The sequence below is a fragment of the Falco biarmicus genome, chromosome 2 (genome assembly GCF_023638135.1).
Source record: "Falco biarmicus isolate bFalBia1 chromosome 2, bFalBia1.pri, whole genome shotgun sequence".
NCBI classification, from domain to species: domain Eukaryota; kingdom Metazoa; phylum Chordata; class Aves; order Falconiformes; family Falconidae; genus Falco; species Falco biarmicus.
The window spans coordinates 32237747-32478432 of NC_079289.1; the positions used below are offsets into that span (position 1 = coordinate 32237747).

Sequence of the window (240686 nt, forward strand, 5' to 3'; positions counted from 1 at the left end):
TTCTACCATCCCAAACACATCTGTCCTTCTGAAATGCCAGTCTCTGTTCATGCCAGCACAGGTTGGCCTCACTGCACATTCACCCGTGGTTCTCCAGGGCATTAAGCCTGGATGCAAATCCCACTGAGTCACTAAAAAGATTCTTGCATATTTAAGTGATGTTGAATCATCTCCTGACCTCAATAACCAAATATAGAGTAAAAATTATGTTTTCTCGGTTTTTGAGGCAGTGAAGTGTCTAGAGAGAGTAGTGGTGGCATCTCCGCCTCGTATTCTGCCCAGGAAGAGAAGAATGCACTTGGTCAGCAGTGTAAAAATCAGTAATAAAAACGTCCAGAGCAGGTTTTTTTTTTCAAACAGATAAATGGCTTGAGGGACACGTCTATGTCACCATCTGTTTGGACTAATTGTCCTTCCAGGGACACAATCACAGTGCTGCTGCCTGTGTGCCTGGGTGTAACCCTCGTGTGCAAATGCTCTGCAAAACACTAAACTCTGCATACTCGTGTCAACACCAGCCAGGATGCCAGGTCAGCTGAGAGCTGAAATGGAAGGTAAAAATACCTGCTTTTACACCTTGCTTCTGGTCCTACTTTCATTTCAGAAACTGAGCAAATCATCTGTCCTCATACCCCACTTCCTCAGATTCTCAGTGAGTTTGAGATACTTTCTGATGCAAGCTGTCTAGAGAAATTAGTTCTTACTTGTAAAGTGCTTTGAACACGAAGAACACCACAGTAAAGAAGCCCTAAGCATCACTCTTATTTATCCCCATGATTATAATACACACATTGTTTACAAGCTGAAGCAAAACATTTGACTTTTGCTATTAAGTGACATCTTACAAAGATGTCAGGCTTTGTGTTGTTCTACCTTAGATCTCGTTCCCACTTTAGTTACATTCTACTTCAGCTATGAATATTTAAAGAAAAAAGCATATCAAACCACATGCAGTCTCTTGGTCAACTCTAAGCCATTGCCTGTCAACGCTATTGCGTTGTGTGGTGCCTCTGTGATATACTGCTTGTGAGCCTTGCCAGCAAAACACTCACAGCCCAATTACTGCATCACTCTCCTACTTCTGTCTGATCAAACTTTACAGAGCACTCTGTGTTGCTGAAACAGCCCATTAGTTGTTTATTGTTGAGTATATACTAGAAGTAATGATCAGCAGAGATGACCTTGCACCAACAAGCTCCTTGCTCTTCCCTTATACTATGACAATTCAGATGGGTACGGTTGCTTCAACATGCCATGTGTGACCATGGCATATCCCATGTGGCCTCCAGGAGCCACCTTGAGAGACAGGCCCGCCACCAGGCTGTGCCAAACCTGTTGGCCCTGGTCTCTGATACCCACAAACCCCAAACAGCAATAGGCTGGTAACAGACTTGAGCCCTTTGTGGTTTGTCAGTCAAGTGATACTTCAGCCCTCATTGCTGCACTGGTTAGGTTCTGCTGGCTGCAGGAGAGCTTAAACACTTCACTGTCCTGTAGGTGTAACATGTAGACATCTCAAAGTGGTTGCCTACAGTTTAGAGGTGAATCCTCCCTGGCCCACAGTATTATTGGACATGATGTGCCACCTCCTAAAGACGTACTTGTCTCACCCTGCACTGAACACTGAGGAGCCTGCCGTTGTTAGCCTTCTCAGTTAGGTGGTTAAAGCGAAGCCTCAGGCCCTGGCAGATCACTCCAGCTCAGCTTGGCTCTCATGTGCACCCTGCAAGGCAAGGTGCTGCTGAGCCAACGACCGCTGCATGGCCTGGGACACCTAAAAGGGGTCAGCTTTGCAGAACCAAAATACTGATGTTAAAAGTAAACACAGTCTTCCTAGGGGTTACAAAAAGCCATGTGCAAAATCCTTGTCCCTCACAGGCATCAAGCAAGAGACTGCAAAAGGTGTGGGGGTGGGGGAACACTGAGAAACGTCTCATTTCATGTGCAAGGCCAGGAGCTGAGAGTCTTCACAAACAGAGCAGACCATGAGAGCACAGACTCAAGCTGCGACATCCTGCGAAAAGATGTGAAGTTTTGGAGTTGAGAGTGTTTCAGCTCATTTTGAATGCAGCGGTTCTTCCACGTGGCAAGTCTCGCTGGGTGAGAGGAAAAGTCAGCGGCTCCATTCCTGATTGACAGGGAGAAAATTGAGGATTCAGGCTTATTAAACAATCTCTAATAGTGATTTATGGGGTCCTATACATTTTAATCTAACAAAAAAAAAATCATGTAATTAGCTAAGTGTGCAATCCTGTATATTAATTGTCTATTAGCCACTTCTTAATTATAATGGAATGCTTATCAAATAACATGTGATGGCCACATAGCACCAATTTAAGTCACTATCAGACTAGCTCCTACTTTAATAAGGATCTGTTTAACTGAAATCTAACCATTTCATTTTATTTTAAAAGCTGTAAAGAAGAGGAAGATCTTAAAAAATTAGTGTCCCATTGGGGTCTACTAGATGTTATGCTATAAGCAATGCTACATGAAGAATCATGAAAGCAACATTAAAAATCCGTTCAGATGCTAACCCAGATGATTAAATGGCAGAGCATGATGGAAACCTACCAGGGCAGAAAGACATGTCTCATTTAGAAATGCTGGCTAGGTCAGGTGTTTCCTGTCTCTTGAATGCTTGGCTTTACAGCCTTGATGTTCAATTGACATACATTTGTGCATGTACATTTTCTGACATTTTTAAAGGGACTAACTGAGAGATTTTGATTATATACAACCACATTGATCTTTACACCTGCCACCAGTGGGACTGGTAACAACTCCACAATTTGAGTTAAACAGGGTATATTTGCAAATGCAATAACAAGTTATTATTTTATACACAAAACCATGCTATAGGGAGACACATATGATGCAAGGAGATAACTGTACTGTCAGTGGGTTTCACAGGTATGAGCTGACTTCCAAGGAACCTGGAGACCCCAAACAAGTTTTAGATCTGTGGGATGGTTTCCTACTAGCTCTTCATCATAGCCCAGCTCCATCAGCTACTCTGTACCTCTTCTCTGTTTTCCTCAGCCACTGCTGGTCTGGTTTCTTTCTCCTACACCTATAGATCAGTAAAAAGTGTTCACAGAATCATGGAATTATTGAATGGGTTTGATTGGAAGAGGCCTTAAAGACCATCTAGTTCCAGCCCCCTGCCATCGGCTCACCAGGTTGCTCAAAGCCCCATCCAGCCTGGCCTTGAGCACTGCCAGGGATGGGCCATCCACAGCTTCTCTGGGCAATCTGTGCCAGTGTCTCCACCACCCTCATAGGAAAGAATTTCTTCCTAATGCCTGATCTCAATCCACCCTCTTTCAGTTCAAAGCCGTTCCCCCTTGTCCTGTCACGACATGCCCTTGTAAAAGCCCCTCCCCAGCTTCCCTGTAGGCCCCCTTCAGGCACTGGCAGGCTGCTATAAGGTGTCCCCAGAGCCTTCTCATCTCCAGGCTGAACAACCCCAGCTCTCTCAGCCTGTCTTCACAGCACAGGTGCTCCAGCCCTCTGATCATCTTTGTGGCCCTCCTCTGGGCTCACTCCAACAGGCCCATGTCCTTCTTATGTTGGGGTCCCAGAGCTGAACACAGTACTGCAGGTGGGGTCTCACAAGAGAGGAGCAGAAGGGCAGAATCACCCGTCTCGACCTGCTGACCGTGCTTCTGTTGATGCAGCCCAGGGTCTAGTTGGCTGCCTGGGCTGCAAGTGCACATTGCTGGGTCATGTTGAGCTTCTCATCCACCAACACCCCCAAGCCCTTCTCCTCAGGGCTGCTCTCAATCCGTTCTCTGCCCAGCCTGTATTTGTGCTAGGGAGTGCCCTGACCCAAGGCGCAGGACCTTGCACTTGGCCTTGTTGGACTTCATGAGGTTCACATGAGCCCACCTCTCAAGCCTGTCAAGGTCCCTCTGGGTGCCATCCCTTCCCTCCAGGGTGTCCACTGTGCCACACAGCTTGGCATTGTCGGCAAACTTGCTGAGGGTGCACCCAGCTCCAAGGTCTGTCCTTCCACAGCATTTTCACCTGCCACAGTTGCACCCAGAGTTTGACTGGAGCTGATGGGATTGTGCAAAAGGAGCTTCTTACGAAAAATATAAATAACTTGAAGGGTCTCTGAAGCCTATTGCTGGACAGTGTACATTTGTCAAATTGGATGTGCAAAAAAGCACAGAAAGGAGCAGCTAATATAGGCTCATAACAAAACTTGAAACGTGGAGCAGTGCTGAAATGAGACCATTTGAGGCCCTGTGGAGCCACTGGTTTACCTTCACTACAATGTATCATGCTTTGATGGGCCACAGCATGCACTTGCAGAACACAGTTTTAGCACTTGTTCATTTCAGGGTTCAAATTGCTGCCAGAGTACTTTTTTAACAGTACGCCAGAAGAAGAGCGGTTTCAGCAATAAAAAAATAGAATAAACAGTTAGATCCCAGGCACTATTGTTAAGCATGCTTAGGAGCAGTTAAATAGCCAATTTTAGAAATGTTATGCAACCCGTAGGAATGATTTTATGCCAGAGAAGGAGCCCCTTTCACCCATTTCCCTCAGCTTTTAATCTGTGAAGTCTGTCCTGGGGTGAATGAAGGTTACGAAAGTTACCTGGTCTTATAAAACTACCTGCAAACATCTGTGCAAATTTGGGGTCACTGTCTGTCCGATTGCTCTGTGGTGGCAGTTAAAAAATAACTGGAACCAGAACACACATCCACCCCAGAGAAATGCAACGAGAAAGAAATAGGTTAAACGTCTTCATATGTGTCCGGAGGATATCATTAACATTAATGTAGTCATAAAGCAGCACCTGCTGGCACAACACAGCAAATCTTTGCCTACTACCAATTAACTCTTCAAAAAATAATAGAGAACAGTTTTCACCCTTCTCGCCCCAAGCACAATAACTTGTTTCCTGCTAAGGATTATTAATTATAATGTCCCTGCTGCTTTGCCTTGCTCAAATGAACAGTTGTATCAGTGGCATCAGCTTCATAGTAAGGTGTATCTCAGCAGGAGCCAGTACAGAGTTTATTGAGCTTTAGAAAATATTACACTACTTTTTGTTACTATTGTTGTTCCTTACTTGGTGTAGTGCTTTCACTCTTAACCATCCAGAAGGAAAAAAGCCACAGATCTCAGTCAAAGCACAGATCTCAGCTAGGTGGAAGGACAAAATCCCTGAAGATGTTCACATTACTGTAATGTCAGTGATTCAGTGAGCAAAGTCTGAGAAAAAGGCTTAGGTGGGGTGAGGCATGCGACAAGATCCGGAGTGACGCTCCTCAAACACAGCTGTAACCCTGCCCTGCATTGCTAAATGTGAACTGCAGTCAGATTGCTGGCAACATTGATGAGTAAAGTAATGGAGGTGACCCTTCTTCTGGGGCCAAATGGGTCACTCTGTGACTGTGCAGCTGCACATTAGCGGTGTGCTACTAGCTTGCACGTGCTCTCAGTTCCCCTCCAGTGGTCTTTTACATAAGCTCCAGTGCACTCAAGCAATGACACCCACACCTTGGGCAAGGTTTCTGGTATGGTGGCCCTGGGGTGCAAAACACCATCATGTGTACTGTCCAGCGGGCTCACTTACGCCTACATAAGCTTTGGATCTCTGATTTACTGTGTAAGGGACACTGTCTCTTCTGCAAGGTCTCTTCTACAGCACAAGTCATGTTATGAGACTAAGCTGCCAGTCGTCTCAGACAGCACCAGGCATCACTCCTGGTCTGAGCAGTTCTGGCTCTTCAACTAGCAACGCTAATCCTTTTCTGCCTGGTGAAAAGGCAGCTCACCTCTTTCCAATTGTAAGCAGGGATGAGATGGAAGAAACGCACAATGCCCATTGAAATATTTTGCAAGGTATTTAACCTGAGCGTTGTGGTAGAAAACATAAGCCATCTGGACTTTCTGTACAAAATAAACATACAATACGTGGCAGTCAGACCATTAACTGAAACATTGTTTTGCGTAATACAAACACTGAGTTTACACATTGTGCCGATGTTACTCTTCCTATCTTACCAAAGTCACTTTCTGCATAGACAGAGTACCAGGAACGTGATTTACTCTTTATACTTTTCACGTAGGTTATCACAGACGAAGTACCATGGCGCTTGCTGCTGAATGGACAAACACCCAGGTCACTGGTTCCCATACTTAGAAAGAACATAATGGGTCAGTAGTTCCTGTCTAAAGCCAAGTAGTCATTAGTCTGTAGCTTGTGGAAAGCTGCACAACTGCTCCTCTAAACGTGTGCCAACCTGCACATTTGTTCACAAATTTGAACAAACATGCAAGAATAGTACATCTGGTTGCAGAATCTGTGCAAACGCTTTTTATGAGACAGCAGTCTTTCCTGAACCATGAAATGCTTTGTATTATTTGCTGCTGTGATTGTCACGTCTTCTGTATCTAACAAGGTACCTGGAGACTGTCCTCCTATTTCTAGTCAAGATTTCTACTTGACACTAATAAGAAGACAGCATACTAACACCACCTCTTTGAGGCAGAAAGGGGCATCCAGTGGCCTGGAAAGCCTCATCTGAAATGACTGAACCAAAGCCTGTCATAAGCTTACAAACAAGGTGCAGACATCAGCCTGTATCTTCCTCACCTTCCACCCCAATGCTGATTAAATTCCGCAAGTCTCATCCCAAGAACTGATGAATGACAGAAAAAAGATATTTCTGTGGCTTGTGGGCCATTTTTTTTCAGTGTATCTTTATCTGCTTTGCCTGATTGATCAAAGATACTGTTATCTGTTGTGCTCTATAGTCTCATTGACTGGGTTCAGCCTTGCTAACCCCAATCCTTCAACAATGATAAAACTTGCTAAAAATAAGGACAGTTTAAAAGATAAAAAAAAAAAAAAAAAGAAGGGTTCTTTTTATTTGACATCTGGTTTCTGGATCTTTAGAGAGGTCAAATTTCCTTCTCACCCTGGGAGACACAAAGTTACTTTTTTTCTGATGACAGTCAATGTTCTCTTACAAATAATGAAACATCTGCCTAATTATTTGCCTTTGTTTCATCATATTTACTTTTTCTTTGTGATTTCCGTCCCAGAATTTTTCCTTGTTATATAGGGAGTAAAACACCACACTATAAGCATTTATTGCATACAACTCTGCCTCAGAAGAGAAAAGCAGACAGACGACTAGGCAGCTAGCTACCTCCAGCTCCTCTGGCCAGTGTGATTATTAGCAGCCCTTACAGCCCTATCAGTTCTGTTGCCTGCCACTATCTCCATTTCTTTCTCTTTGACCCAGCTCCACCCCACCAAACACTAAACCCTTAGAAACCATCTCCAGCCATCTCCATTTACACCTACGCACAACCCTCACTCTCCTCTTTTGAGGAAGCCTTAGGCAGTACTGTTTAAAGGTAAAAATTCAGATGCAATAAACATGTTTGACCAAATGAGACCAGAAATTGCTTGCCTTGTTGTTGAAACACGTCATCTTTGATGCACAACTAGCACCAAAGCACAGACATACCTGGGTGATGGCTAGGGCTGAGCTGCAGACCTCCTGGGAAGCCCGCTAAGGAAACAGCTTCTGAGATGTAGGTGAATGTTGATACTGCATGAAACTCTATCCTTCTGTGGGATACCTGTGCTCTTAGAGAGAAAAACTACACACCACTGGAACTACAGACACTCACAGAAATCTGAAGCAGTATTTCCTCCAAATTACACATATAAAACACCAGTACCTGAGAAGTAACATCACACAACTGGTGTGGTTTGTTTTTTGGTTTTTTTTTTTTTCCAAATGGCAGAATCACTGAAAAACTTCCAAAGTAAAAAAAGCAGATGTGGGTAATAAAAGTTGAACTAAAATCTGGTCGGACCATGAAGTTTATTTAAAAGATACTTGTATTAAATGCCTTGTCACTTGCATATACATATGAAATAAGCGATAGAGATAGTGGCTTTTCACTATACTGACATCTTCTTGCAGTGTCTCTGAGAAACCACAGGTACAAGTTCACATATATGTCACTGCACAAAGTGCTCGTGGTAATAATTTTCATGGGGAAAATAAAGCACTTGCAGGATCGTATATTTTATGTCATAACTTCAGTTAATGTCGACATCAATCAGATATTGTCAAAGCTGTTTACAGCCCGTGCCTGGATATTTCCAGCTTTTGACATGTTATGTCAAGGAGAACCAGAATCCTTGAAACATAATTTTGTCACTCTCTCTACTTACTCCTTTCTTTCCATCTTCAATTTCCCTGGTAAACTCTTTATATCATTTGCAGCTGCTTCAGAATCCCACTGCCACCAGCTCATTAGCAACGTCAAGATCACGTTATTCCTCTTCTGTGAGTCTGCCCTGGGTTTCCCACAAAACTTACAAAGCCTAAGATTTCCATATTCAAGTGGGTTCAGCTGCCACATCCTTCTAACCTAAGTTGCTCTGTTACTCCTTTGAACAGTACATTACAGTCTAATTTCTTTCATCCAGTTCCAAGAACATACCATTGTTTCTTCTTTTTCTTCAATTTTTTCTTCTTGCATTTGATACCTCTATGTCCGGCAAGTCATAATTTGCTGATTATGAGCTGTGTTTCTTCTGGGGTTTGGCCAAAGTTTAGAACTAGCCTAAGATATCATAGTCCCAAAAGAGAGTGTGAGGAGGAAGAAGGGTTGGAGGATCTGTATTTTTTCTCATGAAAACTGAGGTCTGGAATTAGAAATGACCCTTTCCTCTTTATTTTTGCCCAGATTAAAATCCAAAGTTTTTTTCTCCATGCATACCATGTGTCACGTAACAAGGACTCTGGAGTCAGGTATATCAGGCCACAAAAGACACAGTGCTCATTAACTGAGTACCAGCACAGAAAATTTCTAGCAACATCCACTGAAAAGCAACAAGCCCAGATGTGCTTTACACCATCACCAAACGAGGTTAACTCAGCCTGATGGACTGTCCTTAAGAGACAGGCACTGGACTTGACAATGAGCCCAGGAGAAATGGATAGGTGCAATTTATTCAAAGGATTCGATATCTCACAGAAATGGGCAGGGGGAAAGGAGGAAAACGCAGGAGGGGAGGAGAGGTGTCAAAAGCAGTCCAAAACTTGTGCAGGCAACTGCAACATAAAAACCCCAAACCAGTACTACCCTAAGACCTTGGTCGTAAAGTTTAATGGCTTGTTATCTTTACAAAGCCTTCAGCAACACAGAAGGAAGTGCCTGTTTCCCCTCACTTCATATATTTACTCTTGGGCACTTTCTTTTCTCTCTCTCTCTCCTTGTTTTAGTCTAAACAATATATCTGGTTTAAGCACAACCATAAAGCAGACTGTTAGCAGGGACAGAGGTGTGTGCTGACTGGAAACAGCCCCGCTCCCATCCCTTCCCCAGGTTGTTTCCCAATAGCCACACTGAGGGCAATGAGCCTGCGATGCCATGATAGGCCATGAGCGTGCACCAAGGGGGCTAAAGACATCAGGAAAACATTCCAAGCTCAGTTTTGGCAAAAGTTGAGAAACAGAACTGCAAAGCCTTCCAAATCTTGCTGCAAATAGGCTTTCCCTTGGGTTTAACGGGGACAAATTCCTATAGACCCCATTTTAAGTCACATTAGTGACTTGAGATGCTTCATCATTCTCTACACTACATGAACGGCAGACTTTTTGTTTCCCAGACTCTACTAATAACAAGCCCTATAATTAGGTGTCTGTCCTTTGCAATCAGCACTACAACATTCTGTTCATAGGAAAAAAAATGTAGGGTGGGAGAACCACTCAAGAGCATAGGAAAGAGCTGTCACCAGCGTAGTGTGACTGGTTAATGGCTTCAAAAGCATTATTAGCAGAGAACAGTTACTTAATCTTGGTATGTAGCATGCTAATAAAAATGCTCTTGTTCATTTGTCTGTCTGATTGAACCCAACACACATTTTGTGTTCAAACTCATTTCGTCAGCCTGCAGTAGTTAAGCAACACTTTTCTTCTGATTTCATCCTCCTTCGTACCCACGAGCCATTTTCCTGGCTGACTGGCCACAGTTCTTGCTCATTAATGCTGGTGAAGATTTGCTTTTGAAGTTTGACATAGCAAGGCACTGTAGGAAGGCATGCTGGAAAGATGCTGCCTAGGGTTTTACCCTCCTGTTTTGCCCTGGTTTAGGAGTGAGAATCAGACCAAGACACATGCAGTTTGCTGGTTTCTGTTCTTTGATTTGCAATGAAGAGCCCAGCTGTCAGCAGGCAAGAACCAGGCTGTTACTGGACTATCTTGGAAAGCTTTCAGTAGCAGCAGCAGGAGGCTTCAGCCTAAAATCTTGGCCCATTGAAGTCAACGATATCAAGTGAGTCAGAGACTTCACATCCAAATGCAGATGCATTTTGCCAGTCTTATTATAGCCAGTAGAGCAAAAATTAATCTGATTATATTAGCCCCAGTAAGGCAAAAGTCTGCTGTTCATTGCACTGCACTGCTGAGCCCACACCAACTCCACGAGCCATTCTGGCGGGGTCTGGACCCCCTTTCACATATGGAGAAGTAAATTTCCCCACCAAGTTGCCTTTGACTACATTTTTTAGAAGAATTTCATGCCAGAGCAGCATCCCATTCTTCACTCCAGCTAAACTGCCTCTGGAGGAAGGAATGACAGCTCTTGGAGATAATCTTCTGCCCAGTGCTTCCCCAACAGTCTTTTTATCTCTGAAGTTTCCAAAGCCAGGAGGGTTATTTTCAGGGCCACACATATTAAAATTAATGCTAAATCAAAAGGACTGCCTGCCGCGGGGCTTGATTGGATAGGATCGCTTTCTGAAGTCAAGCCGCGTGTAGATCATTTTTTTTCACCACCTAATCACGATTGTGAGAACGTAAATCATGCGAATTACAATGAGCAGGGTTGATGAATGTGCACCACAGGAACTCCAGCTTCAATCCCCTTTGAGGTCACTGCTGGAGAAAGTCCTTTCCTCAGGCTGGATTTCTATTGCCCGGCACATCCACTCCTTAGCCACAATCTTTTGGAGATGAGAAGTATACCACCTTTGCTTCTGTTTTGCCTATAACCTTTCTCTCCTTTTAACTGGAAAATGAAGCCTGCTAAGTGTCTTCGCTATAAAGGTTTCCTGTATTATTTTTTTTATTTATTCACATACAACCAAGCTCTTAATAACTGGATGTAAAGCAAAAATCCTCAGGAGCACGACAGTGAAGTCTGCAAGTGCATGGGAATTCAGTCCTCTCAATATTTATATTTAGCATTAAATACTTCATACAAAAATAATGATTTTGACTCCTGAGGCCTTCCCCCTCTTATCTCAAAAACTGTTCATATACATGCCCAGGATCTCTATGCAAATATAAAAAGGGGATTAAGTTGTATGTGTAGTAAATCCTGCTTTTACATTAAATAGGTAAGAACTAGCAGAGGGCCTTTGGATTAAAAATAGGTCCCTGTTTGCTGAGTAGACTAAAACATTCTTTCCTCTGGCTGCCCTGCCATGCAGGAATTGACTTTTTCCTAGTGAGAAATTCGAGTTAATTATAAAATCTATAGTATATTAGAGGTATGCACGGTAAAATACATGATTTTGATTTAAGTTACTGTATATTAGGAAATGCCCCCTGCCTCCACAAAACCACCTATCATTTTGCAATGGGAAGTGGAGGCCCAGCCCCCATCTGACAGCACCACTGCAGGAGAAACTTCCACATCTGAATACCCTCAGGGAAATTCCAGGGACACAAGGTGAAAATCGAAATCGAGGCTGTCTGGAAGAGGAGGCAAGCACTGCCCCCGGCCCCAGACATCTTCTTTGACCATCGTCTGGTGTTTTCTCCCCACTCTTTGCAGGAGGAGCTGGGAGGAGGAAAGCTCCTCTAGCCCCACTGGCCCTTCAGCCACCAGCTTATCAATTGTATCTTCTTGGACCACATGCAAAGGTCAAACCCACTGACATTTTGGTTCACTTTTTACCGCTGGTCCCGCAGAAGAGGAAAATCAGGCTGTGGCATCAAGTTGAAGGGCATGTAGAGCAGAGGGCTCTGCAGGCAACTCGGCTGCATGGCTGCTGACCTGGTCATGTGGGTTTTTTTGTTTCACCTGTCCTAATCTGTTCCCTTAAAACAAACAAACAAAAAAAAAACCAACAACATCAAGACACTGCCAAACCAAAGTTTAATTCCTCTCTGTGCATTTTGTAAGGTCATCCCCCGTGCCCACCATAAGCATTGTAGCCAGTGTGGATAATATCCCACAGTCTGATGGAGGGGTTCAAAGGAACTGGCTACAAAGGGTGAAAAAAGCTGGAGGCCACAGAGATGGGGCCACAGCTTCCTGATGACACCGGTACTGCTCAGAGCTGGACTTGAGCAAGAGCTCCCTTTAAACCTGTCTTTCCTTTCAAGAAATCTCTGAATTAAATGAAGAAGCAGTTTTTGCCTGAGTCATTGGCCTTTGTGACTTCCCCAGGACCCCAAGCCCTTTCAGCTCAGATGCTCAGCTGCCAGAATAAGAAGCAACCTAATTTCACCTCTGAATGGGAAGGGAAACGGCGTATCTATAAAAGACCTAAACCTACCAAGCTGGGGAGCCCTTTTTGAGGACAGCAGGGCTTACTAATTCACTCCATGCCCCAGCACCAGCAGCCAAATGGGGTGAGGATGGTGGTGTGCTGGGGACCATGGGGGCAGCTCATGCCAGAGAAAGGTCAGGATGCAGCACAGCAAAAAAAAACAACTGCAAGGGAGCCCTTGGGTGGAAACCATCCACCGTAAATTAAATGGATAGGTCCAAGCATGAGATGCCCAGGCTCTCCTTGTGGAGAAACACTAAAAGGCAATTCACTTGCCTCCTCTCAGGGCTTGCCTGGGTCAAGATGCCTCAGGTGCTGGCAGTACCGATCCTTCCCTGCAATGAGTTTGCAGGTCAGCATCCTGCTTCCAGCAAGCCAGGCAGTCCTGACCTCTCTGAACACAGTCTCACACATCCCACACCACAGCAAGTCCCTGTTCCCTCCATCCGCCAGTCCTGCACAAGGCTCCCACCGCCCTGCTGAAATTTCCAGAGAAGGTTGCAAGCTGGCAGGAACCCCTGTCTGCTCCACTGTTACGGCCCTGTGAACCGCAACACCAGCGGCCAGACAGAATTGGGGGACAATAGGACAATAGGACAACAAGGGGAAGAAGTCTACTAACTCTCAGGGCCACTGAGGATGAGGAGGATGTCCCAGGCACCTACCCATCAGCAGGTCTCTGCCTACCCCTCGTGGCAGGGGGGTGCATCTCTTGTTTTCCTGGATACTCCTGCCTGAAGAGTTAAGCCTGTCCTGGGATGCCTGTTCAGGATTTTACAAGGAGGAAGCTCTTTCAGGGCCTTGCTGTGACTGTCAGATGCTGCTTTACCATTTACCTATGTGTTTGCTTGTGTCACGGTTTAACCCCAGCCAGCAACTAAGCACCACACAGCTGCTCGCTCACTGCCCGCACCCTGGGATGGGGAAGAGAATCGGAAGAGTAAAAGTGACAAAACTCATGGGTTGAGATAATGACAGTTTAACAGTTAAAGCAAAAGGGGTGCATGGAAGCAAAGCAAAACAAGGGATTCATTCACCACTTCCTACCAGCAGGCAGGTGCTCAGCCATCCCTGAGAAAGGCAGGCTCCAGCACATGTAACTCTTACTTGGGAAGACAAGCGCCGTAACGCTGAATGTCCCCATAATGCTGAATGTGTTCCCCCCCTTCCTTCTGCTTCCTCCGGCTTATAGGACTCAGCATGACATCCGATGGTACAGAATATCCCTTTGGCTGGTTCAGGTCAGCTGTCCTGGTTGTGTCCCCTCCCAGTTTCTTGTGCCCCTCCATCCCTCTCGCTGGCAGGGCCCAAGAACCGAAAAGTCCTTGACTCAGTACAAACACAACCCAGCATCAGCCAAAAACATCCATGTGCTGTCAACATTGTTCTCACACCAAATCCAAAACACAGCATTGCACCAATTACTAAGAAGAAAATCATCTCAGCTGAAACCAGGACACCTTGTTACTCCCATTTTTGTTGCTGCTCTTCCCCATTTTCCCTTTCACCCAGGAGATGAAAACCAAACCTGTGCATGAAAAACCCTGGCACTGTAAGGGGTTTACATAGGGAGAAGGAGGAAGCTGCAGGGTGCCCCAAGGGCTGTTGTCTTCCTCAAAGCAGGTAGGGATAGAAACACAAGGATGGGTGGTGGGAGGGGAAGAGGTACAGACCTGACCTCCCTTTCTAGCCCCCCAGCCCTCTCTGAAGTCAGATTTTCCTGAAATGTAAGAACAACAGTTGGTCAGACCATACTATAACATACCTTAATTAAAAAAAAAAAAGGAAAACTAACTTTCTCCAAAATCTGCTGAGAGATTCGAGGTCAGATCTGGAGCCAGTGCCCCCTGGCTGCCCCCATCTCAGGGTGCCAGCCCAGACCCTCAGGCTGGCAGACTGTACCAATGGCATACAGGGACAGTGCAGCCTTGCAGGCAGCCTATGGCCAAGGTGCCTATGGATAGCATGCAGGCAAGTGGGTTTTAGGGCATTTGGTAGGACTGTGCCTCAGCAGGGTCAGTGCTGACAGCATTGGCTCTTGGCTTCTTTCTCGTTATCTGTTCTTTCTTCATCAACAATGTTCACATTCATTTATTTCATTATTTTATTCAGATTACACCATCATAGATTTCTACTTCAGCACTTGTAGTTTTAATAGACAGTTCTGTGAATATATGTATTTTTTCCTGCGACTTACTGTAACATTTATATTGCTAGATGCACACTTAGGGGAGCCTAGCATAAAAAAGAGGCTCAGTTGAATAGTGTAAGTATAGTTTATTCCATGAAGGGAAGCAGGAGACATCAGAGAGCTTCTCAGCTCTTTCTCAGCATAAGTGCCTGCGATTCTGTGATTTATTCTGCTCTAAACCTACAGTAACTGTAGTTACTCAGTATTTCTGTGAATTTACATCACTGGCATTTCACTGGGTGCCTTGTGACTATGGCCTTTAGCTCTGTGTTTGGGGGCTAATGGATTAGTTATGCATTATTCGCCACCTGTAAGAAATGCTGTTCCAATCTCTACCAAAATATTTGGCTTCTGTGGAGGACAGGGTGAAAGGCAATGGTACCTGATCTTCCTTCTAGTGCTGTGGGACGTGAAGCAGGAAGGACTCTCCTGCCAAAAGACCTTTGCGTGGATGAGAGGATCAGGTCCTGCATGCCAAAACAAGCACAAAATGTTTCTACCTGCAGTTCGCTGCAGTGTTAGAAATCAAAGCCGCAGTCGGCAGTAACTTCAGCTCTGTGTTACCCAGAGCCAAAGCCAGTAAATCTCCAGCAGCACTGTCAGACGAGTCCTTCTCACTTCCAGAGCAGGAAAGAGCCAGAACCAACCACTGGCAGTGTTAATCGGGGATTTCTGTTCTTGCAGACTATCTGACTTCAGTTTACTCCTTGTCTCTTGTGACACAAATCCCAGAACACATGCTAATAACCATGATTTACGGCTGGAGCCGCGTCGTTTTACTGTATCATGTAATTGTTATCCTGTTGAAGGGCTGGGCTTTCTGAAGAATATTCATGGGCTGTAGCTCATCAGCTGTGCATACAGCATGTGTCCTCTCTGCTCCAGGGCCCAGGCAGTGACATCTGCTAAAACCAGGTTTATTTGAAAATCCCAGTGGTAGGGGTCGGTAGTCTGATTCTGCATGCCCCTCCTAAGCCTACATATTACAAATGCAAAGGAAGAGAAGTTACTTTCCTGATTTACCAGAATATAAGGGTTTAACTCCTAATTTGCAGGTGTTAGTGGTGGCAAGCAGAGGCAGCTGCTTCTCATCTGTGCACCTGCAGAAACAGCACGGTCTTTATGACCTTGAGGCTGAGAGAATTCACGGGGGCTTGGATCACCATATATTTGCCGTATCCTTCTAGGATTCCTACAAGTGGCCACGGTGGGTTGCAGAGAGGTAGGCAGCCCCTCAGTTGAAGCTGATGTCAACCACCATGGTGGCATCCAGGCTTCTGGATGCAGCCCTTCAAACTACAGACACTGCTGAGAGGAGTATTACTGGCTCTGCCCGCCCTTACAGAACTGGTGGGATGCAATAGGCACAAAGGCCGCATAACAGGAGACCACTCAAGAGTCTTCTGTGTGATTTACGGCAACCAATTGCTTTCCAAACACCTTTGCAAGTGCAAAGTGCAGAAATGGAGTTATTTTAGGAGATTGTTTTCTCTACAAGAGTAGTGGTTATAAATAGAAATTTGGAGATCTAGTCTGGACACAACTTCAATGACAGAAATAGGTGAAACAATCTGCCTGGTTTCAATGGGCTTCTTCTGCGATTATTGCCCATAATTATTTTTTTTTGAGAGAGATAATATTGTATTTATTATATTTATTATATTTAATGTAAAAATGCATAGAATGTCTATAATAATAATAGTAGTGTGTATAATGTACACATTATTAGGAAAGTAGTTACTATTCTTCTTGGATCTGTAAATAGGTCCCCATATCCGTATATGCATATATACACACATATAGCTGCTTTTTTAGCCTTTAAGGAAGTGTGGACTCCCACCAGCCCAACCTGCCCTAGCTGGGTGGTATTGACCCGTATCTCTGCACATCGCAGCACCCATGGTGCCAGTGGGCCCCTCTGCTCCAACAAAACAGGGAGCCTGCAGAGACGGGAAGACTTCAGACTCTCCTGGGCTGTGGGTCTGACAGCTCCTGAGATCACATATTGCTTTGTAAAGTCCTGCCACAAAGTCAGATCTAAACAAAGTAGAGGCACCATCGGAAGCCTTTGATTGCAGTGGACTATAGCGTAGGAGATTATAAATCCCGTAGGATCAAGCAGGCGTTGCCTAGAGGGAAAGATTCCCTCTACAAGCACAAATATCTTGAAGATAGCAAAGGAAAGCTGAGGCTGACTAAACTCATATTTACATAGTATTCTCTCCAGACCCACTGTGGTGTGGAAATTCCCCTGCAATGTCTGTGTATAAAAATCTCTCTAGCCTTATGTACGTAACACTCCCCTACCTTTTGGGATATGTGCAGGGAGCTTACAAATGGAATTAATTTAGTTGACATTTTGCAGTACAGCACAGAGTTTAATCCTCATTTGATGGCATTGCACTCTCTGCCTTCTGCGGCTGCCCAGGGAGTTACAGCCGTGCAAATAATACCATTTTCCTTCAGATGATCCCATAGGGAAGGTGTCACCTCTGAACATATCTCTGCAGCACCCAGCAGAGCTGCCTGGGATCCTGCGTCCCACCAGATGCTCTCAGCAAAAGAGCTTGCCAGTGTTCTCCTGGCCACCCTTGCACCCAACCCAAGGGCCATTGTCACAGAAATGGTGAAGTCAGATTGATTTTTAATGGGGGATGATGGGAGAGTTCAGAGTAAGGAAAAGAAGGTTTTGATGGCAAAGTCGGCAGCTGTGATGGGAACACCAGCATGGCACCGGGCAGCTCTGTTCACTGGCCCCACCAAGCTCAGGGTAGTGCCCCAGGATGGAGATGGCAAGAGGTCCTGCCATGACCTCCCGTGGGTACATCCAGCCTGAGTGCAAAGAAGTAGGGGCTGCAAGATGGGACATGACAGCAATAGCCAAAGAAATATAGGGGTAACAGCACCAGAGAGGCAATTCCACTGTTATTAACACAAACACAGTCATCTCGCTGCCTTTGTCTCCTGATGAATCAGAGGAAATTGCCTCCAAAGCCCTTCGCCTTCCAGCTACTTCAGCTGTGTTTTTTTCTCTAAGATTAAAATATTCTGACTAGATTTCAGCATATTATTATGAGAACAGAAGAGCTATAGAGAAAGTGAAGCTTCACAGAGGAAATAGCCAATAAATGTTGCTTTGAATTCACTTGCTTTTTATGGTGAGCTCTGATGTCAGGGACAGATACGGCTTTGGAGAAGATGTGTTGCTGTGCTGCAGATGTGTTTGTGAATACTTAGTGGACAATCTCTTGTGACACTGTAATGGGCAGCTTACCATAATCTATTAGATTTTTAAGACTGTCATTTTGATGTGACTGATTTTTCTATTTAACACCAGTCTCCATGAACTATGAGCTTACAAAAGCAAAAGCACTCTTCTTTGTGTGGCGATCCTATCTGGCCAGATTAGCAAAATGTTTATTTGCATTTTGCAAAAAAAGATTGGGGTTGGTAATGAAAATATGTATCAGGTCAAGTGAAAAATATGGCGGTTTGATATCAAAATCTCAGAATGGCTTGTGATGGAGAGGGGGAGGCAAATTTCCAAAGCAGAAATCTTTAATTTTGGCACTTTTAAAATGCGGCGTTTCATCCCTCTAATTTGCCATGGGCTTTTTGTTTCGAACATTTCTTTTGATGAAAGCAAGCATGCAAACAAAAAACACCCTATTTAGAATTCAATAAAATGCTTCATTTGATTCTCTTCAGTTTCCTGGAAAAGTTCAACATGAACATTCAAGTACTGCATTTCTTCAAATTGTGGGGAAACTGCTGATGCGCGAGTTGCACAGCTTTGATGTGCCAAGTACCGGGAAAGAGTCCTCTAAAAGCTACTGTATTTCATATTAATCAGCAGGACCGTCCTAATGAGTGAAAGCTCAGCGTGGCAGGTACGGTACAAGCACAGAGCCAGAGGCTGTCTGTCCTGAAGGCTTTACCCTCCTGATATATGATTCCCATAGGGTCAGCTATATGGTTTTGTGCAAAGTGGTACAGGGAGAATGGGAAAGTCCATTTCAAATGCCTTACCACCACTGGAAAAGAAGCTCTCCACACTTACTGTATAAGCTGATTTTTCTCTTTTGTTATAGGGGGAAATCAGGACAGGAAGGGTGACAAGGCAACACTGACAAACGGTATATTAAGGAAGAGATCCTACCCGTAGGCGCTGATGATGATGCTGTGTGGAGCCAGGCAGGTGAGTTAAGTCTGCATGTTCATGGCTCGAGCTCTTCCCCTGGGCTTGAAAACTCTTCGTTTCAGCTGTGCTTTTACTAATTCAAATTCCCTGTTACTGAGAGTGCAAGAGAAAATTTTTTAGAAGCGTTACTAAGAATACACTCTAAAATGTCCTTTAAAACATTTGTGGAAGAGGAAGAGTTCAAGGCTGGCAGCCAATTTTAAGTGATGATGGTGTGCAGGACTTACCTAGGTGAATCACAGCACCTGGCCAGAGGTGAAGTGTCGTGCACAGACGTGGGGCCAGAAAAGCCCCTGACATTCAGACATTGCGAAAATGGCATTGGCTTGCCCCAGAGCAGTTGCTGAGCTTGCCCAGATCCATACATTGCCATCCAAGGGAAATGGCAATTACAAGGCATTAAAGTGGGGAGATGAAGGTGACTGTGAGTTGAAGGAAGCAGCAACCAAAACAGCTGGGTGGGACTTGACTTCCAAACCCCAGGTGGAGGGGCATGGTTATTACCTTCTGCTTGGCACTGATGAGGTACGTTTGGAATGTTGTGTCCATTTTGGGGCTCCCCAGTACAAGAGACTGCTCCATATTGGAGCAAAGGGTCACCAAGACATGTAAAGGCTGGAGCCTATATGCATAAAAGAAAGCTGAGAGAGCTGAAACTGTTCAGCCTGGAGGAGAAAATGCTCAGGTACATCCCATCACTGCCAATAGATGCCAAATGAGAGGGTGAGAAGACAACCAGCTCTTCTCAGTACTGCACTGTGGTTGTATAAGGGGCAGCAGACACACACTGGAATACGGGAAATCCCAATTAAATATTAGCAAAAAATATTTTCAGCATGCGAGTAGTTAAATACTGGAGTCAGAAAGGCTGTAGGATCTCAGTCTTTGGAGGCATTTGAAACTTGACTAGACAAAACCCCAAGGCCCTTGATCTAGTTGACTTGCTTTGGGGAGGGGCCTGGACCCTGGCAACCTCCAGTGGCATCTGCCAGCCTGGCTTGTTCTGTAGGTCTGTGACCATGAAAACTTGACACAGGAAGCAAAAGGACAGCAGTACAATGATCAGTAGGGTTAGTGACATCAGAGATGCTTTAAAGTATGATGAAGAAACAAAGGAATCTTAACAATCTGTTATAAGAGAAATTACAGAATCGTTCATGAAAGGCTAAATCACAAACTTTTCCAAAGATGGTTCTCTAAGGCGATGAAAATCAAGCAATGTAATTAGATTACATAATAATGAGATACTTTCTGTCCCAGCAATGAAGGATGCAGTGTTAGACTGCCACTTGTAAAGCTAGGTGCTTTAAAATCAGGTGTAGACAAGTAACCCAGGCAAAGCAGTAGTAAAAGAGAAACTTTTGGGGTCTCGCTGGTTTGTTGGTATTGGTTTTTACAAGTCCTGGATCAGAAGGAAAGTTTCAGAGAACTGAAAAAAAATTATCCTGAGAGAAGTATAAGAGGAGAATTAAAGATAGTCCTTAATGTGAATCAACAGAGCTGGACAGTATGGCTTTTGCCAGACCAGCTCAGTGATTTCTTTCAGTGAGGTGTATAAGTTGACAAAGGGAGCAGTATTGATACCCTATACATGTGCTTCTCCGTAGCATCTGAGTCCATCCTGTCAGGCACTTGTATTAAGAAACCGGACTAGGTCAGCCATATAGATTAAAATGCTCTAACCACCATGTCTCAGGCCTATGCTCTTTAGTACGCAAGGACACATAACAGTTGACCATTGCCAGAGTCCCACAGAAACAGTGCGGGCTGTGACCCTGTCTAGTCAGCACCTTCACCATGGATGGTGCTGTGACATTCCTGCTTGGCATTTGCTTACTCTGTTCTCAGAAACTGTCCCACCAGGGAAGCCCAGCTGAGGGGTGAGGAGCACGTCCCACTGCGTGGTCCCTGCACATCTGCAGTGCCCACAGACCACTCTGCCCATGTGGACAGCAGGTTACATAGCCTGGAGGTGAGCCACAGGTGCCCAAATGTTTTGGGCCCCCTGCATCAGTAAAACACCTGGAAACAGCCATCTCTGCAGTCAGGCAGAGCATAGGAACATCATTTCCAACAGGAACTGGCAGTGAGGGACAGGCAGGAGAAAAGGAGGTTGCAAAGCACTAGTTCTGCCACACTAACCTTGTTATTTTTCCCTCCTTTCTCTTTTGACATTAAACAGGCTGAGTGCATGAAGGGAAGATGCAGATACAATTAACCAGATATTGTAAACAGGAGGGCAAGTAGCTTTTTATGGCTAGCTTGTGTTTCAGACACACAACTATACAGAATAATGCAATAACAAAAATCATGCAGTATTTATCCTGAGTTTATTCACTGCAAGTCCTTTGAGAGATGCTTTTGTTTGTCTTTATTTAATTGGCATGGTCGGATGACCACCAGCAGGTCCAATTAAACAGATTCAATAGATTCCACTGTACATTTTTATTTTTTTCTTCATCAGCATGTAGCATAAAATGTCCAAAATAATTTGTCTGAGTACTAGTAATGAATATAAAGTGCACTCTGTTCCAGTCTGCATACAGTAAGTTTCAGCTGTACTGCATTTTACAGCCAAAGCAAACTAGGTTAATAATTAAATCACCGATGCAATCTTTAGTACAGCCTTAGTGGGGATGAGGGTACCATTGCATAACGCAAGGTATTTGGTTTGGGCATATCTGAACCTAGATAGGCATTATGCTATCCTTTTTAGCTACCTTAAGCTTTGGCATTTCAGTGTTAGGTGGATCCTATTTAAGAAAATCCCACCAATGGGACTTGGGGATGCCCTTAATATCAGGTATTTCTTTAAGTGCTTTGTTGAATTGGAGCCTAGTAGATCCTCCTGAAAAGAAAGTGATTTTCAATCTAATAAGGTTATCTTAGTGTGAACATTTTAACTACATCAATCAATATGCCCGTCAGGACTAAATGACTAATGGGATCTCTCTTTTCTTTCTTTCTTTGTTACCAGAATGATGAATTGACTTTGCCTGTTGCTGAAGATTCTCATCTCCTTAATGCATTGCAGATAAGTTTAATGGACGCAAGCTGTCAGGGTCTGGCACTACCAGCCCCAACCGAAAATATTTCTCCCTGGTACTGGGTCACCAGATTCCAGCTCTGCTCTCGCAAGGAAAAATGCGAAAAGGTTGGAAAAGAAGTACACAACTTCTGAAGAAACCTTCAATAAACAGAGAATACGAGATTATGTTAAGCGGACTAGTCTTGCTCACAAAGCCATGGGGAACAGCAACAGGTTCCCTGCACAGAGAGAGTGTGGCTTTCTGCAACAGAGACTGGATACCAAACTGGGGTCCAAGTGGGACAACTTGTCCTTGTCCTAAGTTTAAATTGGGTTTTTAAAGGAAAGTTTGGACTTTTTACATATTTCTTCCTTGAACACGCTATGAACATGCATTCCACCTGTTATAGGAGAGCCCCTAGGATAGCCTGCCTTGGCATAGCCAAAAATGCACAGCCAGCACGAAAGAGACAGGCTAATCTTTGAAGTAAAGGGTTACCTATTTCCTAGAGAATTCATGCATTTGTCCTCCCTGGGGGCTGGCCAACAGAAGTGTTTTCTGCTCGTTTTTGCATTTTTCTCAACACAAATTTGCCAGCTCCCAAGAATGAGAAAGATCAACTGTTTGTACATGTAATGTTTGTTTTTGAAGAGCTTTCCATGTGGAAATCAAGTATTCTTAGCAGGTATATGTGTGAGCTGTATCCTTGAAGACAAATCTGCCCCATCAAGAGGCTGAGGATCTGAAACAGCCACAAGTGACTGGAAGTAAGTGCATGCAGAAACCTCTCTCAGTGCTATCCCAGGCAGTCACTTGTTGAATTTCCACATCACAATTTAAAATTCAGATGAAAGATGAAGTTCCTTTCAGCCTGTTTCAGTAGCAGGCTAGTACTTGGACACAAATAGATTTACCAGGCAGACTCAAATATGGGAATGCCTCATTAGGAACCTACAGTGAACAGTTAATACGTCTTCAAGAATTTGTACACTACAGTGATTCAGAGGCTTCTTTGGCCTTCTTCAGTCTCTTTTCATTGTTTTTTGACTTTCATAAGAGTGGCTTATGTAATCTGAGTAACACCCTTCATTTCAATGCTTTTTCTGGCTCCCTGTCACATCCATGCCTCTTTTTTTTCCCAGGTCTCTTACTCTTCTACATTGTTTTTTCACAACCTACTCTGCCACCCTACTGCCCTCCCCAAATGCCTCTATGTCCACCCTCTTTCCCCAGACCTCTGCCTGCCCGTGGGTGTCTCTCCTCTCTCCCACCATCTTCTGCATACACCTGCCCCAAATGTCTCCCTCTTGTCCTCTCTGATTTTTTAGAAATAACACTGCTTGGGATGTAGGCACCGAGGTAGGTTGCATAAGCGCTGGTTTATTTCATAGAGGATTTTTGCTGAGCTGAGAGGTATAATCAACCCGGTAGGTGGGGTGGTAACAGACCCCAGGTCTGCTGCACTCTGCATGCAGGGGGAAACGTGCAGCCTGTGGCCGCTGAAATAATGCAAACCTGGAGGAGAAAGGTGCTGCTTTGACAGCAAATCCCTCAGGACACTTCATTTGCTTGTACGAGGTGTTCAGGCCAAAATTACCAGTCTCCTCCCCATGCCTGTAGCACCATGTCCTTCCCACAGAGGGGTAGCCCTGGTCCCCTGCCCCGTTGCCCCTGCGGAGCTGCACGCCTCGAGTGGGGAGGTGAAACACCCGTGGGAATACGCTCTCCCAAAGAGTCAGTAAAATAAGCAGACCCGAGCTACTTACAGATAAAACCTGAATGGAAAAGCAAAGTAAATTAGCTTGTAATTCTTGTCTCTTCTTCTCCAAAGCTTGCCCTCGGTCTCCAGCAACTTCTTTTACAGCTCAGTTTTGGGAGCTTTTCCTTTGCTCTCACGCAATTTATTATACCATTAAAACCGATGGGGAAAAATGTTCCTCGTTAAGGTGGGAAGGTTTTATCTGAAATACAAAATAATGAAATGGCAAGAAATCTTAAGGCAAGAAAAAAACCCCACTGTTCTTCACAAAAAGAGGATTTTTTTTGTTGGGTTTGGTTTTTTTTTAAGAAAGCTTTTTCTTTCCTCTCCAGCACCAGCGACAGATTCCCCGTCAGTTCAGCCCACTGGCTCTAAGCCGAAGGAATCCAAGTAAGGAGAGTAATTGGTAACATTTTTTCTATATAATTCAGTCACGTTACGTTGTATTCATGCCGTATGCGGGCAAGCAGCAGGAACACCGAACAACTGGAGATTTACAATATGCCTGAGACATCCACAGCCTGGCAGCTGCTGCAGTGCCCCTGCTATTAATAAACTGGAAGTTATGTCTGTCCAAGTTGTTGTCTTTGGACCCCTCAACATTTGCTGTATTAAAAGGAACCCTGTCAGCTTCTGCAGAGGGGTTTTTTAATTTTTTTTTCTTATTTGTTGGACTGATAAATCCCATGCAGCATCTCTCCAAGTGGCTGCAATGTGTGATTTTTATTTTGCAGGCTGCTCTTCCAGCAGGGGAGGAAAGGGAAGTCTGATTCCCCAGCCACAGTAAATCAGTGTAATACCACCCTTCACACCACTGATGCTGCTACAGCAACATGGATTTACATTGGCTGGGGATGTAACTCACCCCTTTCAGCTGTTTGATATAAATATTAGACATATCTAATCTTCCTTGCAGGCAGAGGGAAGGGGAGAGAAGAGAAATTGGGTAGAGGCGCTCGTTCAAGAGACAAATAAAGACCAAATTCTTCTGCAATGTACTTTAAATGTCACTCAGTCCCATTGATAACATTCCTTATATGAATATCTGAAGGATGTTCCGGCTTTTCTCCTTAAAGATGCTACCACATGTGCTTGGCACCAAGGGAAATGGATATAAGCAGCTGTCTAAGGGAAGTCTGTTGTATTGCTACGTGAACATGCAGCAAGGTGTTTTTTTCGTTATAGGTTTATAAATTCATAACTTGCAGCCCAAAAGAAGCTCTATTTCTTCCCCAAATTATGAAAATGTTATGGTCTGAGGTAAAGCCTCTGTTGTGATATCAAGGGAAATCGGCCTTACGGTTTCCAGGCTAACAGAAAGGCACTACCCAGACGTAACAAAAATGAGATTCCCAACCCATCTGAGAAGTCTGTGCCTTCCCACGAGGTGTGGACCTGCTGCTCCAGGAGCTGAAGGGGACCCAGCAGCAGCAGCATCTTGCAGGGCTGGCCTGAGCTGTCCTTAAGGGACCGGCCGTGATTTGGGGTGCATGTGGGGTGCATGCAGCCAGCTGCCTGTACATTGCTGGGGCTGCACCCAGACCCATCACAGGCAGGCAGGTTGCTCAACCTGAGAACATCTCATCCTCGAGCAAACTTCAGCCTGACCCATGGAGCAGCCCGTCACCTGCCCACCCCTGAGTCCCAGAACTGGGGTCCCCATGAAATTTGCGTTTGATACCTGTCCCAGTTAACCTGCACATGGCCCTTTCCTGGGCTCTGCTCCTCATGCATAAGGCAGAAATGATGGCGTTTGGCTACCTCAGCAGAGCTGGGAGAGCAAACACATGATGAAAACACCACAGCATCACTGCTCCCCCTATTCCTTGAAAGTTTTCATCCCTAGATGCATTAATTTGTGTGCACTGTGCCCAGAATCCTTTAAAATTTGTAGGTAACTAATAAAAAAGCAGTGATGTGTAAGGGCCTTGTTGAATTACTGATGCAGATAAAAAAGAAAAAAATCAAAAACTCTTCACTCCTTCGCTTGAATCAGATCAAATCAGGCCCCAATCACAGTTTGTTTGGCACCATTTTTTTTCCCCCATGTTTGGTGATAAGTTCTTTTTTTTCATTTGTCAAGGCCACAGGCATCTTTAAATTGTGTATCACAGGGATGATCAAAAAATTTCACCTGCATTACACAGACAGTAGCAGCTGGACACCTTGATAGCTCCGTGTCGTAGGCTCAGAATGATTTCATACCCTGCCAGATAACTTCAGGTGAAAGGAGAGAGTGGGAGGGGGTATGGAAAGCCCCAGTTGCTGCTGGATGTGCTGTAGTAGAAGAGGGGCGTTCCAGCAGAGCCCCAGCCTGTGTGGGGCGCGGAGTGATGCTGAATCACCCGGCAGAGTCGGGGTCACCTAATGCCATTTGCAGAACTGTGTAAGCTGAGATAAGCGGGAGAGAGATTTTAGGACTGATACAACCTTGTTTCATCCAGTGTACTAGAGGCAAGGAAAGCAGTAAGTCCATAGAGGACTGCGCACAGCTGCTATCAATACTCCTTGCCCATTTTGGGGTGTTGGCAGTCACCCCTCTCTTCTCTGCCATACTCAGCTTTGCCAGTGCGTCTGTTCCCTCCACACACTGCAGAGACCTAACGTTCACATCTTCTGAGGCAGGATTCATTTAAGGTGACTGGTGTTCACTGTCCAAAATAACGCAGCCAAGAATCACTGGAAACTGCTGGGAAAAGCTTGCCTGCTCCTAAACCCCACAGCTCTCTTCCCCGCTGGCCATGAACCACCGAGGAGCAACCCACCCAGTGTCACCTCTTTGCAGACAGCATGTAGATGGCTATCCTCCTTCCTGCCACAGCAGAAGGCGTGACACGGAGGATAAGATAACACAGATGGAGTGGAGCTGTTCACACAAGTCCCTGGTGCCGGGGGGATGGTAAGTTCATTTAAAGCAATCCTGCCTAACATCCCAAGTACTCAGAATTGTATGGTTGTTATTTTTTTTAAAAAAGTGGCTTTTTTGCATCGTCTACTGAAATAAAAAAAAAATAAATTACAAGGTAAGCTTTGTTTGGCAGAGATTTTGATTTGGTTGAAGTACCTTGACAAGGATAAATGCCTTCCATTACCAATATCCTGAGTTCTGTTCCTCTCCTGTTAAGCAAGGTACTCTTCTGGTAAGCCAAGGCAATGCTGAACACCTTGCCTGATAGCCCAGCAGCTGATGAGCATCATCAAGAGTGCTCTGAGCCCCTACAACCCCAGCCCCCTCCGTCAAAGAGCAGTGGTGAGCTGGTTTTGCTTGAAGTCAGTTTTGCTCTCCACCACCACCCTAAGCCATGATGCTGGAGCTGAGGGTGACACCCACTGAGGTGGGAGGATACCCAGAGGTGCTCAGCATCTCTAGCCCATAATGAGTCAGTGTGGGCTGTCTCACCCAACAGAGATGGTTGCAACCCAGAATGGAGGAATATTCTAGTTTTCATCTTCTTGATTTTAATGGGCCTCCTCAGATTGACGGGCACTTCTTTTTTGCTTGAAAAGGGGGAGTGAAGTGAACTCCACTTGAAGTTCACGAGCATTTCTGTGGTGCTGTTACTGCAGTCTACCAGCAACGTGCAAAAGCCTTTCCTCCCCTCCCTGCCTCCCACAGTCCTGAGGTTGTCCCTACTTGTTGCCACCAAGACAATGGGCCTCTGCAACCACTCAAGGCCACTTTCCAAGGCCAGCATCTCCTCTCACACAACTCCTTGATCTCCAGCCATCCAGGTTCAGAAGGACATCTGAGGGCCTTCTGACCCATTCACAAATGTGATTCAAATCAATCACATTGATTTCCAGGGGCACATTAGACACCTAAATGTTTTAGGGGATCCTGACCTAAGGGTTTCTCTGTGAGAGAAGCACAACGTTATCACTAGGCTGTCTCAGCCCCACGAGGGTTTATGAAATGCTTAGCTAGCAAAACAGAAAGCATTAACTTCTTGGCTACAGCTTTCTGCCAAAAGATAGGCAGGTCGTGCTTCAATGCAGATGTCTTGGGAAAAAATGTGCAGTGCATTAGAGAGCTGTGACTCATAGAATAATTATCCTCGTTTCTCATAGTTTATTAATAATTTAAACCCAATCTTGGTGTTATTGATCTATCATTGAATCGGAGATTTATTTCAGATCTGTAGTCACTGAAGCAGTAAATTTAATCCCCCTTCCCCTCCCACCCTTCCACCCACTAAACTCACTTTATAACTAAAACATGATGTTTAGGCTGTTTCAGTAATAGGAGAGAGAAGAAGAGCTCAGAGGCCATGGGCAGCAGGAGCAGCCTTAAGCCCACAGACCAAGGTGAGCAGCATTAAGGTTCTGCTTTTAATACACCTTTTTTGACCAAACCATCCTCTGTTCATGCTCTCAGGGATGCCAAAAGGACCAAATGCTACTTTCTGGCATGTGCATCACAACCAGATCCTAAATCAGTTTTGCCTGGTTTAATGTGAGTTTGCTTGCCGGTTCCCACAGTTAACCATCAGTTTTGCATGCATCCCAGTTGTGGGTCCCAGTCCTGCTCTTTGTCCCCTGGAAACACAGACATGAGCTCACCAAGGTAAGAGCGCCTGCAGTACGCAGGCTGCTGCAAGGCGTAAAGCTCTTGGGCCTGATCCTAATCTTACTTAAACTGGTGAAAACCTGAAGCAGCTGCCTGGGTGTCCCAGGAGTACCATGAGTGTAAAATCAATTTAAGTGCTTGGAGGATCAAGCCTAGAAAACTGTAATGTGAAGACTCCTACAGCAGTGCTCACTTGGCTGTACCATGTGTCTGGTGTGTTCACTAATATAAGCAGCAAGACTTGGCTTTTTAAAGGAGCCCAGGAATAGAAAACAGCATGCTTTATGGCTGTAAAGTGCCCAAAAGAGTGATTTTTGTAGGCAAATGAAATACATTTTTATTAGATCAATTGTAGTATACAGTTGGGGTGGAAAATGTGTTCTTGGCTGTACCAACTATTTCTCAGGTCTGAAAGAAAGCAGCAAATGTGCCCAAATGCTCGTCTTCTCTTTTCCATCTATATTAATAGGTAGAATTAAAGATATTACCAGTCCCTGCCGGCCCACCCTTACTGCTGTCCTTAGACCCTGCAGCTGGAACCACAGCAAGCGGGGAGAGCCCTGGCCACAGTCGGGGCTCCTGCAGCTATGGAAATGTGTGACAGGGCCAAGCTGTCGCAGCCTTGCTCTAAAAAGTAAACAAGACGCAATGTAACCAGGCAGAGAAGATGTGTTGGTGAGGTAAAGCACCCACAAACATGTGGTTTTAGCCTGTCTGATGTTTCTTGCCCAAGTGGGAGACATCCCTAGAGATGAACAGGAGGCAAACAAAGCACAACAAATACATTGTAGTCTATAACTATGTTTCCAGGGGTATTATCCTTAATTAAATGGTTGTGAAGTTCAGATTTCCTTGCTTTGGGTTTGAGGGATTTTTGGTGTTTGGTTTAGGTTAGCTAAACCTGGAATAAGACCAGGGAAATGCTGCTGTTTCATTGATCCTGCAGGACAAGGGATGGTGCCAGCAGTAACACGTCAGGGTGCAGGTGCTGGGTGTTGCAGGGCTGCTGGGAGGGCAGCAAAGCCAGGGAAATCCATGGCTGGAAATACTGCTGGGCAGCTGGATCCCTCCTGTCCCAATGGGACCATGGTCATCAGCAGGTCACAGCTCCTGCAAAGTCCAGGCTTGCTGGCATTAAGTCTTTCTCTTCCATGTGGCCTAAGAGACTTGGGTTAGATTTCACTCAAAGGTGTGAATTCTTAGAAACTGAGGCTTTCCTGCAGTTACAAAGCAGTGACCTCCCTTCTTCCCCCTCCTTGGTGAAATAGATGGAGTGAGCAGGCACAAGTACCCATCACCACTGCAAGTGTGTTTTGAGTATCCACCTGTGACGGGAGCAGGTTCGGTGCCTCTCAGTACATAACCCTTCCTCCCACAGTTCAATCCTGCACAACCAGTTCAGAGGGTATTTTCAGTACTGAGCAGCTGAGCAGAAAAATTTAGCATCGCTACAGAGCACATTTCACCCAGAATATGTTATTTAATGTGTTTAGGCCTCATTGCACCCTGGCAAGGTGAGGAGATGCTTTTTTGTGCCCTTTTAGGAAAGGCTAACTAAAGAGCTGTGTCCCTGTCTCATCCCCCCGGCGCTAGGTGCCTACTCCTCCAAATCTCTTGCTGGAGGTGCCTGTTTCTTGCTGTTGACAATATTAGGCTCCTAATTCAAGCACTTAGTGGCATGACCTTGGGCCTTGGTTCAGCTCACCCAAGTCTCCTGGCCTGTGGGACACCCTCCTCAAAAGTCCCGGGAAAGGTATTTGGAGCAGCAAGTCATGCTCAGCTGGCCCACATTCTCCTCCGCCCAGGCTGGCTGCAGCAGGGGCACACAGTCCCCCCTCCTGGCACCCACCGCAGGCTGCCATGGTGCAGGAGCAGCTTCAGCACTGTGTCCCCATGCTGAGAGAAGTCCTGCTCTTCTCTCCAGCCACGGACATGCTCTCCAGGCATGTGGAGGGGTACTACAAGGCTGGAGAGAGCAAGGAGCCAGCCGAAACCCAGGAAGAGGCAGCAGCTGAGGACAGAAAGGAGAATAACCAGGCAGGACTGTGTGAGCAAGGTACAGTGCGATACTGGGAATGATCACAGCCACGGTGAGATAAATCCTGAGTTTTCTAGGTGCCCATCTGCCATCCTTTGAAAATGCCAGGCTAAACCGAAAAACATTTTGTTCATAAGAATGACCAAAGCATTTGAACTTCTCCTTTTGCCACTGTGGATCAGAGATAAGCACTATTTGGTGTTCATCGGGGACAAGTGATCTAGGGCCATAATAAAAACAAGGAGACAAACATGAATGGGAACATTTTTGTCAGAACATCAGAGTCAGTCTCTAGGGAAGGGCCAAGTGGATGCATGGGAGTTCCAGCCTTAAACTGAAGGGTCACATCCCTCTTCCTCCCATGGTCTTTCTCCTCAGTTTTGACAGGTTTCTGCCCCATCTCAGCTGGGTGGGACATGGGGTGTCAGAGACCAGGAGGCAATAAAGATGTGGTTTGGAGAAAAAAAGTTGGGAAAGGAGGTAAAAGAAGAAAAACTAGAAATCTGAGAGAAAGGGCAAGAAATACAAGATTAGAGAAGGAAAAAATACCAACAACTGTGGGGATATGAACGAAAAACTAAGAAGTACAAACCCCAGGGAGGAGAGGAAAACAAGAATAGGGATTAGGAGAGAGGCAGGGCGGGGTGGGGTGTGTGGGAAAACAGAGAGTGAGATGTTGAAAGAGGAGGTGGATAGAAATTAGAAGCAAAACTTAGAGGAGAAGAAAATCAGCAAATTTGCAAAATGAAAACTGCAAGGCAAAATGCAGCTGATTCCAGAGAGCAGGGGAGGTAGGCTCAGCAAGGCAACGCTCCTGGTTGTCCATTGAAAGTCTGATGACAAAATATTGCAGAGAAGGCAACTCCTCTCTTCTTCTTCTTCTTCTGTCTGGATTTCTGCACTCAGGAATCAGAGGCGGAAAGAAGAAAATCTTGCTTTTTTTCTTTTTTCTTTTCTTTTTTTAGTTTTTTATTTTCACAACAAGCTTAGACACACATTTGTTAGGTAGAAAGTGGTTGCCCAGAGCAGGAGGCATGCTCCATGGTGAGGTCTGCTCCAGGATAGATACCAGGCAAAAGGAAGGGCACAACTGCAGAGACGCTGCCTATGCTATCTCCCCTTGCCCACCCCAAACCTCTCAGTCTCCCATCACTGGGGTGTGGCAGCTTGAAATCTGCAGGAGAATTCCTGGAAATCCAGCTCTATGCCTTTGCCTGCCCTGCAGCTCGTACCTCCATCCCTACTTTTGCTTGTCAGGCATTTATATAAATAGGATTAACATCTGCAGTTACACTTAAGCTAGGCTGCAAATTACACAGGCTATCAAGCCTTGTGCTTCAGGGCATACACTGATTACTATCAGAGGGGCAAAAATGAGTTTTTCCAATAACAGAATATTGCATGATTGACTGGGGACATTATGGGGCAGAGTGGATTAGCCTTTGCCATCAGTATCAGTTACATGTCATTATTGCATCAAAGCACCAGACATCGGTGAGCCACTTCCACGCAGGCAGCGCTGGAGGTGCCTGGGTCCAGAGGAGCAGGGTTGTTAAAACCGGCACCGCTTATAAAACATGCCTCCAGCAAGCTGTGCTCCCTGCTTCTGCTCACCTGCCTCCTGGGCTGCATGCCTTCAGCTGGCAGGAGCCTGCCCTCCTCTCCTTTGTCTCCTGGCTTTTCGCCACTCCAGTGGGATCAAGTGGTATCAGAGGATCTGGGCACCACTGTAACGGGAGGCTGGAAGGTACCTGACCGAAAGGTGTGCTGATCCCATCCTTATGTTGCTTCCAGGGGCTTGTGAAAGGGGCTGAGGTCCCCATCATACTCTGTGATGTATGAACAGCTTTGCCCACCCTCAACTTTCAGGCCATCTCATTTCCTTCATTTTGGCACCAAATGATCGTCTCAATTGAATGGAAGAGCTAGAGTTGGCAGGAAATCTAAAATAAGAATCACAATTAGCAGCAAAAAATTTAATTCCCCTTTCTAAGCCATTTCTAAATGTGTTAGTGCTTATTTATTGAACATGGCTTGACATTTAGACAGTTCCTTTTAATGCTAATAGGGTTGATTACCAGGTTGAATCCTACTGCTTTGAGGAAATGGCTGCTCAGTATTCAGAGCTGCCAAGTTCCCCCTGCACAGAGATACCCGCCTTTCTTCACCAGAAATATGTATTATTCAGTGCAAATATATTAAAATAAGGCCATCGCAGGAGAGAGGAGCCTGTGCCAGCGATGCTGCGCTGGCAGCCCATGCACGTGGCGTATGGCTGTGGGGTGCCAGAGCTCTGCCTTTCGGTGGCTAAAAGCTCCCTCCAGCACCGGCAGGATGGGGCCAGACCCTGTGCTGGGAACCGGGCTGGGGGTTGCCCTGGCTTGCTGGCTCAGCTGTGGTGCCAGGGGGCAACCTGGGTGCGGCAGGACCCCCCACCAGTGACGGGTGAGGAGCCCCAAGGAAGAGGAGGAGTAGGTGAGAGAAGCACCTGCAACAGGAGAGGAAGAGAAGGAAGAGGAATAAGAGGAAGAGGAAGTGGAGGCAAAGGTGAAGGCAGAGGCAGAGGCAGAGGCAGAGGCAGAGGAAGAGGAAGAGGGAGAGGGAGAGGGAGAGGGAGAGGGAGAGGGAGAGGGAGAAAGCCACCTGGTCTCCCCAGGTTGCAGCCAAGAGCTGGGGTTTCCCACCCTTGCCCACTTGCAGTTCACACTCTACGTTCAAGACTCTCATCTTCCTCCTTATCCTACAGAGCCAAACACAGCAGGGACTCCTTCCAAATGGAAATCTAGGGGCAAGAAATGTGGGTGGGGATTTTTTTCCCCTAACAGTCACTGTCAGAGTATTTGCTTCAGTGTGTGTAATAAACCTTTTTGTGCTTCCTCTCCTGCAGATCAATCAACTCAACAGAAGTCTGATTGTCCTCCTGTTTTAAAATATATCATTGTTACTCCTTCAGAGCTGCTGCAAAATAGCACACATGTAAATAAGAATAGAATACGGCCTTACATTTACTTTAAATTAGGCCTTATAGGTGAAAAAGGTAGATTTTCAGAAAATAAGCCTCACCTCCACATTATCAAGTGTGCAATGTCGATGCAAAGCTGCTTGGAAGATGTAGCAGCCTCCAGAAATAGGGCAGGCTCCTAAATGCTGAGAGTGACAAGCCAGCCTGGCTAGACAAGCTTTGCCAATGGCTAGCCAAGTGCAAGGAGATTACCTTGATCTGGGGAGCAGAGATAACTGAGCTCAGGAATTTCCCCCGGGGTGTGATTACCTTGTAATAGGCACTATCCCTCATTCTCATTTCTAGCTAGGAAGGAGGTGTAAAGCAAGGCTCCTAGTTTGTGTCCGTCAGCCAGTAAACAGTCAAGGCATGGCTTTTAAGGCAGCCTTGGAAAAGTGCACAGGAACAAATGTCCCTGGAATTAAGGTGGCGACTTTTCAGCCAGAAGAGGCACTTACATATTGTGTCAGCAGAGTATCCAAGTGTTTGTTTTTAATTTACTGGGGGAAATCTTGAGTGAATCACTCAGATTTGGACTGACCATTCAAGCCACTGCTGCACATTTTCTTTTTTATGCTCTTCCATCATTCATAACCATGCATTCTCTTTCAGTGGTGCCTTGGGGCAATAAACCCCAAGATGATCCAGGCTAGGCTGTGGGAAGGTGAGCTGGCCGCATTCAAACATCCTTGTTCTGAGACAGCCACCACCAGGTCATGTTTCCACTGCACGGTGAGGTGCACATCAGAGGTCCACAAGGAGCACAAGGTGCATCCCTTGGTTATCAGCTGTGTTTCAAGAAAGACTTGGCCTCCAGCTGAGGATCTGTAGAGGAGACTTATCTGTGCAGGAGAAGGTGGACTGGACAGGTTTCCTCAGGTCCCAGACTCAGTGATGGGAGGAGATGATGCTGAGCCAGGTTTCTGCAGTGCATGCCTTTTGCTTTATGTCAGTGTGCCCATCAGGCATAGCCAGCACTCAGCTGGCTTGGTGCTTTCCCTCCATCACTAAGGTCTGCTTCAGCAGCCACAAACATCATGGCTTCCCCTTCCACAGCAAGGGTATACCATGAGAAGGGGTCCATGCTCTGAAGTGGGTGGCCTACAGAGGCTTTTGCTTTGGGAGCTAAAGGAAGAGGGGAGGCACCTGCTTGTGGGTCTTGGTGGAAGAGTTTTGAAGCTGAAAATCACGCCTGGTGTGTTCAGGCTGGAAAGCCACCCAGCAGCTCCACCTCTTCGATGCAGGGGGCTTCATGGGAAACGGTGACAGGCAGCAGCACCAGACGCCTCGGGCTACATTTAAGCTGCTTTTCTCAGTGGGAGGCATGGCCTGGTGTGAGGTGCAGGACATGGGGATGACTGCTAAGGGTTAGCCCCCAAAATACACCTGGCCCAGCATCCTGCCCTGGACAAGATGGGCAACGAACAGATGCTCAGGAAGCAATACAAAAATAGATCAAACATTTGTTTATACTTCCAAGAATACTCTCCACTCCCCTAGTGGTCTGTGACTCAGGAACCTCTTGAACTGTAGACACTGTCCCTGCATTTAATAGCCCATGATGGATTCTTCTTCCATCGATTAGTTCACACCCTGTTGAACCAATGAAAATTTCAAACATCCACTGTACCCTACGGCAAGGAGTGCCACAGCTAAAAAATCTCTTTTGTTTATTTTGAACTTGTCACTTGATAGTTTTCTTTGATGATCACTCTCTTCCTTTGAACAGCACTGAATAATGTGAACAGCTGTTCCCCAGTCGTGTCACTCTTCCCGTCACGAAACTCGGTCATATTTCTTCTTCAGTCATTTTTTCTTCCAAGATAAAAAGTCTTAATCTATTCAGTCATTCCCTGAATGGAGGCCCTTTTATGCCTTTGATCACCCTCAATTGCCTTCCTCTGTAACTTTTCTATTTCTTCTGTATCATATTTGAGATTGGTGAATCAGGACTGCACAATAGTATTCAAGAGATGGGAACCCACAGATTTATACAGCAGCATAATGATTTCCTCTGTTTTGCTCTCTCCTCCTTTCCTAATAATTCCTAGCTTTCTGTTTGCTTTTTTGATTGCTACTGAGTGTTGAGCTGACATTTGCATAGAGCTATCTGTTATAACCTGAAAATTTCACTCCCAAGTGGAAATAGCCAACTCAGAGCCCATCATTTTGTGTGTAAAGCTAGGATTGTCTTTTCCCATGCACATCACTTTACATTTATCTACATGAGATTTCATTTGTGATTTTATTACCCTTTTATTCAGTGCCATGAGGGTCTTTCTGCAACTCTTCATAGTCAGCCCTTTGCCTTGACCACGCTGAATATCAGCAGCAAACTTCTCCTCTTCCTGCTCACTGCTATTTTGAGATTATTTATGAATATTTTGAAAGCATGGGACAATGTTTAGGCTGATTTAGCAGCTTTCCCTCTCAAATTTGAAGTGCCAGGTCCTAAGGAGAGGGAAGAAATGCGGTTTCCTAAGCTCTTGCGGTGTCGTTGGAGATCAGTTTGTGTTCCTGGGAATGGATGGCATTGTGCCCAACCAGCATGTGTACTTCTCCCTTTGCACGGACTAGAGTGGATGATCCCGCTTGCTGGGATGTGCGTCTGCCCCCTCCACCGGTGGAAGATGGATAGGGTTATAGTGGCCCTTTCTCCTGCTGAAGCTGGGCCCAGACACAAAGAGATGTGCAGAAGTCCTGGGGGCCCAGGAGAGGAGGCAGAGGGGAAGCAACGAATGGCAAGGCCTTTCCCTGAGAAAACCTCTGCACACAAAGTTGTGAGATGGCAAATCTTCCTTGCAAAAAGCCATATGGGAGCCTGTCGAGATTGCCCAAGTCATCCAAGGCCAGCATCAGACAAGAAACCTCTGTCCATGGGAGGAGAGTATGAAGATGGTGGGACAGCAACTGCCCTCTGGCTGGGCAAGGTGAGACCCAGCTGGTCAGTTAGCAAAAGAAACCAGAAATTACGAATGACAAGCACTTTATCAGTGCTGTTTTTTTCCTGGGAAGCAGCAGCTTGCAGCAGTACCCAGGGAGGGGTCAGCAGCAGGGGGCAACAACAAGGGGCACTTCTTTCTGCTGGGGGCATCCTTGTTTGGGGGAGGAGGCTGGAGAGTTGCCGCTGCTATTTGTAGCCAAAAGGAGTCAGGCAAGCATCACTCCAGCACCAAAGGCGGGCATGAAATTAATTCACCCAGGGAAAAAAGAGGAGAGAAAATGAACAGCTTCACTGGAGGGTCCAGTGGTCCACCTCAGAGCCACAGGGTTGCACAAAGTATGTTTTCTCCGTGACCCCAGTAATTTCTTATCACAGCCTTTTGAGCCAGGCAGTGCAGGATTTGCCAGCTCTCTGGTGAGATGCCTTTCAGAAAAGGCATGTGGCTTCCAGGGAAATGCTCTGTGGAGGCAGTTTGATGCTCCTGCAGCTGTAAAGGGAGAAAGAAAGATAGTCTCTCTTCTCTGATAATGGAGCAAAAATTGCTCCAAAGGGCAGAGGCCCTCCCCTTTAAGAGACTTAAGCTTGACCATCAGAAAACCAGGACCCCTTTGATGAGAAAAGAGCAGTGACTCAGGCACGAAGTATATCTTCAACTGTGGGAAGACTTGTGTCTCCTGGCAAAAAAACTTGCCTGCATGTGAAAAAAAAAAAAAAAAAAAAAAAAAAGTGAAAAAAACAGATCCACAAAGCAAAACAGAAATTCAAGAAAAGGCCAGTGGCAGACCCACTGATACTGCAGCCATCAACTCCCTCCTCCTCTGACTGGGGATGACACTCAGCCACCTTAAACACAAAGGCAGAAATCTCCATTTCCATCCCAGCCTTTCCAAGGCTGGCCATGCCGATGCCCACTCCAGGGACTGAAACCAGGGGCTGTGCCTTCACCTCTTGCTTGTTTAAGGGTAAGGTTTGGGGCTGGAATGGCTGTGCGGTGTGCCCAGTGCCAGCCCACTACTGATGAACTACACCAGCTTGGTGCACACATTTGCACAGCCCTGCTGTAGTGGTAGGGAGTAGAAAATTAGTCCCTTCGGTTGCTGGTTTTCCCATTCATTTTCCCATTTTTCGCACTCAAATTTCCCATTTCATTCAAGTCAGAGCTGGAGGCTCTTTTCCTTCTTCTATCAATGGGAGGTTTTGGGAAGGAATGTGTAATAAATAATACCTCTTCTCACAACCAGAAAGTCAGATGTGGATTGTAGACAGAGCACAAATTTTGTACAAGCAGCAGTGGCAGCAGCCCACATAGCCAGGCCAGTGCAAACTCACAATGCAAGCAAATAAAACCAGAGTATGCAGTAAAAATGTACAGGTGCCATTCCTCAGACCTGGTGGCACCAGGGTTTGTGCTGCCAGCCAGCCCTGGTCCACAGCTGGCTGATGGAAAAGGAAAACCCACCTAGAAAGCAACCTGGGGCAAGATGGGGTGGCTTTGGGTGACAAGACTGCTCACAGTAGAAGGCGTCAGGATGGCTACCATAAATACCACAGAGAGAAAAAGAGGCCTTAAAGTTAAAACAGACTTAAACTGCTTTTGAGCAACTACCATAGAATCATAGAATGGTTTGGGTTGGAAGGGACCTTAAATATCATCCAGTTCCAACACCCGGCCACGGGCAGGGACACCTTCCACCACACCAGGTTGCTCAAAGCCCCATCCAGCCTGGCCTTGAACACTGCCAGGGATGGGGCATCCACAGCTTCTCTGGGCAACCTGTGCCAGTGTCTCACCACCCTCACAGGACCCTCACAGGACCAAGGGCTGGTCACCCTCCCTATGCAAGTGCATAGCCATGCTTTTCCCCATCACCTGCAGCTCTCCTTGACCCAAGGGCAGGGAAACAGGCATTTCTACTGCACGATTCATCAGACCTGCAATGAGATGGATCTCCCATATCTCCTCTTTGTCTACAAAAGCCATCGATGGTGACAATCTCATATACAGGCATCTGCACTGCTTCAGGTGAATCCTGATATAACAACCCATGGTACTTGATTTCCCTTAGATTGAGTGGGTAGTGTCATTGGCCAACAACTTGGTCTTAGTTTTACCTTCCCTGGTTTTGATTTTAGGTTGGATGAAGGAGGCTTTGAGAACTACAGGGAAATACTTCAGCAGTGCCTGTAATTTCTTGCCTGTATGTACGTTTGCTAGTGAGTTGTTGTTATTGCTGGTCTTGACCTGGAGCCAGAAGCACATGGTAGCTTCAGTGCACCTAGAGAAGCAGCAGAGAATGCAGTCCTTTGAGTAGTAAAAGGTGCCATAATCTTAATTATGAGTGGCCGGGGACGTTCATAGTTACCCAAAACATAGAACAAGGCCTGTGATCTCCAAGCTATTTGTCCTCTGGTTGAGAGGAGTAGGAGATGCAATGGAAGAGACTTGGTAGTTCATGTCTAGTATCCTTTGGTATAAGTAATTCTCAGCTGCTCGTGGGCTTGATGTTTCATTGTTTTAAGCAAGGAGATCCCTTACATTTCTTAGGAAAGCCACCCTGCAGCATCACAGACCCTACCCCATCCTCGTTAGGTAAGATTTTCCCTTTCCACTTATTTCTCCTCAAACAAAGCAAAAGACAGAAAAACTCCTCAGTGCCTCCCTCCCTCCCTCCATCCCCCCTCTTTTCCAAATAATCCATAATGCAAGGCTTGGAGAAACAAAGCTGCATCACCTTCCCCTCAACAACAACCTTCTAAAAATTTTTAAGGGACCAGAATCTCACTCAGACCTTCCAAACAAAACAAATCCACTGTCAGACTGAAAACTGCCCCTTTCAAAAGGCATCAGCTGACATCAGCACTTCCAGAAGACATACTGGAGCCGGGCAGTGATTTTGTTGCACCTGTTGTATACAGGTGGGTATAGCCTGTTGGATCTCTTCTTGTGGCTTTTCAGGCACGGTTTGTAGAAAGCTGCATTGTGTTGGGTCTGCTCATACCCCGTGAGAGTTTTGCAGCTCTGGTCAAAGTCATTTAGGTATCTCCTATGAGATATGGAGAAGATTCTGATTCAGCAAAATGTTTAAATGATTATCAGTGGGTGCACTAAGTTGATGGGACATACCAACTTGTGCCTGTTTCAAGATGGACTTAATCAGGTGTTCATGGCTGAGGTGGAAAGCTGAACCTGACGTCCCTGGGGTTCTACTGGGATGGTGTGTGTACAAAGGGTTTTACTTATGGAGTATCCTATGCAGTTTGAAGGCTGTGATCCCCCCACGTCAGTGATCTCCTTTCCTCAAGTCAGTGATCCCCACCCATACTGAAGCCTCGGACTCTGCTCTACTCATTTCCACACTTTCATTCATCTCTTTTACTTTCCAAACCAGGCTGCCCTATCCTAACTGTCTAGTGGGGTCAGATCCAGGATCCTCAGCTAGGAAACATAGAATCATAGAATTATTTAGGTTGGAAAAGACCTCTGAGATCATTAGGTCCAACCATTACCCAGGACTGCCAAGTCCACCACTAAACCATGTCCCTAAGCATCACATCTACATGTTCTTTAAACACCTCCGGGGATGGTCACTCCACCACCTCCCCCGGCAGCCTGTTCCAATGCTTGACAATCCTTTCAGTGAAGAAATTTTTCCTAACATCCTATCCAACCCCCCCCGGCACAGCTTGAGGCTGTTTCCTCCTGTCCTATTGCTTGTCACTTGGCAGAAAAGACTGACCCCCAGTAGATGAGTGCTCCTGGTCCCAGGCCAAGCCCCATTCCAACAATTTAACACCACAGGCAAAAGCTTTACAGGGTCCAGGCAGCCTTTCATTCATCAGGAGGGACATCACCACCATGTCCAGCAAGCGATGGGGTGTTCCCTCCACCCTTGCTGCCACAAGAAGCAGCTCCCCAGGGCATTTTGTCTCAGCCCCAGTGACACTGGGAGGGCAAGCAGAGACAGGGGCTGGATGGTACCCCCCTGCCAGCTCAGCCCCCTGCAGCATCACTCCTCTCTTCCCTTCCCTGCCTCTCCTCTCCTCTCCTCTCCCTTCCCAAACCAGACAGCATTGCGGTTTCCACAGGAGTGCAAGAAAATTACCTGTGATTTATCACACGATCAATGATTTTGTTGGCTTTTTTATTTTCGACATAGAAGTGCATTATACTGCTCTCCCCTCCTGAAATACAGGGGTAGCAAATCCTCCTGTCTGGGACCGTCTGTCTTTTTAGCCTCATAAAAAGCCTGAAAAATAAAAGCAGGAACAAAATCGTCAGTTTGTTGCTTTTTTGTTCCACTCCATGCCTTACCACCAGAAAGTAATTCTTAACTATTCTGCAGAGCCAAAATGTGCATCTCCAGGTTATGAATTGGTGCCACAGTTAAAACTGGAGTCAGCCACTTCACAGGTGCCTCCACCTGGGAGCCCTTGTGGATGGGTCCCCCAGGTCCCTGCGACAAACAAAACCCAAGCACAGCCCCTTTCTGCACATGAGAGCTAACTGCTGCTTTTAATGACGATGTTGGAAGGGAACACAAGATGTCCCCTCTTCCCCCCTCTCCTAGCTGCTCTCCGTTCTTCCCGCAGAAGCAGGCAGTAATGCTGCTTATTCTTATTAGAAAGCATTAAACCCAACTCCCTTGTAATGCTGGGAGCTAAGCCCTTAGCAAAGAAATGTTTCTATTTCACTTGTCAGTGTATTGCAGGATAAATTTGTGTCTCTAATGGAAAGAGGGCCCTTGGCAAATTATATCATCAGAGAGCAGCTAATAACATAAAATAAGAAGAGCTGAGCTTTGTACATGAAATGCAAAAACACAGAAGTGAAGGATGAGTTTTCCTCAGTTATTTAAAAGGATTTAATTAAAAAGTAATCAAACAAACAAAAAACCCAAGGCTAGGTGGAAAGCAGAGTGTGATGGCCTGGCAATGCTCGGGGTTGGTATCAGCGTGGGGGGAGGAAGGCCTGGGGCAGAGCATCCCCATCCCGGTGTGCAGGCAGGCTTCCCCTCGGCACCTGCCCCACACCCCTACCTGCCTCTCACGACCTCGCCTTTGCTCCTGCAGCACTGCTGTTCTCCTGAGCCTGTAAGATGACATTATCTAATGGACAGACATTTTTTCTCCTGTTCCTGCATGGAAGTGGTCAGGTTTAGCATCCAGCAGCAACAGCACTTGCTGGGGGGACAGCCACAGGAACGCCCTGCCTCAAGGCGGGCCACCGTGAACCTCCTCCCTTGGGGCAACCCACCTCAGCCTCCTGGGCTGGCTACGCAACTTGTGCTGCTCTTGTGAGGAAATGAGCTCTGCAGAGCTGGTTGCCTTGGGGTTGGGTGTCTGAAAGGTGGTGGAGACTTAGGTCACTTCCCCCCCAGACACTGTCCCACAACAGTTTTCTTCCAAAGCATCCTTTCTGTGGGGTTTTTGTGGGCTCGTCTTTCCTTAACTGTTTCTGAACTACCTGTCGGGCAGCATGGCCATTCTCACCACATTCACCAAGGAAGCCCTCTTCACCTATTGCATCCCGGAGGACAGCAGGTATCCAGGGATCAGAGCTGCCTTCAGGAGCCATGGCCACGGGGTCTGCTTCCACCCTGATGGCCACCTGTGGTAAGTGCAAGCCCAGAGGTGACACCAGGTGCCAGCTTGTCCCCAACCTGCCCCCAACCTGCCCCCATGGCACCCCAGGGCTTTAAGGCACGTTGAAAACATCTTCATTTTTTTTTTCCAGTTTTATATTTTCTACGTGAAAGTGCATGAAAAGGTGGGAGGGCTGTGCTGCAGTCCACCAGAGTCATGTGTCTTCTTGTGTTGTGCACCAAGGTGCCAGGTGCGGGCACTGTGCATGGCACAAGGGCACTTGGGGATTGTCCCGTCTCAATTGCCAGTGACATCTGTCCACAGACCCTGGTGTGAGGATGGATCTTGGCCAAGGTTGGCCTCATGGCCATTGAGGTGTTTTGACCCCATTACAGTGCAGGGATCAGGGTACATCTACTTTACCAGCTTCCCATGGAGCCCCAGGTGGCCGCGCTGGAAAGATGTGGGCTTATCAGCTGCAGGCGAGGAGAAGCCGCAATAGCCAGAGTCGGTTAGCTTGAGATCAACATTGCTTCTGGTTTGTTTCTCATATGCAGTGAGTGTTCCTCACTAAATAATTACTTAGGTGAACAATTTCTTGCAGTCTGGGTTGTAATATGAGGTGGCCAATGGCTTTAGTAGAAACTGCTGGTGTCTGAGCCATCAAATACTAATTTTCAACACCCCACCCCCAGTCTCCGGTTTGCCTTCAGAAAGGTAGTATCTGGGGGGATCAGTACATCCCGTTTCAATTTTACAACTCTTCCCTGTGCTGAGACTAATTAATGGACATCTTAAATGTCTACCTGGCTATTACAAATCATTTTAAAATAGCTTTTGCAATCATGCTTCCATCACACTCCTGCAGTCCTACCATTTGCCTGCAGACATGTTGGCCTTTCATCCGTCACGCAGCAGCCAGGTTTTTACAGCCCGGCACCGAGGCAACCCCTGGCAGCACTAAACCATCACTGACCCCACCGCAGGTCTCTCCTGACCACCCTGGACCACACGGTCCCCATCAGCATTAGCCAAGCACCAGCTGCTGGCTTGCCACCGAGCTGGGGCAGGCTGCTACGACCCTGCCAGCCTCTCCCAGCACTTGTAAATTCAGGGCAATGCTAGGTGACCATTGACATTTAAGAAAAAGACGAAAGCAGAACACCAACAGCCTGTGGGTAGGTTGTCTGTTCTGTGTATGGACCAGTTTCAGGCTTGTCCACGGCCAGAGCTGTAGCACATCATAGCTGTAAAGATTTCTTTTTCCCCTACTTTTCCCCATTGCAGCACAAGGTAACACTGGGGCAGGCCAAGCTGTTCTCGCAGCCCGGTGAGAATCACCTTCTTCACGCTTAGGCGGGAAAAACTCAACGTAAACATGCCGCGAATGACAAAAACTGTCCACCTACCACGGCTGGGGGGATGCTCCAGTGCCCTGAGCCACCTACCCAGGCTGTCATGAGATAAGGAGTATCAATGTGCATTTGTATGCCATAAATACGGGTTGCTTTCCCCCACACGCTGTGTTTCTCTCTGTAGTTTGGCAAGTCCATTTCCCCTACCCAGCCACATGCACGACCACATATGCATGCATAGAGGACCTGTTTTTCGCATAAAGGTTGCCAGAGCAAAATAATTTGCCGTGTCCAGGGAATTTTTGAAGATACAGATGTGCAACAGGAAGAGGGAGACTCACACACACAGAGCACACGCTGCACCAGAGGATTTTCTCTACCCTTCAGGGACTCATTGCTCTGCTGGGAGCCAGCTAATTTCTGTAGGGTGCTTTTAGTGTATGACAAAAACTACTACCAAAACCCAGTCCCTGACTTGATGCATCAGGTCTCAGCAGTGACTCTTGGATAGAAAAGAAGTTTGGTCCAACTGCAGGCAAAGGATGGCATTTGGGACCAGAAAGTTGTTGGCTCTGGATTCATCCAGCTTTGAATTTGTCCCCAGGACCACCCTGGACGCCTGCACCGGGATCTGCTTGGGCCAGGCAGGGGTCAGCCCAAAGCACTGGAAGTGGTATGACTTCAGCCACCACACTCGCAGTCCTTCTTTCCACTCCATCACCGTGAAACTGAACAGCCACATCACCATTACAGTCCCGGCTCAGGATCAAATCGACTTTGATGGCAGCGATCACACCTATTTCAACATGGGTCCTGGCTCAAGGTGAGCACTTGCTGTGGTAGCCCTGCCTGGCCAGCTCCTGCCTGCCAGCTCCTCGGAGAGCAACAGCAGCAGGGAAACCACCCAGTGGAGATAAGCTTGGGGCTGCTGCATGGGACCGGTCACAAATTTTCAGGTGGAAAAATCACCATTTCATTCAAAAGCAAATTTCCTGCCTGTGTGAATCTTAATGAAATTCCCTTTCAGGAAAGCATTTAGATAAGATTGAAATGCTGTCGCTGAAGGTAAGAACTGCAAGTCTCACAAATTCATTTTGAAACACTATTTCTTTTCAAAACATTTATATTAAATGTCAATACCAACACAAAGCTCCTGATTTTATCTAAACAGCATTTCACTTAATGTGAAACGAGCATCTGGGGAGAGGAATGCCAAACTCTTTTGGTATTTGCTGTCACTCAGGCTCCCCACCTCTGACCCTTCCCTGGAGATGGAAATGATGTGCTGGCCAGGGCTCAGCCCTGCTCAGTGCTGGTGCAACCGTCCCAGCCCACTGGTGTGCATCCCTGTCCTTTGCTGGATGCAAACACGAGTGGTCAGCTCTGAAACGCAGGTCACACAGCACCAGGAGCTTGTGCTTGGTGGGGAGCTGTGGCCTCAGGGTGAAGGATTCCCGTGGTCTTCCTCAGTGCAGGCACGAACCAAATCTTGACAGTCCTCAGAGCAATATTCTACACGTGGCCACAGATGTATTACTAACGGAAAGAGACATCTGAGGTAGCTATTCAGAAAGGTGGCAACAATCCAACGTCGGTATACAGAACCATAAAGCACTGGCACCTGCTCTCCCATCCTCCAAATTCACACTTCTTCTAGGACCCATCGCTACATCTTCCCTGCCCCACAACTTCTGGGCAGCCCACTCCCACCGAAGGAGGCCAGAGCACGACTTTGGCTTCTCAGCCCTCTTGTACGGGCACCAGATCACCTGCACAGGGGAGCTGTAGGGTTAGGGCACCTCACAGGCATGGAGGGGAAGGGCAGCCTGGACACGCTACACAGGTGAGCATGGAAGGTTGGGTGACAAGGTGTGCTCTGCTCTGCTACCCTGCCTCCCTTCAGGGCGTTCAACGTTAACGCCCTTCACCTTGCAGAGCCTCTCTTCGCTGTTGAAAGACCCAGAGACAAGTCACCTCCTTGAGTGGCCAGAGAGTGAAGAGGAGCTCTTCCTCCAATCCAAAAAGGTTCAGCTGGGGAGCCTGCTGTCCAAAATACAGAGCGCTGCAATACCTTTGGCAACCCCTCTCTCGGTGATATCACTCCTCTGGTTTCTGCTGCCTGCCTGAAATACTGAAATGAAGACATTAATACTCACTGCAAGCAGTTACATCAGCATTTCAGGTCAACTTCTCCTTCATAAAGGCAGTAACAGTCACTCTGTGTTGCACACAGAGCTCCCTTGTCCAAGCTCACAATGCCTGTCCTCCTGTACATCAAGTCCTAACGCCAAGCAGAAGCACTTGCTGTATCACAGCATGGTCGTGGGGTTACATGTGGAATGTGCAGGACTTTGAAGGAGATGGCTTCCTTCCTACAAACCTGCACCCTGCTTTGGCTGCCAGAGACACGGGTCGAGAGGGGGTGACAAATGACAGCTTGCGTACAGGGACCAGAGGTAATCCAGGAGAGGGAAGATGAGGTACCTGTTGGGTTTCAGGGTTCCAGTTGGTGGTAGATGGGAATTCCCATGGCTTAGCGGCATGGCTGGCCACCACCAAAAGGGGCCACCTCATTCTTTTTTTGTTGTTGTTCTATTCAGAGGTCTTTATATTAAAGATATGATTCACTTCACAGTGTTGGCTTGGGTTTAGGGTTCAGCGAGGCTAAAAACATAGGAGGGTAGGAGAAAGCATTTGTGGACACAGGGCTGGATCTACCTGCAGTCACCACATGATCCACCTCAGCAACAGTTTTTCCCCTTTTCCTACCCATACCACTTTGTCAATACCAAACATGCACAATTTAAGGAAGGGACTGATACAAGAACTATTTTTAAGAGAGAGAGAGAGAGGGAAAACCAAAAAAGTAAATATCTATAGTGAAAAACAAGAAAATGTGAAAAACAGAGGACGTTCATTAAATCCTTACAGTTAACAAAACACGGCTTTGAGAGAAGGCACAGAGACCATAAATATGTCGGGCTGGGGCACAAGATAACCTCAAGGAGAACCAAATGGTTAATGAGACTGAACAGAAAATTACTGGAACTGTGTGTGAACTATCCTAATCAGCATACTGTAAGATCCATCCTCGATTAAAAGAGAGCCCCCTACCAGCAAAGCCCCCTCCCCACAGAATGAGTGGTGAAAAAAAGAACACTGTACCTTTAAATGGAGACTTGTAAGAACCAACAAGAATTAAGTGCGACTAAACATAACTGTAATTGATTGTTCAAAGCCTATAAAATTTTGCCATGTGTTAAGAGGTGTGCTAGCTTTGCGGATTACCACCTAACACCCATCTCTGCACAGACAACAAACAAGTATCTCAGCTGGTGTGTGGATTGGCTCTTCCACACCAGGAGAAGAACCCCGACTTGAGATAACAAGACTATTGGTTTTGCTTGGAAAACACCTGGCACAGCATAAGCTGAGCTGTGGGCATCACTGTCATACAAGAAGTATGAATGCCTGGGCAGCTGCTTTGGCATTGGCTTCATTTAGGAGAGATGCAATCCAAAGGACCAAACCTCTTTAAGGAGGCTCCAAGCACCTAGGAAGCAATAGTCACATCGCTGCCCCATACCAGTCAGACAGAAGCTGAATTCCAAGAGACAGGAGCATTTTTCCCTAGGTTAGCTCATTCAAATGACATTGTCGGAGCCAGAGGATGAAAGGAAGCTTCATGCTGACATTAGAGGGTACAAACCACAAGCCTCTGGATGACATGTTTCTACAATACCACGGGCCAAGAGAACAGTATGTGGTAATGAGAAACTACAGGTAGGTGAGTCTGTGAAGAACCAGGTGCCACAAACAGCTATCAAATACAGTAATACTTGTGCTTTCTGCCACCAGTTCCCAAGTTTTCTCTTAGTAAAAACCAACCAGTTAAAGTAAGTTCTTGTTGCAGTTGTGGTTTCTTCCCCCTAACAAAATCGCAAGCAAAGAGACCATTTAAGCCACAGAAGATAATTTATCAGTAAGGAAAATACAAATTTACTTTTATTATAACCATAAAGAGGCATTACTTTAACAATTAGCTGTACATTCAGCACTCAGGTATACATCTGTGCCAAATAAAGTCAATTTACTGCTAAAAAAGAACACTTCTCAGTGATGCACTGCCTGTGCTTACAGGATGTTTATTGTCTCTGTATTACAGTTATCTTGACAGACAAGCCTCAGGGTACAGAATGAAGGTTTACTCTTGGACCAAAATAGGAGGCAACGTTTTTATTTAAAAAAATTAAAACCAGCAAGTTTCTAGTCAGATAATATAAAGCATCTTAAATTAATCTTTTGAAAGTATTTACACTATTTGTAAACGTAAATATCTGAAACTGTACATGTTTAAACAAATGTTCATTTAGCAAACAGGCTGTATAAACTGATTGCTCTTCTAATCTTTCAACCAGCTGTCCTAGAGTTGTCTGGGTACTCCTAGAGAGAAAAAGATCCCAAGCACAAGAGTGGCTACTGCAAAGGTTTACCCTTCACGTCTTCTCTGTACAATGTCTGTATTGTCAGTCATAACTCTGTACAGCGACCATGCAGTCCTTCTGTAAAACTTTATAAAAACCAAATATACATATATTACAATGCACTGGACATTATTTTACAGCCTGTATTTCTACATAAGTAAAAAGAATGGGCAAGTTTTCTTCCTTGTTAGTTCCTTTAGGTATTTTTTTAAGGAGTTATATAAGGTTTTACGAGTACCATTTTTTTGTACCTCAGCACCACTGCTGCAACTCTTCTCATGGTAGACTGAAATCCTACCATCTTAGTCTCCAGCCACGATTTATAACAAGAAAATTATTAAATCAAAACACCACTGATGTGCATGGAAATTTCTACATATTTAAACTACAGAACAGGTTTTATAAATAAGTTAAAAATCTGCCATGTAAGTCACCACATTCTTCTTTCGCAGTGCTGCACAATGAAGACTTACACACTGAGACACTCTAAAGCTACCTGTAGTGCTTCATTCCATTAATGGCCAAGTGTTTAGTACTCAGCTTTCTGAAATAATGACCAATTAATGCATCCTGAACAGTGTGCACCGTTTATCAGTTACCGAGTACTTATCCCCTGTTTACAATGCTGATTTGACAGGCTTGAACACTCCATTTCTGACATCCCCACACCCCCCTTAACTAGCACTCAACTCCAGCGCACAAAGGCTGTACAAGTCCCAGTTCCCACTTTAAACAATATGACACCACCATTTGATCTTGGGTAAAGCAAAAAACCAACTCTGACCCAAAACTAAGTAAATGAGAATCTCAATGCCAAGCTTTGCTGTGAAGCACCTGCAAACATGCAATTCCCTCAGAAACAGAAATTATATTGCACAACTTTCCATTGCAAATCTCAAGGATCTGAGATTCTTTACATGGCAGAAGGTTAGAGCACGAAACTTCAGGTCAGACCTCACAGCTCCCAGTCACAACAGTGTAAGAAAAACAGCACATCCAGCGTTTCAAGAAATGCTTGTGGGAAATAAAGTTTGCCCAACTAAGAATGTCTGAATTATGTTCAAGCACATGGTTGACTGCCAGGATTTTTTGGGAATTAAAGAAATATCAGAGCATGCCTGCTTTAGTCAAATTCTCATACCAAACGTGCTTACCTCCAAGCCTTGCAAATACCTATTACTGCTCCCATTCGATTCCCTCCTCTTTATTTCCAGTGTGTCTTTGAAAGTACAGCTTTTCACTGCATACATCAGCTTATTAAAGGAATGCAAGAAAGGTTTTTACATATATAAAAAAAAGATATTTCAACTCTGAAAACATCTGGATAAGGCAGTAACTGAGCTTTCATAAGTGATCAGCAAAGGGGTTTCGTTATATTTTCTTCACCCTCATTTCTCAAGCCAATGAACAGAAAGGCCTTTAACAAATCAATAAAACCTTTTTTCTCTTTTTTTCCTAAACCAGGGTTAAGCAGCCTGAATAGTTTTGATGCAGACTGGCCTGCACAGTGGGATCCTTAGTCTACTTCAAGCAAATGTCTTTGCATTCCCTTCACTGCTCGGCATTCAGCTGAAGCATATTTCAAGCAGCCTCACTGTTGGGCTACTTAGACATCGATAAAAGTAAGTTCACCTGAAAGACAAAAGGAAAGCCTACATTAGACAGAGCGGCTAAGTTTCAGAACTGATGTCTTACGTTTTAACCTTTAAACAGGATTCCTAGGAAGCAGACAGAGCCTTAGATGAATCCAGAGAAGACAGCTACAATAACTACTAGCCAAAATTTCCAGTCAAATGCCCACCCACAGGCTTTTTAAAACACAATTGTTGACCATGCCGACTAGTCGTTTCAGCAGTCACAACCTACTGTGTCAAAGTGTCTAGTATGACTTCATGCGTTGTCAAGGAATTACGAATAATACATATACTGGCAAAAAGTGTTAATGTTCATCTTAGATATTTGAACCACACTGAGGATCCTTCACAATACTTGTTTCACATAGATTACGATACAGTTTCCCATACACTTCTGTTTGTAGGACATTTGATCCTACAGATTAATAGATAATTAGAGGAAGCCATCTCCTCTAGCACAACCCCACCTCCTTCCAGTGCACCACTCCCACTCTGTGCTCCAGGACAGTTACCACACATCCCTGGAGCCACATTCACTGCAGGCCACGTCCTCTAATCTAAACTAGATAATCTGTTTAAACATTGGCATCCTGGAATAATCACAATTCTATCCACATTCCCTGAACCACTAAGGGTAAAGTGAGATTTTTAAAAACCTATTTAGTTTCTGTCAGAGCATCCTAATACAGAGAATTCTTAATCCAAATCATCTCAGAGACTAAAGACCTTATCATGCAGGGTTACATTACCATAAACATCTGCACATTTTCCCAATGCAATTTACTTCAAATGAACCCTTGTGATTCTTTCTCATGCTTCCTAAATGTAAAAGTTGCTGCTTTTTGCATTTGTCAAAAGCAAGACTGCCTTCAAACACAGAGGCTTTTTTAAAGCATATTCACTAGCTTTGATAGCTCTCCGTAAAGGCAATGCCCAGAAATGGCAAGATTCTGCCATGATGTTGTACAACTCAATCCCCAGCAATGTCAATCACCACCTTCAGTTTAAAAAAAATCTATTGGATATTCATAAAAAGAAACAAAAAAAAACCCCTTTTAGCTGAGAGCCTAGAGTTCGGATAAAGCCCTGGGTTTAATCATCCAGGATTAAGGGGTACAGTAAATAAACAAAGATTCTGAACACTAAAAATACTAAAAATGAAAAAAATTAATGTTTAAAAAAGGCCAGTTACATGAAAGAGTAAAGGATAAAACAGGGAGCTTCCATATATACCTGTTCCACTGAAGGACAAGCTATGATCTGGAGATCTTCTTCACTAAATTCTTCCTTTAACAAAGCATGGAGTTTCTGAAACATTTGCTGAATGTTATTCTTTTAAAGGAAAGAAGAAAAAACTCAGTATAAAAAAACCACAACACCCATCTCAAACACAAACCAGAATAAGCACAGTGTACATGGAATAGCTATTGAAGTGACCAGATAGGGAGAAGCACTTGAGCTTTAAGAGCTTTTGTTCTAAAACAAGCCCCTAAAACAGCCACAAGGGATCCACATTGGCTGTGAGATGAAAACTCAGCTAAGATACGCTAAGGTGAACCACTGAGTCCTATGGACTTAGCCTGGAAGCTTAAAACTGAAGCTTTGCTCTTTCTGGTGGGCTTGCAGTGGGTCTCCCATTAAAGCTGCATCATTCTCTCTGCCTCCAGTGCTTCTGCCCATGTGTAACTGACCAAGCTGTACTAGTTTGGGCTAGGACAGAGTTAATTTTCTTTATAGTAGCTCGTATGGTGTTAAGGAAGACATGCAGAATGAACAGAACCAGTTACTTTCCCTGTAACGTGTATGTTATGTAGGCTGAGTATAATGGAGGGCAGGACAGCTGTTTTGTTTTGGGTTTTAAAGCTAAACGTAGCATTATAAAACATCACTAGACTGGGTTTTGGTTTGGTTTTACTTTATTTTGTGCGTCTTTACAACAGGCTTCTCAGATCAGGGACACCACAGTGACTGTTATAGTTTGTTCACTATTACATACACATGGTATGCGTCATGTTTACTGGCTGGACTGGTAGCTTAGAGTAACTCTACAGACACGTGTATGTATTTGTGTCTGTATAGATACACATACATTTATATAGATATGTTATACATATAACCATATACACACAGAAATATAAGGCGAACAATCCACAAAATGTGTTTAAAGTCTTTAACTAAATGAAGGCCCAACACTACAGAAAAACATGCTGAAGTACACCTAGCAATACTCACCCTAACTGGCTTAAACAAAATTAATTCCGTATCTTTATTGGACAAGTATAACGACATGCTTCGTAACGTTGATGGCAGCTTTGTTTTTATTGTCTTGTAAGTGGAAGAGACCAGATCATTGATCTTTGCTGAAAGTAAAAGAAAATATGCTTAACAGGCTAAAATGTCATTCTGCTAGTTGAAGTCTACACTCTAGAGTATCACCTCCACTTTACTGGGGCTGATCATAACCACAGGTTTGAGTGAAAGGGCAAGAGGGGATGACCGGTCTGTGCAGCATCATACAACCACAGCACGCCAGACAAGGCTTTTCTTTTGGGACCTACCCATGACATTAGCCTCTCTTTCCCTACAGGAAATGCATCCAACCCATTTCTGCAAGCTGCCACATCCTCCTGAGGTTCCTGAAGTCACCACCTTCCAAGAGCCTTCCAAGAGCAACAATGTTCTAAATAGCCTCCCCCCTAGAAAACTTGTCTGGAAAAGAAACTGCTGGGAAATAAACAGTGCTAGTGAAGAGAAGAGCCTGTCACAAATTCTCCTTACTGACCACAGGCCACGTCTGTAAGAATAAAGGCTGTGCAGCCATCTGGATTTTCAATCAACCAAACGGGAATCCTCTCTCAGACCAGACCTTCTTTCTTTATTGCTCAGTATTTTAATGATATTACAAAATCTTTGCTTAAAGGGCAGGGGAAAAGTACATTTTGTAGCTTTAAAGTATCAAAGTTAATATACTGTATTTTTTTCCCCTCAGTTTTTACTGTGTCTAAATCTTCTCCCTACTCCTGCTTCCCAGGCAAATGACTCCAAGAAACAGCAGAAGCTCTGCTTAGATCTGCCTCTACACACATAATTATCTCCAAACAAACATTAAAAACACTGCCGAAGAAGCAGGAGATGTTAAGTAGAAGCTCAAGTTAGCCCTTGAGAGTGTCTGACCCATGGAGCAGCACTGAATTATGAATGAACGAGGCTAGCTTTGCATTTTAAGGACATGATGCAACAGAAGGTTCCAATGTATGGATTGGAATAAACAGATTTCTCAGTGTCACCCAAAAGCACAACTTTGTAATGTGAAGAGCAAAACAACCCAGGAACGTCTAAACTACTCCAAATGTTCCTAGGAAGCATCCACATTTTAATTCTTAAGAAGAAGAAAACGAAGCTAGATTCAATTTTTTGCATAGTGGCAGGAAAACTGAAAATAAAGCAGGTACCAAATGTACAGACAATAAAAGCTTCAATGCAGATTCTTTTTTTGCTACAAAAGCAAAAGCTTTATCTTAAATGTAATCAAATAATTCCTTAAGCACATTCTGTATGCAGTTGCAGAAATGCTGTTTTCATGCAAGAACAATCACAGCCTGAGAAATACTCAAGTCATTCATCTACTGCACCAATTAAATACATATTCTGAAGTTTGTCAGGTTTTGATTTAGAGGCATCTTAAGACATTTAAACTAGCACAGAGGTAAAAATGGAAGCCAGGATTTTCAAGAAAAAGGCAGACAGTTCTTAGGTACTTAGAATTTTTCAAAATCAATCACAGTCTCACAGTCCAAATTAATCTGACCAGCTTTTCAGACTCCTATGCTTTAGAAGTCAGGTACAGAGACAAATGACATTCTGAAATACCTGAGCCCCATATAACGCAGCTTCTATTGGTCTACCAAAAATGGTGAATGGAAAGGTTTTCTTTCTCCATTTGATGAAAAGTTTTTAGAAGAAGTCTCAAAGTAATAAACTATCAAAGCTTTATCAGCCTACAAGCACCTCAGGAGTAACATGAATATAAAACAAGGCAAATACCTGGTTGCGCCCACGGTTGCTGCGAAAGGCTGTATTTGGGACCTCCTTGAGTAGCCATTGTTTTTAAAGCAGCTACCTAAAGTAAGTACAACCAATAAATTAGTTTCTTTCAGTTGAACTCACAACAAAGTGACCAAGCCACAATTGCGCAAGTCTGTTAGATACTGCAGTGTATGGAATCTCCCCGGCTCTCTCCGTTCCAAGCCCTGACTTAACACCACACAGGGGAAGCAGCCTGACAGAAGTGCAATTTAAAATTACAACCATGATTATTTCTTGAAAATAAAATTTAAAACAGGATTAAATTTACAAAGATGTTTAGGCACCTAAGGACACAAAACCTCAAAAGAGGTTTATACTTAAGCAGGTTAGTCAAACTCCCCAGATTCCCAATGAATCACTGGGATCACCTGGACAACCTGTCAACCCCACCAGTTACCCACCTATATTTTAGGCATGCCACTGGCTCCTCACCCCAGTCTGACAGGCATTGGTAAATTTAATACTGTAATCTTCTAAATTCTCAAAAAAGAGCAGCTGGGATATTTGGATATTTATGATGTCCATGGAATGCTGTAGCCCCACTTTGAGATGTGAGGCCACATTTTCCATAAATAAGGATCCACATCACACACTTCATTTTCCAGAAGTAACAGATCTTGCTGTGTGGTCTTCTCAAGATGCTTAAAAATCCTGAGCTCTACAGCAGGTTGTCGAAAGAAGTACGTTGTAACAATCTATCCCCTAGAATGCCCAGTCTTTCTGACCAACTTCTATCAGGAATTTCTGTCACGAACAGGACTTGGGAGGTAAGTCCTGCTCAGCAAGCACCTCACTGGTGTAAAACATGCTGAGAACAGAAAAATTTAACACACTTCACAGCCATAGTCTAAGATGTCCCTCAAAAACACACAGGACCCAAGATTATTTTTGAAGGCTTACTCATTCAGTCAAAGTAGGCATTTTTGCGCAAACAGAAAAGCTTTTGCCAACTTTCACAGACCTGTTTCAAGTCAATGAAACGTTAAAGCTTCTTGATCAAAATGTATTAAGGGTTGTTTTTACAAATGAACTACACCATGTTCCTTTAATCCATTAATCTCAAAAATGCCCGGAAAATTGTTGTTGGAACTTAAAGGGAATCATGACCTTATAATGGGAAATGCCACCGTCTTCAGTAAATCAGACAGAACTAGCAGCTTCTCCTATACCCAATTTAAATACTAATTCCCTTGTCCTACTGGTATTTCAGTTAGGTTAATGAACATAACATGTTTGTACCTTTGTCATGAACTCCTCCAGCTGTTCTATAAACTGTTTGGTTTGCTGCTGAATAAACTGCTCACAAGCTGATTTCAGATGACGATCTACATCTTTCTTAGAGTCGATATAATGTTCTCTGATTTCTGGAGTACCCTTGAACAGAAGACAATAATTCTCTCCTTTTTATTTGCCAGAGATCACCACCTGCCTGAATGATCCAATTTTTCTTAATGCAATAACACTCCATATTACCTCCAGTAAGAACTGTATCAAGGCGTTGTTGCTGTTTAGTCTAAAAAATCTTGAAACTGTCTTAGGGTTCAGGATTTTAAATGCTGCATCTGTGAATCATAAAGTCACTCACATTGTAAGTCAATGGCATTCAGCTCCAGGAATTAAAAACTTCAATCACTCATTTACACACAAAGAATGGCCTAGCATGATTAGGACTATAACATTAATATCTCCACTACCACTAGGTGTGGATGCACAAGTGCACAGGCACAGAAACACACAGAACTTGATCCACTACTTTTCAATTGTACCTATGGCAAACCTGAATCTAACAGTTGTACAGTCTAAACAGACATATACATTACATGAACCTAACAAATGACTGATACTAGCTGTAGTGCCATCAGCACGCAAATTGTGCGAGCTCTTTTCCTTTTGTAACTGTAGCTAGAAGTGAAAGACTTTTACATAAGCTATGTAGTTAAGCATTTATAAACCTTATGCAGAATTTGGACCATGTTGCCTGGGAAAACCAAGTACAGCTGCATGAAATAACTTAGAACTGGCACTCTTTTCCTCAGTGCTTCATTATTTTAGTTAGGACTAAACAACAAAACATCAAGGTTGAAATACACTCATGTTTATGGTCTCTACAGAAGTCCCAAGAAAGAAAAGCACCAATGTCTGTAATTAGCACAAGATACTGAAATTATTCCTATAGTGTTAACAGGATGTTGTCAACTTGAAATCTAGTCAAACTGGGAAAAAGAAAATTATCAGTACAGTTTCAGTATGGCTTATTGCCCTAACGCCATTCATTTATCATCCCACACAAACATCTGTGCTTTTTTTTTTTTTTTTAATTTCAAAAGCAGTTCTGCACCCCTCTTGCTGTATAAAACAATGGGAGGGAAACCAGACATGAGTTAAAAGTGCTGTCAAAGGCATCAAACAGAGGGAATACTAGATACCTAGGCATGTAGGTTTTGCACTGAACTAAGAATCTGCACTCCTAGGCAGTTAAAAAGAGACTGCAAAGATAGATTAATTATGTTCCCTGCATTATTTCAGAAACTTCACTGACTCCAAAAAGAGCCTAAATTCTTGATTAGAACCCTATAATCTAGTCAGTGTGACTCCCCACTGTTTACTTCAGTTAAATGAACCTTAGCATTATATTACTACAAAAAAAAATTTGGGTGGAAGCATGACTTTTACATTAAGCAGTGTCCCTTTGTCTATAAATGCCAAATTAAATCTTAAATCTATATGCAGAAATCTTGGCTAGAAAACAGTAACACTCCTATTAGCCACATTATTTTTCTTCTACAACTCATCCTGAATACAAAAGCCCTACTGGCCTATGCTACACTACATTAAGAATTAAGCACAATGTCCATCTTTCCAACACCATCGCCACCACCCAATATAAAGAAAGAGTTTTCCATTACTTACCACTACCATGTGAAAAGCACTGGCTGGCACAAAAATTTATTCAATTAAATGAAAATGGAGAACAAACTTGTGTGTCAGCCAGGACAAGACACCAAAAGGATGTATTTGCCCTTTAACCTCCAGTCAACTAGAAACTACTCAACAGGTAGGAGGTTTCATCGATGTTCAAATGCAATAGGTGAAATGGTTAGTGTAAGATTTGCTTGCTTCAGAGTTAAAACAGCAGCATATTAGATGGCAGAAAAGCAAAGTTATTTTTTCAGCTTTCTCTTCTAGAATGGAAGAAAAGAAACTTGACATGCTTCCAATTATTTTTCCCATTATCTTTATAAACCTGACAAGTGCATGACAGTTCAGTTTTGTATTGAGAGGGGTTTTTTTTCCTGCATTTTACAAAGGAACCACAGTAAATTTCAAAAATCATGACCATGGCCACTACCCTCTGCTCTCCCTTCCTATAACAGACATGGTTGCTACATGAAACTGTTCAACGATACTTTCTTGAACTTGCAGCATAAGAAATCCTTTCCAAAACAAAAGCTCACAGGAAGGCCTAGGAAATCTTCACTAGTTCTAGGCAAGTCAACTATGTATTGTTAAATTCACCTGCTAAACAGCAGTAACAAAAAATATTCTTTTAAAGGGTCAGAAAAGAGGAAAGACATCTCTGTGCAATAGAAATAGAGATTACTTAGCTGTTCTTAAAAAGGACTGGATAACTAAATTAGGTCAGCAGTAAAAAGCAGTCAAATGCATTTCATACAAAAATAAAGAACATGTTAGATACTCTTGAATTACCCTAAATCAGAGAATGGTTTGGGTTGTTTTTGTTGGGGTTTTGGTTTTGTTTTTTTTTTTTCAGAAAAGCTTAAGAACAAAGCAAGAGATTAGAACAAGCGTACAGGTCATTGCAGGTGAACATAAAATAAACCCAGTTTTGCTGGCTCATTGAGGGAGGACAATCCCATCCCATTCTGTAGCCAGCAACTGTTTAGTACCTCTAGTTTTCTTAAGGTCCAGGGAAATTTCCTTAATGGTGAAATCAGTGTGGAAAGGAGCAATTTGTTCACGAAGAATCAAAAGGTGTTTTATTAAGAAAAGCTGTCCATCAACCTGGGTCTACGGCACAACAAGAAAAACAACATGCATTACATGTTAAACAAATGCCAACAATTACATGAAGAGCAAAATTTCAACACCTTCACTTTTATTAGTTACAGCCTATAACAAAACTAATACTAGAATCTTCCTAACAAGCTTTTTCCACTAGTCTGCAGTGCCACTAACTACACTCTGGGATCAACAAATCCCACTTCTGTACTGTTGCTAACATACCACTCTACAGAAGCAGACTTTATTCACTTTTCTTAGAAGAATTAGATTTCACAGCCATATTACTAAATGTCCGCATTAAGTACAGGTATCCGTTATTTGAAAGATACAAACCTATTCTTCACAAGAGCCAGAAATTATTTCATGTAATTCATATAATTTATAGTTGAAAAACATGACATTCTAAATTTTTTTAATCATTACGATGATTAAAAAAAAGCCAGACAGTTAACATTTCCATAATAACTTTGATTAACCATGCTATTGTGCAAAAGTCTTATGAAGCATTTTTCTCACGTCATTAAACACAAAGCTTAGTTAATTTCTAAACAGTACAGCAAAGATACAAAGAATAAAACAAGGCCAAGTTCACACTGTTGAGTATCAGTTTTGCACTGCTTGTTATTTTAGCTGTGTGCTTTATACTGCATGCTGCTTTTAATCTTTGAAGTTCATGGCTCATTGAGGTAAATGGAGGAAGACTCAAGAATTCATATTTGATTTTGCAAGCTGGAAGAAAACTTTCCTTGATATAATATTAAATAAAACAGTAAAGAAGAAATTAGATTTAAATCTGAAGTTTCAACAAATAGAAGTGTTTACTAAAAAATGTGGTGGAAGGGTTTCTTGAGATTTTATAGTTTTTATTCTTACATGCGCTATTTCACCAGATAAATTAACTTGCATCAAGAACAAAGCGGTCCAGATCCTAGTCCTGGGCCAACCTATCTAGGGTTCACTGCATGATGAGTTTCATTCTCTGCAATACTTTAAGTCGATGGTGATCTGGGATGTACAGTGCTCAAACGGGTAATTAACTGTAGAACTCTGAATCAATTCCATATGAAACAGTTATCTGCTCAAGCTAGAAGGAAACTGTTTGAATTTCTTTTTAAAGTTACTACATTTAACAGATATTTTTCAAAGGATACTCAAAAGAAATACTTCAAAACAGCTCTTTATTTCTAATGGCAATTAAAACTTTTTTCATTACTAAATATTTATTGCTTATACAAATCCAACAATTTTCAGCCTACTAAGGTTTGGGTTTTTTTTTAATTAACTTCCTGACTGTTAGGAATTAGCAAATTACTACCATATTTATATTAAAGGAACTGTGAGAGGAAAAAAGGTTTACTCCAACTACTGAAAGTAACATTTAAAGTTAAAATTATGTGATGAAACTGTCTTGAATGCTGAGCAACACATCAGATCAAGCTTTCTGTTAACAGACAGTTCTGAATGGAGAATACTTAACAAATCTTCCCAGTGAATTTAATATTGAGAAAGATTTTTGAAAATGCAAACAATGAAGGCAGAGAAAAAAAGGAAGAGTAACAGGCAGTGAAAACAAATACAGGGAGCAGAGATTTATAGCAGAAATTTTTATTTAGGTATCACTTGATTGAATTCACATGAGCCAGAGCAGCCTGTAAACATGATTGCTATGATTTGCATTCCACCTTTTCAGACAGGCTAGCATGTGAATCATTATCTTTGCTTTACAATGCATTAACCATAAGTAAAAGCTGGCAAATCCATCAGGTCTCTGGGGGCAGAGCAACATGCTTTCACTGAGATTTCAACAGAATTCTGAACCACTACTTCACGGCTTTAGATATACACGGGTGGAAAAAAGAGATCATACCCAAAGCACAGATGCTGACCTTGTTTTTGCTGATAGAATCAGCAGCTCCCAGCAGCGAGTGGATACAGGCAGATAAGGCCTCCTGCGATAATCCCTGAAACACTGCCCTCTGCGGGGAAGAGGAAATCAGACCAGAAAAAGGTGTTAGCAAAGCTTAAGCAGAATGTAAGAGCTGTATCTTGTGAAGGATGTGCTTACCAGCACATAAAGCTCTAGATTACTTAGCTACAAGCATGTCACCTAAATGCAGTAAGACAGGATGGAGCGTTCATATATAAAAGCTTGCTACAGCACTTAGACTGGATACAGGGATACTCAAGCACGCCCTGTTCACCCTCCGGCTCGGAATTTGCAGCTGGGTAGTGCCACGGTCAGTGACACCTAATGCATTCACAGCTAACGGCATGAACGATGTTTTTACTGGGTAACCTGACTAGACACTTTACGTGTCAGGGTAACTATCTGTGTGCACAATTTATACTTACTATAGACGTGAGATCATTCAAGTGAGCTTAACCTCAAGCAAACTCAAAATTACCTCACCATTTGCACCAGGTTGGTAAACAAACATGACAGCTGCCATGGCCCAGGTGACACAGAGTAACTCATTAAGCTGCAGCAACTAGATCATATGGCTGAGCTAGCTGTAGGAACATAGCTCACCTCCACCAGCACTCCAGCTTAGTACGTCACAGCCCTGACTGCCCCAAGACCTGCCAATGCCACTTCATTCAATGTCTTCTCCTATATGCAGGGTGCAGGCACCACATACCAGGCCTGCTAGAATCTCTCAGTGGGGAAATAAATAAATAACACTGTGCAGACACTATAAATGAGCCTTGCAAACAACGCAAAAACAACCTCATCTCCAAAGGTCTAGCTGGAAACAAGGGCAAATACTCATTTATCTTTAATGAGATTGATATATTAAGCAATAAAGTATTAATATTTCCCAGCTTCTTTTTAAGCAAATAGCATCTTGGTAGCAGTTTCACATAACACTTATCAAAGATATTTTTAAATGCATTAAATGTATCTAACAAAGATACAACATGTACAGAAAAGCAAAACACACATTTTGTTTCTCAGAGACTTACTAGCATTTTATGCTATTAGGTTACAGACATAAATCTGTCACCTACTAGGGCGAGTCTCAAAATACCTGTGAAGTAAACATTGCTTTTGTTTCTTTTAGACATGAAGATTCCTGCTTTCTTAAACTATGGAAATGTCTGCTCCATTTTGGAAAGTGCAAAGATGTGTCATAAAAAAATTTTGAGAACATTTCTAAAATGTAGTAACATCACTATTTTTAAGACCAGAAATATCACCTTGTCTGATCTCCTGCAAAGCACATAGCAAGAAACACATTCACCCAGGAATTTCAACAGTAAGATCGTTCTCTATAATCAACCCAAAACCTTCTATTCTTTCTCGTCCTGTTCACTCCTCAACTTTGGAGCAGTGTCTTGAGCATCAGACACTGAACTATTACTGTAATAGCAAAAGCAACAGATGTACAAACTACTGACTTTTTTCTAATTCTAAAAATACAAAATTGTCTTGGAAATTATGACCTAAATTTGTCAGTTCACTTGTTTTACACAAAGATAGCAGCAAAAAGACTAAGCAATAGCAGAGGTCAGTAATTGTCCAATCCTAATTTACATTAAAATATTTAGATATGGTGCTACACACTTCATAATTTCACCTAAAAAATTAGATAAAGAAATTTTTGCATACATCTATACATCTATACAGTTTGGAGAGACACACTAGGGTCCTTCTGACAGTAGGATACCACATTCCATGCAGATCTGCTGGTGAAATCGTGGTCTGGTGCCTGGGATTAAGGGATTCTGCTGAACCTGTTTAAAAATAAAATACAGACATGAAAAACTTGCCCATCTGTCCTTTCAAGTGAAGTAGACTGCAATATTGACTACACTTTATACTGACTTCACAGTAATAAGACATATTTTATTGCACCCAAACAGGTTAGGGTTGGGTTTGGTTTTTTTCATTCTGAGCAGGTCTTGACTAGATTTCTGATGTGTATAGAGCACATAGCTCTGACAGACATGAATCCACTTTCAGGGATGGCCTAGCTCAACCGTTTTATAATGAGTTAGCTTTACAGGCATGTCTCCAATGAGAGACACACACACAGATACCCCTAACCAAGCTCAACAGATGAAATGCTCAATTACTGAAAAAAAGCATAGGAGAAAAAAGAAAAAAATAGTTAGTGATCATGGCACTACAGGAGATGCTCAGAAGAGGCAAAAAAAAAAAGGGAGGGGGGAACCCCATTCCATCAGTTTTACTTCTTCATGCTTTCCCTTCTGCTGAGGATAATCCTAAATGGATGAAACAGTTGCAGAAAGTGTAGGGTTTAAACGTCATGTTAATAACGACAGAAATAATGGCAAAACCAATTTTGTCATGAGGGGGTTGTAAACATAAAAAAGCGTCGCTCCTGGGTAACTTTTGTAAGAATTCCGTACGCTTGGAATGGTTTTTCCAACACCCGACAGACAGAAGTCTTGCATTCTTTTCATTCTGTCCTTCAACCCTGGAAAACAGCTGAGTCAATAGCATCAGAACTCTGATTGCAATTAGCAAACATTTAAAAACGTAAAATTTTTAAAGTTTTACCTAGTGATGGAGTAAGTACTTGTGAAGTGTTCATGTGATCAGTGCAGGAGTTGTCCAAAACAATTCAATAATTTATTTCTACCTTTTGCAACAACAAATATATTGTCACAGTAATTAGAAGGCCTGTAAGACCTTAGTTGTCAGTTTGAGATTTCTAGGCTATTTATTAGTCAATTCAGCTACTTCTGCAGGCACTGAAATTGGAGCACAGCACCTTTGAAGGGCAAATAATCCCAATTATCTCAGACACTTATCTTCAAATTACACCATACAGGTTCCTTCCACCTCCTGAATGCAGGTGGTGTTTACAGGACTTGCAAATGTCACACACCTGGCTTGAAGCAAGATGAACTCCACTCTCAACAGGATTTGAGGAGTCCAGCTAGAAACAGCCAGAAACACCTTTGCAGACCTTGCAAGCCAAAAGGAAGAAGCTACCAGGTAATCAAATATAAGAAATAGTGACAAGGAGCCGAGAAAGGTGGCTGGGAAAAATAACACTGTACGATTCTGAGCAATGGTATAATAAAGTGAGAAATTCTTCATGGATGTTAGACAAAAATTTGAAGGGTTGTAACACTCAAATGATTAGCATCGAAAGAGCCATATTTCATGCAATTTGCTTCCAGTTAACTGCAATTTACAGGCACATGGATCATATATTAAAAAAAGTCATGGACTATATTCTGAATTATTGTAAACAGCTAAAATGACTAACTGGTTTCAGTAAATGAAAATGCAAATGCATTTAAAGGAAAAAGTCACCTTTCCAGGTGAAGGCACACACAAAGACACTACCTAGATGCTCCAAGCATTCTTTTAAGACACACCAAACCACCCTTCTCATCTTAGCACAGCTAAGAAACAGAAGCATCCTTAAATATACATCTTGATGGTAGGGCTACTTCGTAGTAGAGAATACAGAACCTGTTTTATACAAAATACAATAGATGCTGCAAGTTACAGAAGCAGCTGCTTCACAGAATGGGTTCTACTGGCAGCACAAAGAATTGCCACCAAAAGGACAAGATTAAGTTGTTTCTCATTCCAAAATAAAGTTAAGAACCCTGAGACAAAGTTCACCTCTCAAAATATCTTATGAATTTCTCTACGAAAATAACCCTTTAAGATACATGCAACCATCAATGATGGTTCAAGTTAACGCTCACTTTCCCTGAATTTCATGCATTAATTTGACAACACAAGATATATTTCATACCAGATTTAACTAAGCTGCATGACTCAGGATCTTCTAGCCGGACATCTGAAAATGAAGCTTCAGATGGCAACTTCTTCTGTTCCTCTTTTAAACTCTGTGCAATTTGCTGCAGAGGAAGATATACCACAAAGATTTAAATTTTTTTTTGCCTTTAAATTAAGGAGCATTACGCTTCTTTGATTACGATAGAGAAAAGCATACTAAATTGCAAAGAGAGTCAGCTACACTCAGCTCCCAGTGTTCCAAAGACATTAAAAGAAAAAGACAGATGCTTCCAAAACAGTAGCAGAAACATTTCAGTATCAATTTAAGATTCACAAATACCACACAGATCTATGTAAGGCACTTTCCTTCCATTTCACCTGTTTTTACTGATCTCTAAATAATAACCTGTGAAGCCGCCTGGAAAGAGAAGCTCAAAATAAGGGAACCCAATCCAACACTCACTTGGATTTCATACAGATAATTTCTGTGATGGCTTTATTCTTATACATGATATGTGCAGATGTCCCCAAAGTACTCTCCAGCTTAATCCCTGCAGGAGTTCAACAGAAAACTTTCCCCTAACATTACTGAATACTTCCACACTTCAACCTTTTTCGTTACTTGGTCTGCTTCAAAGCAACAAGAAGCAGCAAGAGTGGGCAAAGAACCGCATTAATATTTGAGCAGAACAGCACAAGAAATATTTCTGCCCTGTGCTTTTAACATTTTAATAATTCATTTACTCAGACAGAAGGCCTCTCTAAATAGCAAGGTTTTGAGGATTAAAAGCAATCAAGTAGCAAAATGAGTCTCAAATGAGGCAAAAAACTGGAGTCTTATGAGGACATATGAAAAGCAGTGTAACTTCTCAATTTGGAATGAACTGTAAAATGCACTCTCCTCTTCCTAACTGAATGGCAGTAGAACCCTAGTTAGAAAATAAGGCCTTATATAAACTAAGTAACTGCATTGCTTCCTACAGAAGCTATAGCTAACATTAAAAAGTTCTCACAGTAATCTTTTTATCGAGTTTATTCACACAATTTTAGCAAAGAAACTCAAACCAAACAAGCCTGCACTCCTAACAGTTATACTAGTAAAACTTCTGATCAGTAGTTGTTCTGAATGGAGATCACATTTAGCTACATTTTGCGTGGTGGGCTTCTCAATTACTCTTTTTGTATTTTCCTCAAAAGCCTATTAGGCCTTAAACTTGCAGTATAAAAGGCAAGTGTTCTACAAACTCACTAGCTTCAGGATTTGTAGCTGCTTTCCCAAAAACTTTTGAATGTACCTTATAATCACCAAAGCATAAACTGAAACATGAACTGTAGCATAATAAAAGCTCTAGACATGTATAAAGACACAGCAGCAAGTGTTCAGTATTAAGAAGTTTCCCACAGTGTTTTTCTGTTTACAGACAAGAATTGAACAGAACAAGATACAGTTATAAGATGTTAATTTCTTCCAGCCCACAGCAAAATTGTGGATAGCTAGCTAGCTATAAAGCTTCTGCATTTTGTGTAAGTAATGCTCTGATTCTGAAGTCAAGCAATAGCTCATCTATGATGATAGATTTGCAACTGGCCAGCTGCAAATAAATCCTACAATTTTCTAAACACAATCAGTTATTGTGGTAGATAGATGGAAAGCCGAATTGAACAGTAAAATCTGGATCTTGCCAGCCCATGTTGGAATTGCCATTCTTAGTCAATCATTTGACAGCTTGGGCCTCTCATTATAATGTGAATGGCAGTAATTATTTGGGGGGGATCTTTATCAGGCTTAATCCCTTCCATGCAATGCTACCTTTCAGTTGCATATCAAATTGTTTGTTGCATATCAAATGCAGTTTGCCCTAGTGAAAAACTAATTTCAAGTCTTTCATCGGCCACTTTCTTATTTCTGTGAATAGTTTCATTGTGAAATCTTTCATCGATATAGTATTAACCATTTAAAGTAAGTAGAATTAGTTTGATTCCTTTCAAGAGGAACATTGACTTAAAAGGCTTGGAATAACTACAAAAGTAGCTAATACTGAGAAGAATCTGAAAAGACTAATGGAAACCACTGCTGACATGTTAAATTACCTAGAGGTATAAGCAAGTCTGCCCTCACAGTCTGAACATAGCGTACACATGTGTCCCAAGCACTAGTTGACCAGTAATTCTGAAAACAAACTTGCAGCTAACTGTGCCTATTATAAAGCTTCTCTTCAGCTCCAGCTCAGCTAGAAAATACACCGGGTAATACCTAGTGTTTATGAAAGTAAGTAAAAATTTACTGTTATGCAAGAAAATTTAGATGCTTCTAAGTTTAGGTAAAACTAACTCTGAGAACTATCACCCTAAAATGGGTTTGACATAACGTGTTCTCTGACATATAGTTTAGGGTCATAATTTAATCAACAGGTGCCAATTTGATAGCGCCACTAATACTAAATACACCTAAGAACTGCAAAACTCTATTTGCAAAACACTATACTGCACAATTGTATATACTGCATATAAAAAGAAAACCAAATCAAGGACAACAAAAATAGCAGATGCTTTACCTCCATCATTTCCAACTTGTCAGGATATGCAAGATCACCCGGAGCAGGCTTGTAGCCTGTGATATCAGTTTGAATGTAAATATGTGTCCTATAGACAAGACGCTCTTGTACATCTTCTAACATCTGCTTGACACCAGCTGCAAATGCACCCAGTTGTTCAGCTAAAAAGGTAAACAAAAGCACAGATTTGTTCATTTAATTACAAAACAAGCTTATAGACACAAAAGTTTGAAGCATCACATGTTGAATCATCACAAAACTGGCTTGCTGCAGATGAAGTCAGCTATTTTTGGAACAGCGGCACGCAGACAAATTTGTGACAAGCAAGGAATTACTGAACTCCATACTGCAGTTGCTTCAGCTCCCCAAATTTCCATTAGACTGTGAAAATACGATCTCACACTGGTAACATCAGATGGCATGACAGAATCAAGCACTCTAATTATCTGAGACCTGGGCGTGTCAAGTGGTATTTCTGGACACCAAACCAACATGCTTTGGTTCTATCACAGCCAAAGCCTGCAGTGTGACTGTCAGGAGTTGACAAGCTTGCTCATCTACCTACCTACCAGAACAGAAGATCCAAAGCTGCTCACATGCAACTTAAAAACTATTGGACCAGCCTGAGTTTAAGTAGTAGAAAGTCACTTCCTAAGACTAACCAAAAGATTATGTCACTAATTTTTTCCTCATTCTCAACAGCATTGCAATTCTACTTCCAGGAAAATGAGCAATTCTTCAGGATATTCGCACAGCTTCAGAGATGTGTTATATACCAGCTACAAAGTACGATTTCTGTTTATCACTCAGTGCAAGGTTAAGACTGTGAAATGATTCCATTATGCATTGGTCGCACTAAGGAAAAGAGAGAACATTTTTTTTCTGATAGCCAACTCCCTTCTATGAGACTGTGAGCTCTGAAACCTTCCAAAACTCAAAAACTGCCAAAAATCCTCTCCTGAAATTACAGTTTCCAGTCTGGGAAAAACTGTCAAGGAGAATGAAAAAAATCAAGTTTGCATTGCTTTATCATCATGTATGCAGAGCTCTACACAAATGATGCATTAGCAGAGCCAAGCAAAGCAATGAATTCATCTGAAGTTCAAATCAACCCTGGTGCATGTATATGTACTGGGGGGATTGCTTGCTGGCAATTGTAGAATCTAGAGAAAATAGGACTCCATAACATCAGTATATTAATTTAAATGAAGATATACACATACCCATAAATACAAACCTTTCTATTATAAATGAAAAAAACATAATTTATTTAAAAAATAACCTTACCTCATCTGTGACATGTTTAAGACACATTAGAAAAAATCTTGGAATTTTTTTGCCTATACAATTTAATAATTTTATCAGTTAAGATGACAGTTAAAAACAATCAAGTTCCATCTACGAATTACCATTGTTCTGTACATGGTCTTCAAGCATCTCATTTTTGAGAATCCCGCAGAGTTCGGAAAGTGTCTCTAAGTGAATGACATGGATGATCATTGGCCTCAGAACATCATACAGTGAAAGACATAACTTCTCCAAGAGTTCACTATAAGGAAAAAATAAAACAAAGCAAAGCACTTTCAGGACCCTGCAATACCAAAATAAAATTTTACCACAAATGCAAATTATTTTATGGCAAAAAATTTTAAGACCAGGGTGAGAAAACAATGCAGCACAGTATCATTGAAGACTTAAGAAAGGATTTAAGAAATGTTTATAACATGAACCCCTGGTTTCCTACAAAGCCTTTTAAAAGATGTAGGATACCAAATGCTTAGAATGGTGGTATGGTTTTTAATTAATTTTAAAATAACAACAACAAAAAAAACAACCAAGAAAACAACAACTCAGTCTGTCACAAAGGGAAGACACTGCATACTGGTTACCTGGCTTTTATGTAAAGAAACGCTCCTGCTGAGCTCAGAATCATACTCCCAGTTTCCCTTTGAGAAAAGGCTCTTCTGATTCCAAGTACTCAATAGCTTATTAGAATCAGACAGACACAGGAGAAGCCTGGTAACCTTTTCTGTAACAACTTCTGGCGTTGCAGGGCACACTTTCCAATCTAACACAGTATCAATGCAATATGAAACACCACCAGATACCCCACTGTATTTTTTCCTTCCTGTTCAAAGTGATGCATATCTTTGTTAAGACACTACCAGCATTCATTCCAGACATATCTGCCATTCATAGTGCTCCTTTCACTGATCACAGATTAGCCAATAAAGCTGTTGTCAGTAACTGAAAATTACAGTAACTCCCCAGTTAGACTTAGAAATAATAACACTAAGAACATGTATTTACAGCATGGTGCAGTTGTTGAGTTTATTGCACTATATATGTATTTTTTTTCTGATTCATGAAGAATATCTGACCATAGAACAACAGTTCCTTTCCAAGTGTGGACAAAAAATGCTCAGAGAAGAAACATTTTGAATCTGCCTCTTCTGTTGTATTCTATAGCTTTACAAGCAACTTGATAAAACAGTAACTCTCCATGTTAAAAGCAGAAACAAAGGAGAAACTTTCAACAGCCTTATTATTAAATACAACAGTCAACCTCAGATCTCTACTCTTGCCTAGATTTTTGGTAAACTCTTTTATCTGTACAGAGACACAGCTATTATGTCTTCAGAGACTCTCATCACTTCAGAAAAAAATGAGGCTATTCATCAAGTAACTAAGAAAAACCTAATAAAGTAGTTACTATACGAAACATTTTCCTCAAATTATTTTATTTAGATGCAGGCAAAAAAGGGAAAAAAGTTCTTATGAAAGAAGGTAACTACTTTCCATCAAGATTCAAAAATAATCAGAAGCCTATTCTCATTCTTGATGTGAAGGGCAACAGTGACAAAATTTCTGTCTGAACAACATCTCACACTGATTTCAATTAGGGATGTTTACTTCAGGATTTGGACTGAGATAGCAAAATTGGTTCTTACGCCAATTTAGTTAGGTCACATCAAATCCTAAGCATGTCCCACACAACACCTCAATTCCTCAGAAAGGAGAAAGACTGCTACTACTCTGGGACTATGGCTTATTTCTAGTGAGACTTTATGTATTTATAGTTTTCCTTTAGCTTTAGAGGATGGGGACAGTAGTGGGCAGTATTTTTTCCACGTCGCACTTATTCAACTCAAGCTGCACTTGATTTTACAATAATGCAACACTCAAAACCAGTGTCTCTGTTATATTAACAGGAATATACTTTATTTATGAACTTCATGGTGAGGGAACATGACCTGCCCAAATTTCAAAATAAAATATCGATATTAAAACATACCGGCAAATTGGAGATGGAGCATCATTACTCAGTTGCTCTAATATTACAGGTATGTCGTAAAAAACTTACAATACTTTTATAACGCAATTACCATGTGAAGACAACAACCTGTCCCTCTTCTAGATCTAGGTAGAGCAGATACAGATACCGTTCTTGTCAGGTGTCCAATACCTTGCCTTCCATTCAGCCCACATACAGGCACATGCAAGTATTTCTTGACAGTAAGGGCAGTTCACTAACACTAAATCCTTGATGAAAAATGGGTGGAGTTCATCAGCTTAATTTTACACTGAAGTAAATGAAAAGCGCTTCTGCAAATGACTGCAAATCATTGGCATACAGGCAGTACAAAAACAGCTGGGAGCTCTAGCACTGTAAACTTCTGCAGCTATTTCCAAAGCAACTGTGTGTCTTTCTCTTTCAGGCCATCTACAGAGCATTTACATCACTCAGATTATTTACGGAGAACATAAACTATGAGCTTTGTGTGAAGAAAAAAGAAAACAAACATCAAATTCTGACACAAAATTATTAAGGTTTTTCTTCTTGTTGGTTCTTACCAAACCGCTTAAATACAATCCTATTTGCCATATAACATTGTCTGCTATATTAAAGCATAGTAAATAAAACATGCAGTAAAACAAAACCAGCATGTACCACCTACTCCAGTTTTGGTGTTGGTTTTGTGAAGAACTCATTGTAAAGCTGATGTTCATCCTGGCATACATGGACCATAAAGGCACAACCACTTCGTACCTGTATTCACAGAAATACAAATACCTTATTATTAAATTATTTTCGCTGCATTAATACCACAGGATGTACTACAGACATTATTATATATTATACCATTATACACTGTATTATTATTAGTACTACAGCTGTGATTAAATTGAAGTTTTTTGAAACTCAGTATTATTGGGATCAAGTATGAAAAGATGTTACTAATCAAATAAAAGCTCATTGTGCATCTTCTGTCCCTTTTAATTTCTGAATAAATTTAAGTAACCACATTTTATGCTTTTGCAAATATCTCCTTGTGAGGTCTGTAGCAGAGCAGAGTTTTTACAGAACAACTTTCCACAAAATATGAATTACTTGAAAATACTAGTAAAATTTTAATGATTCAAAACCACAACAGTGACAATTCTGCATGTAAATTACTGAAGTAAGTAAGTACAGTTTACCTGGGGGAAGGAGGATTAAAACGTAACAAAAAACCCACAACACATGACTACCTACCAGAGCACAATGATCTCTGTTGTTCTGACTGGTTAATTCTGTAACAGTGCTAGCGATACTTGGACCAAGCAAAAGCTCCCTCTGATCAAGGTAACACTGATGGATTTCATTGAGAACTTGTTGATACCTAGCCAAGAAATTAAAACAGTAACTACACCCTTAAGCTCATTTTCTAGTAAACACAAAATTAATTCTCATACCCTCTTTTAGGTCTACATAATTTCAATTTTAAAAACTTTCTTTTAAACAAGTAATGTGTTAAAGAGTATTTAAACAAAAATAAGGATTTTCAAAACTTAAAGTTTTTGAAAATAAATTATGTAAACATACTCACTCTGGCATTTTTTCAGATCTTTGCTCTACTTGTTCAATAAGAGTCTACTCAAAAAAAGAAAAGAGCATTACCAGCAAATTATTTTTTTTAATAATTGGAAAACAGTTTGCAGTATATTTCCATGGATACAATATGCAATCTTTGGACATTCACACTTGCACAATATGCAATCCTTGCATTTATACTACCAATAAATTCAAACACCATATTCACAGCTTCCTGTTTAACAGTTACCAGCCTACTTACTCTGACTTTGGGAGCAGCTGCTCTGAATTTTACATAAAACAGTGTGAAGGCATTGTCAGAATTTGGCACAGCTGAAGGATCCTGAAAGAAGAGATAAGTAATTAATTAAAAAGGAAAATACTATATTTGGCTTTAGTATTTAATGGATGACATAATTAGGCTCTAAAACTGGGTATTGGTTCTTTATGCTTATATTGCTAGCGGAACAGCTCTTTGCCACTTTCCAGCGAGAAAGGCATGCTTATTTCAGAACTTGGATAAAGCCAGATGGAAGAACAAAACCCAAAACAAAAGTTTTAACCAACAGCTTCTATAGCAAAAGTAACACTTTCAATATTTATGGAATTCTCCATTAAAAGCAAAAATTTTCCCAGGACATAGTAGTACTGATTGCTGCTCCTTAATCTGTAGTACTAAAGTGGAGCAAAATTTGCCTTTTACCTTCCAGTCCCAGGGCAGAGAAGCTAAATTTCAGCTTGCATTTAAGCTTCAACTGGAAGGTCAAGTGTTGACACAGTTCCCCAGCTTAGCTGGGCAGACAGCTTGAACTTAAGACAAATTCTAGCACTAAGGAAGCAGAGCAGAGACCCAGTTTAGCCACCAGGCTTTCTTCCCCTTACCCCTGCTGATGACAAAAAAAGCAGATGGCTTTCCTTTGAAACATGGTGGGGACAGGAAAACTCTTCCACCTTCCCCATCCTCCTACTTTCATTCTTGCAAGCAACTTGATCATCCTTCTACACAGATCAAAATCCCCAACACTTGCATGTGAGCAGTAACAAAGGACATCTAGATCTCATCAGTCCCTTTCCAGCCATAACAAGACCTTTTGTTGTGTTGCAGTAGGAAATCTCAGTGCTTGATAACAACTAAGACCAGTACTGCACTTCTAGCAGAAGCAGGTATCAGCTGTTTCAGAGAAATATGCAAAACATTCACAAAAACCCCATGTAGGTGGGGAGGAGGTCATCTGACTCCTAAAAGAGGTCTCCTTCCTGACTTTAAAACTGTTAAACAGCAATTCAAATCCAGAAATAAGGTTTCATTTCTCTCTGCAGATACACTTATTATCAGAGATGTTCAGTTCTGCTTGAATTCAGCTCAGTCATGGCAATCCACTGGCATCAAACCATGTTACAATAACGTTTTAAAAATAAAAACTACTTTTGTACCAAACATGAAAAACTATCAATGCCACTTAACCAAGATCTTCACTCCAGGAGTATTCTTTAGAAAGTTTCCATAAATATTGTCTAAAATCCCCTTCTTTTAGGTCTGTCAGTTCTCAGCTCTAGCATCTTTCAATTTCACTGGTTATCCCTCATGACAAGAAGTTTGCCTGTAACCAGACTGAGCACAAGGCAAACAACAATTAAATGGAGAAAGGAGGACATTGGGTGGAAAGAGACATTCCCCTCTCTTTTCTCCTTTGCCAAAATACTCCAGCACAAGACTACTAACGTTTTAATAAGACCGAAAAACCTCCCTATTCACCTTCATGCCTCAATCCTACTGTAGTGAGTGGGAGGAAAGCACCTAACTCTTCCCTTGTGACTCTCCAACATCAGTGTCAACATTTTAAAACCAGCCAAAAGATACTGCCAAAACTAGCAAGAGCCTGTCACAGTTATTCTCTGCAGCTACACAAAGCACCGCATGCTTATCAAAAAGAAATATTTAGATGATCAAGAGCACCTAAAAATACTGGAATATAATACTGAAAGAGTCATGTCATGAACTCAAGAGTTGTGCTTTAACAGTTTTCATCCTACGACACCCAGAGCCTGTACACTTTCTCAAGTATTCCCTGCAACCTCTCTGTCTCTAACAATCCATTTCCAACACAGACCCCCGCAGTACCTGTACTTCTCTTGTGCACCCTCACCATTTGGCAACAGAGATAGCAGCGTGCACTGCAGCTGACTCGGAGATACAAGGCACAAATTAGTTCAGGAAAACATGCTGTCTGCCCAGCTGGTTGTTGCCTCTCTAACAGTTGTTTATCCACCCCTGGCCTTCACTGAGGTTACTGTTCACCTACTTCACCTTCTTCAATTTCCAGGATTTTTTAATTATTACTATTTTTAAATCTTTTGGATCACTAGGTCTCTGTCAGATTCAGCTGAAACTTAGCCAATCTACACAAACACTGTGGTACAGGACTGATGTATTTTCACAGAAAACTGCTGATGGCTCCCACCCTCAAAAAAATAGAAGAAAACTGTATAGTGTTACAACAGACATTACAGTACAGCTCAAGTTACCACTTACGGATTCACCTTACCCTTTTCATTAACTGGCTTGTGAGGTTCTGTAGGGTATTCACAGTGTATGTCTTGATAAGGTGCATAGCTTTAGAAAGGCATTGTTTAAACTTAATCAAATATACAGGATAGTCTTTAAAATTTGGCTGAAAGAAATTAAAGAATCCATTTTAAATACAAACAATAAGAGAGTTGAAAATTTATCAAAACTTAAAATACTCTTTTTACTAGCTAGAAATACTATTTTGTATAAACTGAAAGCAGTCTTTTATAAAATGCAAGCAGAATATTAAGTATATTCATTAAAAAATTCTTAGGTTTTATAAACAGTCATTTTTTGCTTTCTTACTGTATTTAGCAGAGGGAACATTTCATAAGGGAAAAAAAATCACCACACACATGGTATGAATACAGAGTTTTGAAACTATTGAGATTTAACCAAAACCAAGACAGTATTACTTACATGCGATGAAATATATGCAATACAATCATCAAGCTTAGCCAGCATGGGAATGAATCCTTCACTGTTCACAGACAGCGTAGGGGAATTCAATTTCTTTGGAAAACAAGACAAAGATCATTGTAAGGAATCCAAGTAACTTAGTGTTGGTGACCAAGTTCAAAAGATCAGTACACCTTCATTTTTAAGACTATTAACAGTGACATAATACTTACGGTGTTGATGTTTTCCAGCTCATTAAAATAAGAAAGTTTCTGCTGGATGTTTTCAGCCAGGTCAACAAGTTCTGACTATTAAAAAAAAAAATAAAAGAAAATCAGCAACCTAGCAAGTAGTATAAATATATATAAAATTATTTAGCCTCCCTTTCAGCTCTCAGCACACACCACTGTTAACTAGCTCTAAATAACTTGCAACTAAGTACAACAAAAGATGCAGACCACAACAGTGCTCTCTTGCTCTCTCTTACCAGAGAAAGACACATTACTCTCAATAGTGTATTTAAAAGCATATTCCTACGTGTTTGTCAGCATTCCACAGATGATGTTGCATACAAACAGCAATGCTGTCATTGGTATTACAGAGAATGGTAGAAATCCTGTATTTCAGGATTGGAGCCACTCTCCCTTATCCAGTCATGCTAAAAAGACATGTTCGTTACATCACTGTCGGAGCAGCTAATGAGAAAGAAAGTATTGGGAAATAAGCTCATAACTTTTGTACAAAAATCTTTCTTCTTGCTATAGCCAGCTCAAAATACTTTTGTAAGTGACATGAATTATTAACCTCAAAAAAGTTTGCATTTGTCAGGCATCAATTACAAAAGCTCCCCTCAGCTAGCCATCCTTCTTGCTTAAACTGTATATCAACACATACTGAACATTTTACTGCACAGAGCCTAACACCCTAGCTGCAGGTGAAACACACCAAACGCAAGGTCCAAAGCAAATGGAGGGATTGTCGCCACAGCCCACTAGTTTTGACTTATGGTACCTTAGAAGTTTCCAGTAATCCTCCCATCAAAGATTACCTGCTCTTTCAAAAGTTGTTCACAGGCCTCATGCAGCGTTCCTGTCTTTGTGGATACAAAAAGATACTGTTTTTGCAGTGACTCCAGGTGCTGAAGGGCACTATTCACATCGTTCAAGATAGCATCACATTGCTCCTGAAAGCCAGACAAGTAATCCCTCATCTCTCTAGAAAAAGAGAATCAACAGATAACAGAAGTAAAATTTCACTTTCTGTATTTGCGAATCCAGCTGCCTGAAGGGACACTACCACTACCTTTCCCTCTCTAGGAATAGAAGACCACTCGCATCAAGCAAGAGTGCACAACAAGCAGATGTTTTGTGACCTGCAGAAATAACAGAGCTATAGGGTTTGGAATAGCCACTGCAGTAACTCCATTTCCCTGACATTCCTCATAGCAAACGTACCCAGAAAGTAGCAACATGCACCACAGCTAGTCTAGAGCACATGGATACTGTCTAAACAGTGCAAACATCATGACTACTGCAGGCTACTGCTAGCAGGCAAATTCTACCTGCCTTGCTTCCAACAGGGTGTTAATTTGGGTCTCCTCTTCCATACACTTTTCCATTTAGAAATTACTTTTACCCTCCTAAGTGAGCTGAAATTACCCAAAGGATTCACAACTGACTATGAGGATTGAAAGAGGCTTAAACGAAATAGATGCAGTATCTAATGTCACCAAGTTTGTCTAAGGCTCAATGCAGATATAAACTCTAAATGATCACTAAATATAAGTCAAGCATTCAACTTGACCAAAACATAATTTAAAATTAGTTACTCTTGGATGTCACCAAAAACTTCTGAGCTCTACTTTATCACATAGAAAGCATGTAAAATACAAAGCAAGTAAAATCCCAATTTTCCATAGTAATTTGCAACCCTTTAGTGCACAACAGGCAAAGAACTTCCTTATTCTCCTCCTGCTCCTCTGGTCTCCTGCAAGACCCTATTGGCCATCCTACAAACCATTCTGCATCCATGGCACACTTAGGTATCTGTGCGCACTATTATGAACGTGTCAACTGACAAAGTGCAAGCTTGCTACCCTTTTTAGGTTGTTAATGATCTGATCATGGGCTTAGTATACGCCTAAACCTCTAATTTTAAGAAATGTCACGTCCTCAAATGTCAGAGCAAGAGATGAAGAGACAGATCAAAGAAAAGCAGAGAAAATCAGAAGAGGAGAATACAGCAGCATCTCTTTGTGACCAGGCGCAAGTTTGTAAAGTCTCAAACCACAAGCCAGTTTCCATAAAAGCCGCCAGCAGATTTGGCTAAGCCATTCAGCTGTACTTCAGACTCTTGAGAGGTAACTGCAAAAGTCAGTGGGAAGGGGTTCTTCCAAGCCCGACTGAAAAGTCAGTTAGACAAAAATAGATGAGAACACCCAGTCTCAAAACTGGAGTTGAGCAAAGTGCCAAGGAATGCAGGGAATGCAGATACAGAATCATGGCCATAGTGACTGGTGGACTGAATGGTGAAAGCAGAAATGACCACCAGCCACACCTGCTTACAGAGTCTCACCCACAGAAGGTGCCATTCCAATAGCAGCGGCAGTTGAAAAGGTGTATGAAAGCTCTTAAACTGCCTTTGTCTACAGCCCTATCTGCAAGTCAAAACTAATTTCAATTTGTCTTAATATACCAGGCAGTTAAGAAGGAAATCTGCAACCCTTTTAACTGCTCTGCCACAAGGGCAATAGCCTTCAGGATGCGAGTGGGGCATACTGCCTTGGAAAGCTTCAGCTGTTCCTACACATTCACCTATTCCCTGCCAGATGAATCCAAATGCAAGCTAACACTATATGGATAAGATAAAGTCCTTCAAGGCTGAAATTGCTTACAGTGAAAGGAACTGAGGAAGAACACGTACCTATACTTGGCACCTTCATCTTGATCCATCTGTGTTTGTACCTGAGCAAACCAGGAGAAGAACTAGAAGAGATTTTATGGTGTGAACAATACAGATATCACATGCAATCAATTAAAAAAAATAAATCAGATCTATGAAATGAAGATGAGCCTTTTTAAAAAACAGAGCTGTTTCAGAACCTAATTATTAACCAAGGAAACATCATTGTAGGTCCCTTCCAACCAAAATAACTCTATTCTATTCCTCCACTAAATCAAAATGGGAAAGACTGAATTTCATCCCTTTTTATTTGCACAAGAACAAGGCTGTCACATTAGAACGGGGCGAGGGGGCACAACATTATTCTATATTATGAGCAACACCATCTTACTGAAGGGGTGCCTCACGCTCACATAGGACTCCAATCAAAATCAGAAAAGTATCTGTCACTGAACAGCTAGGACTTCCAAAGATCTCCCCACCCCCTCAAGTTTCTTCATGCATCTTGAAAATGGACAAAAAAAATTAACAAATCCACCAAAAGCTAGGCAAGAGACACAGGAACTCACAGAATTCTCTGAAGGTTACTGCAACTTGGAGGTTTTTCGGCACCACTTACCTGCTGTGCTGTTTCAATCCTTTCATCTTCCATTCCCAGTATGGCAAATCCTTTCAAAAGGACATCCTCTGTGGATTCTGGCACCGCAGCAGTCAGACTAACAGTAAGCGACTGGGATGTTAGGCTGCACAAATCTTCAATTGGAAGCTGCTCACAAAAACCCACAAACTTTAGTTAGAGAACTTACTAAGAATTAGTATATTCTGCTCAACTACAGTAACACAATCCAAAGCATCAACCTGAAAAAATTACAGGCATCTACTTCTGAAGCAACAAATGGAATGGACATTTTATCTATCAATATGATAATACACCAACAACTACCATATCTATATATTCAGGAATACCTACAAATTTTATTTTCTTTTTTTAAGTCAGAAAACACTACACTGCATTTTATGTAAGTGCATACTCATGTCAGAAGAGAAACTAAACGTACATGCACCTGACATACTGATGCGTTATACTTTAATTTCCAATTTAACTGGTTTTATACACAGAGAAATGCACTAGAAAAGTATCTGAGAACATAAGAATTCAGAACATACACAGAAGCAAAAATAAATGTCATCACTGTCTACACGACATGGCAACACCACTGTACAGGAATTGTCAGATTTTTTTGCCAGATAATCAGAGAAAACTCAAGACTGCCAGAATTTATGCAGGAGATAGTGTTTCATATTCTTTCAAATGCTTTTTGAAGAAGTCAAGCTAAAAAGAAAAGCTTTTTTAGAAGACAAGGAATAGCTCTGTTGAATGGAAATTATCACACACAATCATTTTTTTAAACAAAAAAAAAAAGGTGTGCTGTTTTGGCTGGGAGAGAGTTAATTTTCTTCATAGTAGCTGGTACAGGGCTATGTTTTGGATTTGTGCTGGTAACAGTGTTGCTATTTCAGGGATGGTCTAGTTACTGCTGATCAGTGGTTACAGAGCGGAGGCCTTTGCTGCCTCTCACCCACCCCAGCACGAGCAGGCTGGGGGGGGGGCACAAGGTGTTGGCAGGGGGACACAGCCGGGACAGCTGACCCCACTGACCCAAGGGATATTCCATACCATATAACACCATGCTCAGCAGTAAAAGCTGGGGGAAGGACATTTGGAGTCATAACATTTGTCTTCCCAAGTAACTCTTGCGCATGATGAAGCCCTGCTGTCCTGGGGATGGCGGAACACCTCCTGCCCATGGGAAGTGGTGAATGAATCCTTTGGTTTGCTTTACTTGCATATGTGGCTTCTGTTTTACTTACCAAACTCTCTTCATCTCAACCCACGAGTTTTCTCGCTTTTACCCTTCTGATTATCTCCCCCATTCCACTGGGATGGGGTGGGTGAGCAGCTGTGTGGTGCTTAGTTACCAGCTGTGGTTAAACCACAACACTATGGAAGAAAGTAACTTGAAAGAAATTGTATTCAGCTATGATTGGAAACTATTAATTAGATTATATGGAAGGAATTAATTCAAGAAAACAAGTATTGTTATATACTCTTATTTAACGTAATACCCTTTTTACTTCACTTGATAAGTAATGTTTTCTATTGATGAGAACATCAGTAACATAAAAACAGAAAGCAATACTTAAATACAAGTTGGTACAGCTCTACAAAATTACTCACTTTGTAAAATATTCATTGCCTGGTAATATTAGTCCAGCAAAGAAAGAACCATCAGGATTTCAGCTATTTGAGAAAAGACCGATTGCCCCATCTTGTTCAACTTCCACGTAGCTCTCCCCACTGCCCCCCAAAAACAGGCAGGACTCTTTTGAGACTACTACTGAGGAAAAGATGAGTCCATCAGAGCCTGTTTTTTCAGAACAGCTGGCATGCGACTGTCCCAATCCACTTCAGCAGGAGCCAGAAACAGCTGAAGTACTCAACGTTTTGGCATTCCCACTGTCCTAGCTGGCAAATACAGCACTGGCCTTGCTGCAAACCTGTTTTTGATCCTTAAGAACATCCTCCAACAGCAGCACATACTTCTACAATCGTTTTGAATGTCTGCCAATATTTACTTTAGTGTAGTTGCATACAGCTTACAGGAAACCAGGAAACATGAAATGAAACGGGTGCATTTCAGGAAGAAGTTGCTTTGCCCCCTCCCCTTTGGTATTTTGACCTTTCAGACACTTGCCAAGAGCCAACTTTGTTGATTTTATGGCACTATATATCTTGTGATATGAACCTGTTCAAATACAATAACCGCTCACGAGAAGTGCAGCTAAGGAATGCAAACATTTTGTTCCCCTTCCATTTGTAGGCAAAGGAGCACTCATCATTCACAATGACCACCTCGTCAGAGTCTTCTATTTTATAACTGAGGGGGAGACCACGTCTTAACAACAACTTATTAAGCTTTTTACCACTATTCCTGGCATTATACGGCTTGTTGAAGCATCTGTAAATTGCACCAGGAAACAACACTGGTGCCAGCAGCTATGCATTGATCAGGCTCAAGTCTGGAGGGCCAAACCCATATACCTGCAGGACTACAATCTCTCAATTTCAAGTGGCCAAACTCGGATGAACGGAGCGAGGTAGTAAGGCCAGGCAGGGAAAGCCCCCTAGATTTTAAGGGGGAAGCCGCTGCTGGCTACAAGCCCCCGGCAAGCCCGGGCAGGGGGGGCAGCGGGGGGGGGGGCGGGGAGGGCAGCCGGGAGGGCTGAAGAGCGAGCCCTCCCGAGAGAGGCGAAAGGGGCGGCGGGCTGAGGAGCGGGCTGTGAGCGCAGCAGGGGCCGAGCTCGGCGCCGCGCCGGCCCGAAGCCTCGCCAGAAGGGACAACGCTGTCCAGCCCCGTAAAAACGGGGGGAGAGCGGCGGCCCGGCCCGACCGGCCGGGGCCTGCGGGGCCGCCCCCCCGCCGCCTGGCGACGTGGCACCGCGGCGCCACCCCACCTCCGGCCCTCGGTCCCTCCCTCCGGCCCGGGCAGCGCCGCCACCTCACCTCGGGTGGCACCGGCAGGTTCTCGGCCGCCGCCTTCAGCTCCAGTACCGAGTCCGTCTGACGGTCACTGAGCGGTGCGGCGGGCTGCGGGCGGCGGTCCCACAGGCTCAGGCGGTCCCGGACCTCCCTGCCCGCCGGCTCGGGCGGCGGCTCCGCCATGCTGGCGGCGGGGCGAGCGGCTGCCGGGCCGGGCCGAGGCCGGGAGCGGGAGCGGGGCGGAACGCCGGGGAGCGCGGCGGCGCTTCCGGGGAGGCACGGCGCGCGCCGCGTCGCGTGGCAGCAGCGTCATTGGTGGGCGGAGAGGCGCGTCAGCGAGGGGCGGGGGAGGGCGGGCGGTGGCTGACAGAGAGGGCGCCCCCTGCCGGCGGGAGGAGCGCAGGCGGCTGCGGCGCCCCCGGGCAGAGCGAGCCCCGCGCCCGCACGCCTGCGGCCCTCCAGGGGACGCCGCCGAGCAGCCCGGAGAAAGGCCGGAGTCGGCAGCTGGGTCGTCCCCTGCGCTCCCCGGAGCCTTCCTTCCCGAGGCGGCGGAGCCCGCAGGACAGCCCTGCCGGTGGCACCTCCCTCCCCGGCCAGCCGGTCTGTCACACTCAGCCCTACCGGAACGCCCGCCTTAACGACCCAGGCGCCCCTTCGCTGCGGTGCTTTCGACCTCGGTTCATCGTAACGTGACAACTAGCGTCCGCTTGAGACAGGTAAGGGAAGCGCTGGGGCACCCGACGCCGCCGGAGCTGCCCCGGCCCCAGCGGGGGCCGCTGTGTCCCTCACGCTGCTCTGCCCCACGGCCACCTGTGGCACTTGCCCGGCGCCGAAGCAGGGAGCCGCCCCCCGCCCCTGCGTGCGAGCTCCGGTGACCGCCCCCAGGGCCAGGGCAGCACCGCCGGCGTGCAGAGGCCCGCCGAGGCAGGCCCAGGACCCTCCATTCCGGCCCCCCTCCTTACTGCCCCGCGTTGTCTGCAGCATCACCCGTTAACCAGAGCCGCCCTTTCCCTCATGCCTCCTCAGAACCCACTGCAGGATTCATTCTTTACTTTGGAAACACCCTTCATTATCTTTGGTTTGCTGTTAGTTTTTGTAAATTTTTACCTTTAAACTAAATCCCAAGGCATGTCTGAAATTAAAGAGCTTGAAAACAGCACAAGGTATTCACTGCAGCAGTCACCTTCAGCTGCAGCCCCCAACTCCCACTCACAGCTCTGCCCTTGGTGCTCAGCAGTCCACTTCAGCCCCTCTTGTACACCCACCCCCTTTCCAGCTTCCCCAGGGTACCCAGGCAGAGCACCCCCACCTCCTTACTCCAGACTGGCAGATCTCTCCTCCCCTCAGCACTGCACCCACCAGACTTGTGCTACCACATATGAACCCCAGAAATCCACTCAGGTTACACATTAATAAGCGTATTTCACTGCTACACAAAACTAAGCTGATTGACCTGTTGCAGACCAAGCAGCTTCCCTAAGAATGGGAAATAGTTTTGCAGTTTAAAATATGCCAAAGAACAGTGAAAACATGTTGTGTATGTTATCCAGAGCCAGTAAGTTACAGGAACATAGCTGTTAACTACAGCAACTTTAGACTGCCTTGGCTAAATAACCAACTTCATGCAGTTCAATGCCAGCAACAGCTTTCCCTTGTTAATCACCTTGAAAATGCACCCCTGCCCACTTGAAACTTCAAAACTCAAAGTCAGGGTCACTACATAATGCTTTTAAAACTTTTAATAAGCTTGAATATGTAAAACATAGACTTAGTTTACATAGCATATAAAAATATTTACAAATATTTCTATTAAAGCATAGAAACAGCTATAAGGAAAACACTGCACATAAGGTACAATGTTTTTCTATGTATATGGGTATGCTTAGGAAAGAAAGTGCCTTGTGCATTTCAAAATCCATTTGTGAATTCAAAATTAGTAATTTTAAGTGATTATAGTAATTCTGAAATCGCAATGAAATTTCTTTAAGCGGAATGTATGATTAACCAAAAATGTTTAAGCAATTAACACAATGCCACAAAAGTCTAAAGCTACACATCCTGCTTTGCTACCCTCTGTAAATGCAGAAGGACCATCATGTGACCTGCATCTCACATTTCCCTTCCTGGAATTCAATAGCAGCATTCAATAAGAACCTTGATGTAACTGCTTAGTTAATGGCCCTGAATCTCTGATGTACATTGAAGCCAAGAGGTAATACTTCAAGAAAGCTGTGGCTGACATACATAAAGTGTTTGATTGCATGTAACAGCAGCTTGGGCCCTTTTGCTCTATGGAAGTGCTCAGCAGTTCAAGTTTCCTTGTTTAAAGAGACACCCAAACCTGGTTTAGTTTCAAAACAAGTAGACCTAGCTTTGGAGGGATTTGGTTCTTTTCACAGAGGCACCTACATGACACAGCCTGAACCACTCAGTTTAAAACTTGCATCTTTCAGATGCTACGTAACAGCCAGTAAACCATTACAAGTAGTTCTTCCCAACAACGGAAGAAGCATGGAAAGTTGTTTCTCTGCAAGACAGGCAAATGAACATGGATTTGTTGGATCTTCACTCGCACTTGCAATTTACAGATGGATATGTTGAAGAATGACTTATGCCAAAAATCAAGAATGATACAGGGGGGGACAGAACAGGTCAGTTTTGCATAGTTTGTAGAAAGCTGATGTCAACTGTAGCAACCGCACTTTCAAATGAAGCGGAGTTTTTCCCAGAAAGTTATGCAGGCATCTAAGGACTGAAAACATAGGAAAGCTCTAAAACCAGAATTGGTACTGCAGGCTTGCAGTTCAGCAAAGTACCTGCTGCAAAGATGTGTTAATTAGAAACTATAAACTATTATAGTCAAATTGTATACAGTTCTGAAAACAGGAAAAGCCCAGCTCATTGGTATCCTCCTTTATCTTCCTTTACAGTAAGATCATTCTTTGCCTCTAGTAAGAACACTGTGCATTGGAGTATCAACAGCATAAAGTTGCATTACAGATCTTCATATTGAAGAAGACTTAAGAGAGTTGACAGAAGGTATTCCACCTGAATCACACGATCAAGCCATTGTTACAGAAGCCAGTTTGCCTCAAAAATCACTTCCAGGTTCTCATCCACAACAGTCTTGTAGTGCCCTTGGCCAGCATGTCAGACAAAGAGCAAATACCCAAGACAACTTACAGGTTAAACTGAAACAGTACATTAACAGAATTCAGCATGTCAGAAGTCCAGTTTCTTCAGCTGTTCATATGTCAGAAAGAACTGGAATATGTGATTAAGGAAAACCATTTCCTGTTCAGAGTGCAAAATGGTCACTTTCCTACTAAATGACAGGTGCACCTGTGTGAAACTTTGTTCCACTCTTTGTTCCCTCCTATGCAATGCTGCTGGCTGGCCATTTTTGTTATGCAGTACTACACAGAACAATGAAGCTTGCTTTAAGGCTAGTGATGCCAATTACTTTCCCATCCCTATTCCTCAGGATCTGAAACACAGGACTGAGGCCGCAGAAAAAAGCCCTACAAAAGCCCTTAGATTCTCTTTACTCACTTAGCTTTAGTGGGCTAAAGCAGGTTTGCTCATGGTAAAAAAAAAATTACCACCAACACAACTCCCAGGGCTCTGATCAGCTGGCTCTTGAAAGAAAAATTGTGTCAGAATAAGATAAACAACAAGATTTCATGGCTAACCGCCAGCAATTCCCCCAGTTCTGGCAGCAGCCCCCATTCTTAACTCATCTGGTCTGTTTATTTAATACTGGGCTCCAAACTAATGAAATGGCCAGGTATGAAACTGGAGGAATAGAAAAATGTTTTGCAAAATCACACTTTTAATATTCACTCTGTGTGAATCACAAATTCAATCTGACCAGCAGCAATTGACTAAGAAAAATTGTCAACTACACAATTTTCTATTCATATAAAAGCAAATATTTGCGCTGACATGACACTTTCCACACTGAGCATTCTGTGAAACTGTTAATACCTGCTATTGTATGGCTAGGTTAATAGTTTTGCACACCTTTGAAAAGGATACAATGATATTCCAAGGACCAAGTCTTAACCAGTTTGGCCAAAACCCTTTATACAGAGCAAAAAAGCCTTCATTCTTCCATGTCTGGAAAAAAGCAATAGCAAGAACGCATTTATGTAGTTCTGAGAAATCTAGACAACATCTCAGTAACAAGATTCTGTACCAGACAAGGTGATAGCTTAGTGCTGTAACCCTGATTTAAACCCTGTACAATGGGACAAAAACATTTCACTAGATAAAGCCAAGATTAGTAATGCCTGCAGCTTTACCTGGCAGGAAAAGCTGCAGTCTGTCATTCAGTACCCAACCCAGATTCATTCAAATTGCATTCCTGGACTTGTCTTCCCCCTCTACCTCACCCCCCCCCAAAAAAAACCTCAACCAACCCTGCAGAGTGCTGCATGTAAAGCTGCAGCTCACATTAGACACCCCCTGAAATTTTTCAGTTTGCTTTATGGACTCCACAAAATTACACTGGACAGCATAACTTGGACTGTTATACATGACTGACTGTTCAGTCAACAGTTGGATACCAATAGCTTCCTATCCACCCTTCTCCATGTAAAAGGCCACCATGCTCACACCTCATACCCAATTTAGGGATTTAAGAAACCAAGCAAAAATAATCACAATCAAGAGACTGACATTGCCTTTGGCTATACTAGGCCTTCCATTACACAATATGCAATAGAGAAAGCCATCTGCCCCACAAGATGTTGTTCTTCAAGAACTGATCTACAAAATAATCATTTCCTATCAATATCCTAACATCATATAAAGTTGAGACAGTGCTGCTGAGAGACTTTGTCTCCTTATCCAAGCACCAAAAAGTATTAAGTGCCTGCAGTATATACTAACTTTCTTCCTGCCTGTCAAAATCGTACATACTTTTCATATCAAGTGCCTTATTGGCAATATAGTCCTTTTGAACATTATGGCAAAAAAGGAAATTAAATTACTTGGGTTAATTTCTAGGGAAACTTAGAACAATGTCAAGTTTGACACCAAAATCATTGCTTGATGGCATCAGTTTCTACTTATGTTGATACATGAACTACTTACTTGTAACAAGCAATCCAGAGTACCCTTGTAGTTGGAGCGTCCCCCATGTTGTTGGCTTCCCTGATTCATCATGCGTGTTCTTACAACATCAATTGGGTTGGATGCAAGGGCTCCAGCTAACCCACAAGTAAAACTTGAGCTAACAAAAGAAAGGTTTAATGAAATTTGACCTACCACATTTAAAGATGCACAAGAATTCCCCCTCTCCAGAAAACATGCAGTAATTAATGAGTGCTTAATACATTTAATTAAAAATTACATTAGCTAATAAATGTGAAAAATTCCTTTTCATTTACTATAAAGCATCATTTTGAAGGTTTGATATACAGCCCTTATACGCAGTTTCTGTATACTTGAACAGATGTTTGTGCCTCTCAGAACAGCAAATACTTGATTGTAACTTTCCTCTAACCTCTGTTTGCACAGCTGAAATATTCAGACCATTCACAAAAAATCCATATTCAAAAGAAAGCTAAATCCAAATCCTAAATAAAATTAGCTTCCATGCTATGTGCTACCATTTGAGATGCTATTGCATTAAGAAGTACAAACACACCAGAAGTATATTTACATCTGGATTGATAACAGAAAAATCAAGAGATTTATGCCCTATAATGAGAACTAACCAATGATAATCTAGGTTAACAGTCAGTTATACAAGCTTACAGGAAGTGAGTATATACTGTATCTCCCATGAATCCAGACATAATTATGTGCTTCTTGGTAAGGTCATACACTGGCAGTTCCACTCCAACAACAACAGCAGCTCTCTGTGCTGTCAATGATACTCCCTGGCAAAAGAAAATATAAAGTTTAAAATTAACCTTTGTGCACCATGAGAAACACCTAGCTTTTCTAGTACAAAGCAATACACTATGAATGTGTTAAGAACACAGAGTTCAATTAAGGTACATCTAAGTATATGTCTTAGATATATGTGCTTCAAAAATGCAAATTCAAATTAATAGACAAATAACTTTCCCACACTGAATGGCAGTTTCAGTTCCTTTGTGCAACTCCATCTGTGCTTAACACCTGAATTCTTACATTAACAGTCAGGCTAAGACCTCAACAACCAGGTGATACTGGCTCCCCTTGCCACTAACTGGAAAACCAACAAAGTAAGGAAGATTAGCAGAAAAATGGAGGTGGAGAAACTTTGCAGAGGAAAGCACACTAATAGAAAAATATTTCTACTTTCCAGCCGTTTCAGAACAATTGTCCATTTTGGGTCTTCAATCATACAGTCACTGTTTAACTGGCATAAGAGACAACTTACAAGACTGAGTACAAGAATTCATGAGCTACAGTGGATGTTCATTACTACCTTTACTTGTAAATATTCTTTATTATATGTTTTAAAAAGAGCAGAGTGTATAGATTGAGACATGTCTTGCAAAGGGTTGTTGAACTAGCCTTAAAGCCAGTCACCCTAATTTAAGTCTCCATTTATCTCTCCCCTTTAAGAAGTAGCTAATCCTTGAACACAAGACTGGCAGTAACCCTCTGCCAAAATGCATCAAGACACCAGCAGTGAAGTAGTCATGACAAACTACATACATATTAGCTTCTCCATATTTTAGCAGAGAATACTGTATTAGTACCTGAAATTTAGTTGAGCAAGAAGGTGTATTTAAAGTGCAGGATACAGTTAAAAAAAACTTGCCTTCCATAATCCTTTAGTGCCTTCCTTTTGGTAGATCTGTATGAAGTTGCCCATCATTCCTCCTTGAATCACACTACCTTGGGCTTGCATTCTGATCTGAGATTCATTTGAAGATAGAATATAAATACTTTTCAAACATACATAACAGTTCAATACAGTTTCATTAACATTTTAGCTTACAATCTTAAGTCGTAAAGTCAATTTGTCATTGAATACAAATTCATAGCTGACAGTATCATAACCATGATGCAGTCTTTTGCCTTAACTATCCAAATGCAGCTGCTAATTTTAAACAAGTACATGGTGTAGTTTTTAGATGCATTAAGTCACTTCTATTTCTGTATTTGTGCACTATTCCACTTAGACTGACAGACAGCTTCTGCAGGATGTCCTTTACAGTGTTCTCAGAGGAACACGTTAAAATGAAAGGTTAAAAAGATTAAGATTCCAGCTAGTAAGGATCATGATCTTTGACCTCGTGGATTTCTAAAAGTGTCCTTGGGAACCTGCCATGGTAACTACCAAATACAAGTTTGGTGACAAGCAAGTTAGTACACAGATATAATTTTGGGAAATAACTACTTGAAGTCACAACTGAAATACAAGCTTTGTTTGAAATGTCTCTACATAACCACACTAGCTGTATGAAGGACTAAATTTTTAGTAGCTTTAGAAGAACAGGAAGTGTTGGCTTGAATTTTTCATTAGAGGCAGCCACACAAGTCACATGCTACAGTTCTGCAAGTTAAATACCATCAGCCCTTTCAAGCAACTGGAAAAGAGTTTAATGGCTATCATTAAGCTAACATTCTTAGAGAGCTGATCATTTCACTAATTCACTTTAAATGGCTGATGCTGGAACACTTGTTTCCATGGGACACTGGACTCCAAAGCCTCTCTACAGGATTAAAGAATCCTACAGTACAAGTAGCAGTCACTGAAACTCTTGCCTCTGAATTCTCTTCACCTATTTTGAGCTCAAGAAACACCTAGTTAACGGTGTTACCAAGAACTATAGATTATATATGCAGTGTCACTTCCACACAAATGCTACAGCATGAAAGTTGATCTTACATTATTCTCCCCCTATCCTCCCCCCCAAAAAAGTTACACAAATCCAACTACCCCCTCAGCCATCAGTTTCCTGGTGCATACTTCAAAATAATTAGTATGGACCAGAAGGAGGTTCCAAGAATTTAGAGCATTACTGATTTTTAGAAGTTAAGAGATGAGAATAAATACAATTACAAAACAAATCCCATATTAATCAGAAGATTCTGCATTTCCTCAATGAGAGGACAAAAACTAAGGACAAACTCTATATAAACACATCATTACCTTCAAGACATCTGTAGGATTGGCAATAGATGATGAGATTACCCCCGAAAGAATGCCACATAGAACATTTATCACCAGGGTTTCATCTATTATATAAACAAAGAAAAAAAAAGTTTAGCTGAAGATTTACAAAGCTTAGGATGCATCAGGGCAGGATGATGCCACCCATCCTCTAACCAGGGAGAGTGCTGACTCACTGTGTTTCAGCAGACTTTTAACTGCTACAGCAAGATACCAAATGGAAAAAGCCAGCTTCAAGCAAAGCAGTCCTCAACTAAACTGGAAACTCACCTTCTGGACTTTCAACAAACATTCTTTTTAAGCTCTGGTAAGTGCCTATTTTTATAGTTCCATATGAAGCTTGTCGTAGCATTGCAGGTGCAATCCTGTAAAAAAAGTGATAATATTTATGTTCAAAATAGCAAAAGACTGGTCAGAAAATATTTTAGAGCAGGAGAGACTGAACACAAGCTATCTACCAGAGAAAGGTTTGTTCATCTAAATCAACAATTTAAACTCACTATAAACAAAACAAGGTTGGGGGGGTTGTTGGTGGTGGTTTTTTGTTTTGTTTTTTAAACAAAGCCTGCAATAACATGAATGAACTGTGGAAGGATTACTATTAAAACATGCCTTGACTTGTGCTGGTAAGCATGTCTGAAACAATTTGCAGATTACATCTTTTCCCCCACCATCTTGCATTTTTAAAGAAAACACAGAATCATGGAATGGCTTGGTTTGGAAGGCACCTTAAAGACCATCTAGCTCCAACCCCCCTGCCATGGGCACAGACACCTTCAACAGTGCCCATTTATACATAAAGGTTAATTTATTTTTCTTCTGAGATGGAACAACCATAACAGCATTATACAGAGTAACTTTATGCTTAGCTTTTTTTCCAAGTAGCTTTGGTTGTTTGAGGTTGTTCTCTTTAAACATGAAATGCTATTGCAGAGTACAAAGACTGAAGCAATCTAAGCTTGGGCTTTCAAATTCCAGACTGACACTAACCAAATACCTTGTAATTCTGAAACCGAAGAATTCACACACTATGGACTTATACTTAACAGACTGTTCATAAACCATTACTGCAAGTCAATTAATTTTACCCAGAGTATAAGGCTTTCAGTCCTTCTTCTCTGCATATTCTGACTAGTGCATGTACCATTCCACGGTAACGAATCTCTCTGTATTTGGCATCATTAACTTGACCTTGAACCTGGAGACGTGTTTTGGTCAGATCAATAGGGAAAGTCCCTTAAAGAAAAAAAATCAGAGAGAAAATGAATCAAGTACCTACCTAACCAAAGGCAACAAAGAACATTATGTAAGAAACAACAACCACTGTTATATACCAGATCACAAAAATTCTCCCATGGAAAAAAAAAAGTCTCTTACCAAGACTTTCTTTTAAATAAGTGGTTTCTTTTATGTCACCTTGTTTCTTCTAAAAGCTTGTCAGAGGCCTTACCTACTTCCTATGTTTACATTTTGCATTCACTATGTTTTCAGGCAACATGGTATTGCCTGGCCTTAAACAGCCACAGTGAACAAGACTCTGAAATCACAATCAAGTACAGAGTTCGCATGTGTATTCTACCAGCATTTTTGAAGATCACTTCATTGAAGGCAAAGAAAAATTCCATAGGACAAGCTATACAGATTCTAGCTTAGAATCTACAAAAGAAATAGCAGCAGTACCCATTTCTGTTACTGCTTTCCTGTGGCCTACTGCTATGTCAAACTCATGCTCTCCAAGCTCCATTTATGAAAGTGTTTAGAAAGCATATTCCTCCACAGCATATCTTTAGAAAAGGGACCACTTCAACATTCAGTACTCATGTAAATACTAATAGGAGTCAGAATTAACTACATCTGTTCTATGAGGTTCACCACACAAGCAAGGCTTTTATTATTGTTTGTCTTCCTCATGAAGCTTTTGGCATTACTGGCACCATTCAGTCAAGTCAAATAACAGTAGTTTCACAATCAAGTTCGAACAAGATTCATCAGAGAAGGCAGAAAAGGAAAACAAAACAGTAGTAGAAAACTTACACCTAATTATGCTTTTTAAAGTGGTTTTTTAGGTTTAATTTTATATGTCAGGCTATGTTCTGCTACTGTGAAAATCCAAATTTCCTTTATTTTCATGTACATGCATTTCAGATAAGACTTTAAAAGAATGTTTATATTTTAGGTTTGTCTAAAGTAGGCACTAAAGAATCAGATGCACTGTCTCACTACAGCAATTATTCTACGTTGCTCACTAACTGAAGTGTTCAAATCTAATCAGCTGCTCACATTCAAGAAAAAGAATTTAAATTGCAACATAGCTACTCAGAAAAGCCAAGAGAAAAATTTTACAAGAGCTCAACTTCTCTACTCTAGGAAAAGAAAAGTTGTGTATACTTATGACCACTGCCTAGGAACAGATCAAACACCATATAATATGAGGTTTGTATAAAAAGAAGTTTCACAAGGGATCAAATTTGACAGACTGAAGTGTTCTGACATTATAACAAAGTTCTGAGGAACCCCTCAGACAACATTAAAGAAAAAGCCTCCTATGCTGCAGACCATCGTATACTACTGTTTAATTGATGGCATGGAACCAAGCTTGTTTTAAAAGGGACTAGAGTAAAAAAAATCATGCAAACCTTACCACATTCTGCAGTGATTGATGCTAAACCTCCATAGATAAAGGGCTTCCAGTTTAGCGCTGACATTGATTCTTCTTTCTGTGAAATAACACCATTTAATGCTTCTATAATTATATCTGTTGTATAAATACATATGCTAACATTTAATAAAACTTTGTGCCTTGCCCATTTAAGATGGATCTTCCAAACATACTAAGGGTAAAAACATTAATATACCTTCTATAATCAAAAGAAAGTCAGTAATACTGCAGAAAGGCATCTGGGTTCAAATCAGTGTCTCAGATTTATTTGGCCCACCACTATCCTCACCATGAAAGGCTGAAGCAGTTTGTCTCCCAGACGTGATCTTAAGGAGCACTGCAGTGAAAAATTCCAAGGATTCTTACCAAGCTGAAATAGTTTGACTATGTCCTGCGATCGAATGGAACTTTAGAACAGTCATTACCAAATTTCTCTTCCTTCTTCCTCATATCAACATTAACATGACCTGAGCTGGTACACCTGGACAGAAGATAGAGGTGCATACCACATTTTGTTTCCATTAAGGCCTATTTCTGCTACCAGTGTTCACATTATTCATATAATGTTCACAAGCAGGAAAACAGTGTAATCAGGTACATAAGGCCTTTTACAGTAAAAAAGGCTGCTTTAGCTTAAAGTCAATTTAATTAATTTCACAAAGTGACCACAAATCATGATTAACTATGGCATATGCTCTGCGAGAAACTAAAATATTCCAATTATCTTGCAAAAAGAGTAAGAACAGCAAAACCAGACTAGTCCTGCAGATACAATATTGCCTTTCCCAAAACCAAGCAGGTCTCTCCACTGCTTATTTTTTTTCCCTTCCTCATAATATAAACACCTCCCATTACCCATTTTCTAAATCTTCCTAAACATTGGGTTCTACAGTTATCTTTTGCCAATTTTGTGGCATAACTGTACTTGAAACAATTTCCCTTGGCACCTACCTTCCCTGTTACTTTGTTTATTCACCTGTACTGGCCAGCTGGAAAATACTGCAAATACACCAGCTGCTTACTACCACCTTTTGTAAAATTTAACATTCCGGAGGAAGTGGCCAAAAGTGTCAATAATCCAGCATCCAAAGGAAATCAACAGACATTGCAGACAGTAAGCATGCCTGAATAGTTTAGTTACTGCAGCCCTAGTTTTCCTTTTGTCATCTTTACTTCATGAAGAGTTAGTTACGTGGGTCTTCAGTCTTCTGCCAATACAATAAAAAACCCACAGGAGCTCAAAGCACACCATTTCAAATACTCTACAACCAAGTGCACAGAAACCCATCTGACTCTTTAGGCCGCTGCGAAGAACACCACTGATGTACAAACCCAAAGAAAAGGCAAGTAAGGGCACCTACCAACCGCCAAGAATGCAGAACAGAGGTCAGGAGCCACAGGCATAGACTATGCAAGCTTTTCAATACGAAAGCAGCAGAGCCACATAGGTGCCAGACAGAGGTCACTTCCAGCTCCACATTCCTCATATTCCTGTCCAGCCATGATTAATGGCAGATCATTTAATTAACAAGGACAAAGCCAAGCTCAGTTTCCCCTCTATCAGCCACACACATAAACTTTGCTTTTGAGAAACTCGTCAAACTGAAAACAGTCAACTTTTTTCCACTCAACACATTAAAACACATTTTCACTTATCACAAATATCATAAGACTGACAGAACTAGTATATATCTGTCTTTTTCCTGGTTTGTATTTCATTCTATCTAGGCAATGAAGGCTACTCAGTTTTTCTGCGCAATTCTGGAGCATTGACATAACAGAATTATGCAAGCACTGCAGAGCCAAAGTTTCCAAACTGCACACAGATTTACTAATATTAGCTGAAGTTTCAACGTATGTGTAGAATACCCTAATGCAGAAGTTTTACAGCACGCTCTTCCTTTGACATAACCCAAGGTGAGAAAGCCTTACATAGCACTGTCAAGGCTTCTACCTCTAAAAGGCTGACCAGTCTCCTCTCCTGCCATGTAGGCCAAAGTAGCCATACAAGTCTTTCCACTTACACTCTGCATCCCTCCTTCTAGCTTTCCATACTTATAGGAAGAAGTTAAAGCAGAGCTTATCTTAAGAAAAAATCCAAAAAACATATCAGCAAGCAATGTTGCCCTTTCACCTCAACTGTCTCATTTTCTGAATTCTTGGTTGGTTTCAGAATTTCTTCTGTATACTAATAAAAACAGTAAGCATCTCCTTAGGAGAATTCTCTACCAGGTGAGTGAGTGGCAAACTACTTAAAAAGGGAGTCCAGCCCTCATTAGGGAGTAAACTGAGGGCTCCAGCTGTACTGGAAAGAAGTTGTCCTTGTCAAATATACATTGTTGTTCCATTACAACAGTAAGGTGGCAGAGGTGATACCACCCCTGAAGGACACTGCATTAAGTTAATACAGAGATTCATCCACACACTCTCTGCAGAAGAAAGTCTGGTTGCTTTTATTGGCAGCGTGACTGGAATAAAATCAGAAGCCCAGGTTCCATAAAAGAATGCATCACTTAAAGTCTGTTCTCAAACAGGGCAATATCTAAATATTTAAGTCACATATTGAACTAACTATCTATTCTTAGCATACCAATCACACAGTATACTCCAGCTTACAGTAGTTTTAGCTATTTAAAATTGATTTAGCCCTTCAATGTTACAGGCGGCTTATGCTAAAGGAGTTACTAGTCTCAAAAAGTTACCACCTGTACTATAAGCACACATAGTTACCCAAGCAATACTTTCTCACTGCACAGACTGTACCACAGACGCACAGCCCAGACTTTGTAGTCAAGCAGTGAAGCATCATCAGGAAGAAAGAAAAGAAACCTGTGCTAAAGCTACACGTTCTCGCCAAACGCCAGCTGTCCCACAAGAAGGGGTGCGCCACTGCGTAAGCGGCCGGGGCGAGAGGGACACGGTAACGCCGGGTAAGGAACAAAGGGAGGCAGCAACGCCCGCACGGGCCAGCTCGCTCCCTCCCACACAACGCAGAACGGCTCCCTCCGGCCCCGCCGTGAGACGAGCGGCACCACGAAGGGAGAGCACCGGAGGGAAGGAAGCGGCGCGCCCTCGCTCGGGGGTGGAGGGCGCCGAGCAAAGCCAGCGACCCCCCCGTCGCCCTCCGGGGACACCGCTCGGCAAAGCTCGCACAGAAACAGCTGGCGGGCCCCTCACCTTCGCGCCCACCCCCGGCCTCAGGGGCCAGCAACAGCTGCCGCCTCCCCACTCACCACCGAGGCCTCCCGCCTCCACCCGTGCCAGTCACCACCCGCCCCTGCCCCGCCGGTTATAAAGCCCGGCCCGTTCCCCGGCTCCGAGGGCGGGCTCGCCTGAGGGGCCGGGCCGGCTGATTTAAAGGGCCCCGGTGTAGGTTTGATAACGGGGTGGGTGGGTGGGTATATATATATATATATATATATATATATATATATATAATATATATATAAAATATATATAAAATATATATATATAGCATAGCGAGCTGGCTTGTAACAAATTGGGGGGTGGATGGATGAATGGAACTGAGCTGCCTTGTTTTTTCCAGTCAGGAGTCTGCCTTTGATGCTGGCCTTGGTGGACTCGTGGCTGGCGGGGCAGGGTGGTATTTTCCAGTAGCAGTGCCACCCCAGGAGACTGGAACAGGTACATGAGGTGTTTCAGTGCCCCTCGGTTAATGAACAGGTCGCTCACCCCTCAGGGTTTTTCCCCTTCGTTAACTGTAACGACAGGGGTTTGGCGCTCGGTTTGCAGCCGTGTGGCCTGTGCTCCCTGGCGACACCACAGCACCCTGGGGTCAAGCTTCCTCAAAGTGCTACAGCAGCCCTGGGTTACCGCTCAGTGGGGGAACAGGAAAGGGCAGCGTGGTTTTAAATAGCTACTTTGCTCTTTAAAATACCCCGTTTAAAATTTTGGATAAAACACTTCCATGGGTGATTTTTTTTTTCTTTTGAGCTTTGTGCAATTCCATGTGTTTCTTTGCATTATCAACACTGAAATTACGCCCTCAGGATGTAAGCTTTGCATCGCTTTGTGAATGTGTATCTGATCCTCTTCCAGAAGGATCACTGTGCGCTGTGTATGGGACATCAGCTGTGGCCACCATGACACTGCCTGGCTAGAGGAGGAATGCAGGGGCTATCCAAAAGGGCTGGTCCCAGCTGCTGTACTGGTGGCGGTGACCAGTCCACAAAGACTGGACAAGACCCAGAACTACTCTGTTCTCTTGGCTCAGAGTGGAGGAATCACTGTGAAATAGTTGAAACTAGCTCTTTCTCTGCCCCTAAAGGCAGCCTGTTTTGGCACCTCAGTGCTTTCCCTTTCTGACTGAAGAGCTGCCAGACCTGCTTGTAGGATCTACCCCTGTGGTGCAACTCCAGTGCTGCTGTCACTCTGCTGCCTTGTGGCATGTGGGTGGTCATACCTTACCCTTGAAAGGTCAAAACACCCTGTGGGATTGCTCCCCTCGCTAATCTCAGGGCAAAGTTGGCAGCTGAGAAACTTTTATTTAAGCTTAATGGCTGGTGGAGAAAGGGAATGATGCCTGTTCAGCTTTTGCTAAGAAGCTGGCTGTAGCCGTACATGAATGTCTCAAACAAAAGGGATTTAAAGCTTGGGTCCCAGTGTGCTGAAAATGCTTCATACAAAGAAAATAGTTCTCTACAACCATCCAAGTCCATCACAGACCTCCCAGAAATTTTAGACTTCGATTGCTACAGCATGGGCAGCTCACAGAGCCCATGCTCCAATTGCAGTGTTGCAAAGTTGTCTGTGCATATGGGCCTCTCCAAAGGCAGGTGCAAACTCACACCTCAGAATTGGTACTCATGTTCAGACCCCATCCTGAAACTCCTAGTAACTGTCTAGTACTTTCCAAGTTTTATATCTACAATCGAGACGATCTTATTTGAGATAAACTTTGAACAGATCCTTTCTTTTTGCACAGAGATCATTTGAACTGGCTCTAATGCAGAATGATTTTGCAGGACAGCCACTTCTGTTTCCCAGCTTCCCAAATTTCTGTCCCCTTTTAAGGAGGACTTTAGTTCCAGTTTGACCTGAAGTTGTTCCTGGAGTTTGGCCAGTTCCTTCAGCAGGCAGCTGGTTTTCATTATCTCTGATGCAAACCGGTTCCTGCTTGCTCATTACAGCTTGCACCTGATAATGTTTCTAAAGTACCTGTTAGTACTCAACCACATACTTCTGAATACAGGGGAATTCAGGCTAACTTCTCTTTACTTTTAGTGACTTCTGGATGGGTCTTCTGAGTAACCTCTTTTCTTGTATTCTCAAGCCAATTCATACTATGAGATAATAAGGCTTTTATCAACAGTCAACAGACTATGCTTGGCAAGCTGCCTTGAGCCTGACATCAGTGCCATATCAGCAGCTGACTTTAGTGCTCAGCATCTTTTCACATGTCTCTGAGCCATCCATGTGCTACTGGTGTGCTACTGGTTACACAGTCTTTCAACAGTTTTGTCCAAAAGCCAGTTCTTTCCTGCTGGGCTGTGAAGGACTAAGGTTTAACTAATTAGTTCCCTGACCTTACTGCTCTGGAGTTTCCTCACACATATTTTTTATGATTCTTTTTTAAACAAAAGCAGGCCACCCTCAAACAATTGTACCAGGGAGCCCTGCTTTTTGTGCATTGATGGTTGTTTCACTGTTTTCACTGCTACTTACAATGGAAAATCGTTTCTTTTCTGGTCTCTGCAGTGGTGGAGGCAGTTTTGTATAGTGTCCTACTGCTTAAATGAATGGCTAGTGAAGTGACCCAGATGGTTATGGGCATTATTCAAACTGCCTTGTCATTTTGTCACTAGTTGTAACCACTGGAGAGTTTCCTTTGTCCCTTGGAAACTTCCATAATTATTAGTCGCATACTTCATTTTAATTGTTCATGTCCCTTTGACTGCATGATGAAAGCAAGTCTGGCACATGGGAGTCAACTACTCCCTGCCCTGGCACCGCCTTCTCGTCTTCAGGGTTTGGACTTTCTGTCTGAGAAGGAGTTAATCTGATGCTCAGTCATACAGCAGATGACTTCATTGGAAAAAATAAACACTCATCACTGTTATTGGTGTGTAAAAATATAATAGTCCTTCCATTGTGTTTGCCAGGGGCTAAGCCTCAGCTGGAGCACCACGTCCAGCTCCATGGTGTGCATTTCAGGAGGGCTGTAGAGAGGAGCTACAAGACAAAGGCTAGGGATACAGAAGATGAGCTGCAAGGAAAGATTGAAAGAAGTAGATTTGTTTATTTAAAAAAAGGTTAAGGATAACATAGTCTTCAAGACTAAAAGGTGGCCATACAGAGGAAAGGAATTATCTGTTCTCCACTACTTGTAATAGACATTAGAACAGACTTTCTAGTGGTATGAACAGTGCTAGATGAGACTGACTGGGGATATTTCTTGCTCCAGCTTCTAGTGTATGTCATATAGGCACACAACGACAACACGTCTTGCGGTTTCTAACTTAATAACAGACTCTGATGTGCAGAGCTCAAGAAGAAAGGAAAATGAAAGCAGGAATAACAGCAAATGTTATTTTGTGGCCTTGTTGTTAGTAATTTTTTATAATCTGAAGTGGACTCCGGCACTGGCAAGAGCTAAAGGTCTTTATCGTATGCTAGTTTTGGGATAAAAAATGACAGTGTTATTTGGTTTTAACCTGTAAAGGTGAAGGAACAGAGGACAGTTCCGGGCTTTGAGGGGGTGAAGGAACTGAGAATAGTTCCGAGCTTTGAGTGGACCAGAAATTCACACAACATGAGTTCCCAGCAAGGCAATTCTAGTAAGTGTAAACCTGCAATCCAGACAAAATTTTCTGAAAGTGTTGCAATCTTCCAGCAGGTCCTGGAAAATTGATTTCATTTCATTTCTGAGACTCCCGACAAAGATAATAACTCCTATGTATGTCACGGTGTTGGATTTGATGTTGTTTGAATAAGCAAATGAAAAGCTGTTAAAGATTCTCAGGTAGGAAGGTGCTACAGAAGGCTTTTCACTGCTATACAGTATTTTCCAATCTCAACAGGTGATCTGGGAAGCAGATTGTTGTCCTCTGACTGCTTGCCAAATAAAGATCAGTCATAATTGCTTCACAGAGGCTTTTGGCCAACATGGCACAGCAGCTAAACAAGCAGCAGCTGGAAGAAACTATGCCAATTTGGGTGCTAGTAGAAGCAACACAAAGAAAAGCAAACATGTTTGTATGCTGTACTAAAAACCAGGCAGCACGTGGTATAAGATATGGCCTAACCTTTTCCAAAAGAGGAGATGATTCAATGTTGAACGGACAGAGAGGTTGGTGTAACACCAAAGAGCACGGTACATACAGTATGTTTTCTACCACACAGTATGTTTTCTACCACTTTAAGTACACCCCTTACTTGGCAGTACTCTATACCCAAGGAGGAGGAAGCATGTGCTGAGGGCAGTACGTATTTGTACTTGCCTATCCTGTGAAAGAAGAGTTGCAGTTGAAGTAGGTCTGCGGTAACAGAAATATGACTTACACAAGATAACAGACAGTGAGATGTGGTAGCAGGTGACCCCAAAGCCATGCCCTTAACAGTACAGGATTTAAGTCGATCAAAACACAGGACTGCCTATGTGGGGAAAATTTCAAAATTTCAGTGCTGTTACTTTTTAAAGGAGCCTGACTATTCTCTTTCCTGATTCCCAAGTTTTGATCATTTGTCCATATTGTCTATAGAATACTTTGTATTAAATCATTACTGAAATAATCCAGCTTTTCTTCTGTTTACCACGGTCTGGCTTTGGGTAACCCAGCTTTTCCTATCACCATTTGAATACCATTTCCTTCTTTTTGAATTGAAAAAATGTACTTTACAAAATTTTGTAAAATGAAGCATTTAAGTACCATCACAATTTTTTTGAAATCAGAAGGTTTTGAAGAGACAGGATGCTTTCTGAAGCACTTTCTTGCTTTGCAGGCCTGCTGATTCACAGCGCGACAACACCAGGGTCCCAGAAATAACACTGTGTTTGGCCAAGATGAGCTGATTATTGTCAACCTTGAGCAAGGCAGGTTATCCTGCACAGCACAGGGGAACAGCTGTAGGATTTTGTCCTTATGGTAGTCATCTGTCGCAAAAAACACACCTTGGACAAGTCGCTCAGGAACTTTAGTGTGCAGTGGGATTCCTTGCTGATGCTGCAAAGCAGCAGCCACAAGTAGGAGCTCACATTTCCACTGGCTTATGGTTTCAAAGCCCGACAGAGTGGGAAAGCAGTGGTCTTCCAGGGGCTGAACAGGCACAGACTGCAGTGATAGACACCCTGGGCTTCTGGGAAAATGTGACAGCTGACATGTTCAATCACCTCCCTCCATTTTCCATAGTCATCCTTCCCTATGCAGGCTTCAGCAGATGCCAGCTTTTGGACTCACTCATACCTTGGGTGGCAGCACCAGTGAGCGCAGTGATGTGCCTCACAGCTGCAACAAGGGTATTCTACAACATGGCAGCACTGATTGCCAACACGATTCCCTTACCTTCCCACATCCCCCTCCCATTCCCAGACACAGCTGTGGCCCGTTGCTTACACTGGTGATAGCTCTCATCTGACTTGCGAGCAGGTTCAACTCACTACATTTATGGAACGCACACATACAAAACCCAGGCTTTTACCAGCTGATGGAACTGAACTGGCTTCACACTGGCACCAGCACCAATGTAACAGTAGCAGCAGGAGTGCATGGCTTGCAATGGGTTCAGCCTTTTCGGAAGCATCGAATATTAGAATGACTCAACATCTCACAGGATTTAGCCACAAGTACCTGGCACAGCAAAAAGTTTTTTAGGGGTTGCAGTATGCATACTGCCTTTAACAACACATCCTAATACCCCTGGCCTCCTGTCTGGCTTGCAGTATGAGCATGATGTGGTGTTAACCACCAGACTTCACATAGTGCACTAACAACTTCTTTGGACCTTCTTCAAGGTCGGAGAGCAGAGACTGCAAACAAGGCAGAGCCACGTTGCAGCTTGCAGGCTGCCAGATGGACCATGTATAAAACCTCATCTAAGGACTTTGGGTGGACTTCCAGAGTAAGCTAAAAATGCAGAGCCTAATTCATGCAGGAGATGGGTTGGCCTTGTTTCAGCTCTAAGGCCATGGGGAATACAGTCCTGTAGAATCAAAGAACCAGTCTAAAAATTTCATTGCTTTTCATTTTAAATGAGAAGACAGGGAGAAGAGAGACAAAAAAGCAATTAAGAGTGACATAGATGAACAAGAGAAGAGAGTGCAAATGGGGGCTGAGACAAGAGACATGAGGAAAACAGGCATGTATAAATTGTACAGAAGCTTTTACTGGTGCTAGACTGTATGAAATGACAAGCTTTTTTTTTTTTGTAAGTGAAAAGAATAAGTGCTTTTTTGAAAACAGATGGTCTGCCAGTTCTGTAATAGCTGACATGAGGATTAAGGTATTTAGGTAGCTTGTTCCAGAGGAAAGTGCTACTGGTGAAAGCTACTTCTGACAACTTCAGCAGTCTGAGAGCCAAAATGTTCCAAGGAAAGTGGCTGAAGGTTGAGTTGAATTTCCTGGAGGAGGTCTTAAGGGACCTTAGAAGGCCACAGCACTTTGCAGTCACACCTTAGGAGAGTCCAGCATGGCCATTCTTCAGGCTGCTTGGAGACCAGGACTTAGGAAAGATTATATAATTCCCCCTGGATGGAGTTAAACTTTAGGGGTTTGTAATATCTATAAATTTTTATGGGAAACTAGCCCAGCTCTTGTAGTTCTGACACAACCTGGATTTCGTACGGTTCCAAAACACATACATCCACTGTTCTTACTATTTTTATATCTTAAACTACAGTCCCTACCTGAAAGGCTTCTATAATGGATGTAAACACATTTGGATGAAAATGTGGTCATTTTAGAGGCTACAGAACTTTTTTTCAAATGCTTCTCAGTAATATGCAGATGGTAGCAGTTTTTCTGATGTTGATTGTCACTGCAGACTCCGTTGTAACACTGATTTTGGAGATTATAAATAGGGTGCTCTGTGTTTCTAAAACCTTGGAGTACAGCAGCAGTTCCAGAAGCAGGGGAACCCCAGAAGATGGCTTTTGATCAATAGGTGTACAGCATCTGAAAGGAATGGGAGAGGTGCAGAGAGTGAGCAATGAAGTGTAAAATATAGATGATCTTACTCCCTCCGTGCTATGTGGCACATCGTAGAGGCATTTAAATGGTGTGGTTAAAGATTAGGTGGGGAAAAATCACAGCCGTGTGCAGACTCCTGCAGCTCCATCTGGTTTATTTGAACAGAGCTCATTCAATTAGCTCAGCAAGTCTCTAATCAGCAAAAAAGGTCTTAGTTTAACAGACTGCATCACCACTGCAGAAGGATATAGCTCCCAAACCAAGCTGCCATCTTATCTGACCATGTTAACACATAGCTGTGCCGGTCTTTTCGATATAAATGTTAACACACCTAAATTCAAGGGTGTCAAGTATCAGATTAGTTGTGTCTGAAAAGCTCTCTAAACTTAGCTGGTTTCTGGATACCTGCCCAGAAATGGTTCTAAGAATTTACTTAAGCCAGTGTAGCCTCTGCAGCAGCCAGGTGCTGTGCTGTGACTCTCTACCAACTGTGATACCAGACAGAGCTGCAGCAGCAGCCAGACCTTCAAAACTTCCTTTATGTGTTGCAGGAAGACAGCATTAGGAACAGACTACTCGGCACACTGGCACAAGTGCAGCACTTCTTGTAGCAGGACGAATCAGAATAGGGAATCTTACAATCAAAGCTGTTCTGCCTGTGCCACAGATATTTTTTTTTTTTCTGTTTTGCATTAGAAACAGTGAGAGCGTTTTTGCATTTTCATAAACAACATTCTTGGTCAAAGTCAGTTTACCCAGAAAGCTCAGCTGAAGAGCTTTTTTTCTTCTTAATTCTTCTAAATCCACTGCAAAATACACCCTGGAAAACAATTGTTCAGACAGGCCACAACATTCTTCCTCCCATCCAGTGCTCTATCTCCCAACAGTTTCAGCAACCCTGGAGTGCATTTGCCAGGTTTGGAGGTATTTGCTGTTTGCTGACTAGCAGCAATCGTATCGGGCCCTAAAGCTTCTCACTGACATTGATGTCTTTCTGCTTTACTTCCCCTATTTTATTTGCTTCAAGTGCACTGAAACAAATGGCAATGTAAATGTTAATGAATGATAGGCTCATTAAATGGATCTAGGTTTGCCTCCAAGTTTTAGCTGATCTCTCTTAGCCTTGTGAGGAATGTACTGAGAAATTGCTTGGAAAGCCAGGGCTTTGATTTCAGAGGGCAGTAGTAAGAGGCCGATTATTATGTTGTAAAACTCTCAGGGCATAAGTTTTGGAGGCAAAAATGGGACAAAAAGTCTTGAATGAAACCAAGAGCAAAATACGTCCCCCAGATTTTTGCCAGGATGCTAACAACTGCTGATCCTAAACCGAAGGTCTAACCTCACATCTTCAAATATTAGGCTGTACATGGTAATGTTAAAATACTTCATGTGCACTAGTGCTTGGTGCTTCTAGAAAAGGTACAGCTGAATTTATAGAGCAGATGATCCTCTTTAGTGTACATTAAACCTAAAGACATACCATGACACTGACATTAAGTATTGCACTGTAAATGCAAGAGATGTATGTTCAAACATTGCTCTGAGCTCATATAGGCTTTGCTTTGTTGATTCTAGTTGACTGTGGCCATTGAGGTGAGGAATCAAAGGTGGTAAGGCATAATAATAGTCACTTTAAATTTTTGATGACAGAGACTTGCTGGTTTTATTCATACTACTACATTGATCCATCTTGGCTCTGGTATGTCTCAATTTTAAAACCTTCTCTCAAGTATAGACTGAAATGTTTGTCATCACTGAACACCACATACCCAGATATAGATACTCTCCACCCCACTCCCAACCTTGCTTCCTACTTGAACAGGTGCTTGCAAACATGAACTTTAAAAAGTGCCGTCAAAAGGGCAGTCAGGAGCTGTGTGGGACAGGTAAAAATATGTAATAAATTTCCTCTCCCAGAACTGCACCTCGGCTTTTGCTGCCTGTGTTTTGAGCCCAGATCTGAATGTCTGAACTTTTCCCCAAGTAGCGCATGATGGAGTAAGTTTGTGCCAGGTTCCAAAACCAGCTCCCAGAGACCTCTCCTGACCACAGACAGGATCCAGGGCAAGCAGCATGACCTTACCGTGGGGTCACTCTGTGCTGCTGTATTACCAAGTAAGTCTTTTGCTTTCTGCTTTACACTTCTGTAATTGCATTAATGGATTCATGCCTGAGTTACTGCAAGCAATACAAAGAGAAAAAAATACAGTGCTTATAAAATGAATGTGTGATCACAAGAAAACTGGGAGGAGTAGTGCAAAATATATTTGTAGAGAATGCATAAGATCCTGTAGCAAATGCATCATGACTTGGTAGTATAGTGCTGTATTTTATATCAACTGTAATCACAAATGTTTGTTAACATCAACCTTGTCTATGGATTACAAACTTACTATGCCTTAATACATTCAAGACATTCAACATGTTAATTAATAACAACAGTGGCAATAATGATGATCCATCAGCTAAAACATGCCAACTACATTCATACACAGTAATAATTCAGATCATCCTTTTTCTTAGTTTAAGCATGCTTAAATGCATTTCCTTGAACAGCAAGCATTGAAAAACAAATGAGAAATCATAAAAGAATTGTACCTAAAATTTTGCAAATCTTCATTGTTTGACTTCCTTTCCTTTTACTATACACTATTAACATAAGAATTTGTGTTTGAACCAAGTCAGAATAAAGCCATGGTGTCACTTGCCAGAGCATGGAAAATAAAACACTGCATTGTAAATCACAGCTCTTGGCTTGCAAACTGCATGATTTAAAAATGTAACAACTACAGTCATCTTAATATCACTACTGTATCACATACCAGGCAAAACTTGAACACCTATGTTCAACAGTCTTTACCTCTCAGATTTCTACTGGACATTTGCATTCAAAGGCTAACATTATCTGATCGTCAGTACATTCTTCATAAGTTGTATATGCAAGTCCATTTGTGCAGTAGATGCAGTCTGTAGCTTTCGTATTTTTCATATTTAAAAATATTTATTAGCTAGCAGTTGTTAACATTATATGCACGTCAATATCATTTTTAATTCTTTGAGATAGATATATGGATAATAACAGTATTGTTGAAATATCGGGGGATAGCACAAGTCTGTCTTTCTTCCCTTTGTGCCTCCTGGTAAATCCGTAGCTGTTCTTAGTTACAGTTTTTAGGCTAGTAGGTCCTTCATATTAACAGTATGAAAGGGCAAATAAAGGACTTCAAAATTCTGAATATAATTGAAATTGCACTGATAGTGAAAAGATGCTGGAACAGTGCCTGCAGCTCTTCATGTCTCTGCAATTGGGCTTGAGCAAGGGGGTGCAATTCTTATATGTTTGTAATACTCAGCCTTCTTCCTTGAGGCTTTAAAAGGACCTCATCCCATACATTGCATTTTTGAGCTGTTAGTAGTGAATCTTTGGATACTTGTGTGTGGTCAGAGTTTCTGCCCACAGCTACATGTTATGAATAAAGGGACTGAAACCAAAAAATGGAAGCCCAAACTGAGTGCCAAGAGCAAGAACTGAGCACCACAGGAAGCATCTACCTTCCTCTGAGAATCAGAAGAAAATTACTTTGATTCCTAAATACAGATTTTCAGGCTTAGCCCTGAACACCCTAGAAAGCGATACTGTTCAGCAGGGCTACAACATGGGACATTCCAGCTGTTAGTCCAAAATCCAGCCCTTTTTCATGCTTCTCTTTCAGGGTTAACATTGTGTAACTTGGGGATGCCACATGCCAAATGCCACATTGTCAAAACAGACGCTGTAGCTCTCTGAAGACCAAACTCCTGCATCAGCAGCACTGAAATTTTTTATCATGGCAAGATCTTGGGTTCTTACTGTCCTTCTTGAATATCCATTGCCTCCATAGTTTTGTTTCCTTATATATGGAAACACGTAATAATTCATCACAACTGCATTAAATCAAAAGAGAAGCTATGAATGAATAAAAACATTTGGTCAATATATCTACCAGTCGTCATGGCTGTTTTCAGGAATGGACAATATAATCAGAAATCAAGGAAATTATAAAGAAGAATTTTCATGGCCCTTCATTTTCAGTGCATCACAACAATCAGAAGATTCAGCCTTTGTGTTTGCACTTTCCATGTGAAATCCTCAAAAAAAAAAAAAAAAAAAAAAGAATTGCAAGTAAAAATCACTGCCCTGAGCCTCTGTCTGCCTAGGTGAAACTCCAAGTAGCAGGGACACATTGCACTACAAGGGGGCACATCGTTCCTCTGGCAAGGCTGACCCTCAGGGAAGCAGCTTGCTTGTAAATCAGGACTACATGGAGAAACTGAAATGGTGCCTTTTGTGTTCAGCCGCAGCAGAACTGTTCAATGAACTAATGGAGAATTCGCTTCTTTTCTGTCTGTATTTCTTATATGAAGCGTGCGTGCGTGGGCTTTGGATAAAAGCCAAGTCTTTAAATAGCACTGGCCACCAGCAGAAATCCAAAGGAGTGGATAATAAACTCAGATTAATAGAAAGAAAAACTGTCCCCATTTCTGTGGCATTGCTCTTAAGTGCCTGGCTGGGGCTCACTGCCTTTGCCTTGCCACAGAGCAGTTTGAAAGAAGAGGCCAATTTCTATCCTGCTACTTAGGGGCCGACTGCAGCTCTGGGCAGCACCAGCACAGCGTACCCTGCGTGCTCTCACCGTGTGTCTGCAACAGCCACTGTAACCAAAACCAGCTCCTCAGCTCCTCTCTCAGATGTTTAGCACAAAACTGTTCATGAATGATGAGGAAATGCACCAAAAAGACAAGCAGAATAATTTACATACATTTGATGTACAGCACAGTGCATCTGTTGCGTGGTTTCCATATTCATGCTGTTCTCAGTGGAGAATCATTTGCTTTGTGCTAGAAGAGCATACGCCCCCGAGCCTCCTTCTTTGCTCCACATTCACTTGCTCCTGTATAGATTAATTATTTCAATGGGATTTCTTCCTGGTTTCCTGTCCCCGTAGAGTAATAATGATTTGTTCTATCAACCCTCACAGTAGGTGGATAAACATTACTAGCCTCATTTCGTGCATGGAGAATCTGAGACAGGAGGGTTATGCGCTGACTGCCGTTGCAGACAAGAGAGGCTGTAAGGACCAGTTTTGGCACATAGGAATTTCTTTGTTTGCCTCCCAGGTGCATACTGTGCTCCCACCCACACTGTTGAGCTTTTCAAAACCCAAGGACAGCATAACCTTTTAGGGAAAAAAAACCACACAAAAACACCACAAAAGCAAACCTACCAGGCATTGTGCACATTGTGGCTACAGCGGTTTTCAATTACAACAGCAAAAAAGTATGCTCAACTTTGGATGTGCCTATGTGTCTTTTCTACCTCTTGACACACTGGGCTTGCTTGCACACATGTAAATGTTTGTAGGATGAGGTGTGCAGGTATTTCAGGATGTCCCAGGTGGGAAATTTGCTGTTATTTAATACCTGGTGAGCCATAGGTAGAGGGATACAGGATGAGACCACATTGCAGAACTACTCAAAATAAGATAGACAGAGGGGGCCTGTGTCTGCCCAGAAGACTGCGCAGGGTGGATGTTATCTCTTGGCACAGCTGAAACAAAGCAGACTGACCTCGCAGCACCTCTGTAATCCTTTGCTTACCCAGGGATACCCAACACTGCCTTGGCTGCGCATTTGGGCACGGTCATTAAACATTAAGGAAGCTAAACCACCTGACACGTGTGAGGGGTTTACTTGCTCTTTCAAATGTCACTACCAAGTCAGGACTATGAGACAGCAAAATTAGACCAGGAGAAATCCTCAGGGCAGCAGCTAATGCAATCAGCATAGCTGGGACCTAGTGAGGCAAAGCGGGTATCAGTCCTCCCTCACCTCAGCATGGCCCCACAGCTCGCCAAGGGTTATTTCAGGTCAGAGAAACAGCCAGAGATGATTTCCTAGCCTCCTCGAGACCCAGTTGCTCCCTCTTCCTGCCTAGAAATGTCCCTCCCTGAGGCTGCACTTGACTGATAAATTAATAAAGGGGATTCAAGGATACAGGAGATCTCTTCCAAACCCTTTTTCCCACAAAACCTACAAATCTATGCAGAGGAAGGTAATATTTAAGTGTTAAATTGCCCAACCTCCCACAGTCCTTGGCTGAAGGGCTTCTTCCTGAGCCAGAAATGCTTAATAGCCGTTCCTGTGTTTTTTCCGTGACTCTAATTGCTTTTGCAATAATCTAAATTTTTGGCATCCACAGCATCCTCGAGCACTAAGTTCCACAACAGAACTATAAAAAGGATGTTAAAAGGACCCTTCTTTTGCGTCTTCTAAACCTGGTCACCTCATCGTCTTCTTGACGTGTCCATACTTCTATATGCTGAGAGGCAGCAAATAATTAACCTTTTTTAACTTTCTCAGTTAATTTCAAAGACTGCTGTCATACCAAACACCCCAGACATCTCTTTTTAAAGCTGGTGTGTCCTATTCCACGTTTAGTATTTCACTCCTTGCCTCTCCTCTTGGTACTGTTACTACTTTTATCATACCCTTTTGACACTGGGAGGCCAGAACTGCACATGGCATTTGACATTTGGGCATACAGCAGTTGTATATAAAATGTGTATGTGTGTGTATACATATATTTATTCTGTGTGTGTATGCAGACATACATATGGCAAGGATGTTTCTGGTTTTATTGTCTATTTCTTTCTTAAAATTTCATTAGCAGTTCAGTCTTCTGATCAGCACTGAGAATTGTTTTTCTGTTTTCACAGAGGTATCTATTATTGCTTCAGGCAACTCTGCCCGGATTTGTATTCATTAGCTAAACTGCTTTTTATATGTAAATCTTCTTAGCAGAAATACATGAGATGGGCCTGTTCCTCTGTTTCTCTTCTCTGCCTACAGTGTCATGGCCCTGCAGATAGACTTCCATGTGCCCACTGGCCCAGTGAAGGAACCAAACAGTGAGGAACATCCTGGTTCATCCTGTGTGAAAGTAGTGGCAAATAATACAGATTTTTTTTGGATAACTATGGAAACTGTGCAACCAAGCGTCCGTGTAGAATGTGACAACTCAGCTCCATCAAGATCTGAGCTTCAGACAGACCCCTAAATCCACTTTAATACAGGTTCTGATCCATCCTGTATTTACAACACTCACAGGGGAATGGGAGTACCCAGCCCCCAGCCCCTTTTTCAGTAAATGTTTGTTCTGCAGAAGAGGATGGAAATTTCCATCATGAGATCTGAAAAACAAGGCAAACTTCTCCCCAGAGTGTTGTGTGTCTAACTAATCCCCCTGATGAAAGAGGGCTGGATGATTGACCTCTCAAGGTCCTTTCCTACCCTAATCTTAAAGTGCCTAAGGTTATCAGCGATCTCACAGATAGATAAACAGATCAGCCCATATTTCCTCAGAGCACATTTGTGGGTGACAATTTGCAAAGAGCTGCTTCTACCACCCTTCTGTTAAAATTCCCCATTTCATAATGGCTTCTATGGTACAGACCTTTATAAAACAATTTAAACCAGAGGAATTCAAAATCACTCAGAAGCTGGGTGATAATCTCCTAAGCCTCTGAATCCTTTGTCACTCAGGTCCCTTTTTGATTTTCACAGAAGGGGGGGAATACAGTAGACACAAAACCCTTATCAGAAAATAATAAATAACAAATCTGTCTTGGGATCTTTGAAAATAATAGCAGGTTTGTATTTGCAATTGACAAGTGTTATGAATTCAGGTTAGTGGATTACTATTTAGGAAGATCTTTTCCAAAATGCAGTCTTTTAGTCCTGTTGCCTGCTTTCCTCTACAGTATTTTAAAGCGATGCTTTGCACAACTGGGAGACCAAAAGGTTGATCTTCCCATTCTCTTGTAACACCATCTTTATTCCTGCCATTCTCCTGGGGCATCTGCAGCAAGGGTTGCTTTACAAACATAACTGAGCATGTTCCTTATTTATTACCTGCTGGCAAATCCAGTGCCAGAATTTTAGGAATAACATCATTAACAAGCTGCATGCTCTGATGATTATTTCTCTGTTGACAAGACCGAGAGCTCACACCACATAACAATGAACTAAAAAGCATGCAGCAATGGATTAAAATGGAAGAATTCAATTTCAGTCTTCAAAACATTTCTGAAGCAAATGTCATTTTGAAAAATAACAGCTGAGTGAGTGTATCATGGCAGGATTAGCCCCTCTAATGGTTAAAAACTCCATAGGCCCCAGCTGATCACATGGGGATGCTGATCATCTGGAGAGAATGGTATTTGTGTGCAGCATCCAAGTGGCCAGGGGCCCAGAGAAGTTGTATCAGTTACAAGCCCAAGATCACATCTGTCTTGCGCTGGTCCTGGGGCATTCCGGGTGATACGGGAATGACACCAGCACCACTGGAAACAGCTCTGGCCTCCTACCAAGGTGAGTAGAGCCCTGCTTGCCATCCACCAGCTCCTGTCCCGCCATCTAGTGGGGCGTCTCCGGATGTCACAAGCACCCAAATAAGTAGGAAGCCTTAACACCTGGAGCGCAAACACAGATTTCTTGAGTCTTTTCGATGGGGATCGCTAAGTTAGCTGAGGATACAGTTGAGCTCAACGGCTTCGGGAGAAAAATTAGGCAGAGGCTAATTTGCCTTAGAAAAAAGCTATTCAACTGCCCGCACCACCACCAGCCCTCGCAGCTCCCCTTCCCTTAGGAGCAGGCCATGCTGCTCCGTGAGAAGTCAGATTCAGCTCACTTAACAAAGGGATCTGGCAGTGAGCTGTCTGTTCTGTGGAGGTTAAATACAATGAATTCCACTGTCATTTTTGCAAAGCAATTGAACTGTCCAGGCCTGTGCTGATTCCCGCAATTTTTTTTTTTTTTGTGGATGAATTTATAAATCTTCCATTTCTTTGCAGAGAGATCCAGGCTTACTGCCTGCAGATTAAGCAGAGTACCGGCAAGCATGAGAGTAGTTAAATCCCTGCTCACCTTTCCCTTATGTTTGGCATGGAAGGAGCCTTTTCTGCAGCCTATCTCAAACCTGAGTCAAAGAACTGTACCACATTGTTTTTAAAGAGGACTAAAGCAGGGACTTGTACCAGGATTAAAGCTCTGGGCACTGCAGAACCTGAATGCTTCTCCCTCTGCACATATGTGATTTCCACACAGACTTATCTTGCCATGCAGAACAACAAACACATTCTTCTCTTACAACATGTCTCTTCCAAACCCTCCTGTCCACTCTGAATAGGGTTATGAGGATATTATTTTTATCCCAATTGTGTAACCAGTCTAAACATGTGTAAATGACAGCACATAGCTCATCTAAGAATTGCAGGGTGACACAGAATAGGGCTAAAAGGACCTAGAGGCAGTCTGTCCATCTGTTGCAGGGCAGGGTCAGCTGTTACCTGTGTCATTCATGGTGGATCTAACATACTTTCTGATCTCACCTAAGCAGGTTTCTAGCCTATTCTCAAAAACCTGCAGGGACAGTGAACTAGGTGGACAGTCTATTCCTTGCTTCTCTATTGAGAGCACTGAAAAGCATTCCCAGCGCCTAATTTAAACTCTCTTGCAGCAAAATAAACCAGCTCATATTCCTTCTACTCATTCCCACTGATCTTCTGAACCCTGGCCTATTAGTCCATACCTTTTTCAAAGTGCATTGCTAAAGCTGGAGTCAGTGCTCCAGGAGGTATATGCAGCACTGAACAGAGCTCAGCCCCTCACATCTTTAAGACAGCAGCAGTTTCTTACACATAACATCACCAGTTATATATTCCAATATGGTGTGGGCTTTTCTTAAAACAGGTAAGACAGATAATATTAGGAAAAAATTCTTCACTGAAAAGGTACTCAAGCATTGGAACTGGCTGCCCAGGGAAGTGGTGGAGTCACCATCCCTGAAAGTATTTAAAAGATGTGTAGACGTGGTTCTTAGGGACATGGTTTAGTGGTGGACTTGGCAGTGTTAGGTTAACAGTTGGACTTGATGATCTTAAAGGTCCTTTCCAACCTAAATGATTCTGTGGTTCTATGATTCTGGTTCAGCTTTGGACCTGCCAGTACCCCAGATCTTTTCTGCAGAACAGCTGTGCAGTTCTCTGACCTGTGCCTGTAGCTGATCATTTCTGCTCTGCAGTCAGAAGCATGACATCAAAGCAGCCATATGGAGTGCAGCATCAGCCCAGTGTCCCCTGGCATTTGCCAGCAGCAGAAGCCTAGGGAAGAGCAGAGGACCAGGGCCAGTAATGAGGCAGTACTTCCCCCATACACCATCTCAGTTTCTAGCAGCGTGCAGCTCAGAGTTTGCCTGAGCCTTGTACTGCATCCTTGTGTTTAAAAGCCTTTGAAAGATTTTCCTTTAGTAAATTTGACTGCTCACTGACCTACTGGCCTTGTCCAAGTACCTTCTAACTCTTCATGCCATTTGTCCAATGTGTCAAAATAATTTTTTAATTAAGTTCTCAATCTGCAATACCCTTGTGGTCCTTCCCAACCTAATGCCTGCAACTTTAATGAATGCACCCTCTTTCCCAGCATTCAGCACATCAGTGAAACACTGAATGGCAGCAGACCCAAGACAGGAGTAGGCCTTTCTACCATAGTTCTTATAGTCACGTGGATATTTATGTACCTAAGTCTAAAATGTGGCTGCAGCTTTGGGCAGCACCGTGCTTCAAAGATCTTATCTTTACAATTCCAGTCCTGTTTTTCCTGAAAATGCACTAGTTGCAGTGTAGCCTGACACCCTCACACCTCCCCACCGGAGAGGTTCTAGGTAAACTGAAATGGTGCACCTAATGTCACAGATGAGAAAAGGCTTTTCGTTGCTGTGCAGTGACCTCTGTCTGTCTGAAGAAGCGCAGCCAGCCATCAAGCAAAACAGCTGTGGATGTGTACAGCCGAGAAAGATGCAGAGGATTTTCAGGGACCCAGCTGCAACGGAAAGAACTGTAAATACTGTAAATGTCAGAGTAACAACACCTACATTTCTTATGAGTGCAGGAGGGGTTGTTGCTGAATTGAAGATCTTTCTTGTATTCTAAAAAGTGATGCCTTTTCCTGGGATATCTTCATCTATCTAATCCAGTCTAACATATTCTATTATTTGTGAATAGGTCAGACCTGATAAGCTATACTGATGATCAAAGCTCAACTCTTTCAAGTATCAGTCTCGGGATCTGGGATTCTGACAGTACTGTGCCAATGTAGATATAAATGACCAATTTTTACTCAAGACCCAAAAAGCTCCAAGAATTGCCAGGGCCTGAAAGGCTGACTATATCATGTAACAAACACACCTGAAAGAGTCAAAAGGATGGCCCAGTTTTCTGAGGTCAAATCCGAATTAGTAAGGTTTTTAGCACCTAAAGATCAAACCTTTATTGCCCTGAAACTCCCTGGGGAAAGAACTTGAACAAAACCAGTTTGAGCTACAGTTTTTATCTGGATGGGTGGAATGAGGGGGCTATGAAGTCAGCTCCTGTTTCAGTCCTAAATTCCAGCCAGATTTGTGAAGACACAAGCTGATCACAGGCTTGCCATGCATCCTCTCTCCCAATGCAAGAGGCTGTGTGCCAGGAGATGTGCTGGGGAAGACAGCACTGGGCACAGGCTGCCTTGCCAGGCCTCTCTTCAATGCCAGTCATGCTCAGTTGTTTAGTCTTCAATTTTCCAGTTCCTCTCTACCAGGAGAAATATATATTTATACACACATACATACATATATATATATATATATATAGGACCCTCTCCCACATCCAGCAAGTGATGTAAAATATCACCACTACTATGTGCCTTTTACAGCCTTTTACAAAGGTTAGAACAAACGCACTGGTGCTGTCCCTTACGTGACAGCCCAGCCTCACCTCTCATTTGTTTCCACTGACTGCACCTGGCAGGAGCCTTAGCTGCAGGCAAGATCTCCTCCCTTTTCATACAGCTCAACAGGAGGCACCACAACGGGCTGAAAACATATTGTTCACTTAGAGAAAGAACGGCAAAGTATCAGCTCTCATCTGCCATTTTAATCCAAGACACAAACAATTAGTTGAACACAGTCATATCCAGATGCTAATGTTTGGTGGAAATGAGTAACAGTGCATTAATTCCCGACTAGCTGAGATGCGTCTTCCATGATAAAGGCTTCTTGTAAGACTCTGCAGACACCAGCCTAGAAAATCCTCCTCAAATGATATTAAAAGCCTCATCTATAAAAACACAGGACTTTGTTCAGTCCTTGGGGATTTACATGTCTCCAAAGATGAGGTGCACTGTCAGGAAAACCTGTCACATCATTTTAGATGTCACTCAGCACCTAAAAAGAATGTGCTGCGGGAGGGACCACCTTTTTAACCAGCCTACCAGGCTGGAATGTATTAACTGTTGGCTGGATGAAGCAGGTGAGGAACACTAAGGTTTTCTTCAAACAATGCTGGTTTTGAGGAGTGGGGGTGGTAAATTAATGCATTTTCTAATCTAGTTCATGACAATGTATCAACACATGACATAATTGCCTGTTTATATAGCATCACAGGAACTTTTCAGCAATGGTACCTTGGTGAAGTTCTTCTTGCAAAACCTATACCAAATAAAATATCACTTAGTCCTGGGATTTATTCAGGGTTGTCTGAGTTTAAATTAATTTTAAAAGCAATTCAAGTTAAAAGGATGCAAAACCTTGTCATGTCAACACTCCTAGTCTCATTTAAAGCTTTTTCCACTTGATATTTATTTAGTTTAACTCCACACCAAATTGGTGTTCACACAGGAGCCTTGACCTATATAACTGACACATTTTTTAATAGTATCTCCCACTTCACAGCTGCAACTCTGAATGTAGAGCTACAGGCAAATCAGCCTGAAGGTCCATCTAGCTTAGCAGTTGTGTCAAAGGGTTTCTACCTTGACTCCAGTAAATTGAGTCAACTGCTGAATTTGTAAGAGGTTTCAATACCGCTACAGAAATATTCATTTTTCTAGAACAATCTCTTCAAAATATAACCAAATTGAAGCACACCTACTAACTGGATGTTTTTAGCTGCATATTACATTACAGTGAAGGAGCCAAATGTTCCCCTGTCACTCAACCCACTGCTGAAGATGAAAGTTGCTCTTTTTCTATTGCGGTTTGTAAGAAGAGGGGCTATCTTTTATCGGGCCAGCTGCCACCAAGACAAAACCGATAAGCTCTGGGGCAGAAGCCCCTTTTTCAGGTCTGAAATAGCAACGGTAGTCATAAAGGTGAAAAACAGCAGAGAACGACTTAAATTTAATTATGTAAGCAGCTAGACCATCTGAAAAAAAAAAAAAAGGCACTGATTTCTGGAGCAAAGGAAGTGATAGCAGGGGAGGAGGAGATAAAACTCGAGCTCCTCTGGCATACACAAAGCAAGCAATGAGTAATTTACAGCCTGAGGAGGTGAGGGACAGGCAATTGTATTCTGTGCCCCGGTGCCTCTGTCAAGTCCAGGATCATTAGCAACATTAAGCATTGTAGGTCCCACGGTGTCTTTTGAAGGTATTTTGTCAATGTCCCCTAAGAATTAGGGTTCAAGGGGGGTCTGCATTAATTTCTGCTGTGACAGGCTACTGCAGAAAAGTACGTGCAAGGGGGAAATAAGAGGCCTAGGCATCACTGTCCTTCTGCCTTTCACCTTGACCCTGCCTGCCGGGCTTAATCTGACTTCACTGTGGACAAAAATCCAAGCAATATACCTGCTCCAAGCAGTCCTTTCGCTAGCACGGAAGTGGCGTCTCTGAACATACCCAACTCTCGTTATCGGGGGGAGGAATAACAGGAGGACTCTAACAGCTTCTTAATTGTTTGCCTATTAAAGAACATCGTTTATTTGGAGAAGGCGCAGCACCCTGAACAGTGACAACACCTCACGGCCCTAACAAGGTGTCAGGAGCTCCCCAGCAGCGAGTGAGCAGGGCCCACCCTCAGCAGTCCCTGCAGGTGGTGGGGCTTCCAGCGAGGCCCCCGCAGGTGAGCGGGCAGCGCCTGCAGGCGGTCGCGACAGCCGACAGGCGCGTTATCGGGCTGCTCGGGAGCGGGCACAGCGAGGGACGCCGCGGGGCACCGAGGTGCGCGGGCTAGGCGCGGAGCGCTCCCCCCTCCGCCTGAGCCCGTCCCGGGCTGGCGGTAAGGTTCGTGCCCGGGCCGGGGCACAAGCCAGCGGGGGGAAGCGGCCACGGGCGCTGGGCGAACCGCCCGGCCACAGCACAGCGACGGCCCGCCCTCGGCCCCCGCCCCGCCCCCGCCCCGGGCAGAGGGCCGCCCCCCGGCCGCAGCTCCCGGCCCCGTCAGCGGGGGCACACGCCGCCCTGCCGCCGGCACGGCTCTGCCGGCGGGTGCGGGGGAGCGGCTCGTGCTGCGGGACACCCCCCTCCCCCCCCTTCGCCAACGGCCGCTCTAACGGCCCCGTCACGGGCGCCCCCCGCGCCGCCAGCCGCCTCCCGCCCACCGGCCGCGCGGGGGCGCCGCGCGGGGCGGGTGCGGGGGGAGGGGGGCGGGGGGAGGGCGCGCGTGCGCGATGACGCGCCGGGACGTGCCCGCTATATGAGCCCCGGCAGGCGCTGACTCGGCCCTTTCCGCCTCGCTCCCGCCCGCTCTCGGGTCGCTGCGCAGAGACCCGCGCCGCCGCCGCCCGTCGCCGCCGCCATGATCATCTACCGGGACTGCATCAGCCGTAAGAGCGGCGGCGCGGCGGGGGGGGGGCGACGCTGGGGCCGGGAGGGGCGGGCGGCGGCTCGGTCGGCCGGGGGAAGCGGCTGGTCGCGGCCTGGGCCCGGCCGCTGGGCCCGGCGGTGCCGCGCATGTGCAGTGCGGGCGGCGGCGGCGGCGGGGGGCCGGGGGGGGGCAGGGCCGGGCCCGGGGGGGCTCGGGCCGGGCCCGCGGGGCCCGGGGGTGGGGGAGCCGGAGGGAGCGTGGGCCCGGCCGGGCGGTGAGGGGAAGGGGCCGCGGGCCGGCGCGGGGGAGCGGAGGGTGGAGGCTGACGCGGCGGCGCCCGCCTGTGTGTGTCCGTCCCCCGCAGAGGACGAGATGTTCTCGGACATCTACAAGATCCGGGAGGTGGCGAACGGCCTGTGCCTGGAAGTGGAGGGGAAGGTGAGTGGCCCGGCCGCCCCGGGCGGTGAGGGGGGGCGGGCCTCGCAGCGGTGACTCTGGGCCGGGGAGCCGGGCCGGTGGCGGAGGCACGGCTTGGGGAGCGGGGACCGGCTTCCTGCGGGGGCCCGAGAGGGGGGCACCCACCGCGGCCGGGTGCCTGTGGCCGGGGCAGGGCCGGCCGGTGGTGAGCGAGAGGGCCCGGGGCAGCCAGGCTGGTGTGCGGCGCCGGCGGTGTAGCAAAGCTTCGGTCAGGTGTTGGGAGAGCCGTCTGGCTTAAACCGTGCTCGGGCTGCAGTCAGGTTCCTTGCGCTTAACTGTGGCTCTGAAGTCATGCCCTGCTGTCAGGTCATAGATGTGTAAGAGCGGTAGCGTTAAAACTTTCGCAGAGCCGTTAAGTTTTTTGATGTCTCTAAATCTAGATGGTCACCAGGACAGAGGGTCAAATTGATGACTCTCTAATTGGTGGCAATGCCTCTGCTGAAGGTCCTGAGGGAGATGGAACAGAAGCCACGGTCATAACTGGTGTCGATATAGTAATAAACCACCACCTTCAGGAAACCAGCTTTACAAAAGAATCCTACAAGAAATACATCAAGGATTACATGAAAGCGTAAGTATTGGTAGGCGTTATCTTTAAAAGGGATTGTGAAATTTATTTAGTTTGCTGAGATTTTAAAAACAGTGTTGAACTTTATTCCCAGTAGGTGTTAGTTTTGATACACGTGCCAAACTGGCTGTGAACTTCTGTAATGTCTTAACGCTTGGCAGAACTGGAGCTCTAAAGAATTGATACTGGAATATCTAAGTTTATTTTGGCTGAGGTAGAGGACCTGGTCATGTGCTTTAGATCTTATTTGTAACCCTGTTGTTTTCTTTTGGGTTTCTTCATGCCAGACCTTCATGTGGAAGGGGGTTAGGTGGTCAAGAAAAGCTTCCTGAAGCTTTTCTAACTTGACACTTAAATGTCCAAAAATAATGTGTGTGAATGAAACTTCTTGATAATTTAAGGTGTAATTTCTGTTGCTCATGGTTCAGTGGGTTAGTATGAAAGGTGAAAATGCTTTCCGATACTGACAGAGAGTACTCTTGGTGCTGTGGAAGTGGCTTGCTAATTTTCATCTACCACTAGAAGTGAGCTTGATGATTGGCAGGCACTGTTCTGCTAGTTCCCTTCAAATTTGGGGGCTTTGAGAGGGAACAGGAGAAAGGCAGCAAAATCACAGTTTGACTGCTAGTAACTCTTCTTGCTATGATGTGATGCTGCACAGTGAAGTTATTAAGCTAGAACATGTTTTCAGTGTGTTTTTCCTTCCAGAATCAAAGCCAGACTTGAGGAACACAAGCCAGAGAGAGTAAAGCCTTTCATGACTGGGGCTGCAGAACAAATCAAACACATCCTTGCTAACTTCAAAAACTACCAGGTAATGAAACTTCTGTCTCTTTACTGCAATGATGCAAGCTGCAATTGGCTCATCTGCTGAACTAGTTTGAGTTTTGAGGGCCTCTCTTGTGGGGACATCCTTTCTCTAAGAGCGTTAGGGTTTCTGAGAAGCAGGGAGGAGAAAGAGCGAAAGACTTGGTGTTCGGGCGTCTTATTTCAGCTTGCACTGTTTGTAGTTAACTACATTTATAGTTATCGCCATTTAGGAACTGTGGAGTTAAAAGACTTGAAGGATAACTTTGTCTGTTGTGTCTTACTCTGCTGTTCATAGTAGTGTGGTGTGGCACTAAAATGGATGAGCTGCAAAAGCAAAATTGCTGCAGCTGGTCGTGGAGACTTCGAACTTGGAGATGTTGTAGCTTTCTTATACAAAAAGGCACTTTCTCCTGGTAATAGCTCATTAAATGTCTCAGTAACATATTTCTCTGAAGTTCTTTGTAGGAGAGAACATGAATCCAGATGGCATGGTGGCTCTTCTGGATTTCCGTGAGGATGGTGTGACCCCGTATATGATTTTCTTTAAGGATGGCTTAGAAATTGAGAAATGTGTAAGTACTGACCTGAAATGGATGAATGTGCCTAACTGCTGCTACATGATTAGCTCTTTCAATGCATCACTTGTTCTCTTGTATCCCTGTTGAACAGTAGCTGCCAGTTCAAAAACTTAAAAGTTCATGTAAGTACACCCTAATTGCTACTTTGTGTTATACAAAGTGGCTGGAACTTCCATTGTATACTATTCAATTATAGTAAAAGGGGACATAGTTTCACTGTAGCGATTCATGGTGACTTAATGGCTAAGAAATGTAGGAAGAATTGCCTTGGCGAAATGTGTAATTGGTTATGGTTTTAAACTATTAAAGACAATGTCCTCTGAAATGGAGCACTTGCTACTTTGGTCCCTCTTGTGGGGGTTAATTCTGAAGTATTTGGTCATGTTTTTTCTTCTTTCACTTAATTTGATGCCCTTATTTTGTTATGCAAGAACTGTTTAAATATTGCCCTAAACTTGGGATCACAGTGATACTTGACTGAGTACTTAACCTTATTCTACTTGGAATCTCCAGCTGTCTAAGCTCAGACAGCTCCTGTGGTCTGCTTTAACTACTCTTGGAATGTGATTGCAGTGAAACAGTATTTGGATCCCAACACTTGTACTTTTAGCTTATTTGGAGAACTGTGGAATTTGATGCAGACTAGCGGTGTGGAATCACCAATTGCTTTGCCCAGTCATTGTGGACTTACAAAGTCTGTTTATAGCCAGCTAAATTTATCTGTAAAGCCTCTTACAGGCTTTCTGGTATGCCAGTCATGTAAAGATGAACCAAATTCTATTGTGGAGCAGTAGTCCAACTAAGGGAATGCTTTTACTGGCCAAAACAGACACACAGCTTCCTGCAGCTTGACTGAAGGGTGATGTCTGTCCTGGGCCCTAGAATAGGTGGTCACCTGGCAGGTACCTTCTCAGACCAGAAGCTTGCATGCATCTACCCTACTTGGGCAGACCTTTTGGATTCGGGTAACACCATCTTCAGGTAGGTGGAGTTACAGGAATAGCATCAGGGTGTTCCAGTGGGCAAAAAACCTTACAGCTTCTTTGTGTACAGCTCTCTGAAGAGAGACATATGTACGTTGTAAACTTTAGTACTTCTTTAGGACATACTCTTATTTGAAAGGAAATCTGAAACTTGGTGTGTCAAGAAAAAGGGGATGAATAAGCATCCAGTCTGGCTTGCTCAGCAGCTGGTACCAGTTGCTCTGTATGATCATAAAAAATGATCAGCATCCTCTGATAGACCATGAGCACTCTTTCTGTTGCTTTCTGGTTTGCACTAAGATGCAAAAATAACTTCCTTGCGCTTTCTGCCTGCCTGACTATGGCAGCTCAGATTGAATTAGGGAATACACAAGTAAGTTATAGAAACTTACTGTGACTGTCTTGACATTGAACTAACCCTTGCTACTTTTGTTTCAGTAACAAATCAAACAGTATGGTTTTGGATCACTTGTCTTCATAGCTGGCTGCTGTTTCTTCTTCATTGGCACAACACCAGGAATCGGCAATGTCTAACTGGACTGATGTCATCTTGAGCTTTATTCACTTATTTTGACCCTGATTTGGAGTGGAGGCATTGTTATAAAAAAAAGAAAAAAAAAAAAACCCCAAACATCTGTCATGTAGGTTGTCTAAAATAAAACTCATTTAAACCCATTTTAGGTGATGCCTTTTGGTCTAATGTGTTTCTTAGGGTAACTTGCAGGAGAGGTTGCAGCAAGGTGTTTGTCCAAGGATTTGGTAGTGCGCTAGGACCAGGCTATACTACTGACAGTACAACTTGACTGTTTCCAGACAGACTTCACGCAGTTTTTACCTGTGGCTTTGGAGTGCAAGAGCAGGCAGAGGTCAATAAGGCAAAGTCCAAGAAATGCCATCATAATGGAGTGGACCACCTTCGTCTTTCATGATTGCTCAGAGACTTCTCTGGAAGAGATACCAAAATTGGTAAAAAAAAAAAACCACCAAAAAAACCCAACAAAAAAACCTCAAATACACCCAGAATGGACTATGCACTATTCAAGCTGAGTGCTGGCTGAGCTGCTGTGTCAGACAAGGATACTTGAGTCTGTTCTCAGTTGTAGTATGACTTCAAGATCAAAGTAGGAGGATGGATGGAACAGGAGTCAACACCAGCACACTGTCTGAGCCTGAGTACTGGGAACACTGGGGAAGAGGGTGAAATTATGAAGTTTTTCAGCACAGCCTGGCTGTGGTAATAGCTCCTTTGTATTTGACAGCTATTCAGGAGCAGGTTAACTAGAACTTGGTCAGTTTGCAGGGTTTGGGGGTTTTCTGTACTACTAGAGGAGAGAAATGTTGGAATGACCACGCTCTGTCATAGGTGCATTACAAAGCAAGTGTGTGCTTGGGCTCAAGACTTACTGGAGTACTTAAAACTTGCTGTGCCTGCTGTGTTCCTTGTTAGGAAATGCATCTGTTTGACAGACCTGGAGCAAACCACTGTTGCTTCTCTGGTTCTTGCTGGGATGCAACAGTAACGGGTTCCTTGCGCTTTCTACCTGCCTGACCTGGTGGTAGTCTGGATTGAATAAAGGAACACAAATACCTTCACAGAGAGCCTTGGGGCAAGGGGGTTTGTTGTTGATGCAGTGCATGCCTGACCAGGGATGTTGCCTTGGACTGGAAATCATAACTTCTTCCCTACTGCAGTGATTGCAGGGGTATCGGAGGTTAAGGTGCCTGAAAGGGGAGGCCGTGAGGCGCTGGCTAGCTGTGGACCTGTGAGGCCTCAGGCCTCCATTTCAGAGTTTTTATGTCTGTCTTGTTGGTTTTTGGGCCCTGGTGCAGGAGGGTTGAGGTGGAGCCAGGTTTCTGCAGGGGTGAGATAGATGTGGCAGCAGGCTGGGAGGAGTGATAGTGTCTGCGGAGGTGGGAGTGGAGTGTGCCCTAGTTATCTCGGAGGTTCCTATCTGGTTTGTCTATTTTAGTTCTGTGGGAACTTCATTTACATATGTGGTGGTGTGGTGTGTTGGTTTGTGTTTGGTTTTTTTTTGGCTTTCCCGAGTAAGTCGGGCCAGCTGCACTGCTGGCTGAGGTACAACTTTGGTGTAATCTGAGTGATGTAAATTAATACTCCTCTGCCTTTACCCTATGGGGCTGAAAGGGAGGCAGGTTCAAAGCCTAAATAAAATCAGTGTGAGCCAATTTTTGTTTTCCTTGCAGAGGCTTTGTTTAACGGGGTTGGGTGAGGATGTTGCATGTGCTGGGAGCTTGGGAACGCTTGCTCAGTTTGAGACTCTGCTTCTCAGTGGAGTAAGGTTAGTGTAGGCAGGGCAGTGCTTGTGTGGCTGTGCAGCCCCTAACATCCCTTGGCTTCCACTTCCAGTCAGTGAGCCAAAGTGTTCAAAACTGCATGGAGCTGGTACGTGGGAGTGACAATGGCTCTTCTGCCTGCTTGCCTGGTTATGCTGGGGCTGGGAACCCTGGGCACAGGCTTGAGGCAAACTGCTGTGTGGCAGCTGTGTACAAATGACAAGGTGCTGCTTTGAAAAGCAGGTGCTTAAAAGCATGATGAGCACTGCCTCGCTGTTGGGTTGAGTGGCTTATGGCAAATTGCGTGCCATCCTGTCTGTACTCCAGGCTAACTGGGATATTTAACTGGTGTGTGCAAGCATGCTGAGCTATTGGGTTACATGCTCCCATCAATCTCGTATGTCTTTTCTGTGTGGTGGAGCCTCTGATGGGGAGTCTCCCTTCAGCCTGTTGTAGGAAAGTGTCAGTTCAAGGGCTCTTGAGAATGCAGGATTTTGTTGTTTGCTTTTCCAGTGAGCCCTGGCAAGAGAAGCGGTTTTGTGGCTGGCTGCACTGTGCTTCCCAAAAATGCATTGCTGCCTTCGCTTTCTTGGGGAAAAGGGCAAGTCTTGCTGCTCTGAAGTGTCAAACGTGCCAGGCACCAGTGAGGAGAGGTTAAACCACACCCGGTGGCAGGGAAGGACTGTGGCAGTGACAAGCAGCGGTCTCTGCTGCACTGCTGTGGTAGCTGCCTGCAGTGGAGGCAGGGTGAGGGGAAAGGTGGGATCCAGCGCCTTGCATTGGGAGTTGCTGCTTGCTGTTAAGTGGGAGGCCTGCGATGCAACTCGGCTGAAAATGAAGTTGGCATATTTCTTCATAACCCAGTTCCTCCTGTTCTGGCCCCTCTTCGTTTCAAGCAGCTGTTCTGTGGGGCTGGAAAGCCAAAGTGATTTGAGAAGGCAAGGCTTTGTAAGGCTGTTAATGCTACAGCTTTGGAGTTACTGAATTGATTAAAAAAACCTCCTCATAACAAATTACCCTATTGCTTAAACACAGCCTGAACTGAAGGACAACTTTAAAACTTACCCCCATCTTGTTTTAAAGTGTGCTTATCAGGCTTGTATCTTGCATTCCTGGGAAGATATTTTCCGTGGCTGGAAGGACTGCGGAGCTGGGAAGGATCCAAACGGCTTTTCCCCAAAGCCTCGTGGGGTAGGTGAAGTGGCTGGGTGTCAGCCCTGCACAGGGCAGGAGGCTGTTCCTGCACCTCCCATGAGGTGGCTGCTGGCAGGGGAGGGCTGATGGCTAATGGGGGGGGGAGGGGAGAGACGGGACTAGATGGACACCTTCTATTTTAATTTTGTACTTTTGTGTTGAAGGTTGTGATGTCTTTGGGCTGGAGGAAGTGGCTACTGTGCTTGGCATGTGTCCTGTGGTCCCCTTTGGCCTTTTGCTTTCCCACCCCAATGCTGCTCTTCTTGCTGCCCCAGCTGGATCTTGCCCCACCTACAAATCTGTTCTTTTTTGCCCTCTCAAAGCATTCCTGCAGTGTCTCCAGCCCCACAGCCCAGCGCTGGTAAAATATCCCACCCCTGTGGACCAGTGACTGTGCTGTTAACATCTGAATGACGCTGCAGCAGCTTGCTGCTCCTTGGCTGCCTGCTTTGAGGAGAAAGGGTGCAAGCCTGGGCATGTTGATGCTGTGGAGAGAACAGCTGGCGTGCTGGGAGAGGTGCTGGTGGGGCCATGGGGAGCTGGATACCCCCTTACCCCCTCGGGTACTCTGCCCATTGGCTTTGCCTGTGCAGCTTGGGCGGGGGGTGGGTGCCAGAGCCCAGGTGGGGGGTGGTCCTGGAGCCTTGTGCAGCCCTCAGCTTCTGCACAAGGAGGGAGAGCCTGCAAGAAATGAACGGATGTAGGGAACAGAGCTGGGTGGTTTTTTGGGTTGTCCCACCCCCCGGCTTGGTTTAGCTTAAGGCCGGAAGGGACTTGGCATAAGCTTAGGCTATGATTGTTGTCAAATTATTTTTTCAAGCAGATGTAGAAAAAAAATAAATGCTCAACTTGCTTCCTTCCCTCAGCAAGTCTCTCTTGAGCTGGCTTAGGCCAGCCTGCTGTCATCCTGGGCAGTGTCTTCAGTGACAGCTATGTAGGGAGGATGCTTTTATTATACAATAGCATCTGCATCAAGATACCTCTGCTCTCACGTGCTGCTGCTGACTTGGAGCAGGTAAGATGCCTCCTCCTGCTCCTGTGGACCTCTGGCTGCGCTTCAGCTCTGCAGCCGTTGCCCCAGGATGCAGCTGCTGTTACAAACTAGTGGTTTGCTGTTTGCTCTGCACCAGCCAGCAAGTAAGTAAATCTTGGTGTCACTGCTAACCCACAGTGGGAGAGCAGCAACTGAACACCATGTTCATTTAGCTTGGACATAAATGCCTCAGTAGGAGGAAAAAAACCCGCTAGCCAAGTCTGAAAATCTTTGCCCTGAACAGCCCAGAATTCATCGCCAGGAGCACAAGCGTGCTGGTTTGTGGTCCCTGGGCCCTGGTTGCCTTCTGGTTGAAGCTGCAGCTGGAAGCTGTTGTGCAAAGATGACAGCCAAGTGGCTGTGGCCAGGGCTGGGGGAGCTTTACTGGGTGCCAGCAAATGCTGGCAGGCCCTGAAGAGCATTGTGGAGGGGCACAGCAGGATGTTAAGGATGCGCGTAGCTGCTGGGTGTTTCGAGCCATCAGAGCTGCGCTCATCACCTTCCACTTCTGGCAGAAAGAAGCCAAAAGCCCTCGGAGGCCTTTTTAGAATCTTGGTGTGTGATGCCAACAAGAGGCAGCAGCTGAATGTGGTGAGAAAAATTATGAGAAATCATTTCTCTGCACCCATCCTGTTACCCTGGGAGCCAACAGCTGGGGTTCCTTGCCCTGTGTGACCAGCAGGCCAGGAGGAAGCACTGCTGGCGTTCCAGAGTGGCCGTGCCCTCCCATCCTCTGCAAGGTGTGAGCATGCCGGCAGCCCTGCCAAAGCAATGTAGCTGCTTTTTTTTTATTTTTTTTTTATAGGGAATGTCCAAAAATTAGATGCTTGGGAAGTATGTAACGATTAGCTTCCCAAATTCTTTGTAATGGAGTAGTTGAGAAAAGAAAAAGCTAAAGCTGGATGCTCCCTCGCTGCTCCCTGCGGAGGTGCAGCTAGCAAAGCCCCACTGTGGCACTGGCTGAGGTTCATCTCTACCTACAGCTGTCTGCACCTGGGACTGGCACCCTTGGCCCCTCCAGCCGACCAGGGAGGGCTGATTTCTCTGCCTCCTGCAGCTCCAGAACTGCTTGCAGCTGCTGGGCCTTGGTCAAGCTGCCCACAAAAAGATGTTTCAAGGGCTTGGTGCAGCCCTCGCTGCTGGCTCTGGCTGCCCTGGCCCAGCAGCCACCTCGTGGCACATGCTTTCTGGTGGCATAAGACTGCTGTGGCCCCCACGAACACACCTGAATTTAAGCAGAAAAGGCAAGATAGTGGCTGCCCACAGGTAGAGGGATTTGTGTTCATGGCCCCTTGCTTAGTGGGCTAGGTAGCTTTAGGAACTTGTGGCTGGGGGTGCTTGGGCTGGTGGGCCCTGCCTCGCTGCAGCCTCTCCCATCGCTGGAGTGTAGCCTCTTCCCAAGGCTGGGCTTGGCTGAGTGGTGGAGGGAGGCTTCTCGGGAGTCAAAGCTGGGTTTTATGTGAGTGAGACTCTGGAGAGAAAAAAACCAAAACACCAAAAACAACCACACCCAAACACCTTAAATTAGATGTGTGAAGCCCAGGGTGGGCGGGTCTCATTGCCCTCCCCCAGTGCTATCAACCCTCCCACCACAGACTGGTGGGTGCAGGCGTAGGTCCAGGAGGCTGAGGAAGTATTCTGTAGTTTCCTTTGTCATTTTTAATCAAGCTTTTGCCCTTGCATGTTCCTTTTCTACTTGGTTACCTGTCTCAGAGCTGCTGAAAGCCTTCCCTGCCTCCTGGAGGTGCTTAGGTTCCTGTGGAAATGCCACTTTCAAGAATGAGTTCCAGAGGTAAAACTAGTTAATGGAGCAGAGGGGAAAAGAAACAAGGTGTTCTTTTTCTTTCAAGATTGAAAGCCAAGGTCTGCACCTTCTCCCTTCTATTTGTCTGTAGTTGCAAACATACCGGCTGCAGAAGCCCAAACCCCTACGTAACACCATCAGGGGCAGCAAGTCCCTCTTGGATGACCGCACTTGTCCAAGCAGTGCGTTTTGGCAGAGGTCTGGAGACCAGTACCAAGCAGCTCCTTCTGTTGAGGTTCTTGAGGGCAGGAGAACAGTATCACTGTGTGTTCACCTGCTGGTGCTTGAATCTCCTCACACAAGCCCTAGGTGTGCTTAGCTGAAGGGATGCTCAAAGGCACCTGTGTTCATTGACACCCCACCCCACCCCCACCCACCCCCGGCTTAGAGCTGCCCTCTGTTTCTCATCTAAAGGCGTTTTTCAATTCCTTATTCCAAAATGTGGTAAACTTAAGAATTTATTTGATGGGAGCTGAATGTGGAGGGGTTTGACTTTCTTGACAGATGAGAGCCTTGACACCTGCTGCAGCCCCAAGTGCTGAGCTCTTCTGGAATGGGTCTTTTTTTGATCTTTCCTGTTGGAGTTTGTCATCCTTGTGTGAGTAACTAAACACTCCCTGAGAAAGGCTGACCACACATAGTCTTTGTTGGGGGAGCCAGGAGTGTCCTGCAGTCCTGCCGTTGGTACGAGAAACGGTGCAGGTTGTACCCAGCCACAGCTCGGTGAGAAGTTCAACAAGCAGAATGATCTTCCAGGTGAGCTTGGAGCAACGGCTCAGCTCTGATGCTGTGTTAGTGAGAAAGATTTAGGAGTCGAATAAATACAGTGACTAATGAAAATGCCATCCTGGTGACAGGGACATGTGAACATGGGTGGGCACAGCTGACACATGCAGGAGGTATATTCAGCTGGAGCCAACTCCAAGCAGCTGGTAAGGCCAATACATAGCTGACTCAAAGCATGGATGACTTGTAGGGAACATCCGTTGGGATCACAGCATCTAGTGAGCTCAGATCCCACTCCCAGCTGTGTCAAAGACGTGGTGTCAGTTACAGCCACACAGCTTTTGGCCAGCCTGCAGCTAATATCTGCATTTAATTTCTGCTGCTGTTTCTCATGCAGCCCTGCCGGGCCCATCAGCAGGGGAGGCAGGTGGCAGCAGGCACCTGTTTAGAGCCGTGAGCTGGTGGGGAGCAGAGCATGGCAGCACTGGGACCAGCCTGTCCCATGCTGGGTGCAAATCCACCCCCTGTCCTCGCTTAGCAGTGGCAGCCTCTGCACTGCCAGCCCACTGGCACCGGGATGTCTCTGCTGGGCCAGCTGCATCACTGTTGCCTCCCATCAGCTCAGGTCCATGCTGGTACTGCCTGGGTGTGCCCAGTATAAAATTTCTGATGACTCAAAAGAACTGGTCATGTGGGAGAAGTAATGTTAGAGAGCTGGATGTGCTTTTAATCTCATTTAATGGCATTTAGCACATTGATATCTCTGCTCATGCCTATGGGACCTGCTTGTGGACCAATGTTTCAACAATTAATATTCAAGAGCATCTGCATGAGCACAGTTCGGCAGCAAGCAAATACAGCAGCACATGCAAAGCCAGCAGGGAACTGGTGCTCATCATGGCTGTGAGTTCAAAGTTTAAATGAATCTGAACGTGGGGGCTGAGGGATCAGACTTGAATGCCTAACAAGCCGCCTCCTCCACTCCTTCAGCAGATGGCAATCCTGCTAACAGCACTTGTGTAAGGTCCCCTTGCAGAACAAGCGGAGCGGAGCTGGAGAGTTTTTGCCAGTTATCGTGTGCTGGATCCAAATGAGGTTGTCCCAAATGCTAAATGATTATTGCAGCCTTGCATGAAGTTAGACCAGTCCTGCACATTGTGTTCTATAGCAAGACACGAAGGCTGACTTCCTGGGTTTCTCTCACAGCCATTAGCAAGCTGGGTCCTGCTTGCAGAGCCTGAGGAGACGGGATTCAACGGCAGTATTTATGAAAGCGCACACATCCCCGGAACGTTACCTGCTCTTCAAAAACTCAGTAATCCACCTCCTATATGAGGTGGAAGTTGTGCTTTTAAAACATCACCTTCTGCTTTATATACCGGTATACTAATGAGGTTTTTTTCCACAGTTTTCTTTGCTCTTTCTTTAACATAAAAGCTTTGAGAATATAATTTAATAGTCCCCTCCCATCTCCTTTCCTGTTTCTTCCCCAAAAGGATGTTGAACCCTTGCAATGTGCATTTAAAAAATGGCTAAACAGAGACACAGATGCATTAAGAAATCTTCCCCAAAACACAGAGAAACCCCCAGTGGCAAAGCCAGCAATAAAAACATGGTTTGAAAAAACCCTTCATACCTACGCTATCTAAATCACAACGTGTTCAGTCAATAATGCAGAACATTGCATGGTACAAATTAAAATAATGATTTTATTGATATGCTTAAACATAGGTAACATGATGATATAAAACGAGAGAAATCTATTCCTTGATGTACCTAACAGACAGACACTTCATTTTTTTTTTCTCAGTAATCACTTGGTGGGGGAGGGAGACTGTTGTCTTCCCACTGACCTGTTGTTCCTATGGAGTCTAAGGACCATGATGAGCACTTGTGGTTACGGCTGTTTTTTCTAAGCCTGATCCCAAAAGGAGCATCATGTCTGTTGCACCCACACACTGCACAGAAGGTTGTGCACCTTTGCAGACTTCCAGACAAAGCCCTGACAGATCCCAGCAGAAATGAGGGTATTAACCTGGTTCTACTCGAATGCAAAACCACAAAGTTAATGGTTTCCTCTAGGACACGTTTTCCAAAGTCATCAAGGCTTTGAAAAGCCATAAAGCTAACAAAGAAAAGATCAGAACTCAAAAGATTTCTAATAAAGATAAATCTAATACAAGTTATTCTATAAATATTTTTTTCCTGTCAAAAGACAAAACACTTATAGAAACATACAAGGAATATTCCTTGGAAAAAAAATGAAGCTACGGAAAATTACAAAGTATCAGCTGCTTTAACTTGAATCTTGCAGAATTGCGCTGTGCTCAGTCCTATCTGTAAACCCACCACAGTTCCCTCAGTGCAATCACTCTAATTGGCTCTTGCTTTGTAAATGCCTTTGTTAATCACTCTTTTCTTCTCCTTGGTAATGTCTGTATTCTGGCTTCAGCTCCCATGTGTTTTTGTGGGTCCCCTTCACATTGTAGATGCCTATTTCTCTTAAAATTTCTTTCAAGTATATCTGAAAGGAAACAAAAATCAAATTATACAGGCAGGCACTTAGCACAGTTCCTATGCGAGGTCTCATGATCTGCTCAATCACATCAGCTTGGTTCACAGAACTCATCCGGTGGGCAGCAAGGTTGGCTGATGGGCACTAGCCAGAGCGGTAATGGCTCTGTGATAGACTTCCAGCCCTGGGCACCAACAGTGATTAAGCAGCAGATTAAGTGTAACACCCAGCTCAAGCCCCAGCGAAGCTGCAGGGAGCACCCAAGCTCCAGTGTGACAGCTCCCGGGTATTCCCGGCCAGCCCTGCTGGGGTGCAGACAGGCAGGTGCTAGCTAGATGATGCTTCACAGGCTGCAGAAAAGAGGGGTAGGTGATGCTGAGGTTGTCTCACACGTCTTCCTCCTGGAATTTCTTCACCTAAGCTACAAGCTCTTGGCTTTTCATCTTGCTTGGGCTGGGATTATCTTGAAACTCCCTGCTTTATTCAGACACCTTCAAAGCCCCAAGCTGTTGGTTTTCATGCCATTTTTGCAAAGCCTTCAGCGTTTTATTATGGCCTCATTTTCAGAGAGCTGAGTAGGTGCCAGAGAATTTTCTAATACATTCAAGTGTTAACGCTAGGAAGAAAAATCAAAGAAAAAAACCAAGTGAAGCTATGATACCAGTAGTATCATCTTTGACACACGACAGCTCACTAATATAGCCCTCCTTAACTCTTCATAATAAACACCAGTAATTTGTTTCATTTCTTAAAGAGCTGATTGCCTGCTTGTTTGTTTAAATATTAATCAGGACCAACTTGAGTGGATTGCCATGGCAACTGCAGACCACAGTTTAAGAATCTCCACATTAAATTAATAATTGCTTTAGTTTCAGCACTTTAATCCTCTCTGAGTGCATATATTGAACTGGAGTTACTGGAACCCTTGGATTTTCTGCACCTACAGTTCCACTAAGCACAAATATCAACATACTCCAACTCATTAAAAAAAATATCAAATATTTGTTGATGACATAGGAAAAAAAAAAAGGCTGATGGCCAAGTTTCTTCCTTCTACTCTTCCCATTTTTTGCTAAATGGAAAAGTTGAGAAATAAATAATCAGCATGTTCTCACTCAGTAAAAAAATTCTCTTTTAGAGAAACCAGTCATTACTCCCTCTCCAGGCACACACCAAAAATTTATAAAGCAAAAAAAAATAATCCAGATCCCACAGTAATGATGATACTTCATTTGAACTCATGCAGCAAAATTATTCTTAAAAACCTATCTCAAAGCAATGAGGGGTGTTTGTCCAACAAATAAGAGATGACTGTAATGGATTGCATATACAAACTAGTTTCTTAGGGTCTTTTCTTTGAGCAGAGGGGGTTTTGTGCAGGAGCTGTGAGCGGTGAGCAGGGAGTTCATTTTGCACCGTGGGGATGGCTCTTCATTCTTCGAGGGTGCCCGATGCAAACCCCAGCAGGTGGCAGCAGGAGATCTATACACATCTCTTAGCACACCTTTCCACATCTCTCATATTGCAGAGATGCTGTCATTATATGAGAGCCAGGTACCTAAGACAATTGTACTCACTGTAACAGCAATTAGTGGGCAAATCGGCAAATTGTTTTTGTTGCTGCTGTTGTGCAATGCATTTTGTAAAAGGTGATGAAAGCAGGTGAAAAAAGCGATTTCTACATGGGTACATGTAGGTGTGTATACCTGCATAGCCACTGCTTGCTTTGCAATCCTTGTGCATGTGCATAAGGCAGCTTTCAGTAGTCACAGACACTTCAAAAGACGGCAGAGTGGATGGAAGAAACACTCAGATTCAAGGTTAAATTCTGCTCTAGACCACACAGATTAATGAGAATCGGGGGAAAAAATATAATTGCACTTGGTCCCATCAAGTACATCCATATGCAGTTCCTGGGCTGAGAGACCAAGCCTGCACCTAGGAAGCCAGTTCACAAGGCATTATGCTGCCGCAGGGCTCAGACAGAATGAAACCGCTACGGCCGCAAGGTCCACAGCTCCCGCCTGCTGTTCACTGGCAGTATCTTTGGGCGATGTTTTGCCCGAGGCAGCTCTCACCTCTCACTACTTGCTCACACCCCCAGTTATACAAAGGTTACTTTTAATTTCAACTAGTTTTCAGACCCAATTCCCCAGGCAGTTCTGTTTCTCTCTGGGCAAAACTTCCAAGAGTTCTGTTTCAACAGCATAACAAAACGGAAAAAAACCAACCCCAACTGAACAGCAAGATAAATGTCTGTGCCGCAAGTAAGGGCACTTCAAGCTGGGACTGTGAACTGCAGCAACTGAGGATTTGCAACATATTCCTATTTGCCATCTCCACTGAGGGGGAAACAAGCAGCAGTGGTTTTAGGGAGGGCAGCTGAGAGCGTTAACCCCCAAAAAATCACTCTGCATGACTCAGAGCAAGCCAAACTGCTGGGGTTTTTAGACAATTACAAATCAGGGATAATCCTGCTGGACCGTACCATATTTGAGAGCAAGTGGCTTGAGATGAGTTCAGGGGACATTATGGATTTTTCCTGCAGGATCACTTTTCCTTCCAGATATCATGACCCTCCACCTGGGTCTGTGCTGTGCCCGGTTGGCCTACACCTCTTGAAGCATGCTACTCAGTCTGACACTGTATCGTCCAGAGAAACTCCCCAATTCCTCCCAAAACACTGAATTTTAGAGCCTGGGGAGCACTAACCAGGGCCCCACAATTTCTTCTCGGAAAGGGGTTCAATATGTTTATGTACATAAATTCTAACACAGAAGCGAATCTGTAGGTAATCTGTTTGTACATTTAAGGAATCCTCTCCTCTGTTACACCTTCCCTCACATTTTTTTCTGTAAGAAGTGAAATGTTATTATAGAATTATGGGATACACATTTCTGAGGGAGGAGTTAACTTCCAAGCTCTGAAAACGCTTCTGAAACTTTGAGGAGACACCCCTCCTGTATTTAGGATAACCATTACTTAAAGCTGAAATAAAAGAAAAAAACTGCAAACAATCTATCCTATTTTGAAAAAACACAGTTCACATTAACCATCGGTTCCGTACTGGTTCCATTCTTCGCAAGTATTTGATTTCTCACATAAAATGCATATTATATTCTGAGCCGTGAAGCCCAAATCTAGAATTACTGCAGTGTTTCCAGGGAGCGCTCAGTGCTTACATCTGGGTAGGTGGCAACAGATTTGTCTACTACTGCGAATTGTTGTTTTTCATAAAAAAGGAAAACAAATAAACCCAGGTTTCCCTAATGTAACAGTAGTTTGTGTTCAGAATAGACTTGCTTTTTGATTTCACAATCACAAAACAAAGATGGCAGCAATTTCCCGTGTGACATGCAACATACTCTGTAGCAAGGGTTTACTATTCACATTTACCATTACATAAGAAAAATACCCTTATTGATTTGTTACTTTACTAACAAAGATGTTATTGCCCTTAGATAAATGTGTTTTAAATATTATTAGCCAGTGATGTAAGCACCTAGAACTTCATTTCAATGGGAGCTGAGGAGACAGAAGCAGCTGCTTTTTTTTCCTTGCATCTGAAAATAACCTCAACATTTAGAAACTCAGAGGAGAAATTACATACCCAGACAATCTTAGACACTACGACAGAAAATAAAGCAGTGAACGCTCTGTAGAGATAAATTAGCAGCGTGGGGAAAGCATACCTATTCACCTGTTGGCATCTTACTTTTCTGTGTCAGGTATAGCTGCTCTGCAAGCAATAAAGTCACAGTGGGCATTAGGAACAGATCCTTTATTTTCAGACAAAAAAACAAATGTTGCCAGTACCAGAGGTTCAATTCGGCAGCGTCAGGGGCGCTCACACATGGAGCAAACACTGGCTGAGCAGCAGGAACCAAGGGACAGTATTTTAAAATGGAAATGGATGTCAACTCCCTACAGTTTTTAATGGGAACCCAGACTGAAAATCAGGATAGCTTTAGATGAGGGGTAGATGAAAGACAATAGCTGGCTAGCCACTGAATGAAGAAAGGCACCAGGAAGAGGATTTTGGTCACTTATTTTCTCAGGATATCTGGGTCTGAGGAAGTTGGATGGGCACTAACACCTACAGCAGAACTGCATCTGGGAATGAACACAAAACCCCTAACTCCTGCGCAGAGCTCGAAACCGAGACTGCACAGCCCACTCAGGGGAGGAGGGTTTAATGGTTTGATTAATCTCAGGAGCCCTACAGGACTTCTAGCCATCAGTACAGATTCAAATAACAAACACAGATGCAAAGATATAGCCCAAATAGCATGTGATATTGGGTCAAATTAATCTAAAATTTCCCTTTAACATTATCTTAGTACTACAATAGCTGAAAAAAAAGGCTAGATTTGCTAAGATCAAAGTACACAGCACAGATCCGCTACGCTACAGGCAGAATATATTCAGGAGTGTATGATGATAGCGGAGATATACAGACAGGCATAGAAATTCAACATACATTTAACAGAATTATACATCTGAGGTATTCTGCTCTAATTTAATAACTACTCTATACATCTAATCCTTAGGGCAGTGACTTAGACAAAAATTGGATTAATCTTGCCCAACTTCTGGTGCTTAATGAAGAAACTTGTGTCAGAAGCACAGCTTTTCCAGGCTCCTTTGAGCTGATGCAGAGAGACAGGTACGTTCAAGAAGTAAATCACATCAGAGAAGGAAGAGAACTTTTGTTCTCCAATGGCTTAAGAGGGAGTTGTGGGTGACTATTTCTAGCTGAAAGTCATGCTAGACGGGATAAATCTGTACCTACTTACATTCAAAGTGATGGAGACAGTGACTGTCACACCTATCTCTTACCAAAAAAGAAAAAAATCTCAAAATTTTCTTGCCACTTCCTCCGTATCTTCCTCCTCCTCAGCTCCCATGATCCACACATCTTCTCTGCCATACAGATAAGGAGCTGAGTCATTAGATAAATGAATGGAATAGAAGACACGAATACATTATCCAACTAGCTTATTCCAAGGTATTAGAACACCGTGAACCTACATGTACTTTAATCCAGTACCATCTTTGTGCAGCTTCTTAACCAGACTGTGCACCTTATACAAACCCTCCGATGCAGATCCAGTTAATTCTACATGTGAAGTGAGCAAAACTAGTAAGCATCTCCCTTTTCCCCACCTCTTTTAGTGGAATAATTTTTTCCATAATTCAGCTGTCACTGTTTTTTCTTCTGCCTTTGCTCTAACAACTTTTGAAATCGTTGCTCCATTTAGACTCAAACATAACTAATTCCCCTTAGGTTTTCTCAGAACTGCAGCTGGGTTGAGGACAGATACCACAGTCAGCAGTGAAAAACATGAACAGCACCGAAGATACTTCATGTGTCATTGTCTCCCCAGCTCCTGCCTTTTCTGCTCAAGGAAAGCTCGACCAGGGAAAGAAGGGGAAGAACTGTAAAGTTAGGTTTCATAGACGAAGGGGCTGGCAGACACCGCAGGATAACAAAACCATCGCATAAACACACACCTTCATGTTTTTCTTGTTCATGGATCAAAACAGTGTTTAAAAAAAAAAAAAATCAAAGTAAACCCCAAATATCAAATCTGTAAAATCTTAGTCTAAAATTACTCTATCTGTAAAGGAAATCAAGTGATTTTGGGGGTATTGACATGATGCCTGAGCTCCTAACATGGGCAATGCATGAATTTAATATTAATTCCATTAAACAATTTTCTAGACTTACAGAATAAGGCCTGTTGCTATGCCAAGATAAAGTTCAGAAGCTGCAGGAAGGGCTGACCACTCACATAACACAAGCTCTCTACTGATAACAGCAACAGAACTAGGCTGTTACTTCAGTGAGGGCAGGAGTAGCATGGGAGATGTCAGAGCATTACAGAATTTAGTTTCTAGTATTAAAGCAAATCTAAATAAGAAAGAGACCATTTAGGTTACTTAAACCACCTCTGTCAAGAAAAAGCACACTCACTGCAATGCTTGGTATCCTACACACTCCTACAATGGTGAACTTAAAACTTGAATATTTCTGTTTGTTGTAAAACATATTTAGAGAGATGTTTCAAAGGCATATAGTGTATATTAAACTATTGTCTGGATATGGAAAATATACACAATAGTAACTACTGAAAATGGTTATCTTACGAGACTACCAGTACGTACGTACCACTGGCTGTTTGGTTATGTCCACCAGGTCTTTGATGTTGTAATACTGATGTTTCTCAAAGGCTGAAAAAAGCATATCCAACACTTGCTGTTTATCAGCTCGAGCCCGTTTTCCATCCTCTTTCTTCTTCTTCTCATATTCGATCTATCAGATACAAAACATGTTTTAAAGGCATTTGTATGTAACGCTGTATAATTCTCAGTGCTGAACATTAAGACATAAAACCCCTCTTCAATTTAATACAACACTGTTCAATGACTCAGTGCTTTTCATCTGGAAAATTTTCTTTTGAGCGCTCGAATGTTCTTTTATGAACATAAACTAAGCATTTTGTCCTCAGCACAATAAGCTTTTCAGATATGTATCTCTGCTTTAACCAGTAAAAAACCCCAGAAACAGAGCCTGCATGATATGCCCAAACCTGCAGAGAGAATTAATATTAGTACAGAAATGGAAACTGAGACATATTTTCACTCCACCTCTGCTGATGCTGGCTTCTGAAGTATAACGACAGCTATCAAGCAACTTACCAATGGCCATACTCAGGAAAATCCACAGACCAATATGGCTACATCCACACTCCTAACAACCAGCTGCCCAAAGGATGCTCAGAGGGCCCTTGGACATAGCCTCATCACTCCGGGCAACAACTCTGTCAATATAAAACCAATCTTCACCAAGTGAAGACACTTCAAGGATGTGGATGATATGCCTTCAGGAGAAACCTGAGCAGCACACACAAAGTTACAACAGCCCAAAGAAAAACCTTCTAAGCAAGTAGAGGCCCCTTGTTGTCACATACCATCCTGTTTCAGAATGTGTATTAAAAAGCACTGAATGCATATTAAAAAGTATTTAACTATTATAATCTGCACAAGATGACCATATATTTTTGCAGAAACTTCTACTGCCTCCAAAAATACTTCCTGCATTTCCTCAGATTCACCATCAGAAGCACAACTTGCACAGACCGGCACACCCCAAACAAATCCCAATCACTGCAAAGCACCAACCGCAGCATCTGCCAGCACATCATTCCACCCACCCGCAATACCACCCCCAATAACAGAAATACATCAAGCTCCCTGGAACCAAGAAAGGTGACCCAGAAGGTAATACAGTTCATGTAATCATCAAGTGCTTTCAGGCAAACTGCATGGGTGCATCTGAAGTGGTACAACATATAGCACAAGAGATGTACGTGATCAATAAGGGACACAAGCCTGGCTGCCAGTGGGATAATTTTCTATGGGAGTTGTTCTGCCTCTGATGTCTCAGACCTGATCCTCAAAATGAAGAGCTTCAGAGAAGAAACCTAGAGATGAAAATTCCCAGTTCTACTGGATACTAAAAATCTGATTTTTAAGAAGAGAAATCAGTTTCATGGCACAATTTACTTTTTCCTATGTTTCCTTTCCAGTTAACTCCCTCCTACTCTCTGAGTGAAAATAGCCTGTCTCTTGGTATCTGTCCCAAAGTGGCTAAAGACTATTACCACCTTTGCCATTGCTCACAGGTCTTTGCACAGCCAACTTGCTCCTTCAAATCCTGAAACAGATGTACATCACCACACTGAATGCAGAACAATTGTTCTCAGTTGTAGCTTGAAGTCTGTTGCTTTTGCTAAAAACCTAAGACGGGCTTGGGCAACCAAATACTTGTCTGCTTTTCCAACCGTATGTTAGTGATATAACAGACATAAACTCCCCACACAAACACACAGAATTGCTTTTATCCACTAATACACTTTGGTGTAATTATTTAACTCCTTAGTCTCTGCATTTAAACAATAAATCTTCAAAACAGTAATAGCTTTGCAACAACAGCTAAGTGTAGCATCAAGTAAAACAGCTTCACAGTACATCATCTCGGTTGCCATGATCTACAGCAGAACTGCTATGCCACAGAAACTATAGAGTAGGTACATAAATCTAGAAAATTAACCTGCCTGTAAATTATCCATCAAAACATTTGATTCTTTTGAAAGTCCAACAGACAATTCATTAGGAGCTTCTGTTGACCTTGAAAAGGTTTTACTTGTAAGCTTTGGAAGCCCTGTTGTGGACTCAGTTTCTGTTTCTGTACTGGTGTAGTCTCACTGTGCAGGATAATGCAAGCAGACTGCATCCAGTTGTGAACACATGGAGCAGAACTGCAATGGCATTGAAAAAAGTACGAACAAGTCTACTCAGCTGGCACACTTTAAAACTACAAACCCAAAATACAGTCAGGATCCATTAATACAATAAAAAATTATGACACCGTAACGTGACAGAAGCCGAATTCTTTACCAAGCAGCACTGCCAGGGTGCACTCGGGGGTTCCCTGCCTCTGCTGGTTGCAAGTCCACCAGCAAAGCAGCTGGCCAGTTCTCTGCATATACTCACATAGCCATGCAGGTACTGGAGAAGCCGAATAAATCCCATTCATCTAAAAGTCTACTATGACCTACAGCACTACCCATGACCTGGTACTTGAGCAAGAGTTTCTGTATGAAGCACCTATAGAAATGACACAAAAAGTAGGGAGCAGGAAGAGCCTGGCCTCTTGCTGCATGAAATGCAGGATGAAGTACGAGATGTGTGAGAGTGCTACCTGCAAGCATTACAATAATAAGCAACAATAAATAAGCAATACACTAAATCAACTGTTTGATTGCCAAAAAGTCTTTGCATCTGATCTTCAGCTGACCTAATGCCAGTCACTTTGCACATTAAAAATGCTTTTAATTTATACCTGGATATATTGTACCATATGGGAAGGAAAGTTGCACGACTGCAACTTTATGGAGTCCTCTTCAAAAATCAAGACATCAACACTGTATTCTCCTGGAAACAGAGTTTTCTAATTAGCCGCTGCAATCAACTGCAGTGGGCTTTCTTGATCCTGAGTTTCCAACCTTTTTTGATGTAGGGATACCCAGAATTTTCCAGTTTCTCTGTGCAGTTGCTGGTCAGGTCATGGCTGATACCGGTAAACAGCAGTCAACTGGATGTTCAATAGAGCCCTATTACATTTGAAACACTGGCTTATGGGACACTAGGACTGAGGACACTAAGAATGTTTTGAATATAGGCACATGTTAACATTTTGCAAGAGCAGGAGATGGATTATCCAGCCTTAATTTGTTGCCAGAAAAGCATCCAGCACTTCAGTAGAGGTCAAGTCCAGGAGACCGCAGAAGAGATGAAGGTGTCTCTATTTGCAATGACTGAGTTCTGGGTTTCCGCATACATCTGAGGTCACTTTTCAGTGCAAAGACCTATGCAGTTTTTTCTCAGGTTAGCAACTTTTCTCTGACTCAAAATATACCAGTTGAAAGATGCAGTGTGAAAGATGAAGACAGTCAGTTACAGGCTGTATCATTCTGCCACAGCAGCAACTATTACACATCTCTTCTTACCAAGCCTTCTGCAATTTTCTGCTTCCCTAAACAACAAAACCAAAATGAACAAAAAGAAAAACAGAAACAGAAACTAACTGCAGCTGGAAAAGCTACTGGGACTCTCAAGACAATCTCTGAGAACAACAAAAAAAATCCATGGTACTATTTGTACCTCTTCAAATGACACACAGGAAAAATGTGCTTAGCTAGCAACTAGCTACTACTCTCCCTTTGTGGAGGAAAAAAAGTACTCAACTTTAAAATTGATGCTTCCTACACAAAGGAACAAAGGAACAATAAGGAAATTCTCAACATTATCTTCACTGATGTTAGGTCTCTGACAGGACTATTTCACAACTGGGTATAAAAACCTAATTATACGAATAATAGTCTCCTGGAAAATAACATGAAGTAGTCTTTCTAACCAAAGCACAATCTTTTTTTTGCTAGCAAACTGTAATGCCCAGCATTCTTCTTTCTCTATTATTTCAGTGCCTCGGTATACTCTCCCCAGTAGGGGTTTCTACTTTACATTCTCTGGATGAGCTAAAGTAAATCAAAGAAGAGTGTTAGTATTCCCTATACAAATGCAATGTGAATATTCTAATATTCTTAATTCATTAATGTATAAAACCAACTCACACAGAAATCTGAGTATCAAACTCTCCCTTTGTTAAAGAGTTATTTGCTGTTGGTGTCCAAATTGCCCCAAATTTAATTAGCAACACTCCAGCATTTCCCTCCAACTTCAGCAACAGCTCCCACTGTGTCTGAAAACACTGAGTGCGTTGTGAAGTGCTAATTTAAAAAAAAAAAAAGAAAAAAAAAAGAAGCACGGTATCTGTTGCTGTTTTCTTCTTTTTGTCTTGTGAATACACTGCTCATAGCAAGTTACAATGCAGCCTTTCATTATTTTTCCTTCCTGTTTTCTTCGCAAACAGGATGCTTTATGCAGTAGGCTTAAAAGACTTTTTGAGAGTCATATTACAGAACGCACGTACACTGTCAACTAATGAGATTTCTTTAAAATTGTGTGGCTTTTAAGTTTAAGAAGCATTAGAATACGATTTGATTTCAAGGAAGGACCATTTCAGAACAAGCTGTTGAGTGTAGAAATTTAGAGTTTATCCCTGCAAGACTTCATACAGCAATCAATTTCTCTTTGTTTACCTTCCCAGGACATTGCTAAGCTTGCTGAAAAGCTGCCAAAATTACCTTCTTGAAGGTATCACTAATACTGAAGCTGATGTATTACTCTGCTTCAGTAGACAGCTAATACAAAGGTGAAAGAGAAGTGAGACTAAATCTAAAGTTTCACCTGAAGATGTTTGAAAGGAGTCTTAAAAGTTTTCTCATTCCCTGGAGCACAGGTACCAGCCTCTATAGTATGGGAGAGTGGGAAGAGGGGAGATCACAAAGAAGCCTCTGAAGGGGCAACCAGGACCACTAGAGGACTTTTCTGCTGTGTTACGAAAAATAATTAAGTCATAGAAAGACTCCAGCGCAAGAATATTAATACTGTAACCTTGTAAACATATAATATTTACATATATACAGAAAATGAAGGTCCCTTTCCCAGAGAAGAAAAACAAAGTCACAATCCTGGCATATATTGTAACGGAACTGCAATTTCTTCTAATAAAAAGGTAGGCTTAATGTAACGTCTTGCCAAAAAAAAATTTAAAAAATTTAAAAAATCACTTTCCCCATCCTTGTATCCAAACAAGCTATTGCTATTTCTCATCCACATATAATTTATTTCCCTCCTTCCTGTTGTACGTTTATTTACAGGTACATGGAGCAGCCACGTTTAAGCCCCATTTAATATTCTATCATCTCTTCCTTCAGGAAATGTTACTGCTTTCTTTCTAATTTAGCAGATACTCATTCTTTCCTCAGAAACTCCCCAGAAGATGACTGAACATATCAGCATGTACAGTAGTTTGTGTATTTTTTCTTCTTTCTTAGTAAAAGTCTTGTCCCCAACAGGGCTGTCATACAATTACAAGCAATGCAGCAAGTTTTAAGAAAGCAACTGCTGCTTGGAAACAGGAGAAAAATAACGAAGAGGTTTAAAAAGTTCATGGACGTGTTCTCCCAGTTGTACATCCTTTCAGCCATCTAACCTGAACCTTAATAAAAGAGTAGTGAAAAGAAAGATGTAGAAAGGCAAGGCAAGGCCAAGAGTGACTCAAGTACAAGTATGTCCTACTAGTTATTTCCTATCAGAACATCTTTAAGGTAGACATGAAAAGTAAACACACTGCCAATGGACTTCAACTAGCACGGACCGCTATGTAACCAATAAAAATATTACAATTAGGACAAAAGAGCATCACAACTTTTAAGAAGCCTGGTTATGTCCTGGTTATACCCCCTGAGTCTCACAGGAGACTTAAATTTCTGTGATGATACGATGACAGTAGTTTGCGATTGGATTAACGATTCAGAAGTCATACTGTTGTAATTATGCTAGTGTCAGGGAAATGGCACAGCATCCTAGTAAAAAGAGCAGCTGTACATCACCGTAGCTTATTTCAGATTTAAAGAAGGAGACTAATAGTAGCATCATAAAACAATATACTCATATAAAATCACACTTGCATAGCAGGATATACCAGTGTGACTATTTTGGTGAAATGTCATTCCCCTAGCTGAAATAGTTATATTGGTATGATCATCTGCGTATAGATCAGACTTTGAACAGTAACTACTACAGAACAGTCCCATAAGAGAGAAACAATTATTTTTGGTTCTGTGGAAATAGACTGCCTTTCAGAATAATGCTTAAATATCATGCAGTATATTGTCATTTGTTTTATGTAAATAAAATCTTAATAAAAAGTGTAAAAGTTTAAATGACTAACACAGTGACTCATTTTCAGTATGACTTAACATTGCTCATATTCAACAGTAACAGCAATTATATATGCATACACACAAATTACTCGAAGATCTTTAAGAAAAAGGACGTTATAGTTTGTATGTACATCAACTGATCTGGAACAGCAGTGTGGGTGTAATATTGACAAAGCCAATGATGCAAATAACACATACTGTGAAGGTATGAAACTGTGAAAAATTATCAGCTGTTACTCTTCTCTACTTCTTGTCAGTTCCTGCAAAGGACTGGAAACTAATGATTCTTTTCAAGTCTTTGAACCCCGTATGATATTTTATTTGGCTCAGAGGAGTGCTTCCAGATCTCATAGCACAGAGTCAGAACTGCCTTTCATCGCCATACTTCGAAATTACATCTCACAAAAAAAGACCAGAGGAAGAATGTAATAAGGCCACTAGAAAAGGTTTGGGTAAAGGCGGTCTGCCCTCTGTCAGGTAGCACGACAAGAGTTAGAATTGGCAGACCTTAGCCCTAAGGATGACACTGGTCTTGAGACAGAAAGAAGATCCCCAGAAGACAAAATCAGGCAGAAACCAGGTAACATAGAGCGTTTCCAAAGACAGTGGCCAGCTGTGAGCAAAAGACCTGCAGGACAGCAGCAGAGCGATTCTAGAGTCCTGAGACAGATTCCTGAAGAGGAGAAGAAGGGAAAACACTGAAAGCTACTTACATTATATTGATGATTAGCCACGGGTTTGTAGTTTGTGGTTACGGCTTTGTCCAGCTGCTGTGATAGCCTTACAGGTTTAGAAGATTCTTCTATCTGTAATCTGCAAAAGAAAAGGAGAATTAGAAAAAGTTCAGACAAGCACATATTCCAAATGAATTCTAAAAATCTGCAAGTACGAAACAGCCCTTATCGAAGGTCAGCGGCAAACAAATCATAAGGCAGAACAGATGCACTCTTCTGAATTAAGTTTTTCCTACTCTTACTTTTGCTCAAGAACACGGTGAATTATTAGGACACTATATGCTACAGAAGATACCAAAATGCTGAAAACCAAACAACTGTGAAGGCAAGATGCTAAAACCCATGTCTGAATACAAACTTTATTCCCAAAGCCTGACACTCAGATGGAAGAAAAGCCTTAAAAAAGATCAAACCCAACCCAAATGAACCCAGAATCTCCCAGCCTACTCAGCTGAGGTCAGAAAAAGCTTCTGATCCACCTCTGCTAACTCTCAGAGCACAGCAAAGATCAGATTCCATGACCTTCTCTTAGATATTTTAATGTAAAAATATAAATTTCCATGACCTTTCTTTTAGCATTATAGCACAGAGAGCACAAGTAACTGTTTTACGAGCACTTTTAAAAACACAGAGAAATCCACCTGCGTTCAAACGAATGTACAATAAAGTTTCAATCATACAGTTACCAAGAGGTGACCTTCATCCCTCTTCAGGGAAGACTCTGAGAAGGTCTGAGGTTGAACACATTTTGTCATCGCTACGTAATTTAAAGCTTATATATGATGGTGTAGAAGAGCAGCTCCGTTTACTCCAAGTTTACTCAAGAATTACTACTTGAAATGAAGATGCAAGAAAGCAAGCTTTAGAAAGGTGCAGGACCTCTCTTCAGAGAAAACAGCTCTATAGCACATAAAAGTAACGCCTTATCATCAGTGAAGTTATTTTGTTTCCAAAGGTGTATCTTACAGGCAGAAGAGTCAATTTCACTAAACACAATATGAGACTTCTAGCCCAATAAATGTACAATTTTTTTAATAAATAAAAATAAATCTGCTTCTTTCCAAAGAAAAATTAATAGTGACGCTAATGCAAATAGTAACTAAATGTTTACTAATGTAAAACACAAAAGTGATAAAGACAACAGCTCTTTCAAAACCACTTGTGCTTAACACCACTGATTTCTTTTTATAAAAATATAATGTGCACCCCAAAAGCTTGATTTAAATTCAGCACGCTTGTGATTTAACACTCGAACAACCTAAATAAATTACAATTAAAGTAAGCATTACATTAAATAAATTCTCTAGTTGTAGCAGCTGGAAATAAAGCCAACCATCCTTCCCAGCTAGTATTAGCGGACAGCAGTTGCTGACGGTTTTGCCTCACACATAGATAGAAACTTGTTTCCTTTTGAATCTTTGCAGATTCGTCATTTGTTCTATAGTTTTCATTACCCTTAAGCAACCACTGCCTTGTATTCTACATTTCTAAATTCAAAGGTACATCAATGCCTTCTTCTGTCCAAATGTAGCACATTTTCTTAGCTTGAACAAAAATAAATTGGAAGGTAAATGAGCAGTGAACATTTTTTACCCCTGTCCTGGCAAATAAAGGTGTTTTTATCACAAGAGTTTATCTTTTAGCCTTCAATCTAATTAAATCATTTTAAAGATTTTATTGATCTGCTTACCAAAGGTCTTCTAAACTCACACTTCACAGAGGCATAGGCTAAAGCTAAATCTGTATCTTTTCTCCAAATCTGTCTTTTATTCCAACTTTTCGTTACTTAATATTTTTCCTTTTAGTCTCAATGCTTTTTTTTTTTAATAGTTTGGCTTTAATTTTTATTTTTATAAAATCTTTTCTTGCAGTTCTTTGCCATTTTTCCTGTTGTTTTGACCTGGGGAGTTTTCCAGTCCTCCCTCTCCCCTACTGTAGCGCTATTTTTCATCTCACTTCTCCCCTCGCATATTTTTCCTTTCTGTAAAGATTTCCCGCTCAACCTGTTTACTGATACTGCTCCTGTTCATAAGACAGGGGCTCCTGGTGACGAACTGGGAATTCTTATTCCTGCTTTCCCCTTCAAGGCCACTGCACCACCTTCATGTGGACCAGATTTAGTGATTTGATTTGTGATGTTGTTCCAGAGTCCTTCTCTTTATTACAGCTGCAGCACAGGTAAGTGATAGACAAGGTTCCTGACAATATTAAAACATACCCGATGGTCTCGTTTTCAGGGAGCACTAGGCTTTCCATGGTGGCATTTCTCCATGATTAAATCCTCCTTGCACTGGGCTTTACAGTCATTACTCTTTACAAGGTAAATTTACCATATCCTCCATTTCTTCAGGAAAAAGTCATTAGCCCTTCAGTGGCAAAATGCCAGAACACTGAAAATACGGACTGAACACCTTAGACTGTCCTCAGAAGGAAAACCCTTAGAATGGTGATGTCAAACCCCCTCCAGCTTCTTAATGAATTAGATATTTAAAGATGCAAACAATTGGTAGGTCTTTCCTCTACAGCCTGTTGTGAACCTCAGACACTGCTCAGTGTTGAGGGTCTCTTCCTATTCTGGCATTTTAAAATTGCAATACAGGAAATTTCAACCCCCATTTCAGTGCAGCTTCCATAAATTAATCCTTCTTTGCAGGAAAGAAGACCAGCAATTTACTTCTTAACATTTTTTCACTTGCCATGCAGGATATGCATTTCAGCTTTTTCATTTTAACCTGCTAATTTCCAAACCAGTAGAAAACCAAATGCGTAGGAGAGCTAATGCACTTCTCGGAGGCCTCCAGAGGTTGATGGCAGTGAAGTTACGTTTAATATGTGAAGCTCCCCAGCACAGAATCTTGAAAGTGAAGAAAAACTTCTTGCCTGCTTAGGAAACAGGAAGGAAGCCTACCAAGTGAAAACAGAAATGGACAATCTAAGTTTGTTTGTAAAATGGCAGACTTCAGAAAGATCTACATGTACCAAATAACAAATATATCTGCTACAAAGGTATGTACCTCTTAAAGAAATTTCAGAGATGTCTTTGTTGTACTTCAGGGTTTCTTACAACCCACAGGTCTCAGATGGCCCTCAGAAAACTGGCTAACAGTACAATGTTACATTTTTTCCCTGTTCCTAGTTGACAAATTCCTGTAGTGAGAACTAAAAATACATTAAATTCCTGGTATTACTTTTTAATGCAAGCAATTACAGCAGCTGCCACATGCCAATATGGAAATATAAATGGGAAGCACGGTGACTCAGGAGGCAAACCTTTTTATTAGTATGCATTTATTCTACACATGCATCTTGCTCTTCTCCCTAATGGCTGCCCTTCTCATTTCTTTTTCTGCAGCTTTCAAGATCTCCTGGAGAATGACAGAGCCTCAGCTTGCCTTCCTTCCACGGGGCTTCCATGCAGAATATGGTCACACAATCTATGTGGAACAAGAGCTGCTGCATAACTCACATTAGCCTCCCCAAAATATGCACAAATACAGGTAAAGGGCCTGACAAATGTGCTATAAACCCCAAATTAGCAAATGGTTCATGTGTAGATGAGGCACTAAAATTTGCTTAGTGCATTACAAAGGGTAAAGACAAATGGCCTGTAATCATTTTGTCCAAATGATTTGTTGGTACAGATGCTATTTGCAGGGAAAATACAGTGGTGGTTTTTTTCCTTCCCAAAACCATGCTGTAACTCTCCTTTATTCAGAAATATCTGGGTGAATATAACTGACTTTTAAAATTTGTACAGTTGTTGTTTGAAAAAAGTTGATAAAACATATTTATAAATTCTAGTAATTATACACTCAAAAATTTGCAACAAAAGCTATGAATTGGGCATTATACTAGCCTTTTTGAGCAACTTTTAATGTGCTACAGATATAATTACTTTTAAATGCTCATTTCTTAAACAGAGTTTAAAAAACAGTATTAAACCAAAATATTTACGAATCATTTTACACAGGGTTTTCTCAGAGTGGATCTGCTGAATCTTAATTGAAACTGTTGGTAGGAATAAAGAAAAAAAATCAATAGGTATTCTGAGTCACTGGTGACACTGATTTAAAAGAGCAGTGGCTTTTTACCTATTACTCTTTATTATGATTTGCAGGAGTGTGACAGTTAAAAGCCTTAGTTATGGGTCAGAACTACACACAACTCTAACTCCTTGGAGATTTTCCACTTGACTCTCGTTGAAATAGCTAGTGCCATAATTCATGCTAATATCTGGCCTAAAAAAAGAATGCAGATTTTTCCCCCCAAAACTGGCAATAAACTAGCGACAGAGCAGCCACCAGCCTGCACACTGTGGTTTTCTCTTCCACCCCCAAGATCAAATATAGCTCTTCTGCCTTGAAATACAGCAAGTAACCAGCACGGCACCGAACTCACCACGGTCATTTCCCAGCAGAATACATTTTATACTGCAACTCTGATTTGTCATTGTGCCTACAGCTGAATAAGGGGAAAAATATTCAAACAGCATGGAAATAATTCTATAGGATTTGTCAACATGCAGCAGGCTCATAAAGGGAAACATGAAGGCAATATGTACATTCCTAGGAGTAGATGCTCACTGGCTTTTAAATACATGTATCTTCCAGCAACAAAAAATAAAACAAAGACCTTTAGAATAGATGATTTACTGTGATTAATCTTCTGCCACAAAACAAATGTTTCAAAGACTAGAAGCACGTATTAATCAGAAATGCTGCTAGGACTTGAATTCTTGACGTTTCTAAAGAAATTACTATACAGATGGGACTGAAAGTTTCAATACCTTTGTGTGCTTAGCTGTATTTACACAGGGCACTAGTAAGTAAGGAGCCAACCTTAACTGTTGCTAAGGAGGAAAAGTTGCTTTGCTTTTCTCTCCGCAATATCACTCAACAGAGGTGCACTGGAAAAGAGCAGGCCCACTGCTCAAAGCTTTGGAGGGGAAGAAACAACCTCTCCAGATCTGCAGTTTTGCAGTTGGTTGGTGGTTTTTTTTGACTCCTCACAGAAGTCCCCAGCCCGATACCAGTGGAGTGAAAGCCAAGGACTAATGCTCTCTTAGCCCTTTACTCAGTAATTCTGTACTTGAACCAGACACTGGCAGCTGCATTACACGAAGTTCAACAATACCCAAGATGTGCAACCAAGTTTTTTTGCTTCCCTGTTTAGCTATGCATCCCAAACGTGGTAAGAGATAGGTACATGCTGCAAAATCTCATCCAAAACAAGCTAATAAAATAAATTTAATAATATACTTCATACCTACTTCTGTTGCATTCATTTGGACTACAGCACCTTGCTGAAAAGTTCAGGTAGCATCTTTCCTGACTTTTCTTCCAAGCAAGAGGATTAGTAATATAAGACACGAGCAGATGATGGGCAAGAGACAAAAACTCCTATAAGATGCTGAAACTTAAAAGTTTTTGTAATTCTGTGGGAACTACGGGAACTCGGCACCCTGTGGGGCACATCCTGTTAAAAAACCTCCATGGCACTGCCCAACCACAAACAACACAGGAAACTGCCAGAATGACCACACTGGTAGAAATACACATTGTCTAATAATAATGATGACAATCTGTTGCTACACATAACAATCTGTCATACATTCTGAAAGATAAGAACTAGCAGCATGCAAATTCAGTATGTTGTGTTGTAAGGAGTCCTACTGTCTCACATTAAATGGAGGTGGACGGCTGCAGCCTGTTGCACAGATGAATCTACTATTCTCCTTCACACGTTGAGTGTTACTCCAGCGCGCACACCCAGCCAAAGCAAAATGAGTCCATCCCCATTTATAAAGACCAGACAGGCAGACAGGGAAGAGGATAAGCTGAATGGAAATGGCATTAAGAAGCACATTTGCCGGCATTAAATAACAAAATGTTTCATGTTATTAATATAGAATATGATTTATAACTAATTTTAAGTCCTGAAATCCTGGCATTTCAAGAAAAGTGCTGCAATTATTTCATGTTCAGGAAACCTATTAGGCTTTTCTGAAGTTGACATCTTCAACTACGTATGTTGAAGGCTGAGCGATGAATTATATGAATAGAAGATAATTTCATGTCTAATATTGAGACAAGCGCCACAGTCATAACTGAAGACTTTCTACATATCTTTCTCCAGTACAGAACACAAGATGATATGAATGGCAATTCAACAATAACTAATAATTGCTTATACATTTTATTTTCTGGTTTGATAAAATGGGAATAGTTGATTAAAACCACTAAGCTCCTGTTTTTCTCTCTGAGTTTAGTACTGCAAATGACTAAAATAAAATCTTTCTGGGCTGAGGATGTGAAGATAAATAATGTAACAATAAGATAAGACAGACTTTAGCATTCTAGGAGTGATATAATTTAATAACTTTATTATTTGATGACTACCTGTAAACATTTTAAGTGATGCCCTAATGCAATTAGGGTGAAGAAAATTACTAGATCTGCTTGGCATCGTGGACACTTTTAATCGAGCTCATACGTCTCTATGGATACTTCCTCTAGAAGTGTCCTGATGCTGATGAAGCCAAGCTCTGGCCATGCATGGTCCATACTGGGGACAGAGTGGAAGTGTGCCATCTGAGGCTAAGCTTAAAAAGGAATCATAACTCAAGAGATATCTTCTATGCGATATGACTGCTAAGTGAGGTTATAAATAGCCCATCCATTAGTATGGCTGATGAAGTTTCTTGTCTTTGCCTCCATTAGGCTTGTCTGTCCAAGTCTGTGTTTCTTTATGTTTTGTTTGTTGCCTCCCACCTTTACTCAACACCCCTTTTTGTACTGGAAAGGGTCCTTGACCAGATACACTTGAGGGTGCAGATGCCCGCTCACCGTTGGGAAGCAAGGCAGCATCTGCATCCTCCTTGCTCTTCTAGGAGGACTTAGGTCAACCCAGCATTGCCCTCTTGCTGGGTGAAAAGCCCCTTCTATTGCTGTCATGCTGTGGATCGAAGGCCTTGCAGAGTCAATCATAGATTCATAGAATCATTTAAGTTGGAAAAGACCTTAGAGATCAAGTGCAACTGTATGCACACATATTATAGTTGTTCCTATCAAAAAATATCCTTTAGGAAACAATAATACAACGTCACTTCCTCCTCTTTAACTCTACTAGATGGTTCGGAAGGTAAGTTGGAAAAGAAATTAAAGACTGCATGGTTTTGGGGAGGGATCAGACTTCTTGCAAATGTACAAGTGAGCTTAAATACATACAAAAACATTTTAAGAAGTGTAATTATTTTTAAGGCAAAAGTGTAAGGAAAAGTTTTATGTCCCCTTTTGCTGGTTCAAGACTTTTTCTTGCTTCACAGCCAGATGTCTGGAAATCTCTTGCCTCTTACTAAAAGGGAAGTTTATCCTAAATCGTCAACAAACAAAACCAACCAACTAACTGAAAAATAAAGTATTTGAAACATCATTGACAAAATGCAGACTGCTAAAAATGACAACACAGGTGAAAGGGTTAAACCCTGCAAGTGCCAAGCACTTTGAGTTTTGATCTAGGTGACAAATGATGTCTGTGCCCCTGAGATTTTTGAACAAGAACCTGGAATAAGATGTGTTTAAAGTCAAGCTCTGTTCCCAGCTCTGCACCCTGTTATGCCATTTACACCTTTCTGAAAATTACACAGCTTGGAGCCCTATTCTTATCCAAACTTTGGGGACCATCAGGTTCTATATTTTCGGTCCATCCTGACTGCGCTGGGTTGCCCACTCTCCCACCAATACAAATAATGCATTTCAAAGTGTGTGCACCTGCACTCGGGAACTTGCCACTATAAACTTGTTTCCTGTTTAAGGAAAACCTCAACTTGAGTAAGCGGAATGAAGCTGCATCAGGGGAAGTTCAGATTGCAGATTAGGAAAAGGTTCTTCGCTGGGAGGTGGTTGGTCACTGGAGGAGGCTCCCCAAGGAAGCACCAAGCCTGTCAGAGCTCAAGGAACATTTGAATGACACTCTTAATCATACAGGTTAGTTGTAGGTAGTTCTGCAAGGTGCAGGGAGTTGGACTTGATGATCCTTATGGCTCCCTTCCAACTTGAGATATTCTATGATCCTATAATTAATGCCAATATTATACTTGGATGCCTGAGGAGAAAAGAAGGAAGACAAAATCTGGCATCTTAATGTAAAAACCAAGACAAAATGGATCTTTAAAAATGAAGTTACCTTCAGGTTTTTATATAATTTAAAGACAGAAATGACCATTATAATAATGAAATGATAATCTAAATTTTTCTCCTGTGTACTACTGACTGAAGAATATCCAGTGATATAATTTCAATTTTGCTACACTACATCATTTATAGAAAAACATCCTGTTGTGATTCAAAAACCCAAAAATTATGAAGAATCACTGTATGTCTATGTGCCTCCTCTCCCACTTCCATTTTCAAAGATCTAGTTTCCTTCCCTGCTCCCGTTTTCCTCAGTCCCCAAATTTCTCCATAACAAATGGATGTATTTTTTAGACACTATTTCAAATCAGGTTTTAGAAAAGGAAAATTTAAATCCTCAACTACCAATTATTTCTAAAAGTAAAATAAACAGACTTGTCTCAAAATCACATAATCTTCATTTTCCTGCCAAAACTAATCTGCAGTGCTTGTTGCTCTTTGAAACCAATAGTATAAATAATGGGAATATCTAAGTTCAGGCAACACAAAGCCAAATACTTCTTGCCAGTGTCTGCAGATTCACAAATGGTGCTGAATTTTGCTAATTAGAACAAGAAAGGAGAATTTCAGGGTGTCTGTTAGAAAGCTACATCTTCACCATACCCTGAAAGCCCTAGGTCTTGAATTGCTGGTAAAAAGGTAGAAGATTTACAGGCTCAGTGAATTCACTGTGCAATGAAACCACTCACAGCTACAGAAAAGCTGGAAAGAGAGAGGCAGACTGTTGGCTAGAAGTCCTTAAATGAAAAAAAAAATCCCTACAGCATCCCAGCTACCTCTCTTCAGTCTGAACCACTCCTCCCCTTCTACAAAATGTCTTTATGGAGTTACATCTGCCAGCACTCTGCCTCCGACTACACTCTCCCATCTTGAAAACTCCACTTCCCAGACACCTCACCCCTCCCCTCATAGCTCTGCAAACAGCCACGGCATCTGGCTCCATTGGGGATCTTCCAGTTTAAATTTACTGTAAACAATTTAACAGTTTGTGGCAATCTGGGAAACATTTGGATTGCTTCCCTAGAAAACCTATCTGGCTCAAATCCTCGAGCTTTTCCTCTTCTTCCTTCCTTCCTTAGCCTGCAGACCTAAACTGCTAGATAGTGGAATGGCTTTTTGAGGACATCCACCTCCCTTCTGTTAAAATAAACTTGGAAACCACCAGTGAGGGACTGTTGCAAAGGGCACTGAAATGAAACTGCTGGGAGAAACAGCGTTGTGCATGCCTATGTGTTAATGTGTTGATGACTATATACTGCCATCGATAGCTTAAAAGGTAATCTTGCACAGTTCAGCTACTGTTAAGTAGCTTAACCATATGCTTGCATGAAACTGCTGAATTAACCCACCCAACACTCTTTCCTGCAAGCAAAGAGAACCAAATTATTTTAAACTGAATTCTGAAAACATGCTTAATCCAAGCAAAATCAGCATGAAGTTAAAAAGAAAAGCTGGGTAGGCTCAGAAACCCTAGAAACCCTATGCTATATACAACAGAACAAACACAGGAAGGGAAAGAAACCCATGTTCTTCTTAGTCCATGCAAAAAAAGCAGTCTTGCTTGTCCTCCAACTGGAAAACTTATCAGTTTATCTGGCAAGCTGCAGAAAAAAAAAAAAAAGAAATGTAACACAGCAAACCAAAGAGCAGACTGAAAGATGTATCAGTTAAAGCAGAAAGCAGATTTTTTTTTAAAGTTTGATAATCATTCCTTCAGTCACCTGTATTTCCTTTGCTAACTGTATAGCACTGCTGCTCTGCTGCATTTGTTCAAACAGTTTAATTACAGTTTACCTCCTCCGATTTTACAAAACAAGTGCCTCCCCAGCTCCCTGTCCCAATACGTTACATACCTGCCATCCCTCAGCTGCTGAGTGGGGACCATGCTCCCACAAGCAGAGCAAGGGGGTATGCAGCTGTGGCAAAGCCACAGGCAGAAACCAGCTGTGCAGAGGGAGCCCAGCGAGCAAGAATAGGGGTGGGAGCTGCCAGGCTGCTCTGTAGCTAGGAGGTGATGGCAACGGGGAAAGAAAAGCCACCATGGGACCACCCGCTGCAGACCTCTGCTTCCACTCGCCAGGCTGTGTGAAGGATGGTTTTATACCCAGCCTGTATCATTCTGTCTGGCTTGAGTCACCTTCCTCAAGGTCTGGTCTTTGAAATCGTGCTGCAGAGGGCAAACGTGAGTGTTATTTTCTTAAAAAGCCTTACTTGGCTTCTGCGCATCATCTTCAGGGTGTGCAGTGCCCATCACAGCCACAGATGTGTCCCTGTTAGCCCCTGACAAGAGCTCTCACTCAGTATTTTGAAAACATTTTCAGGATCTGGAGGCTGTGGCCCAAGACTCAGCTTCAAGCTCTGCTACAACTTTAAACCAACAATTTGCAAAGTTATTTCAAAATATCTTTCTTTTAAAAACACACCAATAACAACAAGGTACAACAAGGACAAGGCTAGGTTTTGAGGCAACCAAGTCCAGAAAGCGTAAGATTTCATTTTGCATTTTAAAAATATAATTTAAAAAATAACTTTGACATTGTTTTGGAGAAAAAACAACAATATAAGCTTGGAAGCTCAGAATATTATCTTTTGAACATTCTCTAGAGAGCTTATTTATTAAGAAATAAACCTAGCTCCATGCACTTCTGAGCTCTGCTACATTAGTATTCTGCTCTTAATTAGAGATGTTCAGAAGATTGCCTGTTATTTGTGAACACAAAGAAACTCACCCAGACTTTGTGAAGCCATACCTATTCTGTTATTAGATAAAAAACCCCAAAGATTTGATTATAGATTTGTCTGGCATGACAAATTCCAAAACCAGTTAATGGCTAAAGCACAAACATTGTCTAGCTTCCCTAATAGGAAGCTGGATAATTGCATTTGTCCGTAAGATCTGTGTGAAAGCAGACTCCATGCATGTGTAATTTGGTTGAGTATGTCTTCCACAGGAAAAAAAAAAAAAAAAAAGTAGTCTTGAAAGAAGCTTCAGGACCATTACATTTTAAAGCCTGCTCTGCATAGTTTTTCTTAATTACACCTAAGGCTGCAATAAAAATAAAAAACCCATAGATATATATATATATACACACACACACACAAGAAATACTACACACAACTTTCATTGGTTTGTCATAAACCTGCATGGAACTGAATGTGTTAATCAGTAATCCAAACATGAAATACAATATACTGTGAAACTTATTATTGAGAGAAGAGTACAGTTTTCAAAAAACTTTGACAATTTTTAATTCAGTGTGTATATACATATCAAATGGCAGTGTAAACCAGCATATTTTAGTGTACTGAGTCTGGCTGGGATGGGCTTAACCTTCCCCATAGCATCCCATATGGTGACGAGGAGGGTGTTGGTAACGCACCACGTGTTGGCCGCTGCTGAGCAGCACCCACACAGCACCAAGGCTGCCTGTCCCACAGCCTTCATGGGCTGGTGGCTGGGGGTGGCCAGAGGTTGCGAGGGGACGCAGCCAGGACAGCTGACCAAAGGAACATCCCATACCATACGATGCCATGCTCAGCAATAAAAGCTAAGAAAAAGGAGGAGGAGAGGGGTGTTCATTATTAAGGTGTTTGTCTTCCAAAGCAGCCACTATGCATGCTGGGGCCCTGCTTCTCACACAGGGGCTGGACATCACCTGCTGATGGAAAGCAGACCATAAGTCTCCTTTGGTTTTGCTTTGCTTCCACACACAACCTTTGCTGTCTTCCCTTAAAATGTTTTTATCTCAACCCATGAGTTTTTCCATCTTATTTTCTCCCCCTACCCTGCTGAGGGAGGGGGAGTGAGAGAGAGCAGCTGGGTGGGTGTCTGGCAGCCAGCCCAGGTCAACTCACCACACTTAGAAATGCTAATAAATTTGTAACTTTATAAAAAGTTACCTTGGAATTAAGAGATCTTGAGAGCTGTAGGTTTTTAAAAAACATTTAACACTGATGCAAGAAGTACTCTGTACTGAGCAATACACCTACCGCTGTCTGCAGCTGACATACAGCAGTAAATATAGCTCAGCTCGGAACGATGTGATACCCAGATGTGCTGGGCAGCTGTCCTCTCTTCAGCAGCATACATGGTATATTTTAGGAACAATCACAGTATATCACATATACTTACTAATTTACAAAAAGGCAGGTTTTGTATTTTCCCCTCTCATATGTCTCCTATTAAGGTCCTTTCTTTTTACACAATACTATCACCTTGAAGTACACGCATTGGTTTTTCTTATGTATTAATTACTGGCTTTGTACAAAAAATATAGTTATAAGCATCTCTAGGGGAACCAGCAAACAAAGCATCTTTTGTGAAAATTGTAACATTTGACAGCTTTGGAGCTGGTGTACAGTGTTTACATTGCGTGGGAAATTGGGTTTTTAAATTCTAGCCTGAAGTCCAGAGGAGCGAGGACACTCTAGAGGAAAGGACTGGGAAACAGAATCACTTAAAAGAAACAGCTGCAGCAAATATCTGATTCTTAAAATGCAAAGAATAGTCAAGCAATTACTCAGAAATGCAAGAAGCCTAACAGGTTTCTTCCAAACGGATGCTTTTGTAAGTTATTTCTGATTTTTTTTTATTTTTAATTTTTATTCCTTGCTCCACTGCGCACCCTTTAATGTTATTAACTCCACAAGATTCTGGAGGATTCCCACACCCTTCAGTGCAGAAGGAAATGGAATATAAATTACCTATCACTCTCCTTTATTGCTTGCAACATCTGTATCTAGAGCTGCAAACATTTTGTGTTTGTGCTAAGTGGGGAGAAGAAAGCTGTCTCTGCTAGCATGTTTCTTCAGCTATACAGAGCCTTAAGATTTCTATGGCAATTCACCATTTCAGCCTAAGCAGTTGCTGTTTTAGAGGTTACAGATCTGTCTGAGCTAAAGACGACAGATACTACCCACTGTATTCTTCTCTGCATTTGGCTTAGCAGAAGCAGAAGACAAACAGCTTTTCTGGTCTTGGTAATTTTGGAAAATCCTCCAATCTGAAGAAAAGAGGAAACTTCTTTTTCACAATGGGAAAAATGCCAACTTATGCAAAGCGCTGTTATAATGAATTTCAAATTCCTATCTACAAATTAAGAAAATTATTCACCATCATTTTTTCTTGAGTACAGATTCTATTAATGGCTGCATGAAAACTAGGTTTGCCAAAGGGACTGGCAGTACACAGCTTGGTAATGGAAAAAAGGTAATGAAAAATAATAATATATGAAAACAGAAATAATAAAGAAGGTAGTCTTGTGCATTGAAACAACATGCCTTTACAATAGGTGTTCTGGTATGCAATACCCCATGTCACTCATGAGATAAACACCTTACTGCAATGAAATACAACCAACATGAAACGGGACTTCTCCCTTCACATATGTTCCACGACAGACGGTACTGGAGTGGTATCTGCTGCAAACCAGATTAAATCAGTTTTAGAAACTGAATTCCACCGATGAACAGATTGCACCATCTGCTTCTACTAATATACATTAGAGAATGTGTATTTTCCATAGCTGCATATTTACTCCGTAATCAGAAGACTACAAGACAAATAGATATAGCTTAGCTTCAGAATGATTAAAAAGAATTATCATTGTGGATGTCAGGGTGTAAACAAAAAAGCAGTTAGGTTATTTGAAGGCTGTGCAATGAAGTAATGAAACAAAATTAGGCAAAAGAAAATTTAAGCAGCACACTGGGACACTAACAACCATTGCAGTGATGAGAGAAATAAAAATGCAGAAAGTGTAGATATAATAAAGTTTCTTACTAATAACATGTAGGAAAAAAAGAGAAATAATCTTCCAACTGAAGCCCAAGTAGAACTGGCTGGAAATCAGAATTTTTATTACATGCTTTTTGTGTTTTCAAGAAAAAAAACACAACTTGAATAAGGAGGTAAGCCAACATTTAAAGTTTTCATGGAACAGAAAACCTTCCAAATTTTGTTTTGGAAACCCAAACATGATGTTCCCAAAACAAAATATGCTTTCCCAGTATCCTCAGCAGCTGCTGACTGAAATTAATATAATTCCTGTCATTTCACAACTGCTATTTCCATGGCTTGCTGTAGGGACAAAAATGACAAAAAACTACCTTAAAATCCAGCCCAGGGGCTGCCAGACCATCCATGGTACCTTGACGCTGTAGTGCAGGCGCGCAAGCTGCCTGGGAATGCCAGAGCCCTGCACTCCAGGCCAGCCAGCTCCCCTCGCCACCCACCGTATCAGGGCAGCCAGCCAGATGACTTCAGCAACACTGACACCTCATACACAAGACCCCTTCTTACAAGCAGCTGAAAAGTCAGGCTGACACATTGGTTAGATGCTCATCTGATATGCCAGCATCACAAAAATGAACCCAAGATAAATGCTTGAGATGCCAGGGTGAGATTTCAACATTATTATTCTATAGATTCTCAGTAGCGAGGATGATTATTTCCAGGCCAGTAATATACTGCAATTAATGAAACAGTATTTCATTAAAAATGGCAGTCTGCTTTCTTTTGAAAGGACAGTAAAAGAAACGAGAATTACTAGGGCACTATTGTGTCCCAGTATAAATTCATAGAGGTACTGAACAAGTTACATTGTAAGAGAAAACAGAGTAGGACTCTTCAGGGCTGGAAAAGAGAAAAATGAGAGACGAAGATATGACTGAGGTCACAAAACCATTTAGTTCAGGAAGACAACAAATAGGCAACTACTGCATGGTTTGAATACCAGAGCTAGCAGACATTAAACCTATAAAATGTAAAAATTCAAATCAAACACAGGAAAGCAATTCTTCACGCAACCTGTAAACAACTGATGGAACTTCTTTGCTGCAGGGTATTATGGATGCTAAAAGCGCATATGGGTTCAAAAGGATAAATTCCCAAAAGATAACTGTATTGATGGCTGTTAAACACCAAGACAACCCAACAGTTCTTGAGGCATGACCTGCTGCAAACTCAAGGACTGTGCTGACGAAGGATCTTGCCCTGTTCTAAGTTTTCTTTAAGCCACCCATTACTGGTGACTCTTTGTGACATTTGGTGAGACAGTTTTTGCTCTGACCCAGCACAGTCAGTCAAAAATTCAGGCATAAATCATGTTATATGCATAAAATATAACATTGTGTGTATCACAGGACAAGCATAACATGCTGAACTTAGCAGGAAAACTGCAGAGATGCTGCACTTCCCCTTTCCCTTGAGCAGTGCAAGGCATGAGGTAAGCCCTCCAAGGTATACAAAAAAGAGAGCAGCCACAGTCCCTCCTCTGTAACTACAGCACAGCTACATGCAGGTCTGTAAGAAACAGATGAAGAGCTGGATGTGCTGAGCACTCGCTCCACTCCAATAAAACTGACAATCCAGAAAGAGAAAATGTACCAGACATCGTTGTGATTTCTTCTCACTCAATCGAAATGACAGTCATGAGAAATGTTAATTACTGGGCCAGTAATCAAATGTCATAGATAGCTATACTAGATGAGAAATAAAAAAAAAGAACGTTAATGTCATTCCAAATGTGTGGTAGATTTAATCAGCTTCTGCTCAAAGGCACCTCTTAACAGAAGGATGGGATCCAATACAAGAACATAAAGACATATATTGTTGCAATCCTATTGTTGGAAACAGTCTAAAAGACAGAAGAAAAATTGAAAGGAAGATTTTCTGACTCAAGTATTATTTCAAAAAAGCAAGGCTTTTGACTTCAGTCTTGAAAGGGAGAAGCATCTCATATGACCCACATAGACAACAGAAAGTAAGATGAACCTGGTTTTTGCCTGAAGCTGGGAAGTGGCCATGCCACAGAATTTCTGGCAGGACTTGCAGAGGAACACCATCAGTCCACTCACCAAATCTGGACTGGTCAGCTTCACACATCTATTTCTCTGCTTAAAAACACTGCATAAAATTGTCCATCTAAAACGCAAAGCCTTGCATGACCCTTGGATACACAGAGTACTAACAAACCCTAGCAGGAAGAGGAAAAAAAGTGAAACATTTATTCCTACTGGCCAATGAAACTGCAGAGAAATTAAATTACACGTTCAAGATGGACATCCATGACAAAGCTGAGTATTTAAACCCACAATAGAGAAGAAATAAAAGAACTATTCATTTTAAATTTACATTTAACTAAAAAAGTTTGCGAGTTACCACATTTAGGTAGGATAAGTAACAGTCACGATCTGATGAGAAGAGTCTCAAGCAGGGAACCCTGTGCATCTGTACAGACATTCAGACAGGCCCATCTCCAAAAGTTACAGAAAATGAAGAATGACAACGTAGACAGAAACATATTATGGAAAACTGGGAGTTTCTTTGCAAGAGTTTTTTACATAACCAAGAAGCCACAATTACATAAATAGGATTACTTCAAAAAGGACTAAAGACACACTACAGAGGAAAAAGGATAACCAACAAATACAAAAGAGAGGCCAATAGACAGCCATCATAAGATATGAATTTTCTGTACTTCACAGGAGATTAGGGACATCAAAATTTTGTTTGCATACCAGAGGTTCCTAAGAGGAGCACATCCATTTGTAGGTGGACATAGTGAAGTTGCTATTGCACTTTAATCTCCATCCAGAAGTCAAAATAGGGCAACCTCAAGGCTATTTCAATGAAGAACAGAAACTGTTGATAGAGTCAAGTATTTCTTTCTTGTAATCTTGTTTATTTTAAAAAAATGTCTACAGCTTCATTTTCCTTGGAGATGGGCTACTAGCTGCTTGTTTTGAGTCATTTACTTTGACAGAGTTATTTCCAAGAAGCTCCTATCTGCTGCAGCCAGAAGCTATGTCTGAACAAGATGATTCTCTTGTCAGCTGGCTTTTATATAGCTTAAATCCTCTAAACCTGACTTTTCTTTCCCTTCTTTATTGATACTGCAATGAACTGGAAGTACTTCTGCATCTTGTCAAACCATCAACATTTTTTTTCCGTTTAACTTAAGAAACATTCTGAACAAAACCAAAGCAAAAAACTACTTTTTTTTTTTAAGTAATACGATGCCTTACTTTGAATGAAACTACTGATTTATCTTAATAGAAGGCAAAAAGGAAGTGTGTGCTAATTGCCTGGGTCCCTGAGAGCTCAGAGCAGATGATCCTTTTTAGACTCAATTCATTTCACAAGGTGCTTTCAATTCACACTCAAAACTGAAGACAAAGCCAGGTTCAATTTATTTTATTCAGACAGTAACTGAGTCCAGGGTACTTGCTTGTGTTTGTAGTGATTAATGAAGAAATGCAACTGTCAAGTCAGTGCAAGAAGCCAGGTTATCCAAAGAGCACTTGGGTGACAAAGCAGCACTTAATAATTCTGAAGGCAGTGTTACAGAATGGGTGGCCTCCACCTTGCATTTTGTTTCAGGTAAAAACCCACATGATTACAGCAATATTTTCTTTGCTTACATAGTAGATGCAGACCAGTGAGAAAAGCAAAAAAATTAAAAAAGCAAACAAAGTATTATATGACCACAGAATATACTTAAGACATAGGACTCTGCACCACCATTAAAGGGCTGGATTTAATGCCTGCTGCATCCAATGGAAGTTTTCCTCCTGGATTTGATAGGTTTCACGGATCAGGCCCGAAGAGCTTCTAATAACCACTTGGTGGATGTAGCATGCCATGAATTCAAAACATTTAATTTTTGCCTTTAAAATTTTGCCAAATAAATGGCTGGTACATCAGTCACTTTGTATATGAATAAATACATTGAAAGGCCCATATAAACACCAAATCTGACTGTGTAACAAGGTGTTTCCCTTGCTTCCAAAAAGGACGTAGGTCATTCTGAAATAGTAAGAGCTTGTGCACCTGCTTTCTGGCAATATTACTTCTACTCTGCACTTAACAGGATTCCTAAATCCCAGACCTAAACTCTGTTTATTCTTTTATTAAAATAACAGCATACACGACATTTGGGCAAATGTGCTTATAAATCTTCTTCATCTTCTCTGGTTGATACATAGGACACTTGTGCTTCACTCATTAGTTTCTGAAATCGAGCTGCCCATAATCTATGTAACTCCAAATTATTTCATGCATAATTAGGCACTTCCTGATTTTCATTACTCATGTTTATCTCTGTAATATTTACACGGCACCGATCATACAGCTGCCCATGTGCAGACTGGAACACATCGCTAATTACATACGTTTAATTTGGTTGTATTCCGTTACAAAAGAGGATATTATTTTCAAGGGCCTTGTTCCAGCCTCATCACCCAGATGTTCAGGGACCAAGAAGTCTCTGAGGTGTACAAGCTCATTTGAATTTACTGGCCCTTTCAGAAAAATAAAACCACAAGTAAAATATGTATGCCATTTTATTTCCTAACTTATATACCTATAGCTAAAACATACCAGCTTGGTTTCACTAAAGCTGGTCACACATTACCTGTGATTCCTTACATACTGTTTTACAATATTCTATTACAATTACATAAAAATAAATGCATCATTTATCGGCTTGAAGTTTGAAATCTTTGTTAGAAAATAATATCAATAGATCAGTTTATGATTTGTTTGCTTTTTTCTCATCAATTTAGATGAATGACTACACCCTGTTTAGGCAGGCAGCTGCTTTTCACAAATCTGATTTTCCTTCATACAGCTGAAGTCCCAGTATATACACAGAAGATGAAAATACAATCCTGTTTATTTCCCCAAAACTTTATCCTATCCTCCATTTTGCCAGTTTCTAGACTTACACAAATGATATGCTTAGGTAATTAAAGCATGTGAAACCTCCCTTTCAGTGGTACTATGCGCATTTATAAACGTGAAGTAGGGTGTAGTAGAAAACAAATTATTTGGTTATAAGAGCTGATAAAGTAATTAAACCAAGTAATTCCCATATTGCAATCTATGTTCTGAAAAAATTGATTACATAGACACAGGCTATGCAGCAACTAATATACTTCATGAACACACAAAATCATAGCTCATTTTCCATAAGCATTAGTTCTTCGGTATGCTAAGGAACAAAAATCAGCATATGCATACTACAGCTAACGTATATAATTTACCAGCCCAGCATTTCACTTATGTAAGTGCTTAATGAAATAATAATAATAAAAATCTAAATGCTATATAATAAACATACTCTGCAGAGAACAAACTAATATCCAAATGACATTCAAAATCACTTTTTTTTTTTAAAAAACAGCAAAAGGATGTATTAATTGATAATTCTTTCTGTCCCACACCAAGCAGCTCTAAAAGTTTAGGATAGAAAAGGGAGAAAAGTATCTGTGTATGATTTAATAAAACAGCTCAAATCTGGAAGAACTACTTGCTAGCTTTGTCCTTGCTAGGGTACCACAAACTGGGTACTGTACCCAGTTTGTGGGAAACATTTTGTCCCCTAGAGTGGATACTACATTGGATATTTCTCTACTAATATAAAAAAAGAGCTAAGAAGAGTTAAAAAGGAAATAGCAATAGAATGAGTTTTAATAATCTACTAAGATCGGGTGATTTCGGTGTCAGTTTAGAAAACCCACAGCATTACCCCTACTCCATTATGCGGCAGCATAACTATGCTGTACATGTTTCTCTCCAAGTTACCCTGAGTATCTCTCCTGGTTGATATTGCAGTAATACAGTGTATTTCATATTAATTTACACTTGTCATAGAAAGACAGGGGAAAAGGGTTTAGGTGTACACAGTTAGAAATTAAAATACACACTTCAATTCTGCTATAATTTAATAGGAAATATCTGTATGATTCAGTTTCACAGCATACATGAATATAAATCCTCCAGGGATTTAATTAGCTATATTTCATCATAAATTGCATTCCCATAGACAGATGCTGCTCCTGCATCATGCTGATAATAACAAAGACCAACTGACACTTAAGAGCACATCTGAAATGTGTTTTTCTGAAGACATTGGGTACAGTAAGAGAATCACTAAATAGTGCTGAATAAAAGTATCTATGGTTTTTCCAGTTGGTTTACCGTACTGACTTGAAGAGCACTTTATTTTATATGGTATAACCAAATTAACCTCATGAAGTTGTGCATTCTGTCAATCTACAAAACGTATATTTTGCTTCTCACATCAAAAAGGCTGCATATGAAAATTCTGTTTGCTGTACCTGTCCATAGCTGTGCCTTAAAGAGCCTACAAAAACACCCACTTGTTTTAAAAATAATTATTTTGGTTGATTAACCTTTTGTCAGCTGAAAGGTCATTTCTGCAATAGAGCTGTAGTGCTATTTCTTAGTGCTGTAAGCATTTTGATCATGGTTTCAAGATTTTTAGGATGTAGTACTTTTCCTTGCATTTTATTTCAGAGAAAGAGAGCCTACTTTTCAAGGACTTTGTTGAAAAGTCCATTTTCAACATGCGCTACCAATTGAAAGTAGTTAAATGATCTTGGTTTTTCTAAGCACTTCCCACAGGTGAGAACAGGAGCCAATGTCTGAGCTGAAATTAGAAGTAAAAATAAAGTGATTACTTGAAATATAATTTGAAAATTATGTAAGGGGGTTTCTTTCCATTTTGAAAAGTATTATATAAATAAGAACCTAAGGCATATTTCTCTCTCAGCTATTATCATGTAACATCTCCAGGTATGCATCCACATATCAGTGTTGATTTCCATGTAGTCTGCTATTTTTATCACACGTTTTTATACTCCCGCCTACACTCACATACAGTGAAATTTCTCTTTCAAGATGACTTCTCAATTCAAAATATAATACAGAAAGCTGGGATTTTCTTCCCTTTTTTTACACAGAGAAATCCAGCCATGGGTATTTTTGTGCTCCCATTTCTCCTGTCTGTTTTCCAGTTAGAAAAAATGGAGTGAATTACAATACAGATAATATTCAGCTTTGTAACAGGTTTTGAACATAGGGCTTCCTTTAACCTCAGGTACAGTTATAGTTAACACTGTTGGAGAGCTAGGAACCTGTCTTTTCCTTCTTTCAGATATGACACAGGAACTTTTAAAAATGAGCTTAGCAGCCAGGATGTGTGTCTCATTGCTTCTAGCCCCAGCTAAGCCTTTTTTTTTTTTAATGGAAACGATTTTGCAAGTGATTTTTTCACCTCCCGCTGCTTTTAAATCAAAAGTGGTTGCATTGTCACAGCCATGATGGTCTAAGGACTAACAAGAGCCTGGGTTCATGAGAAGTTAAGCACTTGTGTTAGCCTGGGGTTTTTTTCACCTTAAGGCTGTTGTTACATTCCCAAATTATTCTAACCTGAGTTAACATAGTTCAATCAGTTCTACAGAAGGAAGATGCCTGTGTGTCTCCGCTGTCTGCAGACTGGAATCACAAAGCCAGAGCCTTATGTTATTCACAGAAATGAACCCTGTAAAATCCCAAACTTCCCTATGCCTGTTAATAGGAGTGCTGCACAAAGCCGCAGAATTGAATACAGTCCAGGAGCAGAAGGAACAGAGGAAAGCTCTTTGGTGAGCTGTTTCTTCTCCTAATTCTTTAACTATTTCTTCTTTATCTTCCTCCTTGGCAAAGTCTCAGTCAGCATTCAAGCACATACACACAATCTGAGGGAACAGCAGGACAGTAATTCAAATTTGTATTACAAGTCACAGGGTACAGTTCCTCCTGATTCTGCCACTAGCATTAAAAAGAGGGGTTAGCTAGATACTACTGCAAAAATAACAAAGTATTCAAAGACCTTTAGATATTATACTAATATAGATATCTAATCTATATAGATAATATTGATTAGAATATAGATACTTCATTGACATTAACTTTCATTAGGACCTAGCCTGTTTACACTTCTCTCAGCTACTGTTTCAGCATGTCCAGGACCTATGAGGTAGTGCTGTATCCATTAATTTCTGGCAGGTCTTTTTGGACTTGCAGCGGACTGAATCCAGTGAAACATCTGCCAGGACAGATTAATACACTAATAAAGTTGGAAGCTTGCTATCTCTGGCATTAGTTATTTGTAAAATCAAATGTAAATTGTCAATAGATTACACTGTATGAGCTGAGCACAGAATTGCTTTACATTTTAAATCTGCTGATGAAGATGACCCCTGGATAAACACACACGCAAGTTCATCCGAGTCAGAAAGGGCCACCCTAAACTCCTACCAGCAAATTTTTGACAGGGATTGGCAATGCAGGGGAGCATCCAGCACACTTACAGGTTTGAGTGAGGTAAGTATGCTGGATGAAAGAAGGGAAGGAAAAGTAGGGGATGGAAAAGACCACACTTCTGTGTAAGCAATTAAAAAAAGTCATTCTGTCCTCCAGAACTTCCCACCCTCAGTCAGTCAGCCACCGCAGGTTTCATTATTGCCCTCCTCCACCTTGTTAGTGTAAGTTCCAGCCTGTGCACACAGTGGTTTCTAAGTTGTTCAGAGATGGTCCAACTAGATATGGCTTTAGCTAGCTATGTTACAACACCTTAATAAAGACAGTGGATCCCAAAGAGAAAAAAAACTTAAGATGTTTGATAGGGCAGGTGACATATATCAATATATGTTGATATGATACACATAGATATTAATAGGATATTAATCCAGTTGTGCAGAATCACTTAAAGTGCAAAGCATTATCAGCATTTAGGTACCTCAGAAACTTGGGTGAAGCTGAGCACCCTTCTCTTTTTCTTAATTGTTATTTCCATTTAGTGGCTTTGCTATATTAATTACACTCTATTGGAAACTTTCATTTCAAATACCAGCATATAATCTCTCTCAGTTTCACGTTATGCTATACCTTCTTTCCAAACTCATGGCTTGCAAGCATCTGATACAGGAGGAGCTGACAACTCTCAGGTGCTGCACTATAAATTTTAACTTTGTATTTGGACATTTCAAGCTTTTGTGAGCTGCTGGGAAAGCACAGTGCAGTCACCTGGAACAGTCACCTCCAAGGCAAAACAGATCTTCACAATTCCTGTGCAGCATGGCATTCCTGCCTTCACCGCATGAGCAGAAGTCAGTTCTTTGCCTTAGGCATGAAACTGATTGTCCAGTCTTATATCCACATACTACTTTCATAAAATCACAGAACGGTTTGGGTCGGAAGGGACCCAATTATCCAGTCCAACCACCTGTCATGGACAGGGACATCTTCCACTAGATCAGGTAGCTGAGAGCACCGTGCAGCCTTGGCCTTGAACACTTCCAAAGATGGGGCATCCGCAGCTTCTCCAGGCAACCTGTGCCAGTGTCTCACCATCCTCACTGTAAAACATTTTTCCCTTATGTCCAATGTCAACCTACCCTCTTTCACTTTAAAACCATTGCCCCTCGTCCTGTCACTACAGGCCCTTGTAAAAAGTCCCTCTCCAGCTTTCTTATAAGTCCTCTTTATTACTGAAAGGCTGCAATAAAGTCTCTCTGGAGCCTCCTCCAGGCTGAACCCCACAATCCAACTCTCTCAGCCCTCCTCCATAGGAGAGGTGTTCCATCCCTCTGGCCATTTTTGTGGCTCTCCTCTGGACCCGCTCTAACAAGTCCAACTGTGGCTTGTGCCGAGGACCGCAGAGCTGAATGCAGTACTCCAGCTGGGGTCCACCCAGCTCTACCAGAGGAGCAGAGGAGGAGAATGACCTCCCTCAACCTGCTGGCTATGCTTCTTTTGATGCAGCCCAGGATATGGCTGGCTTTCTGGGCTGCAAGCACACATTGCCGGGTCATGTGCGATTTTTCATCTACCGATATCCTCAAGTCCTTCTTGAGGGTTGCTCTTGACCCACTCTGACCACATCACCCACTCTGCTGATACTGGGGATTGCCCCAGTCCAGGTGCAGGACCTTGCATATTATCATATACACATGCATGCTACAGAAGCCAACTGTATTATGCAACAAACTCAAAATTGTAAACTAAACTTTGATGATTACAGGTAGCTGACACAAAACTGCTCAGTTTCAGCTTTCTTCCACAGGCAGCAGGGAAGGAAGGAACTGAGTGGCAGCGAGTCCACAGCACACTTATGCTTTCCTGTCGGGGTATATTACACAGCATTCAACATACAAGGTTAGCTCCAAAAAAACTTCTCATTTTAATCTCAGGTATGGATTAAAGCATATCAGCCCTACAATGGTTTCACATGGACATTCAACAACCATACCTACAGCCAGATTTGTAATACTTTCTATCAGTGCAGATGCATTTATGTTAGGTCCCACGGATGGTACTGGCTTAGCGCATAGTGCAAAATTTTCAGCAAAGCAGCACAGAAACTGAAGTGACAGTGATTAAATCCCAGCCAAAACCACTAACTTCAAACAAAGGAGACAACAGCTTACAGGAACATCATAATAGATCACAACCAGAAACCGCAGGAATTGTGTGACTATTGTCTACGAGGTTCACTTCAGAAACATATTTCATTAAAAAGCACAAAGTAACTTGCAAATTTCAAAGTCATTGTAGACTCAAAAGGAAGGAATAATTTCATGATTTGCACATCACCAGCACTGACATTTAACATTCTGTTGATAAAACATCATTTCAACGAGAAACCATCTCATTCCCTCAGTCATATTAGTCTTGCAATGGTAACAGAATTAAAATAGCAGCCTATATTTTCTTAAGGCCATAAGCAGAAGTGTCAGTATTTAAATGCAGGCATGGGAAATGTAATTTGAAAACCGTCATTTTTACAGTATTGTTGAATTTGTGCATGCACATGAATGTACATAAGAAATATTTTATGTACTGGTCCTTTGTATACATTTCTGCATCTTTCAGGCTGTGGAAAGTAACATTCTGTAGAAGAGCTTTTGTTAAAAATATTATCGAAAATTATTTGCGCTTGATTTGGAAGGTAAATAAAACCCCTAGGATTTTAAAGTTCCTTCCCTGTATTTGCAACTTAAGTACAATTTGTTGGCCTCTGATACTGGCAGTCTCATTTTCTCCATCCAGATAATTAAAGGAGAAAAAAAGTGAGTTTAAGTACGCTGAATGACTGAAATTCAAATGATTTTACATTGTACCTCTCTCTTTAAAAAAAAATAACACCAAACCCCTCCAAAAAGTAACTCACTCTTCTTTTTCATTTCATGGTGTTCATTTGAACTCAACTCCCAAGCCATTTTAAAAATGTCCCAGACTCAAGCACTGGCAGGTGGCTGCACAAAGTCCCCTCTTTTGGAAAACATTTCTGGATTGTGCCTGAAACTAAGTGATAGTTGCAGTGCTTTTAGTATGTTGTATGAATATCTGAGGAATTCAGAGAATGAAAGATTCTCCCATAAAATATAATGCTGTGATTAATTTCCAAGGCTGGCATCTTTTCTACCCACAAAGCCTTTGAGGAGCACAGGAGATACCTCTGCTTCCCTTGTGGTGTAGCTCTCCCTGTGGCACTCTAGGAGTTAAGCTCCCACTGGAATTTTGCTGTGTCTTTGGGAAATACATCACCCACTGATTGCAGGGAACCCCACTTTGAGAAGCATTGGAGCCCTACAGACAGACATTCCCTCAAAAAAGAACCAGAAATAGAGGATGGATGGTTTGTCATCTTTGAACTTGTTTGAACTTGGCAACATCCCAAGTAACAAGTGCAATTTGGATGGACACATACGTACCTGTCACCCTTCAGGCTATTTTTTTAGTGCCTTCCTGCATTTCCATAAATTTCAGGAATATTTTAATAAGCCAGGAAATCAACACGTCAGCAACAAAGCTTGCCACTTGGCAATTCCAACCTTTGATTTTGCACCAGGATAACTTCTAGTACTTTGTGATATCATACAATTTTTGGAGCTCCTTGGCAGCAGGGTAACTGTTGGATCATACTAGTTCACTGATCTCTCACAAACTACAAATATCATCAGGAAGTATGTGAACAAAGTTGCTTATAAATAGAAGATATGCTGTGGTGATGACATTCTACATATTGTGTAAATTTGAGCTCGTCAGCCTGTTAGTTGCCAAATCAGTTTTGCAGAACCCAGAACACCGGCAGTACTCAGGATGACTATAGCATCTGGCATGGCGACTAGGAAGAGATCCATGAGCTTCAGTGAGCTCTGCTCTGCAATACAGAAAACGAAGATTTACATCCAAATGCTGACACCAATGCAGAATGGGCCTTTTTTATACCAGCTATCATCCCATCTTTCCTGACAGGGTCAAGCATGACGGCAAAAGAAAAGAACAGGTTAGTACATCTAATAACACAGGATAAGCCATGGTAGTTAAAACTGCAATGTCTTTCAGAGATTTTCACCCATTATAGTGTGACTTTCATACCACAGATGGAAAAGAAGACGAAAAGAACGAATTGGTGCTGCCCTGGGAACAGGAAGGATGTCCCTAAGTACTAAACAAGTTGCTCATTAAAATCTGGAAAGCATCTTAGCAGCAGAGACACCTTTGTAATTATTGTAGCCCTGGTAACAGTAAGCTAAAAAGACCTTCAGCACTGTACGACACCAAAGACTTTGGTTTCAAAAGGAGGAATCTGTACCACTGATATTTAGGTTTACTGGAAATACAAGCACCCAGAACTTCTGGTGCTGAGCACTGGTACTGAATGAGGCTTTTTTCAGCCTGAAGAAACTGGCTGCGACTGAAGCCTGGACATATTCCAGGGGAACTGTTTTTAGCCTCACCCCTTCAGCAGATAAAAGAAAGAAAGGATGCTTTTTGGCTAATTACCACAAAGGCAAACTAGATACGTTCTTAAATGCAATGCTTCTGATGGCAAGGGAAAAGCAGTAATGTAACCAGCAGAAGACGAATACTGTTTTATGAACTATGTGTCATAGAAAGAAGACAATGAGAACTCTCTGTTTACGACTATTGATTTCCTTCCCCAGAGCACAAGGAAAAATCCATGCAATATTTGCCATAAACTCCTCTTAAATATGCCTCTCTAAGCATCTTTCTTCTTTCTGAAAATGACCTTCAGGCTAGGCTCCTCTCAACAATGTGCCTTTTTAAAAGGTACTGAACACATTCAGTATACCCACTACTAAGAAACACAAGAGCTTCCCAGCAGCATTTTATAACATGATTTCAATTCCAGAGAGATGCAGGAGTGTCTGGACACACTCTAGGGCAACTGGCTCTAAGTGGCTCTGCTTGAGCGTAGGGGCTGGACCAGATGACCTCCAGAGGTCCCTTCCCACCTCAACCATTCTGTGATTCTGTGCCCATCACCTGGTAATTATGACATTTAAAAGATGGAAAGAAGGCAAACTTCATGCCACTTTGTAACAAAGCCATTTTAAGGTAAAACAAAAGGAGAATGGAAAGTCAGCACATTATTCTCCAGGAAAAATTGGGATTGGAAATATATTAGCACATGGAAAAAATCTCCTATTTTTTGTACTTAATGATAAGTTACTCAAAACATCCTAGGGAACGTCTTTTTGTATAATGCTGAATCTTACTTCAAGACAAAGAAATTGAACTTTGGTATTGAAAAATCGAGGTTGCATTGACCGGCAGGCAGACGAGATATCAGTTTTGCGTAACAACGGCCTCCCACTTCAAACAAACTGAACAGCATTTATGCAGCGTATCAGTTTTTGTGCAAAATGCATAAACGTATTCATACATATCTATTTCGAAAGGGAATTCATAGCCAACTAAGCATATCTACAAGAATATATACAAAGTGGCATGCCGGTCAAATTATTAATACTCTTTTGGTGGTAGGGGGTATTTGGGGAAAAAGAGCTGGCATAATGCTCATTTTCAGCAATATACTGAACTGTCAGTCAGACAATGCTCTCACAGTGTTTTAGAGAAGATGAGCAACTCATCTGTACTGATTAAATTTCAGCTCCTTGGCTAGACCACAAAGTGTCAGGACTTCCAGTGGCCTCCGTAATATGGTTGTAAAGAAATGTGACTTTTCAAACACGGAAGGTCATTAGTTATTCTAGAACATTTTCCAACCCGTTTCTCCTAGAAGCCTATCACACCTGGTTTTTTTCTGTAACTTTTTCCATGGACTTTCATCGCACTGTCTGTAGAAAACTCTTAAAAGAAAAAGCAAGAAGATAAACAAAATTCTTGCAGCCTTGTTACAAGCTGCCATGTTGGCAATTACCATTTTCACTAATGATACTTCAAGATGTATTTGAAGTTACTTAAGAGAATTATAGGCATTACCAGCCTCACTGAAGTGTTAAAATATAAGCTCTTCCAGGCTTTCTGTAATACTGGGAGTCCTTTTTTTTAAAAAAAAGTATTTCATGTACAATTCGGGTGAGTTCAGATAATACATAATAGTATCTATTATAACTATGTATTATGTATACAATGATTCAGATTATGTATTAGTTGAATCAAAATCCATTTTGAAAGGCGACCAGCATTTCAATGGCACAATTTAGAACGAAACAAGGGCTCTGATTTTATCCCAGCTTTTGCCTGTCATCCACTACTGCTGGGGAAGCGCTATCAAACACTGCATTTAACAACTGCTTGAATTGCACTTTGCATGTGCCTTCAAAAGCTCCCCCAAAAACTGGTGCCCAGTCACCCCACTGCAAAGGACCTGAGCAGTCCTGGAGACCTTGTAGATACTCAACTTGACAATGCCAGTTTGAATCAGGCTTTTGCAGAAGTCACTCACAGAGGCGGTTTTTCTTCCTTACCTCTTCCTCAAACTGAAACATAGTTTGAGTGTATATGATAGTGATGTGTTCAAATTATTTTTGAAAACAAAATTCTTTCTGTGAGGAAATGAAGAAACAGAAGTAAACAGAAATGGGAAAGGGGGACTGAGAAAGAATTGCAGAAAAGGAGCATTGGTTGTGGTCAGAGGGATGAACACAACAGATGTGAGGAGCAGTGCAAGGACAGAAACAGGTAATTTGGCAAAGAGAATCTGAGATGGGGTGCATGCCAGTCCCCCATTTTGCCTCTTCTGTGCACAGCAAAACCCCCTTAGGAGTATCAAAATCTTATTCTCATCTCTTCTCAAGTCATCTGGAGCCGGGGGGGATCCTAAATGTTTGGGAATCTTCTCTCTCCCTGTACCTTGTCCTTCCCAGTGCAGACAAGCCTCTTGGAGGACCTCTCTCTTTGGGGAGTCATTAACTCCAAGGTGGTTAAACACCGGGATCACAGAACAAAGATAATGGAAACAAAAATTTCTTAACCCTCAGAAAAGATAAAATTAAGGGACAGATAATGCCTCCTCATGGTGGAAAGCTGACTACAGTAAGATGAAGAAAACAGTTTAGTTCGGGTGGGACTGGCTGGGGTGGATGTGGAGCCTGCCTGAAGCAGACATGGATGGTGGGGGCACAAGACTGTGCAAACACAATGTGTGCTGTACAGTGAGCCATGATGCATGTAAGCCCACCGGTGATACACACTCTCTGCTACAACAGTTCACATGCCACAATTTTCCTTCGTCCAACAGGCTTGACGGGGCAAGAGAGGAAGTATCAAGCAGAAAGAGTAGCATAGGGACAGTATTCTCTGTGACCGCCACACAGTAACACCATCCACAGTTGGGAACAGTCTGCCTACTTTTTCCACTACACAGTCCAAATATTTTTAAGTGGGACCATGAGATCCACTCCCACAACACAGAAATTAGGACAGGAGCGTGGAAACCACATATTATTTTCCAGCTAGCAGCAACAGTATCAGCAGCAGTAATTGCAAATGTATCATTAAGGTGTTACAATGAACAAATACATTGTTAAAAAAAAACTTTCAGGAAATTCAATAGCATGCAGCTTTACTAGTACAGGATAGCTGACGTGGTATTTGCCCCCCTTCTAGAACTTGAAATTAAGGAAAATGGAAAAAAATAAGCAAATCTCCCAACAACAAAACTTGCAAAATGGAAAATACCAAGTGACGGTCACACAACCTTTGATTTACCTTTCTGACTAGTCATCCCTAGACACACATTTGTACCTTGTATGCAAAGTGCTCTGAACATCAGGCATCTACACTTTTCCTGTAATCAATTCAAAAGCTGCTCCCTGGGAAAAACCCCTCCCATCTGCTACACTTGGTAACGCTTTCACCCATATGTGTCACCAAAATATGTGCTTTCATTACCCATCCTTAAACTTACACGTCACACACATCTCCCACCTAACTCCTGGCAGCGCCATCACAAGACCACCACCCTGTCCTCTCACTGAAACTCCACAAAGCAGCATGGAAATCAAATGCCACGCCATGCCACATACCCATCGGCCAATTTCGTTGACCCAGATACAGATTATATAATAGATGGGATCCATACCTGCATTTAATACCAGGGTTGTATATAATCCCATTTGGTCACTGCCAGCTCTCAAGAAAACGAATTATCACAGTTATTGGAGTGTGCAGCTTAATTTCATTTTCTAGATCTTAAAAATCTGAAGCAACTGCATTTATCTTTTAATTTTATTTCCTCCCCAACTCAACTTACTATTGTAGCTTTGAAAGCCTACACAACAGACTTGCTGTTTTATCAACATTATCAATTCCACCTTTGGAGAGTCTCTCTCATGTAGAGCACAACAGTAAATAGAAAAGTGAATAAAAATGGTGTAATATAACATAATTGTATAATTTATGTGGTTTATCTTCAATGCTGTTACCTTTTTAAAGCACAAATACAGACTGTAGCATGTTGAGGGTAGGAGAGAGTAAAGGGAATGAAGAGAAACAGTAGATCCTACTACTCAAATATGAGAGATGATGTTTGGACATAAACCAATTTCTTCTGAGGCTTTGACTGCTAGATCTGCTAAATCTCATGTCAGTTCCCACCAGATAAGATTTTTTTTTTTAACTCTTCAGTAAAAAGCAAAAAACCTTCAACATGGGAAGTTAGAAACTAGGCATACACAACCTGACAATTTTTCGACAGGAAAGAAAAAACAATGCTACTATCAGTTTTCAGCTGCCAGGGCTTCCAAACAAAAAACCTGCCTTTGTGTTTGTATCTTTGTTGCTCCTATAGGAGTTGAACATGGCAAAATCAAAGACCAGAGGGCTGCGTGCATCCATGTGCAACAAAGTAGAATGCTGAAAAATTCAAAGTTTGGGTAGTATGTCATTAAAGCTATCAGTTTTGTTTTGGTCTCCTGCTGTTGCCTTACCAGAAGAAGCTTATCTGATCAACTAATAGAAAATGTGAAAAAGCACTTGGATCAGGCAACCTGTGATTAAAACAATTAGAAAGCAAATACATCTCACAGACTATATTTGTATATATTTTAAGTTGCTAGAAATGAATCCTTTTCTAGTAACATTGCATTTGCTTCATACTCCATTTCACACTGATGACAAAAATCATGATAGCAATCACAGCACTCAGTCTGAAATGAGGCAGTTCACTGTACAGCAGCAAACTTACAGTATCAATTTGCCAACAGCCAGAACATAAACTCTCAGATTTTAATGAAAACATTAAGGAAATACTGGAGCAGTTTAGATGAAAAGGTTAATAAAGCATAAGATACTGTAAATGTAGTATATGATACACAGAAAGCAGATCAGGAATTGGGGGAAAACATCACTTCGCCTTTTCTGCATTTCTTTTGATGATTGTACAACTAGTCACAGACAATTCTCTTCCTGAAATTTCCTGCTTTGCACCTCTCTATTTACAACAAACTTACAATACAAAAGGGGGATTTAATTAAAACCTACATGCTTAAAATATACAAATGTGCATTTAATGTAATACACAATTCAATTTCAAATCTGATTTATTGCTACTGAACATCATCAAGTTAATTATCCATACGATATATGAAATCACAGGGTAAATTCTAGATGCAACAAATTATGAGGTTTTATAAAGTCACGAAATGATCCTGTTAAATGTATGCCATGCTGTTTCCATACCACTTCTGACATTTTCAGCCATTGACTTTCCCAGCAAGCACACCAGTTTAGGTCTAGCACTTCTCCCTGAACCCCTTCCCAGTTTGGACATTTTAAGTTATCTTTTCAGAGATGCTTTTCATCTAGCATGGCACAGTATTAAGTGGAATTAAATATGTGGACCATCCACATAGAAACCAATACTCCAGAAGCGTGTCCTGACCAGACCAATGTAAACCTTTAAGTCCTCAGAAAATTCAGCCTCAGTCACATTTTAATATAGCCATACATTCATACATTTAAGTATGAAGAGGCCGAATGTGTGCTCTAGTAAGAGCTCTGCACATGATGGAACACAGAAGTCTATGCCATCCCACCAGACAATAGCAGAGGGAGGTGTAAGCCCTGCAGCCTTCATTCCCTCCCTACAGTAAATCCACCCTAAAAGCAAGAACAGTTCTGATCCTGTATAAATCCTGCACGAGATCATGGTAACTGAAGTAGTCCATCCCTAGTAAGGCAATAATAAAAGCATCAAAGTCAGTATCGCATATTCATTTGTAATAGAGCACTCCTACCTTTTCAGTTTCATATAATTTTCGCTAGCTGCAGGTCTGCATTCAGCACGTTGCACCACTATTCCTTCCAAGGAAAGTTTATCTACAATGAAAAAAGCAAAGCAAAGCTGGACATTAAAATAAGATTCACCAACATGGTCAACATTTGAATTATTTTTCACTAACAAAGTGTTTAGTAAACATAATGTAATTTAAGTTCTCAAGTTCTAAAATCTCTGCTATTTAGACACCGAAAAAATAAGCAGGAAAAACATAGTTGCACAGCTGCTATCACCTAGACTTCTTTATTTTGCCATCAGATGTTTTACATATTAAGAATGAATCACAAGGACCAAATTTTAAATAAGAGATGGTAACTGTGCAGTCCTCCTTTCTCTAGATTGTTGCACTCAGGTTATCTAAGAACCATTTTCTGGAAAGAGGCATTGAATACAGTCAGTGACCATGAAAAAAAAAATAATCTACAGAGAACCTGATCATCAAAGTATCCAAAATTAGTGGAAGACAAAATGAGAGCTAATTATATCCCTACCCCCAGAAAAAGAGTAACCCATTTTCATCTTACTACAATAAAGAAAGGGTTCACTAAAGAAGCACGATGAAATAAAGTAATAATACTACTCACGCTGACACTTGGGGAAAAGAGATAAAAACTTGTGGTTAGTAATCTAGGAGATCACATACTAAGTTTATAGTTAATACTGCTCTCTGTTACATTCACCTCTAACACAGTCGCTTTGTATTACAACGTGAACACCTTTTCGCCTAAAGCAACAACTACCAGAGCAGTACGATAATACCAGCCTGCTCCGTAAAGGTGGAAAAGCCTAAAAATTAAAAGCAACTTGATGTAGGAAGGAAGAGAGAAGCAACGGTGGGCAAACACCTGCTTCTCTACTACAATGCTCTAGTACATAATGTGTGCATGGGGGGTGTGATTACTATGAAATATTACTAAATCTGGAAATCTAAGTCTGCTCTCCCTGAATAATGCAGAGAGTGATTACTTCGACACCATGTATTTTGAAATTATTTAATCTAAAATTTCTTGGTTTGATTGAAACTAAATCCTTGAAAGGAATTAGAATGCCATACTTTTCTCAGTAGTTCTGAATGAAACAAAGAAAACTTGATTAAACCACTTCTGGTTTTACAGAGTCCTAAGGTTTATGGTCAAGAGAGACAACCTGGCAAATTTGTCTGACCTCCTGTGTATCACCAACAGATAAATTTTACCTTCTTTCTTCTGTATAAAACCCAGTAACTTACGTGTGGCTACAGCGACTCTAATATTGCTGCTGAATTTCTAATACGAATTTGGCTTCAGCTTCTAGCAGTTGATTCTTCTTATGACTTTCTATACTATGCTAAAGGGCCTTTTAGTACCTCATGTTTCCTCCAAGTACTTACACATTGTAATCAAGTCACTTATCAATCGTATTTTCAATAAGTGAAGTAATTCATGCTCATGAATTATGTCCCCACAAGGCATTTACGCCACACTTAAATCAGTCTTGGGTCTCTTAGCTACACCTTGTTCAATCTTGCAATGACATTCTAAGAATATGGAGACCAGAAAACAGATGTAATTAATACTATTGTACTGGCCTTACCAAAACCATGTATGGAGGTTAGATAACAGATACAGGAGCTGGAATTTCTCTCACCTCACTTCAGCCATCTCAAGGTTATTCAGCAGAATCTCTGAATTCAGCTGAGAGAGGGAGGAAGGGAGACTTTCAGAAGAAAATTGGTCCCATCTCTTTTAGGATTCAATGATGGCCCTGTGCTGGTGGGGTTTTTTGAGTTTTGGGTTGGTTTTTTTTTGTGGGGTGTATGTGTGTCTGTCCCATGACTGTTCTTCATGTTTAGACAGCTAAAAATGGGTTAAGATCAATTTGTCTCTAAAAATCAAGCTCTGTGGGTTGATGGAGCTCACTGGCTATTATATCACCAATACATTTATTCTGAGTCTTTTCTAAGCCTCACATTTTACCTGCGCACTCTGCATTCCCTGTTCCTAAGTGTATAATTGCCTTTGTCTTGATTAAAATGCATTGTCTTTAACCAGATTCTGTGAATTGAGTGATCTCAGTCACACCATGACAGTCCTGTCATAGTTATTCACTATCTGACCAGCATTCGTGTCAATCATGACACATTTTATAAGCACTGATTCTCACTTACTACTGTCCCTCTTGCTAATCCTTGAGGAAGCCCTTCAAACTCCAGCCCGAGTGGCTTCCTACTGATACTTACCTTCTGATAACTGCCAGCCAGTTTTTAATCTTGTTCTGTGCTTGCTATTATTTTTTTTTTAGACATAAATCAGAACATCACAAGATTCTAAATTATGTGCAATACGAAATGCTAAGCAGGCTGCAAACACGCTGTTACTTTAAACTTGTAATCTCCGAAATAAACAAAATTAGGTTTGTTTGACCAGATAAACCTTTCCATAAAGCCACATTTGCTAGCATTCATTATATTTCTGATCTTTTCTACCTTTTTAACTCCATGACAGTTTTTCCATTAGTTTCTATGGTTCAGGTTCAAGGCTAACTAGCCTACACTCATCTGAGCCATCCAGCCCAACTTCCCGAACACCACACATGCTGCTATCAACCTCTCTGCACCTGGCACAATTTTCAAACTATTCTTGTTTAAAGAATCAGGATCAGCGAACCAGATAGCTCCCACACACCAACTATTTAGGAAATGAACCTGCAAATTAAACATGCTTATCCTTAGTAATATCTTATCTCTGATGTCTTGGCTAATGCCCTCTTTTAATTACCATTGATCAGATTTAGCTTTTTTTAGTTCCAGTCACTTTACAGTACATGGCTGCATGCAGTCTTGCAGCTAAGCTAGGCTGCTGTCAAAGCTCATCCACTGTCCAAAAGCCAAGGTTTATGTCCCACTTCCCCTGGATCCTCTTGGGGATTTTAACACATCCAGAGAATCTAGCAGGATAAATATGCAAAGATGCATGCAAACCTCTGGATACAAGACTGTAGTGGGGGAACACGGTTTCTACTCCCTTCTCAGCCTAATTAGCCCCCATTCACCAAACTCAAGTTCCAAGACTTGGGTCCGTCTTCACTCACTGCAGGACCAGAGCTGCAATAAAAAGACACCCAAAGCGCCACATGTCTGCCTTGTTATTTCCATAGTCACATCAGCTAGAAGCCAAATCACTAAGGCATGGAAGTACCAATTCCCTGTTAAAAATACCTACTCAAAATAAAGCAGTAGTACAAGATAAATGAATAGGTCTGGAAGACTAGCTAAGACCAGTGATCAGAAGGGAAAACAGACATTTTGCCAAGCACCTTACACTCTCCGTTGCCCTATGTGGAGTGGCAGGTACAAGCACACTGCGAGTGCAGCTCTGGACAGGCTGGTCTACATAACCTATAGCTTCATCATTAGCTGCCAAATGTGTGCTCACCCTGATCTCCCTGCCTGAATGCCCCGGTGCCAATTCATAAAGGAATTTCAACTGTTGGCTCTTCCAATGAGATGACAGGGAGACACGCTGTGGAGACACTGACTCCAGCTTCAAATCCTGCTAACAATCATCATCAAATGAACAGAATGTGGTTAAAATGCTTAAGGCAATCTTAATAAATTCACTGAGGAGAAATTCACTGGCATTGTGTAGAAGATGGTCTGATAGGGGGTGTTTTTTTGATTGGGTGGTTTTTAGTTTTGGGTTTTGAGAGAGAGACAGAGAGAGAGAAAAATGGACAGGCTTGGAGATTTTTAATGTATTAGTTTTCTAGTCTGACTGCACCCAGCTCCAATTTCCAGCCGCTGGATCTTGTTAAACCATTGACTGCTAAGTTGAAGAGCCTGCTATGAAAGTATTTCTCCCATCCAAGCACTTATGTACTCTCCACATTGATCAAGCCTAATAAAAATAAATCATGTTTTCTTGAATCTTCCATTAGGCCTATTTTTCAGCTTCTTAATCATTCTTATTGGCCTAAGAAAGTTCAGTTCATGAACATCTCTCCCAAGACACTGTCTCTCACAGCCAGACTTGACAGCACATAGGATAGGATCTAGAGTTTACCAGCTCCTGCTCTTTGTGAGCAGTGCCAGGGAAGTAGGAGATGAAGACCTGCCTCAGGATGCACAATCCCCAGGCAGCAGAAAAAGTGGAAGAAAGTGCAGTAAGGACAGGCTATGGGCATGCATGCCTCCAGCTCCTCAGCAGGCAGAAGTTGGGCTGTTGCTTCCCAGCATCCAAGTCAGAAGCCCTGGTAGTTCCCGCTACCCACTGATACTGCTGTACAGCTTCCCAGGCTACTGCACGTGATGGCTGGACAAGAGGCGGCCCCCTCGTCCTATACCAGACCTCAGCTCTGCTCTTCCAGATGAAAGGCGTTCTGTGGCACCTCTCTTCCATTCAAAGGGCAGCCTCAAGACTGGTCCCCTTTTCAGGCCACCCTTCCCTGGTAGCTGCACAGCTAGAGAATAGTATCACCTGGTCTTCACTTGGCACTCCCTTACTTAGGTAACCAAAGATACATACATTTGTTTTACTGCCCACTGCACACAATGATGACCTCACGTTTAGTTGCCAATAGCGTTTCATTATACGTAGGACAGAGCTGCCCTAATCCTCCTGCAAACATATGTACTGCAAGCCCTGTCTAAAGCGTATTCCTGGGCATATAAACTTCATATTTGGTCACGTTAAAATGTTAACCTAACCATCTATCTAAATGGTTCTGCATCAGCAATGTATCTCCTTATTGATTACGTTCTCAGTCTGTATCATCTCCAGACTTCATCAGTAACTACCCCCTTCTTGATCACTGACTAAAAATAAATAGGACCAAGAACCAAACCACAGCAACATTTTAGTGATAGCTCTCTGCTTAACATTTTGCCAGCTTGAAGCCTGCAGATAATTTTTGTATAGTTAAATGAAAGGGAAACTAATACAGTATATACTATAATTCAAAATGACAAATGAGACATATTGGAAGATTTAATAGAAAAAAGCATCACCTGCTTTGCTGAACAAATTGTAATCAAAAAAAAAAGGGGAAACCTTTTGGCACAATCCATTTTCCCTCCACCCACACTGATTAATATCAGATTACTCTCCCTTAATTTTTAACTGCTTGACTTCCAAATCAGATGTTTTACTGGGTTTTGTACAGTCCCTTTTTGTTTTTAAATACCTGGGCCATCCAATTCACCTTTCAAATACTGGCACCGCATTTTCTTTTTCAGTTTTGTAGAACTGCAGTGCTGAAAAATTATTTAAAATATCAACAGCAACTGTTGAGTTTCTCAGACAGCTCTTTTAAAAGTCCTCAATGCAAATTGTTCAGACTTGCTGATTTGAAAATCTTTTATTTTAATTAGAGTGTAGAGCTTGTCTTCAATAGCTGTTAATCAATGTCCTGGAGTTATTATTGAAATGAGAATGTCCATGCTACCAACACTGTGAGACAGTAGCTATTGAATGGTTTAATTGTTCAACAACCTGGCCAATCTTCTGTATCACAACATTAAATAACTACTAAATTGCCTCAATAACCCAAACAGATTTCATTAGCATGGCTTCCTAATACACTTCAAAAATTCTCTACCTCTTATAGTTGAGATTTTTCCTCCTATCCTTTTGTACTGTAATAAATAAAAGTAGCTGTTTTCTGTAACTCCGGTCATTTTTACTGATGGTAGACTCTCAGTGAAGCTGATGCTGTTTGGACATGCGAGTAAGCTGAACCACTGGTAAAGCACGAACTTTCCTGTGGTGTGCTCTAGTTTAGTGTGCTCAAGCTTCCAGACCAGGAGGTTCAGGAGAAGTGTGAAAGTTGAGGAGTAAAGTTATTTTCCAGAAGGAAACATGTAGGACAGAATGAGGAGCAGATGCTTATCCCCTTCCTCCTTGGATTTGTTCTCCTGTGTAGCTGACAGACACCAGCACTGCGTTTTCAGTCTCCAGGACAGCTTGTCTGACCAAGAAGAAACTGAAAAGCTCTGTGGATTGCCCTCCTGCTGCTGCCTTAAGGGTGACTAACTTGGAAATGGGGTCCTACTACTACCACCACTCTCTTGTGTGCAAGAGCATGTAGTATATTTTGACTTAATCTGGAACCAAAACAACATCCTTTCAGTTGCTGGATTCCACTGTTACTCCTTACTTGAATGGCCAATCCCAGCATACAGGTGACACTAACAATTTGTAAAGCAGCAGTCACTTCAGGATTGCTAGCTACAGACACTGGCAGGCAGGATACTTCAGCTGGTTAGAGCCAGCATGGGAGAGCACGCAGCAGCAGGTTGCTCTGTCTCAACGCAAGTGGGAAGCCAGAAGACCCAGGATGCAGTGGGTACATCTCAGCTATCACTGGTGCACAACACAAAGACTCTTGGAGCACAAGAATGGTCAAAGTCTCCAACTAGATTGCAAAAAACACTTGCATGCTTTTACCAAAACGAACGTTTCGATGATCTTCCAGTGCATGGACAAAGGGACAGATAAAAGAAAATCCAGTTCCTCTAGGCATAGCTACACCTTCAGAAAAACATGAGCTATAGGAAACCACTGCACTGAAACTACATGCACTGCAATACCATATGCATCACCAAGTACACAGGAAGAACAAGGGCTCTTTGGAAAAGTAGTCTTGTAGTATGGCACAGAAAATGGAAAATTTTCACAAAGATATGCCAGGCTTTAATTTTGTGTTACACATGACTGTCAGTTGCAGTGAAGTGAAGTTGCATGGGTTTGTGGTGATGAAAATTTTACAGCAGCCCTACACTTCTCAAGTCTCAAAGGTTTAAATGTAAATATTCATGATCTCCACAGAGTACATTTTCCACATCAAATCAATCCTGAATATTTTATCATACAAACCACTAAAATGATTTTGCATGATCTTTCAAAGAATACTTACTCGTTCACAAAAGTGGAAAACTTCAACTGCAAGTGTTAGAACGTTGAGAAGATGATGAGCATGAAAAACTAAGTGAGCAGATACTGTTCTGTAACTGCTGTCGCTTAAAACATAGACAGCTTAGTTGGCCACAAAAAATTACGTATCTTTTACAAATCCCAGCTCTCCTTGGAAATCCCTGCTTACTACTGCTAGGACATTCCTAATTCACCTTCAAAGTATTTCAAGATCCCTGTATAACATGACTGAACCACAGAAATCATTCTCTTAGGGTCTAACAGCCACTAAGACCGTTCAACATTGTAGCTATGCAGAGTTTAAGCACATTAACTGAGTTTCCCATCAGTCAACAATAAAATTAATTTGAATGGTGTCTCCTGTAATGGCAAAAAAAAAAAAAATATCATACTTGAAACTAATTGGCTCTTATTTTCTCAATTACTCACCCAATAATTGTCAAAGGAGTTAATTCTGAAAAAAGCCCAAATGTGTAAAAATTAGAAACTCATTGAAATCTCTTTGACTGAAGTTATACTAAACATATCAATGGCATCAAAGAGTTAAAACTAAACCCATGACTAATTCCTGATAAATCAAATCTAATGAATAATATCTGCTTAATGTATCACATATAGGAGCAGAAAAATTCAGCTTGTCAGTGCTAGGGATACTGTGGCAAGGAGAATAGTAAGTAAAAAGAAGTGCATTTATTTCTACTAGATTCAGTTTTAATTAATATTACAGTGATGACTCTACAGTATCGATAAACAGCCTTAGAGACAGTGAAAGCAGTAGAAATAAAATATTTAGAAATAGAGCAGAAGAATAATCTGACTTTTCACTGCTAACCAGGCAAAGCAGGAGACATCTACCTGTAAAGTGAAAAATATATCTTGAAAAAGATGGGACCTCCTCCCCAGGTCCAGCCCAAGGTAAGTGCCTGCTCCCGCCCGTGCTGGGGAATGCATGCTGCAGCTCCCACCGCTTCTCAAGGAAATACACAGAGATGTGTGAAGAGCTTTCCCTTTCCTGCTCCAGGCTGAAAATGTTTAAAGGGGAAACCTTTTTCTAAGAGGCAACCGAGAGAGAGCCTTAAAGCACAGATTCATGGAGAGAAGACAGCCATTTGATTCAAGTGTGCTCTGCTGATGTTTCCCCCTCCCCATACCCAAGTGTTGCTAAGCTATAATGTTATGTGATGTTCAAAGCTATCTGTAGGCACACTAACCCTTTGTTCCACAGGGCAGCTGATTTACTTCTATCGAGAAAGAACAAACTGATGCTAGATAGCCTTGGAGACTTAAAAAACATCACCAGTATAAATAGTAAATCCCCTCTCCAAAACGATTTTTATTTATGGCACAGAGAAAGGCAAAAAGCAAGACCTAATCAGGCTGTGGTTCTTACGTTGGCGCGGATACTCCCATTGACTGCAAATGGAAGCTTTCATCTCACAAACTTAAAACAGACCAACAAGTCCTCAACATCACTTCCAGGTTATCTTCTGTGAAAACAACTTACCACCGTGCATGTGTCTGATAAATGAGGAATATGTATGTGCATGCACTCCATAGATGACACCCCCCTTGTACAGACAGGGACACCTTTCCTTTCACTGCTGTCCTGCTGTATGCATCAGGTACTGTAATCAGTACTAAAAAATGTGAAAAGATGCTTTGTGAAAATTAAAATCCTTGAAACATAAATGAAGCTACCTGTTTAACACTGTAAGCACTAAACATGATTTGGCCAGCTGATACTTCAAATATATCTTAAAGTATTAAAAATAAGGTGTCTTTTAAAATAGTAGTATGCATTTCTGTGAAGAAGCCCCAAAATGACAAAAACTTCTTAAGAGTTAAAGGAAAAAAAGAGACAAACAGTTGTTATACCCTTCTTCCCTTATACAGTTAAATGCAAATTCTCTTTTACAGTCATATTCCTGATATCTCCCTGCATACACAGCTGATACGCCACCTACTGCAAACCCGAGCTGACAGTCGCAGCAATGCTAGCAGCATTTCCATTCCAACATCGTGCCGGAGCTGAATAAAGGTGCTTTTTGGGAAAAAAAAAAAAAAAAAAGAAAAGAAAAAAAATCTCTTTGCAAGCTGACAAGAACAAAGCAAGATAGCTGGCTTTTTGTCCTATCTTTGATAATGGAGAGAAAAATAAACAGAAGAGAAAAGGAATGTGAAGAAAAACACAGCAACTCCGAAGGCTCTGAGCAAGACAAGGACTATAGAACGTCTCTGATTACTCTGAATGTTGGTGGCTATCTATACATCACACAAAAACAGACACTAACCAAGTATCCAGACTCTTTTCTGGAAGGAATCATAAATGGAAAAATAATGTGCCCGTTTGATGCAGACGGTCATTACTTCATAGACAGAGATGGACTCCTTTTCAGACACATTCTCAACTTCCTCCGAAATGGAGAACTTCTCCTACCAGAAGGGTTTCGAGAAAATCAACTTTTGGCACAAGAAGCAGATTTTTTCCAGCTTAAGGTACTCTCGGATGCAGTGAAATCACGGTGGGAGAAGGAACAGCTAGCATCTCGAGAGACTACTTTCCTGGAAATAACTGACAGCCACGACCGTTCACAAGGACTTAGAATCTTTTGTAATGCTCCTGATTTCATTGCAAAAATAAAATCCAGAATTGTACTGGTGTCCAAAAGCAGGCTGGATGGATTTCCAGAGGAGTTTTCAGTATCTTCAAATATTATTCAATTCAAGTACTTCATAAAGTCTGAAAATGGTACACGACTGGTACTGAAGGAGGACAACACCTTTGTCTGCACCCTGGAAACTCTTAAGTTTGAGGCTATAATGATGGCTTTGAAATGTGGATTTAGACTGCTGACCAGTCTGGATTGTTCGAAAGGGTCAATTGTTCACAGTGATGCTCTTCATTTTATCAAGTAATCACAAAGGCAAAGGAAGCGAGCATGCAGCCAGTAAACCTCCTTGACTTGCAGCCTCCTGGCATCACAAATAATGTATCTAACTAGCTTTGTACCACAGAGCTCGGCTGCTAATCAATTGATGTGAGCTAATGGTATGTAAATCTCATAATGACATCCATCTCTGGCTTACTTAAGCTGAATGAAAATTTTATGCCTGAATTTAATAAAAATTATCTGCTAAACATTGTAAACACAGATTGAATGCTTTATGCTATTTGTAATACATGTTTTCTCGATGCAGTCTTTCAACCAGAGAGTGTAGCTGAATTTTTGTGTACTTGTATGACTAACATGCATACACCTAACTGCTCTGAACAGCAGTGAGAGTATTTTCATAAGCAGGCTTAAAATATGTTTTGCTTATAACATTCAGAACAGATTTTAACTGGAATAAATGATTTTGAATGTTCATTAGTATTTATGCTAATCTGCTAATCTATTGTACTGAATTTGCAAAAATTGAGATTGCAAGAGAGTTTAGAATTAACCAACTTGATTTTAAAGTTAAATGATTTCTCAACTCACTTAAAACCAAATTTATAGCTGTGTTACTACACCAATAATAATTGCCAAAACATGTAAATGAACAAAATAAGGAAGGGGGTGGGGGGGTGGGGGGGTGTTAGTTCTATTATGGGAGATTAGTTGCATCTGCACAGAATGTTAAATTTTCTAATTATATATACATGTCAAATGGCTAATAAAAATACTTGACATAAGGTTTCATACAACAGGTGTCTAGCAATGACATCCCACAATGCTAAAGTCACTATTTCCTACTAATAATTTGTGCTCGTAAGGACAGGCAAGGAACAGAGCTCTTGCTTTGCACAATGGCTTACCAGAAGCAACTAGTACTATTAGTTTTGAATACACCACCCACTGGCACCTAAGATGCACCACTTTAATAGAAAAATACCTTCTTTCTCCTCATATCCACTATTTATCAAATCTTTCCATTTATATTTTAAACAAATTTTTAATAGCATCTATGGAACAACTGTAACTAATTTAACCACAAGCATTTCTAATTTAACCACTCCACAAAGGTGGACTGAAAAATCATCACATAAGGCAAAAAGAAGCTGCACTAACTCCAAGTTTAAGCTTTGTCCATAACTGAACCCAACCATCATTCACAGTTCACATGAACCCAAAATTCAAATAAAATGCTATTAAAGACAAAACAACCAAGTAGTTTCTCAACTTCCCCAAAACATCAGTATAGGAAAAAATATTAAGGATGTCAACAAAATGCAATACACTCCATACTGGAAATGACGACCAAGGAAAACAGCTAACACAAGACAGGCTGAGAAGTTTTATTGCACATTTCAGAAACAAATCCATCCTTAGTAGTAGTGGCCAGGAATGTAAATGCAAGTTCTACTTATCCTTCAACACAAAATTCTATGTCACTTGTAACATACAATAGGTGGTATTAACTAGGTCCCCCGCTAGAGGTGAATTGGGAGAGGAAGACTACATCTCCAGACCAGGTAGCAGTGACTGGAACATATTCCAGTGTGATTTTATCAAATGGAGAAATCCAGCCTCTCCAGAATACTCCGTCAGAATGATCCCACTGTCTAGAAATGACAAACTTTCCTATCCAGTCTCCATGTTACAGGCTTACAGATCACAAAAGATGTGGTTCTAAGTGGAACTTTTTCAGACTGAATTATTTAAAAATCAGATCACTCTACATTTCAGGCACACAAGCTGAAGAACTGTTCACGTATCCCAAAACTTCTCTGAGTTTATCTAAATGCATTAACTACCTACAAACAAAAGACATATAGTAAAATACAGTTCTTTACATAAAACATCACTGTGTGTCATCCTCCCTCCTTTCCCTAGCCACAAGTTATTTTCAAATTGGTATCTTCCAAAAAAAAATCTGCATTAACCACTAATCTTGTACATACAAGAATCTGTAAGACTTCTGTGAGAAGTAAATGTGAAAGCTCCCCTAAAAGAAGTCTAAAAATCCTGCTGATCTTCTAGGACAAGAACTAGAAACACCATCACACAGAATAATTACATGAAAAGCCCTTTATGCACACACAATTCTCTACATGAGCAAGAAAAAGTGACAAGACAATCTAAAAAAGCTCCATAACTGATCTACAAGTTTTAAAGAAGCCTGTTCTTAGTGCTGTCAAATACACAGCCTGCATAAGCACAGAGTCTGGAGGAGGCTGTTGCTCCTAGGATGTCAAATCATCCGTTTTCACTTAAACACTTTTGGTTATAACCTTCACTTGTAATTGATCTTTGATTGAGATTTAAAATGTCATTGCAGTTGAAAATAAAAAAGAAAAATACCAAAAATCTATTTTGATTTCAAACAATCAATATACTTACACATTAATCAAAATATATTATGGTTGCTTGCTTTTCAGTTGGGCCCTTATAATGCCAAACATCAAGGAAATGTTAGCACTTCATATCAGAAAGCAGTACTAGTTTTTCATCATAGCATGACTTCCCTCATGAAAAAGCAGTACAGAACTGGACGGGTCTGCATTTATTGTAGAAAATACTTTTAAAACATAAGCTATTCACAAGCTGGTAACCGTGGGTAAAATTCAAACTATCTGAAACATCTTCTAAGAATATTCTATAGCTATTCTTAAAAGATTTACAGGAAGGCTTTTATTTGCCAGGCTTTTGGTTCAGAGTACCTACTTCCCTCAACCTATGAAAAAGAAAGAGAACCTGAAACCTCTTTTTCTTCTTTTTTTTTTTTTTTTTTTTTTTAAGTGAAAATGTACATCTCTAATCATTAGTAAAAATAAATTCTGGTGGTGTTCTATTTTTCTTATTTAAAATTCAGTGTTTCATTACCTTAAATACTGTTCACTGCATTTAAAAAAAATGTTTCTGTGTAAATAATACTGACATCTATGGTATACATGTAAAGTCACCTGCTGCAACACTAACTTCAATCTTGTCTTCTTTTCCCATTTTCATGAGCATCCATACATTTTCACAGGTGTCAGGGTTTGAAATTTTAATATGCCATCTCTGATTGAAGGCACCTCACTCAGCTGTTTGATTGACACAGCAGAAACAGAAGATAGATGAGGGTAAAAAAAATTATTCTCTTCCCTGTTCACATTGAAGAAATCCACAACTATGTGGAACCACACCATATCAGTTATAATCAGACACTTCAAACTAGTTTGAAACTTGAATAATTTTACAAACCAGCGGGGGTGCATGTCTTCCTTTGGTATATGAACAAAATGACCACATAAAACCTCCATACTATGAATAATGTTTCGTTTTTACTCCACAAATATACTAAAGATAAATATATTTTGCATATGTTCAGTCACTTATGTGGATACCTGTGCTACACCACTGTAGGGTGTGCCAGAAAAGGTACCCAGTTATAGATCAGTTACTTCTGTCTTCTCTTCCAAGGTTGGAAATTTCACATTCAATACTACTATGACAAGGAGAAAGCCACAAAATCAGGTTCTTAAGTCTGAAGTACTAACAGTTGTTCTAACAACATTTCTTAGAATACGATGTGCACGTGAAGTATTTCTACTCCTATTTTTCTCATCAAGACTTGGGTTACAATGAACTTACTGGAACAGTCCTACAAGCAGGGAGGAACAACAATTTCCATAATTTCTCTGATGATCTTCAATTGCTTGTAGGTGTACAAAGGAGCGTCCTCCCCCTTCCCCAAGGAGGCACTTAACCTGCTCCCAGGCTCAGTCAGCTCCACTTCCCTCCCTGCCTGTTTTCTTGGGTGAGAAAAGGGACCACCATGCAGAATGGACAGAGAGAGTTGAAGGCAGGACTGACCCCCCATACACTACAAAAAAAATATCCTTGCCTCTATTAATTCCTTGAATGACTGCTCATGAAAAAAATATATATAGCTGCCCAAAAGACCAAAATACCCACACTTGGATGCCCAGCATTTCCATTGGTGGAGGAGAAGCCAAGGGCTCTTTTATCACACTTGGCAATGCGCTGGCATGGGTACCAACTATTTGGTTTACACATAGGACAAAATCTAAGACTGGCTGCACTACATCAGACCAAGGTTTGACTAGCCCAGCATCCCCTGGTGACTGTGAACTGTTTCCACCTCCTGATCCTTCACATCTCTGGGCAGAATCCCCATTTTTGATCCTTTGACCCTCACAAACTTCCCCTTATCTTGTTGCCCACCTCCTCCCATCAAACAACTACTTTTCATTTTTCTTTCACCGCACCCCTCCCTTTCATCAGGCAGGTTCTGGGGCTTTGTTAGGTATGCGCAGGAAAGAATATAAAACCAGAACAAACATATATGATGCTCCCTTGAAGTATTTCCTCAGTCTCCAGCCACTTACTGTCCAGTGATTTCTAGAGCCAGATGTGGCTTCTGGAGGTAGCTTTGATGCTGTGAAATACACAGGCTGTGCAACATCAAATTACAGCTCCAACTCTTCACCTACATCACCTGCTCACCCACTGACCAGTGTTTCACAGCATCATAATTGCACTATTGACATTTTCAAATAGTCATGTCTTATTTTCAATTGTCTTTTTGCATTTGTGCCTATTACAACTGTGTAAGTGACAATTGGTCATTTCTTTTCTACAGTAGGTAATACTTCTCTAGATCCTAAAGGGGGGAGGGGGGGAAATTACATCATCATTTGCAGCAATCAGTGGCATTATTATTTTCTCCTCTTACATAAAAGCATTACAAGGTTTCCATTCAATAAGATGAGAACAGCTTAAGAAAATGATATTCCTCCTTCTCTCCCCATTAGTATACAAGCAGAACAAGGGCAGGCAACAAATATTACAATTTAATAACAGCAGTGCCTCGACCATTAATTTATTTGGGTAGAAGGGTCACATTGCCCTAATTCTGTTGACTAATGGATTGGGGATAAAGGGGCAAGTTAACTTGGGTCTATGACAAAATAAATATTATTTTCTTAGGCTATAATTATTTTATCTTTGCTAAATAACTACTGCCTAACCCTAATTTTGTCTTCTGTCCCACAACACAGGGGAGCAATTCTTAGATTGACAGGAAAATGACTATTAGTTAAAAACATGAAGGTATTTTCATATGAAGAGACAGGCTTGCATAGTTTACTAGGCTGAAACAAAAGCAATTGATATGGCCCAAGAAATTTAAGACTAGAAAATTCACATTATGGTTTTTGACGTAGGCATTCTGTAAGTCCTACATACTTACAGGTATATTACAGGGAACACTGTCTCAAAACATTGTCTCTATAAATCATCATAATTCACAATAAAATGCCAGAAAACAAGAAGTGCAGCAGGCACTGGGGAAGGTAGGAGGGAGATGTATGATGACACCTGAGGAATGTGGATAGGCAAGCACTTGGAAGAAGAAAGTGCAGCTGCCTTTCTGAAAGAAATTGCATAATATCCTGTAGAACTAGACAGTTGATTTCTTCTCCTAAGAATGTGTGTAGTAGGAGTACCACACACAGCTAAAGCAACAGTCTCCTAAAAAGCTGTTTCTATCTGCAATGATAACAGTTTAACATCATTGCCATTATCATTTAACACTACATTGTTCATTTTAAGCTTCACAAAAGCATACTGCTCTGCCATTTCAGAAACAAAACCATTCACAAAGCTGGTACAATAATTACAGCTGTAAACGGCAGCTACTCATTTAAAACACTGTTAGGACATGATGACATGCAAGTTCAACATGTTAAGGTTTCAAAATCAATTAGAAGATGACTGTTATGAATTGAGCCATTCTGAAGATCCGTAAACTTCTGATAATGTTAAAACTCACTACAGTATTGCCTGTGTGGTGTGACTTTGGGGGACATAATCTTCATTTATAGTGAGTTCAGGAAACCCTCCATCTTTCTGGACATTAAAGGGAGATTCCACTAGTTGCACTCCCAAGCATTATTTCAGTTACCTGAAAAACTAGATCTCTACACTTTTCCAGGATACATTTGTTTTTTGCTTTTGACACCACACCACTCCAAGCTTTCAACAGCAGCTTTGTTCCCGGTATGGAAAGCTTGGCCAAAAGGAGGCAGCAGGTTTTCTTGCTCACGTCTCCTGAAGGGAGATTCAGTCTCCAGCGTAAGGGGGTGGCACTTCACCAGCCACAGGAGCACACACCAAGGGGATGAGAGTTCAGATTTAATAGCCCAAGGCTGCTTGCTAGGGAAATCCCCCAGGAAGATGAGGATCCAAGGAGCTTGCTAGAGCCATGGACCTGATGCTCAGGGAAGCCTGCAGTGCTGCAGTCCCCAAGCAGTGAGGACGGGGAGGGAGCAGTGTGGCAAAAGAGCCTACAATACCCGAGTACCTAGAGACAAAGAGAAGGGCCAATCAACTCCGTGTCGGTGACCATCACCTGAGGGTCTTGGGTTTATGGAGGTGGCAGATGACCACGTAATGCAACACTGAGGTTGTACAACACAAGCAACATCTAATTATCCTGAAATTACTAAATTAAAAACAAAAATTGAACAAAAAAAACCCAAAACCCAAAATAAATTATTTTGGTTTGTCGTATGTCAGATTTCAGAGAGGAAATTTTATTTTTTTGCAGCAGGAGTCAGAAAAATTCACTTAAAAAAAAATTTGTTAATAGAAAACCTTGAGCTACAAATCTACTGCTGCAGCTCTGCAGAAAGCTGCTTGTTAACTCAGAGGAGGTTCTTGATTCTGTACCATAGTGAACAGATGAAGAAAAAGAACAGGTCAGAGGTGGGTACAGACACTCTCAATTAAGAAGAAAAAATTAAGCAAACAAACTATAGCAATGAACAGGCTAAGCATCAAAAAATGTAAACAGAACAAACAACTATAACACCAAACCCAGTCATTTATTGCCTCTCTACTACTTAAATAAAGCCTTCGGCAAGTATTAGGGATAAAGCAGTACATTTTCTCAATGCTAAAACTAGTAATCTCAGAGGAGACAAATTTAAGGTCCTGCAAGCCAGGCTGACAAGAATCAGCTAAACAGAGAAAAAGGTACTCTCACGTTAGGAGTCATATCAATACTAACTTTATCAAACTGAAGAGCAAATACTACTCTTTCCCAACAGGGCAAACATCTGACATGTAGGCTATTTTATGCCTTACATGAAGATAAAAGCCCGCCTCTATAAGACTTTTCTGCCATGCAGATAATGATTTTAGGGTTTGCCCACAGACGACAGTGCAGAAATCCCTAAGACAACCTGTATGAGTAAGACAACATGCTGTAATGCAGCTACATGTTATTCCTGCTCCTATATCACAGCTGTTGGCAAGATGCTGGGGCTGGAAACCTCAGTAAGAGCACCAAATGAGCTCTGCTAGATTGTTTCTAGACTCAAGCATACAGAAAGCTCAGGTCGTACCGTGCTGCAGCCTCCAGTGCGCTCAGTGGCAGTTAGCAACCTTAAAACAGCTGCTCTTGCCTTTGCCTTCATTGCTTCTCCCCTCAGAAGTTAATTCCATGGTTAAAAGTAAGAAACTTCAACTATCCCTGATGCAAGCAGTGTAACAACAGTACAGAAGTGGGGGAAAAAAAACAAAGCATGAAAAAAAGCAGAGTCTGAGAGTAACAGCACTGAAGGTCTGCTTGCTCAGTGTCGTGACTCCAGCAAAGTAGCCAAAAGCAGATATCCATGAATCATAAAACCATAGAATCATTTATGTTGGAAAGACCTTTAAGATCATCAAGTCTGAAAGAAGAATGAATGAAGCCTAAGGACAGAGCAGCCATGCATGATTCTCCTACTGGGTATGGATCCCAGTGCCTACCAGGCTTTTGTGGCTTGGGGTCTCTTAAATCAGATGTCCTCTCAATCTCAGTACCCTTCGGTGGATTACCTTTCACATATCTCTTTGGTGTCCTCTAAGGTCATGTAAGCTTTTAGCAAATACCACCTTCACATCCACATCTTCTGGCAACGAATTCAATAGCTCAATTACATGCTGAGTGCAGAACCACCTCTTTTTATTTACTTTGAAACTGCTTCCTGCTAGCTTTACATCTGCTACATGCCAGTCTTGTACTGGCCAAGGCAGCAAGCATTTGATCTCCCTCTGACCCTTTGATCCATCGTTCAAGGCTCTAATTTGCAATACGGCAAAGGTCTGAACGCATCAAATGTGATCGTGCTGGTAGATGGGTGAACTGCAATAATCAGCAAAATCCCTCACAGAAGACAAACACAATTTGTGGAGTCATGATCTGCAATGCCAAGCACAGCTGAAATTCCTGGAATTTCTCGAGAGTCAGAAGGGAAAACCAAGAACTCTAATACAAGCCAAAAGCATGCTTCTGCTTAGTGTAATACTTTGACAAGCTGGATGTGGACACTGCTGAAGGACAGTAACAGGCTCATAGGATTAATTCCCACTCTTTTATATTGGGTTCTATTCCCAGGATAGAGACTGCATGACAACAAATACATCGGTGCTGCTCAGGCAAACAGAAATGTTAGAATATTCATACAGTATACTAAAATAAATAGCCGGACCCTAAGGACACAAAGGCCATTTATGCAAGTTCCTAAAAATTTTAACGCCAGTTAGTGCTGACCTACATCAAATCCATACCCTTTTTGCTGTTCGACCAGTGCGCCTTCCCTTTTTCTCCACAATATTTATTGCAACCAGTATGACAGACTTTGACTACATATACCTTAAAGCAGGAATTGTTGCTTCTTTGTGTGTTTAACAGCTACAAATGGAGTCTCATTAATGATTATGGCTCCTAGAAAACTACTAGGAAGCCTGTATTTAAAGTTTTGTTGCATTTATCTGTCAACAGAAATAGTTATATTTCCAAGACCAAAATTGTTTCTGTGGCTTGAAAATGGCAGATTCCGTAATTCAGTTATCTTCAAGACTGACTTTTGAGCTAGTATATAAATTAAGAATTACTGGTTTATTCCTCCTGAAGATCATTTTTCAGTTAGTTTCACTTTTGAAGTATAATAAATATACGTTAGCCACTTTGAAGAGGATGAAATCAAATGTGCATTTAGCAGCTTTATACAGTCCTGTGTCGTCATGTTAAGAACTCTGTGCCTTTAACAAAGAACTGCTGATTTTACCATATGCACTTCAGTGTTTATCAAAGTGCTTACACTGAATTTATTTTAAATAAATTTTAAACACATGTATTTTCACCACCTGAATTTTTTATGTTGCAACATCAAAAAAATGAAGCAAGTGTGATCTACAGACAGTTGAAGTGTTGTATATGTGTGTATGCAGTCAAATATGTACATTCACAACTGGCAACACTTTAATACTAGGTTCACACTACATTGTCTGCAGCAGCTCAGATAACTTACTCCTTTTAACCAAAGCCAAATCAGAAATGGTCCCAATGGTGCCTCTCCCTTCCTTAGAAGGCATTTGTACTACTCACTGGCAGGTTTACAGAAAAGAGATGACTAATACCTTGTCCAAATGCATGTTAAGTACTGAAGGCTGCTATTTGCTATAAACTTACATAAAAGGCTTCAAGAAATAACATTTGGATACAACAGTAGTTCAATTGCCTTACAGAAGGTTCAGGAATTGCAACCAGCAGGTTGCACAAAACACTCCCTGGCGAACCCCTGAAGAAAACGGTGCATCTGTAGTTTGTGTACAGAGCTGATACACTCACCTCACCGCCCCCCATCCCCCTGACACCAATACTATACTTTCAAAGCTACCTTCTCAGAGCTTAGGCAACATCATAATCCATTGCTGCCCCGGGAACTTTCATTTAATGCACTTCCAAAAGGACAGTATCCAATTACATTTGTTCCTACAGGTGAATGCATTTGTTTACCGTATCATTCTCAACAGACTACACAGGCTCAGGGCAGCAGCTTCTGGGGATTTTTATTGGGCGGGGGGAGAAGGTCGTACTTTAACTGGCACAAATGCTTGGTTTTCACAGCTTCTGTCACCACTGACAGCACTTACAAGTAGGTGCAAGCAAGGTCATAGGCAAACAGGAGCTACACACACATATTTGGGTTTAAATCCAATGCTCATCATCATACAGGAACAAGGAGAGCCAATTCTCATTTCTCTTTTTCTTTAGCTGAGTGTGTAATTTGCTTCCCTCCTTTCACATTTAATATAAACCAGCCTTCAGGCACTAAACAACATTGGTTGAACCACTAAGCACTGTTTATCACAAGCACTAATCAAATAGGATTTCTGTACAGAAAAAGTGATCTAAAATGATAACATGCAAGAGGAGCTCAAAATTAGTTTAAGTAAACTGGTTTCACTTATGTCTTCATTCCCGAATATTTTGACCCTAACCATAGCATCATTCAAGATATTATGGATGCTAAAGGTTTACATGGACTCAACCAACAGGGATACTTCATAGAAGGAAAATCCATGAGGCCCTGTTAAACAAAACACCATCACACCTGGCTCTGGATCTCCCTGACCAGTGAATCACTAAAGGCTGGAAGAAGTATTCTGGGGAGGTATCACTATGCTTTCTGCATTGTTCTTACACTCTTCTCAAGGCATCTGCTATTGATTACCACTGAGGAAAGGATACCAGCCAGATTATCTTTGGTGGGACCCAGTATCATGTTGTCTGTCTCCAAATAATATCCAGTAGCAATGCTGGTACTATCTCACCTGTTGGGATGTTGTAAGCCACTTACCAAAAATAAATGTGATTAAAAATGTCATACATAATACTAATGATTTGTGACATAAGAAATTCTGAAGACTGACAACACCCTCCTAATGTAAAAATGTGGGGGAACTTTTAAAAGAATATAAATAATATTTAGAAATCCTTTGATTTATCTCATTTACTGCTTTTACTTACTTTCTAACTACAAATAAACCTTAAATATTTTTATTACAGAAATACCTAAAAGCAGTCATTAGGGCCTTGTTATGCTAAAATGCTACGTAAATACATGAAAGACATCATCTTTGCCTCAAAAGTACTTATTGTAGGCCAAGATAAAGTAGATTAACAGCAAAATGGAGCACTCAATCTGAATTACTTGTGAGGCAGCCTGGAAAAGGTCATCTGAGTTCTGTGATGATTTTGAGAAAAAAAGCACATAAACACAACTGATGGCTGAGAGCCCTCCTTTAAATGCTCCAGTGTAAACCAACTATCACCACTCAGAAACTGAATCCACAACCAGCTTGATTCCATCAAGTGGGTTTAGCACTCATCTTCTCAGCATATTTAAACAGCCCCCAGCATACAGTAATTCATTCTTCTGGCCGAAGCAAAAATACAAACAATTGAACATGTGACCACCTTACAGAATATTTGCGGAACAAGGAGACACCATGAGTGAAAAGCAGACAATTCAACCATTCCAATACAAACTGAAACAGAATAACCGCCCCCCCCCGGAAGCCAAGCAAAACTAAGGCTGCATCCCTTCAACTAAAGATCATCAGAGAAATGCAATATAAGTATCAAAATACTGATTCATTTTAACAGTTAAACCCTCAAGATCTGCTTTACATGAGACATCCCACAGCAGTGAGTCTCAGTTTTCAAGTGGCATAAAATACTAATCTCTAGAAAGCAGCCCTTCATAACGTTAAAACCACACCACAATTAACATATAATCAGAGCGAACAGGTTTTAACAAGTAACTGTGAAAAACTGCAAGCTATAAAACACACCTTGAATTCAGTAAGTCGTCAGACTACAACATTTCTAGCACCAGTCTTTTGACATGCTTAAGCCAGTGTAACAAAAAGCACCTCAATATTACGAAGAATTCCCTCCTAGAAAAAACAACCCCCAAACCCTACTCCTAGCCAGACACAAAGTACACACTTTCAACAAGATCGAACACTGAAATGCAATTCAAATAAAAGTATTAGAAAAAACAGACATCTCCATGTTAAAGTGTTCAAAAAATTACGTTGAAGAAGACATTTTGAAAACCCACTAGCATTAGTCTTATGTTCAGGAATTGGTCTCTAAGCCAGGCCCATGAGACTCTTTCCAGTCCATCTGCTGTCTCTGCCACTCCCAAGTGCCAGCCCAGTCCCAGTACTGTTTAATCTGTGTGCATGAGAGGTAATCCTACTGACAAAACAGATTTACCTATATATTTTATATTAGATGTGTCTGGTTTCCAAGGTTCATGGGCCCTTACTAACAAACAGTTGCACTTATCTGTGCTAGTACATCAATGATATTTTTGTAACATCCCTTTAACAAAAGCAGAAAAGGGGATTTTTATTAAACATTACTTGACACTGTAAGATTCTCATGCTGTTGTGTACCTGTCCAGGAATTTCAGTAACATAAGCCCAAAGGATTTAGCAGAAGAGAAGGGAGCAGGCTAGGAACACAGAGCCTTGACAGTTCTGCTGGAGCTGCTGGGGAATTGTACTTGCACGTACCTATGTTAGAATAAGACTTCCTGGACTGCCTCCTTCAGAGGCTGTAAAGGAAGCCTGCACAGACTAGCTCAGACCTGAAATAAAATCTTTAGATTCTGAAGGCTGATATCCTATTTGATATAAGCATGTTGCCCTTTTCACAAAAAAATACCAAAGGGCAATACTTCTATTGACTACTACGAACTGTGTAAAAAAACCACTTTTACTATAGCAACGGCAGTTTGAGATGCACCCTCAGAATTTTTACTGTACTTGAGACGTCGTTGGACTGACTAATATGTAACTGGCAGGTAATAACCAGTGAACTAGCCATTTTTCACTCTTTCGAAAGAACTTATAATTCTTTCACAAGAAAACTTTTTTCCATTAGAAAAACGGAATAAAGTACAGTACTAGAAGACTACTTTTCTGACTACTTAGTTTATGCAATTAAAATCAAATAACAAAACATTTGGAAATTTGCTACAAACTTTCCAATCAAGAGGAAAGAATTCAAACTAAAAAATACAATGAACTTAAAAAAAAACAGTTGAGAAATAAAAAAAATTAAATATTTAAAATAACATTCCAAGGAACATTACATTTCTAAAGCTTTCCCACATCATTTATTCCCTTTCTTTTACATAACAAATATTAATAATTTAAGCTTTTGGTTGCAGCAGAGAATCAGTTTATGAAATCATTTTTCAATTTTATGAAATTCTACTCTAGAAATGTAACAAAAAAAGACTCCTTACCAATTTCTTGATAAGTAAAACTGAAAAGCTGCAGTCATAATTAATTTTCGTAGTGTTTCAAAAAAAAGCATCCATACTTACCAGCACTGCTGCTTTCAGATTTTTCTTCCGGTTGGCTTTCTGGAAAAAAACACAACCAAATGAATAAAAAAGGGAACATAACATTTCTGTATTGATTATTTGAAATTACATGTAAAAAGTGGATTGCAAAGAAAAGAAGATGATAAATTATGATAAAATCATAATCACTGGATTTGATTAATGTTTATAAATTTACCTTCTGAAGGTACCTTTAGTGCCCAAACTCACAACTTAAAATGAGTGCCCAAACTCACAACTTCCATTACACCTCTGAGCTCTGCAAGAATGAAGTTACACATCTGTACAAAATCAGTAGTACGATTATGCTTAAGCAACAAATAGTATCTATTTATCTCACTGGTCAGTCTAGACAAATGAATATTATTTTTACATATAAAAAAATATAATCAAGGTTCTGCAAAAGAATGCTCTTAATTGGTATTAGGTAATTTTTTTAACCTGATCAACCTCTCCTTTACCCTTTCTGCAGATCACACAAGAATTTATCTTTTCAGTCTTTTCCCTTTCTGATCATTGGCCCTCAAACGATACTATAGCCCAACCTGTTAAGTACAAAAAATGCACATAATCAGAAATGTCTCCTGTTCCACAAAGCAGAGAATCAATGTATGAAGGAAAAACCTAGGCACAAGTGTTGCAAAGTGACTTGCCAAAAAATTATCATTTGGGTGAATGGTAGAGTCAGATTCAGAAACAGCTTTCTGCATGACATTCCAATCCCACATTTCAAGAAATGGCAGCCAGCGAATGTATTTTGGTAAACTGAGTTCTAACATCTACCAAGCCCTATGAAATTAATCCCCTACATAAAATTATCAACCTAAAATTTGACTTCTCCTCCTACATTTCTCCTTTTTACACATCTTCTAAGGTAAAGAATAAAAAGAACATTTTCATTCATCTGAAATACGGTTTAAAATGGTAATATTCATCCTTAGCTTTCAACTCAGACATGTCACAACTATCATTACGGGCTATTTATTTACAGATGAGAGTGAATTACTGCTTTAACTCAGATAATAATTTTTGAGTTCAGTTAGTTTGATCATTTTTGCCATTTACAGGCTGGGCATTAACTGAACTGAAAACCTGCAATATTTTACAAAACCTTTTTTCTTCCACTGATTCTTTCTAGTTTTCATGGCTGATAGCCCTGTTTTCTCATTGAGATGGCTGACAGCCTGAGAACTAATGCAAATGGAAAAAGCAGTATCTCACAGAGCCTTCTTTCTTTCCCAGTAGCTGTCATTAGTCTTAGCAGCTGAAAGCACGTGCTTCCTCAAGAGAAAATATCCATTATATGGCCTCTTCCCACCCGTGAGTACTCACAAAGTGAGTTAAAATTCCGCCAACTTTCAGATATACATGCAGGATAGCCTGTTTGCAGGAAAACATGTATTTTCTCATTGACATCATATTTTCTGTGTTATTTAGCACATTTACAGCACAATGTTATTACCCAACCAGTACCCTAACTCAGTTGTAACTTAATTAAGGAAACATTCAGTACACACACACAAAAGAGGACACAATGAAGGACACACAAGTGTACTAAGATGTCAACTGCTGCCTGGACTGAGATGTAAGAAGCAGCTGGATTTAAAGCAGTTTCTTTTTAACTGTTTCAGTGAAAGACTAGCTACCTAGCCAAAACTACTGCATAACACATCAAGCATTTCTGATTCAAAGAACAATAACGTGTATCATGTCTATAGGTGGAGTGTGTGTGTTTGCTTGTATGTATCAACAGAATTTGCCCTCAACAGCAGAGACAAAAAAACAGACAAAATTCAAGCCTTGCAAAAAAGTGGTGGGTTTTTTCCTCATTATTAGACAATTTGGATTTGTTATGACTAGGTCACAAGTCTCTGCTTTAAAAATCTTCTCAGAACTAATATCATGAAGAAGGTAAAAGAAGTTATACTATGTCTATTCAATATATTTTATTGATGCAGACTACAGCTGCTCAGCCTCCTCCACAACATGCAAGATTAACAGATAAATATCAATAGGTTGGGGTTGGTTGGTTGTTTTTTTGTGGTTGTTTTTTTATTGGGGGTGGTGGTGGTGGTGCAGGTTTTTTTACACATACATCAGTAAGACTGAAAAAACCAAATTTTAAGTCAATGAGGAAGGCAGAAATCCAATTCTATTCCCATCACATTGAACCCATTCTAACATACCTTGTATTTTGTGCATTGTATTCTCAATTGCTAAATTTGTACAGACATTAACAGTCTATAGTTTTGATAACAAAAATGAAAATTAGGAGCCTACCCGTGCCAGCCAGCTGAACCCACTTTACAGTAATTTCTTTATTCTCGCAACACTCATAAGAAGTAAATAAATACAATTTCCATTTTTTAGAGGTGGAGAAGAGAGATGATGTAAGAAGTCACAGTTGTTTTCTAAATGGACCGTAAGTCACAATAATACTGACCCATCAAAATGCTGTCTGTAATTAGACTAACTTGAGTCACATATTCTGCTTTTATGATCACGGGTTGCATCTTCTTTATGATCCTCAAAAATATTTGAAAATTTGCATAAATGCCAGGGACCTGAAAGGCTGCTGCTGCTTCTATTTCTTTTGATCGTGAGGCTGCTGATAGGTTTTCCTCTTCTGCTAACAGTCCATAAAAGACTGAAGTACATAGAGGAACAAAGTAGCATTAAGACCCCAAACCATTTTGGAGACAGAAATGCATGGCAGATTGAATAGAAATAATTGGAAAGTACTGTTAAAGTAGACAGGTATACATCAAAACTCCTCAGCAGGCAGAGCTAAGATGGCAGAATGATGAGGGAGTGCATTTAATTCCTAAAAAAGAGTCTGATGAGAAATTTGAGAAGTCAAACATTAATCTAATAGGATTAGTAGTAGTAATAGAAGGCATCAAGATTCTGAGCACTGCATATTTTATTGGAAATAATTAAATGTAATTAAAGAAGTAACTGATTTAATGATGGGAAGAAACATCTTTCCAGGATTTTTATTAGTCTTTCTTCCATTCACATTTCTTTAAATGTCTGGATAGATCTGGTATTTCAAAATACACAAAATACAGAATACAAACCTCTGAATATTCATTTTCACTGGAATACAATTGTGCATTGTACATTAAACAGTAGGTGTGATTCATGTACAAACTCAGAAAAGGTCCTTTCATATATGAAAAGCTGTATAAAGGAAAAAAAACCAACTCAAAACAAAGGGAGAATATTCAAGGAGTGTGGGAATAAAGGAGCTGTTCTAAGGTATATAAGCAGTTACGTGTATTATTGAACAAGAACACAAAAAAATCTGAAATTCATGAATTGAGATTCTGAAAGAAGAGAAGATTCAGGAAACTGGAGAAGAACACAGTGTTAACAGCCAGCAGTCTTCTGTGAAGCACAAAACAGTGAAACAATCCATGCATGAACGCTGCTGAGAAACAAAGTTCTGGCAGTCATTCTGTCAATGGAATTCTCTAAACACTTTTTACTTTCAGCAAGATGGAACAAGCATGAAAGAATTTAAAGTCACTAAAACAGGCATTAAGGCAATCCCACTTATGAAGGGGGAGTTGTGAAGATACACTTAAAATTTCAATAAAATGAGTCATCTCATCCTACTTTACAGAAATAACTTGTAATTTATTTGTGCCGGCAGTGTAAAACCTTCCTCTCCACCCATCAGTCCCTTTACAGTTAGGGATGCAATTGCCTGCCAAGGTCTGTGTTTTCCCAATTCACATTAGTAGCACATTTGTCCAAGAACTAGCTCAGTAAGAAACTTTTATCGTTATCTGTAACATAGCTCCAATTTTTATTTATATTCAGGGACAGCAATCCTAAACTACCTGCTGGCGAAAAAATTAAGCAACAGTCAATTAAAGCAGTAAGGGAATTAATTTATAATTGCAATCAGAAAATTTTGCTGTTAAATGTTTAACAAAAGCATGTTCCCATTCCTTCAACCAAGAAAGAAACTGTCAAATTACAGCACATCTTTATGTCAGGGTGTCTGTCAGTAGGAAGCTCAGAAAAAAACAATTTTAACCAAATATACCTTATGTCATGCCATGACTTGCACCTAGATAGTTCTTAGCTATACATGCATAAGAAAAATTAATTTTGTTCAATACAACAAATGGAAATATAAGCAAAATGCTCTCCTTTCCTCCCGCCCAAAAAATTACAGCTATGATAGCTGATGACAAAGATAAAATAAAGTGACTGGAAGCACAAATAGCATTGTTGCATAGCAACTGTTGATGTACATATGGTGATGTTTATGGAACAGAATGTAGTTCATATTTAATGCAGAAATAATACTGAAACCAGCCTAGACAGCAAGACCTACACAGCAAGAGACAACTGTACTTCAGATCCCTCTGCAGTCATCACAGAAGCCACAGCTTTGCTAAACTGATATTCAGGAACACCACCACAGGTCTTGCCCAGCAATGAAGACAAAGCAATATCTCACATGTGCAAATTCCCTTGCAAAGGAAGTAGGGAGATATTTTGCAACTACTATTTTTGGAGTGCATTGTACTACTCTGTAATATTCATTAGAGCTGTTGTAAAATACAGAAAAAGAAACAGGAGAAACCCCAGTTAGTCTAAACAGAAAGTGCATCAAGTGTGAAAGCCAGCACAGCCAGATTTTTAATAGTATCTGGGTTGGGATCCACTTTATCCAGCTTCATAGTAGCTCAGACCTAGTGTGCAAACTACAGAAGGCCAAGAAACTGCAATTTATTAGACTCTGGACGTAACAAATGGCACCTCAGAAGAGCCTACTGCTGTGGATTAACAATACTGTCCCCAATATGGGACCACCAGAGACGCAGAGGTTTACAATGTAAGAACTAAAGTACTTCTTCCAATTCAACAGGTATTAGAAACAAGTTCAGTTAAAACAAAAACCACACAAAATCCAATTCAGAAATCTAGAAATTACATCATGCAGAAAATATTAAATTACTTGTCAAATCTGATCTCTTTTGCTTGTTTTAAGTGACCTGCCAAGTCAATGTGAAGTGCAGAATTATCCAGAACATGTAAACTCCCTGCAGCATCTTTCAAGATTACAAAATATTTCAGAAGCAGTTTTGTCATCCCTCATTTTCTGAAAGACCATCTCTCTACAACATAAGGATCCCAGGATTAGAAGACAGCACACGGAATAGATCTTAGGGCTTTTAACGTGCTCAAAAAAACCAGAAAAATAAACCCCCAAACCCACAATCAAAAAAACTCCCCACCCTTTACAAAAGAAACCCAACTGGTTTATGCCATTTGCTCCATTTTAGGTAAGTTCAGTCCTCAAGAAGGGTACTGACTGACATCAATAGTGCATGAAGCACTTTTTTATCTGTATTTCATTTCCATAATTCCTCAAATGCATCCTTCCAGATTCCACATTAGCAACGCCAGCTGCAGTTCCATACCAGCTTAATCTTTGGCCCATAGCTCAAATTGGCATATTGATTCTGTTACATGGTGCACTTCACAAAAGAAAAAGGAACGAGATCACATTTTCACAAAAATATGCTAATTATAATTTGAAGACAAATACTGGTCTGTGAACATAAGAATAAATGAATTTCAGTTTCCTATGACTATCTCATACTGCAGATTGACTGATGTGCAAAGATGTAAGTTTTTATTGAGTCTTTTTTCATGGTTGATATAATTACAGCATTTTTTCCTATGTGGACTTCCTGGTATCAAATAGGGTAGCAGTCTTTCTTTCGGCTGGGATATCCACATAGTTTTGTCCCATGCTTCAGACACCTATTGTCATGCTAGCCATAATTCACTATGAAATTTGTTGAAATTGGCCATAAAGCTCAAAACATACTGGCAATACACATATAAACACAAGAGTGCGGCTGCAGGAACATGGTGTCTGTATGAAATCTGACTGGAATTTGGAATGTATGTGTCACATTCATCTTTACAACCAAAAAAAGTCATACTAGAAAAGCACATTAAAGTTTATTTTTGATTGTACTGCCAACGCCAGCTTTAACACAACAGCAACACATTTTAGCCGTTTTGCATTTAAGCAAGTTTCATGAAAACTCACTGACTGCATGCTATGCTTCCTGATCTCAAACAAAAACAATTTTGACAGGGTCTATGCTTATTCAGTGCTTCAAGTATTTCTCATTTCACTAACTACCCTTTGCTCCCGATTAATATAACAACTTCTACTCAAGCAATCCATGGTCCTTGAATAGCATTTTCTAGTTGCTAAGAAATGCAAAATTTTTAATTTATTAAATAATAATTGGACAGGTTCTAAGTACCTAAAGGTTTTTAGACACAGGCATTAGAGACAGTAAAACAGAAATAAACAGGCATCTTCCAGCCATCCCATTCTAATGACTTTCATTCTAACTGATGACAAATACTCCACATTTAAGTTAAGCATCTGCACTTGCTGCAACTCAAGTTACCGTTAAGAGGTTTTTGAAGCAGTATTTTGTATCATAAGGTGTCTTGGGAAGCAAAATCCCATGGGATTTGCATCATGTAAAAGTCACTGAATGTATACTCTAAACACATCTTCACACCTAAAATCTCTCTCTTCTGTCAAGCATTCTGAGGTACAGGCACAGAGAAATGAAGAAGGATCAGGTACTACTAAAACGCTTGCAACATTCTTGAAAATTTGTTCCCTTTCCACATTTGTAAGCTATGAATTATAAGCCAGTATTTTTAAAGTGTTGCAAGTCACACACAGAACAATACAATTTTTTTAAAGTGAAAAACCAGTAACACAATTACATTACTTTCAGATAAAGGGACAACAAATGCAAAGTGCCTAAGTTGTAGTGTAAAAGCTTGTATTTGTAACACAACTGAGAGAGCCAAGCTCCTTGTACCGTAATATCTCAAAGCTCAGCCATTAAATCTTTAAAACAGATTTTAAGAAGGAGGTGGTCAAACTTACTAAGTATTCTAAGTCTGTCCTGTGAGTTATGATTCTCCCTCCTTATTTGGTAAAGCATCACACGGCCATCACAGCAATTACTTGCCAGCCTATGAACATCAAAAAATCAGAAGCTCGTCACACTGTAGTTTCTGCCCAACAAAAGGCAGAAGTATTAAAAAAAAAAATTACTATTATTTGTCTTCTGGGGACACCAAAACTTAAATGCCTGAAACAGATAACCTGCAGACAAAGAGGTACACTCTGCAGACACCTTCCTTCTGTCTCTAACATCCAGAACATGATCATGTAATTTCAGTAGAAAAACCTTATAGCACATAGGAGTTACATGCAAGGCAGTCTGCTGAACTTACCATACAGTGTAACGCTACGATGTCCCTTAAGCTTAACATGTGATTTGGGACATATGATCTTGAATATCCTAATCACTCATAGAGCTACTGAGCTGAACTTAAGGCAGGCCAAACAGCTGGAATCCAGTGAGAAAAATGATAACCCAACTGCTGCACTGTTTGGTATCATGACCTTATTAAGCTTTAATACACTTAAACCATATATGTACTTCAATGTGGTGAACAGATGTGTTCATTGATAAAATGGATCTGTTCAACTGGACAGAGGAAGAATCAGCATCCTTGTAAAACTATATTCACAGCAGACACCAATTCAAGGAGGACAAAAAAGTATTAGTTGATCCCAAAAGTGCACGGAAACTTAAAAACATTTTTTCCAGTGAAAAACCTAAAGGGGAATAGACAATGTACTGCACTCCACACTCTCCCTGTTCTCTTCAGCAGACTCACAGCTGAAACATACATGAAAGCCCTATGTGCAGAACTTAGATTAGTTGCTAAATCATATAAGGAGAGACAGAAACAAAAAAAGTACAACAGCGTATGCAGATAACAACACAACAGAGCCAAAATCTGACTTCTGGGTCTTATGGCCTTTACAGAATGCAGTTTATTGAAATCATGTATATTGGAATCATAACAAATAACTTCAATTCTAACTTACCTACTGAACTTTCTGTGAACACTGTTAGGGTCTGTCCTCCCACACTTTGCAAAAGAAATGGATGTTCCCTTGGTGCACTGACTGAAGTAGGTTTTCCTCCAATATCATTGATGCTTGCAAGCTCTTCATTCAAAGTAAATGACACCTAACAGTCACAATTACCACAGTGTTACTAAACAGACTCAATTGCACAGCTTTGAGAGTTATGGGGAAAACAAGAGAGGAAACACAAGCAGTATAGCAAATTTCCAATTCAAAAACATAAAGAGCGGGATAAAAGTCTTACTATATTGATCTCCTGTTGAAATGCAGAATTCAAAGCTTTCATTTACTTACTAAAATTTACTCATCTTTTAAAAAATTGTAAATTACTTCCTCCTGAAGTCACGAGAACAATTGGATTATACTTATTAAAATGTAAGGCATAATAAGTTTTCAGACATTGCTCAGCAGGAGTGCTTTAAAATGTTTCACACAGCCAGCTGAATTCCAGGAAAAGTGCTAATATACTACAAGTGTTATTAGCCCAGGAACTCCTGAATTTTATGCAGCCCAAGAGAGGTTCAAATACAGCTCCTTGGCTATTTTTACATGGTGTACCCAATACAGGAGCTGAAGAGGGACTAGGGGGACTGGGGTAACCAGAATCCCCAGCCACAGGACACAGCAAGAAACCTGAAGAGGGACATTTCAGACCAGCAGTACATGCTTTTCCTGTGCATCCTGCTTAGCCTCATTCTGCCATGCAGCAACAGGGCCCCCAGGAAGGCACACATACTCGTTGGGTTCCTTACTGCTTGGTTTTACATGGTCTGCAAAATGAACTTTGTGGGTCTCATCAATATCAAGATTTTGGTGTGAGGGTCACAAAATTAGGGAGGTATTCAAACCTCCAGCAGAACTCTCTCCACTTATCTTAAAAGGATTTTGGCCAGATTATCAAATGGCAAATGCAGCTTGTTTCCTTCCCATTTTTTTGTCCAGCTTCTTCCTATTCAGTGGTACTTGAAGTAATTCTAACTAATACAACTTCCCTTATCTCCTGAAAAAGATACAGGAAGTTACTATCACGCACTGAGGCTGCTAATAAAAGAAGTTACCTTTGCATGCAGAACCTTCAAGTTGCTTTATATTTGGTAGGACCAAATTCCAAATAAAAGACAGAATACTTTCTGAAATTGCAACCCTTCATCTCCAACTTCTTTCACTTTATCATCATCCTCCTTAGTCCTCAGACAGCCTTTTGCACTAATACATCTCAAAATGTTTAGAAAAAGTCGCTACTATGACTGCTGCTTACAGATGGGTAAACAAACCTAGGGAACAAAGAGACCTGATGAAAGTCCCACAGTAAATCTATGGGCAGAATTATGAACAGAATTCTCTCCTCCCGATTTTGTGGTACAATCCTTATTACAGGTGTAACAAAAAAAAATGTGACATTAGAAACTAGTTCTAAACAAGTTCTAAACAATTTTTAGAATTCAAAATATAACACATTCACAGCCTTTGTATTTAGTAATTACTTACTTCTGTTCTTCCTTGATTTCTGCAAAAGAAAATATTTAATGTTTTAGTTTTCATAATCTAATTCCACAAGTTTAGCTTTCCTGATAAAAACCCACACTCAAATCCTAGTTTTATTACTCATCTTCACTCCTGAGCTGCTCAAATTTGTTATGCTGATGCCCAAGAATGGGAAAAGTGTCAGCAGTTGAGAACAGAAGCAGCAAAATAGCACATGTAAGTTATAGAGCATTCTCTAGTTAGATGTGCATATTACTTGGGTTTAAGAAATCAAACATCATATAATGGGATACAACCACTGTCTAGAGTAATTTCATAAAATTTATATTCATAATTACTATACAAGCAAGTACCATTCAGGTATCAGAGAAATATGCAGTGTTTGCAAGAAACAGTATTATGCATTATAAGAGGTGCAACATAACCTATTTTACTGCTGGTAACTTCTTCTAAAAAATGCAGTCAATAAAGGTACAGTAAAGGCTTACTTGGCAATCCTTAGTTTTCCCACTTCACCTCTTCCTGAAGCTTTATTCCACTGTTGCGACAAGTATTTGGGGACCTAAGACAAGACAGATTTCAAGAAAAGTAGATTTTAAAATTCTTAAAATGCTTTTACCCTACCTCTTCAGAATACAGTATGACCTAAATATAGTAGACAATATTGAATCACAGAATTGTTTGGGTTGAAGAGACCTTTAAAGGCCATCTAGTGCACCCCCCCTGCAATAACCGTGGACATCTTCTACTTGATCAGGTTGCTCAGAGAAACACCCAGCCTGACCTTGAGTGTTTCCATTGATGGGGCATCCACAACTTCTCTGTGCAACCTGTACCAATGTCTCACCACCACCCTCACTGCAGAATTGTTTCCCTTGTAGCTAGTCTGAATCTACCCCCCTTTAGTTTAAAACCATTACCCCTTGTCCTACTGGTACAAGCCCTACTAAAAAGTTTGTCCCTGTCTTTCTTATAAACTCCCTTTAAGTACTGAAAGGCCACAATAAGGTCTCCCCAGAGCCTTCTCTTCTGTGGGCTGAACAACCCCAATTCTCTCAGCCTTTCCTTATAGGAGATGTGTTCCACCTCTCTGAATATTTTTGTGACCCTCCTCTGGACCCACTCTAACAGGTCTATGGGTTTCCTGTGCTGAGGACCTCAGGGCTAGAGTCAGTACTCCAGGTGGGGTCTCATGAGTGCAGAGTAGAAAGGAAAATCACCTCCCTCATCCTGCTGGCCACGCTTCTTTTGATGCCGCCCAGGATATGGCTGGCCTTCTGGGCTGCAAGCACACATTGCTAGCTCACATCCAGGTTTCATCCACCAGTACCCCCAAGTCCTTCTCTGCAGGGCTGCTCTCAATCCCTTCAACCCCTAGCCTGTATTGAGAGCTGGAGTTGCCCTGACCCAGGTGCAGGATGTTGCACTTGGCCTTGTTGAACCTCATGACGTTCACAAGGGCCCACTTTTCAAGCTGTTATATATATATTTTGTTAGGGAGAGCAAAGAGAATAATGTAGCATAAAAATAAAGCCAGTGTAGAGTTCCAAATGCAGGAAAAATATTCTAATACCTTAAATATTATTATCCACTCATGAAAGGCAGAAAAAGATCAGCATCATGTTCTTAAACTAAGGAGTCCCAATAATTTTATCAGGTAAAACTAGAATTTTAAATATTCATTAGAAATTGTCATCTCTCTGGGGAAAAAAAACAGCAACCAAACCACTACAATGATGAGAAGTTAGGCAATTACAACTCTGAGACTAAAAGGTGCTGTGAAGGGAAGGCTTAAGAGTTTGGGAACTTCAGACATGCTGAGCAGCAAACCACAGTCCCACTCCCACCAGATGTCCATTTCTCCTACAGCAGAACTATGCTAGGCAGATCTGTCTCAAGTCACTCATCCCCACCCCACCACACTATCAGGAAAAGCCTTTGTGCAGCTGGTCAATATACAGAAAGAGCAAACTGAGATGGCTGGGAGGTGTGGGGGACTTCTATGTTTTAGCTGTACTGATTTTGTATTTAGTAGGTGGAACAACCAAACTAGCTCCCCAATGCATTTCCCCAAACAGCTACACAAAACAGAGGTCAGTGCAGGGACAGGAACAAGCAGCCCCGCTTAACGTGATACATCCAAGGAATAAAAGCTGCTCCACTGATGCTGACTCACCTACACACAATCTCCTTGAGTTACAAAGGTTTTGGCATCTGCAGCATCAGGTGATGTGAGCTCATGAAGGACAGTAATGCGCCTACATAATCAACCAACAACGTGGAAGCTGGCTTTCAAAGCAGACCCATTTTTCCTCTTTTCCCATCAATGCGGTATGAGCTGAAATCACAAGCTGCCTCTCCGGTCTCTGGCCAAAAAAGTACCAGCTCACTATGAGGTAACCTAGACCCCAACAGCTGGCACTTCCACAGCCAGCTTCAACGCCTTGCTGCTGCCACTGTGCCACACACCCACAGTCCTCAGACTCCCAGATGTGTCCCAGACCTGAAGAAACATGCACGCCTGTGTGCAGCAGTGACGGCACTTCTTTTTTCTGGAGACAGTAATGCCAGGAGAATGTACCCAGTGCTCAGCAGAGATATCCTGGGTTTCCTTAAAGACCAGGCAAGGTTAAAGATGACGAACAACATTTATTCTGTGAAATCTTAAGGTTGATTAAATGTTTGTTTTGATATATGGTGCTATCACTGACAAACACCTATAAATCTGAACAGTTCTATGACTGCACAGTTCCCCAGGACTTCAAAAGGTGGCCTGAGCTAGTGGCTGTCACTGCTCTGCCCCAGAGAGGATCTTCCAGCTCAGCCCCTATGTTCATGCATCCAACCTTGGTGAGGCACTTGAAACTTCTCAGTTTAGCCCCAGAGGAATGAGGAACTGCTCTACCTCCACCACATGGCATCAGTTCTAGCCATATCCACCTTTCCTTGCCAGAAGCCATCTCAATCAGTTATAAGCGCAGAGTGCAATGTTTCACATAGCATTGCAGAACACAAGTTTTTGTCGCCACCATTCAATGATTATGACTGCCTTTTCAATTACGGCTTTTTATAAAGACAGAACATGATACATTAGTACATCAAATGTGAGATTGGAGCAATTTCCCCCCTACACACAAGTTATTAGATGCAGAAGTACTGTGGCACATCAAGAGGTGGAATACAGACCTGAGGCAGTAAGGACAACCTCACATCTGACTATTCAAATCTAATTGTTAAGATGTTCATTGAGGGAATTACAGATTTATTTCAAAAGGAAATAGCTGAAAACAGTCTAACAGAAGCCACTACTTCCTATAAAACCCTTTCTTTCCAATAAGGATGCAGCAGTTGCTGGGAGAACACCATCTTAAAGACCTACAGTAGTCTCAGTGTCTAACAAAACAGCGACCTGTTAAAGGAAAAATCATTTACTGTTCCAACACCATGTAGAAACAAGCATTCCGATACAGGAATTTTATATCTTTTTCCCTCATGTGCTCATGACACATCAGGACAAATCTACATTCTTTAATTTTGCAGCAATGTTCTTTACTGGTACGGCAGAGTTTATTCTGGCTCACACAGTCCACAGCTACTGAAAACATCTGTGCCCACATAGAAAAGTGGTGTGAGACACAGTCAGTGAGAAAGAGAAATGTACTCAGCTATGTCTGTGGCATTTTCTGTTTCAAGCTGCAAAAAGGCACTTGGTAGTTTGATTTTTGTCTTGCATAGAATAAAACTAAGCCAAGTTTCACTGTGCAGCTGAAGTTGCGAAGAGCCTGTTCCGTGAACTTGCTGACAAACAGCAACCTCTTAGCTTCCTAAAGCTCAAATGAATTTAACACTAATCATGCATTTATCTGGTCTTCAAAAAAATCCAGAAAACATCTTGGTACTGGTGCTTAGCACTTTCCTTTGGTCTCACAGCACCCCTGTGAGAAGCACTGTGAAATAGCCAGATGTCCTCCAAATGCTCAACCAAACTAAATGTCAGTCCAGGTTTCCATAAAGTCCTAACGCTGGGTCAAAAACGTCACACGCACAACAGAAAGCCACGAACTGGCACAATCTATTGAGATACGCATTTTTTTCCACAGTTTTCAAATGGTAATTTTCTACAGCGGATTTCATGTCAAATCAGATACCATATTCTTTCTAAAGCCAAAATAAATGCTATGACATGTGCCCCAGCTGACTTAATGGAAATATTTTTATCTGCTCGCACCTAATCTGTATCTAATTGATATTGCCAGGTAATGAAGTAGACACACATTCAGTATAAGTGGGCAAGGAGTGAAGGACTCATGTTGTTAAAATCACTGACTTGCTATATAATATAATCAGACAGGGAATTTATTCAGATTAAGAGACTGCAGATCAATCACATTTCTTTCAGCTGTACGGGAAACAGTCTCAAAGAGTGCAATTAATCATCTTTCTGCTGGCCTATCTACAGTCAAGGGCCATGTAGAGAAAGAAAGAGAGTTATGAAGGACTGTGATCAAAGGACTACTTTTAGCTACACACAGATATTTCAGTATAAACCAGATGGTACTCCCAAAACCATGTGCTAAACTCTGTAGCTCCATGCTGAAGGTGTAAACAATCACAGGAAAGATAAAATAAGGTCTTACACACTGTAGACATTTTAATTTGCCACTTTCTATTAACTTTAGCATAATAAAAGTTTAACTTACGGAGAACACATCAGTTTTCAAACACTTTACACTCCTTGAAAGGATGTACAGAAAACAAGAGCAACCTGCTTTTACAGAGCAGAAAGCATTTTCAAAGATCCCACAGCAGGATTTTGAAAAGTACATACCCACAGAAAGGCTGGCGTATGGACAGTCATACTCTGTCTGCCACACTGAAAGGCTACTGAAAGTTTTCGAGGCACGTGGCCTTTATTCTGGGATTTGTAGGCAAGAACACTCTTCTCTTGAAAAAAACATTACAATTTAATCATGAGAAGAAATCTGACATACTGAATAGCACCACTTCAAGACCTCTTCAGACTGCTGTTTTCTTCCTGCTATTCACATCAGACACCCATGCCCCAGTACGCGAGACACCCTGCATGTAGCGTAGGACACAAGGGCCCCTGCTCCATGCATCTTTCAGCTTATTCTCAGCGTCCTGTCTACCTTTAAAACAAAACACACAAGCAGCCTCAACCGGTAATAAACTACTTCCAACCTTCTGTGTGAAATTAAATAAGCTCTTTCTCTATACAGCAATCTGTATGCAGTATGTACACCAGAAACTGAGTAAGGCTGATGGCAGGTTCTATGTTTTCATTTTCCTTTGAACATACAAAAAGAAATTATACAAAGATACCATCTTCCTAAATATAGATCAATGCAGCAGGTTAAAACCAACAAACTACCACACAGGAAACAAGAAATTGACAATTCCAATGGCTAACATTAAACGGGCTTCACTTTACAAGTGCATAACCAAGAGTTCTTACATTTCCCTATCTCAGCTTTCACTGAAAACGCACAAAAAATTATTCCAGTTGCTTTCTGGGTTTGTACTAAAGTGACTCACTCAATTTCTGGTGCCTCCTCTTACTGCTCATACTTCTAAAATACCCATCACTACATTATTTTTATTGCCTGTTAAATGGTCTCTCCGGAATACTTCCTGTGCTAGCATAATACATGCTAAAAGGAAATTAAATATGCCTTCTTTTTTTTTTTTTAATTCCAGCAGAACTGATTGCTCTGTCCCTAAGAGGAAGAATAAATTCAGCTTCATTACCCTAGCTAGTGAAGATAGAAAGTACAGGTGCTACACACTGTCATGCCTGAGTCTGCTGAAGGTCCTAGTGACAAGGATGGCTGTTTCCAAGCTCAGGTCCCAAGGAATTCAAAAGATAAAATCCTGCACATCCCCTGCTACGGTCTATCAGTGTTAACAACCATGTAATATTTTTTATTAACATACAAGAAGACAGACAAATCAGAAGTTCAGACCACATGCATGAAGGTTTACATTAATACTTAATTGGAAGAGTAATATTGAAGCCTTCCTTTTAGTCCAGTTTTCTCATTAAATCTGTGCTCAGAGTGGCATCAACTGTAAGCATAGATGTGCCTGAAAATTCCTGGCTTGCTTCAAGAAACACCAAACTACATCAGACTAAAGGACAAGCAAGTTCAGTGTCCCATCTCCAAATGCAGCCAACAGGGATACTTCAGGAAGAACAGGAGAACATAAGAAGAAAAGGTATTTCCCCAGCATGCTCTTCTAATTTCTAGGATCTTCCACTCAGCAGTCTTGCGGTAAGGAAGCATACTCATTTTTGATCTCTCAATTCTATTTTCTTGCCTGAATTTGTCTAATGGCTTCCTGAGCTTCTGCAAAGTTTTGACATTCACAAACTCCTATTGCAACAAGTTCCAAAATTTAACTACATATTGTGCAAAATGGTACCTGCTTTGCTTGCTTTGAGCCCCAGAGGAATTCATTTGACACACCCCTAATACTCATGTTCCAACTGACTCTTTCACGATTCACCTTCGCCTATTCACTTCTTCCTTCTTCACCTGTGACATTCCTGATTACTTCAGACTCCTGTAAGATTTCCAAATCAATCACCTTAACAGTCTGAAAGGCAACAATGTCTTCAAGAGTCCCCTCCACAGCCACCATTCCTTGTTCCCCAGATCATCCCTGGTGCTCTCCTTTGTACTGTTTCTAGATCCACCGTATACTTTCCACAATGGGGAGAATGAGACCAGAACTACATACAGTATTCAGGGTACCGGGAATATGATGGCACAATAATGTTTTCTCTTTTGTTCTATCTTTAGTAATCATGTCCAATGTTGAATCTGCTCATTTGACATGACATTCTTATAGCTATCCACATCTACTGAAAACCTAACCTCCTTCTGAATCACAATCAGCAGAGACCCAATCCCCATGTATGTGTAATTAGCAGTTTTTCTCTACGCACATCTGATTTGATTTTTCAACTGTGAATTTCATCTACAATTTTATCATCCTGCCACTCAGTGTATCATGATATACTTTTCCAGCTTTCTGCTGTCAGCTTTCATTTTTACTGTCCTAGATAAGCTATTATGATTAGAGCACTATGCAGCGTTCGTTACAGTTTCACGAAACCAGACATTTGGGTGTCAGTACAAAAAGAGGAAGCCAGATGCAGCGACCTCCTCACAACCAGAAATTCTGCACAACAAAGCAATGATATGCCCCCACCACTTTCAAGGGCCACAATGAGATTTTCTGGTAGTTGAAGTACTACGGTGTCACACTCCCTCACCACCCAGGACCAGCATTTGGATACTACCCTGCCCTCACCGGTTCTCACAAGTTGACGGTCTGAGCCTGTTCCCTTCATCCCCAAAGGAGGAAGAGGCAACCATTTCTCCCCAGACAGAACAAATGTCTGGGTCTAGAAAAACGAGGGCACATCCACATGGGACTAGAAGGGGGCCAGGGCACATATTCTCCCCGCTGGCTGTGAGTGTCCTCTTCCCGGAGCCAATGCTTGCTGTTGCCAGCAGAAGCAGCCAAGGCACGTTTATAGAAAGCCCCTCCCCAGAACAGAGCCGGTGGGCATGCAGCGGTGGGCTAGTTAGCAGCAGCAGCAGACAGAGAGCATGGCCATGCCCCAAACTGGTGCTTGGGTTTGATCTGGTGGCCTTTGTATCTTTTCATAGCACGTTCACTATAGCTATACTTCTCTAGCACCAAAATGAGCTGTTGCGACACAAGCGTTTATTTTCCTTTATTTTTAACCAGGATGTGAACTGGGGAGCACTCAAAACTTTCTCCAACTCTCAGAGTTCTGGGAAAACAAAAGCGCCGGTACCACCGCGGCTGTTAGCCCTAACAGAGCAGGAGCCAAGGGCAGCTCCAGCCACCCGGCCTCCCCGCGGTGTCTCGGTCACCACGGACGCCCTGCCCGCCCAGCCCCGGCGCCCAGGCGAAGGGACGGGGGGCACCGGCTGCCCGGTGACACCAGGCAAGCCTGACGTGGGCAGCCCCGGCCCCACGCCGCGGCCCGGGCCCCCCCGCGCCCCGGGCACGGCCCCGTTCCGCGCCGGCGCCCGGCCTCTACCGCGGGGCCCGGCCGGCCGCCAGCCCGGCACTGCGGAGCGGGGACGGGAGGGGGGCCCAGCCCCCACAGGCCGCACCGGGCCGGGCCCGGGGGCGCGCCGGCGGCTCCTCACCTTCACCAGCCACATGCCCGTGTTCTGCTTGGCACCGGTGAGGTCCAGCTCGCCCTTCTCGCTCATGGCGGGGCAGGCGGCCGGGCACAGGCGGAGGACGGCGCGAGCGGGCGGCGCACGCGGGCAGCTCTTCCGTCTCCCGCGGCCGGCGGACCCGCCCGGCAACGCACAGCCGGCAGACGGCGGCCCGCGGCGGACAAACCTCCGCTGACGGAGCACGGCGGGGGAGGGGCGAGACGGCGGGCCCCGCTACGTTTCGGCCGCAGGTTCGAGTCTCCGCCCCGCCTCCGCCGCGGGCAAGGGGGAGCCGTGTGACTTGGCGGCCACGAAAGGTTATTTTCACCCTGTACGGGAAGGGTTACCGCGGCGGGATGCTGGGCAACGGCAGCAGCGTGCCAAATGATCGAGAGAAACTGAGAGGGGCAGCCTGGAGGGAGGAGACACCCCCACGACGATGTTTCCCCCTGTGGGCGCGGGGGGTGGGCTCAGGGGAGAGAGGTCGGAGCAGCACGGTATGCCCCAACAGTCAGAAAAAAAGAGCAGGTCAGTCGTTTACCATGGATAGAAAGGGAAGGATTAGGCTTAGCTTTCTGCAAAGGGAATTCAGGGTGAGGTGCTAGAACAGGCTGTCCGATAGTGGGATGCTGTCTCCAACGCTGGAAATGTCTTAAGTCGGGAGAGAGGAAGCATCTGCCAGTTCTGCTTTGAGACGGGGCTGTTGGGCATAGATAACCTCTCTGTGTCTCTGTTTTATGGCTCTGTCCCTATTGCTGGCAAAGTTTTCCTAATGCCTGGACTGTCTCCCTTGTGGCAGTTTAAGCTCATTATTTCTCTTCTACCCGCTGTGGACATGGAAAGTGTTTTGTTGCTTTCATGTCTGCAGTTTTACTTTATCCCTTCATTGAGGTGTATCCCTTTGGTTTGCCTCCCCTTATACTAAACAGCCTTGTTCATTCAGTTTTGTCTCACAGGTCATATATTCTAGACCCCTGGCCATGCTTGTTGCTCTCTGGATTCTCCCCGGTACTGGTTTGCAACCTCCTTGAAGTCTGGTTGTCCACCAGTGAAGGTCATACTCCGTCTGAGACCACACCAGCAGCAAGCAGAGAATCTCTCTGGTACAGTATGCAAGACATTGCTCATCTGGCTTGCAGAAAACGATCTCAGTATTACATCTCAGGATAGCCTGCCTTTCTAATTATAGGCAAGCATCTAGGTAACCAAGGAGGGCAATGCTTTCATGCATATCTGAAGCAACAACAGCTATTGTTGAACTATTCTGATTAGGATTAATTAAATTTAAAAAATACTTTTGTTTTTACATCGGAACTGTACTTGTCTGCAGATCTCAGCTGAGAGGGTGGATGAAACTTATCCTGTTAGCTTTCACTAAAAATTCAGATTTCATTAAGACAAGCTTTCACAGATACACCAGAGGCATCTCCTCAAATGGTAACAAAAACGGAAGCAGATGTATTGCAACTGTGGTAGAAATAGCCACCATTTGTGGGACTATGTGACCCCCAAATATTATGGGTCTAAGACCCTTAGGTTTTTTCACTGGGGAAAAGGGTGGATCTACTCAAATGCCATCACTTTACAGTTTGCTTTTGGGTTTTACTCCACTGATTGCCTGTGCAGTACATAGGACAGTTTGTTCCTGAGGTCTCTGAGAACAAGACAGTGGATTCTCTCTATGAGAAACCCAGAGGCACTGCTGGATATCCAAGAAAGTATGGGTGCAGCCATATCCCACCTGACTGTCTGTACCCAGCCCTGTCCTCCAGCATAACTCCAAGAAACACTGCACCCTCACCTGCAACCAAAAGCTCTCAGGCCATGTACCGTGATATGTGCTGTTCCTCACCCTGCTATAAAACAACTTGGCAATGGATCTGGCAGAAATGATCTCAGAGATAACGATTTTCCTAGAATCACAGAAGTACAGAATGGTTTGGTGTAGAGAAATGAAGGCAGTGGGTTGATTAGCATTGATAATATGCAGCTGTGGCCTTGCTGGGACGGCAGTGGCTTGATTGACATGGATGATGTGCAGCTGTAGCTCATTCCCACTAGGTAGTTAAATAGCCCTAAGAATGGTGGTAGTGGGGGCTGGATGGAGGTGGAGTGGTGTGGTTTCTGGAGCAAGGAGAAACAGCATAGACAGTAGAATCTGACTGATGGTAAAAGCCTTGTTGCAGCCTACTGGTTTGTGCTGCAGCTTGGGGTCGGAAGGGACCTTTAAAGATCGCCTAGTCCAACCATCCTGCAATGGGCAGGGACACCTTCACCTAACTGGGTTGCTCAAAGACACATTTAACCTGGCCTCAAACACTTCCAATGAAGTTGGAAGACCAACTTCTCTGGTCAACTTGTGTCAGTGTCTCATCACCCTCATAAATTTCTTCCTGATATCCAATATAAACCTACCCTCTTTCATAACCATTGCCCCTTATCCTGTCGCTACAGGCTCTGGGTAAGAAGTCTTTCTCCATCTTTCTTGTAAGTCCTCTTTATATGTTGAAATGCCACAATGAAGTCTCCCTGGAGCTTTCTCTTCAGGCTGAACAACCCTGACTCTCAGCCTTTCCTTGTAGGAGAGGTGCTCCATCCCTCTGACCATTTTTGAGTCCCTTCTCTGGACCTGCTGTAACAGCTGCATGTCTGTCTTGTGCTGGGGACCCCAGAGCTTGGACACAGTACTCCAGGTGGGGTCTCACATTTTCCTCTAGGATAAACACCAAATTAATGATCAAGTTGTCCCTCTGCCACCACTCCCAGCTCAGTCGGCACACTCAGATCACACCCACGGCCACTTTTAAAAAAGAAAAAAGCATCAGAATGGATGTTTCAAACAGAAGTGACATCTTCAGTGAGGCTGCATTGCAGCAGGTTTAGACGAGCCTGCGCTGCGATGGGCGGGCAATGGAAGGAGAGGAGCTCTGCTTGCAAGCGGCCTGGCTGCAGGTGACAGCAGCACGGCTGACTACCTCGGAACTCCTTAGAGAAAGAACCCACAAGGAACCATTGCTCCTATTGCAGGTGTAAATGACAACAGCAAAAACCTCTCTAAAAACCTGGCAATTGGGGTGGCAATTGGAGCTGGCAAGCCAGAGGAGAAAGCAGCCAGGCAGAGATCTCTCATGGCTCCCTCTAGGCAGCCTCTCCAGACCCGTTTCCATGGAAACTGAATTTAAAGGGACAACAAGCAGGAAAAGAGCACATTTTCATTAATTCCTCATTTGAAATCTCAGCATTCTGTTTGCCAGGGAGAAGGTTGTCCCTAAATTTGCCAGGGACATATTTAGTGCCACAGAAGAGGATCTGGGGGCCAGCTGCTGAGCAGCAGAGCTGTGTGTTAGTCAACCATTTTATTCTTGCTTGCATGGAAACAGATGCTGTGTCTGAGGAGATAGGTGGCTAAATTCAGACTTACACAACCTTTCTTTCTTCCCCCCAGCCCCTCCTTCCCCCGCCCCCCCAAGTAGGTGAGATGAAGAGGCTGCAGTGTCGTAGGTAGCCACACATGGTTTCTCCTCACTGGTTTTAGGAATGGGCTAATTGCTGCAGCCTGATGGTGCTGGTTGAAAACCAGCACAGCAGAAGATGCAAAAGGCCTGATGCTGTGCTGTTGAAGCTGATGGGAGTTTTGCCATAGGGAACTCAAGTGCCTCCCTCAAAGCCAGGGGAGGATGTAAGATGTGCCCCTGGGAGCTAGTAGTTGTCCCATGCAAGATGTCAGTGATGGACACTTATGGTAGGTCAACCCTGGATGGGTGCCAGGTGCCCACCAAAGCGGCTCCATTGCTGCCCTCCTCAGCTGGGCAGGGAGAGAAAATGTAAGGAAAGGCCGGTGGGTCGAGGTGAGGGCAGGGAGAGATCGCTCGGCAGTGACCCTCACGGGCAGGGCAGGCTCCGCTTGGGGGCATTAGCTTAATTTGTTAGCAATCACATCAGAGCAGGATAATGAGAAATAAACCCAAATCTTAAAACGCACCTTCCCCCCACCCCTCCCTTGTCCCCGGGCCCAGCTTCACTCCCACTCCCTCTCCCCGCTCCCAGCAGCGCCGGGGCCGGGAATGTGGCTGGGGTCAGTCCCTCACAGGCTGCCTCTGCCGCTCCTTCCCCTCAGGGGCGGCTCCTCACACCCCTCCCCTGCCCCAGCCGGGTCCCCCCACGGGTGCCGTCCTTCAGGCACAGCCGGCTCCAGCCTGGGTCCCCCCGGGGTCCCCAGCCCCGCCAGCAAACCTGCCCCAGCCCGGGCTCCTCTCCCCGCGGGGCCACAGGCCCTGCCAGGAGCTGCTCCAGCGTGGGCTGCCCACGGGTCACAGCCTCCCTCGGGCACCCACCTGCTCCGGCGTGGGGCCTCCAGGGGCTGCCGGTGGGGATCTGCTCCTCCGTGGGCCTCCCCGGGCTGAGGGGGACAGCCTGCCTCAGCGTGGGCTTCACCGCGGGCTGGGGGGAACCTCTGCTCCGGGCCTGGAGCCCCCTGCCCCTCCTGCCTGCCATGGCGGCTGCGGGGCGGTTGCTCTCACCTGCTCTCACTCCTCTCTTCCAGCTACTGTTCCTAGCAGGTTTTCCCCCTTCTTAAATAAGTTATTACAGAGGCACTACTACCATCACTAATGGGCTCAGCCTTGGCCAGCGTCTGGTCCATTGTGGAGCCGTCTGGCACTGGTTCTGTCGGACAAGGGGGAAGCTTCTGGCATCTTCTCACAGAAGCCACCCCTGTAGCCCCCCCTGCTACCAACACCTTGCCACACAAACCCAATACAACACTATTGGACAAGTTTCAATGAAAACACTTCTTAAAAATTAAATAGAGTTTTAGGGGGAAAAGACCTACTGCCGAAGCGTATTGCACATGAAAGTGCTCAAACCACTCAGCTGTATCCTCTGTGGGGAAAATCCTCATTATTGTTGGGTAGCACTAAATACACCGTGACACCTGGGAAGCCTGTTCAGCTCCTGACACAGTGTGCACATTGCCTCAAGGGTGCCCACGGGGACGCACGTGCGGGGCACTGCTTCCTAACGTGCTGGCTCCCGCTGGAGGGAAGAGAGCTGGCCAGCGAGCCTGGAAGGCCACATGCTTTCTTTCCCTGAGCCCCAAGTAATAGCACCAAACAGAGGAGCTCCCCCAGGACAGCTCTTGAAGATGTCAGGATTCTTTTGCCTCAGCCTCATTGATTTTAGTTGCAAGATGATTCAACATAGTCCTTATTCCCTGACTGGCAAGAAGAAGTAACAGGATAATGTTGTTTTAGAAACATCAGAGGTCTTGATGAAAACTAGATTTTTTTCTGTATTTTTCCTGGTGGGGAGAAACCCCTGGAGAAGTGAAGTAAGCTGTGTTAGAAAGGAAATAAAAAGAGCACATGATAATTAGTGTATTATGAGCTAATACAACACAGAGGTCTGTATTGCTCTCTGTGCAGATGTCCCCAGACCTTTCACATGGGTAAAGTAGCAGGTGACAAACAGTTTTCATACACTAGATCAAACAAATCAGCTATGATCACACTAAACTGCAAGCACTGACATATTGAGCAAATTGATCCCAACTTGTGTTTCAGTTTATAAGCAAGGCAGAGTGCATACATGGAATTTTAAGAGAGGAAAAAAATTTCCTTACTCTGGTGCATGACATCAGAGAAGATCATTGGTTTGAGGGACAGCAAAATGGAATCACAACCACCTCTGGCTCCTTTTCACTGCTTTGCCAGCAACGAGTTTGCAGACCCCCTGTCCTGTGACTTTCTGCATGGTGGACAAGGAGAAGTGTGTATCTGGCACAAGGCAAGGAGGAGAGGGACTGCAGCTCCTGGCTATGGTTCTGTGAAATCACATTAAGCACATGAAAGCCCCTTCCTACCCAAACTGCTGCAGCAACTTTGCCACTCTGGGACGCACACTCCAGATGTGTCACAGGCATCCAACCATGGGCTCTCCCTGCAGGATAAACCATGCCACTGGGACACGGGCTCCCCAGCTTCCTGTGAAAGACATTGGGGCATGGCCAGCAAGCCCCCATCCCATCACAATGCTTATGTAGCTGGGGACACATAGGGGTGGGAAGAGTTTGAGAGAAGCCACAAGGCTTCCTAGGTCATGCTGGCCATCTGGCTGGCCCAACAACTGGGCAGCCCTAAAAGCCAGGGGCCTTGAACTCCCTATGGCCAGATGTGGTTTCACTACCTCACAGCCCAGAGGCTTCGATATCTAAGACCAAAGCGTTCACTTAGACTTATGCAGGTGGAAGACCTCATTTTGGTGATTTCTCACTCCTCCTCATGGTAGATCTCCTCGGGGAATGACTGGAGGACCCTTCTTCTTTTCTGGCTGATGATGCTGAACATGTTGCAGGGCTACTGCCTCCCTGAGTCACACTTCATGTTTGATGTGGAGCCCTTGGCATTTACAAGTGATTCCTGGTAGGTTTAGCATGTTTCCTCATCTATTGGTTCCCAGGTTTCCAAAAGGCATTTCACTGGGAAATAGTGATGCCCCAGAAACCTGGTTTCACCTCTCCTTTTCTCTGTAGATGGGGTGACAGAAGTGCTGAAGGAGCTCAGTGCTGCTCACATCTGGGTGCTCCCTGAGTTCAGCTGTGTACACAGGAGCTGTGTGGTGCCTCCATAGGGTCAAAATATTTGGATCTGGAGGTAGAGTTGAGGTGTGCTGCCGGGCACAAAGGGAAGCTCCTGCAGAAGCTCACTTGGGAGCACTGAGCCAGGAAGGAGACTATTCCACCAACAGCTAATGCTCTGACTTCATTCCTTTCTGTCATCCAACCTTTTCATTAACAAAGTGACGTGAGCAGGGCACTTACTTTGGAAGAGGAAAATGAATGGAGTGAGATTGTTACAGAGCTGCTTGTCCTACTCATTACAAGTGCCACACAGCATCAGCAGAGCTCCACTGGCCAGTGAGGATATCTCCTATAGCTTGAATATCTGATTTTTCAGCCAGCAAAGAACCCATGGCTTCACACGTGCGAAGAGTGAATCTCAAAACTACCATTAATGCTTAAAAGTGCCAAAGCAAGCAAATGGTAAACCTTTGCCATCTTCAACTGTGATGCATCATTCTCTTGCCTGGAATGCAGATGGTCTATGTAACCTGGAAAAAAGAGAGGAGATAATCTGCAGAGAGGCTAAAAACATCTGGACAGAGCATGATCTGGAATAAGAGAAAATAAAGTCTTATTACTGAAACAGATCATGGGTCATCAAAGCTGCATATCTATTTCCTCCAGCAGTAAAGGATTCTCAGTGTGTCTCTTCAAGGCCAAAATACACGTTGCAGCCGCTGTGTTTTCAGACTGCCTTTGAGCAATACATTAATAACAGACTTGTTCACCCCAAGCTGTTCTGTGTCAGAGAGTGCAAAATCATCAACCTCACAGCAGAGCCCCCCCATCAGTAAAATGCTAGGCAGTATGAAAAAATTAAACATCACACTTCTGCCTGAAAGCATAACTCAAAACCCCAGCTCTCATCCAAAGGCAATCTTCATTCATTAATTAATCCTTTTTAATTCTATGTGTTTACAGCTACACATTTTTGTGTGTGCTATGAACTGGAGAACACCTAGGTTTTGGGTTAGTGGAACTGCAGCTGTGCTTCCAGTTTTACCCTTACCACGTCTTCCATCACATTAACAATATGCACAGAGTTTGACTGTAGGCAGCCTGGCCTCTTGTCTGTTTGGATTTTAACCATATCAAGGAAGGGAAAAAAAAATATAATTGAAAGATGCCACTGAAATTTATTTTTTTTTTTTAAAAAAGAGAGTACACTTGTCAAAGAATTTCAGAGATACTTGACCTGAACCTAATTTAGAATAATTTCTTAAAAAGTGACCATAAAATTGACACCATTTCTTTAACTCAAAGTCCCTTTTGCCTCTCTCTGGTATAAGAAAAGTGTCACAGAACTCTCCAAACTAGCCGGCTGCAACAAGGTCTTCTACCATCTCATACCAACACACTTCTCATGCCAGTCCCTCTGCTGCCTTCTTCTAATCTCACTCCCTCCAGGGCTGGCTGGCTCACTCGCTCTCTGCTCCTTCCTCCCCTGTCTTCCTCAGCTGCTCTCTCTTCATTGGCTGCCCAGCCCCTTAACAGAACCAGCCACAGCTGCACCTTATCTACATCAGCCAACCCACTGCCCCTGAAGCCAGCCCACAGCTGTATATTATCAATGATAATTAACCCAGCTTCATCCCTCTACAAAAAAGTACTAGCTAACATTTTTCACCAGTGTCTCTCAAGAATGGGTTTTAAGCATGCAACATTTTTAATCCAGTAGTGTAAAGGTAATACGAGCTCTGAGCAGCTTGTAGCTTTTTAAAGTGCCTTTTCATTGTAGGTAAGTAGATGTGACATAGAACTGAGTGCTATCTGTTCTCCAGTCCTGTACTCCTTTACCTTTTTTCTGGTCCTTAAATTTTTTCTCATGATGTACTACTTCAGCACAAAAGGTTAGTGGTTCCTACAGTCACTCTTCTCCTGAACTTTCCATTAATGACTTGGTGAAGAGCAAGGCATTTTCTGTTCAGCTACAAAAAAAAAATAATAAAATATTCCTTTGTGTTACAATTAAACAAATGGGATTATATGGCAGTGATATTGCCATAATTATCCAGGTATCAACAATGCACAATTGCCAAGGTATGTTAATTGATATATAAATTATCTCTTAATGGACTACTGTTTTGCAAAGGGAACTTTCCAGTGACCCTAGGAGAGGACTGTGTGACTAAGCTGAGCTAAAACAATATCAGTGACCAGAAGAACAAATTTAGAAGGCTACTAAAGAAAGCAAGATGCTCGTGTTGTGAAGCCAGCCAGCCTGCTGTATAGGAGTCACACTGTTAGAACACATACAGGACTAGCTGACAACCTCCTGCAGCTGCCCACAGTTGAAAGCATAGGCAGGTATATGCAATTTTGAAATTGTGTATATACATGAATGCAATAAAGGTACCTAGTTTGTGGGTGCCGCTGCTTCAGAAGTGAATACTGTTACCCTGTGATGCCACATATTTAAGTGTTATGATTAAGGGAAATGAACCTCATGTATTTGCTTCCAACCTCATATCCCACCCTTGCACCTGCTTGCAGCTCAGTGATGGCAGCACCTCCTAAAAAGCTCTCAGTGAGATAATTAACTGGAGACATCGGTCTGCTTCATTACTGCTGCGAACTGCCTGCAGGTTCCCTCCAAAGCCTTTCTACTTAATGGCCTTTACTGCCAGCTCTCTTTTTTCCCTAAGTGCTGGTTGTTGGCACTTCTTTAAAAGAGTGCTAATGATCTAATAAATATGATTATATGAGAGTGGTTTGCCTCCTCATTGCATAAGCCAAAATGCTACTACAGACCAGAGCAAAATACTTCTCTTTGCCACAAAGAAGGGCTTTCCAGCTAAACTGAAATGAATAAACTGGAATGAGTAGAAAGTGTTACAGACCTAAAACTGGATCATATTTTACTGGATTCCTGTTAATGGATGAGGTTAAATAGGGTCTGAAATTTTGCCTTCTAGTTTAGTATGAGTTAAACATGAAAGAACAGAAATGGCATTTCAGTCAGTAGGAGGAAAATAAACAGAAGAGGAACAGAGGGAAACAGCACATAAAACTAGTGAGGGCAAGAAGATCTGAGAGAACATGGGTGCCAAAGGGTGATGAGAGGGGCAGGGATTGCAGCTAAACCTGATGGCCTCATGTAGCTTCATTTTATCTCCTGGCAAACGGCACATGGGGCTAGGGAAAGAAATACAATTATTCTGGAATTAGTTATCATCAGAGACTATTTCCTCACAGTCTGCTTCTTGCTGAAAGCTGCAGGTTTATCACTGAGAACAATTTCTCCTGAATACTGTTTGGCAGCAGCAGCCCTCAAATCAGCACTTGCAGCTTGCAGGATATATCCACCTCCCTCCAGAAGCTCACACCCTGCTTCACATACACTTGTCATTTCTGGAGACCCAATGTGATCAGGAGTTCAGCTCTTTGCTTCATGTGCTCTTAAGAGTGAATCACTGAACCTTTATCTAGCCAAGCTGAATGTCAACTTCTTTCTTCAAGTTACCAGAATTAAAAAACATAAACAACAAAAGGCTGTTTCTAACTGCAATGAGATTTCCCTTCAGGGTCCACAGTATTTTCACTAGCTTTGCAAACCTCATCTCATTACTTCTGCCTGCCCTAAGGCTCATGGGATCTTTCCTCCTTTTACCTTCAGGGTTACAGTGCCTCCCATTGCTGTTCTGTGAATTCGAGCTCTTGGCCCTCATCACATTACATAACTGCACTCCTTTTTACCATGCATAATTGTCCTCACTTAAATAACCTTTCTGATTATTTCAAGCTTTTTCAAGGCTTTACCATTATTTTCTTCTTCTTATGCATGTCACCTTAAAAGCCTTGTCTCTTGTGCAGCACCAGTGCTACATCTATCACACAATATTTTCCCTTTGGTATTCCTATTAGCAGAGCATTTGCCTAATCTGCCCTTCCTCAGTTTGACGCTCAGAGCCCCTCAGCAAATTAGCAGCATCTTGCTTTTCTACATTATTATTTGAGAAAGAGTATTCCCCCTCTGCCTGCCTTGCCTTGCCCCGCGGATCTGGCTCATGCCTGCATGGCACATTACTTACTTAGTTCTTAGAGAACAAATGGAACATAATCCTTTCAGGAACACCCCAATATGAGCCACAGCGTGTCTCCTACCTTCAACATGTCTGCATCTAATTTACTGATTTGCTGTTAAAGATTTGCTATTGTTGCTGACTGACTCAGCTGTCTCACAAATAAGCACACAAAAAAAGCTGGCCCCAGCTGAGCTTCTTGCTCATCTCTCCATCCCTGCTGTGCATCCCCAGAACCTCTGATGGCCCCTGGCTACCACTGAAGATCCTAACAGTTTTGATCAGGAACTGAGACAGCAATGACTTGAAGCCAGCCGTAGGCTTTATCCTCATTTCTGGCACGTTACACTAGGCAATAACATCTCCCTAACAGCATGATGGTTAAATTACCTGAACGTACTTTGTTTGCGTGGACATCTTCTGGGGTGAGAGAGAAGGCGTCATTCTGGCAGAGCTAGGAAGAAAGAAGTCTGATTTCTCTTCCACTTGTTTCTCTTGCTTGACTGACTTTGAGTCCTTTGGCTAGGACAGGCTTTTCCCCCGTCATTAAATCTGAAATAATATGTTACTTTTCAATGAGTAGAGGGTCGAAACTGAAAAAAGGGAAAGAGTTTAGAGTTTTCTCACCATGTGGAGAGGTGAGTGGAAGAGCTGAGATTAAATTTCTGGGACTTCCTTCCTTGCCCTGTTGTTCTCAGTGACATGCAACCATGCTTCTGCTGAAGAAAACCCAGACATAGGAAGTCACTTGCACCTGCCAGCCCATTGTGGGCTTTCTAGGCATACAGAGTCCATCACAGAGAAGAGCCCACTGCTGTACTGGAAGTGTGGACAACACAAAATTGTCGAGATGACTGCTCAATAAAACTCGGGTTTTGAGAATCAAGTCAGGTCATGCTAAGTGTCCTCACATCTCGATGAGCTGTAGGTTTGGCATGACCTCCATTTTCAGCACTTGTGGGTCAAGGCATTTTCCCTCTTGTAAAATGCTATCGATTGCACCACAATTACGGTTTTGATGAGGGACTTTGAACTGCCTGCTGGAGTAGCAGGTGAATGCACACAGAGAGAAGGAAGCGTAAAAAGAACAGGTAGTAATTTCCTTTGGGCCAGCTATGTACGTATCTGCCACGTTCTGTGCATAACAGAAAGCCAGGATATTAAATCATCCATTGCCTCTGCTGAGTGATAGCGCAAATTATTTCTGACAGCCATTCAGGGGTGCTTCAGTTAAGCACCCAAAAGGTGCAGTTCTTCACTAGAAAATTTGCTGGTATTTTGAAAACATTGAGACACTTCTCTAGTCTCAGAAATCATTGACAACCTGTCAAAAATAAGTCAGTGTCTAAGTCTCACTAACAATTACTCCTCTAACATGCTAGAGAAAGTGCCAGATACTCACCTTGCTCTTAGGAAATGTGAAATCTCCCACAGCTAGTATCTTGTGAACTTATTTACAGCAATTGTCCATTCTGACCCTCTCCAGAAATGTAGCTTCTGTAAGCTGCTTTTGAGAGTGCCAGGAGAGCGCTGGCTGGTAGCAGATTCCTGTTCTTTCACTGTTGTTAGTCTGTACTTGCAAACAGTGACCCAAAATAGAAACATGAGTGTGGTATATACAGCTAATATTTGCTATGAAGCAAGTGGCCCCACAACTAGGGCCAGATCCCATACCCTCTGCTTAAGTGAGTCATCTCTCTGCACACAAGTGGTGCTGTCAAGTTCAATAAGCCTGTCTGTGCAAGGCTTGAGGATCAGACTCATCAGCCTCCCATCACCTGTGGCATAGGGACAAAGAGGTGGATGGCTTTTGCATTGCTGATCCTCTGTGTATTCACGTGTTCATGAATATACTCTTAGTGGGGGAGAGTGTGTGTGGGAAGAATGTAAAAAAGGTGAAAATCAACGCAGAATTAAAAGGCGTCTTCCTTCACGTAAACACACTCCATCAAAGTTAACATGCCATCTCACAAGGTACTACACTGCATATAAAAACGGTTCCTTGAAAAAGTAATGAAATTCGCGAAGTCAGGTAGCCAAAGGTTAAAAGAGGCTGAAGTTTAGGCTGCCCACACAGCATTATTTCTGTACATCTATGTTTCTGTGTTATGACAGAGCCTTGAATGTCATGACTACAGAGCATTTAGCCTGTTTTCCTATAGGAAGGAGGCTCTTATGGTCATGTTGTCAGTGTAGGTGTATGTCTGCTTGACAATTGTCCCCTCCCTAGCTTTTGAAACCATCGACCAGTTTCAACCAAATCTCAAAGATATTATACTGCTATAAATATGTGGAAAATGGAGGTGCAGCTGAGGAAAAAAATCCTGCTAGAGATCCAGTGAGAGAGAGAGCAGTGTAAACCCAGCCCTTACTAGATACCTAGAGAAGCAACCTGAGGGAGGAGACGCTAAAAATACTCCAGATATGAGAAAAGCCTCAGCTGGTCTCCATCCTTTATTAAACACTTGGCCAACAGTCAAGGTTTACCTCCTCTGATGGTTCTCTGAATGGCACAAATATATATTGTGCTGATAGTCCTTTAGTAGGTCACCTGGCAGGCTGGGTACCCACTGGTCCCAGAGCTCCTCGCTGTTCTGCACAGCCCAGCCCCATGTGGTCAACACTCCCATGGGGGCATTGCTACAGCGTTGTCTTAGCCCGCACTGTGGGGAGTCCTGCACCCTCTGCCCTGCACGCTGCTTTGCACAAGCAATGCTCCTTCTCCATGGGATCTTCTGTGGCAGGTGTTGCTGCAGTGTGTTAGTGTGTGAGGGCTTTGCAAACGTTGGCAAAGCCCTCTTCAGAAGCTCCCAGCGAGGATACCTGGCTTCAGGGAGAAGAGATTCAGGTCCTTTCCTGCTGTGGAAAAACACAATACAGATATTATGCAGATACCGTGGGAGGTATTGGCAGGACACACTGTCCTACTCATGCAGTAAGTTGACATTCAGATGCTGCACAAACCCCTGGAGGAAAGCACTGCGAATGGCTCCCTGCAGAGACTGGCCACGGCCAGGAGCAAACATGAGCAGCGATGGATAAGTAGTGGGGGTGACAGCAGGCTGGAGTGGCTAAGCCTGAACCTCTCTTCACAAGGCTGAGGGGCACCCTTACCTCCTTATTCTACAGATGGGAAATTGAGGCTCAGTGAAGGGGCAGCTCAGATGCTGCTTCCCTTCTGGAGAGGAGCCTCCTGAAGAAAGAAGCGAAGAGGTGTTTCTTCCAGGCAGGGGCTGAAGGAGTGAAGGGAAGGCTGAGCAGCACCGGGGCATGTAGATACAGGTCAGTGTTGCTAGTCAAAGAAAAACACTGATTTTAAACTACTGCTCAAACCCCACCGTGTCCTGTGAAGCAGAATTTAAGTTCTTCTATGAAACATGGCATAGTGTTACACCTTTTATTTTTTATAAACCAGACCCAGCTGCACACTGCCCCTTCTGTTTCCAGTGTATGCAGCCTTTTGGCATGGCAGTATTGTTAGACCAAAAAGTTTAAAGATAAAGATTTGTAGGTGGGTGTAATAGCGTTTATAAAGCCAGATTATATAGCTGGAGAAAGCAGATAAGGTTTGGAGCATGCATGCTTCTCAGAAAAGACACAGTGAATTTCAGACCTCACTGCACATGGGGAACAGTTGTTCTGGGTTTAATTAGACCTATGTCTGAGCTAGACATCTGCCAGCACACATGGAATATGAAGGGGGTATTGGCAGTTATCTCCTAGGGGAAAAAGAGAGGCAGGTAATTTGTAGAATAATAGTAGCACAATGTAGAGCACAGAGATCAGTGGGAATGGTGAAAAGAGGAGGATGGTAACATGCTCTAAAGCGTTAATATTCAGAAAAGTGATGAGATACAGTTTCCAGATTTACCTAGAGAAGATTTTGTAGTTTTTCTTTGAGCATCAGGGCTGGGAGATCAGAGGTGGAGTGACTGCACCGTAAGAAATGTTGCCTGTTGGAAGCACTTCATCCCAGCTGACTCATATGAAGAGCTGAAGATTATATCTTTTGACAGGCTGAGAGAAAAGCTTTCTTTTGCCGTTGTGAAGTTGCGCCTATTGCATTTCAAACTCCCAAGCATTTGGCGGATCTTCACTGTCTCAGCTTAGCTGCTAAACCAAGAATTCCTCCTGGTGAAGAGCTTTTAATGTTTCTTCGCAATCAAAACAGCTCAGCTGCTAATTGAAGGGTATGCAGCCATCAAAATAGGATGACGCCTTAGCTGCCTGCATTGTGTCTCGTCTCACTTGCTGTTGATATTCGGATGCTGGTGGGGGTCCCTGCCTTTTCTGTGTGCCTAAAGCCAGCCAAGAGGTTCCAAGTCCACTGTTGGGCAATGTTTCCTCCTTAGGACAGTAGGGATACAGGAGGTATCAAAGGAGGAAGACTGAGGTCCATGTCCCAGGAGGTATCAGCCTGTTGGGCTGTGCCCACCTCCCAGTGCTAGTGAAGATCACCACTAACTGGTGGCCAGGCAGCTTCTTCCACCCTCAGTTTTCCAGAACCTTGATGAGCAGGATTAAACACATGGGGATGGGACAGAAATTTCACTGGTTGCCTCAGCTAATGATGAGACATCATTTCATCCCAGGAATAGACAAGGTGAAGCACATCTCTCTGTGTCTTTCAAGAAAGTGGGCCACAAGGCTCCTGCAGGCCAGCCTAGCCACACAGAGGGAGAAGACTGGTCCTGTGTGGTGGACAGATTCCCTGCTCACAAACCTGCTCAACGTGGCATTGCTGCAGCTCCTGCCTGCCTGGGGAAGGAATCTCAGCTGCCTCCCTTGTTTGGGGATACAGTGTTGCCAGAGCAGGTCTCAAGGAGATGCTCCTCAAGCTCCAACCAGTCTCTTCTCAGAATTCGTGACTTGAGAGAGTCGAAGGCTTGTATATGAGGGTACATTTGGTAAAAAATATTAAAATTCTTCCTGATTATAGTAAGACTCTCAAATTTGCCTCTCCCAAATTTAAGACCGTATTCCAAACCAGAGCTTCTCAGCAACACAGAGCTAGGAACTCCTCAATATCAGCACTGCTAGTGGAGTTTATGCCCCGAAATACTGGAAAAAGAAAAGTGGCATGGAGTCTTGTGGGTGGATCAGAGGTGACAGGTAATGACAGCTGACAGACTATTTCAGGAAAGCCACAAATAGCTGGAAAGGAGGACCTATTGATGCCGAGTTTTTGAGGCATTTGCAGCAGGTATTGTTGCCTGGTCCCCTTCTGGTTCCTGGCCATGCACTGGTTCCTGCCAGAGCACCAGTACTGTGCAGAAACCATCTCAAGAGCATCACCTATAACCCTCAGCACTGTGGTGATGTTCTTGTATTAGCTTCTGCCATAACAGGCTCAGCCTGGCACCTGTGTCCCTCTCCCAGCCAAGGCCTGGGTCATGTTAAGGTGATGGAGAGAAGACACTGGACCAGTGGCATCAGCAGTGCCATGACTTGGGTGTGCATCCGTGAGCTCTGTGGGAAGCTGACATTTTTGGGGTGGGCTCCCTGCTTGTGCACAGCATGATAGTGTGTCATGGTTTAACCCCGGCTTCTAATTAAGCCCCACACAGCCGCTTGCTCACTCCTCCCTCACCCAGAGGGATGGGGAGGAGAGTTGAAAAGGAATGTAAAACTCAAGGGTTGAGATAAGAACAATTTAGTAATTGAATTAGAATAAAAGTGAAAGAACAATACTAACAATGATGACAATAACAGTTGTAATGAAAAGGGGAAGGGAAAGAATAACATCCATAGGGAAAGGAAGAAAGGAACACATAGTGCACAGTGCAGCTGCTCACTGCCCACCAACCAATGCCCAGCCAGCCCCCGAGCAACGATCTGCCCGCCCCGTCAGCCCCCCAGGTATATATACCAGGCATGACGTCCCATGGTATGGAATTCCTCTTTGGCTAGTTCGGGTCAGCTGTCCTGGATGTGTCCCCTCCCAATTCCTTGTGCCCCTCCAGCCTTTTTGCTAGAAAGGCCTGAGGAACTGAAGTGTCTCACATCAAAGCCAAAACACAGCACTGCACTAGCTCCTAAGAAGATAATTAACTCCATCCCAGCTGAAACCAGGACATAGTGACAGGAAGAACTGTGTGAAGCCTTCAGCAATGGCTTTGGTTTCTCTGCTGTTGGAAACTCTTTTTGTGGACAATAATGCATACATCAAAGAATTAAAGTATTGCATTCAGTATGTGACTGTGAGTACGTCATCTCACTGCTCTGGTTTTCCTTTCTCACACTGGTTTGGAAGAGGCAATTAAAACTTGGTGGCTTTTGTGGCAGGTGATCCGGAGGTGAACAGCACCTGACCCATGTGACCCCATAGCTACCTGGTTCTCCTGTGACAGCAGCCCAGCTTTCCCGTGTTTGCTACAGAAATAATGTTTGGGAAGCCTTGACTCCTTTTTTTTCCTGGAAGACCCCGGGACAGCCCTTGAGGCAACAGCTGAGTCCAGCTTGTGCCAGTGCTGGCCAGTGGACTCGTGGATGCTCTCAGGTGAGCACACAGGAAGGGTCAGAGCCATGCTGTGTGGGCACCGGGGAGTTGTGCATTAACCAGGTCCCTGGGCTTTTGAGTCATGACTCCAGCTGGAAAGCCACCTATGGTAATTTTGAATTATCTGGCCTCCCTCTGGCAGCAAGTCATGAAGGTTCAAGCTGCGGTGGCCACATTCCTTGGTCTTGGCACTTCGCCTCAGTGGGCAGATGTGGAAGGCAAGCAGCTGCTAGCAGAGCAGCTGGGGTAACATATGGCATTTTGTGTGCATTTTGTTTTCCACCTCAGACCCACTATTTGTATTCTACCCATGTGCTCAGAAAAGCTGAGCCTCACCTGGGTCACAGAAGATGGAAGTTACCTTGGAAACCACAGCAAGCCCTTGATGGTTTCTAGACAGCTTCCCCCAGGCTGCAGACTTCATGCATGCCAGCAGCTGGCTGGGCTCCTTTTCCTGAAGTTACTTTTTTTCCATTGTGCCATTTCTCGGGAATGGGAACCGACCCTTTGACTTACCGTCTCCTGTTGCCCTGGGGGCATCAGATGCCCAGGGAAGCGCACTGGGAAGCTGCAGCAGGAGGTGGCTGGCTGGCTTTCATACAGCGCAGGTGTCCCTCTAGGCAAGGACAAACCTTCACTGCCCTGACAGGCGAGGTACAAAGCAGCTGAACAGAAAAAAGCAAACCTTAAGCAGTGGAAAGGGTCATTAGTCTTCCATGGCCTCAGTGTAAATGTTGTTGAGGCCTCCTGCATTTAGCATGGTCAGATCAGCCTGTGCGAGGTGGAGCGGACCCAGTCCCCATCACGCTTGCCAAGCACTATGTGGCGGCTGTCCCTGGCTGCCGGTGACACGGGGCTGGCCACCCTGCCCAGTGCTGCAGCAGGCAGGGGGGAGGGAGCAGCTCACACTCCTGTGGCTTAGTGTATGGCTGACTCATCTGCTCCCGTTGTGTCCCTCTTGTCAACTGTGCCTGCCTGAGAGGCCCATGAGGCCGGTGTGTCACCCACAGCTCCCTCACACACTGTGAAATGGGAGGAGGGGAAGGGCAGGCAGAAGAGGAATACGCCAAGAAACACAACTCAAAACTACCGTAATGGCACACGTGGGGTATGGAAGAGCCAGGAGGAGAAATGCCACCCTCTGTCCTCTTCTACGAAAACTGTTTCTTAGAAGGAGTCTGGCTCCTTTACCAACACCAGCCTCTATTGGTGTCCTGGAGACCCTACTCACAAACTTACATTTAGCTCTTTAAAATTACATTGTAGGAGGCCCCTTCTAAATGATGAATGGCATTCAGAAGCTCCCATACCTAATTCCTTTCTTGTGTCTGTGGGCAACCTTATCCCCAGAAAACCTCCTGTGCTGGAAGACTTTGTATGGGAGAAGACAGATCCAGAAGCAGTAGAGCTCTGGTGAGAAGAACATCATGGTGCGTGAGCCCCAGCAGAGCATGCGCATGACCTTGTGGGTCATGGAGAAACACCTAGAGGTACTTAGGACAAGGTGACGAATGTAAGACCCATTATGAGTTGCAGCAGGGAAAACATTTTTGGGATTGTCTACAACTTATTTTGGGATCTTTTTAAGGGGCTTGTGGGTTAGTTCAGGACGTTAGGGGATGGATTAAAAGTGGGGAAAGAAAGGGATCAAGGTGAATTGGGAAGGAGCAAGAGTGGGGAAAAAGAGAGGATAAAAAGGGCAGGTCAGTATGCTTGCTTGAGCCGTGTCTACACTTGATCACTGCAATGTGTTCTTTATTCTCATTAAAACCTATTTTTATCTGGTTAAAACCAGAGTGTGCTCTCTGGTCTGAGTGGTTAAGTGTGAGCATAGCAAATGTAATGCTGGACTGGTTGTTGAGCAGGGGAAGAGGGCTGAGTACTGCAGCTGCAGCAGGGCTGCAGGTTGCGGGCATGCATGTCCAGGTACCAGCAATGGGGAGAGCAGGGGGTCAGGGACCAGCTATGGGATGGTGTCTCCAACGACAGCTGCATGGGGGTGTGTGTGCTTGTATATGTCCATGTACCATTAGTGATCTTCAACCCTGATCAGCCATCGGAGAGGAAACGGATGGGGTGGCAGGCTTCTCTGGCAGGCAAGGACACCAGCCTGCTCAAAAGAAGCAATTGCCAGCACAGCAGGACAGATCTGAAACTTTGAGAAATCCCCCAAACCTTCAAATTCATCACAGCTCTAAGGGTGGGAATTTTTCCTTTCACAGCTCTTAAGCTTTTCTTGCTCTGGGCTCTTGAGTGTCCAGTGGGAGCAGAGGTTTGCCACAAAATACATGTATCGCATTAACATGAAAAAGTTAAAATCAGATCTACACATTTTTAACAAGAGACACAAGAAGGCTGTGCTTTTCCCCTCAGAAAGATCAGCCATCACTAGGAGGCAATATTAACCACAGGAGTGAACCAGGGGGGGATGTTACTGCATGGGACTTCACAGGGCTCAGGACCAAAAAGTCCACTGGGCTGCCAAGGGTTCTGCCACTACCTGTGGGACAGAGGGGTGGCCATCCTTGATCCTCAAGATTCTTCTGCTGTTATTTGTAATGAACACATTCAAAGAAGTGCGGGACATAGGATATCCTTCATATACCAGCCTCCTGTTTTAGAAACAATAAGTTTTAGTTGCTGCAAAATTTCACCCGAAGAAATACCCAAAATTGCACCCAAAATACCACCACCATTCTTTGATGCTCTGTCACTGGAGAGGAAGTTGAAGGTGCCTTGCAAAGCTCTACAAGACATTGCACCAAACACAGACTTTGCAAGACATTACAAGATAGTCCTAGAGACTCATGTAAAATAAGTTTTAGACTAAATTGCAGAGTAGAGAAACCAGAAATGTTTTACTGCATCTGGTGCAACCTTTTATGGAAGAATTTTAAACTTTGTGGGGTATTAGACCTGCGTGTATACCATGGAATATTTCGTATATGTTATATTCAAACAGAAAATGTCAGGCATTGCTATTTAGAATTGGAAATAGCTGCAGGTCTGGAGCAGCAGCAGCCCATGTGGTCCCAAAACTGTAATTTCATTTAGGGCTGAACTGGGGAGAATTACAATCACAGTTTTTATGTTCTGCAGCAGCCTATTTAGCTTCAGCTAAGGCTTGGCAACACAGCCTGTGCGCTCATACTGCGGCTCAAGGGGAGGTGACAAACATTTTCTTGCCAAAAGGGAGCAAGTAGGTTGCAGGAACTTTTATATACATATATATTTGTTAAATGTGTAAAGAAAGGAAAACCTCTTCAGTTTCCAAGGGTGTGCCTCTCACTAGCAAATAAACTGGGAGAACACTGCTGCCAGGGCTGTAGCTCTGTGGCTGTTAGGCAGTGCTGAGCTCAGCCGTGCCCAACCACCCTGAGGACTATGAAAGCAGCACTTTCTAAAAGGAAATCTGAGGTCCATACGTATAATCACAGGCCTCCAGCATCCATGGTGAGTGGAAAGAAACTCAGTCCCAGCAGCAATCACAAGTTTGATTTATTCATGACTAAAGCAGAAATGGAGAAGGGCCCTAGGAACCGCAAACACTGGCCGCCAGCTGCATCTTGGTGCCTTTGCTCTTTCATATGTGTGCCCCTCCATCCTTTTCATACGGTGATTCCTGGGGATAGTCTTCCCAGGACCTTGCTCCGTGTTAGAGGAGAAAACTCAGGGGAGCATTTGGTAACTGAGGGTTAAAGCATGGCAGAGCACAGATTGCTGCATTAGTTAATCCTGGTTGCTCTCAGGCAACATGGGAGAGAGTCTGTTTCCCTGTCTGTTGCCCAACAGTGCACAACCATGGGAGCCTGCCTGGGCTGTCTGGCAGGACACCGAAGAGGAGAGGTGTCTTCAAGAGGTTCATTGAGGGAGGGGCATGGCTGATGCAGAGATGGGTCCTGCTGAGCGATGGGACTGCTGCTCAGGCTAAGGAAGGCAGACAGGTACCTGTGGGGCTCTCCTGCTCCGGGATTTCTTGTGTTTGAACATCAGTCTTGGCTTGAGGGACTTAACCTGGGTGGCTGCTGGGTTTGTGGTGGTGTCACAGCTCTGTTGCTCTACCATCAATCCCACTATCGAGCTCCGGTGGGTAAAGGGTTTTCTCTACCATGAGCTGAGGCCAATGTAGTAACACTTGTCCTCTCCCCACCCTGGCTGAGCTCAGGCCAATTCCTTCCCGACCCTGTGCTAGTGGTGGGTGGCAACCCCACACAGGCTAGAAGATCTGAAGGATGGATCCTAAGAAACATGAAGGAGTAGCCACAAAACTCTGCAGTTGGCGCGTTCTTAGAGCAAGGCCACCAGGAAGACCGATGGGGAGAGCTGCAGTGCCTGTTCCAGGGCTCACACAAGTTAAGATGTAGCAAAAGGTATTTGTTGATGTACATCCAAGTGTTTTGTAGCAGCTCAGATACTAACAAACATAGGGAGCAAGGCTCTCCTTGAGAGACGGTCAGGAAAGGACAGGGAGAAGATGTAATCTGCCCCAAGGCGGGGAAGCTGTCAGACTCCTAGTCAGGTGTACCCATGCAAGCACAAGCAGCTACAACCCTATGAAGTGAAACAAGTGATTGCTGTTAAGCAATTGAGAGCCTGGCTCAGCCACTTTCTCCTCCACCTCTCTTGAAGTCTGCTTATGAGAATTGCTTTCGAATATTTATGTTTGGATTGCTTATTTGGAACAAGTTACAGCTGCAGCTGCTCTTGCTGAAGTGACAGTCTGTGCTGCTGTCTCCTAGAGACCTTAAGTTCCCACTCCAAAAGGCAAGACTTTTTTTTTTTTAAGCTTGATTTTCCATGCTTCTTCAAAATTAATGTAATTTTAAAGAGCAATGGGATTTATTACTGGTTTGAAGACCAGTGTAAGAAAACAGATGATTAGAACCACGAGGAACAAAGATGGGATGATGGAGAAAGGGCTTTTGCCTACTGTGGTGACAGCTACTGTGGGAGGACCTAGAAATGGATGCTGTGAACAGATTGGCTCTGCACAGGTAATAGCCATCATCATGTCCCAATTAAAAAGCACAGAAATGCCACATTTGAGTGAGTTATTATTGAGGGTCACCACTTTCCATTCAGCTGCCAGAGCTGGAAGCATCAGGAAGATGCATTTCACAGGTGTGCAACAACTGGGGTCTGCATTTGTGGTCCTCGGTGACTTCAGGTAACAAGACACCATCTTCATAGTGAGCATGTGAGAAAAATCTAAAGCTGTTGGCTGAAAGACAACCACACAACTTACTTCCCCCCAGCATATAAAACACTACACACAATTCCTAAGGCCAGAAAATCCCATGCGTGTGTTTTATCTGAGCATTAGGTAATCACACAATTAGAAACTATATGCACTGTATGCAGCTGAAATTAAGGATGCGTGTACAGAAAGTTTTCACAGATTCTGATTTTTAATGCTGTATTACTCTCAGATCAACATACAATTTATAATTGCCTGAACATAAATAACAAAGTTTACATTTCAGAAACAAAACAAGTCCCCAAGCACGAGTAGCCCTGGAATCCTGGAGCCCTCTGGAGCATATTGAAACTTCTTATGCGGAAAAAACCCTTTCCTACTGGACAGAAACATACCAATGTTTCTTTCAAGAAAGCTATTTCAACATTACTACTTTTGTATTATCAACATGACACCATCAAAGCCCTAAATCATAAGCATTTGTATTGCTGTTTATTACTTGGGAAATGCACTTCATCCAGAAAAGCCAACATGCAGTGCCTGCACTGACTGCAACAAAAGCAGCAAAAAATAACTCTCTACAAATAGGTGTTTAAATTAGAAGAGCAGAGATTTTCCTCAGGCGACAGTATTGCTATACCATATTCTCACAAATTTTTCCAGATCAAACATGGTAGCTCCATATTTTGTCCTGAAGACACATACAAAGAAATCACTAAGTTTCCTTGAAATGTCTTCATTGCTTTTAATTGTTCCTTGGTAACAGCAGACCCAGCAGTGTTTGCAAGATTTTGTTGTTATTAACATATCCCTTAAAATTACTCTTAACCATCCAATTTTCATATGCCTACCACAAAAGCCTGCTTTTTATTGACTTCAGTACAGATTCCAGACCTACTCAATATCTTGGAAGGAAGGGACCCTATGAACAGAAATTTTTAACATCAGTATTAATAAAGGATGTCTATGCCAGCACAAAACAAAGGGAAGCACTTTAAAATCTAGGCTGATAGGCTTTTCACATCCAGGAAAACCTCCCTGTCATTTTTATTTTTTTTTTTTTTACAAAACAGTTTCCCGATGTGCCTGGAGTCAGTAAGACACAGTCTGGCGGCACAGAATAGCAACAGAATCCATCAAATCTGCATCAGGAGCTGGTTACTCAAAATGTTACATTGTAATTATGGTAAGGATTTTCTGTGAAACAAATTCTCTTTCTTCAAACGAGATTCTGAAAAATCACCCTCTAGCATTTCAGCAGAAATGCTTTACAGCTTGTCCAAATTGTAGAGGACAGCTCATCTTTTCCCACGAAAGCTTACAGAGCTTGTAATTTACTGAGTTACTGCTTGTTCTAATGACTGTTTGAAGGAATGGTTTGGCATTAGTAAGAGATTAGTTTGTGTATTAATACAATTCTAAAGTTCACTCAATTTACACAAAATAATGAAAAGCTTAATTTGAACTCTCAACAATTCCAGTTTCCCTCTATCTCAAGTTCATAATGTGGGTTTCATCAAGTCTATGAGAGGCTGCTTGCGAGCAGGGAAAAAAAAAAAAAAAAAGATTTAACAGATGAGAGAAAACATTCCCAACTCACATCAAGGCTGCACTAATTAGGACCGCACATCCCACATACGGAGATGTAATGTGTAATGTACTGCCGCGTGACCGCGAAGGGGCTGCCTGCACTCCTGTTACAAGCGCTCTCCTCTTGAGCCACACTGCGGAGCCTCCCCGCAAACACGGCCTTGGCGAAGACAGGAGGTGCGATAGGGCCAGGGAGGGCAGCAAGCAAACAGCAGGGATACAGCTGGATGGCAAGATCCGGCCATCTGCGACACTTGATGACTGGGTCCTTAGATTGGAGAAGGGACCAAAGAACAAAAATAAAAATGAAGCATGCAACAAAAATCTTAATACAAGCAACCCTCATCCGGGCTACAGACTTGTCCCAATGAGTGAGGACTGCACGACGTGCTTATGAGATCAGCTCTTTCAACATCAGGCAACACCTGATAATACATCGATTTCTCAAGGCAGTGGGGTTTCCAAGAGTGGGCATGAGGACCATTTTTTGTCAACCGTGAAGATTTAGCTCAACCTGCCATTGCTTTAGTTGCCTAAAAAAGCCTCAAACATTCCTACTACTCCCTTTCCAATTAAGAAATCTAATCTGCTGAATTACTAGAGATGTTATTTAACAACCAGCTGCAGAGGAGCTCCTCAAAAAGGGGAAGGAGAAATACAGAAGACAGAAACCCAGCGAGGCCTTGCTTGCTGAGCTAAAAAAGCAGAAGGCACTTACAGAAGTCTGTTTTAAGGGAGAAAAAAAAAATAAAAATAAACGCCCCTTGTTTAAACCCTCCTCACCTCAAAACAAAAAAGGCTCATAAACTCAAAACTGATTACAGAAAAAGAAACAAATCAAACACAATACAAAACCAGTCCCTCCTCTTCCTGAAGGTAGCAGATTTTTCAGATAGCAAAATAGATTGTCCATTAAAAAAAAAGCAGTATCTAAATATATTGTACATAAGCATTCATTTGCAACTTTGAAAAATCCTCCAAAACTTTTCAGCATGTGGAGGCCGTGCTTTGGCCTCATGCACATGTGCAATAAAATAATACCAAGTTTTTAGCCACTTTCTTCTGGGGCTTGTTGGGTCACTGCTCCATTAATGTGAACCAACCCAGACACTGTCGGTCACTGTAGCCTTTTTTGAAATTACAGTAAACTCCATGATACTGAATACATGAAATGTGTCACACTTCCAAACAAGTTGCCAGCATCTCATATATAAAATTGTTTTCTTATATAGATACTTTCACTAACTCCTGAAAAAGGATCCCAAACATTACTTGAAAGAAAAAGAATGCAAGTACAATTTTAAATAAGTAACAGAACTCCCCCTTTAGCTCCTCTGTGTACGTGCAGAGCAGCTGAGGAACTCTTAAGCATGGATGTAGATTTTTTTTAAATGTCAGATTTATCTCCTTTTTGATATCAAAAAGCTGTTCTGCTCTGCAAACTAACTGACAAGTTTTATATTCGTTTAATTTTCACATTGTATTTGCTTAAAAAAGATGGATTTTCTGTTGGTAAGGCCTACAAATTGAAACTCAGATTTTCTCTTCTTGTGTACTAACATTCTATAAGAAAATCTGCAAATCTGGGGGTTTTATTACTTCTGCTACCAACAACTCTTCCTGCTATGGTA

The 240686-nt window shown here is 42.4% G+C and overlaps 5 protein-coding genes, 2 long non-coding RNA genes, 2 other non-coding genes and 1 pseudogene across 13 annotated transcripts; 7 read left to right on the forward strand and 3 right to left on the reverse strand.

The window, feature by feature from the left end:
• The first annotated feature begins 19260 nt into the window (after positions 1-19260).
• Positions 19261-47088, forward strand: LOC130144316 (uncharacterized; annotated as a pseudogene).
• Positions 47089-47208: 120 nt separating this feature from the next.
• On the reverse strand, positions 47209-80283 carry COG3 (component of oligomeric golgi complex 3). The gene is made up of 23 exons (XM_056327635.1): positions 80021-80283; positions 77075-77221; positions 76477-76538; positions 74603-74768; positions 73788-73862; positions 73576-73668; positions 73133-73258; positions 70849-70929; positions 70603-70646; positions 70269-70395; positions 69691-69782; positions 67141-67280; positions 65732-65892; positions 63193-63298; positions 61059-61183; positions 59335-59424; positions 57334-57454; positions 54899-54987; positions 54665-54799; positions 53384-53459; positions 51572-51699; positions 50573-50671; positions 47209-49337 (listed from the first exon to the last, which is right to left on the reverse strand). The coding sequence occupies exons 1-23, from the start codon at positions 80177-80179 to the stop codon at positions 49308-49310; spliced, it is 2472 nt and encodes an 823-aa protein (XP_056183610.1). The 5' UTR covers positions 80180-80283; the 3' UTR covers positions 47209-49307.
• Positions 80284-80385: 102 nt separating this feature from the next.
• On the forward strand, positions 80386-98733 carry LOC130144248 (uncharacterized). 2 transcript variants are annotated; one of them, XR_008820074.1, is made up of 6 exons: positions 80386-80712; positions 82927-83035; positions 88308-88425; positions 93534-93707; positions 94325-94422; positions 94837-98733. It is a non-coding gene; the product is annotated as an uncharacterized LOC130144248 (long non-coding RNA). The 2 variants fall into 2 exon arrangements; XR_008820075.1 differs by lacking the exon at positions 93534-93707.
• Positions 82393-94118, reverse strand: SLC25A30 (solute carrier family 25 member 30). Of its 3 annotated transcripts, none has more exons than XM_056327639.1 (10): positions 94011-94118; positions 90760-90835; positions 89207-89354; positions 88389-88483; positions 88098-88183; positions 86760-86855; positions 85760-85884; positions 85094-85232; positions 84035-84115; positions 82393-83260 (listed from the first exon to the last, which is right to left on the reverse strand). In XM_056327639.1, exons 2-10 carry the CDS (start codon positions 90821-90823, stop codon positions 83219-83221), a joined length of 876 nt encoding a protein of 291 aa, XP_056183614.1. In that variant the 5' UTR covers positions 90824-90835; positions 94011-94118; the 3' UTR covers positions 82393-83218. The 3 variants fall into 3 exon arrangements, with proteins under 3 accessions (XP_056183614.1, XP_056183613.1, XP_056183611.1); XM_056327638.1 differs by having other exon boundaries at positions 85760-85880; positions 86756-86855; positions 94011-94081; XM_056327636.1 differs by lacking the exon at positions 94011-94118 and adding an exon at positions 93955-93979.
• Positions 98734-115435: 16702 nt separating the features above from the next.
• TPT1 (tumor protein, translationally-controlled 1) lies at positions 115436-119669 on the forward strand. Its single transcript, XM_056327642.1, has 6 exons — positions 115436-115597; positions 115943-116016; positions 116436-116626; positions 117332-117437; positions 117889-118005; positions 119433-119669. The coding sequence occupies exons 1-6, from the start codon at positions 115570-115572 to the stop codon at positions 119433-119435; spliced, it is 519 nt and encodes a 172-aa protein (XP_056183617.1). The 5' UTR covers positions 115436-115569; the 3' UTR covers positions 119436-119669.
• LOC130145332 (small nucleolar RNA SNORA31) lies at positions 119238-119367 on the forward strand. The gene has a single exon (XR_008820483.1). It is a non-coding gene; the product is annotated as a small nucleolar RNA SNORA31 (small nucleolar RNA).
• Positions 119670-120444: 775 nt separating the features above from the next.
• LOC130145333 (small nucleolar RNA SNORA31) lies at positions 120445-120580 on the forward strand. Its single transcript, XR_008820484.1, has one exon. It is a non-coding gene; the product is annotated as a small nucleolar RNA SNORA31 (small nucleolar RNA).
• Positions 120581-125687: 5107 nt separating this feature from the next.
• LOC130144247 (uncharacterized) lies at positions 125688-127446 on the forward strand. Of its 2 annotated transcripts, XR_008820073.1 has the most exons (3): positions 125688-126076; positions 126178-126252; positions 126797-127446. It is a non-coding gene; the product is annotated as an uncharacterized LOC130144247 (long non-coding RNA). The 2 variants fall into 2 exon arrangements; XR_008820072.1 differs by having other exon boundaries at positions 126178-127446.
• Positions 127447-127735: 289 nt separating this feature from the next.
• On the reverse strand, positions 127736-215282 carry GTF2F2 (general transcription factor IIF subunit 2). Its single transcript, XM_056327640.1, has 9 exons — positions 215114-215282; positions 207389-207462; positions 206904-206922; positions 205374-205518; positions 197384-197422; positions 174267-174348; positions 141691-141790; positions 134734-134877; positions 127736-128570 (listed from the first exon to the last, which is right to left on the reverse strand). The coding sequence occupies exons 1-9, from the start codon at positions 215177-215179 to the stop codon at positions 128451-128453; spliced, it is 789 nt and encodes a 262-aa protein (XP_056183615.1). The 5' UTR covers positions 215180-215282; the 3' UTR covers positions 127736-128450.
• Positions 183012-184583, forward strand: KCTD4 (potassium channel tetramerization domain containing 4). Its single transcript, XM_056327641.1, has one exon. The coding sequence runs from the start codon at positions 183358-183360 to the stop codon at positions 184129-184131; it is 774 nt and encodes a 257-aa protein (XP_056183616.1). The 5' UTR covers positions 183012-183357; the 3' UTR covers positions 184132-184583.
• Positions 215283-240686: the final 25404 nt, after the last annotated feature.

Coding starts and splice junctions, on each gene's coding strand:
- COG3 (XM_056327635.1), bottom strand. CDS start 80,179: ATGGCGGAGCCGCCGCCCGAGCCGGCGGGCAGGGAGGTCCGGGACCGC. Junction 69,783..70,268: donor ACAGAGATCATTGTGCTCTG/GTAGGTAGTCAT, acceptor CTGTGAATACAG/GTACGAAGTGGTTGTGCCTT. Junction 59,425..61,058: donor AACTGTATAGATGTATAGAT/GTATGCAAAAAT, acceptor TCTTCCCCGCAG/AGGGCAGTGTTTCAGGGATT.
- GTF2F2 (XM_056327640.1), bottom strand. CDS start 215,179: ATGAGCGAGAAGGGCGAGCTGGACCTCACCGGTGCCAAGCAGAACACG. Junction 141,791..174,266: donor AATTATATGAAACTGAAAAG/GTAGGAGTGCTC, acceptor TTTCTTTTGCAG/ATTACAGATAGAAGAATCTT. Junction 128,571..134,733: donor ACATAACCAAACAGCCAGTG/GTACGTACGTAC, acceptor GTTTCCTTTCAG/ATATACTTGAAAGAAATTTT.
- SLC25A30 (XM_056327639.1), bottom strand. CDS start 90,823: ATGTCAGCGCTAAACTGGAAGCCCTTTATCTATGGAGGTTTAGCATCA. Junction 88,484..89,206: donor CTGAAAGCCTTATACTCTGG/GTAAAATTAATT, acceptor CTTTTTTTACAG/GATTGCACCTGCAATGCTAC. Junction 84,116..85,093: donor CTCTGGATTGCTTGTTACAA/GTAAGTAGTTCA, acceptor GCTTTTTTCCAG/ACATGGAAGAATGAAGGCTT.
- KCTD4 (XM_056327641.1), top strand. CDS start 183,358: ATGGAGAGAAAAATAAACAGAAGAGAAAAGGAATGTGAAGAAAAACAC.
- TPT1 (XM_056327642.1), top strand. CDS start 115,570: ATGATCATCTACCGGGACTGCATCAGCC. Junction 115,598..115,942: donor CTACCGGGACTGCATCAGCC/GTAAGAGCGGCG, acceptor CGTCCCCCGCAG/AGGACGAGATGTTCTCGGAC. Junction 116,017..116,435: donor GCCTGGAAGTGGAGGGGAAG/GTGAGTGGCCCG, acceptor CTCTAAATCTAG/ATGGTCACCAGGACAGAGGG.